This window comes from Dendrobates tinctorius, unplaced genomic scaffold, assembly GCF_039654945.1.
Source record: "Dendrobates tinctorius isolate UK_male_01 unplaced genomic scaffold, ASM3965494v1 ptg000262l, whole genome shotgun sequence".
In the NCBI taxonomy this organism is placed as follows: domain Eukaryota; kingdom Metazoa; phylum Chordata; class Amphibia; order Anura; family Dendrobatidae; genus Dendrobates; species Dendrobates tinctorius.
In genome coordinates, this window is record NW_027361929.1 from 912763 (window position 1) to 1201120 (window position 288358).

Genomic DNA, 288358 nt, shown 5'->3' on the forward strand with positions numbered 1-288358 from the left:
TTGGTTGCCATGGCGATGGTGATGTCATAATTGGTTGCCATGGCGACGGTGATGTCATAATTGGTTTCCATGGCGACAATAATGTCATAATTGGTTGCCATGGCGACGATGATGCCTTAATACGTTGACATGGCGATGATGTCATAATTGGTTGCCATGGCGACGGTGATGTCATAATTGGTTTCCATGGCAACGATGATTCCTTAATACGTTGCCATGGCGATGATGTCATAATTGGTTGCCATGGTGACGGTGATGTCATAATTGGTTGCCATGGTGACGGTGATGTCATAATTGGTTGCCATGGCGATGATGTCATAATTGGTTGCCATGGCGACGGTGATGTCATAATTGGTTGCCATGGCGACGATGATGCCTTAATACGTTGCCATGGCGATGATGTCATAATTGGTTGCCATGGCGACAATGATGCCTTAATACGTTGCCATGGCAACGGTGATGTCATAATTGGTTGCCATGGCGACGATGATGCCTTAATACGTTGCCATGGCGATGATATCATAATTGGTTGCCATGGCGACGGTGATGTCATAATTGGTTGCCATGGCGACGATGATGCCTTAATACGTTGCCATGGCGACTGTGATGTCATAATTGGTTGCCATGGCGACGGTGATGTCATAATTTGTTGCCATGGCAATGATGATGTCATAATTGGTTGCCATGGTGACGGTGATGTCATAATTGGTTGCTATGGCGACGATGATGTCATAATTGGTTGCCATGGAGACGATGATGCCTTAATACGTTGCCATGGTGACGGTGATATCATAATTGGTTGCCATGGCGACGGTGATGTCATAATTGGTTGCCATGGCGACGGTGATGCCTTGATACGTTGCCATGGCGATGGTGATGTCGTAATTGGTTGCCATGGCGACGGTGATGTCATAATTGGTTGCCATGGCGACGGTGATGTCATAATTGGTTGCCATGGCGATGATGCCTTAATACGTTGCCATGGCGACGGTGATGTCATAATTGGTTGCCATGGCGACGATGATGCCTTAATACATTGCCATGGCGATGATGTCATAATTGGTTGCCATGGTGACGGTGATGTCATAATTGGTTGCCATGGCGACGATGATGCCTTAATACGTTGCCATGGCGATGATGTCATAATTGGTTGCCATGGTGACGGTGATGTAATAATTGGTTGCCATGGCGACGTTGATGTCATAATTCTTTGCCATGGCGACAATGATGTCATGATTGGTTGCCATGGCGACGATGATGCCTTAATATGTTGCCATGGCGACGGTGATGTCATAATTTGTTGCCATGGCGATGATGATGTCATAATTGGTTGCCATGGTGACGGTGATGTCATAATTGGTTGCCATGGCGATGATGTCATAATAGGTTGCCATGGCGATGATGTCATAATAGGTTGCCATGGCGACGGTGATGTCATAATTGGTTGCCATGGCGACAGTGATGTAATAATTGGTTGCCATGGCGACGATGATGCCTTAATACGTTGCCATGGCGATGATGTCATAAATGGTTGCCATGGCGACGGTGATGTCATAATTCGTTTGCCATGGTGACGGTGATGTCATAATTGGTTGCCATGGTGACGGTGATGTCATAATTGGTTGCCATGGCGACGGTGATGTCATAATTGGTTGCCATGACGATGATGATGTCATAATTGGTTGCCATGGCGATGATGTCATAATTGGTTGCCATGGCGATTATGTCATAATTGGTTGCCATGGCGACGATGATACCTTAATATGTTGCCATGGCGATGAAGTCATAATTGGTTGCCATGGCGATGATGATGTCATAATAGGTTGCCATGGCGACGGTGAGGTCATAATTGGTTGCCATGGCGATGATGTCATAATAGGTTGCCATGGCGATGATGTCATAATAGGTTGCCATGGCGACGGTGATGTCATAATTGGTTGCCATGGCGACAGTGATGTAATAATTGGTTGCCATGGCGACGATGATGCCTTAATACGTTGCCATGGCGATGATGATGCCTTAATATGTTGCCATGGCGACGGTGATGTCATAATTGGTTGCCATGGCGACGGTGATGTCATAATTGGTTGCATTGGCGACGGTGATGTCATAATTGGTTGCCATGACGATGATGATGTCATAATTGGTTGCCATGGCGATGATGTCATAATTGGTTGCCATGGCGACGGTGATGTCATAATTGGTTGCCATGGCGACGATGATGCCTTAATACGTTGCCATGGCGATGATGTCATAATTGGTTGCCATGGCGACGGTGATGTCATAATTGGTTGCCATGGCGACGATGATGCCTTAATACGTTGCCATGGCGATGATGTCATAATTGGTTGCCATGGCGACGGTGATGTCATAATTGGTTGCCATGGCGACGATGATGCCTAAATACATTGCCATGGTGATGATGTCATAATTGGTTGCCATGGCGACGGTGATGCCATAATTGGTTGCCATGGCGACGGTGATGTCATAATTGGTTGCCATGGCGATGATGTCATAATTGGTTGCCATGGCGACGGTGATGTCATAGTTGGTTGCCATGGCGACGATGATGCCTTAATACGTTGCCATGGCGATGATGTCATAATTGGTTGCCATGGCGACGGTGATGTCATAATTGGTTGCCATGGCGATGGTGATGTCATAATTGGTTGCCATGGCGACAATGATTTCATAATTGGTTGCCATGGCGACGATGATGCCTTAATACGTTGACATGGTGATGATGTCATAATTGGTTGCCATGGCGACGGTGATGTCATAATTGGTTGCCATGGCGACGATGATGCCTTAATACGTTGCCATGGCGATGATGTCATAATTGGTTGCCATGGCGACGGTGGTGTCATAATAGGTTGCCATGGCGACGGTGATGTCATAATTGGTTGCCATGGCGACAATGATGTCATAATTGGTTGCCATGGCGACGATGATGCCTTAATACGTTGACAAGGCGATGATGTCACAATTGGTTGCCATGGCGACGATGATGCCTTAATACGTTGCCATGGCGACGGTGATATCATAATTGGTTGCCATGGCGACTGTGATGTCATAATTGGTTGCCATGGCGACAATGATGTCATAATTGGTTGCCATGGCGACGATGATGCCTTAATACGTTGACATGGCGATGATGTCATAATTGGTTGCCATGGTGACGGTGATGTCATAATTGGTTGCCATGGCGATGATGATGCCTTAATACGTTGCCATGGCGATGATGTCATAATTGGTTGCCATGGCGATGATGATGCCTTAATACGTTGCCATGGCGACGGTGATGTCATAATTTGTTGCCATGTCGATGATGATGTCATAATTGGTTGCCATGGCGACGGTGATGTCATAATTGGTTGCTATGGCGACGATGATGTCATAATTGGTTGCCATGGAGACTATGATGCCTTAATACGTTGCCATGGCGACGGTGATATCATAATTGGTTGCCATGGTGACGGTGATGTCATAATTGGTTGCCATGGCGACGATGATGTCATAATTGGTTGCCATGGCGATGGTGATGTCATAATTGGTTGCCATGGCGACGTGATGTCATAATTGGTTGCCATGGCGATGATGTCATAATTGGTTGCCATGGCGACGGTGATTTCATAATTGGTTGCCATGGCGACGATGATGCCTTAATATGTTGCCATGGCGATGATGTCATAATTGGTTGCCATGGCGACGATGATGCCTTAATACGTTGCCATGGCAACGGTGATGTCATAATTGGTTGACATGGCGACGATGATGCCTTAATACGTTGCCATGGCGATGATGTCATAATTGGTTGCCATGGCGACGGTGATGTCATAATTGGTTAACATGGCGACGGTAATGTCATAATTGGTTGACATGGCGATGATGTCATGTTTGGTTGCCATGGCGACGGTGATGTCATAATTGGTTGCCATGGCGACGATGATGCCTTAATACGTTGTCATGGCGATGATATCATAATTGGTTGCCATGGCGACAGTGATGTCATAATTGGTTGCCATGGCGACGATGATGCCTTAATACGTTGCCATGGCGATGATGTCATAATTGGTTGTCATGGCGACGGTGATGTCATAATTGGTTGCCATGGTGACGGTGATGTCATAATTGGTTGCCATGGCGATGATGTCATAATTGGTTGCCATGGCGACGGTGATGTCATAATTGGTTGCCATGGCGACGATGATGCCTTAATACGTTGCCATGGCGATGATGTCATAATTGGTTGCCATGGCGACAATGATGCCTTAATACGTTGCCATGGCAACGGTGATGTCATAATTGGTTGCCATGGCGACGATGATGCCTTAATACATTGCCATGGCGATGATGTCATAATTGGTTGCCATGGCGACGGTGATGTCATAATTTGTTGCCATGGCGACGGTGATGTCATAGTTGGTTGCTATGGCGACGATGATGTCATAATTGGTTGCCATGGAGACTATGATGCCTTAATACGTTGCCATGGCGACGGTGATATCATTGGTTGCCATGGCTACGGTGATGTCATAATTGGTTGCCATGGCGGTGATGTCATAATTGGTTGCCATGGCGACGGTGATGTCATAATTGGTTGCCATGGCGACGATGATGCCTTAATACGTTGCCATGACGATGATGTCATAATTGGTTGCCATGGCGATGGTGATGTCATAATTGGTTGCCATGGCGACGGTGATGTCATAATTGGTTTCCATGGCGACAATAATGTCATAATTGGTTGCCATGGCGACGATGATGCCTTAATACGTTGACATGGCGATGATGTCATAATTGGTTGCCATGGCGACGGTGATGTCATAATTGGTTTCCATGGCAACGATGATTCCTTAATACGTTGCATGGCGATGATGTCATAATTGGTTGCCATGGCAAAGATGATGCCTTAATACGTTGCCATGGCGACGGTGATGTCATAATTTGTTGCCATGGTGATGATGATGTCATGCCATGGCGACGGTGATGTCATAATTGGTTGCCATGGCGATGATGCCTTAATACGTTGCCATGGCGACGGTGATGTCATAATTGGTTGCCATGGCGACGATCATGCCTTAATACGTTGCCATGGCGATGATGTCATAATTGGTTGCCATGGCGACGGTGATGTCATAATTAGTTGCCATAGCGACGGTGATGTCACAATTGGTTGCCATGGCGACGATGATGCCTTAATACGTTGCCATGGCGACGGTGGTGTCATAATAGGTTGCCATGGCGACGGTGATGTCATAATTGGTTGCCATGGCGACAATGATGTCATAATTGGTTGCCATGGCGACGATGATGCCTTAATACGTTGCCATGGCGATGATGTCATAATTGGTTGCCATGGCGATGGTGATGTCATAATTGGTTGCCATGGCGACGTGATGTCATAATTGGTTGCCATGGCGATGATGTCATAATTGGTTGCCATGGCGACTGTGATTTCATAATTGGTTGCCATGGCGACGATGATGCCTTAATATGTTGCCATGGCGATGATGTCATAATTGGTTGCCATGGCGACGATGATGCCTTAATACGTTGCCATGGCAACGGTGATGTCATAATTGGTTGACATGGCGACGATGATGCCTTAATACGTTGCCATGGCGATGATGTCATAATTGGTTGCCATGGCGACGGTGATGTCATAATTGGTTAACATGGCGACGGTAATGTCATAATTGGTTGACATGGCGATGATGTCATGTTTGGTTGCCATGGCGACGGTGATGTCATAATTGGTTGCCATGGCGACGATGATGCCTTAATACGTTGTCATGGCGATGATATCATAATTGGTTGCCATGGCGACAGTGATGTCATAATTGGTTGCCATGGCGACGATGATGCCTTAATACGTTGCCATGGCAATGATGTCATAATTGGTTGCCATGGCGACGATCATGCCTTAATACGTTGCCATGGCGATGATGTCATAATTGGTTGCCATGGCGACGTGATGTCATAATTTGTTGCCATGGCGATGGTGATGTCATAATTGGTTGCCATGGCGACGATGATGCCTTAATACGTTGCCATGGCGACGGTGATGTCATAATTCATTTGCCATGGCGACGGTGATGTCATAATTGGTTGCCGTGGAGACGGTGATGTCATAATTGGTTGCCATGGCGACGGTGATGTCATAATTGGTTGCCATGACGATGATGATGTCATAATTGGTTGCCATGGCTATGATGTCATAATTGGTTGCCATGGCGATGATGTCATAATTGGTCGCCATGGCGATTATGTCATAATTGGTTGCCATGGTGATTAAGTCATAATTGGTTGCCATGGCGATGATGTCATATTAGGTTGCCATGGCGACGGTGATGTCATAATTGGTTGCCATGGCGATGATGTCATAATTGGTTGCCATGGCGACGGTGATGTCATAATTGGTTGCCATGGCGATGATGCTTAATACGTTGCCATGGCGACGGTGATGTCATAATTGGTTGCCATGGCGACGGTGATATCATAATTGGTTGCCATGGCGACGATGATGCTTTAATACGTTGCCATGGCGACGATGAAGTCATAATTGGTTGCCATGGCGACGATGATGTCATAATTGGTTGCCATGGCGACGATGATGTCATAATTGGTTGCCATGGCGACGATGATGCCTTAATACGTTGCCATGGCGATGATGTCATAATTGGTTGCCATGGCGATGATGATGTCATAATTGGTTGCCATGGCGATGATGAAGTCATAATTGGTTGCCATGGCGATGATGATGTCATAATTGGTTGCCATGGCGATGATGTCATAATTGGTTGACATGACGATGATGTCATAATTGGTTGCCATGGTGACGATGATGCCTTAACACGTTGCCATGGCGACGGTGATGTCAAAATTGGTTGCCATGGCGACGGTGATGTCATAATTGGTTGCCATGGTGACGATGATGTCTTAATACGTTGCCATGGCGACGGTGATGTCATTATTGGTTGCCATGGCGATGGTGATATCATAATTGGTTGCCATGGCAACGATGATGTCATAATTGGTTGCCATGGCGACGATGATGCCTTAATACGTTGCCATGGCGATGATGTCATAATTGGTTGCCATGGCGACGGTGATGTCATAATTGGTTGCCATGGCGACGATGATGCCTTAATACGTTGACATGGCGACGGTGATGTCATAATTGATTGCCATGGCGATGATGTCATACTTGGTTGCCATGGCGACGGTGATGTCATAATTGGTTGCAATGGCGACGATGATGTCATAATTGGTTGCCATGGCGACGGTGATGTCATAATTGGTTGCCATGGCGATGATGATGTCATAATTGGTTGCCATGGTGACGATGATGCCTTAATACGTTGCCATGGCGATGATGTCATAATTGGTTGCCATGGCGACGATCATGCCTTAATACGTTGCCATGGCGATGATGTCATAATTAGGTTGCCATGGCAACGGTGATGTCATAATTGGTTGCCATAGCGACGGTGATGTCATAATTGGTTGCCATGGCGACGATGATGCCTTAATACGTTGCCATGGCGACGGTGATATCATAATTGGTTGCCATGGCGACGGTGATGTCATAATTGGTTGCCATGGCGACGGTGATGTCATAATTGGTTGCCATGGCGACGATGATGCCTTAATACGTTGCCATGGCGATGATGTCATAATTGGTTGTCATGGCGACGGTGATGTCATAATTGGTTGCCATGGTGACGGTGATGTCATAATTGGTTGCCATGGCGATGATGTCATAATTGGTTGCCATGGCGACGGTGATGTCATAATTGGTTGCCATGGCGACGATGATGCCTTAATACGTTGCCATGGCGATGATGTCATAATTGGTTGCCATGGCGACAATTATGCCTTAATACGTTGCCATGGCAACGGTGATGTCATAATTGGTTGCCATGGCGACGATGATGCCTTAATACATTGCCATGGCGATGATGTCATAATTGGTTGCCATGGCGACGGTGATGTCATAATTGGTTGCCATGGCGACGATGATGCCTTAATACGTTGCCATGGCGACGGTGATGTCATAATTGGTTGCCATGGCGACGGTGATGTCATAATTTGTTGCCATGGCGACGGTGATGTCATAATTGGTTGCTATGGCGACGATGATGTCATAATTGGTTGCCATGGAGACTATGATGCCTTAATACGTTGCCATGGCGACGGTGATATCATTGGTTGCCATGGCTACGGTGATGTCATAATTGGTTGCCATGGCGGTGATGTCATAATTGGTTGCCATGGCGACGGTGATGTCATAATTGGTTGCCATGGCGACGATGATGCCTTAATACGTTGCCATGACGATGATGTCATAATTGGTTGCCATGGCGATGGTGATGTCATAATTGGTTGCCATGGCGACGGTGATGTCATAATTGGTTTCCATGGCGACAATAATGTCATAATTGGTTGCCATGGCGACGATGATGCCTTAATACGTTGACATGGCGATGATGTCATAATTGGTTGCCATGGCGACGGTGATGTCATAATTGGTTTCCATGGCAACGATGATTCCTTAATACGTTGCCATGGCGATGATGTCATAATTGGTTGCCATGGTGACGGTGATGTCATAATTGGTTGCCATGGTGACGGTGATGTCATAATTGGTTGCCATGGCGATGATGTCATAATTGGTTGCCATGGCGACGGTGATGTCATAATTGGTTGCCATGGCGACGATGATGCCTTAATACGTTGCCATGGCGATGATGTCATAATTGGTTGCCATGGCGACAATGATGCCTTAATACGTTGCCATGGCAACGGTGATGTCATAATTGGTTGCCATGGCGACGATGATGCCTTAATACGTTGCCATGGCGATGATATCATAATTGGTTGCCATGGCGACGGTGATGTCATAATTGGTTGCCATGGCGACGATGATGCCTTAATACGTTGCCATGGCGACTGTGATGTCATAATTGGTTGCCATGGCGACGGTGATGTCATAATTTGTTGCCATGGCAATGATGATGTCATAATTGGTTGCCATGGTGACGGTGATGTCATAATTGGTTGCTATGGCGACGATGATGTCATAATTGGTTGCCATGGAGACGATGATGCCTTAATACGTTGCCATGGTGACGGTGATATCATAATTGGTTGCCATGGCGACGGTGATGTCATAATTGGTTGCCATGGCGACGGTGATGCCTTGATACGTTGCCATGGCGATGGTGATGTCGTAATTGGTTGCCATGGCGACGGTGATGTCATAATTGGTTGCCATGGCGACGGTGATGTCATAATTGGTTGCCATGGCGATGATGCCTTAATACGTTGCCATGGCGACGGTGATGTCATAATTGGTTGCCATGGCGACGATGATGCCTTAATACATTGCCATGGCGATGATGTCATAATTGGTTGCCATGGTGACGGTGATGTCATAATTGGTTGCCATGGCGACGATGATGCCTTAATACGTTGCCATGGCGATGATGTAATAATTGGTTGCCATGGCAACGGTGATGTCATAATTGGTTGCCATGGCGACGATGATGCCTTAATACGTTGACATGGCGATGATGTCATAATTGGTTTCCATGGCGACGGTGATGTCATAATTTTTTGCCATGGCGACGGTGATGTCATAATTGGTTGCCATGGCGATGATGTCATAATTGGTTGCCATGGCGACGGTGATGTCATAATTGGTTGCCATGGCGACGATGATGCCTTAATACATTGCCATGGCGATGATGTCATAATTGGTTGCCATGGCGACGGTGATGTCATAATTGGTTGCCATGGCAATGATGTCATAATTGGTTGCCATGGCGACGGTGATGTCATAATTGGTTGCCATGGCGACGATGATGCCTTAATACGTTGCCATGGCGATGATGTCATAATTGGTTGCCATGGCGACGGTGATGTCATAATTGGTTGCCATGGCGACGGTGATGTCATAATTGGTTGCCATGGCGACAATGATTTCATAATTGGTTGCCATGGCGACGATGATGCCTTAATACGTTGACATGGCGATGATGTCATAATTGGTTGCCATGGCGACGGTGATGTCATAATTGGTTGCCATGGCGACGATGATGCCTTAATACGTTGCCATGGCGATGATGTCATAATTGGTTGCCATGGCGACGGTGATGTCATAATTGGTTGCCATGGCGACTGTGATGTCATAATTGGTTGCCATGGCGACAATGATGTCATAATTGGTTGCCATGGCGACGATGATGCCTTAATACGTTGACATGGCGATGATGTCATAATTGGTTGCCATGGTGACGGTGATGTCATAATTGGTTGCCATGGCGACGATGATGTCATAATTGGTTGCTATGGCGACGATGATGTCATAATTGGTTGCCATGGAGACTATGATGCCTTAATACGTTGCCATGGCGACGGTGATATCATTGGTTGCCATGGCTACGGTGATGTCATAATTGGTTGCCATGGCGGTGATGTCATAATTGGTTGCCATGGCGATGGTGATGTCATAATTGGTTGCCATGGCGACGATGATGCCTTAATACGTTGCCATGATGATGATGTCATAATTGGTTGCCATGGCGATGGTGATGTCATAATTGGTTGCCATGGCGACGGTGATGTCATAATTGGTTGCCATGGCGACAATAATGTCATAATTGGTTGCCATGGCGACGATGATGCCTTAATACATTGACATGGCGATGATGTCATAATTGGTTGCCATGGCGACGGTGATGTCTTAATTGGTTTCCATGGCGACGATGATGCCTTAATACGTTGCATGGCGATGATGTCATAATTGGTTGCCATGGCAAAGATGATGCCTTAATACGTTGCCATGGCGACGGTGATGTCATAATTTGTTGCCATGGTGATGATGATGTCATGCCATGGCGACGGTGATGTCATAATTGGTTGCTATGGCGACGATGATGTCATAATTGGTTGCCATGGAGACGATGATGCCTTAATACGTTGCCATGGCGATGATGTCATAAATGGTTGCCATGGCGACGGTGATGTCATAATTGGTTGCCATGGCGACGATTATGCCTTAATACGTTGCCATGGCGATGATGTCATAATTGGTTGCCATGGCGACGGTGATGTCATAATTGGTTGCCATGGCGACGGTGATGTCATAATTGGTTGCCATGGCGACAATGATGTCATAATTGGTTGCCATGGCGACGATTATGCCTTAATATGTTGCCATGGCGATGATGTCATAATTGGTTGCCATGGCGACGGTGATGTCATAATTGGTTGCCATGGTGACGGTGATGTCATAATTGGTTGCCATGGCGACAATGATGTCATAATTGGTTGCCATGGTGACGATGATGCCTTAATACGTTGCCATGGCGATGATGTCATAATTGGTTGCCATGGCGACGGTGATGTCATAATTGGTTGCCATGGCGACGATGATGCCTTAATACGTTGCCATGGCGATGATGTCATAATTGGTTGCCATGGCGACGGTGATGTCATAATTGGTTGCCATGGCGACGATGATGCCTAAATACATTGCCATGGTGATGATGTCATAATTGGTTGCCATGGCGACGGTGATGCCATAATTGGTTGCCATGGCGACGGTGATGTCATAATTGGTTGCCATGGCGATGATGTCATAATTGGTTGCCATGGCGACGGTGATGTCATAGTTGGTTGCCATGGCGACGATGATGCCTTAATACGTTGCCATGGCGATGATGTCATAATTGGTTGCCATGGCGACGGTGATGTCATAATTGGTTGCCATGGCGATGGTGATGTCATAATTGGTTGCCATGGCGACAATGATTTCATAATTGGTTGCCATGGCGACGATGATGCCTTAATACGTTGACATGGTGATGATGTCATAATTGGTTGCCATGGCGACGATGATGCCTTAATACGTTGCCATGGCGATGATGTCATAATTGGTTGCCATGGCGACGGTGGTGTCATAATAGGTTGCCATGGCGACGGTGATGTCATAATTGGTTGCCATGGCGACAATGATGTCATAATTGGTTGCCATGGCGACGATGATGCCTTAATACGTTGACAAGGCGATGATGTCATAATTGGTTGCCATGGCGACAGTGATGTCATAATTGGTTGCCATGGCGACGATGATGCCTTAATACGTTGCCATGGCGATGATGTCATAATTGGTTGCCATGGCGATGATGATGCCTTAATACGTTGCCATGGCGACGGTTATGTCATAATTTGTTGCCATGACGATGATGATGTCATAATTGGTTGCCATGGCGACGGTGATGTCATAATTGGTTGCTATGGCGACGATGATGTCATAATTGGTTGCCATGGAGACTATGATGCCTTAATACGTTGCCATGGCGACGGTGATATCATTGGTTGCCATGGCGACGGTGATGTCATAATTATTTGCCATGGCGATGATGTCATAATTGGTTGCCATGGCGATGGTGATGTCATAATTGGTTGCCATGGCGACGGTGATGTCATAATTGGTTGCCATGGCGACAATGATGTCATAATTGGTTGCCATGGCGACGATGATGCCTTAATACGTTGACATGGCGATGATGTCATAATTGGTTGCCATGGCGACGGTGATGTCATAATTGGTTTCCATGGCGACGATGATGCCTTAATACGTTGCATGGCGATGATGTCATAATTGGTTGCCATGGCAAAGATGATGCCTTAATACGTTGCCATGGCGACGGTGATGTCATAATTTGTTGCCATGGCGATGATGATGTCATAATTGGTTGCCATGGCGACGGTGATGTCATAATTGGTTGCTATGGCGACGATGATGTCATAATTGGTTGCCATGGAGATGATGATGCCTTAATACGTTGCCATGGCGATGATGTCATAAATGGTTGCCATGGCGACGGTGATGTCATAATTGGTTGCCATGGCGACGATTATGCCTTAATACGTTGCCATGGTGATGATGTCATAATTGGTTGCCATGGCGACGGTGATGTCATAATTGGTTGCCATGGCGACGGTGATGTCATAATTGGTTGCCATGGCGACAATGATGTCATAATTGGTTGCCATGGCGATGATGATGCCTTAATACGTTGCCATGGCGATGATGTCATAATTGGTTGCCATGGCGACGGTGATGTCATAATTGGTTGCCATGGCGACGGTGATGTCATAATTGGTTGCCATGACGATGATGTCATAATTTGTTGCCATGGCGACGGTGATGTCATAATTGGTTGCCATGGCGACGATGATGCCTTAATACATTGCCATGGCGATGATGTCATAATTGGTTGCCATGGTGACGGTGATGTCATAATTGGTTGCCATGGCGACGATGATGCCTTAATACGTTGCCATGGCGATGATGTCATAATTGGTTGCCATGGCGACGATCATGCCTTAATACGTTGCCATGGCGATGATGTCATAATTGGTTGCCATGGCGACGGTGATGTCATAATTAGTTGCCATAGCGACGGTGATGTCACAATTGGTTGCCATGGCGACGATGATGCCTTAATACGTTGCCATGGCAACGGTGATATCATAATTGGTTGCCATGGCGACTGTGATGTCATAATTGGTTGCCATGGCGACAATGATGTCATAATTGGTTGCCATGGCGACGATGATGCCTTAATACGTTGACATGGCGATGATGTCATAATTGGTTGCCATGGTGACGGTGATGTCATAATTGATTGCCATGGCGATGATGATGCCTTAATACGTTGCCATGGCGATGATGTCATAATTGGTTGCCATGGCGATGATGATGCCTTAATACGTTGCCATGGCGACGGTGATGTCATAATTTGTTGCCATGTCGATGATGATGTCATAATTGGTTGCCATGGCGACGGTGATGTCATAATTGGTTGCTATGGCGACGATGATGTCATAATTGGTTGCCATGGAGACTATGATGCCTTAATACGTTGCCATGGCGACGGTGATATCATAATTGGTTGCCATGGTGACGGTGATGTCATAATTGGTTGCCATGGCGACGATGATGTCATAATTGGTTGCCATGGCGATGGTGATGTCATAATTGGTTGCCATGGCGACGTGATGTCATAATTGGTTGCCATGGCGATGATGTCATAATTGGTTGCCATGGCGACGGTGATTTCATAATTGGTTGCCATGGCGACGATGATGCCTTAATATGTTGCCATGGCGATGATGTCATAATTGGTTGCCATGGCGACGATGATGCCTTAATACGTTGCCATGGCAACGGTGATGTCATAATTTGTTGACATGGCGACGATGATGCCTTAATACGTTGCCATGGCGATGATGTCATAATTGGTTGCCATGGCGACGGTGATGTCATAATTGGTTAACATGGCGACGGTAATGTCATAATTGGTTGACATGGCGATGATGTCATGTTTGGTTGCCATGGCGACGGTGATGTCATAATTGGTTGCCATGGCGACGATGATGCCTTAATACGTTGTCATGGCGATGATATCATAATTGGTTGCCATGGCGACAGTGATGTCATAATTGGTTGCCATGGCGACGATGATGCCTTAATACGTTGCCATGGCGATGATGTCATAATTGGTTGTCATGGCGACGGTGATGTCATAATTGGTTGCCATGGTGACGGTGATGTCATAATTGGTTGCCATGGCGACGATGATGCCTTAATACGTTGCCATGGCGATGATGTCATAATTGGTTGCCATGGCAACGGTGATGTCATAATTGGTTGCCATGGCGACGATGATGCCTTAATACGTTGACATGGCGATGATGTCATAATTGGTTTCCATGGCGACGGTGATGTCATAATTTTTTGCCATGGCGACGGTGATGTCATAATTGGTTGCCATGGCGATGATGTCATAATTGGTTGCCATGGCGACGGTGATGTCATAATTGGTTGCCATGGCGACGATGATGCCTTAATACATTGCCATGGCGATGATGTCATAATTGGTTGCCATGGCGACGGTGATGTCATAATTGGTTGCCATGGCAATGATGTCATAATTGGTTGCCATGGCGACGGTGATGTCATAATTGGTTGCCATGGCGACGATGATGCCTTAATACGTTGCCATGGCGATGATGTCATAATTGGTTGCCATGACGACGGTGATGTCATAATTGGTTGCCATGGCGACGGTGATGTCATAATTGGTTGCCATGGCGACAATGATTTCATAATTGGTTGCCATGGCGACGATGATGCCTTAATACGTTGACATGGCGATGATGTCATAATTGGTTGCCATGGCGACGGTGATGTCATAATTGGTTGCCATGGCGACGATGATGCCTTAATACGTTGCCATGGCGATGATGTCATAATTGGTTGCCATGGCGACGGTGATGTCATAATTGGTTGCCATGGCGACTGTGATGTCATAATTGGTTGCCATGGCGACAATGATGTCATAATTGGTTGCCATGGCGACGATGATGCCTTAATACGTTGACATGGCGATGATGTCATAATTGGTTGCCATGGTGACGGTGATGTCATAATTGGTTGCCATGGCGACGATGATGCCTTAATACGTTGCCATGGCGATGATGTCATAATTGGTTGCCATGGCGATGATGATGCCTTAATACGTTGCCATGGCGACGGTGATGTCATAATTTGTTGCCATGTCGATGATGATGTCATAATTGGTTGCCATGGCGACGGTGATGTCATAATTGGTTGCTATGGCGACGATGATGTCATAATTGGTTGCCATGGAGACTATGATGCCTTAATACGTTGCCATGGCGACGGTGATATCATTGGTTGCCATGGCTACGGTGATGTCATAATTGGTTGCCATGGCGGTGATGTCATAATTGGTTGCCATGGCGATGGTGATGTCATAATTGGTTGCCATGGCGACGATGATGCCTTAATACGTTGCCATGATGATGATGTCATAATTGGTTGCCATGGCGATGGTGATGTCATAATTGGTTGCCATGGCGACGGTGATGTCATAATTGGTTGCCATGGCGACAATAATGTCATAATTGGTTGCCATGGCGACGATGATGCCTTAATACGTTGACATGGCGATGATGTCATAATTGGTTGCCATGGCGACGGTGATGTCATAATTGGTTTCCATGGCGACGATGATGCCTTAATACGTTGCATGGCGATGATGTCATAATTGGTTGCCATGGCAAAGATGATGCCTTAATACGTTGCCATGGCGACGGTGATGTCATAATTTGTTGCCATGGTGATGATGATGTCATGCCATGGCGACGGTGATGTCATAATTGGTTGCTATGGCGACGATGATGTCATAATTGGTTGCCATGGAGACGATGATGCCTTAATACGTTGCCATGGCGATGATGTCATAAATGGTTGCCATGGCGACGGTGATGTCATAATTGGTTGCCATGGCGACGATTATGCCTTAATACGTTGCCATGGCGATGATGTCATAATTGGTTGCCATGGCGACGGTGATGTCATAATTGGTTGCCATGGCGACGGTGATGTCATAATTGGTTGCCATGGCGACAATGATGTCATAATTGGTTGCCATGGCGACGATTATGCCTTAATATGTTGCCATGGCGATGATGTCATAATTGGTTGCCATGGCGACGGTGATGTCATAATTGGTTGCCATGGTGACGGTGATGTCATAATTGGTTGCCATGGTGACGATGATGCCTTAATACGTTGCCATGGCGATGATGTCATAATTGGTTGCCATGGCGACGGTGATGTCATAATTGGTTGCCATGGCGACGATGATGCCTTAATACGTTGCCATGGCGATGATGTCATAATTGGTTGCCATGGTGACGGTGATGTAATAATTGGTTGCCATGGCGACGTTGATGTCATAATTCTTTGCCATGGCGACAATGATGTCATGATTGGTTGCCATGGCGACGATGATGCCTTAATATGTTGCCATGGCGACGGTGATGTCATAATTTGTTGCCATGGCGATGATGATGTCATAATTGGTTGCCATGGTGACGGTGATGTCATAATTGGTTGCCATGGCGATGATGTCATAATAGGTTGCCATGGCGATGATGTCATAATAGGTTGCCATGGCGACGGTGATGTCATAATTGGTTGCCATGGCGACAGTGATGTAATAATTGGTTGCCATGGCGACGATGATGCCTTAATACGTTGCCATGGCGATGATGTCATAAATGGTTGCCATGGCGACGGTGATGTCATAATTCGTTTGCCATGGTGACGGTGATGTCATAATTGGTTGCCATGGTGACGGTGATGTCATAATTGGTTGCCATGGCGACGGTGATGTCATAATTGGTTGCCATGACGATGATGATGTCATAATTGGTTGCCATGGCGATGATGTCATAATTGGTTGCCATGGCGATTATGTCATAATTGGTTGCCATGGCGACGATGATACCTTAATATGTTGCCATGGCGATGAAGTCATAATTGGTTGCCATGGCGATGATGATGTCATAATAGGTTGCCATGGCGACGGTGAGGTCATAATTGGTTGCCATGGCGATGATGTCATAATAGGTTGCCATGGCGATGATGTCATAATAGGTTGCCATGGCGACGGTGATGTCATAATTGGTTGCCATGGCGACAGTGATGTAATAATTGGTTGCCATGGCGACGATGATGCCTTAATACGTTGCCATGGCGATGATGATGCCTTAATATGTTGCCATGGCGACGGTGATGTCATAATTGGTTGCCATGGCGACGGTGATGTCATAATTGGTTGCATTGGCGACGGTGATGTCATAATTGGTTGCCATGACGATGATGATGTCATAATTGGTTGCCATGGCGATGATGTCATAATTGGTTGCCATGGCGACGGTGATGTCATAATTGGTTGCCATGGCGACGATGATGCCTTAATACGTTGCCATGGCGATGATGTCATAATTGGTTGCCATGGCGACGGTGATGTCATAATTGGTTGCCATGGCGACGATGATGCCTTAATACGTTGCCATGGCGATGATGTCATAATTGGTTGCCATGGCGACGGTGATGTCATAATTGGTTGCCATGGCGACGATGATGCCTAAATACATTGCCATGGTGATGATGTCATAATTGGTTGCCATGGCGACGGTGATGCCATAATTGGTTGCCATGGCGACGGTGATGTCATAATTGGTTGCCATGGCGATGATGTCATAATTGGTTGCCATGGCGACGGTGATGTCATAGTTGGTTGCCATGGCGACGATGATGCCTTAATACGTTGCCATGGCGATGATGTCATAATTGGTTGCCATGGCGACGGTGATGTCATAATTGGTTGCCATGGCGATGGTGATGTCATAATTGGTTGCCATGGCGACAATGATTTCATAATTGGTTGCCATGGCGACGATGATGCCTTAATACGTTGACATGGTGATGATGTCATAATTGGTTGCCATGGCGACGGTGATGTCATAATTGGTTGCCATGGCGACGATGATGCCTTAATACGTTGCCATGGCGATGATGTCATAATTGGTTGCCATGGCGACGGTGGTGTCATAATAGGTTGCCATGGCGACGGTGATGTCATAATTGGTTGCCATGGCGACAATGATGTCATAATTGGTTGCCATGGCGACGATGATGCCTTAATACGTTGACAAGGCGATGATGTCATAATTGGTTGCCATGGCGACAGTGATGTCATAATTGGTTGCCATGGCGACGATGATGCCTTAATACGTTGCCATGGCGATGATGTCATAATTGGTTGCCATGGCGATGATGATGCCTTAATACGTTGCCATGGCGACGGTTATGTCATAATTTGTTGCCATGACGATGATGATGTCATAATTGGTTGCCATGGCGACGGTGATGTCATAATTGGTTGCTATGGCGACGATGATGTCATAATTGGTTGCCATGGAGACTATGATGCCTTAATACGTTGCCATGGCGACGGTGATATCATTGGTTGCCATGGCGACGGTGATGTCATAATTATTTGCCATGGCGATGATGTCATAATTGGTTGCCATGGCGATGGTGATGTCATAATTGGTTGCCATGGCGACGGTGATGTCATAATTGGTTGCCATGGCGACAATGATGTCATAATTGGTTGCCATGGCGACGATGATGCCTTAATACGTTGACATGGCGATGATGTCATAATTGGTTGCCATGGCGACGGTGATGTCATAATTGGTTTCCATGGCGACGATGATGCCTTAATACGTTGCATGGCGATGATGTCATAATTGGTTGCCATGGCAAAGATGATGCCTTAATACGTTGCCATGGCGACGGTGATGTCATAATTTGTTGCCATGGCGATGATGATGTCATAATTGGTTGCCATGGCGACGGTGATGTCATAATTGGTTGCTATGGCGACGATGATGTCATAATTGGTTGCCATGGAGACGATGATGCCTTAATACGTTGCCATGGCGATGATGTCATAAATGGTTGCCATGGCGACGGTGATGTCATAATTGGTTGCCATGGCGACGATTATGCCTTAATACGTTGCCATGGTGATGATGTCATAATTGGTTGCCAAGGCGACGGTGATGTCATAATTGGTTGCCATGGCGACGGTGATGTCATAATTGGTTGCCATGGCGACAATGATGTCATAATTGGTTGCCATGGCGATGATGATGCCTTAATACGTTGCCATGGCGATGATGTCATAATTGGTTGCCATGGCGACGGTGATGTCATAATTGGTTGCCATGGCGACGGTGATGTCATAATTGGTTGCCATGACGATGATGTCATAATTTGTTGCCATGGCGACGGTGATGTCATAATTGGTTGCCATGGCGACGATGATGCCTTAATACATTGCCATGGCGATGATGTCATAATTGGTTGCCATGGTGACGGTGATGTCATAATTGGTTGCCATGGCGACGATGATGCCTTAATACGTTGCCATGGCGATGATGTCATAATTGGTTGCCATGGCGACGATCATGCCTTAATACGTTGCCATGGCGATGATGTCATAATTGGTTGCCATGGCGACGGTGATGTCATAATTAGTTGCCATAGCGACGGTGATGTCACAATTGGTTGCCATGGCGACGATGATGCCTTAATACGTTGCCATGGCGACGGTGATATCATAATTGGTTGCCATGGCGACTGTGATGTCATAATTGGTTGCCATGGCGACAATGATGTCATAATTGGTTGCCATGGCGACGATGATGCCTTAATACGTTGACATGGCGATGATGTCATAATTGGTTGCCATGGTGACGGTGATGTCATAATTGGTTGCCATGGCGATGATGATGCCTTAATACGTTGCCATGGCGATGATGTCATAATTGGTTGCCATGGCGATGATGATGCCTTAATACGTTGCCATGGCGACGGTGATGTCATAATTTGTTGCCATGTCGATGATGATGTCATAATTGGTTGCCATGGCGACGGTGATGTCATAATTGGTTGCTATGGCGACGATGATGTCATAATTGGTTGCCATGGAGACTATGATGCCTTAATACGTTGCCATGGCGACGGTGATATCATAATTGGTTGCCATGGTGACGGTGATGTCATAATTGGTTGCCATGGCGACGATGATGTCATAATTGGTTGCCATGGCGATGGTGATGTCATAATTGGTTGCCATGGCGACGTGATGTCATAATTGGTTGCCATGGCGATGATGTCATAATTGGTTGCCATGGCGACGGTGATTTCATAATTGGTTGCCATGGCGACGATGATGCCTTAATATGTTGCCATGGCGATGATGTCATAATTGGTTGCCATGGCGACGATGATGCCTTAATACGTTGCCATGGCAACGGTGATGTCATAATTGGTTGACATGGCGACGATGATGCCTTAATACGTTGCCATGGCGATGATGTCATAATTGGTTGCCATGGCGACGGTGATGTCATAATTGGTTAACATGGCGACGGTAATGTCATAATTGGTTGACATGGCGATGATGTCATGTTTGGTTGCCATGGCGACGGTGATGTCATAATTGGTTGCCATGGCGACGATGATGCCTTAATACGTTGTCATGGCGATGATATCATAATTGGTTGCCATGGCGACAGTGATGTCATAATTGGTTGCCATGGCGACGATGATGCCTTAATACGTTGCCATGGCGATGATGTCATAATTGGTTGTCATGGCGACGGTGATGTCATAATTGGTTGCCATGGTGACGGTGATGTCATAATTGGTTGCCATGGCGATGATGTCATAATTGGTTGCCATGGCGACGGTGATGTCATAATTGGTTGCCATGGCGACGATGATGCCTTAATACGTTGCCATGGCGATGATGTCATAATTGGTTGCCATGGCGACAATGATGCCTTAATACGTTGCCATGGCAACGGTGATGTCATAATTGGTTGCCATGGCGACGATGATGCCTTAATACATTGCCATGGCGATGATGTCATAATTGGTTGCCATGGCGACGGTGATGTCATAATTTGTTGCCATGGCGACGGTGATGTCATAATTGGTTGCTATGGCGACGATGATGTCATAATTGGTTGCCATGGAGACTATGATGCCTTAATACGTTGCCATGGCGACGGTGATATCATTGGTTGCCATGGCTACGGTGATGTCATAATTGGTTGCCATGGCGGTGATGTCATAATTGGTTGCCATGGCGACGGTGATGTCATAATTGGTTGCCATGGCGACGATGATGCCTTAATACGTTGCCATGACGATGATGTCATAATTGGTTGCCATGGCGATGGTGATGTCATAATTGGTTGCCATGGCGACGGTGATGTCATAATTGGTTTCCATGGCGACAATAATGTCATAATTGGTTGCCATGGCGACGATGATGCCTTAATACGTTGACATGGCGATGATGTCATAATTGGTTGCCATGGCGACGGTGATGTCATAATTGGTTTCCATGGCAACGATGATTCCTTAATACGTTGCATGGCGATGATGTCATAATTGGTTGCCATGGCAAAGATGATGCCTTAATACGTTGCCATGGCGACGGTGATGTCATAATTTGTTGCCATGGTGATGATGATGTCATGCCATGGCGACGGTGATGTCATAATTGGTTGCTATGGCGACGATGATGTCATAATTGGTTGCCATGGAGACGATGAAGCCTTAATACGTTGCCATGGCGATGATGTCATAAATGGTTGCCATGGCGACGGTGATGTCATAATTGGTTGCCATGGCGACGATTATGCCTTAATACGTTGCCATGGCGATGATGTCATAATTGGTTGCCATGGCGACGGTGATGTCATAATTGGTTGCCATGGCGACGGTGATGTCATAATTGGTTGCCATGGCGACGATGATGCCTTAATACGTTGCCATGGCGATGATGTCATAATTGGTTGCCATGGTGACGGTGATGTCATAATTGGTTGCCATGGTGACGGTGATGTCATAATTGGTTGCCATGGCGATGATGTCATAATTGGTTGCCATGGCGATGGTGATGTCATAATTGGTTGCCATGGCGACGATGATGCCTTAATACGTTGCCATGGCGATGATGTCATAATTGGTTGCCATGGCGACAATGATGCCTTAATACGTTGCCATGGCAACGGTGATGTCATAATTGGTTGCCATGGCGACGATGATGCCTTAATACGTTGCCATGGCGATGATATCATAATTGGTTGCCATGGCGACGGTGATGTCATAATTGGTTGCCATGGCGACGATGATGCCTTAATACGTTGCCATGGCGACTGTGATGTCATAATTGGTTGCCATGGCGACGGTGATGTCATAATTTGTTGCCATGGCAATGATGATGTCATAATTGGTTGCCATGGTGACGGTGATGTCATAATTGGTTGCCATGGCGACGGTGATGCCTTGATACGTTGCCATGGCGATGGTGATGTCGTAATTGGTTGCCATGGCGACGGTGATGTCATAATTGGTTGCCATGGTGACGGTGATGTCATAATTGGTTGCCATGGCGATGATGCCTTAATACGTTGCCATGGCGACGGTGATGTCATAATTGGTTGCCATGGCGACGATGATGCCTTAATACATTGCCATGGCGATGATGTCATAATTGGTTGCCATGGTGACGGTGATGTCATAATTGGTTGCCATGGCGACGATGATGCCTTAATACGTTGCCATGGCGATGATGTAATAATTGGTTGCCATGGCAACGGTGATGTCATAATTGGTTGCCATGGCGACGATGATGCCTTAATACGTTGACATGGCGATGATGTCATAATTGGTTTCCATGGCGACGGTGATGTCATAATTGGTTGCCATGGCGATGATGTCATAATTGGTTGCCATGGCGACGGTGATGTCATAATTGGTTGCCATGGCGACGATGATGCCTTAATACATTGCCATGGCGATGATGTCATAATTGGTTGCCATGGCGACGGTGATGTCATAATTGGTTGCCATGGCAATGATGTCATAATTGGTTGCCATGGCGACGGTGATGTCATAATTGGTTGCCATGGCGACGATGATGCCTTAATACGTTGCCATGGCGATGATGTCATAATTGGTTGCCATGGCGACGGTGATGTCATAATTGGTTGCCATGGCGACGGTGATGTCATAATTGGTTGCCATGGCGACAATGATTTCATAATTGGTTGCCATGGCGACGATGATGCCTTAATACGTTGACATGGCGATGATGTCATAATTGGTTGCCATGGCGACGGTGATGTCATAATTGGTTGCCATGGCGACGATGATGCCTTAATACGTTGCCATGGCGATGATGTCATAATTGGTTGCCATGGCGACGGTGATGTCATAATTGGTTGCCATGGCGACTGTGATGTCATAATTGGTTGCCATGGCGACAATGATGTCATAATTGGTTGCCATGGCGACGATGATGCCTTAATACGTTGACATGGCGATGATGTCATAATTGGTTGCCATGGTGACGGTGATGTCATAATTGGTTGCCATGGCGACGATCATGCCTTAATACGTTGCCATGGCGATGATGTCATAATTGGTTGCCATGGCGATGATGATGCCTTAATACGTTGCCATGGCGACGGTGATGTCATAATTTGTTGCCATGTCGATGATGATGTCATAATTGGTTGCCATGGCGACGGTGATGTCATAATTGGTTGCTATGGCGACGATGATGTCATAATTGGTTGCCATGGAGACTATGATGCCTTAATACGTTGCCATGGCGACGGTGATATCATTGGTTGCCATGGCTACGGTGATGTCATAATTGGTTGCCATGGCGGTGATGTCATAATTGGTTGCCATGGCGATGGTGATGTCATAATTGGTTGCCATGGCGACGATGATGCCTTAATACGTTGCCATGATGATGATGTCATAATTGGTTGCCATGGCGATGGTGATGTCATAATTGGTTGCCATGGCGACGGTGATGTCATAATTGGTTGCCATGGCGACAATAATGTCATAATTGGTTGCCATGGCGACGATGATGCCTTAATACGTTGACATGGCGATGATGTCATAATTGGTTGCCATGGCGACGGTGATGTCATAATTGGTTTCCATGGCGACGATGATGCCTTAATACGTTGCATGGCGATGATGTCATAATTGGTTGCCATGGCAAAGATGATGCCTTAATACGTTGCCATGGCGACGGTGATGTCATAATTTGTTGCCATGGTGATGATGATGTCATGCCATGGCGACGGTGATGTCATAATTGGTTGCTATGGCGACGATGATGTCATAATTGGTTGCCATGGAGACGATGATGCCTTAATACGTTGCCATGGCGATGATGTCATAAATGGTTGCCATGGCGACGGTGATGTCATAATTGGTTGCCATGGCGACGATTATGCCTTAATACGTTGCCATGGCGATGATGTCATAATTGGTTGCCATGGCGACGGTGATGTCATAATTGGTTGCCATGGCGACGGTGATGTCATAATTGGTTGCCATGGCGACAATGATGTCATAATTGGTTGCCATGGCGACGATTATGCCTTAATATGTTGCCATGGCGATGATGTCATAATTGGTTGCCATGGCGACGGTGATGTCATAATTGGTTGCCATGGTGACGGTGATGTCATAATTGGTTGCCATGGCGACAATGATGTCATAATTGGTTGCCATGGTGACGATGATGCCTTAATACGTTGCCATGGCAACGGTGATATCATAATTGGTTGCCATGGCGACTGTGATGTCATAATTGGTTGCCATGGCGACAATGATGTCATAATTGGTTGCCATGGCGACGATGATGCCTTAATACGTTGACATGGCGATGATGTCATAATTGGTTGCCATGGTGACGGTGATGTCATAATTGATTGCCATGGCGATGATGATGCCTTAATACGTTGCCATGGCGATGATGTCATAATTGGTTGCCATGGCGATGATGATGCCTTAATACGTTGCCATGGCGACGGTGATGTCATAATTTGTTGCCATGTCGATGATGATGTCATAATTGGTTGCCATGGCGACGGTGATGTCATAATTGGTTGCTATGGCGACGATGATGTCATAATTGGTTGCCATGGAGACTATGATGCCTTAATACGTTGCCATGGCGACGGTGATATCATAATTGGTTGCCATGGTGACGGTGATGTCATAATTGGTTGCCATGGCGACGATGATGTCATAATTGGTTGCCATGGCGATGGTGATGTCATAATTGGTTGCCATGGCGACGTGATGTCATAATTGGTTGCCATGGCGATGATGTCATAATTGGTTGCCATGGCGACGGTGATTTCATAATTGGTTGCCATGGCGACGATGATGCCTTAATATGTTGCCATGGCGATGATGTCATAATTGGTTGCCATGGCGACGATGATGCCTTAATACGTTGCCATGGCAACGGTGATGTCATAATTTGTTGACATGGCGACGATGATGCCTTAATACGTTGCCATGGCGATGATGTCATAATTGGTTGCCATGGCGACGGTGATGTCATAATTGGTTAACATGGCGACGGTAATGTCATAATTGGTTGACATGGCGATGATGTCATGTTTGGTTGCCATGGCGACGGTGATGTCATAATTGGTTGCCATGGCGACGATGATGCCTTAATACGTTGTCATGGCGATGATATCATAATTGGTTGCCATGGCGACAGTGATGTCATAATTGGTTGCCATGGCGACGATGATGCCTTAATACGTTGCCATGGCGATGATGTCATAATTGGTTGTCATGGCGACGGTGATGTCATAATTGGTTGCCATGGTGACGGTGATGTCATAATTGGTTGCCATGGCGACGATGATGCCTTAATACGTTGCCATGGCGATGATGTCATAATTGGTTGCCATGGCAACGGTGATGTCATAATTGGTTGCCATGGCGACGATGATGCCTTAATACGTTGACATGGCGATGATGTCATAATTGGTTTCCATGGCGACGGTGATGTCATAATTTTTTGCCATGGCGACGGTGATGTCATAATTGGTTGCCATGGCGATGATGTCATAATTGGTTGCCATGGCGACGGTGATGTCATAATTGGTTGCCATGGCGACGATGATGCCTTAATACATTGCCATGGCGATGATGTCATAATTGGTTGCCATGGCGACGGTGATGTCATAATTGGTTGCCATGGCAATGATGTCATAATTGGTTGCCATGGCGACGGTGATGTCATAATTGGTTGCCATGGCGACGATGATGCCTTAATACGTTGCCATGGCGATGATGTCATAATTGGTTGCCATGACGACGGTGATGTCATAATTGGTTGCCATGGCGACGGTGATGTCATAATTGGTTGCCATGGCGACAATGATTTCATAATTGGTTGCCATGGCGACGATGATGCCTTAATACGTTGACATGGCGATGATGTCATAATTGGTTGCCATGGCGACGGTGATGTCATAATTGGTTGCCATGGCGACGATGATGCCTTAATACGTTGCCATGGCGATGATGTCATAATTGGTTGCCATGGCGACGGTGATGTCATAATTGGTTGCCATGGCGACTGTGATGTCATAATTGGTTGCCATGGCGACAATGATGTCATAATTGGTTGCCATGGCGACGATGATGCCTTAATACGTTGACATGGCGATGATGTCATAATTGGTTGCCATGGTGACGGTGATGTCATAATTGGTTGCCATGGCGACGATGATGCCTTAATACGTTGCCATGGCGATGATGTCATAATTGGTTGCCATGGCGATGATGATGCCTTAATACGTTGCCATGGCGACGGTGATGTCATAATTTGTTGCCATGTCGATGATGATGTCATAATTGGTTGCCATGGCGACGGTGATGTCATAATTGGTTGCTATGGCGACGATGATGTCATAATTGGTTGCCATGGAGACTATGATGCCTTAATACGTTGCCATGGCGACGGTGATATCATTGGTTGCCATGGCTACGGTGATGTCATAATTGGTTGCCATGGCGGTGATGTCATAATTGGTTGCCATGGCGATGGTGATGTCATAATTGGTTGCCATGGCGACGATGATGCCTTAATACGTTGCCATGATGATGATGTCATAATTGGTTGCCATGGCGATGGTGATGTCATAATTGGTTGCCATGGCGACGGTGATGTCATAATTGGTTGCCATGGCGACAATAATGTCATAATTGGTTGCCATGGCGACGATGATGCCTTAATACGTTGACATGGCGATGATGTCATAATTGGTTGCCATGGCGACGGTGATGTCATAATTGGTTTCCATGGCGACGATGATGCCTTAATACGTTGCATGGCGATGATGTCATAATTGGTTGCCATGGCAAAGATGATGCCTTAATACGTTGCCATGGCGACGGTGATGTCATAATTTGTTGCCATGGTGATGATGATGTCATGCCATGGCGACGGTGATGTCATAATTGGTTGCTATGGCGACGATGATGTCATAATTGGTTGCCATGGAGACGATGATGCCTTAATACGTTGCCATGGCGATGATGTCATAAATGGTTGCCATGGCGACGGTGATGTCATAATTGGTTGCCATGGCGACGATTATGCCTTAATACGTTGCCATGGCGATGATGTCATAATTGGTTGCCATGGCGACGGTGATGTCATAATTGGTTGCCATGGCGACGGTGATGTCATAATTGGTTGCCATGGCGACAATGATGTCATAATTGGTTGCCATGGCGACGATTATGCCTTAATATGTTGCCATGGCGATGATGTCATAATTGGTTGCCATGGCGACGGTGATGTCATAATTGGTTGCCATGGTGACGGTGATGTCATAATTGGTTGCCATGGTGACGATGATGCCTTAATACGTTGCCATGGCGATGATGTCATAATTGGTTGCCATGGCGACGGTGATGTCATAATTGGTTGCCATGGCGACGATGATGCCTTAATACGTTGCCATGGCGATGATGTCATAATTGGTTGCCATGGTGACGGTGATGTAATAATTGGTTGCCATGGCGACGTTGATGTCATAATTCTTTGCCATGGCGACAATGATGTCATGATTGGTTGCCATGGCGACGATGATGCCTTAATATGTTGCCATGGCGACGGTGATGTCATAATTTGTTGCCATGGCGATGATGATGTCATAATTGGTTGCCATGGTGACGGTGATGTCATAATTGGTTGCCATGGCGATGATGTCATAATAGGTTGCCATGGCGATGATGTCATAATAGGTTGCCATGGCGACGGTGATGTCATAATTGGTTGCCATGGCGACAGTGATGTAATAATTGGTTGCCATGGCGACGATGATGCCTTAATACGTTGCCATGGCGATGATGTCATAAATGGTTGCCATGGCGACGGTGATGTCATAATTCGTTTGCCATGGTGACGGTGATGTCATAATTGGTTGCCATGGTGACGGTGATGTCATAATTGGTTGCCATGGCGACGGTGATGTCATAATTGGTTGCCATGACGATGATGATGTCATAATTGGTTGCCATGGCGATGATGTCATAATTGGTTGCCATGGCGATTATGTCATAATTGGTTGCCATGGCGACGATGATACCTTAATATGTTGCCATGGCGATGAAGTCATAATTGGTTGCCATGGCGATGATGATGTCATAATAGGTTGCCATGGCGACGGTGAGGTCATAATTGGTTGCCATGGCGATGATGTCATAATAGGTTGCCATGGCGATGATGTCATAATAGGTTGCCATGGCGACGGTGATGTCATAATTGGTTGCCATGGCGACAGTGATGTAATAATTGGTTGCCATGGCGACGATGATGCCTTAATACGTTGCCATGGCGATGATGATGCCTTAATATGTTGCCATGGCGACGGTGATGTCATAATTGGTTGCCATGGCGACGGTGATGTCATAATTGGTTGCATTGGCGACGGTGATGTCATAATTGGTTGCCATGACGATGATGATGTCATAATTGGTTGCCATGGCGATGATGTCATAATTGGTTGCCATGGCGACGGTGATGTCATAATTGGTTGCCATGGCGACGATGATGCCTTAATACGTTGCCATGGCGATGATGTCATAATTGGTTGCCATGGCGACGGTGATGTCATAATTGGTTGCCATGGCGACGATGATGCCTTAATACGTTGCCATGGCGATGATGTCATAATTGGTTGCCATGGCGACGGTGATGTCATAATTGGTTGCCATGGCGACGATGATGCCTAAATACATTGCCATGGTGATGATGTCATAATTGGTTGCCATGGCGACGGTGATGCCATAATTGGTTGCCATGGCGACGGTGATGTCATAATTGGTTGCCATGGCGATGATGTCATAATTGGTTGCCATGGCGACGGTGATGTCATAGTTGGTTGCCATGGCGACGATGATGCCTTAATACGTTGCCATGGCGATGATGTCATAATTGGTTGCCATGGCGACGGTGATGTCATAATTGGTTGCCATGGCGATGGTGATGTCATAATTGGTTGCCATGGCGACAATGATTTCATAATTGGTTGCCATGGCGACGATGATGCCTTAATACGTTGACATGGTGATGATGTCATAATTGGTTGCCATGGCGACGGTGATGTCATAATTGGTTGCCATGGCGACGATGATGCCTTAATACGTTGCCATGGCGATGATGTCATAATTGGTTGCCATGGCGACGGTGGTGTCATAATAGGTTGCCATGGCGACGGTGATGTCATAATTGGTTGCCATGGCGACAATGATGTCATAATTGGTTGCCATGGCGACGATGATGCCTTAATACGTTGACAAGGCGATGATGTCATAATTGGTTGCCATGGCGACAGTGATGTCATAATTGGTTGCCATGGCGACGATGATGCCTTAATACGTTGCCATGGCGATGATGTCATAATTGGTTGCCATGGCGATGATGATGCCTTAATACGTTGCCATGGCGACGGTTATGTCATAATTTGTTGCCATGACGATGATGATGTCATAATTGGTTGCCATGGCGACGGTGATGTCATAATTGGTTGCTATGGCGACGATGATGTCATAATTGGTTGCCATGGAGACTATGATGCCTTAATACGTTGCCATGGCGACGGTGATATCATTGGTTGCCATGGCGACGGTGATGTCATAATTATTTGCCATGGCGATGATGTCATAATTGGTTGCCATGGCGATGGTGATGTCATAATTGGTTGCCATGGCGACGGTGATGTCATAATTGGTTGCCATGGCGACAATGATGTCATAATTGGTTGCCATGGCGACGATGATGCCTTAATACGTTGACATGGCGATGATGTCATAATTGGTTGCCATGGCGACGGTGATGTCATAATTGGTTTCCATGGCGACGATGATGCCTTAATACGTTGCATGGCGATGATGTCATAATTGGTTGCCATGGCAAAGATGATGCCTTAATACGTTGCCATGGCGACGGTGATGTCATAATTTGTTGCCATGGCGATGATGATGTCATAATTGGTTGCCATGGCGACGGTGATGTCATAATTGGTTGCTATGGCGACGATGATGTCATAATTGGTTGCCATGGAGACGATGATGCCTTAATACGTTGCCATGGCGATGATGTCATAAATGGTTGCCATGGCGACGGTGATGTCATAATTGGTTGCCATGGCGACGATTATGCCTTAATACGTTGCCATGGTGATGATGTCATAATTGGTTGCCAAGGCGACGGTGATGTCATAATTGGTTGCCATGGCGACGGTGATGTCATAATTGGTTGCCATGGCGACAATGATGTCATAATTGGTTGCCATGGCGATGATGATGCCTTAATACGTTGCCATGGCGATGATGTCATAATTGGTTGCCATGGCGACGGTGATGTCATAATTGGTTGCCATGGCGACGGTGATGTCATAATTGGTTGCCATGACGATGATGTCATAATTTGTTGCCATGGCGACGGTGATGTCATAATTGGTTGCCATGGCGACGATGATGCCTTAATACATTGCCATGGCGATGATGTCATAATTGGTTGCCATGGTGACGGTGATGTCATAATTGGTTGCCATGGCGACGATGATGCCTTAATACGTTGCCATGGCGATGATGTCATAATTGGTTGCCATGGCGACGATCATGCCTTAATACGTTGCCATGGCGATGATGTCATAATTGGTTGCCATGGCGACGGTGATGTCATAATTAGTTGCCATAGCGACGGTGATGTCACAATTGGTTGCCATGGCGACGATGATGCCTTAATACGTTGCCATGGCGACGGTGATATCATAATTGGTTGCCATGGCGACTGTGATGTCATAATTGGTTGCCATGGCGACAATGATGTCATAATTGGTTGCCATGGCGACGATGATGCCTTAATACGTTGACATGGCGATGATGTCATAATTGGTTGCCATGGTGACGGTGATGTCATAATTGGTTGCCATGGCGATGATGATGCCTTAATACGTTGCCATGGCGATGATGTCATAATTGGTTGCCATGGCGATGATGATGCCTTAATACGTTGCCATGGCGACGGTGATGTCATAATTTGTTGCCATGTCGATGATGATGTCATAATTGGTTGCCATGGCGACGGTGATGTCATAATTGGTTGCTATGGCGACGATGATGTCATAATTGGTTGCCATGGAGACTATGATGCCTTAATACGTTGCCATGGCGACGGTGATATCATAATTGGTTGCCATGGTGACGGTGATGTCATAATTGGTTGCCATGGCGACGATGATGTCATAATTGGTTGCCATGGCGATGGTGATGTCATAATTGGTTGCCATGGCGACGTGATGTCATAATTGGTTGCCATGGCGATGATGTCATAATTGGTTGCCATGGCGACGGTGATTTCATAATTGGTTGCCATGGCGACGATGATGCCTTAATATGTTGCCATGGCGATGATGTCATAATTGGTTGCCATGGCGACGATGATGCCTTAATACGTTGCCATGGCAACGGTGATGTCATAATTGGTTGACATGGCGACGATGATGCCTTAATACGTTGCCATGGCGATGATGTCATAATTGGTTGCCATGGCGACGGTGATGTCATAATTGGTTAACATGGCGACGGTAATGTCATAATTGGTTGACATGGCGATGATGTCATGTTTGGTTGCCATGGCGACGGTGATGTCATAATTGGTTGCCATGGCGACGATGATGCCTTAATACGTTGTCATGGCGATGATATCATAATTGGTTGCCATGGCGACAGTGATGTCATAATTGGTTGCCATGGCGACGATGATGCCTTAATACGTTGCCATGGCGATGATGTCATAATTGGTTGTCATGGCGACGGTGATGTCATAATTGGTTGCCATGGTGACGGTGATGTCATAATTGGTTGCCATGGCGATGATGTCATAATTGGTTGCCATGGCGACGGTGATGTCATAATTGGTTGCCATGGCGACGATGATGCCTTAATACGTTGCCATGGCGATGATGTCATAATTGGTTGCCATGGCGACAATGATGCCTTAATACGTTGCCATGGCAACGGTGATGTCATAATTGGTTGCCATGGCGACGATGATGCCTTAATACATTGCCATGGCGATGATGTCATAATTGGTTGCCATGGCGACGGTGATGTCATAATTTGTTGCCATGGCGACGGTGATGTCATAATTGGTTGCTATGGCGACGATGATGTCATAATTGGTTGCCATGGAGACTATGATGCCTTAATACGTTGCCATGGCGACGGTGATATCATTGGTTGCCATGGCTACGGTGATGTCATAATTGGTTGCCATGGCGGTGATGTCATAATTGGTTGCCATGGCGACGGTGATGTCATAATTGGTTGCCATGGCGACGATGATGCCTTAATACGTTGCCATGACGATGATGTCATAATTGGTTGCCATGGCGATGGTGATGTCATAATTGGTTGCCATGGCGACGGTGATGTCATAATTGGTTTCCATGGCGACAATAATGTCATAATTGGTTGCCATGGCGACGATGATGCCTTAATACGTTGACATGGCGATGATGTCATAATTGGTTGCCATGGCGACGGTGATGTCATAATTGGTTTCCATGGCAACGATGATTCCTTAATACGTTGCATGGCGATGATGTCATAATTGGTTGCCATGGCAAAGATGATGCCTTAATACGTTGCCATGGCGACGGTGATGTCATAATTTGTTGCCATGGTGATGATGATGTCATGCCATGGCGACGGTGATGTCATAATTGGTTGCTATGGCGACGATGATGTCATAATTGGTTGCCATGGAGACGATGAAGCCTTAATACGTTGCCATGGCGATGATGTCATAAATGGTTGCCATGGCGACGGTGATGTCATAATTGGTTGCCATGGCGACGATTATGCCTTAATACGTTGCCATGGCGATGATGTCATAATTGGTTGCCATGGCGACGGTGATGTCATAATTGGTTGCCATGGCGACGGTGATGTCATAATTGGTTGCCATGGCGACGATGATGCCTTAATACGTTGCCATGGCGATGATGTCATAATTGGTTGCCATGGTGACGGTGATGTCATAATTGGTTGCCATGGTGACGGTGATGTCATAATTGGTTGCCATGGCGATGATGTCATAATTGGTTGCCATGGCGATGGTGATGTCATAATTGGTTGCCATGGCGACGATGATGCCTTAATACGTTGCCATGGCGATGATGTCATAATTGGTTGCCATGGCGACAATGATGCCTTAATACGTTGCCATGGCAACGGTGATGTCATAATTGGTTGCCATGGCGACGATGATGCCTTAATACGTTGCCATGGCGATGATATCATAATTGGTTGCCATGGCGACGGTGATGTCATAATTGGTTGCCATGGCGACGATGATGCCTTAATACGTTGCCATGGCGACTGTGATGTCATAATTGGTTGCCATGGCGACGGTGATGTCATAATTTGTTGCCATGGCAATGATGATGTCATAATTGGTTGCCATGGTGACGGTGATGTCATAATTGGTTGCCATGGCGACGGTGATGCCTTGATACGTTGCCATGGCGATGGTGATGTCGTAATTGGTTGCCATGGCGACGGTGATGTCATAATTGGTTGCCATGGTGACGGTGATGTCATAATTGGTTGCCATGGCGATGATGCCTTAATACGTTGCCATGGCGACGGTGATGTCATAATTGGTTGCCATGGCGACGATGATGCCTTAATACATTGCCATGGCGATGATGTCATAATTGGTTGCCATGGTGACGGTGATGTCATAATTGGTTGCCATGGCGACGATGATGCCTTAATACGTTGCCATGGCGATGATGTAATAATTGGTTGCCATGGCAACGGTGATGTCATAATTGGTTGCCATGGCGACGATGATGCCTTAATACGTTGACATGGCGATGATGTCATAATTGGTTTCCATGGCGACGGTGATGTCATAATTGGTTGCCATGGCGATGATGTCATAATTGGTTGCCATGGCGACGGTGATGTCATAATTGGTTGCCATGGCGACGATGATGCCTTAATACATTGCCATGGCGATGATGTCATAATTGGTTGCCATGGCGACGGTGATGTCATAATTGGTTGCCATGGCAATGATGTCATAATTGGTTGCCATGGCGACGGTGATGTCATAATTGGTTGCCATGGCGACGATGATGCCTTAATACGTTGCCATGGCGATGATGTCATAATTGGTTGCCATGGCGACGGTGATGTCATAATTGGTTGCCATGGCGACGGTGATGTCATAATTGGTTGCCATGGCGACAATGATTTCATAATTGGTTGCCATGGCGACGATGATGCCTTAATACGTTGACATGGCGATGATGTCATAATTGGTTGCCATGGCGACGGTGATGTCATAATTGGTTGCCATGGCGACGATGATGCCTTAATACGTTGCCATGGCGATGATGTCATAATTGGTTGCCATGGCGACGGTGATGTCATAATTGGTTGCCATGGCGACTGTGATGTCATAATTGGTTGCCATGGCGACAATGATGTCATAATTGGTTGCCATGGCGACGATGATGCCTTAATACGTTGACATGGCGATGATGTCATAATTGGTTGCCATGGTGACGGTGATGTCATAATTGGTTGCCATGGCGACGATCATGCCTTAATACGTTGCCATGGCGATGATGTCATAATTGGTTGCCATGGCGATGATGATGCCTTAATACGTTGCCATGGCGACGGTGATGTCATAATTTGTTGCCATGTCGATGATGATGTCATAATTGGTTGCCATGGCGACGGTGATGTCATAATTGGTTGCTATGGCGACGATGATGTCATAATTGGTTGCCATGGAGACTATGATGCCTTAATACGTTGCCATGGCGACGGTGATATCATTGGTTGCCATGGCTACGGTGATGTCATAATTGGTTGCCATGGCGGTGATGTCATAATTGGTTGCCATGGCGATGGTGATGTCATAATTGGTTGCCATGGCGACGATGATGCCTTAATACGTTGCCATGATGATGATGTCATAATTGGTTGCCATGGCGATGGTGATGTCATAATTGGTTGCCATGGCGACGGTGATGTCATAATTGGTTGCCATGGCGACAATAATGTCATAATTGGTTGCCATGGCGACGATGATGCCTTAATACGTTGACATGGCGATGATGTCATAATTGGTTGCCATGGCGACGGTGATGTCATAATTGGTTTCCATGGCGACGATGATGCCTTAATACGTTGCATGGCGATGATGTCATAATTGGTTGCCATGGCAAAGATGATGCCTTAATACGTTGCCATGGCGACGGTGATGTCATAATTTGTTGCCATGGTGATGATGATGTCATGCCATGGCGACGGTGATGTCATAATTGGTTGCTATGGCGACGATGATGTCATAATTGGTTGCCATGGAGACGATGATGCCTTAATACGTTGCCATGGCGATGATGTCATAAATGGTTGCCATGGCGACGGTGATGTCATAATTGGTTGCCATGGCGACGATTATGCCTTAATACGTTGCCATGGCGATGATGTCATAATTGGTTGCCATGGCGACGGTGATGTCATAATTGGTTGCCATGGCGACGGTGATGTCATAATTGGTTGCCATGGCGACAATGATGTCATAATTGGTTGCCATGGCGACGATTATGCCTTAATATGTTGCCATGGCGATGATGTCATAATTGGTTGCCATGGCGACGGTGATGTCATAATTGGTTGCCATGGTGACGGTGATGTCATAATTGGTTGCCATGGCGACAATGATGTCATAATTGGTTGCCATGGTGACGATGATGCCTTAATACGTTGCCATGGCGATGATGTCATAATTGGTTGCCATGGCGACGGTGATGTCATAATTGGTTGCCATGGCGACGATGATGCCTTAATACGTTGCCATGGCGATGATGTCATAATTGGTTGCCATGGCGACGGTGATGTCATAATTGGTTGCCATGGCGACGATGATGCCTAAATACATTGCCATGGTGATGATGTCATAATTGGTTGCCATGGCGACGGTGATGCCATAATTGGTTGCCATGGCGACGATGATGCCTTAATACGTTGCCATGGCGATGATGTCATAATTGGTTGCCATGGCGACGGTGGTGTCATAATAGGTTGCCATGGCGACGGTGATGTCATAATTGGTTGCCATGGCGACAATGATGTCATAATTGGTTGCCATGGCGACGATGATGCCTTAATACGTTGACAAGGCGATGATGTCATAATTGGTTGCCATGGCGACAGTGATGTCATAATTGGTTGCCATGGCGACGATGATGCCTTAATACGTTGCCATGGCGATGATGTCATAATTGGTTGCCATGGCGATGATGATGCCTTAATACGTTGCCATGGCGACGGTTATGTCATAATTTGTTGCCATGACGATGATGATGTCATAATTGGTTGCCATGGCGACGGTGATGTCATAATTGGTTGCTATGGCGACGATGATGTCATAATTGGTTGCCATGGAGACTATGATGCCTTAATACGTTGCCATGGCGACGGTGATATCATTGGTTGCCATGGCGACGGTGATGTCATAATTATTTGCCATGGCGATGATGTCATAATTGGTTGCCATGGCGATGGTGATGTCATAATTGGTTGCCATGGCGACGGTGATGTCATAATTGGTTGCCATGGCGACAATGATGTCATAATTGGTTGCCATGGCGACGATGATGCCTTAATACGTTGACATGGCGATGATGTCATAATTGGTTGCCATGGCGACGGTGATGTCATAATTGGTTTCCATGGCGACGATGATGCCTTAATACGTTGCATGGCGATGATGTCATAATTGGTTGCCATGGCAAAGATGATGCCTTAATACGTTGCCATGGCGACGGTGATGTCATAATTTGTTGCCATGGCGATGATGATGTCATAATTGGTTGCCATGGCGACGGTGATGTCATAATTGGTTGCTATGGCGACGATGATGTCATAATTGGTTGCCATGGAGACGATGATGCCTTAATACGTTGCCATGGCGATGATGTCATAAATGGTTGCCATGGCGACGGTGATGTCATAATTGGTTGCCATGGCGACGATTATGCCTTAATACGTTGCCATGGTGATGATGTCATAATTGGTTGCCAAGGCGACGGTGATGTCATAATTGGTTGCCATGGCGACGGTGATGTCATAATTGGTTGCCATGGCGACAATGATGTCATGTTTGGTTGCCATGGCGACGGTGATGTCATAATTGGTTGCCATGGCGACGATGATGCCTTAATACGTTGTCATGGCGATGATATCATAATTGGTTGCCATGGCGACAGTGATGTCATAATTGGTTGCCATGGCGACGATGATGCCTTAATACGTTGCCATGGCGATGATGTCATAATTGGTTGTCATGGCGACGGTGATGTCATAATTGGTTGCCATGGTGACGGTGATGTCATAATTGGTTGCCATGGCGATGATGTCATAATTGGTTGCCATGGCGACGGTGATGTCATAATTGGTTGCCATGGCGACGATGATGCCTTAATACGTTGCCATGGCGATGATGTCATAATTGGTTGCCATGGCGACAATGATGCCTTAATACGTTGCCATGGCAACGGTGATGTCATAATTGGTTGCCATGGCGACGATGATGCCTTAATACATTGCCATGGCGATGATGTCATAATTGGTTGCCATGGCGACGGTGATGTCATAATTTGTTGCCATGGCGACGGTGATGTCATAGTTGGTTGCTATGGCGACGATGATGTCATAATTGGTTGCCATGGAGACTATGATGCCTTAATACGTTGCCATGGCGACGGTGATATCATTGGTTGCCATGGCTACGGTGATGTCATAATTGGTTGCCATGGCGGTGATGTCATAATTGGTTGCCATGGCGACGGTGATGTCATAATTGGTTGCCATGGCGACGATGATGCCTTAATACGTTGCCATGACGATGATGTCATAATTGGTTGCCATGGCGATGGTGATGTCATAATTGGTTGCCATGGCGACGGTGATGTCATAATTGGTTTCCATGGCGACAATAATGTCATAATTGGTTGCCATGGCGACGATGATGCCTTAATACGTTGACATGGCGATGATGTCATAATTGGTTGCCATGGCGACGGTGATGTCATAATTGGTTTCCATGGCAACGATGATTCCTTAATACGTTGCATGGTGATGATGTCATAATTGGTTGCCATGGCGACGGTGATGCCATAATTGGTTGCCATGGCGACGATGATGCCTTAATACGTTGCCATGGCGATGATGTCATAATTGGTTGCCATGGCGACGGTGGTGTCATAATAGGTTGCCATGGCGACGGTGATGTCATAATTGGTTGCCATGGCGACAATGATGTCATAATTGGTTGCCATGGCGACGATGATGCCTTAATACGTTGACAAGGCGATGATGTCATAATTGGTTGCCATGGCGACAGTGATGTCATAATTGGTTGCCATGGCGACGATGATGCCTTAATACGTTGCCATGGCGATGATGTCATAATTGGTTGCCATGGCGATGATGATGCCTTAATACGTTGCCATGGCGACGGTTATGTCATAATTTGTTGCCATGACGATGATGATGTCATAATTGGTTGCCATGGCGACGGTGATGTCATAATTGGTTGCTATGGCGACGATGATGTCATAATTGGTTGCCATGGAGACTATGATGCCTTAATACGTTGCCATGGCGACGGTGATATCATTGGTTGCCATGGCGACGGTGATGTCATAATTATTTGCCATGGCGATGATGTCATAATTGGTTGCCATGGCGATGGTGATGTCATAATTGGTTGCCATGGCGACGGTGATGTCATAATTGGTTGCCATGGCGACAATGATGTCATAATTGGTTGCCATGGCGACGATGATGCCTTAATACGTTGACATGGCGATGATGTCATAATTGGTTGCCATGGCGACGGTGATGTCATAATTGGTTTCCATGGCGACGATGATGCCTTAATACGTTGCATGGCGATGATGTCATAATTGGTTGCCATGGCAAAGATGATGCCTTAATACGTTGCCATGGCGACGGTGATGTCATAATTTGTTGCCATGGCGATGATGATGTCATAATTGGTTGCCATGGCGACGGTGATGTCATAATTGGTTGCTATGGCGACGATGATGTCATAATTGGTTGCCATGGAGACGATGATGCCTTAATACGTTGCCATGGCGATGATGTCATAAATGGTTGCCATGGCGACGGTGATGTCATAATTGGTTGCCATGGCGACGATTATGCCTTAATACGTTGCCATGGTGATGATGTCATAATTGGTTGCCAAGGCGACGGTGATGTCATAATTGGTTGCCATGGCGACGGTGATGTCATAATTGGTTGCCATGGCGACAATGATGTCATGTTTGGTTGCCATGGCGACGGTGATGTCATAATTGGTTGCCATGGCGACGATGATGCCTTAATACGTTGTCATGGCGATGATATCATAATTGGTTGCCATGGCGACAGTGATGTCATAATTGGTTGCCATGGCGACGATGATGCCTTAATACGTTGCCATGGCGATGATGTCATAATTGGTTGTCATGGCGACGGTGATGTCATAATTGGTTGCCATGGTGACGGTGATGTCATAATTGGTTGCCATGGCGATGATGTCATAATTGGTTGCCATGGCGACGGTGATGTCATAATTGGTTGCCATGGCGACGATGATGCCTTAATACGTTGCCATGGCGATGATGTCATAATTGGTTGCCATGGCGACAATGATGCCTTAATACGTTGCCATGGCAACGGTGATGTCATAATTGGTTGCCATGGCGACGATGATGCCTTAATACATTGCCATGGCGATGATGTCATAATTGGTTGCCATGGCGACGGTGATGTCATAATTTGTTGCCATGGCGACGGTGATGTCATAGTTGGTTGCTATGGCGACGATGATGTCATAATTGGTTGCCATGGAGACTATGATGCCTTAATACGTTGCCATGGCGACGGTGATATCATTGGTTGCCATGGCTACGGTGATGTCATAATTGGTTGCCATGGCGGTGATGTCATAATTGGTTGCCATGGCGACGGTGATGTCATAATTGGTTGCCATGGCGACGATGATGCCTTAATACGTTGCCATGACGATGATGTCATAATTGGTTGCCATGGCGATGGTGATGTCATAATTGGTTGCCATGGCGACGGTGATGTCATAATTGGTTTCCATGGCGACAATAATGTCATAATTGGTTGCCATGGCGACGATGATGCCTTAATACGTTGACATGGCGATGATGTCATAATTGGTTGCCATGGCGACGGTGATGTCATAATTGGTTTCCATGGCAACGATGATTCCTTAATACGTTGCATGGCGATGATGTCATAATTGGTTGCCATGGCAAAGATGATGCCTTAATACGTTGCCATGGCGACGGTGATGTCATAATTTGTTGCCATGGTGATGATGATGTCATGCCATGGCGACGGTGATGTCATAATTGGTTGCCATGGCGATGATGCCTTAATACGTTGCCATGGCGACGGTGATGTCATAATTGGTTGCCATGGCGACGATCATGCCTTAATACGTTGCCATGGCGATGATGTCATAATTGGTTGCCATGGCGACGGTGATGTCATAATTAGTTGCCATAGCGACGGTGATGTCACAATTGGTTGCCATGGCGACGATGATGCCTTAATACGTTGCCATGGCGACGGTGGTGTCATAATAGGTTGCCATGGCGACGGTGATGTCATAATTGGTTGCCATGGCGACAATGATGTCATAATTGGTTGCCATGGCGACGATGATGCCTTAATACGTTGCCATGGCGATGATGTCATAATTGGTTGCCATGGCGATGGTGATGTCATAATTGGTTGCCATGGCGACGTGATGTCATAATTGGTTGCCATGGCGATGATGTCATAATTGGTTGCCATGGCGACTGTGATTTCATAATTGGTTGCCATGGCGACGATGATGCCTTAATATGTTGCCATGGCGATGATGTCATAATTGGTTGCCATGGCGACGATGATGCCTTAATACGTTGCCATGGCAACGGTGATGTCATAATTGGTTGACATGGCGACGATGATGCCTTAATACGTTGCCATGGCGATGATGTCATAATTGGTTGCCATGGCGACGGTGATGTCATAATTGGTTAACATGGCGACGGTAATGTCATAATTGGTTGACATGGCGATGATGTCATGTTTGGTTGCCATGGCGACGGTGATGTCATAATTGGTTGCCATGGCGACGATGATGCCTTAATACGTTGTCATGGCGATGATATCATAATTGGTTGCCATGGCGACAGTGATGTCATAATTGGTTGCCATGGCGACGATGATGCCTTAATACGTTGCCATGGCAATGATGTCATAATTGGTTGCCATGGCGACGATCATGCCTTAATACGTTGCCATGGCGATGATGTCATAATTGGTTGCCATGGCGACGTGATGTCATAATTTGTTGCCATGGCGATGGTGATGTCATAATTGGTTGCCATGGCGACGATGATGCCTTAATACGTTGCCATGGCGACGGTGATGTCATAATTCATTTGCCATGGCGACGGTGATGTCATAATTGGTTGCCGTGGAGACGGTGATGTCATAATTGGTTGCCATGGCGACGGTGATGTCATAATTGGTTGCCATGACGATGATGATGTCATAATTGGTTGCCATGGCTATGATGTCATAATTGGTTGCCATGGCGATGATGTCATAATTGGTCGCCATGGCGATTATGTCATAATTGGTTGCCATGGTGATTAAGTCATAATTGGTTGCCATGGCGATGATGTCATATTAGGTTGCCATGGCGACGGTGATGTCATAATTGGTTGCCATGGCGATGATGTCATAATTGGTTGCCATGGCGACGGTGATGTCATAATTGGTTGCCATGGCGATGATGCCTTAATACGTTGCCATGGCGACGGTGATGTCATAATTGGTTGCCATGGCGACGGTGATATCATAATTGGTTGCCATGGCGACGATGATGCTTTAATACGTTGCCATGGCGACGATGAAGTCATAATTGGTTGCCATGGCGACGATGATGTCATAATTGGTTGCCATGGCGACGATGATGTCATAATTGGTTGCCATGGCGACGATGATGCCTTAATACGTTGCCATGGCGATGATGTCATAATTGGTTGCCATGGCGATGATGATGTCATAATTGGTTGCCATGGCGATGATGAAGTCATAATTGGTTGCCATGGCGATGATGATGTCATAATTGGTTGCCATGGCGATGATGTCATAATTGGTTGACATGACGATGATGTCATAATTGGTTGCCATGGTGACGATGATGCCTTAACACGTTGCCATGGCGACGGTGATGTCAAAATTGGTTGCCATGGCGACGGTGATGTCATAATTGGTTGCCATGGTGACGATGATGTCTTAATACGTTGCCATGGCGACGGTGATGTCATTATTGGTTGCCATGGCGATGGTGATATCATAATTGGTTGCCATGGCAACGATGATGTCATAATTGGTTGCCATGGCGACGATGATGCCTTAATACGTTGCCATGGCGATGATGTCATAATTGGTTGCCATGGCGACGGTGATGTCATAATTGGTTGCCATGGCGACGATGATGCCTTAATACGTTGACATGGCGACGGTGATGTCATAATTGATTGCCATGGCGATGATGTCATACTTGGTTGCCATGGCGACGGTGATGTCATAATTGGTTGCAATGGCGACGATGATGTCATAATTGGTTGCCATGGCGACGGTGATGTCATAATTGGTTGCCATGGCGATGATGATGTCATAATTGGTTGCCATGGTGACGATGATGCCTTAATACGTTGCCATGGCGATGATGTCATAATTGGTTGCCATGGCGACGATCATGCCTTAATACGTTGCCATGGCGATGATGTCATAATTAGGTTGCCATGGCAACGGTGATGTCATAATTGGTTGCCATAGCGACGGTGATGTCATAATTGGTTGCCATGGCGACGATGATGCCTTAATACGTTGCCATGGCGACGGTGATATCATAATTGGTTGCCATGGCGACGGTGATGTCATAATTGGTTGCCATGGCGACGGTGATGTCATAATTGGTTGCCATGGCGACGATGATGCCTTAATACGTTGCCATGGCGATGATGTCATAATTGGTTGTCATGGCGACGGTGATGTCATAATTGGTTGCCATGGTGACGGTGATGTCATAATTGGTTGCCATGGCGATGATGTCATAATTGGTTGCCATGGCGACGGTGATGTCATAATTGGTTGCCATGGCGACGATGATGCCTTAATACGTTGCCATGGCGATGATGTCATAATTGGTTGCCATGGCGACAATTATGCCTTAATACGTTGCCATGGCAACGGTGATGTCATAATTGGTTGCCATGGCGACGATGATGCCTTAATACATTGCCATGGCGATGATGTCATAATTGGTTGCCATGGCGACGGTGATGTCATAATTGGTTGCCATGGCGACGATGATGCCTTAATACGTTGCCATGGCGACGGTGATGTCATAATTGGTTGCCATGGCGACGGTGATGTCATAATTTGTTGCCATGGCGACGGTGATGTCATAATTGGTTGCTATGGCGACGATGATGTCATAATTGGTTGCCATGGAGACTATGATGCCTTAATACGTTGCCATGGCGACGGTGATATCATTGGTTGCCATGGCTACGGTGATGTCATAATTGGTTGCCATGGCGGTGATGTCATAATTGGTTGCCATGGCGACGGTGATGTCATAATTGGTTGCCATGGCGACGATGATGCCTTAATACGTTGCCATGACGATGATGTCATAATTGGTTGCCATGGCGATGGTGATGTCATAATTGGTTGCCATGGCGACGGTGATGTCATAATTGGTTTCCATGGCGACAATAATGTCATAATTGGTTGCCATGGCGACGATGATGCCTTAATACGTTGACATGGCGATGATGTCATAATTGGTTGCCATGGCGACGGTGATGTCATAATTGGTTTCCATGGCAACGATGATTCCTTAATACGTTGCCATGGCGATGATGTCATAATTGGTTGCCATGGTGACGGTGATGTCATAATTGGTTGCCATGGTGACGGTGATGTCATAATTGGTTGCCATGGCGATGATGTCATAATTGGTTGCCATGGCGACGGTGATGTCATAATTGGTTGCCATGGCGACGATGATGCCTTAATACGTTGCCATGGCGATGATGTCATAATTGGTTGCCATGGCGACAATGATGCCTTAATACGTTGCCATGGCAACGGTGATGTCATAATTGGTTGCCATGGCGACGATGATGCCTTAATACGTTGCCATGGCGATGATATCATAATTGGTTGCCATGGCGACGGTGATGTCATAATTGGTTGCCATGGCGACGATGATGCCTTAATACGTTGCCATGGCGACTGTGATGTCATAATTGGTTGCCATGGCGACGGTGATGTCATAATTTGTTGCCATGGCAATGATGATGTCATAATTGGTTGCCATGGTGACGGTGATGTCATAATTGGTTGCTATGGCGACGATGATGTCATAATTGGTTGCCATGGAGACGATGATGCCTTAATACGTTGCCATGGTGACGGTGATATCATAATTGGTTGCCATGGCGACGGTGATGTCATAATTGGTTGCCATGGCGACGGTGATGCCTTGATACGTTGCCATGGCGATGGTGATGTCGTAATTGGTTGCCATGGCGACGGTGATGTCATAATTGGTTGCCATGGCGACGGTGATGTCATAATTGGTTGCCATGGCGATGATGCCTTAATACGTTGCCATGGCGACGGTGATGTCATAATTGGTTGCCATGGCGACGATGATGCCTTAATACATTGCCATGGCGATGATGTCATAATTGGTTGCCATGGTGACGGTGATGTCATAATTGGTTGCCATGGCGACGATGATGCCTTAATACGTTGCCATGGCGATGATGTCATAATTGGTTGCCATGGTGACGGTGATGTAATAATTGGTTGCCATGGCGACGTTGATGTCATAATTCTTTGCCATGGCGACAATGATGTCATGATTGGTTGCCATGGCGACGATGATGCCTTAATATGTTGCCATGGCGACGGTGATGTCATAATTTGTTGCCATGGCGATGATGATGTCATAATTGGTTGCCATGGTGACGGTGATGTCATAATTGGTTGCCATGGCGATGATGTCATAATAGGTTGCCATGGCGATGATGTCATAATAGGTTGCCATGGCGACGGTGATGTCATAATTGGTTGCCATGGCGACAGTGATGTAATAATTGGTTGCCATGGCGACGATGATGCCTTAATACGTTGCCATGGCGATGATGTCATAAATGGTTGCCATGGCGACGGTGATGTCATAATTCGTTTGCCATGGTGACGGTGATGTCATAATTGGTTGCCATGGTGACGGTGATGTCATAATTGGTTGCCATGGCGACGGTGATGTCATAATTGGTTGCCATGACGATGATGATGTCATAATTGGTTGCCATGGCGATGATGTCATAATTGGTTGCCATGGCGATTATGTCATAATTGGTTGCCATGGCGACGATGATACCTTAATATGTTGCCATGGCGATGAAGTCATAATTGGTTGCCATGGCGATGATGATGTCATAATAGGTTGCCATGGCGACGGTGAGGTCATAATTGGTTGCCATGGCGATGATGTCATAATAGGTTGCCATGGCGATGATGTCATAATAGGTTGCCATGGCGACGGTGATGTCATAATTGGTTGCCATGGCGACAGTGATGTAATAATTGGTTGCCATGGCGACGATGATGCCTTAATACGTTGCCATGGCGATGATGATGCCTTAATATGTTGCCATGGCGACGGTGATGTCATAATTGGTTGCCATGGCGACGGTGATGTCATAATTGGTTGCATTGGCGACGGTGATGTCATAATTGGTTGCCATGACGATGATGATGTCATAATTGGTTGCCATGGCGATGATGTCATAATTGGTTGCCATGGCGACGGTGATGTCATAATTGGTTGCCATGGCGACGATGATGCCTTAATACGTTGCCATGGCGATGATGTCATAATTGGTTGCCATGGCGACGGTGATGTCATAATTGGTTGCCATGGCGACGATGATGCCTTAATACGTTGCCATGGCGATGATGTCATAATTGGTTGCCATGGCGACGGTGATGTCATAATTGGTTGCCATGGCGACGATGATGCCTAAATACATTGCCATGGTGATGATGTCATAATTGGTTGCCATGGCGACGGTGATGCCATAATTGGTTGCCATGGCGACGGTGATGTCATAATTGGTTGCCATGGCGATGATGTCATAATTGGTTGCCATGGCGACGGTGATGTCATAGTTGGTTGCCATGGCGACGATGATGCCTTAATACGTTGCCATGGCGATGATGTCATAATTGGTTGCCATGGCGACGGTGATGTCATAATTGGTTGCCATGGCGATGGTGATGTCATAATTGGTTGCCATGGCGACAATGATTTCATAATTGGTTGCCATGGCGACGATGATGCCTTAATACGTTGACATGGTGATGATGTCATAATTGGTTGCCATGGCGACGGTGATGTCATAATTGGTTGCCATGGCGACGATGATGCCTTAATACGTTGCCATGGCGATGATGTCATAATTGGTTGCCATGGCGACGGTGGTGTCATAATAGGTTGCCATGGCGACGGTGATGTCATAATTGGTTGCCATGGCGACAATGATGTCATAATTGGTTGCCATGGCGACGATGATGCCTTAATACGTTGACAAGGCGATGATGTCACAATTGGTTGCCATGGCGACGATGATGCCTTAATACGTTGCCATGGCGACGGTGATATCATAATTGGTTGCCATGGCGACTGTGATGTCATAATTGGTTGCCATGGCGACAATGATGTCATAATTGGTTGCCATGGCGACGATGATGCCTTAATACGTTGACATGGCGATGATGTCATAATTGGTTGCCATGGTGACGGTGATGTCATAATTGGTTGCCATGGCGATGATGATGCCTTAATACGTTGCCATGGCGATGATGTCATAATTGGTTGCCATGGCGATGATGATGCCTTAATACGTTGCCATGGCGACGGTGATGTCATAATTTGTTGCCATGTCGATGATGATGTCATAATTGGTTGCCATGGCGACGGTGATGTCATAATTGGTTGCTATGGCGACGATGATGTCATAATTGGTTGCCATGGAGACTATGATGCCTTAATACGTTGCCATGGCGACGGTGATATCATAATTGGTTGCCATGGTGACGGTGATGTCATAATTGGTTGCCATGGCGACGATGATGTCATAATTGGTTGCCATGGCGATGGTGATGTCATAATTGGTTGCCATGGCGACGTGATGTCATAATTGGTTGCCATGGCGATGATGTCATAATTGGTTGCCATGGCGACGGTGATTTCATAATTGGTTGCCATGGCGACGATGATGCCTTAATATGTTGCCATGGCGATGATGTCATAATTGGTTGCCATGGCGACGATGATGCCTTAATACGTTGCCATGGCAACGGTGATGTCATAATTGGTTGACATGGCGACGATGATGCCTTAATACGTTGCCATGGCGATGATGTCATAATTGGTTGCCATGGCGACGGTGATGTCATAATTGGTTAACATGGCGACGGTAATGTCATAATTGGTTGACATGGCGATGATGTCATGTTTGGTTGCCATGGCGACGGTGATGTCATAATTGGTTGCCATGGCGACGATGATGCCTTAATACGTTGTCATGGCGATGATATCATAATTGGTTGCCATGGCGACAGTGATGTCATAATTGGTTGCCATGGCGACGATGATGCCTTAATACGTTGCCATGGCGATGATGTCATAATTGGTTGTCATGGCGACGGTGATGTCATAATTGGTTGCCATGGTGACGGTGATGTCATAATTGGTTGCCATGGCGATGATGTCATAATTGGTTGCCATGGCGACGGTGATGTCATAATTGGTTGCCATGGCGACGATGATGCCTTAATACGTTGCCATGGCGATGATGTCATAATTGGTTGCCATGGCGACAATGATGCCTTAATACGTTGCCATGGCAACGGTGATGTCATAATTGGTTGCCATGGCGACGATGATGCCTTAATACATTGCCATGGCGATGATGTCATAATTGGTTGCCATGGCGACGGTGATGTCATAATTTGTTGCCATGGCGACGGTGATGTCATAGTTGGTTGCTATGGCGACGATGATGTCATAATTGGTTGCCATGGAGACTATGATGCCTTAATACGTTGCCATGGCGACGGTGATATCATTGGTTGCCATGGCTACGGTGATGTCATAATTGGTTGCCATGGCGGTGATGTCATAATTGGTTGCCATGGCGACGGTGATGTCATAATTGGTTGCCATGGCGACGATGATGCCTTAATACGTTGCCATGACGATGATGTCATAATTGGTTGCCATGGCGATGGTGATGTCATAATTGGTTGCCATGGCGACGGTGATGTCATAATTGGTTTCCATGGCGACAATAATGTCATAATTGGTTGCCATGGCGACGATGATGCCTTAATACGTTGACATGGCGATGATGTCATAATTGGTTGCCATGGCGACGGTGATGTCATAATTGGTTTCCATGGCAACGATGATTCCTTAATACGTTGCATGGCGATGATGTCATAATTGGTTGCCATGGCAAAGATGATGCCTTAATACGTTGCCATGGCGACGGTGATGTCATAATTTGTTGCCATGGTGATGATGATGTCATGCCATGGCGACGGTGATGTCATAATTGGTTGCCATGGCGATGATGCCTTAATACGTTGCCATGGCGACGGTGATGTCATAATTGGTTGCCATGGCGACGATCATGCCTTAATACGTTGCCATGGCGATGATGTCATAATTGGTTGCCATGGCGACGGTGATGTCATAATTAGTTGCCATAGCGACGGTGATGTCACAATTGGTTGCCATGGCGACGATGATGCCTTAATACGTTGCCATGGCGACGGTGGTGTCATAATAGGTTGCCATGGCGACGGTGATGTCATAATTGGTTGCCATGGCGACAATGATGTCATAATTGGTTGCCATGGCGACGATGATGCCTTAATACGTTGCCATGGCGATGATGTCATAATTGGTTGCCATGGCGATGGTGATGTCATAATTGGTTGCCATGGCGACGTGATGTCATAATTGGTTGCCATGGCGATGATGTCATAATTGGTTGCCATGGCGACTGTGATTTCATAATTGGTTGCCATGGCGACGATGATGCCTTAATATGTTGCCATGGCGATGATGTCATAATTGGTTGCCATGGCGACGATGATGCCTTAATACGTTGCCATGGCAACGGTGATGTCATAATTGGTTGACATGGCGACGATGATGCCTTAATACGTTGCCATGGCGATGATGTCATAATTGGTTGCCATGGCGACGGTGATGTCATAATTGGTTAACATGGCGACGGTAATGTCATAATTGGTTGACATGGCGATGATGTCATGTTTGGTTGCCATGGCGACGGTGATGTCATAATTGGTTGCCATGGCGACGATGATGCCTTAATACGTTGTCATGGCGATGATATCATAATTGGTTGCCATGGCGACAGTGATGTCATAATTGGTTGCCATGGCGACGATGATGCCTTAATACGTTGCCATGGCAATGATGTCATAATTGGTTGCCATGGCGACGATCATGCCTTAATACGTTGCCATGGCGATGATGTCATAATTGGTTGCCATGGCGACGTGATGTCATAATTTGTTGCCATGGCGATGGTGATGTCATAATTGGTTGCCATGGCGACGATGATGCCTTAATACGTTGCCATGGCGACGGTGATGTCATAATTCATTTGCCATGGCGACGGTGATGTCATAATTGGTTGCCGTGGAGACGGTGATGTCATAATTGGTTGCCATGGCGACGGTGATGTCATAATTGGTTGCCATGACGATGATGATGTCATAATTGGTTGCCATGGCTATGATGTCATAATTGGTTGCCATGGCGATGATGTCATAATTGGTCGCCATGGCGATTATGTCATAATTGGTTGCCATGGTGATTAAGTCATAATTGGTTGCCATGGCGATGATGTCATATTAGGTTGCCATGGCGACGGTGATGTCATAATTGGTTGCCATGGCGATGATGTCATAATTGGTTGCCATGGCGACGGTGATGTCATAATTGGTTGCCATGGCGATGATGCCTTAATACGTTGCCATGGCGACGGTGATGTCATAATTGGTTGCCATGGCGACGGTGATATCATAATTGGTTGCCATGGCGACGATGATGCTTTAATACGTTGCCATGGCGACGATGAAGTCATAATTGGTTGCCATGGCGACGATGATGTCATAATTGGTTGCCATGGCGACGATGATGTCATAATTGGTTGCCATGGCGACGATGATGCCTTAATACGTTGCCATGGCGATGATGTCATAATTGGTTGCCATGGCGATGATGATGTCATAATTGGTTGCCATGGCGATGATGAAGTCATAATTGGTTGCCATGGCGATGATGATGTCATAATTGGTTGCCATGGCGATGATGTCATAATTGGTTGACATGACGATGATGTCATAATTGGTTGCCATGGTGACGATGATGCCTTAACACGTTGCCATGGCGACGGTGATGTCAAAATTGGTTGCCATGGCGACGGTGATGTCATAATTGGTTGCCATGGTGACGATGATGTCTTAATACGTTGCCATGGCGACGGTGATGTCATTATTGGTTGCCATGGCGATGGTGATATCATAATTGGTTGCCATGGCAACGATGATGTCATAATTGGTTGCCATGGCGACGATGATGCCTTAATACGTTGCCATGGCGATGATGTCATAATTGGTTGCCATGGCGACGGTGATGTCATAATTGGTTGCCATGGCGACGATGATGCCTTAATACGTTGACATGGCGACGGTGATGTCATAATTGATTGCCATGGCGATGATGTCATACTTGGTTGCCATGGCGACGGTGATGTCATAATTGGTTGCAATGGCGACGATGATGTCATAATTGGTTGCCATGGCGACGGTGATGTCATAATTGGTTGCCATGGCGATGATGATGTCATAATTGGTTGCCATGGTGACGATGATGCCTTAATACGTTGCCATGGCGATGATGTCATAATTGGTTGCCATGGCGACGATCATGCCTTAATACGTTGCCATGGCGATGATGTCATAATTAGGTTGCCATGGCAACGGTGATGTCATAATTGGTTGCCATAGCGACGGTGATGTCATAATTGGTTGCCATGGCGACGATGATGCCTTAATACGTTGCCATGGCGACGGTGATATCATAATTGGTTGCCATGGCGACGGTGATGTCATAATTGGTTGCCATGGCGACGGTGATGTCATAATTGGTTGCCATGGCGACGATGATGCCTTAATACGTTGCCATGGCGATGATGTCATAATTGGTTGTCATGGCGACGGTGATGTCATAATTGGTTGCCATGGTGACGGTGATGTCATAATTGGTTGCCATGGCGATGATGTCATAATTGGTTGCCATGGCGACGGTGATGTCATAATTGGTTGCCATGGCGACGATGATGCCTTAATACGTTGCCATGGCGATGATGTCATAATTGGTTGCCATGGCGACAATTATGCCTTAATACGTTGCCATGGCAACGGTGATGTCATAATTGGTTGCCATGGCGACGATGATGCCTTAATACATTGCCATGGCGATGATGTCATAATTGGTTGCCATGGCGACGGTGATGTCATAATTGGTTGCCATGGCGACGATGATGCCTTAATACGTTGCCATGGCGACGGTGATGTCATAATTGGTTGCCATGGCGACGGTGATGTCATAATTTGTTGCCATGGCGACGGTGATGTCATAATTGGTTGCTATGGCGACGATGATGTCATAATTGGTTGCCATGGAGACTATGATGCCTTAATACGTTGCCATGGCGACGGTGATATCATTGGTTGCCATGGCTACGGTGATGTCATAATTGGTTGCCATGGCGGTGATGTCATAATTGGTTGCCATGGCGACGGTGATGTCATAATTGGTTGCCATGGCGACGATGATGCCTTAATACGTTGCCATGACGATGATGTCATAATTGGTTGCCATGGCGATGGTGATGTCATAATTGGTTGCCATGGCGACGGTGATGTCATAATTGGTTTCCATGGCGACAATAATGTCATAATTGGTTGCCATGGCGACGATGATGCCTTAATACGTTGACATGGCGATGATGTCATAATTGGTTGCCATGGCGACGGTGATGTCATAATTGGTTTCCATGGCAACGATGATTCCTTAATACGTTGCCATGGCGATGATGTCATAATTGGTTGCCATGGTGACGGTGATGTCATAATTGGTTGCCATGGTGACGGTGATGTCATAATTGGTTGCCATGGCGATGATGTCATAATTGGTTGCCATGGCGACGGTGATGTCATAATTGGTTGCCATGGCGACGATGATGCCTTAATACGTTGCCATGGCGATGATGTCATAATTGGTTGCCATGGCGACAATGATGCCTTAATACGTTGCCATGGCAACGGTGATGTCATAATTGGTTGCCATGGCGACGATGATGCCTTAATACGTTGCCATGGCGATGATATCATAATTGGTTGCCATGGCGACGGTGATGTCATAATTGGTTGCCATGGCGACGATGATGCCTTAATACGTTGCCATGGCGACTGTGATGTCATAATTGGTTGCCATGGCGACGGTGATGTCATAATTTGTTGCCATGGCAATGATGATGTCATAATTGGTTGCCATGGTGACGGTGATGTCATAATTGGTTGCTATGGCGACGATGATGTCATAATTGGTTGCCATGGAGACGATGATGCCTTAATACGTTGCCATGGTGACGGTGATATCATAATTGGTTGCCATGGCGACGGTGATGTCATAATTGGTTGCCATGGCGACGGTGATGCCTTGATACGTTGCCATGGCGATGGTGATGTCGTAATTGGTTGCCATGGCGACGGTGATGTCATAATTGGTTGCCATGGCGACGGTGATGTCATAATTGGTTGCCATGGCGATGATGCCTTAATACGTTGCCATGGCGACGGTGATGTCATAATTGGTTGCCATGGCGACGATGATGCCTTAATACATTGCCATGGCGATGATGTCATAATTGGTTGCCATGGTGACGGTGATGTCATAATTGGTTGCCATGGCGACGATGATGCCTTAATACGTTGCCATGGCGATGATGTAATAATTGGTTGCCATGGCAACGGTGATGTCATAATTGGTTGCCATGGCGACGATGATGCCTTAATACGTTGACATGGCGATGATGTCATAATTGGTTTCCATGGCGACGGTGATGTCATAATTTTTTGCCATGGCGACGGTGATGTCATAATTGGTTGCCATGGCGATGATGTCATAATTGGTTGCCATGGCGACGGTGATGTCATAATTGGTTGCCATGGCGACGATGATGCCTTAATACATTGCCATGGCGATGATGTCATAATTGGTTGCCATGGCGACGGTGATGTCATAATTGGTTGCCATGGCAATGATGTCATAATTGGTTGCCATGGCGACGGTGATGTCATAATTGGTTGCCATGGCGACGATGATGCCTTAATACGTTGCCATGGCGATGATGTCATAATTGGTTGCCATGGCGACGGTGATGTCATAATTGGTTGCCATGGCGACGGTGATGTCATAATTGGTTGCCATGGCGACAATGATTTCATAATTGGTTGCCATGGCGACGATGATGCCTTAATACGTTGACATGGCGATGATGTCATAATTGGTTGCCATGGCGACGGTGATGTCATAATTGGTTGCCATGGCGACGATGATGCCTTAATACGTTGCCATGGCGATGATGTCATAATTGGTTGCCATGGCGACGGTGATGTCATAATTGGTTGCCATGGCGACTGTGATGTCATAATTGGTTGCCATGGCGACAATGATGTCATAATTGGTTGCCATGGCGACGATGATGCCTTAATACGTTGACATGGCGATGATGTCATAATTGGTTGCCATGGTGACGGTGATGTCATAATTGGTTGCCATGGCGACGATGATGTCATAATTGGTTGCTATGGCGACGATGATGTCATAATTGGTTGCCATGGAGACTATGATGCCTTAATACGTTGCCATGGCGACGGTGATATCATTGGTTGCCATGGCTACGGTGATGTCATAATTGGTTGCCATGGCGGTGATGTCATAATTGGTTGCCATGGCGATGGTGATGTCATAATTGGTTGCCATGGCGACGATGATGCCTTAATACGTTGCCATGATGATGATGTCATAATTGGTTGCCATGGCGATGGTGATGTCATAATTGGTTGCCATGGCGACGGTGATGTCATAATTGGTTGCCATGGCGACAATAATGTCATAATTGGTTGCCATGGCGACGATGATGCCTTAATACATTGACATGGCGATGATGTCATAATTGGTTGCCATGGCGACGGTGATGTCTTAATTGGTTTCCATGGCGACGATGATGCCTTAATACGTTGCATGGCGATGATGTCATAATTGGTTGCCATGGCAAAGATGATGCCTTAATACGTTGCCATGGCGACGGTGATGTCATAATTTGTTGCCATGGTGATGATGATGTCATGCCATGGCGACGGTGATGTCATAATTGGTTGCTATGGCGACGATGATGTCATAATTGGTTGCCATGGAGACGATGATGCCTTAATACGTTGCCATGGCGATGATGTCATAAATGGTTGCCATGGCGACGGTGATGTCATAATTGGTTGCCATGGCGACGATTATGCCTTAATACGTTGCCATGGCGATGATGTCATAATTGGTTGCCATGGCGACGGTGATGTCATAATTGGTTGCCATGGCGACGGTGATGTCATAATTGGTTGCCATGGCGACAATGATGTCATAATTGGTTGCCATGGCGACGATTATGCCTTAATATGTTGCCATGGCGATGATGTCATAATTGGTTGCCATGGCGACGGTGATGTCATAATTGGTTGCCATGGTGACGGTGATGTCATAATTGGTTGCCATGGCGACAATGATGTCATAATTGGTTGCCATGGTGACGATGATGCCTTAATACGTTGCCATGGCGATGATGTCATAATTGGTTGCCATGGCGACGGTGATGTCATAATTGGTTGCCATGGCGACGATGATGCCTTAATACGTTGCCATGGCGATGATGTCATAATTGGTTGCCATGGCGACGGTGATGTCATAATTGGTTGCCATGGCGACGATGATGCCTAAATACATTGCCATGGTGATGATGTCATAATTGGTTGCCATGGCGACGGTGATGCCATAATTGGTTGCCATGGCGACGGTGATGTCATAATTGGTTGCCATGGCGATGATGTCATAATTGGTTGCCATGGCGACGGTGATGTCATAGTTGGTTGCCATGGCGACGATGATGCCTTAATACGTTGCCATGGCGATGATGTCATAATTGGTTGCCATGGCGACGGTGATGTCATAATTGGTTGCCATGGCGATGGTGATGTCATAATTGGTTGCCATGGCGACAATGATTTCATAATTGGTTGCCATGGCGACGATGATGCCTTAATACGTTGACATGGTGATGATGTCATAATTGGTTGCCATGGCGACGATGATGCCTTAATACGTTGCCATGGCGATGATGTCATAATTGGTTGCCATGGCGACGGTGGTGTCATAATAGGTTGCCATGGCGACGGTGATGTCATAATTGGTTGCCATGGCGACAATGATGTCATAATTGGTTGCCATGGCGACGATGATGCCTTAATACGTTGACAAGGCGATGATGTCATAATTGGTTGCCATGGCGACAGTGATGTCATAATTGGTTGCCATGGCGACGATGATGCCTTAATACGTTGCCATGGCGATGATGTCATAATTGGTTGCCATGGCGATGATGATGCCTTAATACGTTGCCATGGCGACGGTTATGTCATAATTTGTTGCCATGACGATGATGATGTCATAATTGGTTGCCATGGCGACGGTGATGTCATAATTGGTTGCTATGGCGACGATGATGTCATAATTGGTTGCCATGGAGACTATGATGCCTTAATACGTTGCCATGGCGACGGTGATATCATTGGTTGCCATGGCGACGGTGATGTCATAATTATTTGCCATGGCGATGATGTCATAATTGGTTGCCATGGCGATGGTGATGTCATAATTGGTTGCCATGGCGACGGTGATGTCATAATTGGTTGCCATGGCGACAATGATGTCATAATTGGTTGCCATGGCGACGATGATGCCTTAATACGTTGACATGGCGATGATGTCATAATTGGTTGCCATGGCGACGGTGATGTCATAATTGGTTTCCATGGCGACGATGATGCCTTAATACGTTGCATGGCGATGATGTCATAATTGGTTGCCATGGCAAAGATGATGCCTTAATACGTTGCCATGGCGACGGTGATGTCATAATTTGTTGCCATGGCGATGATGATGTCATAATTGGTTGCCATGGCGACGGTGATGTCATAATTGGTTGCTATGGCGACGATGATGTCATAATTGGTTGCCATGGAGATGATGATGCCTTAATACGTTGCCATGGCGATGATGTCATAAATGGTTGCCATGGCGACGGTGATGTCATAATTGGTTGCCATGGCGACGATTATGCCTTAATACGTTGCCATGGTGATGATGTCATAATTGGTTGCCATGGCGACGGTGATGTCATAATTGGTTGCCATGGCGACGGTGATGTCATAATTGGTTGCCATGGCGACAATGATGTCATAATTGGTTGCCATGGCGATGATGATGCCTTAATACGTTGCCATGGCGATGATGTCATAATTGGTTGCCATGGCGACGGTGATGTCATAATTGGTTGCCATGGCGACGGTGATGTCATAATTGGTTGCCATGACGATGATGTCATAATTTGTTGCCATGGCGACGGTGATGTCATAATTGGTTGCCATGGCGACGATGATGCCTTAATACATTGCCATGGCGATGATGTCATAATTGGTTGCCATGGTGACGGTGATGTCATAATTGGTTGCCATGGCGACGATGATGCCTTAATACGTTGCCATGGCGATGATGTCATAATTGGTTGCCATGGCGACGATCATGCCTTAATACGTTGCCATGGCGATGATGTCATAATTGGTTGCCATGGCGACGGTGATGTCATAATTAGTTGCCATAGCGACGGTGATGTCACAATTGGTTGCCATGGCGACGATGATGCCTTAATACGTTGCCATGGCAACGGTGATATCATAATTGGTTGCCATGGCGACTGTGATGTCATAATTGGTTGCCATGGCGACAATGATGTCATAATTGGTTGCCATGGCGACGATGATGCCTTAATACGTTGACATGGCGATGATGTCATAATTGGTTGCCATGGTGACGGTGATGTCATAATTGATTGCCATGGCGATGATGATGCCTTAATACGTTGCCATGGCGATGATGTCATAATTGGTTGCCATGGCGATGATGATGCCTTAATACGTTGCCATGGCGACGGTGATGTCATAATTTGTTGCCATGTCGATGATGATGTCATAATTGGTTGCCATGGCGACGGTGATGTCATAATTGGTTGCTATGGCGACGATGATGTCATAATTGGTTGCCATGGAGACTATGATGCCTTAATACGTTGCCATGGCGACGGTGATATCATAATTGGTTGCCATGGTGACGGTGATGTCATAATTGGTTGCCATGGCGACGATGATGTCATAATTGGTTGCCATGGCGATGGTGATGTCATAATTGGTTGCCATGGCGACGTGATGTCATAATTGGTTGCCATGGCGATGATGTCATAATTGGTTGCCATGGCGACGGTGATTTCATAATTGGTTGCCATGGCGACGATGATGCCTTAATATGTTGCCATGGCGATGATGTCATAATTGGTTGCCATGGCGACGATGATGCCTTAATACGTTGCCATGGCAACGGTGATGTCATAATTTGTTGACATGGCGACGATGATGCCTTAATACGTTGCCATGGCGATGATGTCATAATTGGTTGCCATGGCGACGGTGATGTCATAATTGGTTAACATGGCGACGGTAATGTCATAATTGGTTGACATGGCGATGATGTCATGTTTGGTTGCCATGGCGACGGTGATGTCATAATTGGTTGCCATGGCGACGATGATGCCTTAATACGTTGTCATGGCGATGATATCATAATTGGTTGCCATGGCGACAGTGATGTCATAATTGGTTGCCATGGCGACGATGATGCCTTAATACGTTGCCATGGCGATGATGTCATAATTGGTTGTCATGGCGACGGTGATGTCATAATTGGTTGCCATGGTGACGGTGATGTCATAATTGGTTGCCATGGCGACGATGATGCCTTAATACGTTGCCATGGCGATGATGTCATAATTGGTTGCCATGGCAACGGTGATGTCATAATTGGTTGCCATGGCGACGATGATGCCTTAATACGTTGACATGGCGATGATGTCATAATTGGTTTCCATGGCGACGGTGATGTCATAATTTTTTGCCATGGCGACGGTGATGTCATAATTGGTTGCCATGGCGATGATGTCATAATTGGTTGCCATGGCGACGGTGATGTCATAATTGGTTGCCATGGCGACGATGATGCCTTAATACATTGCCATGGCGATGATGTCATAATTGGTTGCCATGGCGACGGTGATGTCATAATTGGTTGCCATGGCAATGATGTCATAATTGGTTGCCATGGCGACGGTGATGTCATAATTGGTTGCCATGGCGACGATGATGCCTTAATACGTTGCCATGGCGATGATGTCATAATTGGTTGCCATGACGACGGTGATGTCATAATTGGTTGCCATGGCGACGGTGATGTCATAATTGGTTGCCATGGCGACAATGATTTCATAATTGGTTGCCATGGCGACGATGATGCCTTAATACGTTGACATGGCGATGATGTCATAATTGGTTGCCATGGCGACGGTGATGTCATAATTGGTTGCCATGGCGACGATGATGCCTTAATACGTTGCCATGGCGATGATGTCATAATTGGTTGCCATGGCGACGGTGATGTCATAATTGGTTGCCATGGCGACTGTGATGTCATAATTGGTTGCCATGGCGACAATGATGTCATAATTGGTTGCCATGGCGACGATGATGCCTTAATACGTTGACATGGCGATGATGTCATAATTGGTTGCCATGGTGACGGTGATGTCATAATTGGTTGCCATGGCGACGATGATGCCTTAATACGTTGCCATGGCGATGATGTCATAATTGGTTGCCATGGCGATGATGATGCCTTAATACGTTGCCATGGCGACGGTGATGTCATAATTTGTTGCCATGTCGATGATGATGTCATAATTGGTTGCCATGGCGACGGTGATGTCATAATTGGTTGCTATGGCGACGATGATGTCATAATTGGTTGCCATGGAGACTATGATGCCTTAATACGTTGCCATGGCGACGGTGATATCATTGGTTGCCATGGCTACGGTGATGTCATAATTGGTTGCCATGGCGGTGATGTCATAATTGGTTGCCATGGCGATGGTGATGTCATAATTGGTTGCCATGGCGACGATGATGCCTTAATACGTTGCCATGATGATGATGTCATAATTGGTTGCCATGGCGATGGTGATGTCATAATTGGTTGCCATGGCGACGGTGATGTCATAATTGGTTGCCATGGCGACAATAATGTCATAATTGGTTGCCATGGCGACGATGATGCCTTAATACGTTGACATGGCGATGATGTCATAATTGGTTGCCATGGCGACGGTGATGTCATAATTGGTTTCCATGGCGACGATGATGCCTTAATACGTTGCATGGCGATGATGTCATAATTGGTTGCCATGGCAAAGATGATGCCTTAATACGTTGCCATGGCGACGGTGATGTCATAATTTGTTGCCATGGTGATGATGATGTCATGCCATGGCGACGGTGATGTCATAATTGGTTGCTATGGCGACGATGATGTCATAATTGGTTGCCATGGAGACGATGATGCCTTAATACGTTGCCATGGCGATGATGTCATAAATGGTTGCCATGGCGACGGTGATGTCATAATTGGTTGCCATGGCGACGATTATGCCTTAATACGTTGCCATGGCGATGATGTCATAATTGGTTGCCATGGCGACGGTGATGTCATAATTGGTTGCCATGGCGACGGTGATGTCATAATTGGTTGCCATGGCGACAATGATGTCATAATTGGTTGCCATGGCGACGATTATGCCTTAATATGTTGCCATGGCGATGATGTCATAATTGGTTGCCATGGCGACGGTGATGTCATAATTGGTTGCCATGGTGACGGTGATGTCATAATTGGTTGCCATGGTGACGATGATGCCTTAATACGTTGCCATGGCGATGATGTCATAATTGGTTGCCATGGCGACGGTGATGTCATAATTGGTTGCCATGGCGACGATGATGCCTTAATACGTTGCCATGGCGATGATGTCATAATTGGTTGCCATGGTGACGGTGATGTAATAATTGGTTGCCATGGCGACGTTGATGTCATAATTCTTTGCCATGGCGACAATGATGTCATGATTGGTTGCCATGGCGACGATGATGCCTTAATATGTTGCCATGGCGACGGTGATGTCATAATTTGTTGCCATGGCGATGATGATGTCATAATTGGTTGCCATGGTGACGGTGATGTCATAATTGGTTGCCATGGCGATGATGTCATAATAGGTTGCCATGGCGATGATGTCATAATAGGTTGCCATGGCGACGGTGATGTCATAATTGGTTGCCATGGCGACAGTGATGTAATAATTGGTTGCCATGGCGACGATGATGCCTTAATACGTTGCCATGGCGATGATGTCATAAATGGTTGCCATGGCGACGGTGATGTCATAATTCGTTTGCCATGGTGACGGTGATGTCATAATTGGTTGCCATGGTGACGGTGATGTCATAATTGGTTGCCATGGCGACGGTGATGTCATAATTGGTTGCCATGACGATGATGATGTCATAATTGGTTGCCATGGCGATGATGTCATAATTGGTTGCCATGGCGATTATGTCATAATTGGTTGCCATGGCGACGATGATACCTTAATATGTTGCCATGGCGATGAAGTCATAATTGGTTGCCATGGCGATGATGATGTCATAATAGGTTGCCATGGCGACGGTGAGGTCATAATTGGTTGCCATGGCGATGATGTCATAATAGGTTGCCATGGCGATGATGTCATAATAGGTTGCCATGGCGACGGTGATGTCATAATTGGTTGCCATGGCGACAGTGATGTAATAATTGGTTGCCATGGCGACGATGATGCCTTAATACGTTGCCATGGCGATGATGATGCCTTAATATGTTGCCATGGCGACGGTGATGTCATAATTGGTTGCCATGGCGACGGTGATGTCATAATTGGTTGCATTGGCGACGGTGATGTCATAATTGGTTGCCATGACGATGATGATGTCATAATTGGTTGCCATGGCGATGATGTCATAATTGGTTGCCATGGCGACGGTGATGTCATAATTGGTTGCCATGGCGACGATGATGCCTTAATACGTTGCCATGGCGATGATGTCATAATTGGTTGCCATGGCGACGGTGATGTCATAATTGGTTGCCATGGCGACGATGATGCCTTAATACGTTGCCATGGCGATGATGTCATAATTGGTTGCCATGGCGACGGTGATGTCATAATTGGTTGCCATGGCGACGATGATGCCTAAATACATTGCCATGGTGATGATGTCATAATTGGTTGCCATGGCGACGGTGATGCCATAATTGGTTGCCATGGCGACGGTGATGTCATAATTGGTTGCCATGGCGATGATGTCATAATTGGTTGCCATGGCGACGGTGATGTCATAGTTGGTTGCCATGGCGACGATGATGCCTTAATACGTTGCCATGGCGATGATGTCATAATTGGTTGCCATGGCGACGGTGATGTCATAATTGGTTGCCATGGCGATGGTGATGTCATAATTGGTTGCCATGGCGACAATGATTTCATAATTGGTTGCCATGGCGACGATGATGCCTTAATACGTTGACATGGTGATGATGTCATAATTGGTTGCCATGGCGACGGTGATGTCATAATTGGTTGCCATGGCGACGATGATGCCTTAATACGTTGCCATGGCGATGATGTCATAATTGGTTGCCATGGCGACGGTGGTGTCATAATAGGTTGCCATGGCGACGGTGATGTCATAATTGGTTGCCATGGCGACAATGATGTCATAATTGGTTGCCATGGCGACGATGATGCCTTAATACGTTGACAAGGCGATGATGTCATAATTGGTTGCCATGGCGACAGTGATGTCATAATTGGTTGCCATGGCGACGATGATGCCTTAATACGTTGCCATGGCGATGATGTCATAATTGGTTGCCATGGCGATGATGATGCCTTAATACGTTGCCATGGCGACGGTTATGTCATAATTTGTTGCCATGACGATGATGATGTCATAATTGGTTGCCATGGCGACGGTGATGTCATAATTGGTTGCTATGGCGACGATGATGTCATAATTGGTTGCCATGGAGACTATGATGCCTTAATACGTTGCCATGGCGACGGTGATATCATTGGTTGCCATGGCGACGGTGATGTCATAATTATTTGCCATGGCGATGATGTCATAATTGGTTGCCATGGCGATGGTGATGTCATAATTGGTTGCCATGGCGACGGTGATGTCATAATTGGTTGCCATGGCGACAATGATGTCATAATTGGTTGCCATGGCGACGATGATGCCTTAATACGTTGACATGGCGATGATGTCATAATTGGTTGCCATGGCGACGGTGATGTCATAATTGGTTTCCATGGCGACGATGATGCCTTAATACGTTGCATGGCGATGATGTCATAATTGGTTGCCATGGCAAAGATGATGCCTTAATACGTTGCCATGGCGACGGTGATGTCATAATTTGTTGCCATGGCGATGATGATGTCATAATTGGTTGCCATGGCGACGGTGATGTCATAATTGGTTGCTATGGCGACGATGATGTCATAATTGGTTGCCATGGAGACGATGATGCCTTAATACGTTGCCATGGCGATGATGTCATAAATGGTTGCCATGGCGACGGTGATGTCATAATTGGTTGCCATGGCGACGATTATGCCTTAATACGTTGCCATGGTGATGATGTCATAATTGGTTGCCAAGGCGACGGTGATGTCATAATTGGTTGCCATGGCGACGGTGATGTCATAATTGGTTGCCATGGCGACAATGATGTCATAATTGGTTGCCATGGCGATGATGATGCCTTAATACGTTGCCATGGCGATGATGTCATAATTGGTTGCCATGGCGACGGTGATGTCATAATTGGTTGCCATGGCGACGGTGATGTCATAATTGGTTGCCATGACGATGATGTCATAATTTGTTGCCATGGCGACGGTGATGTCATAATTGGTTGCCATGGCGACGATGATGCCTTAATACATTGCCATGGCGATGATGTCATAATTGGTTGCCATGGTGACGGTGATGTCATAATTGGTTGCCATGGCGACGATGATGCCTTAATACGTTGCCATGGCGATGATGTCATAATTGGTTGCCATGGCGACGATCATGCCTTAATACGTTGCCATGGCGATGATGTCATAATTGGTTGCCATGGCGACGGTGATGTCATAATTAGTTGCCATAGCGACGGTGATGTCACAATTGGTTGCCATGGCGACGATGATGCCTTAATACGTTGCCATGGCGACGGTGATATCATAATTGGTTGCCATGGCGACTGTGATGTCATAATTGGTTGCCATGGCGACAATGATGTCATAATTGGTTGCCATGGCGACGATGATGCCTTAATACGTTGACATGGCGATGATGTCATAATTGGTTGCCATGGTGACGGTGATGTCATAATTGGTTGCCATGGCGATGATGATGCCTTAATACGTTGCCATGGCGATGATGTCATAATTGGTTGCCATGGCGATGATGATGCCTTAATACGTTGCCATGGCGACGGTGATGTCATAATTTGTTGCCATGTCGATGATGATGTCATAATTGGTTGCCATGGCGACGGTGATGTCATAATTGGTTGCTATGGCGACGATGATGTCATAATTGGTTGCCATGGAGACTATGATGCCTTAATACGTTGCCATGGCGACGGTGATATCATAATTGGTTGCCATGGTGACGGTGATGTCATAATTGGTTGCCATGGCGACGATGATGTCATAATTGGTTGCCATGGCGATGGTGATGTCATAATTGGTTGCCATGGCGACGTGATGTCATAATTGGTTGCCATGGCGATGATGTCATAATTGGTTGCCATGGCGACGGTGATTTCATAATTGGTTGCCATGGCGACGATGATGCCTTAATATGTTGCCATGGCGATGATGTCATAATTGGTTGCCATGGCGACGATGATGCCTTAATACGTTGCCATGGCAACGGTGATGTCATAATTGGTTGACATGGCGACGATGATGCCTTAATACGTTGCCATGGCGATGATGTCATAATTGGTTGCCATGGCGACGGTGATGTCATAATTGGTTAACATGGCGACGGTAATGTCATAATTGGTTGACATGGCGATGATGTCATGTTTGGTTGCCATGGCGACGGTGATGTCATAATTGGTTGCCATGGCGACGATGATGCCTTAATACGTTGTCATGGCGATGATATCATAATTGGTTGCCATGGCGACAGTGATGTCATAATTGGTTGCCATGGCGACGATGATGCCTTAATACGTTGCCATGGCGATGATGTCATAATTGGTTGTCATGGCGACGGTGATGTCATAATTGGTTGCCATGGTGACGGTGATGTCATAATTGGTTGCCATGGCGATGATGTCATAATTGGTTGCCATGGCGACGGTGATGTCATAATTGGTTGCCATGGCGACGATGATGCCTTAATACGTTGCCATGGCGATGATGTCATAATTGGTTGCCATGGCGACAATGATGCCTTAATACGTTGCCATGGCAACGGTGATGTCATAATTGGTTGCCATGGCGACGATGATGCCTTAATACATTGCCATGGCGATGATGTCATAATTGGTTGCCATGGCGACGGTGATGTCATAATTTGTTGCCATGGCGACGGTGATGTCATAATTGGTTGCTATGGCGACGATGATGTCATAATTGGTTGCCATGGAGACTATGATGCCTTAATACGTTGCCATGGCGACGGTGATATCATTGGTTGCCATGGCTACGGTGATGTCATAATTGGTTGCCATGGCGGTGATGTCATAATTGGTTGCCATGGCGACGGTGATGTCATAATTGGTTGCCATGGCGACGATGATGCCTTAATACGTTGCCATGACGATGATGTCATAATTGGTTGCCATGGCGATGGTGATGTCATAATTGGTTGCCATGGCGACGGTGATGTCATAATTGGTTTCCATGGCGACAATAATGTCATAATTGGTTGCCATGGCGACGATGATGCCTTAATACGTTGACATGGCGATGATGTCATAATTGGTTGCCATGGCGACGGTGATGTCATAATTGGTTTCCATGGCAACGATGATTCCTTAATACGTTGCATGGCGATGATGTCATAATTGGTTGCCATGGCAAAGATGATGCCTTAATACGTTGCCATGGCGACGGTGATGTCATAATTTGTTGCCATGGTGATGATGATGTCATGCCATGGCGACGGTGATGTCATAATTGGTTGCTATGGCGACGATGATGTCATAATTGGTTGCCATGGAGACGATGAAGCCTTAATACGTTGCCATGGCGATGATGTCATAAATGGTTGCCATGGCGACGGTGATGTCATAATTGGTTGCCATGGCGACGATTATGCCTTAATACGTTGCCATGGCGATGATGTCATAATTGGTTGCCATGGCGACGGTGATGTCATAATTGGTTGCCATGGCGACGGTGATGTCATAATTGGTTGCCATGGCGACGATGATGCCTTAATACGTTGCCATGGCGATGATGTCATAATTGGTTGCCATGGTGACGGTGATGTCATAATTGGTTGCCATGGTGACGGTGATGTCATAATTGGTTGCCATGGCGATGATGTCATAATTGGTTGCCATGGCGATGGTGATGTCATAATTGGTTGCCATGGCGACGATGATGCCTTAATACGTTGCCATGGCGATGATGTCATAATTGGTTGCCATGGCGACAATGATGCCTTAATACGTTGCCATGGCAACGGTGATGTCATAATTGGTTGCCATGGCGACGATGATGCCTTAATACGTTGCCATGGCGATGATATCATAATTGGTTGCCATGGCGACGGTGATGTCATAATTGGTTGCCATGGCGACGATGATGCCTTAATACGTTGCCATGGCGACTGTGATGTCATAATTGGTTGCCATGGCGACGGTGATGTCATAATTTGTTGCCATGGCAATGATGATGTCATAATTGGTTGCCATGGTGACGGTGATGTCATAATTGGTTGCCATGGCGACGGTGATGCCTTGATACGTTGCCATGGCGATGGTGATGTCGTAATTGGTTGCCATGGCGACGGTGATGTCATAATTGGTTGCCATGGTGACGGTGATGTCATAATTGGTTGCCATGGCGATGATGCCTTAATACGTTGCCATGGCGACGGTGATGTCATAATTGGTTGCCATGGCGACGATGATGCCTTAATACATTGCCATGGCGATGATGTCATAATTGGTTGCCATGGTGACGGTGATGTCATAATTGGTTGCCATGGCGACGATGATGCCTTAATACGTTGCCATGGCGATGATGTAATAATTGGTTGCCATGGCAACGGTGATGTCATAATTGGTTGCCATGGCGACGATGATGCCTTAATACGTTGACATGGCGATGATGTCATAATTGGTTTCCATGGCGACGGTGATGTCATAATTGGTTGCCATGGCGATGATGTCATAATTGGTTGCCATGGCGACGGTGATGTCATAATTGGTTGCCATGGCGACGATGATGCCTTAATACATTGCCATGGCGATGATGTCATAATTGGTTGCCATGGCGACGGTGATGTCATAATTGGTTGCCATGGCAATGATGTCATAATTGGTTGCCATGGCGACGGTGATGTCATAATTGGTTGCCATGGCGACGATGATGCCTTAATACGTTGCCATGGCGATGATGTCATAATTGGTTGCCATGGCGACGGTGATGTCATAATTGGTTGCCATGGCGACGGTGATGTCATAATTGGTTGCCATGGCGACAATGATTTCATAATTGGTTGCCATGGCGACGATGATGCCTTAATACGTTGACATGGCGATGATGTCATAATTGGTTGCCATGGCGACGGTGATGTCATAATTGGTTGCCATGGCGACGATGATGCCTTAATACGTTGCCATGGCGATGATGTCATAATTGGTTGCCATGGCGACGGTGATGTCATAATTGGTTGCCATGGCGACTGTGATGTCATAATTGGTTGCCATGGCGACAATGATGTCATAATTGGTTGCCATGGCGACGATGATGCCTTAATACGTTGACATGGCGATGATGTCATAATTGGTTGCCATGGTGACGGTGATGTCATAATTGGTTGCCATGGCGACGATCATGCCTTAATACGTTGCCATGGCGATGATGTCATAATTGGTTGCCATGGCGATGATGATGCCTTAATACGTTGCCATGGCGACGGTGATGTCATAATTTGTTGCCATGTCGATGATGATGTCATAATTGGTTGCCATGGCGACGGTGATGTCATAATTGGTTGCTATGGCGACGATGATGTCATAATTGGTTGCCATGGAGACTATGATGCCTTAATACGTTGCCATGGCGACGGTGATATCATTGGTTGCCATGGCTACGGTGATGTCATAATTGGTTGCCATGGCGGTGATGTCATAATTGGTTGCCATGGCGATGGTGATGTCATAATTGGTTGCCATGGCGACGATGATGCCTTAATACGTTGCCATGATGATGATGTCATAATTGGTTGCCATGGCGATGGTGATGTCATAATTGGTTGCCATGGCGACGGTGATGTCATAATTGGTTGCCATGGCGACAATAATGTCATAATTGGTTGCCATGGCGACGATGATGCCTTAATACGTTGACATGGCGATGATGTCATAATTGGTTGCCATGGCGACGGTGATGTCATAATTGGTTTCCATGGCGACGATGATGCCTTAATACGTTGCATGGCGATGATGTCATAATTGGTTGCCATGGCAAAGATGATGCCTTAATACGTTGCCATGGCGACGGTGATGTCATAATTTGTTGCCATGGTGATGATGATGTCATGCCATGGCGACGGTGATGTCATAATTGGTTGCTATGGCGACGATGATGTCATAATTGGTTGCCATGGAGACGATGATGCCTTAATACGTTGCCATGGCGATGATGTCATAAATGGTTGCCATGGCGACGGTGATGTCATAATTGGTTGCCATGGCGACGATTATGCCTTAATACGTTGCCATGGCGATGATGTCATAATTGGTTGCCATGGCGACGGTGATGTCATAATTGGTTGCCATGGCGACGGTGATGTCATAATTGGTTGCCATGGCGACAATGATGTCATAATTGGTTGCCATGGCGACGATTATGCCTTAATATGTTGCCATGGCGATGATGTCATAATTGGTTGCCATGGCGACGGTGATGTCATAATTGGTTGCCATGGTGACGGTGATGTCATAATTGGTTGCCATGGCGACAATGATGTCATAATTGGTTGCCATGGTGACGATGATGCCTTAATACGTTGCCATGGCGATGATGTCATAATTGGTTGCCATGGCGACGGTGATGTCATAATTGGTTGCCATGGCGACGATGATGCCTTAATACGTTGCCATGGCGATGATGTCATAATTGGTTGCCATGGCGACGGTGATGTCATAATTGGTTGCCATGGCGACGATGATGCCTAAATACATTGCCATGGTGATGATGTCATAATTGGTTGCCATGGCGACGGTGATGCCATAATTGGTTGCCATGGCGACGATGATGCCTTAATACGTTGCCATGGCGATGATGTCATAATTGGTTGCCATGGCGACGGTGGTGTCATAATAGGTTGCCATGGCGACGGTGATGTCATAATTGGTTGCCATGGCGACAATGATGTCATAATTGGTTGCCATGGCGACGATGATGCCTTAATACGTTGACAAGGCGATGATGTCATAATTGGTTGCCATGGCGACAGTGATGTCATAATTGGTTGCCATGGCGACGATGATGCCTTAATACGTTGCCATGGCGATGATGTCATAATTGGTTGCCATGGCGATGATGATGCCTTAATACGTTGCCATGGCGACGGTTATGTCATAATTTGTTGCCATGACGATGATGATGTCATAATTGGTTGCCATGGCGACGGTGATGTCATAATTGGTTGCTATGGCGACGATGATGTCATAATTGGTTGCCATGGAGACTATGATGCCTTAATACGTTGCCATGGCGACGGTGATATCATTGGTTGCCATGGCGACGGTGATGTCATAATTATTTGCCATGGCGATGATGTCATAATTGGTTGCCATGGCGATGGTGATGTCATAATTGGTTGCCATGGCGACGGTGATGTCATAATTGGTTGCCATGGCGACAATGATGTCATAATTGGTTGCCATGGCGACGATGATGCCTTAATACGTTGACATGGCGATGATGTCATAATTGGTTGCCATGGCGACGGTGATGTCATAATTGGTTTCCATGGCGACGATGATGCCTTAATACGTTGCATGGCGATGATGTCATAATTGGTTGCCATGGCAAAGATGATGCCTTAATACGTTGCCATGGCGACGGTGATGTCATAATTTGTTGCCATGGCGATGATGATGTCATAATTGGTTGCCATGGCGACGGTGATGTCATAATTGGTTGCTATGGCGACGATGATGTCATAATTGGTTGCCATGGAGACGATGATGCCTTAATACGTTGCCATGGCGATGATGTCATAAATGGTTGCCATGGCGACGGTGATGTCATAATTGGTTGCCATGGCGACGATTATGCCTTAATACGTTGCCATGGTGATGATGTCATAATTGGTTGCCAAGGCGACGGTGATGTCATAATTGGTTGCCATGGCGACGGTGATGTCATAATTGGTTGCCATGGCGACAATGATGTCATAATTGGTTGCCATGGCGATGATGATGCCTTAATACGTTGCCATGGCGATGATGTCATAATTGGTTGCCATGGCGACGGTGATGTCATAATTGGTTGCCATGGCGACGGTGATGTCATAATTGGTTGCCATGACGATGATGTCATAATTTGTTGCCATGGCGACGGTGATGTCATAATTGGTTGCCATGGCGACGATGATGCCTTAATACATTGCCATGGCGATGATGTCATAATTGGTTGCCATGGTGACGGTGATGTCATAATTGGTTGCCATGGCGACGATGATGCCTTAATACGTTGCCATGGCGATGATGTCATAATTGGTTGCCATGGCGACGATCATGCCTTAATACGTTGCCATGGCGATGATGTCATAATTGGTTGCCATGGCGACGGTGATGTCATAATTAGTTGCCATAGCGACGGTGATGTCACAATTGGTTGCCATGGCGACGATGATGCCTTAATACGTTGCCATGGCGACGGTGATATCATAATTGGTTGCCATGGCGACTGTGATGTCATAATTGGTTGCCATGGCGACAATGATGTCATAATTGGTTGCCATGGCGACGATGATGCCTTAATACGTTGACATGGCGATGATGTCATAATTGGTTGCCATGGTGACGGTGATGTCATAATTGGTTGCCATGGCGATGATGATGCCTTAATACGTTGCCATGGCGATGATGTCATAATTGGTTGCCATGGCGATGATGATGCCTTAATACGTTGCCATGGCGACGGTGATGTCATAATTTGTTGCCATGTCGATGATGATGTCATAATTGGTTGCCATGGCGACGGTGATGTCATAATTGGTTGCTATGGCGACGATGATGTCATAATTGGTTGCCATGGAGACTATGATGCCTTAATACGTTGCCATGGCGACGGTGATATCATAATTGGTTGCCATGGTGACGGTGATGTCATAATTGGTTGCCATGGCGACGATGATGTCATAATTGGTTGCCATGGCGATGGTGATGTCATAATTGGTTGCCATGGCGACGTGATGTCATAATTGGTTGCCATGGCGATGATGTCATAATTGGTTGCCATGGCGACGGTGATTTCATAATTGGTTGCCATGGCGACGATGATGCCTTAATATGTTGCCATGGCGATGATGTCATAATTGGTTGCCATGGCGACGATGATGCCTTAATACGTTGCCATGGCAACGGTGATGTCATAATTGGTTGACATGGCGACGATGATGCCTTAATACGTTGCCATGGCGATGATGTCATAATTGGTTGCCATGGCGACGGTGATGTCATAATTGGTTAACATGGCGACGGTAATGTCATAATTGGTTGACATGGCGATGATGTCATGTTTGGTTGCCATGGCGACGGTGATGTCATAATTGGTTGCCATGGCGACGATGATGCCTTAATACGTTGTCATGGCGATGATATCATAATTGGTTGCCATGGCGACAGTGATGTCATAATTGGTTGCCATGGCGACGATGATGCCTTAATACGTTGCCATGGCGATGATGTCATAATTGGTTGTCATGGCGACGGTGATGTCATAATTGGTTGCCATGGTGACGGTGATGTCATAATTGGTTGCCATGGCGATGATGTCATAATTGGTTGCCATGGCGACGGTGATGTCATAATTGGTTGCCATGGCGACGATGATGCCTTAATACGTTGCCATGGCGATGATGTCATAATTGGTTGCCATGGCGACAATGATGCCTTAATACGTTGCCATGGCAACGGTGATGTCATAATTGGTTGCCATGGCGACGATGATGCCTTAATACATTGCCATGGCGATGATGTCATAATTGGTTGCCATGGCGACGGTGATGTCATAATTTGTTGCCATGGCGACGGTGATGTCATAATTGGTTGCTATGGCGACGATGATGTCATAATTGGTTGCCATGGAGACTATGATGCCTTAATACGTTGCCATGGCGACGGTGATATCATTGGTTGCCATGGCTACGGTGATGTCATAATTGGTTGCCATGGCGGTGATGTCATAATTGGTTGCCATGGCGACGGTGATGTCATAATTGGTTGCCATGGCGACGATGATGCCTTAATACGTTGCCATGACGATGATGTCATAATTGGTTGCCATGGCGATGGTGATGTCATAATTGGTTGCCATGGCGACGGTGATGTCATAATTGGTTTCCATGGCGACAATAATGTCATAATTGGTTGCCATGGCGACGATGATGCCTTAATACGTTGACATGGCGATGATGTCATAATTGGTTGCCATGGCGACGGTGATGTCATAATTGGTTTCCATGGCAACGATGATTCCTTAATACGTTGCATGGCGATGATGTCATAATTGGTTGCCATGGCAAAGATGATGCCTTAATACGTTGCCATGGCGACGGTGATGTCATAATTTGTTGCCATGGTGATGATGATGTCATGCCATGGCGACGGTGATGTCATAATTGGTTGCTATGGCGACGATGATGTCATAATTGGTTGCCATGGAGACGATGAAGCCTTAATACGTTGCCATGGCGATGATGTCATAAATGGTTGCCATGGCGACGGTGATGTCATAATTGGTTGCCATGGCGACGATTATGCCTTAATACGTTGCCATGGCGATGATGTCATAATTGGTTGCCATGGCGACGGTGATGTCATAATTGGTTGCCATGGCGACGGTGATGTCATAATTGGTTGCCATGGCGACGATGATGCCTTAATACGTTGCCATGGCGATGATGTCATAATTGGTTGCCATGGTGACGGTGATGTCATAATTGGTTGCCATGGTGACGGTGATGTCATAATTGGTTGCCATGGCGATGATGTCATAATTGGTTGCCATGGCGATGGTGATGTCATAATTGGTTGCCATGGCGACGATGATGCCTTAATACGTTGCCATGGCGATGATGTCATAATTGGTTGCCATGGCGACAATGATGCCTTAATACGTTGCCATGGCAACGGTGATGTCATAATTGGTTGCCATGGCGACGATGATGCCTTAATACGTTGCCATGGCGATGATATCATAATTGGTTGCCATGGCGACGGTGATGTCATAATTGGTTGCCATGGCGACGATGATGCCTTAATACGTTGCCATGGCGACTGTGATGTCATAATTGGTTGCCATGGCGACGGTGATGTCATAATTTGTTGCCATGGCAATGATGATGTCATAATTGGTTGCCATGGTGACGGTGATGTCATAATTGGTTGCCATGGCGACGGTGATGCCTTGATACGTTGCCATGGCGATGGTGATGTCGTAATTGGTTGCCATGGCGACGGTGATGTCATAATTGGTTGCCATGGTGACGGTGATGTCATAATTGGTTGCCATGGCGATGATGCCTTAATACGTTGCCATGGCGACGGTGATGTCATAATTGGTTGCCATGGCGACGATGATGCCTTAATACATTGCCATGGCGATGATGTCATAATTGGTTGCCATGGTGACGGTGATGTCATAATTGGTTGCCATGGCGACGATGATGCCTTAATACGTTGCCATGGCGATGATGTAATAATTGGTTGCCATGGCAACGGTGATGTCATAATTGGTTGCCATGGCGACGATGATGCCTTAATACGTTGACATGGCGATGATGTCATAATTGGTTTCCATGGCGACGGTGATGTCATAATTGGTTGCCATGGCGATGATGTCATAATTGGTTGCCATGGCGACGGTGATGTCATAATTGGTTGCCATGGCGACGATGATGCCTTAATACATTGCCATGGCGATGATGTCATAATTGGTTGCCATGGCGACGGTGATGTCATAATTGGTTGCCATGGCAATGATGTCATAATTGGTTGCCATGGCGACGGTGATGTCATAATTGGTTGCCATGGCGACGATGATGCCTTAATACGTTGCCATGGCGATGATGTCATAATTGGTTGCCATGGCGACGGTGATGTCATAATTGGTTGCCATGGCGACGGTGATGTCATAATTGGTTGCCATGGCGACAATGATTTCATAATTGGTTGCCATGGCGACGATGATGCCTTAATACGTTGACATGGCGATGATGTCATAATTGGTTGCCATGGCGACGGTGATGTCATAATTGGTTGCCATGGCGACGATGATGCCTTAATACGTTGCCATGGCGATGATGTCATAATTGGTTGCCATGGCGACGGTGATGTCATAATTGGTTGCCATGGCGACTGTGATGTCATAATTGGTTGCCATGGCGACAATGATGTCATAATTGGTTGCCATGGCGACGATGATGCCTTAATACGTTGACATGGCGATGATGTCATAATTGGTTGCCATGGTGACGGTGATGTCATAATTGGTTGCCATGGCGACGATCATGCCTTAATACGTTGCCATGGCGATGATGTCATAATTGGTTGCCATGGCGATGATGATGCCTTAATACGTTGCCATGGCGACGGTGATGTCATAATTTGTTGCCATGTCGATGATGATGTCATAATTGGTTGCCATGGCGACGGTGATGTCATAATTGGTTGCTATGGCGACGATGATGTCATAATTGGTTGCCATGGAGACTATGATGCCTTAATACGTTGCCATGGCGACGGTGATATCATTGGTTGCCATGGCTACGGTGATGTCATAATTGGTTGCCATGGCGGTGATGTCATAATTGGTTGCCATGGCGATGGTGATGTCATAATTGGTTGCCATGGCGACGATGATGCCTTAATACGTTGCCATGATGATGATGTCATAATTGGTTGCCATGGCGATGGTGATGTCATAATTGGTTGCCATGGCGACGGTGATGTCATAATTGGTTGCCATGGCGACAATAATGTCATAATTGGTTGCCATGGCGACGATGATGCCTTAATACGTTGACATGGCGATGATGTCATAATTGGTTGCCATGGCGACGGTGATGTCATAATTGGTTTCCATGGCGACGATGATGCCTTAATACGTTGCATGGCGATGATGTCATAATTGGTTGCCATGGCAAAGATGATGCCTTAATACGTTGCCATGGCGACGGTGATGTCATAATTTGTTGCCATGGTGATGATGATGTCATGCCATGGCGACGGTGATGTCATAATTGGTTGCTATGGCGACGATGATGTCATAATTGGTTGCCATGGAGACGATGATGCCTTAATACGTTGCCATGGCGATGATGTCATAAATGGTTGCCATGGCGACGGTGATGTCATAATTGGTTGCCATGGCGACGATTATGCCTTAATACGTTGCCATGGCGATGATGTCATAATTGGTTGCCATGGCGACGGTGATGTCATAATTGGTTGCCATGGCGACGGTGATGTCATAATTGGTTGCCATGGCGACAATGATGTCATAATTGGTTGCCATGGCGACGATTATGCCTTAATATGTTGCCATGGCGATGATGTCATAATTGGTTGCCATGGCGACGGTGATGTCATAATTGGTTGCCATGGTGACGGTGATGTCATAATTGGTTGCCATGGCGACAATGATGTCATAATTGGTTGCCATGGTGACGATGATGCCTTAATACGTTGCCATGGCGATGATGTCATAATTGGTTGCCATGGCGACGGTGATGTCATAATTGGTTGCCATGGCGACGATGATGCCTTAATACGTTGCCATGGCGATGATGTCATAATTGGTTGCCATGGCGACGGTGATGTCATAATTGGTTGCCATGGCGACGATGATGCCTAAATACATTGCCATGGTGATGATGTCATAATTGGTTGCCATGGCGACGGTGATGCCATAATTGGTTGCCATGGCGACGGTGATGTCATAATTGGTTGCCATGGCGATGATGTCATAATTGGTTGCCATGGCGACGGTGATGTCATAGTTGGTTGCCATGGCGACGATGATGCCTTAATACGTTGCCATGGCGATGATGTCATAATTGGTTGCCATGGCGACGGTGATGTCATAATTGGTTGCCATGGCGATGGTGATGTCATAATTGGTTGCCATGGCGACAATGATTTCATAATTGGTTGCCATGGCGACGATGATGCCTTAATACGTTGACATGGTGATGATGTCATAATTGGTTGCCATGGCGACGATGATGCCTTAATACGTTGCCATGGCGATGATGTCATAATTGGTTGCCATGGCGACGGTGGTGTCATAATAGGTTGCCATGGCGACGGTGATGTCATAATTGGTTGCCATGGCGACAATGATGTCATAATTGGTTGCCATGGCGACGATGATGCCTTAATACGTTGACAAGGCGATGATGTCATAATTGGTTGCCATGGCGACAGTGATGTCATAATTGGTTGCCATGGCGACGATGATGCCTTAATACGTTGCCATGGCGATGATGTCATAATTGGTTGCCATGGCGATGATGATGCCTTAATACGTTGCCATGGCGACGGTTATGTCATAATTTGTTGCCATGACGATGATGATGTCATAATTGGTTGCCATGGCGACGGTGATGTCATAATTGGTTGCTATGGCGACGATGATGTCATAATTGGTTGCCATGGAGACTATGATGCCTTAATACGTTGCCATGGCGACGGTGATATCATTGGTTGCCATGGCGACGGTGATGTCATAATTATTTGCCATGGCGATGATGTCATAATTGGTTGCCATGGCGATGGTGATGTCATAATTGGTTGCCATGGCGACGGTGATGTCATAATTGGTTGCCATGGCGACAATGATGTCATAATTGGTTGCCATGGCGACGATGATGCCTTAATACGTTGACATGGCGATGATGTCATAATTGGTTGCCATGGCGACGGTGATGTCATAATTGGTTTCCATGGCGACGATGATGCCTTAATACGTTGCATGGCGATGATGTCATAATTGGTTGCCATGGCAAAGATGATGCCTTAATACGTTGCCATGGCGACGGTGATGTCATAATTTGTTGCCATGGCGATGATGATGTCATAATTGGTTGCCATGGCGACGGTGATGTCATAATTGGTTGCTATGGCGACGATGATGTCATAATTGGTTGCCATGGAGATGATGATGCCTTAATACGTTGCCATGGCGATGATGTCATAAATGGTTGCCATGGCGACGGTGATGTCATAATTGGTTGCCATGGCGACGATTATGCCTTAATACGTTGCCATGGTGATGATGTCATAATTGGTTGCCATGGCGACGGTGATGTCATAATTGGTTGCCATGGCGACGGTGATGTCATAATTGGTTGCCATGGCGACAATGATGTCATAATTGGTTGCCATGGCGATGATGATGCCTTAATACGTTGCCATGGCGATGATGTCATAATTGGTTGCCATGGCGACGGTGATGTCATAATTGGTTGCCATGGCGACGGTGATGTCATAATTGGTTGCCATGACGATGATGTCATAATTTGTTGCCATGGCGACGGTGATGTCATAATTGGTTGCCATGGCGACGATGATGCCTTAATACATTGCCATGGCGATGATGTCATAATTGGTTGCCATGGTGACGGTGATGTCATAATTGGTTGCCATGGCGACGATGATGCCTTAATACGTTGCCATGGCGATGATGTCATAATTGGTTGCCATGGCGACGATCATGCCTTAATACGTTGCCATGGCGATGATGTCATAATTGGTTGCCATGGCGACGGTGATGTCATAATTAGTTGCCATAGCGACGGTGATGTCACAATTGGTTGCCATGGCGACGATGATGCCTTAATACGTTGCCATGGCAACGGTGATATCATAATTGGTTGCCATGGCGACTGTGATGTCATAATTGGTTGCCATGGCGACAATGATGTCATAATTGGTTGCCATGGCGACGATGATGCCTTAATACGTTGACATGGCGATGATGTCATAATTGGTTGCCATGGTGACGGTGATGTCATAATTGGTTGCCATGGCGATGATGATGCCTTAATACGTTGCCATGGCGATGATGTCATAATTGGTTGCCATGGTGATGATGATGCCTTAATACGTTGCCATGGCGACGGTGATGTCATAATTTGTTGCCATGTCGATGATGATGTCATAATTGGTTGCCATGGCGACGGTGATGTCATAATTGGTTGCTATGGCGACGATGATGTCATAATTGGTTGCCATGGAGACTATGATGCCTTAATACGTTGCCATGGCGACGGTGATATCATAATTGGTTGCCATGGTGACGGTGATGTCATAATTGGTTGCCATGGCGACGATGATGTCATAATTGGTTGCCATGGCGATGGTGATGTCATAATTGGTTGCCATGGCGACGTGATGTCATAATTGGTTGCCATGGCGATGATGTCATAATTGGTTGCCATGGCGACGGTGATTTCATAATTGGTTGCCATGGCGACGATGATGCCTTAATATGTTGCCATGGCGATGATGTCATAATTGGTTGCCATGGCGACGATGATGCCTTAATACGTTGCCATGGCAACGGTGATGTCATAATTGGTTGACATGGCGACGATGATGCCTTAATACGTTGCCATGGCGATGATGTCATAATTGGTTGCCATGGCGACGGTGATGTCATAATTGGTTAACATGGCGACGGTAATGTCATAATTGGTTGACATGGCGATGATGTCATGTTTGGTTGCCATGGCGACGGTGATGTCATAATTGGTTGCCATGGCGACGATGATGCCTTAATACGTTGTCATGGCGATGATATCATAATTGGTTGCCATGGCGACAGTGATGTCATAATTGGTTGCCATGGCGACGATGATGCCTTAATACGTTGCCATGGCGATGATGTCATAATTGGTTGTCATGGCGACGGTGATGTCATAATTGGTTGCCATGGTGACGGTGATGTCATAATTGGTTGCCATGGCGACGATGATGCCTTAATACGTTGCCATGGCGATGATGTCATAATTGGTTGCCATGGCAACGGTGATGTCATAATTGGTTGCCATGGCGACGATGATGCCTTAATACGTTGACATGGCGATGATGTCATAATTGGTTTCCATGGCGACGGTGATGTCATAATTTTTTGCCATGGCGACGGTGATGTCATAATTGGTTGCCATGGCGATGATGTCATAATTGGTTGCCATGGCGACGGTGATGTCATAATTGGTTGCCATGGCGACGATGATGCCTTAATACATTGCCATGGCGATGATGTCATAATTGGTTGCCATGGCGACGGTGATGTCATAATTGGTTGCCATGGCAATGATGTCATAATTGGTTGCCATGGCGACGGTGATGTCATAATTGGTTGCCATGGCGACGATGATGCCTTAATACGTTGCCATGGCGATGATGTCATAATTGGTTGCCATGGCGACGGTGATGTCATAATTGGTTGCCATGGCGACGGTGATGTCATAATTGGTTGCCATGGCGACAATGATTTCATAATTGGTTGCCATGGCGACGATGATGCCTTAATACGTTGACATGGCGATGATGTCATAATTGGTTGCCATGGCGACGGTGATGTCATAATTGGTTGCCATGGCGACGATGATGCCTTAATACGTTGCCATGGCGATGATGTCATAATTGGTTGCCATGGCGACGGTGATGTCATAATTGGTTGCCATGGCGACTGTGATGTCATAATTGGTTGCCATGGCGACAATGATGTCATAATTGGTTGCCATGGCGACGATGATGCCTTAATACGTTGACATGGCGATGATGTCATAATTGGTTGCCATGGTGACGGTGATGTCATAATTGGTTGCCATGGCGACGATGATGCCTTAATACGTTGCCATGGCGATGATGTCATAATTGGTTGCCATGGCGATGATGATGCCTTAATACGTTGCCATGGCGACGGTGATGTCATAATTTGTTGCCATGTCGATGATGATGTCATAATTGGTTGCCATGGCGACGGTGATGTCATAATTGGTTGCTATGGCGACGATGATGTCATAATTGGTTGCCATGGAGACTATGATGCCTTAATACGTTGCCATGGCGACGGTGATATCATTGGTTGCCATGGCTACGGTGATGTCATAATTGGTTGCCATGGCGGTGATGTCATAATTGGTTGCCATGGCGATGGTGATGTCATAATTGGTTGCCATGGCGACGATGATGCCTTAATACGTTGCCATGATGATGATGTCATAATTGGTTGCCATGGCGATGGTGATGTCATAATTGGTTGCCATGGCGACGGTGATGTCATAATTGGTTGCCATGGCGACAATAATGTCATAATTGGTTGCCATGGCGACGATGATGCCTTAATACGTTGACATGGCGATGATGTCATAATTGGTTGCCATGGCGACGGTGATGTCATAATTGGTTTCCATGGCGACGATGATGCCTTAATACGTTGCATGGCGATGATGTCATAATTGGTTGCCATGGCAAAGATGATGCCTTAATACGTTGCCATGGCGACGGTGATGTCATAATTTGTTGCCATGGTGATGATGATGTCATGCCATGGCGACGGTGATGTCATAATTGGTTGCTATGGCGACGATGATGTCATAATTGGTTGCCATGGAGACGATGATGCCTTAATACGTTGCCATGGCGATGATGTCATAAATGGTTGCCATGGCGACGGTGATGTCATAATTGGTTGCCATGGCGACGATTATGCCTTAATACGTTGCCATGGCGATGATGTCATAATTGGTTGCCATGGCGACGGTGATGTCATAATTGGTTGCCATGGCGACGGTGATGTCATAATTGGTTGCCATGGCGACAATGATGTCATAATTGGTTGCCATGGCGACGATTATGCCTTAATATGTTGCCATGGCGATGATGTCATAATTGGTTGCCATGGCGACGGTGATGTCATAATTGGTTGCCATGGTGACGGTGATGTCATAATTGGTTGCCATGGCGACAATGATGTCATAATTGGTTGCCATGGTGACGATGATGCCTTAATACGTTGCCATGGCGATGATGTCATAATTGGTTGCCATGGCGACGGTGATGTCATAATTGGTTGCCATGGCGACGATGATGCCTTAATACGTTGCCATGGCGATGATGTCATAATTGGTTGCCATGGCGACGGTGATGTCATAATTGGTTGCCATGGCGACGATGATGCCTAAATACATTGCCATGGTGATGATGTCATAATTGGTTGCCATGGCGACGGTGATGCCATAATTGGTTGCCATGGCGACGGTGATGTCATAATTGGTTGCCATGGCGATGATGTCATAATTGGTTGCCATGGCGACAGTGATGTCATAGTTGGTTGCCATGGCGACGATGATGCCTTAATACGTTGCCATGGCGATGATGTCATAATTGGTTGCCATGGCGACGGTGATGTCATAATTGGTTGCCATGGCGATGGTGATGTCATAATTGGTTGCCATGGCGACAATGATTTCATAATTGGTTGCCATGGCGACGATGATGCCTTAATACGTTGACATGGTGATGATGTCATAATTGGTTGCCATGGCGACGATGATGCCTTAATACGTTGCCATGGCGATGATGTCATAATTGGTTGCCATGGCGACGGTGGTGTCATAATAGGTTGCCATGGCGACGGTGATGTCATAATTGGTTGCCATGGCGACAATGATGTCATAATTGGTTGCCATGGCGACGATGATGCCTTAATACGTTGACAAGGCGATGATGTCATAATTGGTTGCCATGGCGACAGTGATGTCATAATTGGTTGCCATGGCGACGATGATGCCTTAATACGTTGCCATGGCGATGATGTCATAATTGGTTGCCATGGCGATGATGATGCCTTAATACGTTGCCATGGCGACGGTTATGTCATAATTTGTTGCCATGACGATGATGATGTCATAATTGGTTGCCATGGCGACGGTGATGTCATAATTGGTTGCTATGGCGACGATGATGTCATAATTGGTTGCCATGGAGACTATGATGCCTTAATACGTTGCCATGGCGACGGTGATATCATTGGTTGCCATGGCGACGGTGATGTCATAATTATTTGCCATGGCGATGATGTCATAATTGGTTGCCATGGCGATGGTGATGTCATAATTGGTTGCCATGGCGACGGTGATGTCATAATTGGTTGCCATGGCGACAATGATGTCATAATTGGTTGCCATGGCGACGATGATGCCTTAATACGTTGACATGGCGATGATGTCATAATTGGTTGCCATGGCGACGGTGATGTCATAATTGGTTTCCATGGCGACGATGATGCCTTAATACGTTGCATGGCGATGATGTCATAATTGGTTGCCATGGCAAAGATGATGCCTTAATACGTTGCCATGGCGACGGTGATGTCATAATTTGTTGCCATGGCGATGATGATGTCATAATTGGTTGCCATGGCGACGGTGATGTCATAATTGGTTGCTATGGCGACGATGATGTCATAATTGGTTGCCATGGCGACAATGATTTCATAATTGGTTGCCATGGCGACGATGATGCCTTAATACGTTGACATGGCGATGATGTCATAATTGGTTGCCATGGCGACGGTGATGTCATAATTGGTTGCCATGGCGACGATGATGCCTTAATACGTTGCCATGGCGATGATGTCATAATTGGTTGCCATGGCGACGGTGATGTCATAATTGGTTGCCATGGCGACTGTGATGTCATAATTGGTTGCCATGGCGACAATGATGTCATAATTGGTTGCCATGGCGACGATGATGCCTTAATACGTTGACATGGCGATGATGTCATAATTGGTTGCCATGGTGACGGTGATGTCATAATTGGTTGCCATGGCGACGATGATGCCTTAATACGTTGCCATGGCGATGATGTCATAATTGGTTGCCATGGCGATGATGATGCCTTAATACGTTGCCATGGCGACGGTGATGTCATAATTTGTTGCCATGTCGATGATGATGTCATAATTGGTTGCCATGGCGACGGTGATGTCATAATTGGTTGCTATGGCGACGATGATGTCATAATTGGTTGCCATGGAGACTATGATGCCTTAATACGTTGCCATGGCGACGGTGATATCATTGGTTGCCATGGCTACGGTGATGTCATAATTGGTTGCCATGGCGGTGATGTCATAATTGGTTGACATGGCGATGGTGATGTCATAATTGGTTGCCATGGCGACGATGATGCCTTAATACGTTGCCATGATGATGATGTCATAATTGGTTGCCATGGCGATGGTGATGTCATAATTGGTTGCCATGGCGACGGTGATGTCATAATTGGTTGCCATGGCGACAATAATGTCATAATTGGTTGCCATGGCGACGATGATGCCTTAATACGTTGACATGGCGATGATGTCATAATTGGTTGCCATGGCGACGGTGATGTCATAATTGGTTTCCATGGCGACGATGATGCCTTAATACGTTGCATGGCGATGATGTCATAATTGGTTGCCATGGCAAAGATGATGCCTTAATACGTTGCCATGGCGACGGTGATGTCATAATTTGTTGCCATGGTGATGATGATGTCATGCCATGGCGACGGTGATGTCATAATTGGTTGCTATGGCGACGATGATGTCATAATTGGTTGCCATGGAGACGATGATGCCTTAATACGTTGCCATGGCGACGGTGATATCATAATTGGTTGCCATGGTGACGGTGATGTCATAATTGGTTGCCATGGCGACGATGATGTCATAATTGGTTGCCATGGCGATGGTGATGTCATAATTGGTTGCCATGGCGACGTGATGTCATAATTGGTTGCCATGGCGATGATGTCATAATTGGTTGCCATGGCGACGGTGATTTCATAATTGGTTGCCATGGCGACGATGATGCCTTAATATGTTGCCATGGCGATGATGTCATAATTGGTTGCCATGGCGACGATGATGCCTTAATACGTTGCCATGGCAACGGTGATGTCATAATTGGTTGACATGGCGACGATGATGCCTTAATACGTTGCCATGGCGATGATGTCATAATTGGTTGCCATGGCGACGGTGATGTCATAATTTGTTGCCATGGCAATGATGATGTCATAATTGGTTGCCATGGTGACGGTGATGTCATAATTGGTTGCCATGGCGACGGTGATGCCTTGATACGTTGCCATGGCGATGGTGATGTCGTAATTGGTTGCCATGGCGACGGTGATGTCATAATTGGTTGCCATGGTGACGGTGATGTCATAATTGGTTGCCATGGCGATGATGCCTTAATACGTTGCCATGGCGACGGTGATGTCATAATTGGTTGCCATGGCGACGATGATGCCTTAATACATTGCCATGGCGATGATGTCATAATTGGTTGCCATGGTGACGGTGATGTCATAATTGGTTGCCATGGCGACGATGATGCCTTAATACGTTGCCATGGCGATGATGTAATAATTGGTTGCCATGGCAACGGTGATGTCATAATTGGTTGCCATGGCGACGATGATGCCTTAATACGTTGACATGGCGATGATGTCATAATTGGTTTCCATGGCGACGGTGATGTCATAATTGGTTGCCATGGCGATGATGTCATAATTGGTTGCCATGGCGACGGTGATGTCATAATTGGTTGCCATGGCGACGATGATGCCTTAATACATTGCCATGGCGATGATGTCATAATTGGTTGCCATGGCGACGGTGATGTCATAATTGGTTGCCATGGCAATGATGTCATAATTGGTTGCCATGGCGACGGTGATGTCATAATTGGTTGCCATGGCGACGATGATGCCTTAATACGTTGCCATGGCGATGATGTCATAATTGGTTGCCATGGCGACGGTGATGTCATAATTGGTTGCCATGGCGACGGTGATGTCATAATTGGTTGCCATGGCGACGGTGATGTCATAATTGGTTGCCATGGCGACGGTGATGTCATAATTGGTTGCCATGACGATGATGTCATAATTTGTTGCCATGGCGACGGTGATGTCATAATTGGTTGCCATGGCGACGATGATGCCTTAATACATTGCCATGGCGATGATGTCATAATTGGTTGCCATGGTGACGGTGATGTCATAATTGGTTGCCATGGCGACGATGATGCCTTAATACGTTGCCATGGCGATGATGTCATAATTGGTTGCCATGGCGACGATCATGCCTTAATACGTTGCCATGGCGATGATGTCATAATTGGTTGCCATGGCGACGGTGATGTCATAATTAGTTGCCATAGCGACGGTGATGTCACAATTGGTTGCCATGGCGACGATGATGCCTTAATACGTTGCCATGGCGACGGTGATATCATAATTGGTTGCCATGGCGACTGTGATGTCATAATTGGTTGCCATGGCGACAATGATGTCATAATTGGTTGCCATGGCGACGATGATGCCTTAATACGTTGACATGGCGATGATGTCATAATTGGTTGCCATGGTGACGGTGATGTCATAATTGGTTGCCATGGCGATGATGATGCCTTAATACGTTGCCATGGCGATGATGTCATAATTGGTTGCCATGGCGATGATGATGCCTTAATACGTTGCCATGGCGACGGTGATGTCATAATTTGTTGCCATGTCGATGATGATGTCATAATTGGTTGCCATGGCGACGGTGATGTCATAATTGGTTGCTATGGCGACGATGATGTCATAATTGGTTGCCATGGAGACTATGATGCCTTAATACGTTGCCATGGCGACGGTGATATCATAATTGGTTGCCATGGTGACGGTGATGTCATAATTGGTTGCCATGGCGACGATGATGTCATAATTGGTTGCCATGGCGATGGTGATGTCATAATTGGTTGCCATGGCGACGTGATGTCATAATTGGTTGCCATGGCGACAATGATTTCATAATTGGTTGCCATGGCGACGATGATGCCTTAATACGTTGACATGGTGATGATGTCATAATTGGTTGCCATGGCGACGATGATGCCTTAATACGTTGCCATGGCGATGATGTCATAATTGGTTGCCATGGCGACGGTGATGTCATAATTGGTTGCCATGGCGATGGTGATGTCATAATTGGTTGCCATGGCGACAATGATTTCATAATTGGTTGCCATGGCGACGATGATGCCTTAATACGTTGACATGGTGATGATGTCATAATTGGTTGCCATGGCGACGATGATGCCTTAATACGTTGCCATGGCGATGATGTCATAATTGGTTGCCATGGCGACGGTGGTGTCATAATAGGTTGCCATGGCGACGGTGATGTCATAATTGGTTGCCATGGCGACAATGATGTCATAATTGGTTGCCATGGCGACGATGATGCCTTAATACGTTGACAAGGCGATGATGTCATAATTGGTTGCCATGGCGACAGTGATGTCATAATTGGTTGCCATGGCGACGATGATGCCTTAATACGTTGCCATGGCGATGATGTCATAATTGGTTGCCATGGCGATGATGATGCCTTAATACGTTGCCATGGCGACGGTTATGTCATAATTTGTTGCCATGACGATGATGATGTCATAATTGGTTGCCATGGCGACGGTGATGTCATAATTGGTTGCTATGGCGACGATGATGTCATAATTGGTTGCCATGGAGACTATGATGCCTTAATACGTTGCCATGGCGACGGTGATATCATTGGTTGCCATGGCGACGGTGATGTCATAATTATTTGCCATGGCGATGATGTCATAATTGGTTGCCATGGCGATGGTGATGTCATAATTGGTTGCCATGGCGACGGTGATGTCATAATTGGTTGCCATGGCGACAATGATGTCATAATTGGTTGCCATGGCGACGATGATGCCTTAATACGTTGACATGGCGATGATGTCATAATTGGTTGCCATGGCGACGGTGATGTCATAATTGGTTTCCATGGCGACGATGATGCCTTAATACGTTGCATGGCGATGATGTCATAATTGGTTGCCATGGCAAAGATGATGCCTTAATACGTTGCCATGGCGACGGTGATGTCATAATTTGTTGCCATGGCGATGATGATGTCATAATTGGTTGCCATGGCGACGGTGATGTCATAATTGGTTGCTATGGCGACGATGATGTCATAATTGGTTGCCATGGAGATGATGATGCCTTAATACGTTGCCATGGCGATGATGTCATAAATGGTTGCCATGGCGACGGTGATGTCATAATTGGTTGCCATGGCGACGATTATGCCTTAATACGTTGCCATGGTGATGATGTCATAATTGGTTGCCATGGCGACGGTGATGTCATAATTGGTTGCCATGGCGACGGTGATGTCATAATTGGTTGCCATGGCGACAATGATGTCATAATTGGTTGCCATGGCGATGATGATGCCTTAATACGTTGCCATGGCGATGATGTCATAATTGGTTGCCATGGCGACGGTGATGTCATAATTGGTTGCCATGGCGACGGTGATGTCATAATTGGTTGCCATGACGATGATGTCATAATTTGTTGCCATGGCGACGGTGATGTCATAATTGGTTGCCATGGCGACGATGATGCCTTAATACATTGCCATGGCGATGATGTCATAATTGGTTGCCATGGTGACGGTGATGTCATAATTGGTTGCCATGGCGACGATGATGCCTTAATACGTTGCCATGGCGATGATGTCATAATTGGTTGCCATGGCGACGATCATGCCTTAATACGTTGCCATGGCGATGATGTCATAATTGGTTGCCATGGCGACGGTGATGTCATAATTAGTTGCCATAGCGACGGTGATGTCACAATTGGTTGCCATGGCGACGATGATGCCTTAATACGTTGCCATGGCAACGGTGATATCATAATTGGTTGCCATGGCGACTGTGATGTCATAATTGGTTGCCATGGCGACAATGATGTCATAATTGGTTGCCATGGCGACGATGATGCCTTAATACGTTGACATGGCGATGATGTCATAATTGGTTGCCATGGTGACGGTGATGTCATAATTGGTTGCCATGGCGATGATGATGCCTTAATACGTTGCCATGGCGATGATGTCATAATTGGTTGCCATGGTGATGATGATGCCTTAATACGTTGCCATGGCGACGGTGATGTCATAATTTGTTGCCATGTCGATGATGATGTCATAATTGGTTGCCATGGCGACGGTGATGTCATAATTGGTTGCTATGGCGACGATGATGTCATAATTGGTTGCCATGGAGACTATGATGCCTTAATACGTTGCCATGGCGACGGTGATATCATAATTGGTTGCCATGGTGACGGTGATGTCATAATTGGTTGCCATGGCGACGATGATGTCATAATTGGTTGCCATGGCGATGGTGATGTCATAATTGGTTGCCATGGCGACGTGATGTCATAATTGGTTGCCATGGCGATGATGTCATAATTGGTTGCCATGGCGACGGTGATTTCATAATTGGTTGCCATGGCGACGATGATGCCTTAATATGTTGCCATGGCGATGATGTCATAATTGGTTGCCATGGCGACGATGATGCCTTAATACGTTGCCATGGCAACGGTGATGTCATAATTGGTTGACATGGCGACGATGATGCCTTAATACGTTGCCATGGCGATGATGTCATAATTGGTTGCCATGGCGACGGTGATGTCATAATTGGTTAACATGGCGACGGTAATGTCATAATTGGTTGACATGGCGATGATGTCATGTTTGGTTGCCATGGCGACGGTGATGTCATAATTGGTTGCCATGGCGACGATGATGCCTTAATACGTTGTCATGGCGATGATATCATAATTGGTTGCCATGGCGACAGTGATGTCATAATTGGTTGCCATGGCGACGATGATGCCTTAATACGTTGCCATGGCGATGATGTCATAATTGGTTGTCATGGCGACGGTGATGTCATAATTGGTTGCCATGGTGACGGTGATGTCATAATTGGTTGCCATGGCGACGATGATGCCTTAATACGTTGCCATGGCGATGATGTCATAATTGGTTGCCATGGCAACGGTGATGTCATAATTGGTTGCCATGGCGACGATGATGCCTTAATACGTTGACATGGCGATGATGTCATAATTGGTTTCCATGGCGACGGTGATGTCATAATTTTTTGCCATGGCGACGGTGATGTCATAATTGGTTGCCATGGCGATGATGTCATAATTGGTTGCCATGGCGACGGTGATGTCATAATTGGTTGCCATGGCGACGATGATGCCTTAATACATTGCCATGGCGATGATGTCATAATTGGTTGCCATGGCGACGGTGATGTCATAATTGGTTGCCATGGCAATGATGTCATAATTGGTTGCCATGGCGACGGTGATGTCATAATTGGTTGCCATGGCGACGATGATGCCTTAATACGTTGCCATGGCGATGATGTCATAATTGGTTGCCATGGCGACGGTGATGTCATAATTGGTTGCCATGGCGACGGTGATGTCATAATTGGTTGCCATGGCGACAATGATTTCATAATTGGTTGCCATGGCGACGATGATGCCTTAATACGTTGACATGGCGATGATGTCATAATTGGTTGCCATGGCGACGGTGATGTCATAATTGGTTGCCATGGCGACGATGATGCCTTAATACGTTGCCATGGCGATGATGTCATAATTGGTTGCCATGGCGACGGTGATGTCATAATTGGTTGCCATGGCGACTGTGATGTCATAATTGGTTGCCATGGCGACAATGATGTCATAATTGGTTGCCATGGCGACGATGATGCCTTAATACGTTGACATGGCGATGATGTCATAATTGGTTGCCATGGTGACGGTGATGTCATAATTGGTTGCCATGGCGACGATGATGCCTTAATACGTTGCCATGGCGATGATGTCATAATTGGTTGCCATGGCGATGATGATGCCTTAATACGTTGCCATGGCGACGGTGATGTCATAATTTGTTGCCATGTCGATGATGATGTCATAATTGGTTGCCATGGCGACGGTGATGTCATAATTGGTTGCTATGGCGACGATGATGTCATAATTGGTTGCCATGGAGACTATGATGCCTTAATACGTTGCCATGGCGACGGTGATATCATTGGTTGCCATGGCTACGGTGATGTCATAATTGGTTGCCATGGCGGTGATGTCATAATTGGTTGCCATGGCGATGGTGATGTCATAATTGGTTGCCATGGCGACGATGATGCCTTAATACGTTGCCATGATGATGATGTCATAATTGGTTGCCATGGCGATGGTGATGTCATAATTGGTTGCCATGGCGACGGTGATGTCATAATTGGTTGCCATGGCGACAATAATGTCATAATTGGTTGCCATGGCGACGATGATGCCTTAATACGTTGACATGGCGATGATGTCATAATTGGTTGCCATGGCGACGGTGATGTCATAATTGGTTTCCATGGCGACGATGATGCCTTAATACGTTGCATGGCGATGATGTCATAATTGGTTGCCATGGCAAAGATGATGCCTTAATACGTTGCCATGGCGACGGTGATGTCATAATTTGTTGCCATGGTGATGATGATGTCATGCCATGGCGACGGTGATGTCATAATTGGTTGCTATGGCGACGATGATGTCATAATTGGTTGCCATGGAGACGATGATGCCTTAATACGTTGCCATGGCGATGATGTCATAAATGGTTGCCATGGCGACGGTGATGTCATAATTGGTTGCCATGGCGACGATTATGCCTTAATACGTTGCCATGGCGATGATGTCATAATTGGTTGCCATGGCGACGGTGATGTCATAATTGGTTGCCATGGCGACGGTGATGTCATAATTGGTTGCCATGGCGACAATGATGTCATAATTGGTTGCCATGGCGACGATTATGCCTTAATATGTTGCCATGGCGATGATGTCATAATTGGTTGCCATGGCGACGGTGATGTCATAATTGGTTGCCATGGTGACGGTGATGTCATAATTGGTTGCCATGGCGACAATGATGTCATAATTGGTTGCCATGGTGACGATGATGCCTTAATACGTTGCCATGGCGATGATGTCATAATTGGTTGCCATGGCGACGGTGATGTCATAATTGGTTGCCATGGCGACGATGATGCCTTAATACGTTGCCATGGCGATGATGTCATAATTGGTTGCCATGGCGACGGTGATGTCATAATTGGTTGCCATGGCGACGATGATGCCTAAATACATTGCCATGGTGATGATGTCATAATTGGTTGCCATGGCGACGGTGATGCCATAATTGGTTGCCATGGCGACGGTGATGTCATAATTGGTTGCCATGGCGATGATGTCATAATTGGTTGCCATGGCGACAGTGATGTCATAGTTGGTTGCCATGGCGACGATGATGCCTTAATACGTTGCCATGGCGATGATGTCATAATTGGTTGCCATGGCGACGGTGATGTCATAATTGGTTGCCATGGCGATGGTGATGTCATAATTGGTTGCCATGGCGACAATGATTTCATAATTGGTTGCCATGGCGACGATGATGCCTTAATACGTTGACATGGTGATGATGTCATAATTGGTTGCCATGGCGACGATGATGCCTTAATACGTTGCCATGGCGATGATGTCATAATTGGTTGCCATGGCGACGGTGGTGTCATAATAGGTTGCCATGGCGACGGTGATGTCATAATTGGTTGCCATGGCGACAATGATGTCATAATTGGTTGCCATGGCGACGATGATGCCTTAATACGTTGACAAGGCGATGATGTCATAATTGGTTGCCATGGCGACAGTGATGTCATAATTGGTTGCCATGGCGACGATGATGCCTTAATACGTTGCCATGGCGATGATGTCATAATTGGTTGCCATGGCGATGATGATGCCTTAATACGTTGCCATGGCGACGGTTATGTCATAATTTGTTGCCATGACGATGATGATGTCATAATTGGTTGCCATGGCGACGGTGATGTCATAATTGGTTGCTATGGCGACGATGATGTCATAATTGGTTGCCATGGAGACTATGATGCCTTAATACGTTGCCATGGCGACGGTGATATCATTGGTTGCCATGGCGACGGTGATGTCATAATTATTTGCCATGGCGATGATGTCATAATTGGTTGCCATGGCGATGGTGATGTCATAATTGGTTGCCATGGCGACGGTGATGTCATAATTGGTTGCCATGGCGACAATGATGTCATAATTGGTTGCCATGGCGACGATGATGCCTTAATACGTTGACATGGCGATGATGTCATAATTGGTTGCCATGGCGACGGTGATGTCATAATTGGTTTCCATGGCGACGATGATGCCTTAATACGTTGCATGGCGATGATGTCATAATTGGTTGCCATGGCAAAGATGATGCCTTAATACGTTGCCATGGCGACGGTGATGTCATAATTTGTTGCCATGGCGATGATGATGTCATAATTGGTTGCCATGGCGACGGTGATGTCATAATTGGTTGCTATGGCGACGATGATGTCATAATTGGTTGCCATGGCGACAATGATTTCATAATTGGTTGCCATGGCGACGATGATGCCTTAATACGTTGACATGGCGATGATGTCATAATTGGTTGCCATGGCGACGGTGATGTCATAATTGGTTGCCATGGCGACGATGATGCCTTAATACGTTGCCATGGCGATGATGTCATAATTGGTTGCCATGGCGACGGTGATGTCATAATTGGTTGCCATGGCGACTGTGATGTCATAATTGGTTGCCATGGCGACAATGATGTCATAATTGGTTGCCATGGCGACGATGATGCCTTAATACGTTGACATGGCGATGATGTCATAATTGGTTGCCATGGTGACGGTGATGTCATAATTGGTTGCCATGGCGACGATGATGCCTTAATACGTTGCCATGGCGATGATGTCATAATTGGTTGCCATGGCGATGATGATGCCTTAATACGTTGCCATGGCGACGGTGATGTCATAATTTGTTGCCATGTCGATGATGATGTCATAATTGGTTGCCATGGCGACGGTGATGTCATAATTGGTTGCTATGGCGACGATGATGTCATAATTGGTTGCCATGGAGACTATGATGCCTTAATACGTTGCCATGGCGACGGTGATATCATTGGTTGCCATGGCTACGGTGATGTCATAATTGGTTGCCATGGCGGTGATGTCATAATTGGTTGACATGGCGATGGTGATGTCATAATTGGTTGCCATGGCGACGATGATGCCTTAATACGTTGCCATGATGATGATGTCATAATTGGTTGCCATGGCGATGGTGATGTCATAATTGGTTGCCATGGCGACGGTGATGTCATAATTGGTTGCCATGGCGACAATAATGTCATAATTGGTTGCCATGGCGACGATGATGCCTTAATACGTTGACATGGCGATGATGTCATAATTGGTTGCCATGGCGACGGTGATGTCATAATTGGTTTCCATGGCGACGATGATGCCTTAATACGTTGCATGGCGATGATGTCATAATTGGTTGCCATGGCAAAGATGATGCCTTAATACGTTGCCATGGCGACGGTGATGTCATAATTTGTTGCCATGGTGATGATGATGTCATGCCATGGCGACGGTGATGTCATAATTGGTTGCTATGGCGACGATGATGTCATAATTGGTTGCCATGGAGACGATGATGCCTTAATACGTTGCCATGGCGACGGTGATATCATAATTGGTTGCCATGGTGACGGTGATGTCATAATTGGTTGCCATGGCGACGATGATGTCATAATTGGTTGCCATGGCGATGGTGATGTCATAATTGGTTGCCATGGCGACGTGATGTCATAATTGGTTGCCATGGCGATGATGTCATAATTGGTTGCCATGGCGACGGTGATTTCATAATTGGTTGCCATGGCGACGATGATGCCTTAATATGTTGCCATGGCGATGATGTCATAATTGGTTGCCATGGCGACGATGATGCCTTAATACGTTGCCATGGCAACGGTGATGTCATAATTGGTTGACATGGCGACGATGATGCCTTAATACGTTGCCATGGCGATGATGTCATAATTGGTTGCCATGGCGACGGTGATGTCATAATTTGTTGCCATGGCAATGATGATGTCATAATTGGTTGCCATGGTGACGGTGATGTCATAATTGGTTGCCATGGCGACGGTGATGCCTTGATACGTTGCCATGGCGATGGTGATGTCGTAATTGGTTGCCATGGCGACGGTGATGTCATAATTGGTTGCCATGGTGACGGTGATGTCATAATTGGTTGCCATGGCGATGATGCCTTAATACGTTGCCATGGCGACGGTGATGTCATAATTGGTTGCCATGGCGACGATGATGCCTTAATACATTGCCATGGCGATGATGTCATAATTGGTTGCCATGGTGACGGTGATGTCATAATTGGTTGCCATGGCGACGATGATGCCTTAATACGTTGCCATGGCGATGATGTAATAATTGGTTGCCATGGCAACGGTGATGTCATAATTGGTTGCCATGGCGACGATGATGCCTTAATACGTTGACATGGCGATGATGTCATAATTGGTTTCCATGGCGACGGTGATGTCATAATTGGTTGCCATGGCGATGATGTCATAATTGGTTGCCATGGCGACGGTGATGTCATAATTGGTTGCCATGGCGACGATGATGCCTTAATACATTGCCATGGCGATGATGTCATAATTGGTTGCCATGGCGACGGTGATGTCATAATTGGTTGCCATGGCAATGATGTCATAATTGGTTGCCATGGCGACGGTGATGTCATAATTGGTTGCCATGGCGACGATGATGCCTTAATACGTTGCCATGGCGATGATGTCATAATTGGTTGCCATGGCGACGGTGATGTCATAATTGGTTGCCATGGCGACGGTGATGTCATAATTGGTTGCCATGGCGACGGTGATGTCATAATTGGTTGCCATGGCGACGGTGATGTCATAATTGGTTGCCATGACGATGATGTCATAATTTGTTGCCATGGCGACGGTGATGTCATAATTGGTTGCCATGGCGACGATGATGCCTTAATACATTGCCATGGCGATGATGTCATAATTGGTTGCCATGGTGACGGTGATGTCATAATTGGTTGCCATGGCGACGATGATGCCTTAATACGTTGCCATGGCGATGATGTCATAATTGGTTGCCATGGCGACGATCATGCCTTAATACGTTGCCATGGCGATGATGTCATAATTGGTTGCCATGGCGACGGTGATGTCATAATTAGTTGCCATAGCGACGGTGATGTCACAATTGGTTGCCATGGCGACGATGATGCCTTAATACGTTGCCATGGCGACGGTGATATCATAATTGGTTGCCATGGCGACTGTGATGTCATAATTGGTTGCCATGGCGACAATGATGTCATAATTGGTTGCCATGGCGACGATGATGCCTTAATACGTTGACATGGCGATGATGTCATAATTGGTTGCCATGGTGACGGTGATGTCATAATTGGTTGCCATGGCGATGATGATGCCTTAATACGTTGCCATGGCGATGATGTCATAATTGGTTGCCATGGCGATGATGATGCCTTAATACGTTGCCATGGCGACGGTGATGTCATAATTTGTTGCCATGTCGATGATGATGTCATAATTGGTTGCCATGGCGACGGTGATGTCATAATTGGTTGCTATGGCGACGATGATGTCATAATTGGTTGCCATGGAGACTATGATGCCTTAATACGTTGCCATGGCGACGGTGATATCATAATTGGTTGCCATGGTGACGGTGATGTCATAATTGGTTGCCATGGCGACGATGATGTCATAATTGGTTGCCATGGCGATGGTGATGTCATAATTGGTTGCCATGGCGACGTGATGTCATAATTGGTTGCCATGGCGATGATGTCATAATTGGTTGCCATGGCGACGGTGATTTCATAATTGGTTGCCATGGCGACGATGATGCCTTAATATGTTGCCATGGCGATGATGTCATAATTGGTTGCCATGGCGACGATGATGCCTTAATACGTTGCCATGGCAACGGTGATGTCATAATTGGTTGACATGGCGACGATGATGCCTTAATACGTTGCCATGGCGATGATGTCATAATTGGTTGCCATGGCGACGGTGATGTCATAATTGGTTAACATGGCGACGGTAATGTCATAATTGGTTGACATGGCGATGATGTCATGTTTGGTTGCCATGGCGACGGTGATGTCATAATTGGTTGCCATGGCGACGATGATGCCTTAATACGTTGTCATGGCGATGATATCATAATTGGTTGCCATGGCGACAGTGATGTCATAATTGGTTGCCATGGCGACGATGATGCCTTAATACGTTGCCATGGCGATGATGTCATAATTGGTTGTCATGGCGACGGTGATGTCATAATTGGTTGCCATGGTGACGGTGATGTCATAATTGGTTGCCATGGCGATGATGTCATAATTGGTTGCCATGGCGACGGTGATGTCATAATTGGTTGCCATGGCGACGATGATGCCTTAATACGTTGCCATGGCGATGATGTCATAATTGGTTGCCATGGCGACAATGATGCCTTAATACGTTGCCATGGCAACGGTGATGTCATAATTGGTTGCCATGGCGACGATGATGCCTTAATACATTGCCATGGCGATGATGTCATAATTGGTTGCCATGGCGACGGTGATGTCATAATTTGTTGCCATGGCGACGGTGATGTCATAATTGGTTGCTATGGCGACGATGATGTCATAATTGGTTGCCATGGAGACTATGATGCCTTAATACGTTGCCATGGCGACGGTGATATCATTGGTTGCCATGGCTACGGTGATGTCATAATTGGTTGCCATGGCGGTGATGTCATAATTGGTTGCCATGGCGACGGTGATGTCATAATTGGTTGCCATGGCGACGATGATGCCTTAATACGTTGCCATGACGATGATGTCATAATTGGTTGCCATGGCGATGGTGATGTCATAATTGGTTGCCATGGCGACGGTGATGTCATAATTGGTTTCCATGGCGACAATAATGTCATAATTGGTTGCCATGGCGACGATGATGCCTTAATACGTTGACATGGCGATGATGTCATAATTGGTTGCCATGGCGACGGTGATGTCATAATTGGTTTCCATGGCAACGATGATTCCTTAATACGTTGCATGGCGATGATGTCATAATTGGTTGCCATGGCAAAGATGATGCCTTAATACGTTGCCATGGCGACGGTGATGTCATAATTTGTTGCCATGGTGATGATGATGTCATGCCATGGCGACGGTGATGTCATAATTGGTTGCTATGGCGACGATGATGTCATAATTGGTTGCCATGGAGACGATGAAGCCTTAATACGTTGCCATGGCGATGATGTCATAAATGGTTGCCATGGCGACGGTGATGTCATAATTGGTTGCCATGGCGACGATTATGCCTTAATACGTTGCCATGGCGATGATGTCATAATTGGTTGCCATGGCGACGGTGATGTCATAATTGGTTGCCATGGCGACGGTGATGTCATAATTGGTTGCCATGGCGACGATGATGCCTTAATACGTTGCCATGGCGATGATGTCATAATTGGTTGCCATGGTGACGGTGATGTCATAATTGGTTGCCATGGTGACGGTGATGTCATAATTGGTTGCCATGGCGATGATGTCATAATTGGTTGCCATGGCGATGGTGATGTCATAATTGGTTGCCATGGCGACGATGATGCCTTAATACGTTGCCATGGCGATGATGTCATAATTGGTTGCCATGGCGACAATGATGCCTTAATACGTTGCCATGGCAACGGTGATGTCATAATTGGTTGCCATGGCGACGATGATGCCTTAATACGTTGCCATGGCGATGATATCATAATTGGTTGCCATGGCGACGGTGATGTCATAATTGGTTGCCATGGCGACGATGATGCCTTAATACGTTGCCATGGCGACTGTGATGTCATAATTGGTTGCCATGGCGACGGTGATGTCATAATTTGTTGCCATGGCAATGATGATGTCATAATTGGTTGCCATGGTGACGGTGATGTCATAATTGGTTGCCATGGCGACGGTGATGCCTTGATACGTTGCCATGGCGATGGTGATGTCGTAATTGGTTGCCATGGCGACGGTGATGTCATAATTGGTTGCCATGGTGACGGTGATGTCATAATTGGTTGCCATGGCGATGATGCCTTAATACGTTGCCATGGCGACGGTGATGTCATAATTGGTTGCCATGGCGACGATGATGCCTTAATACATTGCCATGGCGATGATGTCATAATTGGTTGCCATGGTGACGGTGATGTCATAATTGGTTGCCATGGCGACGATGATGCCTTAATACGTTGCCATGGCGATGATGTAATAATTGGTTGCCATGGCAACGGTGATGTCATAATTGGTTGCCATGGCGACGATGATGCCTTAATACGTTGACATGGCGATGATGTCATAATTGGTTTCCATGGCGACGGTGATGTCATAATTGGTTGCCATGGCGATGATGTCATAATTGGTTGCCATGGCGACGGTGATGTCATAATTGGTTGCCATGGCGACGATGATGCCTTAATACATTGCCATGGCGATGATGTCATAATTGGTTGCCATGGCGACGGTGATGTCATAATTGGTTGCCATGGCAATGATGTCATAATTGGTTGCCATGGCGACGGTGATGTCATAATTGGTTGCCATGGCGACGATGATGCCTTAATACGTTGCCATGGCGATGATGTCATAATTGGTTGCCATGGCGACGGTGATGTCATAATTGGTTGCCATGGCGACGGTGATGTCATAATTGGTTGCCATGGCGACAATGATTTCATAATTGGTTGCCATGGCGACGATGATGCCTTAATACGTTGACATGGCGATGATGTCATAATTGGTTGCCATGGCGACGGTGATGTCATAATTGGTTGCCATGGCGACGATGATGCCTTAATACGTTGCCATGGCGATGATGTCATAATTGGTTGCCATGGCGACGGTGATGTCATAATTGGTTGCCATGGCGACTGTGATGTCATAATTGGTTGCCATGGCGACAATGATGTCATAATTGGTTGCCATGGCGACGATGATGCCTTAATACGTTGACATGGCGATGATGTCATAATTGGTTGCCATGGTGACGGTGATGTCATAATTGGTTGCCATGGCGACGATCATGCCTTAATACGTTGCCATGGCGATGATGTCATAATTGGTTGCCATGGCGATGATGATGCCTTAATACGTTGCCATGGCGACGGTGATGTCATAATTTGTTGCCATGTCGATGATGATGTCATAATTGGTTGCCATGGCGACGGTGATGTCATAATTGGTTGCTATGGCGACGATGATGTCATAATTGGTTGCCATGGAGACTATGATGCCTTAATACATTGCCATGGCGACGGTGATATCATTGGTTGCCATGGCTACGGTGATGTCATAATTGGTTGCCATGGCGGTGATGTCATAATTGGTTGCCATGGCGATGGTGATGTCATAATTGGTTGCCATGGCGACGATGATGCCTTAATACGTTGCCATGATGATGATGTCATAATTGGTTGCCATGGCGATGGTGATGTCATAATTGGTTGCCATGGCGACGGTGATGTCATAATTGGTTGCCATGGCGACAATAATGTCATAATTGGTTGCCATGGCGACGATGATGCCTTAATACGTTGACATGGCGATGATGTCATAATTGGTTGCCATGGCGACGGTGATGTCATAATTGGTTTCCATGGCGACGATGATGCCTTAATACGTTGCATGGCGATGATGTCATAATTGGTTGCCATGGCAAAGATGATGCCTTAATACGTTGCCATGGCGACGGTGATGTCATAATTTGTTGCCATGGTGATGATGATGTCATGCCATGGCGACGGTGATGTCATAATTGGTTGCTATGGCGACGATGATGTCATAATTGGTTGCCATGGAGACGATGATGCCTTAATACGTTGCCATGGCGATGATGTCATAAATGGTTGCCATGGCGACGGTGATGTCATAATTGGTTGCCATGGCGACGATTATGCCTTAATACGTTGCCATGGCGATGATGTCATAATTGGTTGCCATGGCGACGGTGATGTCATAATTGGTTGCCATGGCGACGGTGATGTCATAATTGGTTGCCATGGCGACAATGATGTCATAATTGGTTGCCATGGCGACGATTATGCCTTAATATGTTGCCATGGCGATGATGTCATAATTGGTTGCCATGGCGACGGTGATGTCATAATTGGTTGCCATGGTGACGGTGATGTCATAATTGGTTGCCATGGCGACAATGATGTCATAATTGGTTGCCATGGTGACGATGATGCCTTAATACGTTGCCATGGCGATGATGTCATAATTGGTTGCCATGGCGACGGTGATGTCATAATTGGTTGCCATGGCGACGATGATGCCTTAATACGTTGCCATGGCGATGATGTCATAATTGGTTGCCATGGCGACGGTGATGTCATAATTGGTTGCCATGGCGACGATGATGCCTAAATACATTGCCATGGTGATGATGTCATAATTGGTTGCCATGGCGACGGTGATGCCATAATTGGTTGCCATGGCGACGGTGATGTCATAATTGGTTGCCATGGCGATGATGTCATAATTGGTTGCCATGGCGACGGTGATGTCATAATTGGTTGCCATGGCGATGGTGATGTCATAATTGGTTGCCATGGCGACAATGATTTCATAATTGGTTGCCATGGCGACGATGATGCCTTAATACGTTGACATGGTGATGATGTCATAATTGGTTGCCATGGCGACGATGATGCCTTAATACGTTGCCATGGCGATGATGTCATAATTGGTTGCCATGGCGACGGTGGTGTCATAATAGGTTGCCATGGCGACGGTGATGTCATAATTGGTTGCCATGGCGACAATGATGTCATAATTGGTTGCCATGGCGACGATGATGCCTTAATACGTTGACAAGGCGATGATGTCATAATTGGTTGCCATGGCGACAGTGATGTCATAATTGGTTGCCATGGCGACGATGATGCCTTAATACGTTGCCATGGCGATGATGTCATAATTGGTTGCCATGGCGATGATGATGCCTTAATACGTTGCCATGGCGACGGTTATGTCATAATTTGTTGCCATGACGATGATGATGTCATAATTGGTTGCCATGGCGACGGTGATGTCATAATTGGTTGCTATGGCGACGATGATGTCATAATTGGTTGCCATGGAGACTATGATGCCTTAATACGTTGCCATGGCGACGGTGATATCATTGGTTGCCATGGCGACGGTGATGTCATAATTATTTGCCATGGCGATGATGTCATAATTGGTTGCCATGGCGATGGTGATGTCATAATTGGTTGCCATGGCGACGGTGATGTCATAATTGGTTGCCATGGCGACAATGATGTCATAATTGGTTGCCATGGCGACGATGATGCCTTAATACGTTGACATGGCGATGATGTCATAATTGGTTGCCATGGCGACGGTGATGTCATAATTGGTTTCCATGGCGACGATGATGCCTTAATACGTTGCATGGCGATGATGTCATAATTGGTTGCCATGGCAAAGATGATGCCTTAATACGTTGCCATGGCGACGGTGATGTCATAATTTGTTGCCATGGCGATGATGATGTCATAATTGGTTGCCATGGCGACGGTGATGTCATAATTGGTTGCTATGGCGACGATGATGTCATAATTGGTTGCCATGGAGATGATGATGCCTTAATACGTTGCCATGGCGATGATGTCATAAATGGTTGCCATGGCGACGGTGATGTCATAATTGGTTGCCATGGCGACGATTATGCCTTAATACGTTGCCATGGTGATGATGTCATAATTGGTTGCCATGGCGACGGTGATGTCATAATTGGTTGCCATGGCGACGGTGATGTCATAATTGGTTGCCATGGCGACAATGATGTCATAATTGGTTGCCATGGCGATGATGATGCCTTAATACGTTGCCATGGCGATGATGTCATAATTGGTTGCCATGGCGACGGTGATGTCATAATTGGTTGCCATGGCGACGGTGATGTCATAATTGGTTGCCATGACGATGATGTCATAATTTGTTGCCATGGCGACGGTGATGTCATAATTGGTTGCCATGGCGACGATGATGCCTTAATACATTGCCATGGCGATGATGTCATAATTGGTTGCCATGGTGACGGTGATGTCATAATTGGTTGCCATGGCGACGATGATGCCTTAATACGTTGCCATGGCGATGATGTCATAATTGGTTGCCATGGCGACGATCATGCCTTAATACGTTGCCATGGCGATGATGTCATAATTGGTTGCCATGGCGACGGTGATGTCATAATTAGTTGCCATAGCGACGGTGATGTCACAATTGGTTGCCATGGCGACGATGATGCCTTAATACGTTGCCATGGCAACGGTGATATCATAATTGGTTGCCATGGCGACTGTGATGTCATAATTGGTTGCCATGGCGACAATGATGTCATAATTGGTTGCCATGGCGACGATGATGCCTTAATACGTTGACATGGCGATGATGTCATAATTGGTTGCCATGGTGACGGTGATGTCATAATTGGTTGCCATGGCGATGATGATGCCTTAATACGTTGCCATGGCGATGATGTCATAATTGGTTGCCATGGTGATGATGATGCCTTAATACGTTGCCATGGCGACGGTGATGTCATAATTTGTTGCCATGTCGATGATGATGTCATAATTGGTTGCCATGGCGACGGTGATGTCATAATTGGTTGCTATGGCGACGATGATGTCATAATTGGTTGCCATGGAGACTATGATGCCTTAATACGTTGCCATGGCGACGGTGATATCATAATTGGTTGCCATGGTGACGGTGATGTCATAATTGGTTGCCATGGCGACGATGATGTCATAATTGGTTGCCATGGCGATGGTGATGTCATAATTGGTTGCCATGGCGACGTGATGTCATAATTGGTTGCCATGGCGATGATGTCATAATTGGTTGCCATGGCGACGGTGATTTCATAATTGGTTGCCATGGCGACGATGATGCCTTAATATGTTGCCATGGCGATGATGTCATAATTGGTTGCCATGGCGACGATGATGCCTTAATACGTTGCCATGGCAACGGTGATGTCATAATTGGTTGACATGGCGACGATGATGCCTTAATACGTTGCCATGGCGATGATGTCATAATTGGTTGCCATGGCGACGGTGATGTCATAATTGGTTAACATGGCGACGGTAATGTCATAATTGGTTGACATGGCGATGATGTCATGTTTGGTTGCCATGGCGACGGTGATGTCATAATTGGTTGCCATGGCGACGATGATGCCTTAATACGTTGTCATGGCGATGATATCATAATTGGTTGCCATGGCGACAGTGATGTCATAATTGGTTGCCATGGCGACGATGATGCCTTAATACGTTGCCATGGCGATGATGTCATAATTGGTTGTCATGGCGACGGTGATGTCATAATTGGTTGCCATGGTGACGGTGATGTCATAATTGGTTGCCATGGCGACGATGATGCCTTAATACGTTGCCATGGCGATGATGTCATAATTGGTTGCCATGGCAACGGTGATGTCATAATTGGTTGCCATGGCGACGATGATGCCTTAATACGTTGACATGGCGATGATGTCATAATTGGTTTCCATGGCGACGGTGATGTCATAATTTTTTGCCATGGCGACGGTGATGTCATAATTGGTTGCCATGGCGATGATGTCATAATTGGTTGCCATGGCGACGGTGATGTCATAATTGGTTGCCATGGCGACGATGATGCCTTAATACATTGCCATGGCGATGATGTCATAATTGGTTGCCATGGCGACGGTGATGTCATAATTGGTTGCCATGGCAATGATGTCATAATTGGTTGCCATGGCGACGGTGATGTCATAATTGGTTGCCATGGCGACGATGATGCCTTAATACGTTGCCATGGCGATGATGTCATAATTGGTTGCCATGGCGACGGTGATGTCATAATTGGTTGCCATGGCGACGGTGATGTCATAATTGGTTGCCATGGCGACAATGATTTCATAATTGGTTGCCATGGCGACGATGATGCCTTAATACGTTGACATGGCGATGATGTCATAATTGGTTGCCATGGCGACGGTGATGTCATAATTGGTTGCCATGGCGACGATGATGCCTTAATACGTTGCCATGGCGATGATGTCATAATTGGTTGCCATGGCGACGGTGATGTCATAATTGGTTGCCATGGCGACTGTGATGTCATAATTGGTTGCCATGGCGACAATGATGTCATAATTGGTTGCCATGGCGACGATGATGCCTTAATACGTTGACATGGCGATGATGTCATAATTGGTTGCCATGGTGACGGTGATGTCATAATTGGTTGCCATGGCGACGATGATGCCTTAATACGTTGCCATGGCGATGATGTCATAATTGGTTGCCATGGCGATGATGATGCCTTAATACGTTGCCATGGCGACGGTGATGTCATAATTTGTTGCCATGTCGATGATGATGTCATAATTGGTTGCCATGGCGACGGTGATGTCATAATTGGTTGCTATGGCGACGATGATGTCATAATTGGTTGCCATGGAGACTATGATGCCTTAATACGTTGCCATGGCGACGGTGATATCATTGGTTGCCATGGCTACGGTGATGTCATAATTGGTTGCCATGGCGGTGATGTCATAATTGGTTGCCATGGTGATGGTGATGTCATAATTGGTTGCCATGGCGACGATGATGCCTTAATACGTTGCCATGATGATGATGTCATAATTGGTTGCCATGGCGATGGTGATGTCATAATTGGTTGCCATGGCGACGGTGATGTCATAATTGGTTGCCATGGCGACAATAATGTCATAATTGGTTGCCATGGCGACGATGATGCCTTAATACGTTGACATGGCGATGATGTCATAATTGGTTGCCATGGCGACGGTGATGTCATAATTGGTTTCCATGGCGACGATGATGCCTTAATACGTTGCATGGCGATGATGTCATAATTGGTTGCCATGGCAAAGATGATGCCTTAATACGTTGCCATGGCGACGGTGATGTCATAATTTGTTGCCATGGTGATGATGATGTCATGCCATGGCGACGGTGATGTCATAATTGGTTGCTATGGCGACGATGATGTCATAATTGGTTGCCATGGAGACGATGATGCCTTAATACGTTGCCATGGCGATGATGTCATAAATGGTTGCCATGGCGACGGTGATGTCATAATTGGTTGCCATGGCGACGATTATGCCTTAATACGTTGCCATGGCGATGATGTCATAATTGGTTGCCATGGCGACGGTGATGTCATAATTGGTTGCCATGGCGACGGTGATGTCATAATTGGTTGCCATGGCGACAATGATGTCATAATTGGTTGCCATGGCGACGATTATGCCTTAATATGTTGCCATGGCGATGATGTCATAATTGGTTGCCATGGCGACGGTGATGTCATAATTGGTTGCCATGGTGACGGTGATGTCATAATTGGTTGCCATGGCGACAATGATGTCATAATTGGTTGCCATGGTGACGATGATGCCTTAATACGTTGCCATGGCGATGATGTCATAATTGGTTGCCATGGCGACGGTGATGTCATAATTGGTTGCCATGGCGACGATGATGCCTTAATACGTTGCCATGGCGATGATGTCATAATTGGTTGCCATGGCGACGGTGATGTCATAATTGGTTGCCATGGCGACGATGATGCCTAAATACATTGCCATGGTGATGATGTCATAATTGGTTGCCATGGCGACGGTGATGCCATAATTGGTTGCCATGGCGACGGTGATGTCATAATTGGTTGCCATGGCGATGATGTCATAATTGGTTGCCATGGCGACAGTGATGTCATAGTTGGTTGCCATGGCGACAATGATGCCTTAATACGTTGCCATGGCGATGATGTCATAATTGGTTGCCATGGCGACGGTGATGTCATAATTGGTTGCCATGGCGATGGTGATGTCATAATTGGTTGCCATGGCGACAATGATTTCATAATTGGTTGCCATGGCGACGATGATGCCTTAATACGTTGACATGGTGATGATGTCATAATTGGTTGCCATGGCGACGATGATGCCTTAATACGTTGCCATGGCGATGATGTCATAATTGGTTGCCATGGCGACGGTGGTGTCATAATAGGTTGCCATGGCGACGGTGATGTCATAATTGGTTGCCATGGCGACAATGATGTCATAATTGGTTGCCATGGCGACGATGATGCCTTAATACGTTGACAAGGCGATGATGTCATAATTGGTTGCCATGGCGACAGTGATGTCATAATTGGTTGCCATGGCGACGATGATGCCTTAATACGTTGCCATGGCGATGATGTCATAATTGGTTGCCATGGCGATGATGATGCCTTAATACGTTGCCATGGCGACGGTTATGTCATAATTTGTTGCCATGACGATGATGATGTCATAATTGGTTGCCATGGCGACGGTGATGTCATAATTGGTTGCTATGGCGACGATGATGTCATAATTGGTTGCCATGGAGACTATGATGCCTTAATACGTTGCCATGGCGACGGTGATATCATTGGTTGCCATGGCGACGGTGATGTCATAATTATTTGCCATGGCGATGATGTCATAATTGGTTGCCATGGCGATGGTGATGTCATAATTGGTTGCCATGGCGACGGTGATGTCATAATTGGTTGCCATGGCGACAATGATGTCATAATTGGTTGCCATGGCGACGATGATGCCTTAATACGTTGACATGGCGATGATGTCATAATTGGTTGCCATGGCGACGGTGATGTCATAATTGGTTTCCATGGCGACGATGATGCCTTAATACGTTGCATGGCGATGATGTCATAATTGGTTGCCATGGCAAAGATGATGCCTTAATACGTTGCCATGGCGACGGTGATGTCATAATTTGTTGCCATGGCGATGATGATGTCATAATTGGTTGCCATGGCGACGGTGATGTCATAATTGGTTGCTATGGCGACGATGATGTCATAATTGGTTGCCATGGCGACAATGATTTCATAATTGGTTGCCATGGCGACGATGATGCCTTAATACGTTGACATGGCGATGATGTCATAATTGGTTGCCATGGCGACGGTGATGTCATAATTGGTTGCCATGGCGACGATGATGCCTTAATACGTTGCCATGGCGATGATGTCATAATTGGTTGCCATGGCGACGGTGATGTCATAATTGGTTGCCATGGCGACTGTGATGTCATAATTGGTTGCCATGGCGACAATGATGTCATAATTGGTTGCCATGGCGACGATGATGCCTTAATACGTTGACATGGCGATGATGTCATAATTGGTTGCCATGGTGACGGTGATGTCATAATTGGTTGCCATGGCGACGATGATGCCTTAATACGTTGCCATGGCGATGATGTCATAATTGGTTGCCATGGCGATGATGATGCCTTAATACGTTGCCATGGCGACGGTGATGTCATAATTTGTTGCCATGTCGATGATGATGTCATAATTGGTTGCCATGGCGACGGTGATGTCATAATTGGTTGCTATGGCGACGATGATGTCATAATTGGTTGCCATGGAGACTATGATGCCTTAATACGTTGCCATGGCGACGGTGATATCATTGGTTGCCATGGCTACGGTGATGTCATAATTGGTTGCCATGGCGGTGATGTCATAATTGGTTGACATGGCGATGGTGATGTCATAATTGGTTGCCATGGCGACGATGATGCCTTAATACGTTGCCATGATGATGATGTCATAATTGGTTGCCATGGCGATGGTGATGTCATAATTGGTTGCCATGGCGACGGTGATGTCATAATTGGTTGCCATGGCGACAATAATGTCATAATTGGTTGCCATGGCGACGATGATGCCTTAATACGTTGACATGGCGATGATGTCATAATTGGTTGCCATGGCGACGGTGATGTCATAATTGGTTTCCATGGCGACGATGATGCCTTAATACGTTGCATGGCGATGATGTCATAATTGGTTGCCATGGCAAAGATGATGCCTTAATACGTTGCCATGGCGACGGTGATGTCATAATTTGTTGCCATGGTGATGATGATGTCATGCCATGGCGACGGTGATGTCATAATTGGTTGCTATGGCGACGATGATGTCATAATTGGTTGCCATGGAGACGATGATGCCTTAATACGTTGCCATGGCGATGATGTCATAAATGGTTGCCATGGCGACGGTGATGTCATAATTGGTTGCCATGGCGACGATTATGCCTTAATACGTTGCCATGGCGATGATGTCATAATTGGTTGCCATGGCGACGGTGATGTCATAATTGGTTGCCATGGCGACGGTGATGTCATAATTGGTTGCCATGGCGACAATGATGTCATAATTGGTTGCCATGGCGACGATTATGCCTTAATATGTTGCCATGGCGATGATGTCATAATTGGTTGCCATGGCGACGGTGATGTCATAATTGGTTGCCATGGTGACGGTGATGTCATAATTGGTTGCCATGGCGACAATGATGTCATAATTGGTTGCCATGGTGACGATGATGCCTTAATACGTTGCCATGGCGATGATGTCATAATTGGTTGCCATGGCGACGGTGATGTCATAATTGGTTGCCATGGCGACGATGATGCCTAAATACATTGCCATGGTGATGATGTCATAATTGGTTGCCATGGCGACGGTGATGCCATAATTGGTTGCCATGGCGACGGTGATGTCATAATTGGTTGCCATGGCGATGATGTCATAATTGGTTGCCATGGCGACGGTGATGTCATAGTTGGTTGCCATGGCGACGATGATGCCTTAATACGTTGCCATGGCGATGATGTCATAATTGGTTGCCATGGCGACGGTGATGTCATAATTGGTTGCCATGGCGATGGTGATGTCATAATTGGTTGCCATGGCGACAATGATTTCATAATTGGTTGCCATGGCGACGATGATGCCTTAATACGTTGACATGGTGATGATGTCATAATTGGTTGCCATGGCGACGATGATGCCTTAATACGTTGCCATGGCGATGATGTCATAATTGGTTGCCATGGCGACGGTGGTGTCATAATAGGTTGCCATGGCGACGGTGATGTCATAATTGGTTGCCATGGCGACAATGATGTCATAATTGGTTGCCATGGCGACGATGATGCCTTAATACGTTGACAAGGCGATGATGTCATAATTGGTTGCCATGGCGACAGTGATGTCATAATTGGTTGCCATGGCGACGATGATGCCTTAATACGTTGCCATGGCGATGATGTCATAATTGGTTGCCATGGCGATGATGATGCCTTAATACGTTGCCATGGCGACGGTTATGTCATAATTTGTTGCCATGACGATGATGATGTCATAATTGGTTGCCATGGCGACGGTGATGTCATAATTGGTTGCTATGGCGACGATGATGTCATAATTGGTTGCCATGGAGACTATGATGCCTTAATACGTTGCCATGGCGACGGTGTTATCATTGGTTGCCATGGCGACGGTGATGTCATAATTATTTGCCATGGCGATGATGTCATAATTGGTTGCCATGGCGATGGTGATGTCATAATTGGTTGCCATGGCGACGGTGATGTCATAATTGGTTGCCATGGCGACAATGATGTCATAATTGGTTGCCATGGCGACGATGATGCCTTAATACGTTGACATGGCGATGATGTCATAATTGGTTGCCATGGCGACGGTGATGTCATAATTGGTTTCCATGGCGACGATGATGCCTTAATACGTTGCATGGCGATGATGTCATAATTGGTTGCCATGGCAAAGATGATGCCTTAATACGTTGCCATGGCGACGGTGATGTCATAATTTGTTGCCATGGCGATGATGATGTCATAATTGGTTGCCATGGCGACGGTGATGTCATAATTGGTTGCTATGGCGACGATGATGTCATAATTGGTTGCCATGGAGATGATGATGCCTTAATACGTTGCCATGGCGATGATGTCATAAATGGTTGCCATGGCGACGGTGATGTCATAATTGGTTGCCATGGCGACGATTATGCCTTAATACGTTGCCATGGTGATGATGTCATAATTGGTTGCCATGGCGACGGTGATGTCATAATTGGTTGCCATGGCGACGGTGATGTCATAATTGGTTGCCATGGCGACAATGATGTCATAATTGGTTGCCATGGCGATGATGATGCCTTAATACGTTGCCATGGCGATGATGTCATAATTGGTTGCCATGGCGACGGTGATGTCATAATTGGTTGCCATGGCGACGGTGATGTCATAATTGGTTGCCATGACGATGATGTCATAATTTGTTGCCATGGCGACGGTGATGTCATAATTGGTTGCCATGGCGACGATGATGCCTTAATACATTGCCATGGCGATGATGTCATAATTGGTTGCCATGGTGACGGTGATGTCATAATTGGTTGCCATGGCGACGATGATGCCTTAATACGTTGCCATGGCGATGATGTCATAATTGGTTGCCATGGCGACGATCATGCCTTAATACGTTGCCATGGCGATGATGTCATAATTGGTTGCCATGGCGACGGTGATGTCATAATTAGTTGCCATAGCGACGGTGATGTCACAATTGGTTGCCATGGCGACGATGATGCCTTAATACGTTGCCATGGCGACGGTGATATCATAATTGGTTGCCATGGCGACTGTGATGTCATAATTGGTTGCCATGGCGACAATGATGTCATAATTGGTTGCCATGGCGACGATGATGCCTTAATACGTTGACATGGCGATGATGTCATAATTGGTTGCCATGGTGACGGTGATGTCATAATTGGTTGCCATGGCGATGATGATGCCTTAATACGTTGCCATGGCGATGATGTCATAATTGGTTGCCATGGCGATGATGATGCCTTAATACGTTGCCATGGCGACGGTGATGTCATAATTTGTTGCCATGTCGATGATGATGTCATAATTGGTTGCCATGGCGACGGTGATGTCATAATTGGTTGCTATGGCGACGATGATGTCATAATTGGTTGCCATGGAGACTATGATGCCTTAATACGTTGCCATGGCGACGGTGATATCATAATTGGTTGCCATGGTGACGGTGATGTCATAATTGGTTGCCATGGCGACGATGATGTCATAATTGGTTGCCATGGCGATGGTGATGTCATAATTGGTTGCCATGGCGACGTGATGTCATAATTGGTTGCCATGGCGATGATGTCATAATTGGTTGCCATGGCGACGGTGATTTCATAATTGGTTGCCATGGCGACGATGATGCCTTAATATGTTGCCATGGCGATGATGTCATAATTGGTTGCCATGGCGACGATGATGCCTTAATACGTTGCCATGGCAACGGTGATGTCATAATTGGTTGACATGGCGACGATGATGCCTTAATACGTTGCCATGGCGATGATGTCATAATTGGTTGCCATGGCGACGGTGATGTCATAATTGGTTAACATGGCGACGGTAATGTCATAATTGGTTGACATGGCGATGATGTCATGTTTGGTTGCCATGGCGACGGTGATGTCATAATTGGTTGCCATGGCGACGATGATGCCTTAATACGTTGTCATGGCGATGATATCATAATTGGTTGCCATGGCGACAGTGATGTCATAATTGGTTGCCATGGCGACGATGATGCCTTAATACGTTGCCATGGCGATGATGTCATAATTGGTTATCATGGCGACGGTGATGTCATAATTGGTTGCCATGGTGACGGTGATGTCATAATTGGTTGCCATGGCGATGATGTCATAATTGGTTGCCATGGCGACGGTGATGTCATAATTGGTTGCCATGGCGACGATGATGCCTTAATACGTTGCCATGGCGATGATGTCATAATTGGTTGCCATGGCGACAATGATGCCTTAATACGTTGCCATGGCAACGGTGATGTCATAATTGGTTGCCATGGCGACGATGATGCCTTAATACATTGCCATGGCGATGATGTCATAATTGGTTGCCATGGCGACGGTGATGTCATAATTGGTTGCCATGGCGACGATGATGCCTTAATACGTTGCCATGGCGACGGTGATGTCATAATTGGTTGCCATGGCGACGGTGATGTCATAATTTGTTGCCATGGCGACGGTGATGTCATAATTGGTTGCTATGGCGACGATGATGTCATAATTGGTTGCCATGGAGACTATGATGCCTTAATACGTTGCCATGGCGACGGTGATATCATTGGTTGCCATGGCTACGGTGATGTCATAATTGGTTGCCATGGCGGTGATGTCATAATTGGTTGCCATGGCGACGGTGATGTCATAATTGGTTGCCATGGCGACGATGATGCCTTAATACGTTGACATGGCGATGATGTCATAATTGGTTGCCATGGCGACGGTGATGTCATAATTGGTTTCCATGGCGACGATGATGCCTTAATACGTTGCATGGCGATGATGTCATAATTGGTTGCCATGGCAAAGATGATGCCTTAATACGTTGCCATGGCGACGGTGATGTCATAATTTGTTGCCATGGTGATGATGATGTCATGCCATGGCGACGGTGATGTCATAATTGGTTGCTATGGCGACGATGATGTCATAATTGGTTGCCATGGAGACGATGATGCCTTAATACGTTGCCATGGCGATGATGTCATAAATGGTTGCCATGGCGACGGTGATGTCATAATTGGTTGCCATGGCGACGATTATGCCTTAATACGTTGCCATGGCGATGATGTCATAATTGGTTGCCATGGCGACGGTGATGTCATAATTGGTTGCCATGGCGACGGTGATGTCATAATTGGTTGCCATGGCGACAATGATGTCATAATTGGTTGCCATGGCGACGATTATGCCTTAATATGTTGCCATGGCGATGATGTCATAATTGGTTGCCATGGCGACGGTGATGTCATAATTGGTTGCCATGGTGACGGTGATGTCATAATTGGTTGCCATGGCGACAATGATGTCATAATTGGTTGCCATGGTGACGATGATGCCTTAATACGTTGCCATGGCGATGATGCCTTAATACGTTGCCATGGCGATGATGTCATAATTGGTTGCCATGGCGACGGTGATGTCATAATTGGTTGCCATGGCGACGATGATGCCTTAATACGTTGCCATGGCGATGATGTCATAATTGGTTGCCATGGCGACGGTGATGTCATAATTGGTTGCCATGGCGACGGTGATGTCATAGTTGGTTGCCATGGCGACAATGATTTCATAATTGGTTGCCATGGCGACGATGATGCCTTAATACGTTGACATGGCGATGATGTCATAATTGGTTGCCATGGCGACGGTGATGTCATAATTGGTTGCCATGGCGACGATGATGCCTTAATACGTTGCCATGGCGATGATGTCATAATTGGTTGCCATGGCGACGGTGATGTCATAATTGGTTGCCATGGCGACTGTGATGTCATAATTGGTTGCCATGGCGACAGTGATGTCATAATTGGTTGCCATGGCGACGATGATGCCTTAATACGTTGACATGGCGATGATGTCATAATTGGTTGCCATGGTGACGGTGATGTCATAATTGGTTGCCATGGCGACGATGATGCCTTAATACGTTGCCATGGCGATGATGTCATAATTGGTTGCCATGGCGATGATGATGCCTTAATACGTTGCCATGGCGACGGTGATGTCATAATTTGTTGCCATGTCGATGATGATGTCATAATTGGTTGCCATGGCGACGGTGATGTCATAATTGGTTGCTATGGCGACGATGATGTCATAATTGGTTGCCATGGAGACTATGATGCCTTAATACGTTGCCATGGCGACGGTGATATCATTGGTTGCCATGGCTACGGTGATGTCATAATTGGTTGCCATGGCGGTGATGTCATAATTGGTTGCCATGGCGATGGTGATGTCATAATTGGTTGCCATGGCGACGATGATGCCTTAATACGTTGCCTAGATGATGATGTCATAATTGGTTGCCATGGCGATGGTGATGTCATAATTGGTTGCCATGGCGACGGTGATGTCATAATTGGTTGCCATGGCGACAATAATGTCATAATTGGTTGCCATGGCGACGATGATGCCTTAATACGTTGACATGGCGATGATGTCATAATTGGTTGCCATGGCGACGGTGATGTCATAATTGGTTTCCATGGCGACGATGATGCCTTAATACGTTGCATGGCGATGATGTCATAATTGGTTGCCATGGCAAAGATGATGCCTTAATACGTTGCCATGGCGACGGTGATGTCATAATTTGTTGCCATGGTGATGATGATGTCATGCCATGGCGACGGTGATGTCATAATTGGTTGCTATGGCGACGATGATGTCATAATTGGTTGCCATGGAGACGATGATGCCTTAATACGTTGCCATGGCGATGATGTCATAAATGGTTGCCATGGCGACGGTGATGTCATAATTGGTTGCCATGGCGACGATTATGCCTTAATACGTTGCCATGGCGATGATGTCATAATTGGTTGCCATGGCGACGGTGATGTCATAATTGGTTGCCATGGCGACGGTGATGTCATAATTGGTTGCCATGGCGACAATGATGTCATAATTGGTTGCCATGGCGACGATTATGCCTTAATATGTTGCCATGGCGATGATGTCATAATTGGTTGCCATGGCGACGGTGATGTCATAATTGGTTGCCATGGTGACGGTGATGTCATAATTGGTTGCCATGGTGACGATGATGCCTTAATACGTTGCCATGGCGATGATGTCATAATTGGTTGCCATGGCGACGGTGATGTCATAATTGGTTGCCATGGCGACGATGATGCCTTAATACGTTGCCATGGCGATGATGTCATAATTGGTTGCCATGGTGACGGTGATGTAATAATTGGTTGCCATGGCGACGTTGATGTCATAATTCTTTGCCATGGCGACAATGATGTCATGATTGGTTGCCATGGCGATGATGATGCCTTAATACGTTGCCATGGCGACGGTGATGTCATAATTTGTTGCCATGTCGATGATGATGTCATAATTGGTTGCCATGGCGACGGTGATGTCATAATTGGTTGCTATGGCGACGATGATGTCATAATTGGTTGCCATGGAGACTATGATGCCTTAATACGTTGCCATGGCGACGGTGATATCATTGGTTGCCATGGCTACGGTGATGTCATAATTGGTTGCCATGGCGGTGATGTCATAATTGGTTGACATGGCGATGGTGATGTCATAATTGGTTGCCATGGCGACGATGATGCCTTAATACGTTGCCATGATGATGATGTCATAATTGGTTGCCATGGCGATGGTGATGTCATAATTGGTTGCCATGGCGACGGTGATGTCATAATTGGTTGCCATGGCGACAATAATGTCATAATTGGTTGCCATGGCGACGATGATGCCTTAATACGTTGACATGGCGATGATGTCATAATTGGTTGCCATGGCGACGGTGATGTCATAATTGGTTTCCATGGCGACGATGATGCCTTAATACGTTGCATGGCGATGATGTCATAATTGGTTGCCATGGCAAAGATGATGCCTTAATACGTTGCCATGGCGACGGTGATGTCATAATTTGTTGCCATGGTGATGATGATGTCATGCCATGGCGACGGTGATGTCATAATTGGTTGCTATGGCGACGATGATGTCATAATTGGTTGCCATGGAGACGATGATGCCTTAATACGTTGCCATGGCGACGGTGATATCATAATTGGTTGCCATGGTGACGGTGATGTCATAATTGGTTGCCATGGCGACGATGATGTCATAATTGGTTGCCATGGCGATGGTGATGTCATAATTGGTTGCCATGGCGACGTGATGTCATAATTGGTTGCCATGGCGATGATGTCATAATTGGTTGCCATGGCGACGGTGATTTCATAATTGGTTGCCATGGCGACGATGATGCCTTAATATGTTGCCATGGCGATGATGTCATAATTGGTTGCCATGGCGACGATGATGCCTTAATACGTTGCCATGGCAACGGTGATGTCATAATTGGTTGACATGGCGACGATGATGCCTTAATACGTTGCCATGGCGATGATGTCATAATTGGTTGCCATGGCGACGGTGATGTCATAATTTGTTGCCATGGCAATGATGATGTCATAATTGGTTGCCATGGTGACGGTGATGTCATAATTGGTTGCCATGGCGACGGTGATGCCTTGATACGTTGCCATGGCGATGGTGATGTCGTAATTGGTTGCCATGGCGACGGTGATGTCATAATTGGTTGCCATGGTGACGGTGATGTCATAATTGGTTGCCATGGCGATGATGCCTTAATACGTTGCCATGGCGACGGTGATGTCATAATTGGTTGCCATGGCGACGATGATGCCTTAATACATTGCCATGGCGATGATGTCATAATTGGTTGCCATGGTGACGGTGATGTCATAATTGGTTGCCATGGCGACGATGATGCCTTAATACGTTGCCATGGCGATGATGTAATAATTGGTTGCCATGGCAACGGTGATGTCATAATTGGTTGCCATGGCGACGATGATGCCTTAATACGTTGACATGGCGATGATGTCATAATTGGTTTCCATGGCGACGGTGATGTCATAATTGGTTGCCATGGCGATGATGTCATAATTGGTTGCCATGGCGACGGTGATGTCATAATTGGTTGCCATGGCGACGATGATGCCTTAATACATTGCCATGGCGATGATGTCATAATTGGTTGCCATGGCGACGGTGATGTCATAATTGGTTGCCATGGCAATGATGTCATAATTGGTTGCCATGGCGACGGTGATGTCATAATTGGTTGCCATGGCGACGATGATGCCTTAATACGTTGCCATGGCGATGATGTCATAATTGGTTGCCATGGCGACGGTGATGTCATAATTGGTTGCCATGGCGACGGTGATGTCATAATTGGTTGCCATGGCGACGGTGATGTCATAATTGGTTGCCATGGCGACGGTGATGTCATAATTGGTTGCCATGACGATGATGTCATAATTTGTTGCCATGGCGACGGTGATGTCATAATTGGTTGCCATGGCGACGATGATGCCTTAATACATTGCCATGGCGATGATGTCATAATTGGTTGCCATGGTGACGGTGATGTCATAATTGGTTGCCATGGCGACGATGATGCCTTAATACGTTGCCATGGCGATGATGTCATAATTGGTTGCCATGGCGACGATCATGCCTTAATACGTTGCCATGGCGATGATGTCATAATTGGTTGCCATGGCGACGGTGATGTCATAATTAGTTGCCATAGCGACGGTGATGTCACAATTGGTTGCCATGGCGACGATGATGCCTTAATACGTTGCCATGGCGACGGTGATATCATAATTGGTTGCCATGGCGACTGTGATGTCATAATTGGTTGCCATGGCGACAATGATGTCATAATTGGTTGCCATGGCGACGATGATGCCTTAATACGTTGACATGGCGATGATGTCATAATTGGTTGCCATGGTGACGGTGATGTCATAATTGGTTGCCATGGCGATGATGATGCCTTAATACGTTGCCATGGCGATGATGTCATAATTGGTTGCCATGGCGATGATGATGCCTTAATACGTTGCCATGGCGACGGTGATGTCATAATTTGTTGCCATGTCGATGATGATGTCATAATTGGTTGCCATGGCGACGGTGATGTCATAATTGGTTGCTATGGCGACGATGATGTCATAATTGGTTGCCATGGAGACTATGATGCCTTAATACGTTGCCATGGCGACGGTGATATCATAATTGGTTGCCATGGTGACGGTGATGTCATAATTGGTTGCCATGGCGACGATGATGTCATAATTGGTTGCCATGGCGATGGTGATGTCATAATTGGTTGCCATGGCGACGTGATGTCATAATTGGTTGCCATGGCGACAATGATTTCATAATTGGTTGCCATGGCGACGATGATGCCTTAATACGTTGACATGGTGATGATGTCATAATTGGTTGCCATGGCGACGATGATGCCTTAATACGTTGCCATGGCGATGATGTCATAATTGGTTGCCATGGCGACGGTGATGTCATAATTGGTTGCCATGGCGATGGTGATGTCATAATTGGTTGCCATGGCGACAATGATTTCATAATTGGTTGCCATGGCGACGATGATGCCTTAATACGTTGACATGGTGATGATGTCATAATTGGTTGCCATGGCGACGATGATGCCTTAATACGTTGCCATGGCGATGATGTCATAATTGGTTGCCATGGCGACGGTGGTGTCATAATAGGTTGCCATGGCGACGGTGATGTCATAATTGGTTGCCATGGCGACAATGATGTCATAATTGGTTGCCATGGCGACGATGATGCCTTAATACGTTGACAAGGCGATGATGTCATAATTGGTTGCCATGGCGACAGTGATGTCATAATTGGTTGCCATGGCGACGATGATGCCTTAATACGTTGCCATGGCGATGATGTCATAATTGGTTGCCATGGCGATGATGATGCCTTAATACGTTGCCATGGCGACGGTTATGTCATAATTTGTTGCCATGACGATGATGATGTCATAATTGGTTGCCATGGCGACGGTGATGTCATAATTGGTTGCTATGGCGACGATGATGTCATAATTGGTTGCCATGGAGACTATGATGCCTTAATACGTTGCCATGGCGACGGTGATATCATTGGTTGCCATGGCGACGGTGATGTCATAATTATTTGCCATGGCGATGATGTCATAATTGGTTGCCATGGCGATGGTGATGTCATAATTGGTTGCCATGGCGACGGTGATGTCATAATTGGTTGCCATGGCGACAATGATGTCATAATTGGTTGCCATGGCGACGATGATGCCTTAATACGTTGACATGGCGATGATGTCATAATTGGTTGCCATGGCGACGGTGATGTCATAATTGGTTTCCATGGCGACGATGATGCCTTAATACGTTGCATGGCGATGATGTCATAATTGGTTGCCATGGCAAAGATGATGCCTTAATACGTTGCCATGGCGACGGTGATGTCATAATTTGTTGCCATGGCGATGATGATGTCATAATTGGTTGCCATGGCGACGGTGATGTCATAATTGGTTGCTATGGCGACGATGATGTCATAATTGGTTGCCATGGAGATGATGATGCCTTAATACGTTGCCATGGCGATGATGTCATAAATGGTTGCCATGGCGACGGTGATGTCATAATTGGTTGCCATGGCGACGATTATGCCTTAATACGTTGCCATGGTGATGATGTCATAATTGGTTGCCATGGCGACGGTGATGTCATAATTGGTTGCCATGGCGACGGTGATGTCATAATTGGTTGCCATGGCGACAATGATGTCATAATTGGTTGCCATGGCGATGATGATGCCTTAATACGTTGCCATGGCGATGATGTCATAATTGGTTGCCATGGCGACGGTGATGTCATAATTGGTTGCCATGGCGACGGTGATGTCATAATTGGTTGCCATGACGATGATGTCATAATTTGTTGCCATGGCGACGGTGATGTCATAATTGGTTGCCATGGCGACGATGATGCCTTAATACATTGCCATGGCGATGATGTCATAATTGGTTGCCATGGTGACGGTGATGTCATAATTGGTTGCCATGGCGACGATGATGCCTTAATACGTTGCCATGGCGATGATGTCATAATTGGTTGCCATGGCGACGATCATGCCTTAATACGTTGCCATGGCGATGATGTCATAATTGGTTGCCATGGCGACGGTGATGTCATAATTAGTTGCCATAGCGACGGTGATGTCACAATTGGTTGCCATGGCGACGATGATGCCTTAATACGTTGCCATGGCAACGGTGATATCATAATTGGTTGCCATGGCGACTGTGATGTCATAATTGGTTGCCATGGCGACAATGATGTCATAATTGGTTGCCATGGCGACGATGATGCCTTAATACGTTGACATGGCGATGATGTCATAATTGGTTGCCATGGTGACGGTGATGTCATAATTGGTTGCCATGGCGATGATGATGCCTTAATACGTTGCCATGGCGATGATGTCATAATTGGTTGCCATGGTGATGATGATGCCTTAATACGTTGCCATGGCGACGGTGATGTCATAATTTGTTGCCATGTCGATGATGATGTCATAATTGGTTGCCATGGCGACGGTGATGTCATAATTGGTTGCTATGGCGACGATGATGTCATAATTGGTTGCCATGGAGACTATGATGCCTTAATACGTTGCCATGGCGACGGTGATATCATAATTGGTTGCCATGGTGACGGTGATGTCATAATTGGTTGCCATGGCGACGATGATGTCATAATTGGTTGCCATGGCGATGGTGATGTCATAATTGGTTGCCATGGCGACGTGATGTCATAATTGGTTGCCATGGCGATGATGTCATAATTGGTTGCCATGGCGACGGTGATTTCATAATTGGTTGCCATGGCGACGATGATGCCTTAATATGTTGCCATGGCGATGATGTCATAATTGGTTGCCATGGCGACGATGATGCCTTAATACGTTGCCATGGCAACGGTGATGTCATAATTGGTTGACATGGCGACGATGATGCCTTAATACGTTGCCATGGCGATGATGTCATAATTGGTTGCCATGGCGACGGTGATGTCATAATTGGTTAACATGGCGACGGTAATGTCATAATTGGTTGACATGGCGATGATGTCATGTTTGGTTGCCATGGCGACGGTGATGTCATAATTGGTTGCCATGGCGACGATGATGCCTTAATACGTTGTCATGGCGATGATATCATAATTGGTTGCCATGGCGACAGTGATGTCATAATTGGTTGCCATGGCGACGATGATGCCTTAATACGTTGCCATGGCGATGATGTCATAATTGGTTGTCATGGCGACGGTGATGTCATAATTGGTTGCCATGGTGACGGTGATGTCATAATTGGTTGCCATGGCGACGATGATGCCTTAATACGTTGCCATGGCGATGATGTCATAATTGGTTGCCATGGCAACGGTGATGTCATAATTGGTTGCCATGGCGACGATGATGCCTTAATACGTTGACATGGCGATGATGTCATAATTGGTTTCCATGGCGACGGTGATGTCATAATTTTTTGCCATGGCGACGGTGATGTCATAATTGGTTGCCATGGCGATGATGTCATAATTGGTTGCCATGGCGACGGTGATGTCATAATTGGTTGCCATGGCGACGATGATGCCTTAATACATTGCCATGGCGATGATGTCATAATTGGTTGCCATGGCGACGGTGATGTCATAATTGGTTGCCATGGCAATGATGTCATAATTGGTTGCCATGGCGACGGTGATGTCATAATTGGTTGCCATGGCGACGATGATGCCTTAATACGTTGCCATGGCGATGATGTCATAATTGGTTGCCATGGCGACGGTGATGTCATAATTGGTTGCCATGGCGACGGTGATGTCATAATTGGTTGCCATGGCGACAATGATTTCATAATTGGTTGCCATGGCGACGATGATGCCTTAATACGTTGACATGGCGATGATGTCATAATTGGTTGCCATGGCGACGGTGATGTCATAATTGGTTGCCATGGCGACGATGATGCCTTAATACGTTGCCATGGCGATGATGTCATAATTGGTTGCCATGGCGACGGTGATGTCATAATTGGTTGCCATGGCGACTGTGATGTCATAATTGGTTGCCATGGCGACAATGATGTCATAATTGGTTGCCATGGCGACGATGATGCCTTAATACGTTGACATGGCGATGATGTCATAATTGGTTGCCATGGTGACGGTGATGTCATAATTGGTTGCCATGGCGACGATGATGCCTTAATACGTTGCCATGGCGATGATGTCATAATTGGTTGCCATGGCGATGATGATGCCTTAATACGTTGCCATGGCGACGGTGATGTCATAATTTGTTGCCATGTCGATGATGATGTCATAATTGGTTGCCATGGCGACGGTGATGTCATAATTGGTTGCTATGGCGACGATGATGTCATAATTGGTTGCCATGGAGACTATGATGCCTTAATACGTTGCCATGGCGACGGTGATATCATTGGTTGCCATGGCTACGGTGATGTCATAATTGGTTGCCATGGCGGTGATGTCATAATTGGTTGCCATGGCGATGGTGATGTCATAATTGGTTGCCATGGCGACGATGATGCCTTAATACGTTGCCATGATGATGATGTCATAATTGGTTGCCATGGCGATGGTGATGTCATAATTGGTTGCCATGGCGACGGTGATGTCATAATTGGTTGCCATGGCGACAATAATGTCATAATTGGTTGCCATGGCGACGATGATGCCTTAATACGTTGACATGGCGATGATGTCATAATTGGTTGCCATGGCGACGGTGATGTCATAATTGGTTTCCATGGCGACGATGATGCCTTAATACGTTGCATGGCGATGATGTCATAATTGGTTGCCATGGCAAAGATGATGCCTTAATACGTTGCCATGGCGACGGTGATGTCATAATTTGTTGCCATGGTGATGATGATGTCATGCCATGGCGACGGTGATGTCATAATTGGTTGCTATGGCGACGATGATGTCATAATTGGTTGCCATGGAGACGATGATGCCTTAATACGTTGCCATGGCGATGATGTCATAAATGGTTGCCATGGCGACGGTGATGTCATAATTGGTTGCCATGGCGACGATTATGCCTTAATACGTTGCCATGGCGATGATGTCATAATTGGTTGCCATGGCGACGGTGATGTCATAATTGGTTGCCATGGCGACGGTGATGTCATAATTGGTTGCCATGGCGACAATGATGTCATAATTGGTTGCCATGGCGACGATTATGCCTTAATATGTTGCCATGGCGATGATGTCATAATTGGTTGCCATGGCGACGGTGATGTCATAATTGGTTGCCATGGTGACGGTGATGTCATAATTGGTTGCCATGGCGACAATGATGTCATAATTGGTTGCCATGGTGACGATGATGCCTTAATACGTTGCCATGGCGATGATGTCATAATTGGTTGCCATGGCGACGGTGATGTCATAATTGGTTGCCATGGCGACGATGATGCCTTAATACGTTGCCATGGCGATGATGTCATAATTGGTTGCCATGGCGACGGTGATGTCATAATTGGTTGCCATGGCGACGATGATGCCTAAATACATTGCCATGGTGATGATGTCATAATTGGTTGCCATGGCGACGGTGATGCCATAATTGGTTGCCATGGCGACGGTGATGTCATAATTGGTTGCCATGGCGATGATGTCATAATTGGTTGCCATGGCGACAGTGATGTCATAGTTGGTTGCCATGGCGACGATGATGCCTTAATACGTTGCCATGGCGATGATGTCATAATTGGTTGCCATGGCGACGGTGATGTCATAATTGGTTGCCATGGCGATGGTGATGTCATAATTGGTTGCCATGGCGACAATGATTTCATAATTGGTTGCCATGGCGACGATGATGCCTTAATACGTTGACATGGTGATGATGTCATAATTGGTTGCCATGGCGACGATGATGCCTTAATACGTTGCCATGGCGATGATGTCATAATTGGTTGCCATGGCGACGGTGGTGTCATAATAGGTTGCCATGGCGACGGTGATGTCATAATTGGTTGCCATGGCGACAATGATGTCATAATTGGTTGCCATGGCGACGATGATGCCTTAATACGTTGACAAGGCGATGATGTCATAATTGGTTGCCATGGCGACAGTGATGTCATAATTGGTTGCCATGGCGACGATGATGCCTTAATACGTTGCCATGGCGATGATGTCATAATTGGTTGCCATGGCGATGATGATGCCTTAATACGTTGCCATGGCGACGGTTATGTCATAATTTGTTGCCATGACGATGATGATGTCATAATTGGTTGCCATGGCGACGGTGATGTCATAATTGGTTGCTATGGCGACGATGATGTCATAATTGGTTGCCATGGAGACTATGATGCCTTAATACGTTGCCATGGCGACGGTGATATCATTGGTTGCCATGGCGACGGTGATGTCATAATTATTTGCCATGGCGATGATGTCATAATTGGTTGCCATGGCGATGGTGATGTCATAATTGGTTGCCATGGCGACGGTGATGTCATAATTGGTTGCCATGGCGACAATGATGTCATAATTGGTTGCCATGGCGACGATGATGCCTTAATACGTTGACATGGCGATGATGTCATAATTGGTTGCCATGGCGACGGTGATGTCATAATTGGTTTCCATGGCGACGATGATGCCTTAATACGTTGCATGGCGATGATGTCATAATTGGTTGCCATGGCAAAGATGATGCCTTAATACGTTGCCATGGCGACGGTGATGTCATAATTTGTTGCCATGGCGATGATGATGTCATAATTGGTTGCCATGGCGACGGTGATGTCATAATTGGTTGCTATGGCGACGATGATGTCATAATTGGTTGCCATGGCGACAATGATTTCATAATTGGTTGCCATGGCGACGATGATGCCTTAATACGTTGACATGGCGATGATGTCATAATTGGTTGCCATGGCGACGGTGATGTCATAATTGGTTGCCATGGCGACGATGATGCCTTAATACGTTGCCATGGCGATGATGTCATAATTGGTTGCCATGGCGACGGTGATGTCATAATTGGTTGCCATGGCGACTGTGATGTCATAATTGGTTGCCATGGCGACAATGATGTCATAATTGGTTGCCATGGCGACGATGATGCCTTAATACGTTGACATGGCGATGATGTCATAATTGGTTGCCATGGTGACGGTGATGTCATAATTGGTTGCCATGGCGACGATGATGCCTTAATACGTTGCCATGGCGATGATGTCATAATTGGTTGCCATGGCGATGATGATGCCTTAATACGTTGCCATGGCGACGGTGATGTCATAATTTGTTGCCATGTCGATGATGATGTCATAATTGGTTGCCATGGCGACGGTGATGTCATAATTGGTTGCTATGGCGACGATGATGTCATAATTGGTTGCCATGGAGACTATGATGCCTTAATACGTTGCCATGGCGACGGTGATATCATTGGTTGCCATGGCTACGGTGATGTCATAATTGGTTGCCATGGCGGTGATGTCATAATTGGTTGACATGGCGATGGTGATGTCATAATTGGTTGCCATGGCGACGATGATGCCTTAATACGTTGCCATGATGATGATGTCATAATTGGTTGCCATGGCGATGGTGATGTCATAATTGGTTGCCATGGCGACGGTGATGTCATAATTGGTTGCCATGGCGACAATAATGTCATAATTGGTTGCCATGGCGACGATGATGCCTTAATACGTTGACATGGCGATGATGTCATAATTGGTTGCCATGGCGACGGTGATGTCATAATTGGTTTCCATGGCGACGATGATGCCTTAATACGTTGCATGGCGATGATGTCATAATTGGTTGCCATGGCAAAGATGATGCCTTAATACGTTGCCATGGCGACGGTGATGTCATAATTTGTTGCCATGGTGATGATGATGTCATGCCATGGCGACGGTGATGTCATAATTGGTTGCTATGGCGACGATGATGTCATAATTGGTTGCCATGGAGACGATGATGCCTTAATACGTTGCCATGGCGACGGTGATATCATAATTGGTTGCCATGGTGACGGTGATGTCATAATTGGTTGCCATGGCGACGATGATGTCATAATTGGTTGCCATGGCGATGGTGATGTCATAATTGGTTGCCATGGCGACGTGATGTCATAATTGGTTGCCATGGCGATGATGTCATAATTGGTTGCCATGGCGACGGTGATTTCATAATTGGTTGCCATGGCGACGATGATGCCTTAATATGTTGCCATGGCGATGATGTCATAATTGGTTGCCATGGCGACGATGATGCCTTAATACGTTGCCATGGCAACGGTGATGTCATAATTGGTTGACATGGCGACGATGATGCCTTAATACGTTGCCATGGCGATGATGTCATAATTGGTTGCCATGGCGACGGTGATGTCATAATTTGTTGCCATGGCAATGATGATGTCATAATTGGTTGCCATGGTGACGGTGATGTCATAATTGGTTGCCATGGCGACGGTGATGCCTTGATACGTTGCCATGGCGATGGTGATGTCGTAATTGGTTGCCATGGCGACGGTGATGTCATAATTGGTTGCCATGGTGACGGTGATGTCATAATTGGTTGCCATGGCGATGATGCCTTAATACGTTGCCATGGCGACGGTGATGTTATAATTGGTTGCCATGGCGACGATGATGCCTTAATACATTGCCATGGCGATGATGTCATAATTGGTTGCCATGGTGACGGTGATGTCATAATTGGTTGCCATGGCGACGATGATGCCTTAATACGTTGCCATGGCGATGATGTAATAATTGGTTGCCATGGCAACGGTGATGTCATAATTGGTTGCCATGGCGACGATGATGCCTTAATACGTTGACATGGCGATGATGTCATAATTGGTTTCCATGGCGACGGTGATGTCATAATTGGTTGCCATGGCGATGATGTCATAATTGGTTGCCATGGCGACGGTGATGTCATAATTGGTTGCCATGGCGACGATGATGCCTTAATACATTGCCATGGCGATGATGTCATAATTGGTTGCCATGGCGACGGTGATGTCATAATTGGTTGCCATGGCAATGATGTCATAATTGGTTGCCATGGCGACGGTGATGTCATAATTGGTTGCCATGGCGACGATGATGCCTTAATACGTTGCCATGGCGATGATGTCATAATTGGTTGCCATGGCGACGGTGATGTCATAATTGGTTGCCATGGCGACGGTGATGTCATAATTGGTTGCCATGGCGACGGTGATGTCATAATTGGTTGCCATGGCGACGGTGATGTCATAATTGGTTGCCATGACGATGATGTCATAATTTGTTGCCATGGCGACGGTGATGTCATAATTGGTTGCCATGGCGACGATGATGCCTTAATACATTGCCATGGCGATGATGTCATAATTGGTTGCCATGGTGACGGTGATGTCATAATTGGTTGCCATGGCGACGATGATGCCTTAATACGTTGCCATGGCGATGATGTCATAATTGGTTGCCATGGCGACGATCATGCCTTAATACGTTGCCATGGCGATGATGTCATAATTGGTTGCCATGGCGACGGTGATGTCATAATTAGTTGCCATAGCGACGGTGATGTCACAATTGGTTGCCATGGCGACGATGATGCCTTAATACGTTGCCATGGCGACGGTGATATCATAATTGGTTGCCATGGCGACTGTGATGTCATAATTGGTTGCCATGGCGACAATGATGTCATAATTGGTTGCCATGGCGACGATGATGCCTTAATACGTTGACATGGCGATGATGTCATAATTGGTTGCCATGGTGACGGTGATGTCATAATTGGTTGCCATGGCGATGATGATGCCTTAATACGTTGCCATGGCGATGATGTCATAATTGGTTGCCATGGCGATGATGATGCCTTAATACGTTGCCATGGCGACGGTGATGTCATAATTTGTTGCCATGTCGATGATGATGTCATAATTGGTTGCCATGGCGACGGTGATGTCATAATTGGTTGCTATGGCGACGATGATGTCATAATTGGTTGCCATGGAGACTATGATGCCTTAATACGTTGCCATGGCGACGGTGATATCATAATTGGTTGCCATGGTGACGGTGATGTCATAATTGGTTGCCATGGCGACGATGATGTCATAATTGGTTGCCATGGCGATGGTGATGTCATAATTGGTTGCCATGGCGACGTGATGTCATAATTGGTTGCCATGGCGATGATGTCATAATTGGTTGCCATGGCGACGGTGATTTCATAATTGGTTGCCATGGCGACGATGATGCCTTAATATGTTGCCATGGCGATGATGTCATAATTGGTTGCCATGGCGACGATGATGCCTTAATACGTTGCCATGGCAACGGTGATGTCATAATTGGTTGACATGGCGACGATGATGCCTTAATACGTTGCCATGGCGATGATGTCATAATTGGTTGCCATGGCGACGGTGATGTCATAATTGGTTAACATGGCGACGGTAATGTCATAATTGGTTGACATGGCGATGATGTCATGTTTGGTTGCCATGGCGACGGTGATGTCATAATTGGTTGCCATGGCGACGATGATGCCTTAATACGTTGTCATGGCGATGATATCATAATTGGTTGCCATGGCGACAGTGATGTCATAATTGGTTGCCATGGCGACGATGATGCCTTAATACGTTGCCATGGCGATGATGTCATAATTGGTTGTCATGGCGACGGTGATGTCATAATTGGTTGCCATGGTGACGGTGATGTCATAATTGGTTGCCATGGCGATGATGTCATAATTGGTTGCCATGGCGACGGTGATGTCATAATTGGTTGCCATGGCGACGATGATGCCTTAATACGTTGCCATGGCGATGATGTCATAATTGGTTGCCATGGCGACAATGATGCCTTAATACGTTGCCATGGCAACGGTGATGTCATAATTGGTTGCCATGGCGACGATGATGCCTTAATACATTGCCATGGCGATGATGTCATAATTGGTTGCCATGGCGACGGTGATGTCATAATTTGTTGCCATGGCGACGGTGATGTCATAATTGGTTGCTATGGCGACGATGATGTCATAATTGGTTGCCATGGAGACTATGATGCCTTAATACGTTGCCATGGCGACGGTGATATCATTGGTTGCCATGGCTACGGTGATGTCATAATTGGTTGCCATGGCGGTGATGTCATAATTGGTTGCCATGGCGACGGTGATGTCATAATTGGTTGCCATGGCGACGATGATGCCTTAATACGTTGCCATGACGATGATGTCATAATTGGTTGCCATGGCGATGGTGATGTCATAATTGGTTGCCATGGCGACGGTGATGTCATAATTGGTTTCCATGGCGACAATAATGTCATAATTGGTTGCCATGGCGACGATGATGCCTTAATACGTTGACATGGCGATGATGTCATAATTGGTTGCCATGGCGACGGTGATGTCATAATTGGTTTCCATGGCAACGATGATTCCTTAATACGTTGCATGGCGATGATGTCATAATTGGTTGCCATGGCAAAGATGATGCCTTAATACGTTGCCATGGCGACGGTGATGTCATAATTTGTTGCCATGGTGATGATGATGTCATGCCATGGCGACGGTGATGTCATAATTGGTTGCTATGGCGACGATGATGTCATAATTGGTTGCCATGGAGACGATGAAGCCTTAATACGTTGCCATGGCGATGATGTCATAAATGGTTGCCATGGCGACGGTGATGTCATAATTGGTTGCCATGGCGACGATTATGCCTTAATACGTTGCCATGGCGATGATGTCATAATTGGTTGCCATGGCGACGGTGATGTCATAATTGGTTGCCATGGCGACGGTGATGTCATAATTGGTTGCCATGGCGACGATGATGCCTTAATACGTTGCCATGGCGATGATGTCATAATTGGTTGCCATGGTGACGGTGATGTCATAATTGGTTGCCATGGTGACGGTGATGTCATAATTGGTTGCCATGGCGATGATGTCATAATTGGTTGCCATGGCGATGGTGATGTCATAATTGGTTGCCATGGCGACGATGATGCCTTAATACGTTGCCATGGCGATGATGTCATAATTGGTTGCCATGGCGACAATGATGCCTTAATACGTTGCCATGGCAACGGTGATGTCATAATTGGTTGCCATGGCGACGATGATGCCTTAATACGTTGCCATGGCGATGATATCATAATTGGTTGCCATGGCGACGGTGATGTCATAATTGGTTGCCATGGCGACGATGATGCCTTAATACGTTGCCATGGCGACTGTGATGTCATAATTGGTTGCCATGGCGACGGTGATGTCATAATTTGTTGCCATGGCAATGATGATGTCATAATTGGTTGCCATGGTGACGGTGATGTCATAATTGGTTGCCATGGCGACGGTGATGCCTTGATACGTTGCCATGGCGATGGTGATGTCGTAATTGGTTGCCATGGCGACGGTGATGTCATAATTGGTTGCCATGGTGACGGTGATGTCATAATTGGTTGCCATGGCGATGATGCCTTAATACGTTGCCATGGCGACGGTGATGTCATAATTGGTTGCCATGGCGACGATGATGCCTTAATACATTGCCATGGCGATGATGTCATAATTGGTTGCCATGGTGACGGTGATGTCATAATTGGTTGCCATGGCGACGATGATGCCTTAATACGTTGCCATGGCGATGATGTAATAATTGGTTGCCATGGCAACGGTGATGTCATAATTGGTTGCCATGGCGACGATGATGCCTTAATACGTTGACATGGCGATGATGTCATAATTGGTTTCCATGGCGACGGTGATGTCATAATTGGTTGCCATGGCGATGATGTCATAATTGGTTGCCATGGCGACGGTGATGTCATAATTGGTTGCCATGGCGACGATGATGCCTTAATACATTGCCATGGCGATGATGTCATAATTGGTTGCCATGGCGACGGTGATGTCATAATTGGTTGCCATGGCAATGATGTCATAATTGGTTGCCATGGCGACGGTGATGTCATAATTGGTTGCCATGGCGACGATGATGCCTTAATACGTTGCCATGGCGATGATGTCATAATTGGTTGCCATGGCGACGGTGATGTCATAATTGGTTGCCATGGCGACGGTGATGTCATAATTGGTTGCCATGGCGACAATGATTTCATAATTGGTTGCCATGGCGACGATGATGCCTTAATACGTTGACATGGCGATGATGTCATAATTGGTTGCCATGGCGACGGTGATGTCATAATTGGTTGCCATGGCGACGATGATGCCTTAATACGTTGCCATGGCGATGATGTCATAATTGGTTGCCATGGCGACGGTGATGTCATAATTGGTTGCCATGGCGACTGTGATGTCATAATTGGTTGCCATGGCGACAATGATGTCATAATTGGTTGCCATGGCGACGATGATGCCTTAATACGTTGACATGGCGATGATGTCATAATTGGTTGCCATGGTGACGGTGATGTCATAATTGGTTGCCATGGCGACGATCATGCCTTAATACGTTGCCATGGCGATGATGTCATAATTGGTTGCCATGGCGATGATGATGCCTTAATACGTTGCCATGGCGACGGTGATGTCATAATTTGTTGCCATGTCGATGATGATGTCATAATTGGTTGCCATGGCGACGGTGATGTCATAATTGGTTGCTATGGCGACGATGATGTCATAATTGGTTGCCATGGAGACTATGATGCCTTAATACGTTGCCATGGCGACGGTGATATCATTGGTTGCCATGGCTACGGTGATGTCATAATTGGTTGCCATGGCGGTGATGTCATAATTGGTTGCCATGGCGATGGTGATGTCATAATTGGTTGCCATGGCGACGATGATGCCTTAATACGTTGCCATGATGATGATGTCATAATTGGTTGCCATGGCGATGGTGATGTCATAATTGGTTGCCATGGCGACGGTGATGTCATAATTGGTTGCCATGGCGACAATAATGTCATAATTGGTTGCCATGGCGACGATGATGCCTTAATACGTTGACATGGCGATGATGTCATAATTGGTTGCCATGGCGACGGTGATGTCATAATTGGTTTCCATGGCGACGATGATGCCTTAATACGTTGCATGGCGATGATGTCATAATTGGTTGCCATGGCAAAGATGATGCCTTAATACGTTGCCATGGCGACGGTGATGTCATAATTTGTTGCCATGGTGATGATGATGTCATGCCATGGCGACGGTGATGTCATAATTGGTTGCTATGGCGACGATGATGTCATAATTGGTTGCCATGGAGACGATGATGCCTTAATACGTTGCCATGGCGATGATGTCATAAATGGTTGCCATGGCGACGGTGATGTCATAATTGGTTGCCATGGCGACGATTATGCCTTAATACGTTGCCATGGCGATGATGTCATAATTGGTTGCCATGGCGACGGTGATGTCATAATTGGTTGCCATGGCGACGGTGATGTCATAATTGGTTGCCATGGCGACAATGATGTCATAATTGGTTGCCATGGCGACGATTATGCCTTAATATGTTGCCATGGCGATGATGTCATAATTGGTTGCCATGGCGACGGTGATGTCATAATTGGTTGCCATGGTGACGGTGATGTCATAATTGGTTGCCATGGCGACAATGATGTCATAATTGGTTGCCATGGTGACGATGATGCCTTAATACGTTGCCATGGCGATGATGTCATAATTGGTTGCCATGGCGACGGTGATGTCATAATTGGTTGCCATGGCGACGATGATGCCTTAATACGTTGCCATGGCGATGATGTCATAATTGGTTGCCATGGCGACGGTGATGTCATAATTGGTTGCCATGGCGACGATGATGCCTAAATACATTGCCATGGTGATGATGTCATAATTGGTTGCCATGGCGACGGTGATGCCATAATTGGTTGCCATGGCGACGGTGATGTCATAATTGGTTGCCATGGCGATGATGTCATAATTGGTTGCCATGGCGACGGTGATGTCATAATTGGTTGCCATGGCGATGGTGATGTCATAATTGGTTGCCATGGCGACAATGATTTCATAATTGGTTGCCATGGCGACGATGATGCCTTAATACGTTGACATGGTGATGATGTCATAATTGGTTGCCATGGCGACGATGATGCCTTAATACGTTGCCATGGCGATGATGTCATAATTGGTTGCCATGGCGACGGTGGTGTCATAATAGGTTGCCATGGCGACGGTGATGTCATAATTGGTTGCCATGGCGACAATGATGTCATAATTGGTTGCCATGGCGACGATGATGCCTTAATACGTTGACAAGGCGATGATGTCATAATTGGTTGCCATGGCGACAGTGATGTCATAATTGGTTGCCATGGCGACGATGATGCCTTAATACGTTGCCATGGCGATGATGTCATAATTGGTTGCCATGGCGATGATGATGCCTTAATACGTTGCCATGGCGACGGTTATGTCATAATTTGTTGCCATGACGATGATGATGTCATAATTGGTTGCCATGGCGACGGTGATGTCATAATTGGTTGCTATGGCGACGATGATGTCATAATTGGTTGCCATGGAGACTATGATGCCTTAATACGTTGCCATGGCGACGGTGATATCATTGGTTGCCATGGCGACGGTGATGTCATAATTATTTGCCATGGCGATGATGTCATAATTGGTTGCCATGGCGATGGTGATGTCATAATTGGTTGCCATGGCGACGGTGATGTCATAATTGGTTGCCATGGCGACAATGATGTCATAATTGGTTGCCATGGCGACGATGATGCCTTAATACGTTGACATGGCGATGATGTCATAATTGGTTGCCATGGCGACGGTGATGTCATAATTGGTTTCCATGGCGACGATGATGCCTTAATACGTTGCATGGCGATGATGTCATAATTGGTTGCCATGGCAAAGATGATGCCTTAATACGTTGCCATGGCGACGGTGATGTCATAATTTGTTGCCATGGCGATGATGATGTCATAATTGGTTGCCATGGCGACGGTGATGTCATAATTGGTTGCTATGGCGACGATGATGTCATAATTGGTTGCCATGGAGATGATGATGCCTTAATACGTTGCCATGGCGATGATGTCATAAATGGTTGCCATGGCGACGGTGATGTCATAATTGGTTGCCATGGCGACGATTATGCCTTAATACGTTGCCATGGTGATGATGTCATAATTGGTTGCCATGGCGACGGTGATGTCATAATTGGTTGCCATGGCGACGGTGATGTCATAATTGGTTGCCATGGCGACAATGATGTCATAATTGGTTGCCATGGCGATGATGATGCCTTAATACGTTGCCATGGCGATGATGTCATAATTGGTTGCCATGGCGACGGTGATGTCATAATTGGTTGCCATGGCGACGGTGATGTCATAATTGGTTGCCATGACGATGATGTCATAATTTGTTGCCATGGCGACGGTGATGTCATAATTGGTTGCCATGGCGACGATGATGCCTTAATACATTGCCATGGCGATGATGTCATAATTGGTTGCCATGGTGACGGTGATGTCATAATTGGTTGCCATGGCGACGATGATGCCTTAATACGTTGCCATGGCGATGATGTCATAATTGGTTGCCATGGCGACGATCATGCCTTAATACGTTGCCATGGCGATGATGTCATAATTGGTTGCCATGGCGACGGTGATGTCATAATTAGTTGCCATAGCGACGGTGATGTCACAATTGGTTGCCATGGCGACGATGATGCCTTAATACGTTGCCATGGCAACGGTGATATCATAATTGGTTGCCATGGCGACTGTGATGTCATAATTGGTTGCCATGGCGACAATGATGTCATAATTGGTTGCCATGGCGACGATGATGCCTTAATACGTTGACATGGCGATGATGTCATAATTGGTTGCCATGGTGACGGTGATGTCATAATTGGTTGCCATGGCGATGATGATGCCTTAATACGTTGCCATGGCGATGATGTCATAATTGGTTGCCATGGTGATGATGATGCCTTAATACGTTGCCATGGCGACGGTGATGTCATAATTTGTTGCCATGTCGATGATGATGTCATAATTGGTTGCCATGGCGACGGTGATGTCATAATTGGTTGCTATGGCGACGATGATGTCATAATTGGTTGCCATGGAGACTATGATGCCTTAATACGTTGCCATGGCGACGGTGATATCATAATTGGTTGCCATGGTGACGGTGATGTCATAATTGGTTGCCATGGCGACGATGATGTCATAATTGGTTGCCATGGCGATGGTGATGTCATAATTGGTTGCCATGGCGACGTGATGTCATAATTGGTTGCCATGGCGATGATGTCATAATTGGTTGCCATGGCGACGGTGATTTCATAATTGGTTGCCATGGCGACGATGATGCCTTAATATGTTGCCATGGCGATGATGTCATAATTGGTTGCCATGGCGACGATGATGCCTTAATACGTTGCCATGGCAACGGTGATGTCATAATTGGTTGACATGGCGACGATGATGCCTTAATACGTTGCCATGGCGATGATGTCATAATTGGTTGCCATGGCGACGGTGATGTCATAATTGGTTAACATGGCGACGGTAATGTCATAATTGGTTGACATGGCGATGATGTCATGTTTGGTTGCCATGGCGACGGTGATGTCATAATTGGTTGCCATGGCGACGATGATGCCTTAATACGTTGTCATGGCGATGATATCATAATTGGTTGCCATGGCGACAGTGATGTCATAATTGGTTGCCATGGCGACGATGATGCCTTAATACGTTGCCATGGCGATGATGTCATAATTGGTTGTCATGGCGACGGTGATGTCATAATTGGTTGCCATGGTGACGGTGATGTCATAATTGGTTGCCATGGCGACGATGATGCCTTAATACGTTGCCATGGCGATGATGTCATAATTGGTTGCCATGGCAACGGTGATGTCATAATTGGTTGCCATGGCGACGATGATGCCTTAATACGTTGACATGGCGATGATGTCATAATTGGTTTCCATGGCGACGGTGATGTCATAATTTTTTGCCATGGCGACGGTGATGTCATAATTGGTTGCCATGGCGATGATGTCATAATTGGTTGCCATGGCGACGGTGATGTCATAATTGGTTGCCATGGCGACGATGATGCCTTAATACATTGCCATGGCGATGATGTCATAATTGGTTGCCATGGCGACGGTGATGTCATAATTGGTTGCCATGGCAATGATGTCATAATTGGTTGCCATGGCGACGGTGATGTCATAATTGGTTGCCATGGCGACGATGATGCCTTAATACGTTGCCATGGCGATGATGTCATAATTGGTTGCCATGGCGACGGTGATGTCATAATTGGTTGCCATGGCGACGGTGATGTCATAATTGGTTGCCATGGCGACAATGATTTCATAATTGGTTGCCATGGCGACGATGATGCCTTAATACGTTGACATGGCGATGATGTCATAATTGGTTGCCATGGCGACGGTGATGTCATAATTGGTTGCCATGGCGACGATGATGCCTTAATACGTTGCCATGGCGATGATGTCATAATTGGTTGCCATGGCGACGGTGATGTCATAATTGGTTGCCATGGCGACTGTGATGTCATAATTGGTTGCCATGGCGACAATGATGTCATAATTGGTTGCCATGGCGACGATGATGCCTTAATACGTTGACATGGCGATGATGTCATAATTGGTTGCCATGGTGACGGTGATGTCATAATTGGTTGCCATGGCGACGATGATGCCTTAATACGTTGCCATGGCGATGATGTCATAATTGGTTGCCATGGCGATGATGATGCCTTAATACGTTGCCATGGCGACGGTGATGTCATAATTTGTTGCCATGTCGATGATGATGTCATAATTGGTTGCCATGGCGACGGTGATGTCATAATTGGTTGCTATGGCGACGATGATGTCATAATTGGTTGCCATGGAGACTATGATGCCTTAATACGTTGCCATGGCGACGGTGATATCATTGGTTGCCATGGCTACGGTGATGTCATAATTGGTTGCCATGGCGGTGATGTCATAATTGGTTGCCATGGTGATGGTGATGTCATAATTGGTTGCCATGGCGACGATGATGCCTTAATACGTTGCCATGATGATGATGTCATAATTGGTTGCCATGGCGATGGTGATGTCATAATTGGTTGCCATGGCGACGGTGATGTCATAATTGGTTGCCATGGCGACAATAATGTCATAATTGGTTGCCATGGCGACGATGATGCCTTAATACGTTGACATGGCGATGATGTCATAATTGGTTGCCATGGCGACGGTGATGTCATAATTGGTTTCCATGGCGACGATGATGCCTTAATACGTTGCATGGCGATGATGTCATAATTGGTTGCCATGGCAAAGATGATGCCTTAATACGTTGCCATGGCGACGGTGATGTCATAATTTGTTGCCATGGTGATGATGATGTCATGCCATGGCGACGGTGATGTCATAATTGGTTGCTATGGCGACGATGATGTCATAATTGGTTGCCATGGAGACGATGATGCCTTAATACGTTGCCATGGCGATGATGTCATAAATGGTTGCCATGGCGACGGTGATGTCATAATTGGTTGCCATGGCGACGATTATGCCTTAATACGTTGCCATGGCGATGATGTCATAATTGGTTGCCATGGCGACGGTGATGTCATAATTGGTTGCCATGGCGACGGTGATGTCATAATTGGTTGCCATGGCGACAATGATGTCATAATTGGTTGCCATGGCGACGATTATGCCTTAATATGTTGCCATGGCGATGATGTCATAATTGGTTGCCATGGCGACGGTGATGTCATAATTGGTTGCCATGGTGACGGTGATGTCATAATTGGTTGCCATGGCGACAATGATGTCATAATTGGTTGCCATGGTGACGATGATGCCTTAATACGTTGCCATGGCGATGATGTCATAATTGGTTGCCATGGCGACGGTGATGTCATAATTGGTTGCCATGGCGACGATGATGCCTTAATACGTTGCCATGGCGATGATGTCATAATTGGTTGCCATGGCGACGGTGATGTCATAATTGGTTGCCATGGCGACGATGATGCCTAAATACATTGCCATGGTGATGATGTCATAATTGGTTGCCATGGCGACGGTGATGCCATAATTGGTTGCCATGGCGACGGTGATGTCATAATTGGTTGCCATGGCGATGATGTCATAATTGGTTGCCATGGCGACAGTGATGTCATAGTTGGTTGCCATGGCGACAATGATGCCTTAATACGTTGCCATGGCGATGATGTCATAATTGGTTGCCATGGCGACGGTGATGTCATAATTGGTTGCCATGGCGATGGTGATGTCATAATTGGTTGCCATGGCGACAATGATTTCATAATTGGTTGCCATGGCGACGATGATGCCTTAATACGTTGACATGGTGATGATGTCATAATTGGTTGCCATGGCGACGATGATGCCTTAATACGTTGCCATGGCGATGATGTCATAATTGGTTGCCATGGCGACGGTGGTGTCATAATAGGTTGCCATGGCGACGGTGATGTCATAATTGGTTGCCATGGCGACAATGATGTCATAATTGGTTGCCATGGCGACGATGATGCCTTAATACGTTGACAAGGCGATGATGTCATAATTGGTTGCCATGGCGACAGTGATGTCATAATTGGTTGCCATGGCGACGATGATGCCTTAATACGTTGCCATGGCGATGATGTCATAATTGGTTGCCATGGCGATGATGATGCCTTAATACGTTGCCATGGCGACGGTTATGTCATAATTTGTTGCCATGACGATGATGATGTCATAATTGGTTGCCATGGCGACGGTGATGTCATAATTGGTTGCTATGGCGACGATGATGTCATAATTGGTTGCCATGGAGACTATGATGCCTTAATACGTTGCCATGGCGACGGTGATATCATTGGTTGCCATGGCGACGGTGATGTCATAATTATTTGCCATGGCGATGATGTCATAATTGGTTGCCATGGCGATGGTGATGTCATAATTGGTTGCCATGGCGACGGTGATGTCATAATTGGTTGCCATGGCGACAATGATGTCATAATTGGTTGCCATGGCGACGATGATGCCTTAATACGTTGACATGGCGATGATGTCATAATTGGTTGCCATGGCGACGGTGATGTCATAATTGGTTTCCATGGCGACGATGATGCCTTAATACGTTGCATGGCGATGATGTCATAATTGGTTGCCATGGCAAAGATGATGCCTTAATACGTTGCCATGGCGACGGTGATGTCATAATTTGTTGCCATGGCGATGATGATGTCATAATTGGTTGCCATGGCGACGGTGATGTCATAATTGGTTGCTATGGCGACGATGATGTCATAATTGGTTGCCATGGCGACAATGATTTCATAATTGGTTGCCATGGCGACGATGATGCCTTAATACGTTGACATGGCGATGATGTCATAATTGGTTGCCATGGCGACGGTGATGTCATAATTGGTTGCCATGGCGACGATGATGCCTTAATACGTTGCCATGGCGATGATGTCATAATTGGTTGCCATGGCGACGGTGATGTCATAATTGGTTGCCATGGCGACTGTGATGTCATAATTGGTTGCCATGGCGACAATGATGTCATAATTGGTTGCCATGGCGACGATGATGCCTTAATACGTTGACATGGCGATGATGTCATAATTGGTTGCCATGGTGACGGTGATGTCATAATTGGTTGCCATGGCGACGATGATGCCTTAATACGTTGCCATGGCGATGATGTCATAATTGGTTGCCATGGCGATGATGATGCCTTAATACGTTGCCATGGCGACGGTGATGTCATAATTTGTTGCCATGTCGATGATGATGTCATAATTGGTTGCCATGGCGACGGTGATGTCATAATTGGTTGCTATGGCGACGATGATGTCATAATTGGTTGCCATGGAGACTATGATGCCTTAATACGTTGCCATGGCGACGGTGATATCATTGGTTGCCATGGCTACGGTGATGTCATAATTGGTTGCCATGGCGGTGATGTCATAATTGGTTGACATGGCGATGGTGATGTCATAATTGGTTGCCATGGCGACGATGATGCCTTAATACGTTGCCATGATGATGATGTCATAATTGGTTGCCATGGCGATGGTGATGTCATAATTGGTTGCCATGGCGACGGTGATGTCATAATTGGTTGCCATGGCGACAATAATGTCATAATTGGTTGCCATGGCGACGATGATGCCTTAATACGTTGACATGGCGATGATGTCATAATTGGTTGCCATGGCGACGGTGATGTCATAATTGGTTTCCATGGCGACGATGATGCCTTAATACGTTGCATGGCGATGATGTCATAATTGGTTGCCATGGCAAAGATGATGCCTTAATACGTTGCCATGGCGACGGTGATGTCATAATTTGTTGCCATGGTGATGATGATGTCATGCCATGGCGACGGTGATGTCATAATTGGTTGCTATGGCGACGATGATGTCATAATTGGTTGCCATGGAGACGATGATGCCTTAATACGTTGCCATGGCGATGATGTCATAAATGGTTGCCATGGCGACGGTGATGTCATAATTGGTTGCCATGGCGACGATTATGCCTTAATACGTTGCCATGGCGATGATGTCATAATTGGTTGCCATGGCGACGGTGATGTCATAATTGGTTGCCATGGCGACGGTGATGTCATAATTGGTTGCCATGGCGACAATGATGTCATAATTGGTTGCCATGGCGACGATTATGCCTTAATATGTTGCCATGGCGATGATGTCATAATTGGTTGCCATGGCGACGGTGATGTCATAATTGGTTGCCATGGTGACGGTGATGTCATAATTGGTTGCCATGGCGACAATGATGTCATAATTGGTTGCCATGGTGACGATGATGCCTTAATACGTTGCCATGGCGATGATGTCATAATTGGTTGCCATGGCGACGGTGATGTCATAATTGGTTGCCATGGCGACGATGATGCCTAAATACATTGCCATGGTGATGATGTCATAATTGGTTGCCATGGCGACGGTGATGCCATAATTGGTTGCCATGGCGACGGTGATGTCATAATTGGTTGCCATGGCGATGATGTCATAATTGGTTGCCATGGCGACGGTGATGTCATAGTTGGTTGCCATGGCGACGATGATGCCTTAATACGTTGCCATGGCGATGATGTCATAATTGGTTGCCATGGCGACGGTGATGTCATAATTGGTTGCCATGGCGATGGTGATGTCATAATTGGTTGCCATGGCGACAATGATTTCATAATTGGTTGCCATGGCGACGATGATGCCTTAATACGTTGACATGGTGATGATGTCATAATTGGTTGCCATGGCGACGATGATGCCTTAATACGTTGCCATGGCGATGATGTCATAATTGGTTGCCATGGCGACGGTGGTGTCATAATAGGTTGCCATGGCGACGGTGATGTCATAATTGGTTGCCATGGCGACAATGATGTCATAATTGGTTGCCATGGCGACGATGATGCCTTAATACGTTGACAAGGCGATGATGTCATAATTGGTTGCCATGGCGACAGTGATGTCATAATTGGTTGCCATGGCGACGATGATGCCTTAATACGTTGCCATGGCGATGATGTCATAATTGGTTGCCATGGCGATGATGATGCCTTAATACGTTGCCATGGCGACGGTTATGTCATAATTTGTTGCCATGACGATGATGATGTCATAATTGGTTGCCATGGCGACGGTGATGTCATAATTGGTTGCTATGGCGACGATGATGTCATAATTGGTTGCCATGGAGACTATGATGCCTTAATACGTTGCCATGGCGACGGTGTTATCATTGGTTGCCATGGCGACGGTGATGTCATAATTATTTGCCATGGCGATGATGTCATAATTGGTTGCCATGGCGATGGTGATGTCATAATTGGTTGCCATGGCGACGGTGATGTCATAATTGGTTGCCATGGCGACAATGATGTCATAATTGGTTGCCATGGCGACGATGATGCCTTAATACGTTGACATGGCGATGATGTCATAATTGGTTGCCATGGCGACGGTGATGTCATAATTGGTTTCCATGGCGACGATGATGCCTTAATACGTTGCATGGCGATGATGTCATAATTGGTTGCCATGGCAAAGATGATGCCTTAATACGTTGCCATGGCGACGGTGATGTCATAATTTGTTGCCATGGCGATGATGATGTCATAATTGGTTGCCATGGCGACGGTGATGTCATAATTGGTTGCTATGGCGACGATGATGTCATAATTGGTTGCCATGGAGATGATGATGCCTTAATACGTTGCCATGGCGATGATGTCATAAATGGTTGCCATGGCGACGGTGATGTCATAATTGGTTGCCATGGCGACGATTATGCCTTAATACGTTGCCATGGTGATGATGTCATAATTGGTTGCCATGGCGACGGTGATGTCATAATTGGTTGCCATGGCGACGGTGATGTCATAATTGGTTGCCATGGCGACAATGATGTCATAATTGGTTGCCATGGCGATGATGATGCCTTAATACGTTGCCATGGCGATGATGTCATAATTGGTTGCCATGGCGACGGTGATGTCATAATTGGTTGCCATGGCGACGGTGATGTCATAATTGGTTGCCATGACGATGATGTCATAATTTGTTGCCATGGCGACGGTGATGTCATAATTGGTTGCCATGGCGACGATGATGCCTTAATACATTGCCATGGCGATGATGTCATAATTGGTTGCCATGGTGACGGTGATGTCATAATTGGTTGCCATGGCGACGATGATGCCTTAATACGTTGCCATGGCGATGATGTCATAATTGGTTGCCATGGCGACGATCATGCCTTAATACGTTGCCATGGCGATGATGTCATAATTGGTTGCCATGGCGACGGTGATGTCATAATTAGTTGCCATAGCGACGGTGATGTCACAATTGGTTGCCATGGCGACGATGATGCCTTAATACGTTGCCATGGCGACGGTGATATCATAATTGGTTGCCATGGCGACTGTGATGTCATAATTGGTTGCCATGGCGACAATGATGTCATAATTGGTTGCCATGGCGACGATGATGCCTTAATACGTTGACATGGCGATGATGTCATAATTGGTTGCCATGGTGACGGTGATGTCATAATTGGTTGCCATGGCGATGATGATGCCTTAATACGTTGCCATGGCGATGATGTCATAATTGGTTGCCATGGCGATGATGATGCCTTAATACGTTGCCATGGCGACGGTGATGTCATAATTTGTTGCCATGTCGATGATGATGTCATAATTGGTTGCCATGGCGACGGTGATGTCATAATTGGTTGCTATGGCGACGATGATGTCATAATTGGTTGCCATGGAGACTATGATGCCTTAATACGTTGCCATGGCGACGGTGATATCATAATTGGTTGCCATGGTGACGGTGATGTCATAATTGGTTGCCATGGCGACGATGATGTCATAATTGGTTGCCATGGCGATGGTGATGTCATAATTGGTTGCCATGGCGACGTGATGTCATAATTGGTTGCCATGGCGATGATGTCATAATTGGTTGCCATGGCGACGGTGATTTCATAATTGGTTGCCATGGCGACGATGATGCCTTAATATGTTGCCATGGCGATGATGTCATAATTGGTTGCCATGGCGACGATGATGCCTTAATACGTTGCCATGGCAACGGTGATGTCATAATTGGTTGACATGGCGACGATGATGCCTTAATACGTTGCCATGGCGATGATGTCATAATTGGTTGCCATGGCGACGGTGATGTCATAATTGGTTAACATGGCGACGGTAATGTCATAATTGGTTGACATGGCGATGATGTCATGTTTGGTTGCCATGGCGACGGTGATGTCATAATTGGTTGCCATGGCGACGATGATGCCTTAATACGTTGTCATGGCGATGATATCATAATTGGTTGCCATGGCGACAGTGATGTCATAATTGGTTGCCATGGCGACGATGATGCCTTAATACGTTGCCATGGCGATGATGTCATAATTGGTTATCATGGCGACGGTGATGTCATAATTGGTTGCCATGGTGACGGTGATGTCATAATTGGTTGCCATGGCGATGATGTCATAATTGGTTGCCATGGCGACGGTGATGTCATAATTGGTTGCCATGGCGACGATGATGCCTTAATACGTTGCCATGGCGATGATGTCATAATTGGTTGCCATGGCGACAATGATGCCTTAATACGTTGCCATGGCAACGGTGATGTCATAATTGGTTGCCATGGCGACGATGATGCCTTAATACATTGCCATGGCGATGATGTCATAATTGGTTGCCATGGCGACGGTGATGTCATAATTGGTTGCCATGGCGACGATGATGCCTTAATACGTTGCCATGGCGACGGTGATGTCATAATTGGTTGCCATGGCGACGGTGATGTCATAATTTGTTGCCATGGCGACGGTGATGTCATAATTGGTTGCTATGGCGACGATGATGTCATAATTGGTTGCCATGGAGACTATGATGCCTTAATACGTTGCCATGGCGACGGTGATATCATTGGTTGCCATGGCTACGGTGATGTCATAATTGGTTGCCATGGCGGTGATGTCATAATTGGTTGCCATGGCGACGGTGATGTCATAATTGGTTGCCATGGCGACGATGATGCCTTAATACGTTGACATGGCGATGATGTCATAATTGGTTGCCATGGCGACGGTGATGTCATAATTGGTTTCCATGGCGACGATGATGCCTTAATACGTTGCATGGCGATGATGTCATAATTGGTTGCCATGGCAAAGATGATGCCTTAATACGTTGCCATGGCGACGGTGATGTCATAATTTGTTGCCATGGTGATGATGATGTCATGCCATGGCGACGGTGATGTCATAATTGGTTGCTATGGCGACGATGATGTCATAATTGGTTGCCATGGAGACGATGATGCCTTAATACGTTGCCATGGCGATGATGTCATAAATGGTTGCCATGGCGACGGTGATGTCATAATTGGTTGCCATGGCGACGATTATGCCTTAATACGTTGCCATGGCGATGATGTCATAATTGGTTGCCATGGCGACGGTGATGTCATAATTGGTTGCCATGGCGACGGTGATGTCATAATTGGTTGCCATGGCGACAATGATGTCATAATTGGTTGCCATGGCGACGATTATGCCTTAATATGTTGCCATGGCGATGATGTCATAATTGGTTGCCATGGCGACGGTGATGTCATAATTGGTTGCCATGGTGACGGTGATGTCATAATTGGTTGCCATGGCGACAATGATGTCATAATTGGTTGCCATGGTGACGATGATGCCTTAATACGTTGCCATGGCGATGATGTCATAATTGGTTGCCATGGCGACGGTGATGTCATAATTGGTTGCCATGGCGACGGTGATGTCATAATTGGTTGCCATGGCGACGATGATGCCTTAATACGTTGCCATGGCGATGATGTCATAATTGGTTGCCATGGCGACGGTGATGTCATAATTGGTTGCCATGGCGACGGTGATGTCATAGTTGGTTGCCATGGCGACAATGATTTCATAATTGGTTGCCATGGCGACGATGATGCCTTAATACGTTGACATGGCGATGATGTCATAATTGGTTGCCATGGCGACGGTGATGTCATAATTGGTTGCCATGGCGACGATGATGCCTTAATACGTTGCCATGGCGATGATGTCATAATTGGTTGCCATGGCGACGGTGATGTCATAATTGGTTGCCATGGCGACTGTGATGTCATAATTGGTTGCCATGGCGACAGTGATGTCATAATTGGTTGCCATGGCGACGATGATGCCTTAATACGTTGACATGGCGATGATGTCATAATTGGTTGCCATGGTGACGGTGATGTCATAATTGGTTGCCATGGCGACGATGATGCCTTAATACGTTGCCATGGCGATGATGTCATAATTGGTTGCCATGGCGATGATGATGCCTTAATACGTTGCCATGGCGACGGTGATGTCATAATTTGTTGCCATGTCGATGATGATGTCATAATTGGTTGCCATGGCGACGGTGATGTCATAATTGGTTGCTATGGCGACGATGATGTCATAATTGGTTGCCATGGAGACTATGATGCCTTAATACGTTGCCATGGCGACGGTGATATCATTGGTTGCCATGGCTACGGTGATGTCATAATTGGTTGCCATGGCGGTGATGTCATAATTGGTTGCCATGGCGATGGTGATGTCATAATTGGTTGCCATGGCGACGATGATGCCTTAATACGTTGCCTAGATGATGATGTCATAATTGGTTGCCATGGCGATGGTGATGTCATAATTGGTTGCCATGGCGACGGTGATGTCATAATTGGTTGCCATGGCGACAATAATGTCATAATTGGTTGCCATGGCGACGATGATGCCTTAATACGTTGACATGGCGATGATGTCATAATTGGTTGCCATGGCGACGGTGATGTCATAATTGGTTTCCATGGCGACGATGATGCCTTAATACGTTGCATGGCGATGATGTCATAATTGGTTGCCATGGCAAAGATGATGCCTTAATACGTTGCCATGGCGACGGTGATGTCATAATTTGTTGCCATGGTGATGATGATGTCATGCCATGGCGACGGTGATGTCATAATTGGTTGCTATGGCGACGATGATGTCATAATTGGTTGCCATGGAGACGATGATGCCTTAATACGTTGCCATGGCGATGATGTCATAAATGGTTGCCATGGCGACGGTGATGTCATAATTGGTTGCCATGGCGACGATTATGCCTTAATACGTTGCCATGGCGATGATGTCATAATTGGTTGCCATGGCGACGGTGATGTCATAATTGGTTGCCATGGCGACGGTGATGTCATAATTGGTTGCCATGGCGACAATGATGTCATAATTGGTTGCCATGGCGACGATTATGCCTTAATATGTTGCCATGGCGATGATGTCATAATTGGTTGCCATGGCGACGGTGATGTCATAATTGGTTGCCATGGTGACGGTGATGTCATAATTGGTTGCCATGGTGACGATGATGCCTTAATACGTTGCCATGGCGATGATGTCATAATTGGTTGCCATGGCGACGGTGATGTCATAATTGGTTGCCATGGCGACGATGATGCCTTAATACGTTGCCATGGCGATGATGTCATAATTGGTTGCCATGGTGACGGTGATGTAATAATTGGTTGCCATGGCGACGTTGATGTCATAATTCTTTGCCATGGCGACAATGATGTCATGATTGGTTGCCATGGCGACGATGATGCCTTAATATGTTGCCATGGCGACGGTGATGTCATAATTTGTTGCCATGGCGATGATGATGTCATAATTGGTTGCCATGGCGACGGTGATGTCATAATTGGTTGCCATGGCGACGATGATGCCTTAATACGTTGCCATGGCGATGATGTCATAAATGGTTGCCATGGCGACGGTGATGTCATAATTTGTTTGCCATGGTGACGGTGATGTCATAATTGGTTGCCATGGTGACGGTGATGTCATAATTGGTTGCCATGGCGACGGTGATGTCATAATTGGTTGCCATGACGATGATGATGTCATAATTGGTTGCCATGGCGATGATGTCATAATTGGTTGCCATGGCGATTATGTCATAATTGGTTGCCATGGCGACGATGATACCTTAATATGTTGCCATGGCGATGAAGTCATAATTGGTTGCCATGGCGATGATGATGTCATAATAGGTTGCCATGGCGACGGTGAGGTCATAATTGGTTGCCATGGCGATGATGTCATAATAGGTTGCCATGGCGATGATGTCATAATAGGTTGCCATGGCGACGGTGATGTCATAATTGGTTGCCATGGCGACAGTGATGTAATAATTGGTTGCCATGGCGACGATGATGCCTTAATACGTTGCCATGGCGATGATGATGCCTTAATATGTTGCCATGGCGACGGTGATGTCATAATTGGTTGCCATGGCGACGGTGATGTCATAATTGGTTGCATTGGCGACGGTGATGTCATAATTGGTTGCCATGACGATGATGATGTCATAATTGGTTGCCATGGCGATGATGTCATAATTGGTTGCCATGGCGACGGTGATGTCATAATTGGTTGCCATGGCGACGATGATGCCTTAATACGTTGCCATGGCGACGGTGATGTCATAATTGGTTGCCATGGCGACGATGATGCCTTAATACGTTGCCATGGCGATGATGTCATAATTGGTTGCCATGGCGACGGTGATGTCATAATTGGTTGCCATGGCGACGATGATGCCTTAATACGTTGCCATGGCGATGATGTCATAATTGGTTGCCATGGCGACGGTGATGTCATAATTGGTTGCCATGGCGACGATGATGCCTAAATACATTGCCATGGTGATGATGTCATAATTGGTTGCCATGGCGACGGTGATGCCATAATTGGTTGCCATGGCGACGGTGATGTCATAATTGGTTGCCATGGCGATGATGTCATAATTGGTTGCCATGGCGACGGTGATGTCATAGTTGGTTGCCATGGCAACGATGATGCCTTAATACGTTGCCATGGCGATGATGTCATAATTGGTTGCCATGGCGACGGTGATGTCATAATTGGTTGCCATGGCGATGGTGATGTCATAATTGGTTGCCATGGCGACAATGATTTCATAATTGGTTGCCATGGCGACGATGATGCCTTAATACGTTGACATGGTGATGATGTCATAATTGGTTGCCATGGCGACGGTGATGTCATAATTGGTTGCCATGGCGACGATGATGCCTTAATACGTTGCCATGGCGATGATGTCATAATTGGTTGCCATGGCGACGGTGGTGTCATAATAGGTTGCCATGGCGACGGTGATGTCATAATTGGTTGCCATGGCGACAATGATGTCATAATTGGTTGCCATGGCGACGATGATGCCTTAATACGTTGACAAGGTGATGATGTCATAATTGGTTGCCATGGCGACAGTGATGTCATAATTGGTTGCCATGGCGACGATGATGCCTTAATACGTTGCCATGGCGATGATGTCATAATTGGTTGCCATGGCGATGATGATGCCTTAATACGTTGCCATGGCGACGGTGATGTCATAATTTGTTGCCATGTCGATGATGATGTCATAATTGGTTGCCATGGCGACGGTGATGTCATAATTGGTTGCTATGGCGACGATGATGTCATAATTGGTTGCCATGGAGACTATGATGCCTTAATACGTTGCCATGGCGACGGTGATATCATAATTGGTTGCCATGGTGACGGTGATGTCATAATTGGTTGCCATGGCGACGATGATGTCATAATTGGTTGCCATGGCGACGTGATGTCATAATTGGTTGCCATGGCGATGATGTCATAATTGGTTGCCATGGCGACGGTGATTTCATAATTGGTTGCCATGGCGACGATGATGCCTTAATATGTTGCCATGGCGATGATGTCATAATTGGTTGCCATGGCGACGATGATGCCTTAATACGTTGCCATGGCAACGGTGATGTCATAATTGGTTGACATGGCGACGATGATGCCTTAATACGTTGCCATGGCGATGATGTCATAATTGGTTGCCATGGCGACGGTGATGTCATAATTGGTTAACATGGCGACGGTAATGTCATAATTGGTTGACATGGCGATGATGTCATGTTTGGTTGCCATGGCGACGGTGATGTCATAATTGGTTGCCATGGCGACGATGATGCCTTAATACGTTGTCATGGCGATGATATCATAATTGGTTGCCATGGCGACAGTGATGTCATAATTGGTTGCCATGGCGACGATGATGCCTTAATACGTTGCCATGGCGATGATGTCATAATTGGTTGTCATGGCGACGGTGATGTCATAATTGGTTGCCATGGTGACGGTGATGTCATAATTGGTTGCCATGGCGATGATGTCATAATTGGTTGCCATGGCGACGGTGATGTCATAATTGGTTGCCATGGCGACGATGATGCCTTAATACGTTGCCATGGCGATGATGTCATAATTGGTTGCCATGGCGACAATGATGCCTTAATACGTTGCCATGGCAACGGTGATGTCATAATTGGTTGCCATGGCGACGATGATGCCTTAATACATTGCCATGGCGATGATGTCATAATTGGTTGCCATGGCGACGGTGATGTCATAATTGGTTGCCATGGCGACGGTGATGTCATAATTGGTTGCCATGACGATGATGTCATAATTTGTTGCCATGGCGACGGTGATGTCATAATTGGTTGCCATGGCGACGATGATGCCTTAATACATTGCCATGGCGATGATGTCATAATTGGTTGCCATGGTGACGGTATTGTCATAATTGGTTGCCATGGCGACGATGATGCCTTAATACGTTGCCATGGCGATGATGTCATAACTGGTTGCCATGGCGACGATCATGCCTTAATACGTTGCCATGGCGATGATGTCATAATTGGTTGCCATGGCGACGGTGATGTCATAATTAGTTGCCATAGCGACGGTGATGTCACAATTGGTTGCCATGGCGACGATGATGCCTTAATACGTTGCCATGGCGACGGTGATATCATAATTGGTTGCCATGGCGACTGTGATGTCATAATTGGTTGCCATGGCGACAATGATGTCATAATTGGTTGCCATGGCGACGATGATGCCTTAATACGTTGACATGGCGATGATGTCATAATTGGTTGCCATGGTGACGGTGATGTCATAATTGGTTGCCATGGCGATGATGATGCCTTAATACGTTGCCATGGCGATGATGTCATAATTGGTTGCCATGGCGATGATGATGCCTTAATACGTTGCCATGGCGACGGTGATGTCATAATTTGTTGCCATGTCGATGATGATGTCATAATTGGTTGCCATGGCGACGGTGATGTCATAATTGGTTGCTATGGCGACGATGATGTCATAATTGGTTGCCATGGAGACTATGATGCCTTAATACGTTGCCATGGCGACGGTGATATCATAATTGGTTGCCATGGTGACGGTGATGTCATAATTGGTTTCCATGGCGACGATGATGTCATAATTGGTTGCCATGGCGATGGTGATGTCATAATTGGTTGCCATGGCGACGTGATGTCATAATTGGTTGCCATGGCGATGATGTCATAATTGGTTGCCATGGCGACGGTGATTTCATAATTGGTTGCCATGGCGACGATGATGCCTTAATATGTTGCCATGGCGATGATGTCATAATTGGTTGCCATGGCGACGATGATGCCTTAATACGTTGCCATGGCAACGGTGATGTCATAATTGGTTGACATGGCGACGATGATGCCTTAATACGTTGCCATGGCGATGATGTCATAATTGGTTGCCATGGCGACGGTGATGTCATAATTGGTTAACATGGCGACGGTAATGTCATAATTGGTTGACATGGCGATGATGTCATGTTTGGTTGCCATGGCGACGGTGATGTCATAATTGGTTGCCATGGCGACGATGATGCCTTAATACGTTGTCATGGCGATGATATCATAATTGGTTGCCATGGCGACAGTGATGTCATAATTGGTTGCCATGGCGACGATGATGCCTTAATACGTTGCCATGGCGATGATGTCATAATTGGTTATCATGGCGACGGTGATGTCATAATTGGTTGCCATGGTGACGGTGATGTCATAATTGGTTGCCATGGCGATGATGTCATAATTGGTTGCCATGGCGACGGTGATGTCATAATTGGTTGCCATGGCGACGATGATGCCTTAATACGTTGCCATGGCGATGATGTCATAATTGGTTGCCATGGCGACAATGATGCCTTAATACGTTGCCATGGCAACGGTGATGTCATAATTGGTTGCCATGGCGACGATGATGCCTTAATACATTGCCATGGCGATGATGTCATAATTGGTTGCCATGGCGACGGTGATGTCATAATTGGTTGCCATGGCGACGATGATGCCTTAATACGTTGCCATGGCGACGGTGATGTCATAATTGGTTGCCATGGCGACGGTGATGTCATAATTTGTTGCCATGGCGACGGTGATGTCATAATTGGTTGCTATGGCGACGATGATGTCATAATTGGTTGCCATGGAGACTATGATGCCTTAATACGTTGCCATGGCGACGGTGATATCATTGGTTGCCATGGCTACGGTGATGTCATAATTGGTTGCCATGGCGGTGATGTCATAATTGGTTGCCATGGCGACGGTGATGTCATAATTGGTTGCCATGGCGACGATGATGCCTTAATACGTTGACATGGCGATGATGTCATAATTGGTTGCCATGGCGACGGTGATGTCATAATTGGTTTCCATGGCGACGATGATGCCTTAATACGTTGCATGGCGATGATGTCATAATTGGTTGCCATGGCAAAGATGATGCCTTAATACGTTGCCATGGCGACGGTGATGTCATAATTTGTTGCCATGGTGATGATGATGTCATGCCATGGCGACGGTGATGTCATAATTGGTTGCTATGGCGACGATGATGTCATAATTGGTTGCCATGGAGACGATGATGCCTTAATACGTTGCCATGGCGATGATGTCATAAATGGTTGCCATGGCGACGGTGATGTCATAATTGGTTGCCATGGCGACGATTATGCCTTAATACGTTGCCATGGCGATGATGTCATAATTGGTTGCCATGGCGACGGTGATGTCATAATTGGTTGCCATGGCGACGGTGATGTCATAATTGGTTGCCATGGCGACAATGATGTCATAATTGGTTGCCATGGCGACGATTATGCCTTAATATGTTGCCATGGCGATGATGTCATAATTGGTTGCCATGGCGACGGTGATGTCATAATTGGTTGCCATGGTGACGGTGATGTCATAATTGGTTGCCATGGCGACAATGATGTCATAATTGGTTGCCATGGTGACGATGATGCCTTAATACGTTGCCATGGCGATGATGTCATAATTGGTTGCCATGGCGACGGTGATGTCATAATTGGTTGCCATGGCGACGGTGATGTCATAATTGGTTGCCATGGCGACGATGATGCCTTAATACGTTGCCATGGCGATGATGTCATAATTGGTTGCCATGGCGACGGTGATGTCATAATTGGTTGCCATGGCGACGGTGATGTCATAATTGGTTGCCATGGCGACAATGATTTCATAATTGGTTGCCATGGCGACGATGATGCCTTAATACGTTGACATGGCGATGATGTCATAATTGGTTGCCATGGCGACGGTGATGTCATAATTGGTTGCCATGGCGACGATGATGCCTTAATACGTTGCCATGGCGATGATGTCATAATTGGTTGCCATGGCGACGGTGATGTCATAATTGGTTGCCATGGCGACTGTGATGTCATAATTGGTTGCCATGGCGACAGTGATGTCATAATTGGTTGCCATGGCGACGATGATGCCTTAATACGTTGACATGGCGATGATGTCATAATTGGTTGCCATGGTGACGGTGATGTCATAATTGGTTGCCATGGCGACGATGATGCCTTAATACGTTGCCATGGCGATGATGTCATAATTGGTTGCCATGGCGATGATGATGCCTTAATACGTTGCCATGGCGACGGTGATGTCATAATTTGTTGCCATGTCGATGATGATGTCATAATTGGTTGCCATGGCGACGGTGATGTCATAATTGGTTGCTATGGCGACGATGATGTCATAATTGGTTGCCATGGAGACTATGATGCCTTAATACGTTGCCATGGCGACGGTGATATCATTGGTTGCCATGGCTACGGTGATGTCATAATTGGTTGCCATGGCGGTGATGTCATAATTGGTTGCCATGGCGATGGTGATGTCATAATTGGTTGCCATGGCGACGATGATGCCTTAATACGTTGCCTAGATGATGATGTCATAATTGGTTGCCATGGCGATGGTGATGTCATAATTGGTTGCCATGGCGACGGTGATGTCATAATTGGTTGCCATGGCGACAATAATGTCATAATTGGTTGCCATGGCGACGATGATGCCTTAATACGTTGACATGGCGATGATGTCATAATTGGTTGCCATGGCGACGGTGATGTCATAATTGGTTTCCATGGCGACGATGATGCCTTAATACGTTGCATGGCGATGATGTCATAATTGGTTGCCATGGCAAAGATGATGCCTTAATACGTTGCCATGGCGACGGTGATGTCATAATTTGTTGCCATGGTGATGATGATGTCATGCCATGGCGACGGTGATGTCATAATTGGTTGCTATGGCGACGATGATGTCATAATTGGTTGCCATGGAGACGATGATGCCTTAATACGTTGCCATGGCGATGATGTCATAAATGGTTGCCATGGCGACGGTGATGTCATAATTGGTTGCCATGGCGACGATTATGCCTTAATACGTTGCCATGGCGATGATGTCATAATTGGTTGCCATGGCGACGGTGATGTCATAATTGGTTGCCATGGCGACGGTGATGTCATAATTGGTTGCCATGGCGACAATGATGTCATAATTGGTTGCCATGGCGACGATTATGCCTTAATATGTTGCCATGGCGATGATGTCATAATTGGTTGCCATGGCGACGGTGATGTCATAATTGGTTGCCATGGTGACGGTGATGTCATAATTGGTTGCCATGGTGACGATGATGCCTTAATACGTTGCCATGGCGATGATGTCATAATTGGTTGCCATGGCGACGGTGATGTCATAATTGGTTGCCATGGCGACGATGATGCCTTAATACGTTGCCATGGCGATGATGTCATAATTGGTTGCCATGGTGACGGTGATGTAATAATTGGTTGCCATGGCGACGTTGATGTCATAATTCTTTGCCATGGCGACAATGATGTCATGATTGGTTGCCATGGCGACGATGATGCCTTAATATGTTGCCATGGCGACGGTGATGTCATAATTTGTTGCCATGGCGATGATGATGTCATAATTGGTTGCCATGGCGACGGTGATGTCATAATTGGTTGCCATGGCGACGATGATGCCTTAATACGTTGCCATGGCGATGATGTCATAAATGGTTGCCATGGCGACGGTGATGTCATAATTTGTTTGCCATGGTGACGGTGATGTCATAATTGGTTGCCATGGTGACGGTGATGTCATAATTGGTTGCCATGGCGACGGTGATGTCATAATTGGTTGCCATGACGATGATGATGTCATAATTGGTTGCCATGGCGATGATGTCATAATTGGTTGCCATGGCGATTATGTCATAATTGGTTGCCATGGCGACGATGATACCTTAATATGTTGCCATGGCGATGAAGTCATAATTGGTTGCCATGGCGATGATGATGTCATAATAGGTTGCCATGGCGACGGTGAGGTCATAATTGGTTGCCATGGCGATGATGTCATAATAGGTTGCCATGGCGATGATGTCATAATAGGTTGCCATGGCGACGGTGATGTCATAATTGGTTGCCATGGCGACAGTGATGTAATAATTGGTTGCCATGGCGACGATGATGCCTTAATACGTTGCCATGGCGATGATGATGCCTTAATATGTTGCCATGGCGACGGTGATGTCATAATTGGTTGCCATGGCGACGGTGATGTCATAATTGGTTGCATTGGCGACGGTGATGTCATAATTGGTTGCCATGACGATGATGATGTCATAATTGGTTGCCATGGCGATGATGTCATAATTGGTTGCCATGGCGACGGTGATGTCATAATTGGTTGCCATGGCGACGATGATGCCTTAATACGTTGCCATGGCGACGGTGATGTCATAATTGGTTGCCATGGCGACGATGATGCCTTAATACGTTGCCATGGCGATGATGTCATAATTGGTTGCCATGGCGACGGTGATGTCATAATTGGTTGCCATGGCGACGATGATGCCTTAATACGTTGCCATGGCGATGATGTCATAATTGGTTGCCATGGCGACGGTGATGTCATAATTGGTTGCCATGGCGACGATGATGCCTAAATACATTGCCATGGTGATGATGTCATAATTGGTTGCCATGGCGACGGTGATGCCATAATTGGTTGCCATGGCGACGGTGATGTCATAATTGGTTGCCATGGCGATGATGTCATAATTGGTTGCCATGGCGACGGTGATGTCATAGTTGGTTGCCATGGCGACGATGATGCCTTAATACGTTGCCATGGCGATGATGTCATAATTGGTTGCCATGGCAACGGTGATGTCATAATTGGTTGCCATGGCGATGGTGATGTCATAATTGGTTGCCATGGCGACAATGATTTCATAATTGGTTGCCATGGCGACGATGATGCCTTAATACGTTGACATGGTGATGATGTCATAATTGGTTGCCATGGCGACGGTGATGTCATAATTGGTTGCCATGGCGACGATGATGCCTTAATACGTTGCCATGGCGATGATGTCATAATTGGTTGCCATGGCGACGGTGGTGTCATAATAGGTTGCCATGGCGACGGTGATGTCATAATTGGTTGCCATGGCGACAATGATGTCATAATTGGTTGCCATGGCGACGATGATGCCTTAATACGTTGACAAGGTGATGATGTCATAATTGGTTGCCATGGCGACAGTGATGTCATAATTGGTTGCCATGGCGACGATGATGCCTTAATACGTTGCCATGGCGATGATGTCATAATTGGTTGCCATGGCGATGATGATGCCTTAATACGTTGCCATGGCGACGGTGATGTCATAATTTGTTGCCATGTCGATGATGATGTCATAATTGGTTGCCATGGCGACGGTGATGTCATAATTGGTTGCCATGGCGACGATGATGCCTTAATACGTTGCCATGGCGATGATGTCATAATTGGTTGCCATGGCGACGGTGATGTCATAATTGGTTGCCATGGCGACGATGATGCCTAAATACATTGCCATGGTGATGATGTCATAATTGGTTGCCATGGCGACGGTGATGCCATAATTGGTTGCCATGGCGACGGTGATGTCATAATTGGTTGCCATGGCGATGATGTCATAATTGGTTGCCATGGCGACGGTGATGTCATAGTTGGTTGCCATGGCAACGATGATGCCTTAATACGTTGCCATGGCGATGATGTCATAATTGGTTGCCATGGCGACGGTGATGTCATAATTGGTTGCCATGGCGATGGTGATGTCATAATTGGTTGCCATGGCGACAATGATTTCATAATTGGTTGCCATGGCGACGATGATGCCTTAATACGTTGACATGGTGATGATGTCATAATTGGTTGCCATGGCGACGGTGATGTCATAATTGGTTGCCATGGCGACGATGATGCCTTAATACGTTGCCATGGCGATGATGTCATAATTGGTTGCCATGGCGACGGTGGTGTCATAATAGGTTGCCATGGCGACGGTGATGTCATAATTGGTTGCCATGGCGACAATGATGTCATAATTGGTTGCCATGGCGACGATGATGCCTTAATACGTTGACAAGGTGATGATGTCATAATTGGTTGCCATGGCGACAGTGATGTCATAATTGGTTGCCATGGCGACGATGATGCCTTAATACGTTGCCATGGCGATGATGTCATAATTGGTTGCCATGGCGATGATGATGCCTTAATACGTTGCCATGGCGACGGTGATGTCATAATTTGTTGCCATGTCGATGATGATGTCATAATTGGTTGCCATGGCGACGGTGATGTCATAATTGGTTGCTATGGCGACGATGATGTCATAATTGGTTGCCATGGAGACTATGATGCCTTAATACGTTGCCATGGCGACGGTGATATCATAATTGGTTGCCATGGTGACGGTGATGTCATAATTGGTTGCCATGGCGACGATGATGTCATAATTGGTTGCCATGGCGACGTGATGTCATAATTGGTTGCCATGGCGATGATGTCATAATTGGTTGCCATGGCGACGGTGATTTCATAATTGGTTGCCATGGCGACGATGATGCCTTAATATGTTGCCATGGCGATGATGTCATAATTGGTTGCCATGGCGACGATGATGCCTTAATACGTTGCCATGGCAACGGTGATGTCATAATTGGTTGACATGGCGACGATGATGCCTTAATACGTTGCCATGGCGATGATGTCATAATTGGTTGCCATGGCGACGGTGATGTCATAATTGGTTAACATGGCGACGGTAATGTCATAATTGGTTGACATGGCGATGATGTCATGTTTGGTTGCCATGGCGACGGTGATGTCATAATTGGTTGCCATGGCGACGATGATGCCTTAATACGTTGTCATGGCGATGATATCATAATTGGTTGCCATGGCGACAGTGATGTCATAATTGGTTGCCATGGCGACGATGATGCCTTAATACGTTGCCATGGCGATGATGTCATAATTGGTTGTCATGGCGACGGTGATGTCATAATTGGTTGCCATGGTGACGGTGATGTCATAATTGGTTGCCATGGCGATGATGTCATAATTGGTTGCCATGGCGACGGTGATGTCATAATTGGTTGCCATGGCGACGATGATGCCTTAATACGTTGCCATGGCGATGATGTCATAATTGGTTGCCATGGCGACAATGATGCCTTAATACGTTGCCATGGCAACGGTGATGTCATAATTGGTTGCCATGGCGACGATGATGCCTTAATACATTGCCATGGCGATGATGTCATAATTGGTTGCCATGGCGACGGTGATGTCATAATTGGTTGCCATGGCGACGGTGATGTCATAATTGGTTGCCATGACGATGATGTCATAATTTGTTGCCATGGCGACGGTGATGTCATAATTGGTTGCCATGGCGACGATGATGCCTTAATACATTGCCATGGCGATGATGTCATAATTGGTTGCCATGGTGACGGTGATGTCATAATTGGTTGCCATGGCGACGATGATGCCTTAATACGTTGCCATGGCGATGATGTCATAATTGGTTGCCATGGCGACGATCATGCCTTAATACGTTGCCATGGCGATGATGTCATAATTGGTTGCCATGGCGACGGTGATGTCATAATTAGTTGCCATAGCGACGGTGATGTCACAATTGGTTGCCATGGCGACGATGATGCCTTAATACGTTGCCATGGCGACGGTGATATCATAATTGGTTGCCATGGCGACTGTGATGTCATAATTGGTTGCCATGGCGACAATGATGTCATAATTGGTTGCCATGGCGACGATGATGCCTTAATACGTTGACATGGCGATGATGTCATAATTGGTTGCCATGGTGACGGTGATGTCATAATTGGTTGCCATGGCGATGATGATGCCTTAATACGTTGCCATGGCGATGATGTCATAATTGGTTGCCATGGCGATGATGATGCCTTAATACGTTGCCATGGCGACGGTGATGTCATAATTTGTTGCCATGTCGATGATGATGTCATAATTGGTTGCCATGGCGACGGTGATGTCATAATTGGTTGCTATGGCGACGATGATGTCATAATTGGTTGCCATGGAGACTATGATGCCTTAATACGTTGCCATGGCGACGGTGATATCATAATTGGTTGCCATGGTGACGGTGATGTCATAATTGGTTGCCATGGCGACGATGATGTCATAATTGGTTGCCATGGCGATGGTGATGTCATAATTGGTTGCCATGGCGACGTGATGTCATAATTGGTTGCCATGGCGATGATGTCATAATTGGTTGCCATGGCGACGGTGATTTCATAATTGGTTGCCATGGCGACGATGATGCCTTAATATGTTGCCATGGCGATGATGTCATAATTGGTTGCCATGGCGACGATGATGCCTTAATACGTTGCCATGGCAACGGTGATGTCATAATTGGTTGACATGGCGACGATGATGCCTTAATACGTTGCCATGGCGATGATGTCATAATTGGTTGCCATGGCGACGGTGATGTCATAATTGGTTAACATGGCGACGGTAATGTCATAATTGGTTGACATGGCGATGATGTCATGTTTGGTTGCCATGGCGACGGTGATGTCATAATTGGTTGCCATGGCGACGATGATGCCTTAATACGTTGTCATGGCGATGATATCATAATTGGTTGCCATGGCGACAGTGATGTCATAATTGGTTGCCATGGCGACGATGATGCCTTAATACGTTGCCATGGCGATGATGTCATAATTGGTTATCATGGCGACGGTGATGTCATAATTGGTTGCCATGGTGACGGTGATGTCATAATTGGTTGCCATGGCGATGATGTCATAATTGGTTGCCATGGCGACGGTGATGTCATAATTGGTTGCCATGGCGACGATGATGCCTTAATACGTTGCCATGGCGATGATGTCATAATTGGTTGCCATGGCGACAATGATGCCTTAATACGTTGCCATGGCAACGGTGATGTCATAATTGGTTGCCATGGCGACGATGATGCCTTAATACATTGCCATGGCGATGATGTCATAATTGGTTGCCATGGCGACGGTGATGTCATAATTGGTTGCCATGGCGACGATGATGCCTTAATACGTTGCCATGGCGACGGTGATGTCATAATTGGTTGCCATGGCGACGGTGATGTCATAATTTGTTGCCATGGCGACGGTGATGTCATAATTGGTTGCTATGGCGACGATGATGTCATAATTGGTTGCCATGGAGACTATGATGCCTTAATACGTTGCCATGGCGACGGTGATATCATTGGTTGCCATGGCTACGGTGATGTCATAATTGGTTGCCATGGCGGTGATGTCATAATTGGTTGCCATGGCGACGGTGATGTCATAATTGGTTGCCATGGCGACGATGATGCCTTAATACGTTGACATGGCGATGATGTCATAATTGGTTGCCATGGCGACGGTGATGTCATAATTGGTTTCCATGGCGACGATGATGCCTTAATACGTTGCATGGCGATGATGTCATAATTGGTTGCCATGGCAAAGATGATGCCTTAATACGTTGCCATGGCGACGGTGATGTCATAATTTGTTGCCATGGTGATGATGATGTCATGCCATGGCGACGGTGATGTCATAATTGGTTGCTATGGCGACGATGATGTCATAATTGGTTGCCATGGAGACGATGATGCCTTAATACGTTGCCATGGCGATGATGTCATAAATGGTTGCCATGGCGACGGTGATGTCATAATTGGTTGCCATGGCGACGATTATGCCTTAATACGTTGCCATGGCGATGATGTCATAATTGGTTGCCATGGCGACGGTGATGTCATAATTGGTTGCCATGGCGACGGTGATGTCATAATTGGTTGCCATGGCGACAATGATGTCATAATTGGTTGCCATGGCGACGATTATGCCTTAATATGTTGCCATGGCGATGATGTCATAATTGGTTGCCATGGCGACGGTGATGTCATAATTGGTTGCCATGGTGACGGTGATGTCATAATTGGTTGCCATGGCGACAATGATGTCATAATTGGTTGCCATGGTGACGATGATGCCTTAATACGTTGCCATGGCGATGATGTCATAATTGGTTGCCATGGCGACGGTGATGTCATAATTGGTTGCCATGGCGACGGTGATGTCATAATTGGTTGCCATGGCGACGATGATGCCTTAATACGTTGCCATGGCGATGATGTCATAATTGGTTGCCATGGCGACGGTGATGTCATAATTGGTTGCCATGGCGACGGTGATGTCATAATTGGTTGCCATGGCGACAATGATTTCATAATTGGTTGCCATGGCGACGATGATGCCTTAATACGTTGACATGGCGATGATGTCATAATTGGTTGCCATGGCGACGGTGATGTCATAATTGGTTGCCATGGCGACGATGATGCCTTAATACGTTGCCATGGCGATGATGTCATAATTGGTTGCCATGGCGACGGTGATGTCATAATTGGTTGCCATGGCGACTGTGATGTCATAATTGGTTGCCATGGCGACAGTGATGTCATAATTGGTTGCCATGGCGACGATGATGCCTTAATACGTTGACATGGCGATGATGTCATAATTGGTTGCCATGGTGACGGTGATGTCATAATTGGTTGCCATGGCGACGATGATGCCTTAATACGTTGCCATGGCGATGATGTCATAATTGGTTGCCATGGCGATGATGATGCCTTAATACGTTGCCATGGCGACGGTGATGTCATAATTTGTTGCCATGTCGATGATGATGTCATAATTGGTTGCCATGGCGACGGTGATGTCATAATTGGTTGCTATGGCGACGATGATGTCATAATTGGTTGCCATGGAGACTATGATGCCTTAATACGTTGCCATGGCGACGGTGATATCATTGGTTGCCATGGCTACGGTGATGTCATAATTGGTTGCCATGGCGGTGATGTCATAATTGGTTGCCATGGCGATGGTGATGTCATAATTGGTTGCCATGGCGACGATGATGCCTTAATACGTTGCCTAGATGATGATGTCATAATTGGTTGCCATGGCGATGGTGATGTCATAATTGGTTGCCATGGCGACGGTGATGTCATAATTGGTTGCCATGGCGACAATAATGTCATAATTGGTTGCCATGGCGACGATGATGCCTTAATACGTTGACATGGCGATGATGTCATAATTGGTTGCCATGGCGACGGTGATGTCATAATTGGTTTCCATGGCGACGATGATGCCTTAATACGTTGCATGGCGATGATGTCATAATTGGTTGCCATGGCAAAGATGATGCCTTAATACGTTGCCATGGCGACGGTGATGTCATAATTTGTTGCCATGGTGATGATGATGTCATGCCATGGCGACGGTGATGTCATAATTGGTTGCTATGGCGACGATGATGTCATAATTGGTTGCCATGGAGACGATGATGCCTTAATACGTTGCCATGGCGATGATGTCATAAATGGTTGCCATGGCGACGGTGATGTCATAATTGGTTGCCATGGCGACGATTATGCCTTAATACGTTGCCATGGCGATGATGTCATAATTGGTTGCCATGGCGACGGTGATGTCATAATTGGTTGCCATGGCGACGGTGATGTCATAATTGGTTGCCATGGCGACAATGATGTCATAATTGGTTGCCATGGCGACGATTATGCCTTAATATGTTGCCATGGCGATGATGTCATAATTGGTTGCCATGGCGACGGTGATGTCATAATTGGTTGCCATGGTGACGGTGATGTCATAATTGGTTGCCATGGTGACGATGATGCCTTAATACGTTGCCATGGCGATGATGTCATAATTGGTTGCCATGGCGACGGTGATGTCATAATTGGTTGCCATGGCGACGATGATGCCTTAATACGTTGCCATGGCGATGATGTCATAATTGGTTGCCATGGTGACGGTGATGTAATAATTGGTTGCCATGGCGACGTTGATGTCATAATTCTTTGCCATGGCGACAATGATGTCATGATTGGTTGCCATGGCGACGATGATGCCTTAATATGTTGCCATGGCGACGGTGATGTCATAATTTGTTGCCATGGCGATGATGATGTCATAATTGGTTGCCATGGCGACGGTGATGTCATAATTGGTTGCCATGGCGACGATGATGCCTTAATACGTTGCCATGGCGATGATGTCATAAATGGTTGCCATGGCGACGGTGATGTCATAATTTGTTTGCCATGGTGACGGTGATGTCATAATTGGTTGCCATGGTGACGGTGATGTCATAATTGGTTGCCATGGCGACGGTGATGTCATAATTGGTTGCCATGACGATGATGATGTCATAATTGGTTGCCATGGCGATGATGTCATAATTGGTTGCCATGGCGATTATGTCATAATTGGTTGCCATGGCGACGATGATACCTTAATATGTTGCCATGGCGATGAAGTCATAATTGGTTGCCATGGCGATGATGATGTCATAATAGGTTGCCATGGCGACGGTGAGGTCATAATTGGTTGCCATGGCGATGATGTCATAATAGGTTGCCATGGCGATGATGTCATAATAGGTTGCCATGGCGACGGTGATGTCATAATTGGTTGCCATGGCGACAGTGATGTAATAATTGGTTGCCATGGCGACGATGATGCCTTAATACGTTGCCATGGCGATGATGATGCCTTAATATGTTGCCATGGCGACGGTGATGTCATAATTGGTTGCCATGGCGACGGTGATGTCATAATTGGTTGCATTGGCGACGGTGATGTCATAATTGGTTGCCATGACGATGATGATGTCATAATTGGTTGCCATGGCGATGATGTCATAATTGGTTGCCATGGCGACGGTGATGTCATAATTGGTTGCCATGGCGACGATGATGCCTTAATACGTTGCCATGGCGACGGTGATGTCATAATTGGTTGCCATGGCGACGATGATGCCTTAATACGTTGCCATGGCGATGATGTCATAATTGGTTGCCATGGCGACGGTGATGTCATAATTGGTTGCCATGGCGACGATGATGCCTTAATACGTTGCCATGGCGATGATGTCATAATTGGTTGCCATGGCGACGGTGATGTCATAATTGGTTGCCATGGCGACGATGATGCCTAAATACATTGCCATGGTGATGATGTCATAATTGGTTGCCATGGCGACGGTGATGCCATAATTGGTTGCCATGGCGACGGTGATGTCATAATTGGTTGCCATGGCGATGATGTCATAATTGGTTGCCATGGCGACGGTGATGTCATAGTTGGTTGCCATGGCGACGATGATGCCTTAATACGTTGCCATGGCGATGATGTCATAATTGGTTGCCATGGCGACGGTGATGTCATAATTGGTTGCCATGGCGATGGTGATGTCATAATTGGTTGCCATGGCGACAATGATTTCATAATTGGTTGCCATGGCGACGATGATGCCTTAATACGTTGACATGGTGATGATGTCATAATTGGTTGCCATGGCGACGGTGATGTCATAATTGGTTGCCATGGCGACGATGATGCCTTAATACGTTGCCATGGCGATGATGTCATAATTGGTTGCCATGGCGACGGTGGTGTCATAATAGGTTGCCATGGCGACGGTGATGTCATAATTGGTTGCCATGGCGACAATGATGTCATAATTGGTTGCCATGGCGACGATGATGCCTTAATACGTTGACAAGGTGATGATGTCATAATTGGTTGCCATGGCGACAGTGATGTCATAATTGGTTGCCATGGCGACGATGATGCCTTAATACGTTGCCATGGCGATGATGTCATAATTGGTTGCCATGGCGATGATGATGCCTTAATACGTTGCCATGGCGACGGTGATGTCATAATTTGTTGCCATGTCGATGATGATGTCATAATTGGTTGCCATGGCGACGGTGATGTCATAATTGGTTGCTATGGCGACGATGATGTCATAATTGGTTGCCATGGAGACTATGATGCCTTAATACGTTGCCATGGCGACGGTGATATCATTGGTTGCCATGGCTACGGTGATGTCATAATTGGTTGCCATGGCGGTGATGTCATAATTGGTTGCCATGGCGATGGTGATGTCATAATTGGTTGCCATGGCGACGATGATGCCTTAATACGTTGCCTAGATGATGATGTCATAATTGGTTGCCATGGCGATGGTGATGTCATAATTGGTTGCCATGGCGACGGTGATGTCATAATTGGTTGCCATGGCGACAATAATGTCATAATTGGTTGCCATGGCGACGATGATGCCTTAATACGTTGACATGGCGATGATGTCATAATTGGTTGCCATGGCGACGGTGATGTCATAATTGGTTTCCATGGCGACGATGATGCCTTAATACGTTGCATGGCGATGATGTCATAATTGGTTGCCATGGCAAAGATGATGCCTTAATACGTTGCCATGGCGACGGTGATGTCATAATTTGTTGCCATGGTGATGATGATGTCATGCCATGGCGACGGTGATGTCATAATTGGTTGCTATGGCGACGATGATGTCATAATTGGTTGCCATGGAGACGATGATGCCTTAATACGTTGCCATGGCGATGATGTCATAAATGGTTGCCATGGCGACGGTGATGTCATAATTGGTTGCCATGGCGACGATTATGCCTTAATACGTTGCCATGGCGATGATGTCATAATTGGTTGCCATGGCGACGGTGATGTCATAATTGGTTGCCATGGCGACGGTGATGTCATAATTGGTTGCCATGGCGACAATGATGTCATAATTGGTTGCCATGGCGACGATTATGCCTTAATATGTTGCCATGGCGATGATGTCATAATTGGTTGCCATGGCGACGGTGATGTCATAATTGGTTGCCATGGTGACGGTGATGTCATAATTGGTTGCCATGGTGACGATGATGCCTTAATACGTTGCCATGGCGATGATGTCATAATTGGTTGCCATGGCGACGGTGATGTCATAATTGGTTGCCATGGCGACGATGATGCCTTAATACGTTGCCATGGCGATGATGTCATAATTGGTTGCCATGGTGACGGTGATGTAATAATTGGTTGCCATGGCGACGTTGATGTCATAATTCTTTGCCATGGCGACAATGATGTCATGATTGGTTGCCATGGCGACGATGATGCCTTAATATGTTGCCATGGCGACGGTGATGTCATAATTTGTTGCCATGGCGATGATGATGTCATAATTGGTTGCCATGGCGACGGTGATGTCATAATTGGTTGCCATGGCGACGATGATGCCTTAATACGTTGCCATGGCGATGATGTCATAAATGGTTGCCATGGCGACGGTGATGTCATAATTTGTTTGCCATGGTGACGGTGATGTCATAATTGGTTGCCATGGTGACGGTGATGTCATAATTGGTTGCCATGGCGACGGTGATGTCATAATTGGTTGCCATGACGATGATGATGTCATAATTGGTTGCCATGGCGATGATGTCATAATTGGTTGCCATGGCGATTATGTCATAATTGGTTGCCATGGCGACGATGATACCTTAATATGTTGCCATGGCGATGAAGTCATAATTGGTTGCCATGGCGATGATGATGTCATAATAGGTTGCCATGGCGACGGTGAGGTCATAATTGGTTGCCATGGCGATGATGTCATAATAGGTTGCCATGGCGATGATGTCATAATAGGTTGCCATGGCGACGGTGATGTCATAATTGGTTGCCATGGCGACAGTGATGTAATAATTGGTTGCCATGGCGACGATGATGCCTTAATACGTTGCCATGGCGATGATGATGCCTTAATATGTTGCCATGGCGACGGTGATGTCATAATTGGTTGCCATGGCGACGGTGATGTCATAATTGGTTGCATTGGCGACGGTGATGTCATAATTGGTTGCCATGACGATGATGATGTCATAATTGGTTGCCATGGCGATGATGTCATAATTGGTTGCCATGGCGACGGTGATGTCATAATTGGTTGCCATGGCGACGATGATGCCTTAATACGTTGCCATGGCGACGGTGATGTCATAATTGGTTGCCATGGCGACGATGATGCCTTAATACGTTGCCATGGCGATGATGTCATAATTGGTTGCCATGGCGACGGTGATGTCATAATTGGTTGCCATGGCGACGATGATGCCTTAATACGTTGCCATGGCGATGATGTCATAATTGGTTGCCATGGCGACGGTGATGTCATAATTGGTTGCCATGGCGACGATGATGCCTAAATACATTGCCATGGTGATGATGTCATAATTGGTTGCCATGGCGACGGTGATGCCATAATTGGTTGCCATGGCGACGGTGATGTCATAATTGGTTGCCATGGCGATGATGTCATAATTGGTTGCCATGGCGACGGTGATGTCATAGTTGGTTGCCATGGCAACGATGATGCCTTAATACGTTGCCATGGCGATGATGTCATAATTGGTTGCCATGGCGACGGTGATGTCATAATTGGTTGCCATGGCGATGGTGATGTCATAATTGGTTGCCATGGCGACAATGATTTCATAATTGGTTGCCATGGCGACGATGATGCCTTAATACGTTGACATGGTGATGATGTCATAATTGGTTGCCATGGCGACGGTGATGTCATAATTGGTTGCCATGGCGACGATGATGCCTTAATACGTTGCCATGGCGATGATGTCATAATTGGTTGCCATGGCGACGGTGGTGTCATAATAGGTTGCCATGGCGACGGTGATGTCATAATTGGTTGCCATGGCGACAATGATGTCATAATTGGTTGCCATGGCGACGATGATGCCTTAATACGTTGACAAGGTGATGATGTCATAATTGGTTGCCATGGCGACAGTGATGTCATAATTGGTTGCCATGGCGACGATGATGCCTTAATACGTTGCCATGGCGATGATGTCATAATTGGTTGCCATGGCGATGATGATGCCTTAATACGTTGCCATGGCGACGGTGATGTCATAATTTGTTGCCATGTCGATGATGATGTCATAATTGGTTGCCATGGCGACGGTGATGTCATAATTGGTTGCTATGGCGACGATGATGTCATAATTGGTTGCCATGGAGACTATGATGCCTTAATACGTTGCCATGGCGACGGTGATATCATAATTGGTTGCCATGGTGACGGTGATGTCATAATTGGTTGCCATGGCGACGATGATGTCATAATTGGTTGCCATGGCGACGTGATGTCATAATTGGTTGCCATGGCGATGATGTCATAATTGGTTGCCATGGCGACGGTGATTTCATAATTGGTTGCCATGGCGACGATGATGCCTTAATATGTTGCCATGGCGATGATGTCATAATTGGTTGCCATGGCGACGATGATGCCTTAATACGTTGCCATGGCAACGGTGATGTCATAATTGGTTGACATGGCGACGATGATGCCTTAATACGTTGCCATGGCGATGATGTCATAATTGGTTGCCATGGCGACGGTGATGTCATAATTGGTTAACATGGCGACGGTAATGTCATAATTGGTTGACATGGCGATGATGTCATGTTTGGTTGCCATGGCGACGGTGATGTCATAATTGGTTGCCATGGCGACGATGATGCCTTAATACGTTGTCATGGCGATGATATCATAATTGGTTGCCATGGCGACAGTGATGTCATAATTGGTTGCCATGGCGACGATGATGCCTTAATACGTTGCCATGGCGATGATGTCATAATTGGTTGTCATGGCGACGGTGATGTCATAATTGGTTGCCATGGTGACGGTGATGTCATAATTGGTTGCCATGGCGATGATGTCATAATTGGTTGCCATGGCGACGGTGATGTCATAATTGGTTGCCATGGCGACGATGATGCCTTAATACGTTGCCATGGCGATGATGTCATAATTGGTTGCCATGGCGACAATGATGCCTTAATACGTTGCCATGGCAACGGTGATGTCATAATTGGTTGCCATGGCGACGATGATGCCTTAATACATTGCCATGGCGATGATGTCATAATTGGTTGCCATGGCGACGGTGATGTCATAATTGGTTGCCATGGCGACGGTGATGTCATAATTGGTTGCCATGACGATGATGTCATAATTTGTTGCCATGGCGACGGTGATGTCATAATTGGTTGCCATGGCGACGATGATGCCTTAATACATTGCCATGGCGATGATGTCATAATTGGTTGCCATGGTGACGGTGATGTCATAATTGGTTGCCATGGCGACGATGATGCCTTAATACGTTGCCATGGCGATGATGTCATAATTGGTTGCCATGGCGACGATCATGCCTTAATACGTTGCCATGGCGATGATGTCATAATTGGTTGCCATGGCGACGGTGATGTCATAATTAGTTGCCATAGCGACGGTGATGTCACAATTGGTTGCCATGGCGACGATGATGCCTTAATACGTTGCCATGGCGACGGTGATATCATAATTGGTTGCCATGGCGACTGTGATGTCATAATTGGTTGCCATGGCGACAATGATGTCATAATTGGTTGCCATGGCGACGATGATGCCTTAATACGTTGACATGGCGATGATGTCATAATTGGTTGCCATGGTGACGGTGATGTCATAATTGGTTGCCATGGCGATGATGATGCCTTAATACGTTGCCATGGCGATGATGTCATAATTGGTTGCCATGGCGATGATGATGCCTTAATACGTTGCCATGGCGACGGTGATGTCATAATTTGTTGCCATGTCGATGATGATGTCATAATTGGTTGCCATGGCGACGGTGATGTCATAATTGGTTGCTATGGCGACGATGATGTCATAATTGGTTGCCATGGAGACTATGATGCCTTAATACGTTGCCATGGCGACGGTGATATCATAATTGGTTGCCATGGTGACGGTGATGTCATAATTGGTTGCCATGGCGACGATGATGTCATAATTGGTTGCCATGGCGATGGTGATGTCATAATTGGTTGCCATGGCGACGTGATGTCATAATTGGTTGCCATGGCGATGATGTCATAATTGGTTGCCATGGCGACGGTGATTTCATAATTGGTTGCCATGGCGACGATGATGCCTTAATATGTTGCCATGGCGATGATGTCATAATTGGTTGCCATGGCGACGATGATGCCTTAATACGTTGCCATGGCAACGGTGATGTCATAATTGGTTGACATGGCGACGATGATGCCTTAATACGTTGCCATGGCGATGATGTCATAATTGGTTGCCATGGCGACGGTGATGTCATAATTGGTTAACATGGCGACGGTAATGTCATAATTGGTTGACATGGCGATGATGTCATGTTTGGTTGCCATGGCGACGGTGATGTCATAATTGGTTGCCATGGCGACGATGATGCCTTAATACGTTGTCATGGCGATGATATCATAATTGGTTGCCATGGCGACAGTGATGTCATAATTGGTTGCCATGGCGACGATGATGCCTTAATACGTTGCCATGGCGATGATGTCATAATTGGTTATCATGGCGACGGTGATGTCATAATTGGTTGCCATGGTGACGGTGATGTCATAATTGGTTGCCATGGCGATGATGTCATAATTGGTTGCCATGGCGACGGTGATGTCATAATTGGTTGCCATGGCGACGATGATGCCTTAATACGTTGCCATGGCGATGATGTCATAATTGGTTGCCATGGCGACAATGATGCCTTAATACGTTGCCATGGCAACGGTGATGTCATAATTGGTTGCCATGGCGACGATGATGCCTTAATACATTGCCATGGCGATGATGTCATAATTGGTTGCCATGGCGACGGTGATGTCATAATTGGTTGCCATGGCGACGATGATGCCTTAATACGTTGCCATGGCGACGGTGATGTCATAATTGGTTGCCATGGCGACGGTGATGTCATAATTTGTTGCCATGGCGACGGTGATGTCATAATTGGTTGCTATGGCGACGATGATGTCATAATTGGTTGCCATGGAGACTATGATGCCTTAATACGTTGCCATGGCGACGGTGATATCATTGGTTGCCATGGCTACGGTGATGTCATAATTGGTTGCCATGGCGGTGATGTCATAATTGGTTGCCATGGCGACGGTGATGTCATAATTGGTTGCCATGGCGACGATGATGCCTTAATACGTTGACATGGCGATGATGTCATAATTGGTTGCCATGGCGACGGTGATGTCATAATTGGTTTCCATGGCGACGATGATGCCTTAATACGTTGCATGGCGATGATGTCATAATTGGTTGCCATGGCAAAGATGATGCCTTAATACGTTGCCATGGCGACGGTGATGTCATAATTTGTTGCCATGGTGATGATGATGTCATGCCATGGCGACGGTGATGTCATAATTGGTTGCTATGGCGACGATGATGTCATAATTGGTTGCCATGGAGACGATGATGCCTTAATACGTTGCCATGGCGATGATGTCATAAATGGTTGCCATGGCGACGGTGATGTCATAATTGGTTGCCATGGCGACGATTATGCCTTAATACGTTGCCATGGCGATGATGTCATAATTGGTTGCCATGGCGACGGTGATGTCATAATTGGTTGCCATGGCGACGGTGATGTCATAATTGGTTGCCATGGCGACAATGATGTCATAATTGGTTGCCATGGCGACGATTATGCCTTAATATGTTGCCATGGCGATGATGTCATAATTGGTTGCCATGGCGACGGTGATGTCATAATTGGTTGCCATGGTGACGGTGATGTCATAATTGGTTGCCATGGCGACAATGATGTCATAATTGGTTGCCATGGTGACGATGATGCCTTAATACGTTGCCATGGCGATGATGTCATAATTGGTTGCCATGGCGACGGTGATGTCATAATTGGTTGCCATGGCGACGGTGATGTCATAATTGGTTGCCATGGCGACGATGATGCCTTAATACGTTGCCATGGCGATGATGTCATAATTGGTTGCCATGGCGACGGTGATGTCATAATTGGTTGCCATGGCGACGGTGATGTCATAATTGGTTGCCATGGCGACAATGATTTCATAATTGGTTGCCATGGCGACGATGATGCCTTAATACGTTGACATGGCGATGATGTCATAATTGGTTGCCATGGCGACGGTGATGTCATAATTGGTTGCCATGGCGACGATGATGCCTTAATACGTTGCCATGGCGATGATGTCATAATTGGTTGCCATGGCGACGGTGATGTCATAATTGGTTGCCATGGCGACTGTGATGTCATAATTGGTTGCCATGGCGACAGTGATGTCATAATTGGTTGCCATGGCGACGATGATGCCTTAATACGTTGACATGGCGATGATGTCATAATTGGTTGCCATGGTGACGGTGATGTCATAATTGGTTGCCATGGCGACGATGATGCCTTAATACGTTGCCATGGCGATGATGTCATAATTGGTTGCCATGGCGATGATGATGCCTTAATACGTTGCCATGGCGACGGTGATGTCATAATTTGTTGCCATGTCGATGATGATGTCATAATTGGTTGCCATGGCGACGGTGATGTCATAATTGGTTGCTATGGCGACGATGATGTCATAATTGGTTGCCATGGAGACTATGATGCCTTAATACGTTGCCATGGCGACGGTGATATCATTGGTTGCCATGGCTACGGTGATGTCATAATTGGTTGCCATGGCGGTGATGTCATAATTGGTTGCCATGGCGATGGTGATGTCATAATTGGTTGCCATGGCGACGATGATGCCTTAATACGTTGCCTAGATGATGATGTCATAATTGGTTGCCATGGCGATGGTGATGTCATAATTGGTTGCCATGGCGACGGTGATGTCATAATTGGTTGCCATGGCGACAATAATGTCATAATTGGTTGCCATGGCGACGATGATGCCTTAATACGTTGACATGGCGATGATGTCATAATTGGTTGCCATGGCGACGGTGATGTCATAATTGGTTTCCATGGCGACGATGATGCCTTAATACGTTGCATGGCGATGATGTCATAATTGGTTGCCATGGCAAAGATGATGCCTTAATACGTTGCCATGGCGACGGTGATGTCATAATTTGTTGCCATGGTGATGATGATGTCATGCCATGGCGACGGTGATGTCATAATTGGTTGCTATGGCGACGATGATGTCATAATTGGTTGCCATGGAGACGATGATGCCTTAATACGTTGCCATGGCGATGATGTCATAAATGGTTGCCATGGCGACGGTGATGTCATAATTGGTTGCCATGGCGACGATTATGCCTTAATACGTTGCCATGGCGATGATGTCATAATTGGTTGCCATGGCGACGGTGATGTCATAATTGGTTGCCATGGCGACGGTGATGTCATAATTGGTTGCCATGGCGACAATGATGTCATAATTGGTTGCCATGGCGACGATTATGCCTTAATATGTTGCCATGGCGATGATGTCATAATTGGTTGCCATGGCGACGGTGATGTCATAATTGGTTGCCATGGTGACGGTGATGTCATAATTGGTTGCCATGGTGACGATGATGCCTTAATACGTTGCCATGGCGATGATGTCATAATTGGTTGCCATGGCGACGGTGATGTCATAATTGGTTGCCATGGCGACGATGATGCCTTAATACGTTGCCATGGCGATGATGTCATAATTGGTTGCCATGGTGACGGTGATGTAATAATTGGTTGCCATGGCGACGTTGATGTCATAATTCTTTGCCATGGCGACAATGATGTCATGATTGGTTGCCATGGCGACGATGATGCCTTAATATGTTGCCATGGCGACGGTGATGTCATAATTTGTTGCCATGGCGATGATGATGTCATAATTGGTTGCCATGGCGACGGTGATGTCATAATTGGTTGCCATGGCGACGATGATGCCTTAATACGTTGCCATGGCGATGATGTCATAAATGGTTGCCATGGCGACGGTGATGTCATAATTTGTTTGCCATGGTGACGGTGATGTCATAATTGGTTGCCATGGTGACGGTGATGTCATAATTGGTTGCCATGGCGACGGTGATGTCATAATTGGTTGCCATGACGATGATGATGTCATAATTGGTTGCCATGGCGATGATGTCATAATTGGTTGCCATGGCGATTATGTCATAATTGGTTGCCATGGCGACGATGATACCTTAATATGTTGCCATGGCGATGAAGTCATAATTGGTTGCCATGGCGATGATGATGTCATAATAGGTTGCCATGGCGACGGTGAGGTCATAATTGGTTGCCATGGCGATGATGTCATAATAGGTTGCCATGGCGATGATGTCATAATAGGTTGCCATGGCGACGGTGATGTCATAATTGGTTGCCATGGCGACAGTGATGTAATAATTGGTTGCCATGGCGACGATGATGCCTTAATACGTTGCCATGGCGATGATGATGCCTTAATATGTTGCCATGGCGACGGTGATGTCATAATTGGTTGCCATGGCGACGGTGATGTCATAATTGGTTGCATTGGCGACGGTGATGTCATAATTGGTTGCCATGACGATGATGATGTCATAATTGGTTGCCATGGCGATGATGTCATAATTGGTTGCCATGGCGACGGTGATGTCATAATTGGTTGCCATGGCGACGATGATGCCTTAATACGTTGCCATGGCGACGGTGATGTCATAATTGGTTGCCATGGCGACGATGATGCCTTAATACGTTGCCATGGCGATGATGTCATAATTGGTTGCCATGGCGACGGTGATGTCATAATTGGTTGCCATGGCGACGATGATGCCTTAATACGTTGCCATGGCGATGATGTCATAATTGGTTGCCATGGCGACGGTGATGTCATAGTTGGTTGCCATGGCGACGATGATGCCTTAATACGTTGCCATGGCGATGATGTCATAATTGGTTGCCATGGCGACGGTGATGTCATAATTGGTTGCCATGGCGATGGTGATGTCATAATTGGTTGCCATGGCGACAATGATTTCATAATTGGTTGCCATGGCGACGATGATGCCTTAATACGTTGACATGGTGATGATGTCATAATTGGTTGCCATGGCGACGGTGATGTCATAATTGGTTGCCATGGCGACGATGATGCCTTAATACGTTGCCATGGCGATGATGTCATAATTGGTTGCCATGGCGACGGTGGTGTCATAATAGGTTGCCATGGCGACGGTGATGTCATAATTGGTTGCCATGGCGACAATGATGTCATAATTGGTTGCCATGGCGACGATGATGCCTTAATACGTTGACAAGGTGATGATGTCATAATTGGTTGCCATGGCGACAGTGATGTCATAATTGGTTGCCATGGCGACGATGATGCCTTAATACGTTGCCATGGCGATGATGTCATAATTGGTTGCCATGGCGATGATGATGCCTTAATACGTTGCCATGGCGACGGTGATGTCATAATTTGTTGCCATGTCGATGATGATGTCATAATTGGTTGCCATGGCGACGGTGATGTCATAATTGGTTGCTATGGCGACGATGATGTCATAATTGGTTGCCATGGAGACTATGATGCCTTAATACGTTGCCATGGCGACGGTGATATCATAATTGGTTGCCATGGTGACGGTGATGTCATAATTGGTTGCCATGGCGACGATGATGTCATAATTGGTTGCCATGGCGACGTGATGTCATAATTGGTTGCCATGGCGATGATGTCATAATTGGTTGCCATGGCGACGGTGATTTCATAATTGGTTGCCATGGCGACGATGATGCCTTAATATGTTGCCATGGCGATGATGTCATAATTGGTTGCCATGGCGACGATGATGCCTTAATACGTTGCCATGGCAACGGTGATGTCATAATTGGTTGACATGGCGACGATGATGCCTTAATACGTTGCCATGGCGATGATGTCATAATTGGTTGCCATGGCGACGGTGATGTCATAATTGGTTAACATGGCGACGGTAATGTCATAATTGGTTGACATGGCGATGATGTCATGTTTGGTTGCCATGGTGACGGTGATGTCATAATTGGTTGCCATGGCGACGATGATGCCTTAATACGTTGTCATGGCGATGATATCATAATTGGTTGCCATGGCGACAGTGATGTCATAATTGGTTGCCATGGCGACGATGATGCCTTAATACGTTGCCATGGCGATGATGTCATAATTGGTTGTCATGGCGACGGTGATGTCATAATTGGTTGCCATGGTGACGGTGATGTCATAATTGGTTGCCATGGCGATGATGTCATAATTGGTTGCCATGGCGACGGTGATGTCATAATTGGTTGCCATGGCGACGATGATGCCTTAATACGTTGCCATGGCGATGATGTCATAATTGGTTGCCATGGCGACAATGATGCCTTAATACGTTGCCATGGCAACGGTGATGTCATAATTGGTTGCCATGGCGACGATGATGCCTTAATACATTGCCATGGCGATGATGTCATAATTGGTTGCCATGGCGACGGTGATGTCATAATTTGTTGCCATGGCGACGGTGATGTCATAATTGGTTGCTATGGCGACGATGATGTCATAATTGGTTGCCATGGAGACTATGATGCCTTAATACGTTGCCATGGCGACGGTGATATCATTGGTTGCCATGGCTACGGTGATGTCATAATTGGTTGCCATGGCGGTGATGTCATAATTGGTTGCCATGGCGACGGTGATGTCATAATTGGTTGCCATGGCGACGATGATGCCTTAATACGTTGCCATGACGATGATGTCATAATTGGTTGCCATGGCGATGGTGATGTCATAATTGGTTGCCATGGCGACGGTGATGTCATAATTGGTTTCCATGGCGACAATAATGTCATAATTGGTTGCCATGGCGACGATGATGCCTTAATACGTTGACATGGCGATGATGTCATAATTGGTTGCCATGGCGACGGTGATGTCATAATTGGTTTCCATGGCAACGATGATTCCTTAATACGTTGCATGGCGATGATGTCATAATTGGTTGCCATGGCAAAGATGATGCCTTAATACGTTGCCATGGCGACGGTGATGTCATAATTTGTTGCCATGGTGATGATGATGTCATGCCATGGCGACGGTGATGTCATAATTGGTTGCTATGGCGACGATGATGTCATAATTGGTTGCCATGGAGACGATGAAGCCTTAATACGTTGCCATGGCGATGATGTCATAAATGGTTGCCATGGCGACGGTGATGTCATAATTGGTTGCCATGGCGACGATTATGCCTTAATACGTTGCCATGGCGATGATGTCATAATTGGTTGCCATGGTGACGGTGATGTCATAATTGGTTGCCATGGCGACGGTGATGTCATAATTGGTTGCCATGGCGACGATGATGCCTTAATACGTTGCCATGGCGATGATGTCATAATTGGTTGCCATGGTGACGGTGATGTCATAATTGGTTGCCATGGTGACGGTGATGTCATAATTGGTTGCCATGGCGATGATGTCATAATTGGTTGCCATGGCGACGGTGATGTCATAATTGGTTGCCATGGCGACGATGATGCCTTAATACGTTGCCATGGCGATGATGTCATAATTGGTTGCCATGGCGACAATGATGCCTTAATACGTTGCCATGGCAACGGTGATGTCATAATTGGTTGCCATGGCGACGATGATGCCTTAATACGTTGCCATGGCGATGATATCATAATTGGTTGCCATGGCGACGGTGATGTCATAATTGGTTGCCATGGCGACGATGATGCCTTAATACGTTGCCATGGCGACTGTGATGTCATAATTGGTTGCCATGGCGACGGTGATGTCATAATTTGTTGCCATGGCAATGATGATGTCATAATTGGTTGCCATGGTGACGGTGATGTCATAATTGGTTGCCATGGCGACGGTGATGCCTTGATACGTTGCCATGGCGATGGTGATGTCGTAATTGGTTGCCATGGCGACGGTGATGTCATAATTGGTTGCCATGGTGACGGTGATGTCATAATTGGTTGCCATGGCGATGATGCCTTAATACGTTGCCATGGCGACGGTGATGTCATAATTGGTTGCCATGGCGACGATGATGCCTTAATACATTGCCATGGCGATGATGTCATAATTGGTTGCCATGGTGACGGTGATGTCATAATTGGTTGCCATGGCGACGATGATGCCTTAATACGTTGCCATGGCGATGATGTAATAATTGGTTGCCATGGCAACGGTGATGTCATAATTGGTTGCCATGGCGACGATGATGCCTTAATACGTTGACATGGCGATGATGTCATAATTGGTTTCCATGGCGACGGTGATGTCATAATTGGTTGCCATGGCGATGATGTCATAATTGGTTGCCATGGCGACGGTGATGTCATAATTGGTTGCCATGGCGACGATGATGCCTTAATACATTGCCATGGCGATGATGTCATAATTGGTTGCCATGGCGACGGTGATGTCATAATTGGTTGCCATGGCAATGATGTCATAATTGGTTGCCATGGCGACGGTGATGTCATAATTGGTTGCCATGGCGACGATGATGCCTTAATACGTTGCCATGGCGATGATGTCATAATTGGTTGCCATGGCGACGGTGATGTCATAATTGGTTGCCATGGCGACGGTGATGTCATAATTGGTTGCCATGGCGACAATGATTTCATAATTGGTTGCCATGGCGACGATGATGCCTTAATACGTTGACATGGCGATGATGTCATAATTGGTTGCCATGGCGACGGTGATGTCATAATTGGTTGCCATGGCGACGATGATGCCTTAATACGTTGCCATGGCGATGATGTCATAATTGGTTGCCATGGCGACGGTGATGTCATAATTGGTTGCCATGGCGACTGTGATGTCATAATTGGTTGCCATGGCGACAATGATGTCATAATTGGTTGCCATGGCGACGATGATGCCTTAATACGTTGACATGGCGATGATGTCATAATTGGTTGCCATGGTGACGGTGATGTCATAATTGGTTGCCATGGCGACGATGATGCCTTAATACGTTGCCATGGCGATGATGTCATAATTGGTTGCCATGGCGATGATGATGCCTTAATACGTTGCCATGGCGACGGTGATGTCATAATTTGTTGCCATGTCGATGATGATGTCATAATTGGTTGCCATGGCGACGGTGATGTCATAATTGGTTGCTATGGCGACGATGATGTCATAATTGGTTGCCATGGAGACTATGATGCCTTAATACGTTGCCATGGCGACGGTGATATCATTGGTTGCCATGGCTACGGTGATGTCATAATTGGTTGCCATGGCGGTGATGTCATAATTGGTTGCCATGGCGATGGTGATGTCATAATTGGTTGCCATGGCGACGATGATGCCTTAATACGTTGCCATGATGATGATGTCATAATTGGTTGCCATGGCGATGGTGATGTCATAATTGGTTGCCATGGCGACGGTGATGTCATAATTGGTTGCCATGGCGACAATAATGTCATAATTGGTTGCCATGGCGACGATGATGCCTTAATACGTTGACATGGCGATGATGTCATAATTGGTTGCCATGGCGACGGTGATGTCATAATTGGTTTCCATGGCGACGATGATGCCTTAATACGTTGCATGGCGATGATGTCATAATTGGTTGCCATGGCAAAGATGATGCCTTAATACGTTGCCATGGCGACGGTGATGTCATAATTTGTTGCCATGGTGATGATGATGTCATGCCATGGCGACGGTGATGTCATAATTGGTTGCTATGGCGACGATGATGTCATAATTGGTTGCCATGGAGACGATGATGCCTTAATACGTTGCCATGGCGATGATGTCATAAATGGTTGCCATGGCGACGGTGATGTCATAATTGGTTGCCATGGCGACGATTATGCCTTAATACGTTGCCATGGCGATGATGTCATAATTGGTTGCCATGGCGACGGTGATGTCATAATTGGTTGCCATGGCGACGGTGATGTCATAATTGGTTGCCATGGCGACAATGATGTCATAATTGGTTGCCATGGCGACGATTATGCCTTAATATGTTGCCATGGCGATGATGTCATAATTGGTTGCCATGGCGACGGTGATGTCATAATTGGTTGCCATGGTGACGGTGATGTCATAATTGGTTGCCATGGTGACGATGATGCCTTAATACGTTGCCATGGCGATGATGTCATAATTGGTTGCCATGGCGACGGTGATGTCATAATTGGTTGCCATGGCGACGATGATGCCTTAATACGTTGCCATGGCGATGATGTCATAATTGGTTGCCATGGTGACGGTGATGTAATAATTGGTTGCCATGGCGACGTTGATGTCATAATTCTTTGCCATGGCGACAATGATGTCATGATTGGTTGCCATGGCGACGATGATGCCTTAATATGTTGCCATGGCGACGGTGATGTCATAATTTGTTGCCATGGCGATGATGATGTCATAATTGGTTGCCATGGCGACGGTGATGTCATAATTGGTTGCCATGGCGACGATGATGCCTTAATACGTTGCCATGGCGATGATGTCATAAATGGTTGCCATGGCGACGGTGATGTCATAATTTGTTTGCCATGGTGACGGTGATGTCATAATTGGTTGCCATGGTGACGGTGATGTCATAATTGGTTGCCATGGCGACGGTGATGTCATAATTGGTTGCCATGACGATGATGATGTCATAATTGGTTGCCATGGCGATGATGTCATAATTGGTTGCCATGGCGATTATGTCATAATTGGTTGCCATGGCGACGATGATACCTTAATATGTTGCCATGGCGATGAAGTCATAATTGGTTGCCATGGCGATGATGATGTCATAATAGGTTGCCATGGCGACGGTGAGGTCATAATTGGTTGCCATGGCGATGATGTCATAATAGGTTGCCATGGCGATGATGTCATAATAGGTTGCCATGGCGACGGTGATGTCATAATTGGTTGCCATGGCGACAGTGATGTAATAATTGGTTGCCATGGCGACGATGATGCCTTAATACGTTGCCATGGCGATGATGATGCCTTAATATGTTGCCATGGCGACGGTGATGTCATAATTGGTTGCCATGGCGACGGTGATGTCATAATTGGTTGCATTGGCGACGGTGATGTCATAATTGGTTGCCATGACGATGATGATGTCATAATTGGTTGCCATGGCGATGATGTCATAATTGGTTGCCATGGCGACGGTGATGTCATAATTGGTTGCCATGGCGACGATGATGCCTTAATACGTTGCCATGGCGACGGTGATGTCATAATTGGTTGCCATGGCGACGATGATGCCTTAATACGTTGCCATGGCGATGATGTCATAATTGGTTGCCATGGCGACGGTGATGTCATAATTGGTTGCCATGGCGACGATGATGCCTTAATACGTTGCCATGGCGATGATGTCATAATTGGTTGCCATGGCGACGGTGATGTCATAGTTGGTTGCCATGGCGACGATGATGCCTTAATACGTTGCCATGGCGATGATGTCATAATTGGTTGCCATGGCGACGGTGATGTCATAATTGGTTGCCATGGCGATGGTGATGTCATAATTGGTTGCCATGGCGACAATGATTTCATAATTGGTTGCCATGGCGACGATGATGCCTTAATACGTTGACATGGTGATGATGTCATAATTGGTTGCCATGGCGACGGTGATGTCATAATTGGTTGCCATGGCGACGATGATGCCTTAATACGTTGCCATGGCGATGATGTCATAATTGGTTGCCATGGCGACGGTGGTGTCATAATAGGTTGCCATGGCGACGGTGATGTCATAATTGGTTGCCATGGCGACAATGATGTCATAATTGGTTGCCATGGCGACGATGATGCCTTAATACGTTGACAAGGTGATGATGTCATAATTGGTTGCCATGGCGACAGTGATGTCATAATTGGTTGCCATGGCGACGATGATGCCTTAATACGTTGCCATGGCGATGATGTCATAATTGGTTGCCATGGCGATGATGATGCCTTAATACGTTGCCATGGCGACGGTGATGTCATAATTTGTTGCCATGTCGATGATGATGTCATAATTGGTTGCCATGGCGACGGTGATGTCATAATTGGTTGCTATGGCGACGATGATGTCATAATTGGTTGCCATGGAGACTATGATGCCTTAATACGTTGCCATGGCGACGGTGATATCATAATTGGTTGCCATGGTGACGGTGATGTCATAATTGGTTGCCATGGCGACGATGATGTCATAATTGGTTGCCATGGCGACGTGATGTCATAATTGGTTGCCATGGCGATGATGTCATAATTGGTTGCCATGGCGACGGTGATTTCATAATTGGTTGCCATGGCGACGATGATGCCTTAATATGTTGCCATGGCGATGATGTCATAATTGGTTGCCATGGCGACGATGATGCCTTAATACGTTGCCATGGCAACGGTGATGTCATAATTGGTTGACATGGCGACGATGATGCCTTAATACGTTGCCATGGCGATGATGTCATAATTGGTTGCCATGGCGACGGTGATGTCATAATTGGTTAACATGGCGACGGTAATGTCATAATTGGTTGACATGGCGATGATGTCATGTTTGGTTGCCATGGTGACGGTGATGTCATAATTGGTTGCCATGGCGACGATGATGCCTTAATACGTTGTCATGGCGATGATATCATAATTGGTTGCCATGGCGACAGTGATGTCATAATTGGTTGCCATGGCGACGATGATGCCTTAATACGTTGCCATGGCGATGATGTCATAATTGGTTGTCATGGCGACGGTGATGTCATAATTGGTTGCCATGGTGACGGTGATGTCATAATTGGTTGCCATGGCGATGATGTCATAATTGGTTGCCATGGCGACGGTGATGTCATAATTGGTTGCCATGGCGACGATGATGCCTTAATACGTTGCCATGGCGATGATGTCATAATTGGTTGCCATGGCGACAATGATGCCTTAATACGTTGCCATGGCAACGGTGATGTCATAATTGGTTGCCATGGCGACGATGATGCCTTAATACATTGCCATGGCGATGATGTCATAATTGGTTGCCATGGCGACGGTGATGTCATAATTTGTTGCCATGGCGACGGTGATGTCATAATTGGTTGCTATGGCGACGATGATGTCATAATTGGTTGCCATGGAGACTATGATGCCTTAATACGTTGCCATGGCGACGGTGATATCATTGGTTGCCATGGCTACGGTGATGTCATAATTGGTTGCCATGGCGGTGATGTCATAATTGGTTGCCATGGCGACGGTGATGTCATAATTGGTTGCCATGGCGACGATGATGCCTTAATACGTTGCCATGACGATGATGTCATAATTGGTTGCCATGGCGATGGTGATGTCATAATTGGTTGCCATGGCGACGGTGATGTCATAATTGGTTTCCATGGCGACAATAATGTCATAATTGGTTGCCATGGCGACGATGATGCCTTAATACGTTGACATGGCGATGATGTCATAATTGGTTGCCATGGCGACGGTGATGTCATAATTGGTTTCCATGGCAACGATGATTCCTTAATACGTTGCATGGCGATGATGTCATAATTGGTTGCCATGGCAAAGATGATGCCTTAATACGTTGCCATGGCGACGGTGATGTCATAATTTGTTGCCATGGTGATGATGATGTCATGCCATGGCGACGGTGATGTCATAATTGGTTGCTATGGCGACGATGATGTCATAATTGGTTGCCATGGAGACGATGAAGCCTTAATACGTTGCCATGGCGATGATGTCATAAATGGTTGCCATGGCGACGGTGATGTCATAATTGGTTGCCATGGCGACGATTATGCCTTAATACGTTGCCATGGCGATGATGTCATAATTGGTTGCCATGGTGACGGTGATGTCATAATTGGTTGCCATGGCGACGGTGATGTCATAATTGGTTGCCATGGCGACGATGATGCCTTAATACGTTGCCATGGCGATGATGTCATAATTGGTTGCCATGGTGACGGTGATGTCATAATTGGTTGCCATGGTGACGGTGATGTCATAATTGGTTGCCATGGCGATGATGTCATAATTGGTTGCCATGGCGACGGTGATGTCATAATTGGTTGCCATGGCGACGATGATGCCTTAATACGTTGCCATGGCGATGATGTCATAATTGGTTGCCATGGCGACAATGATGCCTTAATACGTTGCCATGGCAACGGTGATGTCATAATTGGTTGCCATGGCGACGATGATGCCTTAATACGTTGCCATGGCGATGATATCATAATTGGTTGCCATGGCGACGGTGATGTCATAATTGGTTGCCATGGCGACGATGATGCCTTAATACGTTGCCATGGCGACTGTGATGTCATAATTGGTTGCCATGGCGACGGTGATGTCATAATTTGTTGCCATGGCAATGATGATGTCATAATTGGTTGCCATGGTGACGGTGATGTCATAATTGGTTGCCATGGCGACGGTGATGCCTTGATACGTTGCCATGGCGATGGTGATGTCGTAATTGGTTGCCATGGCGACGGTGATGTCATAATTGGTTGCCATGGTGACGGTGATGTCATAATTGGTTGCCATGGCGATGATGCCTTAATACGTTGCCATGGCGACGGTGATGTCATAATTGGTTGCCATGGCGACGATGATGCCTTAATACATTGCCATGGCGATGATGTCATAATTGGTTGCCATGGTGACGGTGATGTCATAATTGGTTGCCATGGCGACGATGATGCCTTAATACGTTGCCATGGCGATGATGTAATAATTGGTTGCCATGGCAACGGTGATGTCATAATTGGTTGCCATGGCGACGATGATGCCTTAATACGTTGACATGGCGATGATGTCATAATTGGTTTCCATGGCGACGGTGATGTCATAATTGGTTGCCATGGCGATGATGTCATAATTGGTTGCCATGGCGACGGTGATGTCATAATTGGTTGCCATGGCGACGATGATGCCTTAATACATTGCCATGGCGATGATGTCATAATTGGTTGCCATGGCGACGGTGATGTCATAATTGGTTGCCATGGCAATGATGTCATAATTGGTTGCCATGGCGACGGTGATGTCATAATTGGTTGCCATGGCGACGATGATGCCTTAATACGTTGCCATGGCGATGATGTCATAATTGGTTGCCATGGCGACGGTGATGTCATAATTGGTTGCCATGGCGACGGTGATGTCATAATTGGTTGCCATGGCGACAATGATTTCATAATTGGTTGCCATGGCGACGATGATGCCTTAATACGTTGACATGGCGATGATGTCATAATTGGTTGCCATGGCGACGGTGATGTCATAATTGGTTGCCATGGCGACGATGATGCCTTAATACGTTGCCATGGCGATGATGTCATAATTGGTTGCCATGGCGACGGTGATGTCATAATTGGTTGCCATGGCGACTGTGATGTCATAATTGGTTGCCATGGCGACAATGATGTCATAATTGGTTGCCATGGCGACGATGATGCCTTAATACGTTGACATGGCGATGATGTCATAATTGGTTGCCATGGTGACGGTGATGTCATAATTGGTTGCCATGGCGACGATGATGCCTTAATACGTTGCCATGGCGATGATGTCATAATTGGTTGCCATGGCGATGATGATGCCTTAATACGTTGCCATGGCGACGGTGATGTCATAATTTGTTGCCATGTCGATGATGATGTCATAATTGGTTGCCATGGCGACGGTGATGTCATAATTGGTTGCTATGGCGACGATGATGTCATAATTGGTTGCCATGGAGACTATGATGCCTTAATACGTTGCCATGGCGACGGTGATATCATTGGTTGCCATGGCTACGGTGATGTCATAATTGGTTGCCATGGCGGTGATGTCATAATTGGTTGCCATGGCGATGGTGATGTCATAATTGGTTGCCATGGCGACGATGATGCCTTAATACGTTGCCATGATGATGATGTCATAATTGGTTGCCATGGCGATGGTGATGTCATAATTGGTTGCCATGGCGACGGTGATGTCATAATTGGTTGCCATGGCGACAATAATGTCATAATTGGTTGCCATGGCGACGATGATGCCTTAATACGTTGACATGGCGATGATGTCATAATTGGTTGCCATGGCGACGGTGATGTCATAATTGGTTTCCATGGCGACGATGATGCCTTAATACGTTGCATGGCGATGATGTCATAATTGGTTGCCATGGCAAAGATGATGCCTTAATACGTTGCCATGGCGACGGTGATGTCATAATTTGTTGCCATGGTGATGATGATGTCATGCCATGGCGACGGTGATGTCATAATTGGTTGCTATGGCGACGATGATGTCATAATTGGTTGCCATGGAGACGATGATGCCTTAATACGTTGCCATGGCGATGATGTCATAAATGGTTGCCATGGCGACGGTGATGTCATAATTGGTTGCCATGGCGACGATTATGCCTTAATACGTTGCCATGGCGATGATGTCATAATTGGTTGCCATGGCGACGGTGATGTCATAATTGGTTGCCATGGCGACGGTGATGTCATAATTGGTTGCCATGGCGACAATGATGTCATAATTGGTTGCCATGGCGACGATTATGCCTTAATATGTTGCCATGGCGATGATGTCATAATTGGTTGCCATGGCGACGGTGATGTCATAATTGGTTGCCATGGTGACGGTGATGTCATAATTGGTTGCCATGGCGACAATGATGTCATAATTGGTTGCCATGGTGACGATGATGCCTTAATACGTTGCCATGGCGATGATGTCATAATTGGTTGCCATGGCGACGGTGATGTCATAATTGGTTGCCATGGCGACGATGATGCCTTAATACGTTGCCATGGCGATGATGTCATAATTGGTTGCCATGGCGACGGTGATGTCATAATTGGTTGCCATGGCGACGATGATGCCTAAATACATTGCCATGGTGATGATGTCATAATTGGTTGCCATGGCGACGGTGATGCCATAATTGGTTGCCATGGCGACGGTGATGTCATAATTGGTTGCCATGGCGATGATGTCATAATTGGTTGCCATGGCGACGGTGATGTCATAGTTGGTTGCCATGGCGACGATGATGCCTTAATACGTTGCCATGGCGATGATGTCATAATTGGTTGCCATGGCGACGGTGATGTCATAATTGGTTGCCATGGCGATGGTGATGTCATAATTGGTTGCCATGGCGACAATGATTTCATAATTGGTTGCCATGGCGACGATGATGCCTTAATACGTTGACATGGTGATGATGTCATAATTGGTTGCCATGGCGACGATGATGCCTTAATACGTTGCCATGGCGATGATGTCATAATTGGTTGCCATGGCGACGGTGGTGTCATAATAGGTTGCCATGGCGACGGTGATGTCATAATTGGTTGCCATGGCGACAATGATGTCATAATTGGTTGCCATGGCGACGATGATGCCTTAATACGTTGACAAGGCGATGATGTCATAATTGGTTGCCATGGCGACAGTGATGTCATAATTGGTTGCCATGGCGACGATGATGCCTTAATACGTTGCCATGGCGATGATGTCATAATTGGTTGCCATGGCGATGATGATGCCTTAATACGTTGCCATGGCGACGGTTATGTCATAATTTGTTGCCATGACGATGATGATGTCATAATTGGTTGCCATGGCGACGGTGATGTCATAATTGGTTGCTATGGCGACGATGATGTCATAATTGGTTGCCATGGAGACTATGATGCCTTAATACGTTGCCATGGCGACGGTGATATCATTGGTTGCCATGGCGACGGTGATGTCATAATTATTTGCCATGGCGATGATGTCATAATTGGTTGCCATGGCGATGGTGATGTCATAATTGGTTGCCATGGCGACGGTGATGTCATAATTGGTTGCCATGGCGACAATGATGTCATAATTGGTTGCCATGGCGACGATGATGCCTTAATACGTTGACATGGCGATGATGTCATAATTGGTTGCCATGGCGACGGTGATGTCATAATTGGTTTCCATGGCGACGATGATGCCTTAATACGTTGCATGGCGATGATGTCATAATTGGTTGCCATGGCAAAGATGATGCCTTAATACGTTGCCATGGCGACGGTGATGTCATAATTTGTTGCCATGGCGATGATGATGTCATAATTGGTTGCCATGGCGACGGTGATGTCATAATTGGTTGCTATGGCGACGATGATGTCATAATTGGTTGCCATGGAGATGATGATGCCTTAATACGTTGCCATGGCGATGATGTCATAAATGGTTGCCATGGCGACGGTGATGTCATAATTGGTTGCCATGGCGACGATTATGCCTTAATACGTTGCCATGGTGATGATGTCATAATTGGTTGCCATGGCGACGGTGATGTCATAATTGGTTGCCATGGCGACGGTGATGTCATAATTGGTTGCCATGGCGACAATGATGTCATAATTGGTTGCCATGGCGATGATGATGCCTTAATACGTTGCCATGGCGATGATGTCATAATTGGTTGCCATGGCGACGGTGATGTCATAATTGGTTGCCATGGCGACGGTGATGTCATAATTGGTTGCCATGACGATGATGTCATAATTTGTTGCCATGGCGACGGTGATGTCATAATTGGTTGCCATGGCGACGATGATGCCTTAATACATTGCCATGGCGATGATGTCATAATTGGTTGCCATGGTGACGGTGATGTCATAATTGGTTGCCATGGCGACGATGATGCCTTAATACGTTGCCATGGCGATGATGTCATAATTGGTTGCCATGGCGACGATCATGCCTTAATACGTTGCCATGGCGATGATGTCATAATTGGTTGCCATGGCGACGGTGATGTCATAATTAGTTGCCATAGCGACGGTGATGTCACAATTGGTTGCCATGGCGACGATGATGCCTTAATACGTTGCCATGGCAACGGTGATATCATAATTGGTTGCCATGGCGACTGTGATGTCATAATTGGTTGCCATGGCGACAATGATGTCATAATTGGTTGCCATGGCGACGATGATGCCTTAATACGTTGACATGGCGATGATGTCATAATTGGTTGCCATGGTGACGGTGATGTCATAATTGGTTGCCATGGCGATGATGATGCCTTAATACGTTGCCATGGCGATGATGTCATAATTGGTTGCCATGGTGATGATGATGCCTTAATACGTTGCCATGGCGACGGTGATGTCATAATTTGTTGCCATGTCGATGATGATGTCATAATTGGTTGCCATGGCGACGGTGATGTCATAATTGGTTGCTATGGCGACGATGATGTCATAATTGGTTGCCATGGAGACTATGATGCCTTAATACGTTGCCATGGCGACGGTGATATCATAATTGGTTGCCATGGTGACGGTGATGTCATAATTGGTTGCCATGGCGACGATGATGTCATAATTGGTTGCCATGGCGATGGTGATGTCATAATTGGTTGCCATGGCGACGTGATGTCATAATTGGTTGCCATGGCGATGATGTCATAATTGGTTGCCATGGCGACGGTGATTTCATAATTGGTTGCCATGGCGACGATGATGCCTTAATATGTTGCCATGGCGATGATGTCATAATTGGTTGCCATGGCGACGATGATGCCTTAATACGTTGCCATGGCAACGGTGATGTCATAATTGGTTGACATGGCGACGATGATGCCTTAATACGTTGCCATGGCGATGATGTCATAATTGGTTGCCATGGCGACGGTGATGTCATAATTGGTTAACATGGCGACGGTAATGTCATAATTGGTTGACATGGCGATGATGTCATGTTTGGTTGCCATGGCGACGGTGATGTCATAATTGGTTGCCATGGCGACGATGATGCCTTAATACGTTGTCATGGCGATGATATCATAATTGGTTGCCATGGCGACAGTGATGTCATAATTGGTTGCCATGGCGACGATGATGCCTTAATACGTTGCCATGGCGATGATGTCATAATTGGTTGTCATGGCGACGGTGATGTCATAATTGGTTGCCATGGTGACGGTGATGTCATAATTGGTTGCCATGGCGACGATGATGCCTTAATACGTTGCCATGGCGATGATGTCATAATTGGTTGCCATGGCAACGGTGATGTCATAATTGGTTGCCATGGCGACGATGATGCCTTAATACGTTGACATGGCGATGATGTCATAATTGGTTTCCATGGCGACGGTGATGTCATAATTTTTTGCCATGGCGACGGTGATGTCATAATTGGTTGCCATGGCGATGATGTCATAATTGGTTGCCATGGCGACGGTGATGTCATAATTGGTTGCCATGGCGACGATGATGCCTTAATACATTGCCATGGCGATGATGTCATAATTGGTTGCCATGGCGACGGTGATGTCATAATTGGTTGCCATGGCAATGATGTCATAATTGGTTGCCATGGCGACGGTGATGTCATAATTGGTTGCCATGGCGACGATGATGCCTTAATACGTTGCCATGGCGATGATGTCATAATTGGTTGCCATGGCGACGGTGATGTCATAATTGGTTGCCATGGCGACGGTGATGTCATAATTGGTTGCCATGGCGACAATGATTTCATAATTGGTTGCCATGGCGACGATGATGCCTTAATACGTTGACATGGCGATGATGTCATAATTGGTTGCCATGGCGACGGTGATGTCATAATTGGTTGCCATGGCGACGATGATGCCTTAATACGTTGCCATGGCGATGATGTCATAATTGGTTGCCATGGCGACGGTGATGTCATAATTGGTTGCCATGGCGACTGTGATGTCATAATTGGTTGCCATGGCGACAATGATGTCATAATTGGTTGCCATGGCGACGATGATGCCTTAATACGTTGACATGGCGATGATGTCATAATTGGTTGCCATGGTGACGGTGATGTCATAATTGGTTGCCATGGCGACGATGATGCCTTAATACGTTGCCATGGCGATGATGTCATAATTGGTTGCCATGGCGATGATGATGCCTTAATACGTTGCCATGGCGACGGTGATGTCATAATTTGTTGCCATGTCGATGATGATGTCATAATTGGTTGCCATGGCGACGGTGATGTCATAATTGGTTGCTATGGCGACGATGATGTCATAATTGGTTGCCATGGAGACTATGATGCCTTAATACGTTGCCATGGCGACGGTGATATCATTGGTTGCCATGGCTACGGTGATGTCATAATTGGTTGCCATGGCGGTGATGTCATAATTGGTTGCCATGGCGATGGTGATGTCATAATTGGTTGCCATGGCGACGATGATGCCTTAATACGTTGCCATGATGATGATGTCATAATTGGTTGCCATGGCGATGGTGATGTCATAATTGGTTGCCATGGCGACGGTGATGTCATAATTGGTTGCCATGGCGACAATAATGTCATAATTGGTTGCCATGGCGACGATGATGCCTTAATACGTTGACATGGCGATGATGTCATAATTGGTTGCCATGGCGACGGTGATGTCATAATTGGTTTCCATGGCGACGATGATGCCTTAATACGTTGCATGGCGATGATGTCATAATTGGTTGCCATGGCAAAGATGATGCCTTAATACGTTGCCATGGCGACGGTGATGTCATAATTTGTTGCCATGGTGATGATGATGTCATGCCATGGCGACGGTGATGTCATAATTGGTTGCTATGGCGACGATGATGTCATAATTGGTTGCCATGGAGACGATGATGCCTTAATACGTTGCCATGGCGATGATGTCATAAATGGTTGCCATGGCGACGGTGATGTCATAATTGGTTGCCATGGCGACGATTATGCCTTAATACGTTGCCATGGCGATGATGTCATAATTGGTTGCCATGGCGACGGTGATGTCATAATTGGTTGCCATGGCGACGGTGATGTCATAATTGGTTGCCATGGCGACAATGATGTCATAATTGGTTGCCATGGCGACGATTATGCCTTAATATGTTGCCATGGCGATGATGTCATAATTGGTTGCCATGGCGACGGTGATGTCATAATTGGTTGCCATGGTGACGGTGATGTCATAATTGGTTGCCATGGCGACAATGATGTCATAATTGGTTGCCATGGTGACGATGATGCCTTAATACGTTGCCATGGCGATGATGTCATAATTGGTTGCCATGGCGATGGTGATGTCATAATTGGTTGCCATGGCGACGATGATGCCTTAATACGTTGCCATGGCGATGATGTCATAATTGGTTGCCATGGCGACGGTGATGTCATAATTGGTTGCCATGGCGACGATGATGCCTAAATACATTGCCATGGTGATGATGTCATAATTGGTTGCCATGGCGACGGTGATGCCATAATTGGTTGCCATGGCGACGGTGATGTCATAATTGGTTGCCATGGCGATGATGTCATAATTGGTTGCCATGGCGACAGTGATGTCATAGTTGGTTGCCATGGCGACGATGATGCCTTAATACGTTGCCATGGCGATGATGTCATAATTGGTTGCCATGGCGACGGTGATGTCATAATTGGTTGCCATGGCGATGGTGATGTCATAATTGGTTGCCATGGCGACAATGATTTCATAATTGGTTGCCATGGCGACGATGATGCCTTAATACGTTGACATGGTGATGATGTCATAATTGGTTGCCATGGCGACGATGATGCCTTAATACGTTGCCATGGCGATGATGTCATAATTGGTTGCCATGGCGACGGTGGTGTCATAATAGGTTGCCATGGCGACGGTGATGTCATAATTGGTTGCCATGGCGACAATGATGTCATAATTGGTTGCCATGGCGACGATGATGCCTTAATACGTTGACAAGGCGATGATGTCATAATTGGTTGCCATGGCGACAGTGATGTCATAATTGGTTGCCATGGCGACGATGATGCCTTAATACGTTGCCATGGCGATGATGTCATAATTGGTTGCCATGGCGATGATGATGCCTTAATACGTTGCCATGGCGACGGTTATGTCATAATTTGTTGCCATGACGATGATGATGTCATAATTGGTTGCCATGGCGACGGTGATGTCATAATTGGTTGCTATGGCGACGATGATGTCATAATTGGTTGCCATGGAGACTATGATGCCTTAATACGTTGCCATGGCGACGGTGATATCATTGGTTGCCATGGCGACGGTGATGTCATAATTATTTGCCATGGCGATGATGTCATAATTGGTTGCCATGGCGATGGTGATGTCATAATTGGTTGCCATGGCGACGGTGATGTCATAATTGGTTGCCATGGCGACAATGATGTCATAATTGGTTGCCATGGCGACGATGATGCCTTAATACGTTGACATGGCGATGATGTCATAATTGGTTGCCATGGCGACGGTGATGTCATAATTGGTTTCCATGGCGACGATGATGCCTTAATACGTTGCATGGCGATGATGTCATAATTGGTTGCCATGGCAAAGATGATGCCTTAATACGTTGCCATGGCGACGGTGATGTCATAATTTGTTGCCATGGCGATGATGATGTCATAATTGGTTGCCATGGCGACGGTGATGTCATAATTGGTTGCTATGGCGACGATGATGTCATAATTGGTTGCCATGGCGACAATGATTTCATAATTGGTTGCCATGGCGACGATGATGCCTTAATACGTTGACATGGCGATGATGTCATAATTGGTTGCCATGGCGACGGTGATGTCATAATTGGTTGCCATGGCGACGATGATGCCTTAATACGTTGCCATGGCGATGATGTCATAATTGGTTGCCATGGCGACTGTGATGTCATAATTGGTTGCCATGGCGACAATGATGTCATAATTGGTTGCCATGGCGACGATGATGCCTTAATACGTTGACATGGCGATGATGTCATAATTGGTTGCCATGGTGACGGTGATGTCATAATTGGTTGCCATGGCGACGATGATGCCTTAATACGTTGCCATGGCGATGATGTCATAATTGGTTGCCATGGCGATGATGATGCCTTAATACGTTGCCATGGCGACGGTGATGTCATAATTTGTTGCCATGTCGATGATGATGTCATAATTGGTTGCCATGGCGACGGTGATGTCATAATTGGTTGCTATGGCGACGATGATGTCATAATTGGTTGCCATGGAGACTATGATGCCTTAATACGTTGCCATGGCGACGGTGATATCATTGGTTGCCATGGCTACGGTGATGTCATAATTGGTTGCCATGGCGGTGATGTCATAATTGGTTGACATGGCGATGGTGATGTCATAATTGGTTGCCATGGCGACGATGATGCCTTAATACGTTGCCATGATGATGATGTCATAATTGGTTGCCATGGCGATGGTGATGTCATAATTGGTTGCCATGGCGACGGTGATGTCATAATTGGTTGCCATGGCGACAATAATGTCATAATTGGTTGCCATGGCGACGATGATGCCTTAATACGTTGACATGGCGATGATGTCATAATTGGTTGCCATGGCGACGGTGATGTCATAATTGGTTTCCATGGCGACGATGATGCCTTAATACGTTGCATGGCGATGATGTCATAATTGGTTGCCATGGCAAAGATGATGCCTTAATACGTTGCCATGGCGACGGTGATGTCATAATTTGTTGCCATGGTGATGATGATGTCATGCCATGGCGACGGTGATGTCATAATTGGTTGCTATGGCGACGATGATGTCATAATTGGTTGCCATGGAGACGATGATGCCTTAATACGTTGCCATGGCGATGATGTCATAAATGGTTGCCATGGCGACGGTGATGTCATAATTGGTTGCCATGGCGACGATTATGCCTTAATACGTTGCCATGGCGATGATGTCATAATTGGTTGCCATGGCGACGGTGATGTCATAATTGGTTGCCATGGCGACGGTGATGTCATAATTGGTTGCCATGGCGACAATGATGTCATAATTGGTTGCCATGGCGACGATTATGCCTTAATATGTTGCCATGGCGATGATGTCATAATTGGTTGCCATGGCGACGGTGATGTCATAATTGGTTGCCATGGTGACGGTGATGTCATAATTGGTTGCCATGGCGACAATGATGTCATAATTGGTTGCCATGGTGACGATGATGCCTTAATACGTTGCCATGGCGATGATGTCATAATTGGTTGCCATGGCGACGGTGATGTCATAATTGGTTGCCATGGTGACGATGATGCCTAAATACATTGCCATGGTGATGATGTCATAATTGGTTGCCATGGCGACGGTGATGCCATAATTGGTTGCCATGGCGACGGTGATGTCATAATTGGTTGCCATGGCGATGATGTCATAATTGGTTGCCATGGCGACGGTGATGTCATAGTTGGTTGCCATGGCGACGATGATGCCTTAATACGTTGCCATGGCGATGATGTCATAATTGGTTGCCATGGCGACGGTGATGTCATAATTGGTTGCCATGGCGATGGTGATGTCATAATTGGTTGCCATGGCGACAATGATTTCATAATTGGTTGCCATGGCGACGATGATGCCTTAATACGTTGACATGGTGATGATGTCATAATTGGTTGCCATGGCGACGATGATGCCTTAATACGTTGCCATGGCGATGATGTCATAATTGGTTGCCATGGCGACGGTGGTGTCATAATAGGTTGCCATGGCGACGGTGATGTCATAATTGGTTGCCATGGCGACAATGATGTCATAATTGGTTGCCATGGCGACGATGATGCCTTAATACGTTGACAAGGCGATGATGTCATAATTGGTTGCCATGGCGACAGTGATGTCATAATTGGTTGCCATGGCGACGATGATGCCTTAATACGTTGCCATGGCGATGATGTCATAATTGGTTGCCATGGCGATGATGATGCCTTAATACGTTGCCATGGCGACGGTTATGTCATAATTTGTTGCCATGACGATGATGATGTCATAATTGGTTGCCATGGCGACGGTGATGTCATAATTGGTTGCTATGGCGACGATGATGTCATAATTGGTTGCCATGGAGACTATGATGCCTTAATACGTTGCCATGGCGACGGTGATATCATTGGTTGCCATGGCGACGGTGATGTCATAATTATTTGCCATGGCGATGATGTCATAATTGGTTGCCATGGCGATGGTGATGTCATAATTGGTTGCCATGGCGACGGTGATGTCATAATTGGTTGCCATGGCGACAATGATGTCATAATTGGTTGCCATGGCGACGATGATGCCTTAATACGTTGCCATGGCGATGATGTCATAATTGGTTGCCATGGCGACGGTGATGTCATAATTGGTTGCCATGGCGACGGTGATGTCATAATTGGTTGCCATGGCGACAATGATGTCATAATTGGTTGCCATGGCGACGATTATGCCTTAATATGTTGCCATGGCGATGATGTCATAATTGGTTGCCATGGCGACGGTGATGTCATAATTGGTTGCCATGGTGACGGTGATGTCATAATTGGTTGCCATGGCGACAATGATGTCATAATTGGTTGCCATGGTGACGATGATGCCTTAATACGTTGCCATGGCGATGATGTCATAATTGGTTGCCATGGCGACGGTGATGTCATAATTGGTTGCCATGGCGACGATGATGCCTAAATACATTGCCATGGTGATGATGTCATAATTGGTTGCCATGGCGACGGTGATGCCATAATTGGTTGCCATGGCGACGGTGATGTCATAATTGGTTGCCATGGCGATGATGTCATAATTGGTTGCCATGGCGACGGTGATGTCATAGTTGGTTGCCATGGCGACGATGATGCCTTAATACGTTGCCATGGCGATGATGTCATAATTGGTTGCCATGGCGACGGTGATGTCATAATTGGTTGCCATGGCGATGGTGATGTCATAATTGGTTGCCATGGCGACGGTGATGTCATAATTGGTTTCCATGGCGACGATGATGCCTTAATACGTTGCATGGCGATGATGTCATAATTGGTTGCCATGGCAAAGATGATGCCTTAATACGTTGCCATGGCGACGGTGATGTCATAATTTGTTGCCATGGCGATGATGATGTCATAATTGGTTGCCATGGCGACGGTGATGTCATAATTGGTTGCTATGGCGACGATGATGTCATAATTGGTTGCCATGGAGATGATGATGCCTTAATACGTTGCCATGGCGATGATGTCATAAATGGTTGCCATGGCGACGGTGATGTCATAATTGGTTGCCATGGCGACGATTATGCCTTAATACGTTGCCATGGTGATGATGTCATAATTGGTTGCCATGGCGACGGTGATGTCATAATTGGTTGCCATGGCGACGGTGATGTCATAATTGGTTGCCATGGCGACAATGATGTCATAATTGGTTGCCATGGCGATGATGATGCCTTAATACGTTGCCATGGCGATGATGTCATAATTGGTTGCCATGGCGACGGTGATGTCATAATTGGTTGCCATGGCGACGGTGATGTCATAATTGGTTGCCATGACGATGATGTCATAATTTGTTGCCATGGCGACGGTGATGTCATAATTGGTTGCCATGGCGACGATGATGCCTTAATACATTGCCATGGCGATGATGTCATAATTGGTTGCCATGGTGACGGTGATGTCATAATTGGTTGCCATGGCGACGATGATGCCTTAATACGTTGCCATGGCGATGATGTCATAATTGGTTGCCATGGCGACGATCATGCCTTAATACGTTGCCATGGCGATGATGTCATAATTGGTTGCCATGGCGACGGTGATGTCATAATTAGTTGCCATAGCGACGGTGATGTCACAATTGGTTGCCATGGCGACGATGATGCCTTAATACGTTGCCATGGCGACGGTGATATCATAATTGGTTGCCATGGCGACTGTGATGTCATAATTGGTTGCCATGGCGACAATGATGTCATAATTGGTTGCCATGGCGACGATGATGCCTTAATACGTTGACATGGCGATGATGTCATAATTGGTTGCCATGGTGACGGTGATGTCATAATTGGTTGCCATGGCGATGATGATGCCTTAATACGTTGCCATGGCGATGATGTCATAATTGGTTGCCATGGCGATGATGATGCCTTAATACGTTGCCATGGCGACGGTGATGTCATAATTTGTTGCCATGTCGATGATGATGTCATAATTGGTTGCCATGGCGACGGTGATGTCATAATTGGTTGCTATGGCGACGATGATGTCATAATTGGTTGCCATGGAGACTATGATGCCTTAATACGTTGCCATGGCGACGGTGATATCATAATTGGTTGCCATGGTGACGGTGATGTCATAATTGGTTGCCATGGCGACGATGATGTCATAATTGGTTGCCATGGCGATGGTGATGTCATAATTGGTTGCCATGGCGACGTGATGTCATAATTGGTTGCCATGGCGATGATGTCATAATTGGTTGCCATGGCGACGGTGATTTCATAATTGGTTGCCATGGCGACGATGATGCCTTAATATGTTGCCATGGCGATGATGTCATAATTGGTTGCCATGGCGACGATGATGCCTTAATACGTTGCCATGGCAACGGTGATGTCATAATTGGTTGACATGGCGACGATGATGCCTTAATACGTTGCCATGGCGATGATGTCATAATTGGTTGCCATGGCGACGGTGATGTCATAATTGGTTAACATGGCGACGGTAATGTCATAATTGGTTGACATGGCGATGATGTCATGTTTGGTTGCCATGGCGACGGTGATGTCATAATTGGTTGCCATGGCGACGATGATGCCTTAATACGTTGTCATGGCGATGATATCATAATTGGTTGCCATGGCGACAGTGATGTCATAATTGGTTGCCATGGCGACGATGATGCCTTAATACGTTGCCATGGCGATGATGTCATAATTGGTTATCATGGCGACGGTGATGTCATAATTGGTTGCCATGGTGACGGTGATGTCATAATTGGTTGCCATGGCGATGATGTCATAATTGGTTGCCATGGCGACGGTGATGTCATAATTGGTTGCCATGGCGACGATGATGCCTTAATACGTTGCCATGGCGATGATGTCATAATTGGTTGCCATGGCGACAATGATGCCTTAATACGTTGCCATGGCAACGGTGATGTCATAATTGGTTGCCATGGCGACGATGATGCCTTAATACATTGCCATGGCGATGATGTCATAATTGGTTGGCATGGCGACGGTGATGTCATAATTGGTTGCCATGGCGACGATGATGCCTTAATACGTTGCCATGGCGACGGTGATGTCATAATTGGTTGCCATGGCGACGGTGATGTCATAATTTGTTGCCATGGCGACGGTGATGTCATAATTGGTTGCTATGGCGACGATGATGTCATAATTGGTTGCCATGGAGACTATGATGCCTTAATACGTTGCCATGGCGACGGTGATATCATTGGTTGCCATGGCTACGGTGATGTCATAATTGGTTGCCATGGCGGTGATGTCATAATTGGTTGCCATGGCGACGGTGATGTCATAATTGGTTGCCATGGCGACGATGATGCCTTAATACGTTGACATGGCGATGATGTCATAATTGGTTGCCATGGCGACGGTGATGTCATAATTGGTTTCCATGGCGACGATGATGCCTTAATACGTTGCATGGCGATGATGTCATAATTGGTTGCCATGGCAAAGATGATGCCTTAATACGTTGCCATGGCGACGGTGATGTCATAATTTGTTGCCATGGTGATGATGATGTCATGCCATGGCGACGGTGATGTCATAATTGGTTGCTATGGCGACGATGATGTCATAATTGGTTGCCATGGAGACGATGATGCCTTAATACGTTGCCATGGCGATGATGTCATAAATGGTTGCCATGGCGACGGTGATGTCATAATTGGTTGCCATGGCGACGATTATGCCTTAATACGTTGCCATGGCGATGATGTCATAATTGGTTGCCATGGTGACGGTGATGTCATAATTGGTTGCCATGGCGACGGTGATGTCATAATTGGTTGCCATGGCGACAATGATGTCATAATTGGTTGCCATGGCGACGATTATGCCTTAATATGTTGCCATGGCGATGATGTCATAATTGGTTGCCATGGCGACGGTGATGTCATAATTGGTTGCCATGGTGACGGTGATGTCATAATTGGTTGCCATGGCGACAATGATGTCATAATTGGTTGCCATGGTGACGATGATGCCTTAATACGTTGCCATGGCGATGATGTCATAATTGGTTGCCATGGCGACGGTGATGTCATAATTGGTTGCCATGGCGACGGTGATGTCATAATTGGTTGCCATGGCGACGATGATGCCTTAATACGTTGCCATGGCGATGATGTCATAATTGGTTGCCATGGCGACGGTGATGTCATAATTGGTTGCCATGGCGACGGTGATGTCATAATTGGTTGCCATGGCGACAATGATTTCATAATTGGTTGCCATGGCGACGATGATGCCTTAATACGTTGACATGGCGATGATGTCATAATTGGTTGCCATGGCGACGGTGATGTCATAATTGGTTGCCATGGCGACGATGATGCCTTAATACGTTGCCATGGCGATGATGTCATAATTGGTTGCCATGGCGACGGTGATGTCATAATTGGTTGCCATGGCGACTGTGATGTCATAATTGGTTGCCATGGCGACAGTGATGTCATAATTGGTTGCCATGGCGACGATGATGCCTTAATACGTTGACATGGCGATGATGTCATAATTGGTTGCCATGGTGACGGTGATGTCATAATTGGTTGCCATGGCGACGATGATGCCTTAATACGTTGCCATGGCGATGATGTCATAATTGGTTGCCATGGCGATGATGATGCCTTAATACGTTGCCATGGCGACGGTGATGTCATAATTTGTTGCCATGTCGATGATGATGTCATAATTGGTTGCCATGGCGACGGTGATGTCATAATTGGTTGCTATGGCGACGATGATGTCATAATTGGTTGCCATGGAGACTATGATGCCTTAATACGTTGCCATGGCGACGGTGATATCATTGGTTGCCATGGCTACGGTGATGTCATAATTGGTTGCCATGGCGGTGATGTCATAATTGGTTGCCATGGCGATGGTGATGTCATAATTGGTTGCCATGGCGACGATGATGCCTTAATACGTTGCCTAGATGATGATGTCATAATTGGTTGCCATGGCGATGGTGATGTCATAATTGGTTGCCATGGCGACGGTGATGTCATAATTGGTTGCCATGGCGACAATAATGTCATAATTGGTTGCCATGGCGACGATGATGCCTTAATACGTTGACATGGCGATGATGTCATAATTGGTTGCCATGGCGACGGTGATGTCATAATTGGTTTCCATGGCGACGATGATGCCTTAATACGTTGCATGGCGATGATGTCATAATTGGTTGCCATGGCAAAGATGATGCCTTAATACGTTGCCATGGCGACGGTGATGTCATAATTTGTTGCCATGGTGATGATGATGTCATGCCATGGCGACGGTGATGTCATAATTGGTTGCTATGGCGACGATGATGTCATAATTGGTTGCCATGGAGACGATGATGCCTTAATACGTTGCCATGGCGATGATGTCATAAATGGTTGCCATGGCGACGGTGATGTCATAATTGGTTGCCATGGCGACGATTATGCCTTAATACGTTGCCATGGCGATGATGTCATAATTGGTTGCCATGGCGACGGTGATGTCATAATTGGTTGCCATGGCGACGGTGATGTCATAATTGGTTGCCATGGCGACAATGATGTCATAATTGGTTGCCATGGCGACGATTATGCCTTAATATGTTGCCATGGCGATGATGTCATAATTGGTTGCCATGGCGACGGTGATGTCATAATTGGTTGCCATGGTGACGGTGATGTCATAATTGGTTGCCATGGTGACGATGATGCCTTAATACGTTGCCATGGCGATGATGTCATAATTGGTTGCCATGGCGACGGTGATGTCATAATTGGTTGCCATGGCGACGATGATGCCTTAATACGTTGCCATGGCGATGATGTCATAATTGGTTGCCATGGCGATGATGATGCCTTAATACGTTGCCATGGCGACGGTGATGTCATAATTTGTTGCCATGTCGATGATGATGTCATAATTGGTTGCCATGGCGACGGTGATGTCATAATTGGTTGCTATGGCGACGATGATGTCATAATTGGTTGCCATGGAGACTATGATGCCTTAATACGTTGCCATGGCGACGGTGATATCATAATTGGTTGCCATGGTGACGGTGATGTCATAATTGGTTGCCATGGCGACGATGATGTCATAATTGGTTGCCATGGCGATGGTGATGTCATAATTGGTTGCCATGGCGACGTGATGTCATAATTGGTTGCCATGGCGATGATGTCATAATTGGTTGCCATGGCGACGGTGATTTCATAATTGGTTGCCATGGCGACGATGATGCCTTAATATGTTGCCATGGCGATGATGTCATAATTGGTTGCCATGGCGACGATGATGCCTTAATACGTTGCCATGGCAACGGTGATGTCATAATTGGTTGACATGGCGACGATGATGCCTTAATACGTTGCCATGGCGATGATGTCATAATTGGTTGCCATGGCGACGGTGATGTCATAATTGGTTAACATGGCGACGGTAATGTCATAATTGGTTGACATGGCGATGATGTCATGTTTGGTTGCCATGGCGACGGTGATGTCATAATTGGTTGCCATGGCGACGATGATGCCTTAATACGTTGTCATGGCGATGATATCATAATTGGTTGCCATGGCGACAGTGATGTCATAATTGGTTGCCATGGCGACGATGATGCCTTAATACGTTGCCATGGCGATGATGTCATAATTGGTTATCATGGCGACGGTGATGTCATAATTGGTTGCCATGGTGACGGTGATGTCATAATTGGTTGCCATGGCGATGATGTCATAATTGGTTGCCATGGCGACGGTGATGTCATAATTGGTTGCCATGGCGACGATGATGCCTTAATACGTTGCCATGGCGATGATGTCATAATTGGTTGCCATGGCGACAATGATGCCTTAATACGTTGCCATGGCAACGGTGATGTCATAATTGGTTGCCATGGCGACGATGATGCCTTAATACATTGCCATGGCGATGATGTCATAATTGGTTGCCATGGCGACGGTGATGTCATAATTGGTTGCCATGGCGACGATGATGCCTTAATACGTTGCCATGGCGACGGTGATGTCATAATTGGTTGCCATGGCGACGGTGATGTCATAATTTGTTGCCATGGCGACGGTGATGTCATAATTGGTTGCTATGGCGACGATGATGTCATAATTGGTTGCCATGGAGACTATGATGCCTTAATACGTTGCCATGGCGACGGTGATATCATTGGTTGCCATGGCTACGGTGATGTCATAATTGGTTGCCATGGCGGTGATGTCATAATTGGTTGCCATGGCGACGGTGATGTCATAATTGGTTGCCATGGCGACGATGATGCCTTAATACGTTGACATGGCGATGATGTCATAATTGGTTGCCATGGCGACGGTGATGTCATAATTGGTTTCCATGGCGACGATGATGCCTTAATACGTTGCATGGCGATGATGTCATAATTGGTTGCCATGGCAAAGATGATGCCTTAATACGTTGCCATGGCGACGGTGATGTCATAATTTGTTGCCATGGTGATGATGATGTCATGCCATGGCGACGGTGATGTCATAATTGGTTGCTATGGCGACGATGATGTCATAATTGGTTGCCATGGAGACGATGATGCCTTAATACGTTGCCATGGCGATGATGTCATAAATGGTTGCCATGGCGACGGTGATGTCATAATTGGTTGCCATGGCGACGATTATGCCTTAATACGTTGCCATGGCGATGATGTCATAATTGGTTGCCATGGTGACGGTGATGTCATAATTGGTTGCCATGGCGACGGTGATGTCATAATTGGTTGCCATGGCGACAATGATGTCATAATTGGTTGCCATGGCGACGATTATGCCTTAATATGTTGCCATGGCGATGATGTCATAATTGGTTGCCATGGCGACGGTGATGTCATAATTGGTTGCCATGGTGACGGTGATGTCATAATTGGTTGCCATGGCGACAATGATGTCATAATTGGTTGCCATGGTGACGATGATGCCTTAATACGTTGCCATGGCGATGATGTCATAATTGGTTGCCATGGCGACGGTGATGTCATAATTGGTTGCCATGGCGACGGTGATGTCATAATTGGTTGCCATGGCGACGATGATGCCTTAATACGTTGCCATGGCGATGATGTCATAATTGGTTGCCATGGCGACGGTGATGTCATAATTGGTTGCCATGGCGACGGTGATGTCATAATTGGTTGCCATGGCGACAATGATTTCATAATTGGTTGCCATGGCGACGATGATGCCTTAATACGTTGACATGGCGATGATGTCATAATTGGTTGCCATGGCGACGGTGATGTCATAATTGGTTGCCATGGCGACGATGATGCCTTAATACGTTGCCATGGCGATGATGTCATAATTGGTTGCCATGGCGACGGTGATGTCATAATTGGTTGCCATGGCGACTGTGATGTCATAATTGGTTGCCATGGCGACAGTGATGTCATAATTGGTTGCCATGGCGACGATGATGCCTTAATACGTTGACATGGCGATGATGTCATAATTGGTTGCCATGGTGACGGTGATGTCATAATTGGTTGCCATGGCGACGATGATGCCTTAATACGTTGCCATGGCGATGATGTCATAATTGGTTGCCATGGCGATGATGATGCCTTAATACGTTGCCATGGCGACGGTGATGTCATAATTTGTTGCCATGTCGATGATGATGTCATAATTGGTTGCCATGGCGACGGTGATGTCATAATTGGTTGCTATGGCGACGATGATGTCATAATTGGTTGCCATGGAGACTATGATGCCTTAATACGTTGCCATGGCGACGGTGATATCATTGGTTGCCATGGCTACGGTGATGTCATAATTGGTTGCCATGGCGGTGATGTCATAATTGGTTGCCATGGCGATGGTGATGTCATAATTGGTTGCCATGGCGACGATGATGCCTTAATACGTTGCCATGATGATGATGTCATAATTGGTTGCCATGGCGATGGTGATGTCATAATTGGTTGCCATGGCGACGGTGATGTCATAATTGGTTGCCATGGCGACAATAATGTCATAATTGGTTGCCATGGCGACGATGATGCCTTAATACGTTGACATGGCGATGATGTCATAATTGGTTGCCATGGCGACGGTGATGTCATAATTGGTTTCCATGGCGACGATGATGCCTTAATACGTTGCATGGCGATGATGTCATAATTGGTTGCCATGGCAAAGATGATGCCTTAATACGTTGCCATGGCGACGGTGATGTCATAATTTGTTGCCATGGTGATGATGATGTCATGCCATGGCGACGGTGATGTCATAATTGGTTGCTATGGCGACGATGATGTCATAATTGGTTGCCATGGAGACGATGATGCCTTAATACGTTGCCATGGCGATGATGTCATAAATGGTTGCCATGGCGACGGTGATGTCATAATTGGTTGCCATGGCGACGATTATGCCTTAATACGTTGCCATGGCGATGATGTCATAATTGGTTGCCATGGCGACGGTGATGTCATAATTGGTTGCCATGGCGACGGTGATGTCATAATTGGTTGCCATGGCGACAATGATGTCATAATTGGTTGCCATGGCGACGATTATGCCTTAATATGTTGCCATGGCGATGATGTCATAATTGGTTGCCATGGCGACGGTGATGTCATAATTGGTTGCCATGGTGACGGTGATGTCATAATTGGTTGCCATGGCGACAATGATGTCATAATTGGTTGCCATGGTGACGATGATGCCTTAATACGTTGCCATGGCGATGATGTCATAATTGGTTGCCATGGCGATGGTGATGTCATAATTGGTTGCCATGGCGACGATGATGCCTTAATACGTTGCCATGGCGATGATGTCATAATTGGTTGCCATGGCGACGGTGATGTCATAATTGGTTGCCATGGCGACGATGATGCCTAAATACATTGCCATGGTGATGATGTCATAATTGGTTGCCATGGCGACGGTGATGCCATAATTGGTTGCCATGGCGACGGTGATGTCATAATTGGTTGCCATGGCGATGATGTCATAATTGGTTGCCATGGCGACAGTGATGTCATAGTTGGTTGCCATGGCGACGATGATGCCTTAATACGTTGCCATGGCGATGATGTCATAATTGGTTGCCATGGCGACGGTGATGTCATAATTGGTTGCCATGGCGATGGTGATGTCATAATTGGTTGCCATGGCGACAATGATTTCATAATTGGTTGCCATGGCGACGATGATGCCTTAATACGTTGACATGGTGATGATGTCATAATTGGTTGCCATGGCGACGATGATGCCTTAATACGTTGCCATGGCGATGATGTCATAATTGGTTGCCATGGCGACGGTGGTGTCATAATAGGTTGCCATGGCGACGGTGATGTCATAATTGGTTGCCATGGCGACAATGATGTCATAATTGGTTGCCATGGCGACGATGATGCCTTAATACGTTGACAAGGCGATGATGTCATAATTGGTTGCCATGGCGACAGTGATGTCATAATTGGTTGCCATGGCGACGATGATGCCTTAATACGTTGCCATGGCGATGATGTCATAATTGGTTGCCATGGCGATGATGATGCCTTAATACGTTGCCATGGCGACGGTTATGTCATAATTTGTTGCCATGACGATGATGATGTCATAATTGGTTGCCATGGCGACGGTGATGTCATAATTGGTTGCTATGGCGACGATGATGTCATAATTGGTTGCCATGGAGACTATGATGCCTTAATACGTTGCCATGGCGACGGTGATATCATTGGTTGCCATGGCGACGGTGATGTCATAATTATTTGCCATGGCGATGATGTCATAATTGGTTGCCATGGCGATGGTGATGTCATAATTGGTTGCCATGGCGACGGTGATGTCATAATTGGTTGCCATGGCGACAATGATGTCATAATTGGTTGCCATGGCGACGATGATGCCTTAATACGTTGACATGGCGATGATGTCATAATTGGTTGCCATGGCGACGGTGATGTCATAATTGGTTTCCATGGCGACGATGATGCCTTAATACGTTGCATGGCGATGATGTCATAATTGGTTGCCATGGCAAAGATGATGCCTTAATACGTTGCCATGGCGACGGTGATGTCATAATTTGTTGCCATGGCGATGATGATGTCATAATTGGTTGCCATGGCGACGGTGATGTCATAATTGGTTGCTATGGCGACGATGATGTCATAATTGGTTGCCATGGCGACAATGATTTCATAATTGGTTGCCATGGCGACGATGATGCCTTAATACGTTGACATGGCGATGATGTCATAATTGGTTGCCATGGCGACGGTGATGTCATAATTGGTTGCCATGGCGACGATGATGCCTTAATACGTTGCCATGGCGATGATGTCATAATTGGTTGCCATGGCGACTGTGATGTCATAATTGGTTGCCATGGCGACAATGATGTCATAATTGGTTGCCATGGCGACGATGATGCCTTAATACGTTGACATGGCGATGATGTCATAATTGGTTGCCATGGTGACGGTGATGTCATAATTGGTTGCCATGGCGACGATGATGCCTTAATACGTTGCCATGGCGATGATGTCATAATTGGTTGCCATGGCGATGATGATGCCTTAATACGTTGCCATGGCGACGGTGATGTCATAATTTGTTGCCATGTCGATGATGATGTCATAATTGGTTGCCATGGCGACGGTGATGTCATAATTGGTTGCTATGGCGACGATGATGTCATAATTGGTTGCCATGGAGACTATGATGCCTTAATACGTTGCCATGGCGACGGTGATATCATTGGTTGCCATGGCTACGGTGATGTCATAATTGGTTGCCATGGCGGTGATGTCATAATTGGTTGACATGGCGATGGTGATGTCATAATTGGTTGCCATGGCGACGATGATGCCTTAATACGTTGCCATGATGATGATGTCATAATTGGTTGCCATGGCGATGGTGATGTCATAATTGGTTGCCATGGCGACGGTGATGTCATAATTGGTTGCCATGGCGACAATAATGTCATAATTGGTTGCCATGGCGACGATGATGCCTTAATACGTTGACATGGCGATGATGTCATAATTGGTTGCCATGGCGACGGTGATGTCATAATTGGTTTCCATGGCGACGATGATGCCTTAATACGTTGCATGGCGATGATGTCATAATTGGTTGCCATGGCAAAGATGATGCCTTAATACGTTGCCATGGCGACGGTGATGTCATAATTTGTTGCCATGGTGATGATGATGTCATGCCATGGCGACGGTGATGTCATAATTGGTTGCTATGGCGACGATGATGTCATAATTGGTTGCCATGGAGACGATGATGCCTTAATACGTTGCCATGGCGATGATGTCATAAATGGTTGCCATGGCGACGGTGATGTCATAATTGGTTGCCATGGCGACGATTATGCCTTAATACGTTGCCATGGCGATGATGTCATAATTGGTTGCCATGGCGACGGTGATGTCATAATTGGTTGCCATGGCGACGGTGATGTCATAATTGGTTGCCATGGCGACAATGATGTCATAATTGGTTGCCATGGCGACGATTATGCCTTAATATGTTGCCATGGCGATGATGTCATAATTGGTTGCCATGGCGACGGTGATGTCATAATTGGTTGCCATGGTGACGGTGATGTCATAATTGGTTGCCATGGCGACAATGATGTCATAATTGGTTGCCATGGTGACGATGATGCCTTAATACGTTGCCATGGCGATGATGTCATAATTGGTTGCCATGGCGACGGTGATGTCATAATTGGTTGCCATGGTGACGATGATGCCTAAATACATTGCCATGGTGATGATGTCATAATTGGTTGCCATGGCGACGGTGATGCCATAATTGGTTGCCATGGCGACGGTGATGTCATAATTGGTTGCCATGGCGATGATGTCATAATTGGTTGCCATGGCGACGGTGATGTCATAGTTGGTTGCCATGGCGACGATGATGCCTTAATACGTTGCCATGGCGATGATGTCATAATTGGTTGCCATGGCGACGGTGATGTCATAATTGGTTGCCATGGCGATGGTGATGTCATAATTGGTTGCCATGGCGACAATGATTTCATAATTGGTTGCCATGGCGACGATGATGCCTTAATACGTTGACATGGTGATGATGTCATAATTGGTTGCCATGGCGACGATGATGCCTTAATACGTTGCCATGGCGATGATGTCATAATTGGTTGCCATGGCGACGGTGGTGTCATAATAGGTTGCCATGGCGACGGTGATGTCATAATTGGTTGCCATGGCGACAATGATGTCATAATTGGTTGCCATGGCGACGATGATGCCTTAATACGTTGACAAGGCGATGATGTCATAATTGGTTGCCATGGCGACAGTGATGTCATAATTGGTTGCCATGGCGACGATGATGCCTTAATACGTTGCCATGGCGATGATGTCATAATTGGTTGCCATGGCGATGATGATGCCTTAATACGTTGCCATGGCGACGGTTATGTCATAATTTGTTGCCATGACGATGATGATGTCATAATTGGTTGCCATGGCGACGGTGATGTCATAATTGGTTGCTATGGCGACGATGATGTCATAATTGGTTGCCATGGAGACTATGATGCCTTAATACGTTGCCATGGCGACGGTGATATCATTGGTTGCCATGGCGACGGTGATGTCATAATTATTTGCCATGGCGATGATGTCATAATTGGTTGCCATGGCGATGGTGATGTCATAATTGGTTGCCATGGCGACGGTGATGTCATAATTGGTTGCCATGGCGACAATGATGTCATAATTGGTTGCCATGGCGACGATGATGCCTTAATACGTTGCCATGGCGATGATGTCATAATTGGTTGCCATGGCGACGGTGATGTCATAATTGGTTGCCATGGCGACGGTGATGTCATAATTGGTTGCCATGGCGACAATGATGTCATAATTGGTTGCCATGGCGACGATTATGCCTTAATATGTTGCCATGGCGATGATGTCATAATTGGTTGCCATGGCGACGGTGATGTCATAATTGGTTGCCATGGTGACGGTGATGTCATAATTGGTTGCCATGGCGACAATGATGTCATAATTGGTTGCCATGGTGACGATGATGCCTTAATACGTTGCCATGGCGATGATGTCATAATTGGTTGCCATGGCGACGGTGATGTCATAATTGGTTGCCATGGCGACGATGATGCCTAAATACATTGCCATGGTGATGATGTCATAATTGGTTGCCATGGCGACGGTGATGCCATAATTGGTTGCCATGGCGACGGTGATGTCATAATTGGTTGCCATGGCGATGATGTCATAATTGGTTGCCATGGCGACGGTGATGTCATAGTTGGTTGCCATGGCGACGATGATGACTTAATACGTTGCCATGGCGATGATGTCATAATTGGTTGCCATGGCGACGGTGATGTCATAATTGGTTGCCATGGCGATGGTGATGTCATAATTGGTTGCCATGGCGACGGTGATGTCATAATTGGTTTCCATGGCGACGATGATGCCTTAATACGTTGCATGGCGATGATGTCATAATTGGTTGCCATGGCAAAGATGATGCCTTAATACGTTGCCATGGCGACGGTGATGTCATAATTTGTTGCCATGGCGATGATGATGTCATAATTGGTTGCCATGGCGACGGTGATGTCATAATTGGTTGCTATGGCGACGATGATGTCATAATTGGTTGCCATGGAGATGATGATGCCTTAATACGTTGCCATGGCGATGATGTCATAAATGGTTGCCATGGCGACGGTGATGTCATAATTGGTTGCCATGGCGACGATTATGCCTTAATACGTTGCCATGGTGATGATGTCATAATTGGTTGCCATGGCGACGGTGATGTCATAATTGGTTGCCATGGCGACGGTGATGTCATAATTGGTTGCCATGGCGACAATGATGTCATAATTGGTTGCCATGGCGATGATGATGCCTTAATACGTTGCCATGGCGATGATGTCATAATTGGTTGCCATGGCGACGGTGATGTCATAATTGGTTGCCATGGCGACGGTGATGTCATAATTGGTTGCCATGACGATGATGTCATAATTTGTTGCCATGGCGACGGTGATGTCATAATTGGTTGCCATGGCGACGATGATGCCTTAATACATTGCCATGGCGATGATGTCATAATTGGTTGCCATGGTGACGGTGATGTCATAATTGGTTGCCATGGCGACGATGATGCCTTAATACGTTGCCATGGCGATGATGTCATAATTGGTTGCCATGGCGACGATCATGCCTTAATACGTTGCCATGGCGATGATGTCATAATTGGTTGCCATGGCGACGGTGATGTCATAATTAGTTGCCATAGCGACGGTGATGTCACAATTGGTTGCCATGGCGACGATGATGCCTTAATACGTTGCCATGGCGACGGTGATATCATAATTGGTTGCCATGGCGACTGTGATGTCATAATTGGTTGCCATGGCGACAATGATGTCATAATTGGTTGCCATGGCGACGATGATGCCTTAATACGTTGACATGGCGATGATGTCATAATTGGTTGCCATGGTGACGGTGATGTCATAATTGGTTGCCATGGCGATGATGATGCCTTAATACGTTGCCATGGCGATGATGTCATAATTGGTTGCCATGGCGATGATGATGCCTTAATACGTTGCCATGGCGACGGTGATGTCATAATTTGTTGCCATGTCGATGATGATGTCATAATTGGTTGCCATGGCGACGGTGATGTCATAATTGGTTGCTATGGCGACGATGATGTCATAATTGGTTGCCATGGAGACTATGATGCCTTAATACGTTGCCATGGCGACGGTGATATCATAATTGGTTGCCATGGTGACGGTGATGTCATAATTGGTTGCCATGGCGACGATGATGTCATAATTGGTTGCCATGGCGATGGTGATGTCATAATTGGTTGCCATGGCGACGTGATGTCATAATTGGTTGCCATGGCGATGATGTCATAATTGGTTGCCATGGCGACGGTGATTTCATAATTGGTTGCCATGGCGACGATGATGCCTTAATATGTTGCCATGGCGATGATGTCATAATTGGTTGCCATGGCGACGATGATGCCTTAATACGTTGCCATGGCAACGGTGATGTCATAATTGGTTGACATGGCGACGATGATGCCTTAATACGTTGCCATGGCGATGATGTCATAATTGGTTGCCATGGCGACGGTGATGTCATAATTGGTTAACATGGCGACGGTAATGTCATAATTGGTTGACATGGCGATGATGTCATGTTTGGTTGCCATGGCGACGGTGATGTCATAATTGGTTGCCATGGCGACGATGATGCCTTAATACGTTGTCATGGCGATGATATCATAATTGGTTGCCATGGCGACAGTGATGTCATAATTGGTTGCCATGGCGACGATGATGCCTTAATACGTTGCCATGGCGATGATGTCATAATTGGTTATCATGGCGACGGTGATGTCATAATTGGTTGCCATGGTGACGGTGATGTCATAATTGGTTGCCATGGCGATGATGTCATAATTGGTTGCCATGGCGACGGTGATGTCATAATTGGTTGCCATGGCGACGATGATGCCTTAATACGTTGCCATGGCGATGATGTCATAATTGGTTGCCATGGCGACAATGATGCCTTAATACGTTGCCATGGCAACGGTGATGTCATAATTGGTTGCCATGGCGACGATGATGCCTTAATACATTGCCATGGCGATGATGTCATAATTGGTTGGCATGGCGACGGTGATGTCATAATTGGTTGCCATGGCGACGATGATGCCTTAATACGTTGCCATGGCGACGGTGATGTCATAATTGGTTGCCATGGCGACGGTGATGTCATAATTTGTTGCCATGGCGACGGTGATGTCATAATTGGTTGCTATGGCGACGATGATGTCATAATTGGTTGCCATGGAGACTATGATGCCTTAATACGTTGCCATGGCGACGGTGATATCATTGGTTGCCATGGCTACGGTGATGTCATAATTGGTTGCCATGGCGGTGATGTCATAATTGGTTGCCATGGCGACGGTGATGTCATAATTGGTTGCCATGGCGACGATGATGCCTTAATACGTTGACATGGCGATGATGTCATAATTGGTTGCCATGGCGACGGTGATGTCATAATTGGTTTCCATGGCGACGATGATGCCTTAATACGTTGCATGGCGATGATGTCATAATTGGTTGCCATGGCAAAGATGATGCCTTAATACGTTGCCATGGCGACGGTGATGTCATAATTTGTTGCCATGGTGATGATGATGTCATGCCATGGCGACGGTGATGTCATAATTGGTTGCTATGGCGACGATGATGTCATAATTGGTTGCCATGGAGACGATGATGCCTTAATACGTTGCCATGGCGATGATGTCATAAATGGTTGCCATGGCGACGGTGATGTCATAATTGGTTGCCATGGCGACGATTATGCCTTAATACGTTGCCATGGCGATGATGTCATAATTGGTTGCCATGGTGACGGTGATGTCATAATTGGTTGCCATGGCGACGGTGATGTCATAATTGGTTGCCATGGCGACAATGATGTCATAATTGGTTGCCATGGCGACGATTATGCCTTAATATGTTGCCATGGCGATGATGTCATAATTGGTTGCCATGGCGACGGTGATGTCATAATTGGTTGCCATGGTGACGGTGATGTCATAATTGGTTGCCATGGCGACAATGATGTCATAATTGGTTGCCATGGTGACGATGATGCCTTAATACGTTGCCATGGCGATGATGTCATAATTGGTTGCCATGGCGACGGTGATGTCATAATTGGTTGCCATGGCGACGGTGATGTCATAATTGGTTGCCATGGCGACGATGATGCCTTAATACGTTGCCATGGCGATGATGTCATAATTGGTTGCCATGGCGACGGTGATGTCATAATTGGTTGCCATGGCGACGGTGATGTCATAATTGGTTGCCATGGCGACAATGATTTCATAATTGGTTGCCATGGCGACGATGATGCCTTAATACGTTGACATGGCGATGATGTCATAATTGGTTGCCATGGCGACGGTGATGTCATAATTGGTTGCCATGGCGACGATGATGCCTTAATACGTTGCCATGGCGATGATGTCATAATTGGTTGCCATGGCGACGGTGATGTCATAATTGGTTGCCATGGCGACTGTGATGTCATAATTGGTTGCCATGGCGACAGTGATGTCATAATTGGTTGCCATGGCGACGATGATGCCTTAATACGTTGACATGGCGATGATGTCATAATTGGTTGCCATGGTGACGGTGATGTCATAATTGGTTGCCATGGCGACGATGATGCCTTAATACGTTGCCATGGCGATGATGTCATAATTGGTTGCCATGGCGATGATGATGCCTTAATACGTTGCCATGGCGACGGTGATGTCATAATTTGTTGCCATGTCGATGATGATGTCATAATTGGTTGCCATGGCGACGGTGATGTCATAATTGGTTGCTATGGCGACGATGATGTCATAATTGGTTGCCATGGAGACTATGATGCCTTAATACGTTGCCATGGCGACGGTGATATCATTGGTTGCCATGGCTACGGTGATGTCATAATTGGTTGCCATGGCGGTGATGTCATAATTGGTTGCCATGGCGATGGTGATGTCATAATTGGTTGCCATGGCGACGATGATGCCTTAATACGTTGCCTAGATGATGATGTCATAATTGGTTGCCATGGCGATGGTGATGTCATAATTGGTTGCCATGGCGACGGTGATGTCATAATTGGTTGCCATGGCGACAATAATGTCATAATTGGTTGCCATGGCGACGATGATGCCTTAATACGTTGACATGGCGATGATGTCATAATTGGTTGCCATGGCGACGGTGATGTCATAATTGGTTTCCATGGCGACGATGATGCCTTAATACGTTGCATGGCGATGATGTCATAATTGGTTGCCATGGCAAAGATGATGCCTTAATACGTTGCCATGGCGACGGTGATGTCATAATTTGTTGCCATGGTGATGATGATGTCATGCCATGGCGACGGTGATGTCATAATTGGTTGCTATGGCGACGATGATGTCATAATTGGTTGCCATGGAGACGATGATGCCTTAATACGTTGCCATGGCGATGATGTCATAAATGGTTGCCATGGCGACGGTGATGTCATAATTGGTTGCCATGGCGACGATTATGCCTTAATACGTTGCCATGGCGATGATGTCATAATTGGTTGCCATGGCGACGGTGATGTCATAATTGGTTGCCATGGCGACGGTGATGTCATAATTGGTTGCCATGGCGACAATGATGTCATAATTGGTTGCCATGGCGACGATTATGCCTTAATATGTTGCCATGGCGATGATGTCATAATTGGTTGCCATGGCGACGGTGATGTCATAATTGGTTGCCATGGTGACGGTGATGTCATAATTGGTTGCCATGGTGACGATGATGCCTTAATACGTTGCCATGGCGATGATGTCATAATTGGTTGCCATGGCGACGGTGATGTCATAATTGGTTGCCATGGCGACGATGATGCCTTAATACGTTGCCATGGCGATGATGTCATAATTGGTTGCCATGGCGATGATGATGCCTTAATACGTTGCCATGGCGACGGTGATGTCATAATTTGTTGCCATGTCGATGATGATGTCATAATTGGTTGCCATGGCGACGGTGATGTCATAATTGGTTGCTATGGCGACGATGATGTCATAATTGGTTGCCATGGAGACTATGATGCCTTAATACGTTGCCATGGCGACGGTGATATCATAATTGGTTGCCATGGTGACGGTGATGTCATAATTGGTTGCCATGGCGACGATGATGTCATAATTGGTTGCCATGGCGATGGTGATGTCATAATTGGTTGCCATGGCGACGTGATGTCATAATTGGTTGCCATGGCGATGATGTCATAATTGGTTGCCATGGCGACGGTGATTTCATAATTGGTTGCCATGGCGACGATGATGCCTTAATATGTTGCCATGGCGATGATGTCATAATTGGTTGCCATGGCGACGATGATGCCTTAATACGTTGCCATGGCAACGGTGATGTCATAATTGGTTGACATGGCGACGATGATGCCTTAATACGTTGCCATGGCGATGATGTCATAATTGGTTGCCATGGCGACGGTGATGTCATAATTGGTTAACATGGCGACGGTAATGTCATAATTGGTTGACATGGCGATGATGTCATGTTTGGTTGCCATGGCGACGGTGATGTCATAATTGGTTGCCATGGCGACGATGATGCCTTAATACGTTGTCATGGCGATGATATCATAATTGGTTGCCATGGCGACAGTGATGTCATAATTGGTTGCCATGGCGACGATGATGCCTTAATACGTTGCCATGGCGATGATGTCATAATTGGTTATCATGGCGACGGTGATGTCATAATTGGTTGCCATGGTGACGGTGATGTCATAATTGGTTGCCATGGCGATGATGTCATAATTGGTTGCCATGGCGACGGTGATGTCATAATTGGTTGCCATGGCGACGATGATGCCTTAATACGTTGCCATGGCGATGATGTCATAATTGGTTGCCATGGCGACAATGATGCCTTAATACGTTGCCATGGCAACGGTGATGTCATAATTGGTTGCCATGGCGACGATGATGCCTTAATACATTGCCATGGCGATGATGTCATAATTGGTTGCCATGGCGACGGTGATGTCATAATTGGTTGCCATGGCGACGATGATGCCTTAATACGTTGCCATGGCGACGGTGATGTCATAATTGGTTGCCATGGCGACGGTGATGTCATAATTTGTTGCCATGGCGACGGTGATGTCATAATTGGTTGCTATGGCGACGATGATGTCATAATTGGTTGCCATGGAGACTATGATGCCTTAATACGTTGCCATGGCGACGGTGATATCATTGGTTGCCATGGCTACGGTGATGTCATAATTGGTTGCCATGGCGGTGATGTCATAATTGGTTGCCATGGCGACGGTGATGTCATAATTGGTTGCCATGGCGACGATGATGCCTTAATACGTTGACATGGCGATGATGTCATAATTGGTTGCCATGGCGACGGTGATGTCATAATTGGTTTCCATGGCGACGATGATGCCTTAATACGTTGCATGGCGATGATGTCATAATTGGTTGCCATGGCAAAGATGATGCCTTAATACGTTGCCATGGCGACGGTGATGTCATAATTTGTTGCCATGGTGATGATGATGTCATGCCATGGCGACGGTGATGTCATAATTGGTTGCTATGGCGACGATGATGTCATAATTGGTTGCCATGGAGACGATGATGCCTTAATACGTTGCCATGGCGATGATGTCATAAATGGTTGCCATGGCGACGGTGATGTCATAATTGGTTGCCATGGCGACGATTATGCCTTAATACGTTGCCATGGCGATGATGTCATAATTGGTTGCCATGGTGACGGTGATGTCATAATTGGTTGCCATGGCGACGGTGATGTCATAATTGGTTGCCATGGCGACAATGATGTCATAATTGGTTGCCATGGCGACGATTATGCCTTAATATGTTGCCATGGCGATGATGTCATAATTGGTTGCCATGGCGACGGTGATGTCATAATTGGTTGCCATGGTGACGGTGATGTCATAATTGGTTGCCATGGCGACAATGATGTCATAATTGGTTGCCATGGTGACGATGATGCCTTAATACGTTGCCATGGCGATGATGTCATAATTGGTTGCCATGGCGACGGTGATGTCATAATTGGTTGCCATGGCGACGGTGATGTCATAATTGGTTGCCATGGCGACGATGATGCCTTAATACGTTGCCATGGCGATGATGTCATAATTGGTTGCCATGGCGACGGTGATGTCATAATTGGTTGCCATGGCGACGGTGATGTCATAATTGGTTGCCATGGCGACAATGATTTCATAATTGGTTGCCATGGCGACGATGATGCCTTAATACGTTGACATGGCGATGATGTCATAATTGGTTGCCATGGCGACGGTGATGTCATAATTGGTTGCCATGGCGACGATGATGCCTTAATACGTTGCCATGGCGATGATGTCATAATTGGTTGCCATGGCGACGGTGATGTCATAATTGGTTGCCATGGCGACTGTGATGTCATAATTGGTTGCCATGGCGACAGTGATGTCATAATTGGTTGCCATGGCGACGATGATGCCTTAATACGTTGACATGGCGATGATGTCATAATTGGTTGCCATGGTGACGGTGATGTCATAATTGGTTGCCATGGCGACGATGATGCCTTAATACGTTGCCATGGCGATGATGTCATAATTGGTTGCCATGGCGATGATGATGCCTTAATACGTTGCCATGGCGACGGTGATGTCATAATTTGTTGCCATGTCGATGATGATGTCATAATTGGTTGCCATGGCGACGGTGATGTCATAATTGGTTGCTATGGCGACGATGATGTCATAATTGGTTGCCATGGAGACTATGATGCCTTAATACGTTGCCATGGCGACGGTGATATCATTGGTTGCCATGGCTACGGTGATGTCATAATTGGTTGCCATGGCGGTGATGTCATAATTGGTTGCCATGGCGATGGTGATGTCATAATTGGTTGCCATGGCGACGATGATGCCTTAATACGTTGCCTAGATGATGATGTCATAATTGGTTGCCATGGCGATGGTGATGTCATAATTGGTTGCCATGGCGACGGTGATGTCATAATTGGTTGCCATGGCGACAATAATGTCATAATTGGTTGCCATGGCGACGATGATGCCTTAATACGTTGACATGGCGATGATGTCATAATTGGTTGCCATGGCGACGGTGATGTCATAATTGGTTTCCATGGCGACGATGATGCCTTAATACGTTGCATGGCGATGATGTCATAATTGGTTGCCATGGCAAAGATGATGCCTTAATACGTTGCCATGGCGACGGTGATGTCATAATTTGTTGCCATGGTGATGATGATGTCATGCCATGGCGACGGTGATGTCATAATTGGTTGCTATGGCGACGATGATGTCATAATTGGTTGCCATGGAGACGATGATGCCTTAATACGTTGCCATGGCGATTATGTCATAAATGGTTGCCATGGCGACGGTGATGTCATAATTGGTTGCCATGGCGACGATTATGCCTTAATACGTTGCCATGGCGATGATGTCATAATTGGTTGCCATGGCGACGGTGATGTCATAATTGGTTGCCATGGCGACGGTGATGTCATAATTGGTTGCCATGGCGACAATGATGTCATAATTGGTTGCCATGGCGACGATTATGCCTTAATATGTTGCCATGGCGATGATGTCATAATTGGTTGCCATGGCGACGGTGATGTCATAATTGGTTGCCATGGTGACGGTGATGTCATAATTGGTTGCCATGGTGACGATGATGCCTTAATACGTTGCCATGGCGATGATGTCATAATTGGTTGCCATGGCGACGGTGATGTCATAATTGGTTGCCATGGCGACGATGATGCCTTAATACGTTGCCATGGCGATGATGTCATAATTGGTTGCCATGGCGATGATGATGCCTTAATACGTTGCCATGGCGACGGTGATGTCATAATTTGTTGCCATGTCGATGATGATGTCATAATTGGTTGCCATGGCGACGGTGATGTCATAATTGGTTGCTATGGCGACGATGATGTCATAATTGGTTGCCATGGAGACTATGATGCCTTAATACGTTGCCATGGCGACGGTGATATCATAATTGGTTGCCATGGTGACGGTGATGTCATAATTGGTTGCCATGGCGACGATGATGTCATAATTGGTTGCCATGGCGATGGTGATGTCATAATTGGTTGCCATGGCGACGTGATGTCATAATTGGTTGCCATGGCGATGATGTCATAATTGGTTGCCATGGCGACGGTGATTTCATAATTGGTTGCCATGGCGACGATGATGCCTTAATATGTTGCCATGGCGATGATGTCATAATTGGTTGCCATGGCGACGATGATGCCTTAATACGTTGCCATGGCAACGGTGATGTCATAATTGGTTGACATGGCGACGATGATGCCTTAATACGTTGCCATGGCGATGATGTCATAATTGGTTGCCATGGCGACGGTGATGTCATAATTGGTTAACATGGCGACGGTAATGTCATAATTGGTTGACATGGCGATGATGTCATGTTTGGTTGCCATGGCGACGGTGATGTCATAATTGGTTGCCATGGCGACGATGATGCCTTAATACGTTGTCATGGCGATGATATCATAATTGGTTGCCATGGCGACAGTGATGTCATAATTGGTTGCCATGGCGACGATGATGCCTTAATACGTTGCCATGGCGATGATGTCATAATTGGTTATCATGGCGACGGTGATGTCATAATTGGTTGCCATGGTGACGGTGATGTCATAATTGGTTGCCATGGCGATGATGTCATAATTGGTTGCCATGGCGACGGTGATGTCATAATTGGTTGCCATGGCGACGATGATGCCTTAATACGTTGCCATGGCGATGATGTCATAATTGGTTGCCATGGCGACAATGATGCCTTAATACGTTGCCATGGCAACGGTGATGTCATAATTGGTTGCCATGGCGACGATGATGCCTTAATACATTGCCATGGCGATGATGTCATAATTGGTTGCCATGGCGACGGTGATGTCATAATTGGTTGCCATGGCGACGATGATGCCTTAATACGTTGCCATGGCGACGGTGATGTCATAATTGGTTGCCATGGCGACGGTGATGTCATAATTTGTTGCCATGGCGACGGTGATGTCATAATTGGTTGCTATGGCGACGATGATGTCATAATTGGTTGCCATGGAGACTATGATGCCTTAATACGTTGCCATGGCGACGGTGATATCATTGGTTGCCATGGCTACGGTGATGTCATAATTGGTTGCCATGGCGGTGATGTCATAATTGGTTGCCATGGCGACGGTGATGTCATAATTGGTTGCCATGGCGACGATGATGCCTTAATACGTTGACATGGCGATGATGTCATAATTGGTTGCCATGGCGACGGTGATGTCATAATTGGTTTCCATGGCGACGATGATGCCTTAATACGTTGCATGGCGATGATGTCATAATTGGTTGCCATGGCAAAGATGATGCCTTAATACGTTGCCATGGCGACGGTGATGTCATAATTTGTTGCCATGGTGATGATGATGTCATGCCATGGCGACGGTGATGTCATAATTGGTTGCTATGGCGACGATGATGTCATAATTGGTTGCCATGGAGACGATGATGCCTTAATACGTTGCCATGGCGATGATGTCATAAATGGTTGCCATGGCGACGGTGATGTCATAATTGGTTGCCATGGCGACGATTATGCCTTAATACGTTGCCATGGCGATGATGTCATAATTGGTTGCCATGGTGACGGTGATGTCATAATTGGTTGCCATGGCGACGGTGATGTCATAATTGGTTGCCATGGCGACAATGATGTCATAATTGGTTGCCATGGCGACGATTATGCCTTAATATGTTGCCATGGCGATGATGTCATAATTGGTTGCCATGGCGACGGTGATGTCATAATTGGTTGCCATGGTGACGGTGATGTCATAATTGGTTGCCATGGCGACAATGATGTCATAATTGGTTGCCATGGTGACGATGATGCCTTAATACGTTGCCATGGCGATGATGTCATAATTGGTTGCCATGGCGACGGTGATGTCATAATTGGTTGCCATGGCGACGGTGATGTCATAATTGGTTGCCATGGCGACGATGATGCCTTAATACGTTGCCATGGCGATGATGTCATAATTGGTTGCCATGGCGACGGTGATGTCATAATTGGTTGCCATGGCGACGGTGATGTCATAATTGGTTGCCATGGCGACAATGATTTCATAATTGGTTGCCATGGCGACGATGATGCCTTAATACGTTGACATGGCGATGATGTCATAATTGGTTGCCATGGCGACGGTGATGTCATAATTGGTTGCCATGGCGACGATGATGCCTTAATACGTTGCCATGGCGATGATGTCATAATTGGTTGCCATGGCGACGGTGATGTCATAATTGGTTGCCATGGCGACTGTGATGTCATAATTGGTTGCCATGGCGACAGTGATGTCATAATTGGTTGCCATGGCGACGATGATGCCTTAATACGTTGACATGGCGATGATGTCATAATTGGTTGCCATGGTGACGGTGATGTCATAATTGGTTGCCATGGCGACGATGATGCCTTAATACGTTGCCATGGCGATGATGTCATAATTGGTTGCCATGGCGATGATGATGCCTTAATACGTTGCCATGGCGACGGTGATGTCATAATTTGTTGCCATGTCGATGATGATGTCATAATTGGTTGCCATGGCGACGGTGATGTCATAATTGGTTGCTATGGCGACGATGATGTCATAATTGGTTGCCATGGAGACTATGATGCCTTAATACGTTGCCATGGCGACGGTGATATCATTGGTTGCCATGGCTACGGTGATGTCATAATTGGTTGCCATGGCGGTGATGTCATAATTGGTTGCCATGGCGATGGTGATGTCATAATTGGTTGCCATGGCGACGATGATGCCTTAATACGTTGCCTAGATGATGATGTCATAATTGGTTGCCATGGCGATGGTGATGTCATAATTGGTTGCCATGGCGACGGTGATGTCATAATTGGTTGCCATGGCGACAATAATGTCATAATTGGTTGCCATGGCGACGATGATGCCTTAATACGTTGACATGGCGATGATGTCATAATTGGTTGCCATGGCGACGGTGATGTCATAATTGGTTTCCATGGCGACGATGATGCCTTAATACGTTGCATGGCGATGATGTCATAATTGGTTGCCATGGCAAAGATGATGCCTTAATACGTTGCCATGGCGACGGTGATGTCATAATTTGTTGCCATGGTGATGATGATGTCATGCCATGGCGACGGTGATGTCATAATTGGTTGCTATGGCGACGATGATGTCATAATTGGTTGCCATGGAGACGATGATGCCTTAATACGTTGCCATGGCGATTATGTCATAAATGGTTGCCATGGCGACGGTGATGTCATAATTGGTTGCCATGGCGACGATTATGCCTTAATACGTTGCCATGGCGATGATGTCATAATTGGTTGCCATGGCGACGGTGATGTCATAATTGGTTGCCATGGCGACGGTGATGTCATAATTGGTTGCCATGGCGACAATGATGTCATAATTGGTTGCCATGGCGACGATTATGCCTTAATATGTTGCCATGGCGATGATGTCATAATTGGTTGCCATGGCGACGGTGATGTCATAATTGGTTGCCATGGTGACGGTGATGTCATAATTGGTTGCCATGGTGACGATGATGCCTTAATACGTTGCCATGGCGATGATGTCATAATTGGTTGCCATGGCGACGGTGATGTCATAATTGGTTGCCATGGCGACGATGATGCCTTAATACGTTGCCATGGCGATGATGTCATAATTGGTTGCCATGGTGACGGTGATGTAATAATTGGTTGCCATGGCGACGTTGATGTCATAATTCTTTGCCATGGCGACAATGATGTCATGATTGGTTGCCATGGCGACGATGATGCCTTAATATGTTGCCATGGCGACGGTGATGTCATAATTTGTTGCCATGGCGATGATGATGTCATAATTGGTTGCCATGGCGACGGTGATGTCATAATTGGTTGCCATGGCGACGATGATGCCTTAATACGTTGCCATGGCGATGATGTCATAAATGGTTGCCATGGCGACGGTGATGTCATAATTCGTTTGCCATGGTGACGGTGATGTCATAATTGGTTGCCATGGTGACGGTGATGTCATAATTGGTTGCCATGGCGACGGTGATGTCATAATTGGTTGCCATGACGATGATGATGTCATAATTGGTTGCCATGGCGATGATGTCATAATTGGTTGCCATGGCGATTATGTCATAATTGGTTGCCATGGCGACGATGATACCTTAATATGTTGCCATGGCGATGAAGTCATAATTGGTTGCCATGGCGATGATGATGTCATAATAGGTTGCCATGGCGACGGTGAGGTCATAATTGGTTGCCATGGCGATGATGTCATAATAGGTTGCCATGGCGATGATGTCATAATAGGTTGCCATGGCGACGGTGATGTCATAATTGGTTGCCATGGCGACAGTGATGTAATAATTGGTTGCCATGGCGACGATGATGCCTTAATACGTTGCCATGGCGATGATGATGCCTTAATATGTTGCCATGGCGACGGTGATGTCATAATTGGTTGCCATGGCGACGGTGATGTCATAATTGGTTGCATTGGCGACGGTGATGTCATAATTGGTTGCCATGACGATGATGATGTCATAATTGGTTGCCATGGCGATGATGTCATAATTGGTTGCCATGGCGACGGTGATGTCATAATTGGTTGCCATGGCGACGATGATGCCTTAATACGTTGCCATGGCGACGGTGATGTCATAATTGGTTGCCATGGCGACGATGATGCCTTAATACGTTGCCATGGCGATGATGTCATAATTGGTTGCCATGGCGACGGTGATGTCATAATTGGTTGCCATGGCGACGATGATGCCTTAATACGTTGCCATGGCGATGATGTCATAATTGGTTGCCATGGCGACGGTGATGTCATAATTGGTTGCCATGGCGACGATGATGCCTAAATACATTGCCATGGTGATGATGTCATAATTGGTTGCCATGGCGACGGTGATGCCATAATTGGTTGCCATGGCGACGGTGATGTCATAATTGGTTGCCATGGCGATGATGTCATAATTGGTTGCCATGGCGACGGTGATGTCATAGTTGGTTGCCATGGCGACGATGATGCCTTAATACGTTGCCATGGCGATGATGTCATAATTGGTTGCCATGGCGACGGTGATGTCATAATTGGTTGCCATGGCGATGGTGATGTCATAATTGGTTGCCATGGCGACAATGATTTCATAATTGGTTGCCATGGCGACGATGATGCCTTAATACGTTGACATGGTGATGATGTCATAATTGGTTGCCATGGCGACGGTGATGTCATAATTGGTTGCCATGGCGACGATGATGCCTTAATACGTTGCCATGGCGATGATGTCATAATTGGTTGCCATGGCGACGGTGGTGTCATAATAGGTTGCCATGGCGACGGTGATGTCATAATTGGTTGCCATGGCGACAATGATGTCATAATTGGTTGCCATGGCGACGATGATGCCTTAATACGTTGACAAGGTGATGATGTCATAATTGGTTGCCATGGCGACAGTGATGTCATAATTGGTTGCCATGGCGACGATGATGCCTTAATACGTTGCCATGGCGATGATGTCATAATTGGTTGCCATGGCGATGATGATGCCTTAATACGTTGCCATGGCGACGGTTATGTCATAATTTGTTGCCATGACGATGATGATGTCATAATTGGTTGCCATGGCGACGGTGATGTCATAATTGGTTGCTATGGCGACGATGATGTCATAATTGGTTGCCATGGAGACTATGATGCCTTAATACGTTGCCATGGCGACGGTGATATCATTGGTTGCCATGGCGACGGTGATGTCATAATTATTTGCCATGGCGATGATGTCATAATTGGTTGCCATGGCGATGGTGATGTCATAATTGGTTGCCATGGCGACGGTGATGTCATAATTGGTTGCCATGGCGACAATGATGTCATAATTGGTTGCCATGGCGACGATGATGCCTTAATACGTTGACATGGCGATGATGTCATAATTGGTTGCCATGGCGACGGTGATGTCATAATTGGTTTCCATGGCGACGATGATGCCTTAATACGTTGCATGGCGATGATGTCATAATTGGTTGCCATGGCAAAGATGATGCCTTAATACGTTGCCATGGCGACGGTGATGTCATAATTTGTTGCCATGGCGATGATGATGTCATAATTGGTTGCCATGGCGACGGTGATGTCATAATTGGTTGCTATGGCGACGATGATGTCATAATTGGTTGCCATGGAGACGATGATGCCTTAATACGTTGCCATGGCGATGATGTCATAAATGGTTGCCATGGCGACGGTGATGTCATAATTGGTTGCCATGGCGACGATTATGCCTTAATACGTTGCCATGGTGATGATGTCATAATTGGTTGCCATGGCGACGGTGATGTCATAATTGGTTGCCATGGCGACGGTGATGTCATAATTGGTTGCCATGGCGACAATGATGTCATAATTGGTTGCCATGGCGATGATGATGCCTTAATACGTTGCCATGGCGATGATGACATAATTGGTTGCCATGGCGACGGTGATGTCATAATTGGTTGCCATGGCGACGGTGATGTCATAATTGGTTGCCATGACGATGATGTCATAATTTGTTGCCATGGCGACGGTGATGTCATAATTGGTTGCCATGGCGACGATGATGCCTTAATACATTGCCATGGCGATGATGTCATAATTGGTTGCCATGGTGACGGTGATGTCATAATTGGTTGCCATGGCGACGATGATGCCTTAATACGTTGCCATGGCGATGATGTCATAATTGGTTGCCATGGCGACGATCATGCCTTAATACGTTGCCATGGCGATGATGTCATAATTGGTTGCCATGGCGACGGTGATGTCATAATTAGTTGCCATAGCGACGGTGATGTCACAATTGGTTGCCATGGCGACGATGATGCCTTAATACGTTGCCATGGCGACGGTGATATCATAATTGGTTGCCATGGCGACTGTGATGTCATAATTGGTTGCCATGGCGACAATGATGTCATAATTGGTTGCCATGGCGACGATGATGCCTTAATACGTTGACATGGCGATGATGTCATAATTGGTTGCCATGGTGACGGTGATGTCATAATTGGTTGCCATGGCGATGATGATGCCTTAATACGTTGCCATGGCGATGATGTCATAATTGGTTGCCATGGCGATGATGATGCCTTAATACGTTGCCATGGCGACGGTGATGTCATAATTTGTTGCCATGTCGATGATGATGTCATAATTGGTTGCCATGGCGACGGTGATGTCATAATTGGTTGCTATGGCGACGATGATGTCATAATTGGTTGCCATGGAGACTATGATGCCTTAATACGTTGCCATGGCGACGGTGATATCATAATTGGTTGCCATGGTGACGGTGATGTCATAATTGGTTGCCATGGCGACGATGATGTCATAATTGGTTGCCATGGCGATGGTGATGTCATAATTGGTTGCCATGGCGACGTGATGTCATAATTGGTTGCCATGGCGATGATGTCATAATTGGTTGCCATGGCGACGGTGATTTCATAATTGGTTGCCATGGCGACGATGATGCCTTAATATGTTGCCATGGCGATGATGTCATAATTGGTTGCCATGGCGACGATGATGCCTTAATACGTTGCCATGGCAACGGTGATGTCATAATTGGTTGACATGGCGACGATGATGCCTTAATACGTTGCCATGGCGATGATGTCATAATTGGTTGCCATGGCGACGGTGATGTCATAATTGGTTAACATGGCGACGGTAATGTCATAATTGGTTGACATGGCGATGATGTCATGTTTGGTTGCCATGGCGACGGTGATGTCATAATTGGTTGCCATGGCGACGATGATGCCTTAATACGTTGTCATGGCGATGATATCATAATTGGTTGCCATGGCGACAGTGATGTCATAATTGGTTGCCATGGCGACGATGATGCCTTAATACGTTGCCATGGCGATGATGTCATAATTGGTTATCATGGCGACGGTGATGTCATAATTGGTTGCCATGGTGACGGTGATGTCATAATTGGTTGCCATGGCGATGATGTCATAATTGGTTGCCATGGCGACGGTGATGTCATAATTGGTTGCCATGGCGACGATGATGCCTTAATACGTTGCCATGGCGATGATGTCATAATTGGTTGCCATGGCGACAATGATGCCTTAATACGTTGCCATGGCAACGGTGATGTCATAATTGGTTGCCATGGCGACGATGATGCCTTAATACATTGCCATGGCGATGATGTCATAATTGGTTGCCATGGCGACGGTGATGTCATAATTGGTTGCCATGGCGACGATGATGCCTTAATACGTTGCCATGGCGACGGTGATGTCATAATTGGTTGCCATGGCGACGGTGATGTCATAATTTGTTGCCATGGCGACGGTGATGTCATAATTGGTTGCTATGGCGACGATGATGTCATAATTGGTTGCCATGGAGACTATGATGCCTTAATACGTTGCCATGGCGACGGTGATATCATTGGTTGCCATGGCTACGGTGATGTCATAATTGGTTGCCATGGCGGTGATGTCATAATTGGTTGCCATGGCGACGGTGATGTCATAATTGGTTGCCATGGCGACGATGATGCCTTAATACGTTGACATGGCGATGATGTCATAATTGGTTGCCATGGCGACGGTGATGTCATAATTGGTTTCCATGGCGACGATGATGCCTTAATACGTTGCATGGCGATGATGTCATAATTGGTTGCCATGGCAAAGATGATGCCTTAATACGTTGCCATGGCGACGGTGATGTCATAATTTGTTGCCATGGTGATGATGATGTCATGCCATGGCGACGGTGATGTCATAATTGGTTGCTATGGCGACGATGATGTCATAATTGGTTGCCATGGAGACGATGATGCCTTAATACGTTGCCATGGCGATGATGTCATAAATGGTTGCCATGGCGACGGTGATGTCATAATTGGTTGCCATGGCGACGATTATGCCTTAATACGTTGCCATGGCGATGATGTCATAATTGGTTGCCATGGCGACGGTGATGTCATAATTGGTTGCCATGGCGACGGTGATGTCATAATTGGTTGCCATGACGACAATGATGTCATAATTGGTTGCCATGGCGACGATTATGCCTTAATATGTTGCCATGGCGATGATGTCATAATTGGTTGCCATGGCGACGGTGATGTCATAATTGGTTGCCATGGTGACGGTGATGTCATAATTGGTTGCCATGGCGACAATGATGTCATAATTGGTTGCCATGGTGACGATGATGCCTTAATACGTTGCCATGGCGATGATGTCATAATTGGTTGCCATGGCGACGGTGATGTCATAATTGGTTGCCATGGCGACGGTGATGTCATAATTGGTTGCCATGGCGACGATGATGCCTTAATACGTTGCCATGGCGATGATGTCATAATTGGTTGCCATGGCGACGGTGATGTCATAATTGGTTGCCATGGCGACGGTGATGTCATAATTGGTTGCCATGGCGACAATGATTTCATAATTGGTTGCCATGGCGACGATGATGCCTTAATACGTTGACATGGCGATGATGTCATAATTGGTTGCCATGGCGACGGTGATGTCATAATTGGTTGCCATGGCGACGATGATGCCTTAATACGTTGCCATGGCGATGATGTCATAATTGGTTGCCATGGCGACGGTGATGTCATAATTGGTTGCCATGGCGACTGTGATGTCATAATTGGTTGCCATGGCGACAGTGATGTCATAATTGGTTGCCATGGCGACGATGATGCCTTAATACGTTGACATGGCGATGATGTCATAATTGGTTGCCATGGTGACGGTGATGTCATAATTGGTTGCCATGGCGACGATGATGCCTTAATACGTTGCCATGGCGATGATGTCATAATTGGTTGCCATGGCGATGATGATGCCTTAATACGTTGCCATGGCGACGGTGATGTCATAATTTGTTGCCATGTCGATGATGATGTCATAATTGGTTGCCATGGCGACGGTGATGTCATAATTGGTTGCTATGGCGACGATGATGTCATAATTGGTTGCCATGGAGACTATGATGCCTTAATACGTTGCCATGGCGACGGTGATATCATTGGTTGCCATGGCTACGGTGATGTCATAATTGGTTGCCATGGCGGTGATGTCATAATTGGTTGCCATGGCGATGGTGATGTCATAATTGGTTGCCATGGCGACGATGATGCCTTAATACGTTGCCTAGATGATGATGTCATAATTGGTTGCCATGGCGATGGTGATGTCATAATTGGTTGCCATGGCGACGGTGATGTCATAATTGGTTGCCATGGCGACAATAATGTCATAATTGGTTGCCATGGCGACGATGATGCCTTAATACGTTGACATGGCGATGATGTCATAATTGGTTGCCATGGCGACGGTGATGTCATAATTGGTTTCCATGGCGACGATGATGCCTTAATACGTTGCATGGCGATGATGTCATAATTGGTTGCCATGGCAAAGATGATGCCTTAATACGTTGCCATGGCGACGGTGATGTCATAATTTGTTGCCATGGTGATGATGATGTCATGCCATGGCGACGGTGATGTCATAATTGGTTGCTATGGCGACGATGATGTCATAATTGGTTGCCATGGAGACGATGATGCCTTAATACGTTGCCATGGCGATGATGTCATAAATGGTTGCCATGGCGACGGTGATGTCATAATTGGTTGCCATGGCGACGATTATGCCTTAATACGTTGCCATGGCGATGATGTCATAATTGGTTGCCATGGCGACGGTGATGTCATAATTGGTTGCCATGGCGACGGTGATGTCATAATTGGTTGCCATGGCGACAATGATGTCATAATTGGTTGCCATGGCGACGATTATGCCTTAATATGTTGCCATGGCGATGATGTCATAATTGGTTGCCATGGCGACGGTGATGTCATAATTGGTTGCCATGGTGACGGTGATGTCATAATTGGTTGCCATGGTGACGATGATGCCTTAATACGTTGCCATGGCGATGATGTCATAATTGGTTGCCATGGCGACGGTGATGTCATAATTGGTTGCCATGGCGACGATGATGCCTTAATACGTTGCCATGGCGATGATGTCATAATTGGTTGCCATGGTGACGGTGATGTAATAATTGGTTGCCATGGCGACGTTGATGTCATAATTCTTTGCCATGGCGACAATGATGTCATGATTGGTTGCCATGGCGACGATGATGCCTTAATATGTTGCCATGGCGACGGTGATGTCATAATTTGTTGCCATGGCGATGATGATGTCATAATTGGTTGCCATGGCGACGGTGATGTCATAATTGGTTGCCATGGCGACGATGATGCCTTAATACGTTGCCATGGCGATGATGTCATAAATGGTTGCCATGGCGACGGTGATGTCATAATTCGTTTGCCATGGTGACGGTGATGTCATAATTGGTTGCCATGGTGACGGTGATGTCATAATTGGTTGCCATGGCGACGGTGATGTCATAATTGGTTGCCATGACGATGATGATGTCATAATTGGTTGCCATGGCGATGATGTCATAATTGGTTGCCATGGCGATTATGTCATAATTGGTTGCCATGGCGACGATGATACCTTAATATGTTGCCATGGCGATGAAGTCATAATTGGTTGCCATGGCGATGATGATGTCATAATAGGTTGCCATGGCGACGGTGAGGTCATAATTGGTTGCCATGGCGATGATGTCATAATAGGTTGCCATGGCGATGATGTCATAATAGGTTGCCATGGCGACGGTGATGTCATAATTGGTTGCCATGGCGACAGTGATGTAATAATTGGTTGCCATGGCGACGATGATGCCTTAATACGTTGCCATGGCGATGATGATGCCTTAATATGTTGCCATGGCGACGGTGATGTCATAATTGGTTGCCATGGCGACGGTGATGTCATAATTGGTTGCATTGGCGACGGTGATGTCATAATTGGTTGCCATGACGATGATGATGTCATAATTGGTTGCCATGGCGATGATGTCATAATTGGTTGCCATGGCGACGGTGATGTCATAATTGGTTGCCATGGCGACGATGATGCCTTAATACGTTGCCATGGCGACGGTGATGTCATAATTGGTTGCCATGGCGACGATGATGCCTTAATACGTTGCCATGGCGATGATGTCATAATTGGTTGCCATGGCGACGGTGATGTCATAATTGGTTGCCATGGCGACGATGATGCCTTAATACGTTGCCATGGCGATGATGTCATAATTGGTTGCCATGGCGACGGTGATGTCATAATTGGTTGCCATGGCGACGATGATGCCTAAATACATTGCCATGGTGATGATGTCATAATTGGTTGCCATGGCGACGGTGATGCCATAATTGGTTGCCATGGCGACGGTGATGTCATAATTGGTTGCCATGGCGATGATGTCATAATTGGTTGCCATGGCGACGGTGATGTCATAGTTGGTTGCCATGGCGACGATGATGCCTTAATACGTTGCCATGGCGATGATGTCATAATTGGTTGCCATGGCGACGGTGATGTCATAATTGGTTGCCATGGCGATGGTGATGTCATAATTGGTTGCCATGGCGACAATGATTTCATAATTGGTTGCCATGGCGACGATGATGCCTTAATACGTTGACATGGTGATGATGTCATAATTGGTTGCCATGGCGACGGTGATGTCATAATTGGTTGCCATGGCGACGATGATGCCTTAATACGTTGCCATGGCGACGGTGATGTCATAATTGGTTGCCATGGCGACGGTGATGTCATAATTTGTTGCCATGGCGACGGTGATGTCATAATTGGTTGCTATGGCGACGATGATGTCATAATTGGTTGCCATGGAGACTATGATGCCTTAATACGTTGCCATGGCGACGGTGATATCATTGGTTGCCATGGCTACGGTGATGTCATAATTGGTTGCCATGGCGGTGATGTCATAATTGGTTGCCATGGCGACGGTGATGTCATAATTGGTTGCCATGGCGACGATGATGCCTTAATACGTTGACATGGCGATGATGTCATAATTGGTTGCCATGGCGACGGTGATGTCATAATTGGTTTCCATGGCGACGATGATGCCTTAATACGTTGCATGGCGATGATGTCATAATTGGTTGCCATGGCAAAGATGATGCCTTAATACGTTGCCATGGCGACGGTGATGTCATAATTTGTTGCCATGGTGATGATGATGTCATGCCATGGCGACGGTGATGTCATAATTGGTTGCTATGGCGACGATGATGTCATAATTGGTTGCCATGGAGACGATGATGCCTTAATACGTTGCCATGGCGATGATGTCATAAATGGTTGCCATGGCGACGGTGATGTCATAATTGGTTGCCATGGCGACGATTATGCCTTAATACGTTGCCATGGCGATGATGTCATAATTGGTTGCCATGGTGACGGTGATGTCATAATTGGTTGCCATGGCGACGGTGATGTCATAATTGGTTGCCATGGCGACAATGATGTCATAATTGGTTGCCATGGCGACGATTATGCCTTAATATGTTGCCATGGCGATGATGTCATAATTGGTTGCCATGGCGACGGTGATGTCATAATTGGTTGCCATGGTGACGGTGATGTCATAATTGGTTGCCATGGCGACAATGATGTCATAATTGGTTGCCATGGTGACGATGATGCCTTAATACGTTGCCATGGCGATGATGTCATAATTGGTTGCCATGGCGACGGTGATGTCATAATTGGTTGCCATGGCGACGGTGATGTCATAATTGGTTGCCATGGCGACGATGATGCCTTAATACGTTGCCATGGCGATGATGTCATAATTGGTTGCCATGGCGACGGTGATGTCATAATTGGTTGCCATGGCGACGGTGATGTCATAATTGGTTGCCATGGCGACAATGATTTCATAATTGGTTGCCATGGCGACGATGATGCCTTAATACGTTGACATGGCGATGATGTCATAATTGGTTGCCATGGCGACGGTGATGTCATAATTGGTTGCCATGGCGACGATGATGCCTTAATACGTTGCCATGGCGATGATGTCATAATTGGTTGCCATGGCGACGGTGATGTCATAATTGGTTGCCATGGCGACTGTGATGTCATAATTGGTTGCCATGGCGACAGTGATGTCATAATTGGTTGCCATGGCGACGATGATGCCTTAATACGTTGACATGGCGATGATGTCATAATTGGTTGCCATGGTGACGGTGATGTCATAATTGGTTGCCATGGCGACGATGATGCCTTAATACGTTGCCATGGCGATGATGTCATAATTGGTTGCCATGGCGATGATGATGCCTTAATACGTTGCCATGGCGACGGTGATGTCATAATTTGTTGCCATGTCGATGATGATGTCATAATTGGTTGCCATGGCGACGGTGATGTCATAATTGGTTGCTATGGCGACGATGATGTCATAATTGGTTGCCATGGAGACTATGATGCCTTAATACGTTGCCATGGCGACGGTGATATCATTGGTTGCCATGGCTACGGTGATGTCATAATTGGTTGCCATGGCGGTGATGTCATAATTGGTTGCCATGGCGATGGTGATGTCATAATTGGTTGCCATGGCGACGATGATGCCTTAATACGTTGCCTAGATGATGATGTCATAATTGGTTGCCATGGCGATGGTGATGTCATAATTGGTTGCCATGGCGACGGTGATGTCATAATTGGTTGCCATGGCGACAATAATGTCATAATTGGTTGCCATGGCGACGATGATGCCTTAATACGTTGACATGGCGATGATGTCATAATTGGTTGCCATGGCGACGGTGATGTCATAATTGGTTTCCATGGCGACGATGATGCCTTAATACGTTGCATGGCGATGATGTCATAATTGGTTGCCATGGCAAAGATGATGCCTTAATACGTTGCCATGGCGACGGTGATGTCATAATTTGTTGCCATGGTGATGATGATGTCATGCCATGGCGACGGTGATGTCATAATTGGTTGCTATGGCGACGATGATGTCATAATTGGTTGCCATGGAGACGATGATGCCTTAATACGTTGCCATGGCGATTATGTCATAAATGGTTGCCATGGCGACGGTGATGTCATAATTGGTTGCCATGGCGACGATTATGCCTTAATACGTTGCCATGGCGATGATGTCATAATTGGTTGCCATGGCGACGGTGATGTCATAATTGGTTGCCATGGCGACGGTGATGTCATAATTGGTTGCCATGGCGACAATGATGTCATAATTGGTTGCCATGGCGACGATTATGCCTTAATATGTTGCCATGGCGATGATGTCATAATTGGTTGCCATGGCGACGGTGATGTCATAATTGGTTGCCATGGTGACGGTGATGTCATAATTGGTTGCCATGGTGACGATGATGCCTTAATACGTTGCCATGGCGATGATGTCATAATTGGTTGCCATGGCGACGGTGATGTCATAATTGGTTGCCATGGCGACGATGATGCCTTAATACGTTGCCATGGCGATGATGTCATAATTGGTTGCCATGGTGACGGTGATGTAATAATTGGTTGCCATGGCGACGTTGATGTCATAATTCTTTGCCATGGCGACAATGATGTCATGATTGGTTGCCATGGCGACGATGATGCCTTAATATGTTGCCATGGCGACGGTGATGTCATAATTTGTTGCCATGGCGATGATGATGTCATAATTGGTTGCCATGGCGACGGTGATGTCATAATTGGTTGCCATGGCGACGATGATGCCTTAATACGTTGCCATGGCGATGATGTCATAAATGGTTGCCATGGCGACGGTGATGTCATAATTCGTTTGCCATGGTGACGGTGATGTCATAATTGGTTGCCATGGTGACGGTGATGTCATAATTGGTTGCCATGGCGACGGTGATGTCATAATTGGTTGCCATGACGATGATGATGTCATAATTGGTTGCCATGGCGATGATGTCATAATTGGTTGCCATGGCGATTATGTCATAATTGGTTGCCATGGCGACGATGATACCTTAATATGTTGCCATGGCGATGAAGTCATAATTGGTTGCCATGGCGATGATGATGTCATAATAGGTTGCCATGGCGACGGTGAGGTCATAATTGGTTGCCATGGCGATGATGTCATAATAGGTTGCCATGGCGATGATGTCATAATAGGTTGCCATGGCGACGGTGATGTCATAATTGGTTGCCATGGCGACAGTGATGTAATAATTGGTTGCCATGGCGACGATGATGCCTTAATACGTTGCCATGGCGATGATGATGCCTTAATATGTTGCCATGGCGACGGTGATGTCATAATTGGTTGCCATGGCGACGGTGATGTCATAATTGGTTGCATTGGCGACGGTGATGTCATAATTGGTTGCCATGACGATGATGATGTCATAATTGGTTGCCATGGCGATGATGTCATAATTGGTTGCCATGGCGACGGTGATGTCATAATTGGTTGCCATGGCGACGATGATGCCTTAATACGTTGCCATGGCGACGGTGATGTCATAATTGGTTGCCATGGCGACGATGATGCCTTAATACGTTGCCATGGCGATGATGTCATAATTGGTTGCCATGGCGACGGTGATGTCATAATTGGTTGCCATGGCGACGATGATGCCTTAATACGTTGCCATGGCGATGATGTCATAATTGGTTGCCATGGCGACGGTGATGTCATAATTGGTTGCCATGGCGACGATGATGCCTAAATACATTGCCATGGTGATGATGTCATAATTGGTTGCCATGGCGACGGTGATGCCATAATTGGTTGCCATGGCGACGGTGATGTCATAATTGGTTGCCATGGCGATGATGTCATAATTGGTTGCCATGGCGACGGTGATGTCATAGTTGGTTGCCATGGCGACGATGATGCCTTAATACGTTGCCATGGCGATGATGTCATAATTGGTTGCCATGGCGACGGTGATGTCATAATTGGTTGCCATGGCGATGGTGATGTCATAATTGGTTGCCATGGCGACAATGATTTCATAATTGGTTGCCATGGCGACGATGATGCCTTAATACGTTGACATGGTGATGATGTCATAATTGGTTGCCATGGCGACGGTGATGTCATAATTGGTTGCCATGGCGACGATGATGCCTTAATACGTTGCCATGGCGATGATGTCATAATTGGTTGCCATGGCGACGGTGGTGTCATAATAGGTTGCCATGGCGACGGTGATGTCATAATTGGTTGCCATGGCGACAATGATGTCATAATTGGTTGCCATGGCGACGATGATGCCTTAATACGTTGACAAGGTGATGATGTCATAATTGGTTGCCATGGCGACAGTGATGTCATAATTGGTTGCCATGGCGACGATGATGCCTTAATACGTTGCCATGGCGATGATGTCATAATTGGTTGCCATGGCGATGATGATGCCTTAATACGTTGCCATGGCGACGGTTATGTCATAATTTGTTGCCATGACGATGATGATGTCATAATTGGTTGCCATGGCGACGGTGATGTCATAATTGGTTGCTATGGCGACGATGATGTCATAATTGGTTGCCATGGAGACTATGATGCCTTAATACGTTGCCATGGCGACGGTGATATCATTGGTTGCCATGGCGACGGTGATGTCATAATTATTTGCCATGGCGATGATGTCATAATTGGTTGCCATGGCGATGGTGATGTCATAATTGGTTGCCATGGCGACGGTGATGTCATAATTGGTTGCCATGGCGACAATGATGTCATAATTGGTTGCCATGGCGACGATGATGCCTTAATACGTTGACATGGCGATGATGTCATAATTGGTTGCCATGGCGACGGTGATGTCATAATTGGTTTCCATGGCGACGATGATGCCTTAATACGTTGCATGGCGATGATGTCATAATTGGTTGCCATGGCAAAGATGATGCCTTAATACGTTGCCATGGCGACGGTGATGTCATAATTTGTTGCCATGGCGATGATGATGTCATAATTGGTTGCCATGGCGACGGTGATGTCATAATTGGTTGCTATGGCGACGATGATGTCATAATTGGTTGCCATGGAGACGATGATGCCTTAATACGTTGCCATGGCGATGATGTCATAAATGGTTGCCATGGCGACGGTGATGTCATAATTGGTTGCCATGGCGACGATTATGCCTTAATACGTTGCCATGGTGATGATGTCATAATTGGTTGCCATGGCGACGGTGATGTCATAATTGGTTGCCATGGCGACGGTGATGTCATAATTGGTTGCCATGGCGACAATGATGTCATAATTGGTTGCCATGGCGATGATGATGCCTTAATACGTTGCCATGGCGATGATGACATAATTGGTTGCCATGGCGACGGTGATGTCATAATTGGTTGCCATGGCGACGGTGATGTCATAATTGGTTGCCATGACGATGATGTCATAATTTGTTGCCATGGCGACGGTGATGTCATAATTGGTTGCCATGGCGACGATGATGCCTTAATACATTGCCATGGCGATGATGTCATAATTGGTTGCCATGGTGACGGTGATGTCATAATTGGTTGCCATGGCGACGATGATGCCTTAATACGTTGCCATGGCGATGATGTCATAATTGGTTGCCATGGCGACGATCATGCCTTAATACGTTGCCATGGCGATGATGTCATAATTGGTTGCCATGGCGACGGTGATGTCATAATTAGTTGCCATAGCGACGGTGATGTCACAATTGGTTGCCATGGCGACGATGATGCCTTAATACGTTGCCATGGCGACGGTGATATCATAATTGGTTGCCATGGCGACTGTGATGTCATAATTGGTTGCCATGGCGACAATGATGTCATAATTGGTTGCCATGGCGACGATGATGCCTTAATACGTTGACATGGCGATGATGTCATAATTGGTTGCCATGGTGACGGTGATGTCATAATTGGTTGCCATGGCGATGATGATGCCTTAATACGTTGCCATGGCGATGATGTCATAATTGGTTGCCATGGCGATGATGATGCCTTAATACGTTGCCATGGCGACGGTGATGTCATAATTTGTTGCCATGTCGATGATGATGTCATAATTGGTTGCCATGGCGACGGTGATGTCATAATTGGTTGCTATGGCGACGATGATGTCATAATTGGTTGCCATGGAGACTATGATGCCTTAATACGTTGCCATGGCGACGGTGATATCATAATTGGTTGCCATGGTGACGGTGATGTCATAATTGGTTGCCATGGCGACGATGATGTCATAATTGGTTGCCATGGCGATGGTGATGTCATAATTGGTTGCCATGGCGACGTGATGTCATAATTGGTTGCCATGGCGATGATGTCATAATTGGTTGCCATGGCGACGGTGATTTCATAATTGGTTGCCATGGCGACGATGATGCCTTAATATGTTGCCATGGCGATGATGTCATAATTGGTTGCCATGGCGACGATGATGCCTTAATACGTTGCCATGGCAACGGTGATGTCATAATTGGTTGACATGGCGACGATGATGCCTTAATACGTTGCCATGGCGATGATGTCATAATTGGTTGCCATGGCGACGGTGATGTCATAATTGGTTAACATGGCGACGGTAATGTCATAATTGGTTGACATGGCGATGATGTCATGTTTGGTTGCCATGGCGACGGTGATGTCATAATTGGTTGCCATGGCGACGATGATGCCTTAATACGTTGTCATGGCGATGATATCATAATTGGTTGCCATGGCGACAGTGATGTCATAATTGGTTGCCATGGCGACGATGATGCCTTAATACGTTGCCATGGCGATGATGTCATAATTGGTTATCATGGCGACGGTGATGTCATAATTGGTTGCCATGGTGACGGTGATGTCATAATTGGTTGCCATGGCGATGATGTCATAATTGGTTGCCATGGCGACGGTGATGTCATAATTGGTTGCCATGGCGACGATGATGCCTTAATACGTTGCCATGGCGATGATGTCATAATTGGTTGCCATGGCGACAATGATGCCTTAATACGTTGCCATGGCAACGGTGATGTCATAATTGGTTGCCATGGCGACGATGATGCCTTAATACATTGCCATGGCGATGATGTCATAATTGGTTGCCATGGCGACGGTGATGTCATAATTGGTTGCCATGGCGACGATGATGCCTTAATACGTTGCCATGGCGACGGTGATGTCATAATTGGTTGCCATGGCGACGGTGATGTCATAATTTGTTGCCATGGCGACGGTGATGTCATAATTGGTTGCTATGGCGACGATGATGTCATAATTGGTTGCCATGGAGACTATGATGCCTTAATACGTTGCCATGGCGACGGTGATATCATTGGTTGCCATGGCTACGGTGATGTCATAATTGGTTGCCATGGCGGTGATGTCATAATTGGTTGCCATGGCGACGGTGATGTCATAATTGGTTGCCATGGCGACGATGATGCCTTAATACGTTGACATGGCGATGATGTCATAATTGGTTGCCATGGCGACGGTGATGTCATAATTGGTTTCCATGGCGACGATGATGCCTTAATACGTTGCATGGCGATGATGTCATAATTGGTTGCCATGGCAAAGATGATGCCTTAATACGTTGCCATGGCGACGGTGATGTCATAATTTGTTGCCATGGTGATGATGATGTCATGCCATGGCGACGGTGATGTCATAATTGGTTGCTATGGCGACGATGATGTCATAATTGGTTGCCATGGAGACGATGATGCCTTAATACGTTGCCATGGCGATGATGTCATAAATGGTTGCCATGGCGACGGTGATGTCATAATTGGTTGCCATGGCGACGATTATGCCTTAATACGTTGCCATGGCGATGATGTCATAATTGGTTGCCATGGCGACGGTGATGTCATAATTGGTTGCCATGGCGACGGTGATGTCATAATTGGTTGCCATGACGACAATGATGTCATAATTGGTTGCCATGGCGACGATTATGCCTTAATATGTTGCCATGGCGATGATGTCATAATTGGTTGCCATGGCGACGGTGATGTCATAATTGGTTGCCATGGTGACGGTGATGTCATAATTGGTTGCCATGGCGACAATGATGTCATAATTGGTTGCCATGGTGACGATGATGCCTTAATACGTTGCCATGGCGATGATGTCATAATTGGTTGCCATGGCGACGGTGATGTCATAATTGGTTGCCATGGCGACGGTGATGTCATAATTGGTTGCCATGGCGACGATGATGCCTTAATACGTTGCCATGGCGATGATGTCATAATTGGTTGCCATGGCGACGGTGATGTCATAATTGGTTGCCATGGCGACGGTGATGTCATAATTGGTTGCCATGGCGACAATGATTTCATAATTGGTTGCCATGGCGACGATGATGCCTTAATACGTTGACATGGCGATGATGTCATAATTGGTTGCCATGGCGACGGTGATGTCATAATTGGTTGCCATGGCGACGATGATGCCTTAATACGTTGCCATGGCGATGATGTCATAATTGGTTGCCATGGCGACGGTGATGTCATAATTGGTTGCCATGGCGACTGTGATGTCATAATTGGTTGCCATGGCGACAGTGATGTCATAATTGGTTGCCATGGCGACGATGATGCCTTAATACGTTGACATGGCGATGATGTCATAATTGGTTGCCATGGTGACGGTGATGTCATAATTGGTTGCCATGGCGACGATGATGCCTTAATACGTTGCCATGGCGATGATGTCATAATTGGTTGCCATGGCGATGATGATGCCTTAATACGTTGCCATGGCGACGGTGATGTCATAATTTGTTGCCATGTCGATGATGATGTCATAATTGGTTGCCATGGCGACGGTGATGTCATAATTGGTTGCTATGGCGACGATGATGTCATAATTGGTTGCCATGGAGACTATGATGCCTTAATACGTTGCCATGGCGACGGTGATATCATTGGTTGCCATGGCTACGGTGATGTCATAATTGGTTGCCATGGCGGTGATGTCATAATTGGTTGCCATGGCGATGGTGATGTCATAATTGGTTGCCATGGCGACGATGATGCCTTAATACGTTGCCTAGATGATGATGTCATAATTGGTTGCCATGGCGATGGTGATGTCATAATTGGTTGCCATGGCGACGGTGATGTCATAATTGGTTGCCATGGCGACAATAATGTCATAATTGGTTGCCATGGCGACGATGATGCCTTAATACGTTGACATGGCGATGATGTCATAATTGGTTGCCATGGCGACGGTGATGTCATAATTGGTTTCCATGGCGACGATGATGCCTTAATACGTTGCATGGCGATGATGTCATAATTGGTTGCCATGGCAAAGATGATGCCTTAATACGTTGCCATGGCGACGGTGATGTCATAATTTGTTGCCATGGTGATGATGATGTCATGCCATGGCGACGGTGATGTCATAATTGGTTGCTATGGCGACGATGATGTCATAATTGGTTGCCATGGAGACGATGATGCCTTAATACGTTGCCATGGCGATGATGTCATAAATGGTTGCCATGGCGACGGTGATGTCATAATTGGTTGCCATGGCGACGATTATGCCTTAATACGTTGCCATGGCGATGATGTCATAATTGGTTGCCATGGCGACGGTGATGTCATAATTGGTTGCCATGGCGACGGTGATGTCATAATTGGTTGCCATGGCGACAATGATGTCATAATTGGTTGCCATGGCGACGATTATGCCTTAATATGTTGCCATGGCGATGATGTCATAATTGGTTGCCATGGCGACGGTGATGTCATAATTGGTTGCCATGGTGACGGTGATGTCATAATTGGTTGCCATGGTGACGATGATGCCTTAATACGTTGCCATGGCGATGATGTCATAATTGGTTGCCATGGCGACGGTGATGTCATAATTGGTTGCCATGGCGACGATGATGCCTTAATACGTTGCCATGGCGATGATGTCATAATTGGTTGCCATGGTGACGGTGATGTAATAATTGGTTGCCATGGCGACGTTGATGTCATAATTCTTTGCCATGGCGACAATGATGTCATGATTGGTTGCCATGGCGACGATGATGCCTTAATATGTTGCCATGGCGACGGTGATGTCATAATTTGTTGCCATGGCGATGATGATGTCATAATTGGTTGCCATGGCGACGGTGATGTCATAATTGGTTGCCATGGCGACGATGATGCCTTAATACGTTGCCATGGCGATGATGTCATAAATGGTTGCCATGGCGACGGTGATGTCATAATTCGTTTGCCATGGTGACGGTGATGTCATAATTGGTTGCCATGGTGACGGTGATGTCATAATTGGTTGCCATGGCGACAGTGATGTCATAATTGGTTGCCATGACGATGATGATGTCATAATTGGTTGCCATGGCGATGATGTCATAATTGGTTGCCATGGCGATTATGTCATAATTGGTTGCCATGGCGACGATGATACCTTAATATGTTGCCATGGCGATGAAGTCATAATTGGTTGCCATGGCGATGATGATGTCATAATAGGTTGCCATGGCGACGGTGAGGTCATAATTGGTTGCCATGGCGATGATGTCATAATAGGTTGCCATGGCGATGATGTCATAATAGGTTGCCATGGCGACGGTGATGTCATAATTGGTTGCCATGGCGACAGTGATGTAATAATTGGTTGCCATGGCGACGATGATGCCTTAATACGTTGCCATGGCGATGATGATGCCTTAATATGTTGCCATGGCGACGGTGATGTCATAATTGGTTGCCATGGCGACGGTGATGTCATAATTGGTTGCATTGGCGACGGTGATGTCATAATTGGTTGCCATGACGATGATGATGTCATAATTGGTTGCCATGGCGATGATGTCATAATTGGTTGCCATGGCGACGGTGATGTCATAATTGGTTGCCATGGCGACGATGATGCCTTAATACGTTGCCATGGCGACGGTGATGTCATAATTGGTTGCCATGGCGACGATGATGCCTTAATACGTTGCCATGGCGATGATGTCATAATTGGTTGCCATGGCGACGGTGATGTCATAATTGGTTGCCATGGCGACGATGATGCCTTAATACGTTGCCATGGCGATGATGTCATAATTGGTTGCCATGGCGACGGTGATGTCATAATTGGTTGCCATGGCGACGATGATGCCTAAATACATTGCCATGGTGATGATGTCATAATTGGTTGCCATGGCGACGGTGATGCCATAATTGGTTGCCATGGCGACGGTGATGTCATAATTGGTTGCCATGGCGATGATGTCATAATTGGTTGCCATGGCGACGGTGATGTCATAGTTGGTTGCCATGGCGACGATGATGCCTTAATACGTTGCCATGGCGATGATGTCATAATTGGTTGCCATGGCGACGGTGATGTCATAATTGGTTGCCATGGCGATGGTGATGTCATAATTGGTTGCCATGGCGACAATGATTTCATAATTGGTTGCCATGGCGACGATGATGCCTTAATACGTTGACATGGTGATGATGTCATAATTGGTTGCCATGGCGACGGTGATGTCATAATTGGTTGCCATGGCGACGATGATGCCTTAATACGTTGCCATGGCGATGATGTCATAATTGGTTGCCATGGCGATGGTGGTGTCATAATAGGTTGCCATGGCGACGGTGATGTCATAATTGGTTGCCATGGCGACAATGATGTCATAATTGGTTGCCATGGCGACGATGATGCCTTAATACGTTGACAAGGTGATGATGTCATAATTGGTTGCCATGGCGACAGTGATGTCATAATTGGTTGCCATGGCGACGATGATGCCTTAATACGTTGCCATGGCGATGATGTCATAATTGGTTGCCATGGCGATGATGATGCCTTAATACGTTGCCATGGCGACGGTTATGTCATAATTTGTTGCCATGACGATGATGATGTCATAATTATTTGCCATGGCGACGGTGATGTCATAATTGGTTGCTATGGCGACGATGATGTCATAATTGGTTGCCATGGAGACTATGATGCCTTAATACGTTGCCATGGCGACGGTGATATCATTGGTTGCCATGGCGACGGTGATGTCATAATTATTTGCCATGGCGATGATGTCATAATTGGTTGCCATGGCGATGGTGATGTCATAATTGGTTGCCATGGCGACGGTGATGTCATAATTGGTTGCCATGGCGACAATGATGTCATAATTGGTTGCCATGGCGACGATGATGCCTTAATACGTTGACATGGCGATGATGTCATAATTGGTTGCCATGGCGACGGTGATGTCATAATTGGTTTCCATGGCGACGATGATGCCTTAATACGTTGCATGGCGATGATGTCATAATTGGTTGCCATGGCAAAGATGATGCCTTAATACGTTGCCATGGCGACGGTGATGTCATAATTTGTTGCCATGGCGATGATGATGTCATAATTGGTTGCCATGGCGACGGTGATGTCATAATTGGTTGCTATGGCGACGATGATGTCATAATTGGTTGCCATGGAGACGATGATGCCTTAATACGTTGCCATGGCGATGATGTCATAAATGGTTGCCATGGCGACGGTGATGTCATAATTGGTTGCCATGGCGACGATTATGCCTTAATACGTTGCCATGGTGATGATGTCATAATTGGTTGCCATGGCGACGGTGATGTCATAATTGGTTGCCATGGCGACGGTGATGTCATAATTGGTTGCCATGGCGACAATGATGTCATAATTGGTTGCCATGGCGATGATGATGCCTTAATACGTTGCCATGGCGATGATGACATAATTGGTTGCCATGGCGACGGTGATGTCATAATTGGTTGCCATGGCGACGGTGATGTCATAATTGGTTGCCATGACGATGATGTCATAATTTGTTGCCATGGCGACGGTGATGTCATAATTGGTTGCCATGGCGACGATGATGCCTTAATACATTGCCATGGCGATGATGTCATAATTGGTTGCCATGGTGACGGTGATGTCATAATTGGTTGCCATGGCGACGATGATGCCTTAATACGTTGCCATGGCGATGATGTCATAATTGGTTGCCATGGCGACGATCATGCCTTAATACGTTGCCATGGCGATGATGTCATAATTGGTTGCCATGGCGACGGTGATGTCATAATTAGTTGCCATAGCGACGGTGATGTCACAATTGGTTGCCATGGCGACGATGATGCCTTAATACGTTGCCATGGCGATGATGTCATAATTGGTTGCCATGGCGACAATGATGTCATAATTGGTTGCCATGGCGACGATGATGCCTTAATACGTTGACATGGCGATGATGTCATAATTGGTTGCCATGGCGACGGTGATGTCATAATTGGTTTCCATGGCGACGATGATGCCTTAATACGTTGCATGGCGATGATGTCATAATTGGTTGCCATGGCAAAGATGATGCCTTAATACGTTGCCATGGCGACGGTGATGTCATAATTTGTTGCCATGGCGATGATGATGTCATAATTGGTTGCCATGGCGACGGTGATGTCATAATTGGTTGCTATGGCGACGATGATGTCATAATTGGTTGCCATGGAGATGATGATGCCTTAATACGTTGCCATGGCGATGATGTCATAAATGGTTGCCATGGCGACGGTGATGTCATAATTGGTTGCCATGGCGACGATTATGCCTTAATACGTTGCCATGGTGATGATGTCATAATTGGTTGCCATGGCGACGGTGATGTCATAATTGGTTGCCATGGCGACGGTGATGTCATAATTGGTTGCCATGGCGACAATGATGTCATAATTGGTTGCCATGGCGATGATGATGCCTTAATACGTTGCCATGGCGATGATGTCATAATTGGTTGCCATGGCGACGGTGATGTCATAATTGGTTGCCATGGCGACGGTGATGTCATAATTGGTTGCCATGACGATGATGTCATAATTTGTTGCCATGGCGACGGTGATGTCATAATTGGTTGCCATGGCGACGATGATGCCTTAATACATTGCCATGGCGATGATGTCATAATTGGTTGCCATGGTGACGGTGATGTCATAATTGGTTGCCATGGCGACGATGATGCCTTAATACGTTGCCATGGCGATGATGTCATAATTGGTTGCCATGGCGACGATCATGCCTTAATACGTTGCCATGGCGATGATGTCATAATTGGTTGCCATGGCGACGGTGATGTCATAATTAGTTGCCATAGCGACGGTGATGTCACAATTGGTTGCCATGGCGACGATGATGCCTTAATACGTTGCCATGGCGACGGTGATATCATAATTGGTTGCCATGGCGACTGTGATGTCATAATTGGTTGCCATGGCGACAATGATGTCATAATTGGTTGCCATGGCGACGATGATGCCTTAATACGTTGACATGGCGATGATGTCATAATTGGTTGCCATGGTGACGGTGATGTCATAATTGGTTGCCATGGCGATGATGATGCCTTAATACGTTGCCATGGCGATGATGTCATAATTGGTTGCCATGGCGATGATGATGCCTTAATACGTTGCCATGGCGACGGTGATGTCATAATTTGTTGCCATGTCGATGATGATGTCATAATTGGTTGCCATGGCGACGGTGATGTCATAATTGGTTGCTATGGCGACGATGATGTCATAATTGGTTGCCATGGAGACTATGATGCCTTAATACGTTGCCATGGCGACGGTGATATCATAATTGGTTGCCATGGTGACGGTGATGTCATAATTGGTTGCCATGGCGACGATGATGTCATAATTGGTTGCCATGGCGATGGTGATGTCATAATTGGTTGCCATGGCGACGTGATGTCATAATTGGTTGCCATGGCGATGATGTCATAATTGGTTGCCATGGCGACGGTGATTTCATAATTGGTTGCCATGGCGACGATGATGCCTTAATATGTTGCCATGGCGATGATGTCATAATTGGTTGCCATGGCGACGATGATGCCTTAATACGTTGCCATGGCAACGGTGATGTCATAATTGGTTGACATGGCGACGATGATGCCTTAATACGTTGCCATGGCGATGATGTCATAATTGGTTGCCATGGCGACGGTGATGTCATAATTGGTTAACATGGCGACGGTAATGTCATAATTGGTTGACATGGCGATGATGTCATGTTTGGTTGCCATGGCGACGGTGATGTCATAATTGGTTGCCATGGCGACGATGATGCCTTAATACGTTGTCATGGCGATGATATCATAATTGGTTGCCATGGCGACAGTGATGTCATAATTGGTTGCCATGGCGACGATGATGCCTTAATACGTTGCCATGGCGATGATGTCATAATTGGTTATCATGGCGACGGTGATGTCATAATTGGTTGCCATGGTGACGGTGATGTCATAATTGGTTGCCATGGCGATGATGTCATAATTGGTTGCCATGGCGACGGTGATGTCATAATTGGTTGCCATGGCGACGATGATGCCTTAATACGTTGCCATGGCGATGATGTCATAATTGGTTGCCATGGCGACAATGATGCCTTAATACGTTGCCATGGCAACGGTGATGTCATAATTGGTTGCCATGGCGACGATGATGCCTTAATACATTGCCATGGCGATGATGTCATAATTGGTTGCCATGGCGACGGTGATGTCATAATTGGTTGCCATGGCGACGATGATGCCTTAATACGTTGCCATGGCGACGGTGATGTCATAATTGGTTGCCATGGCGACGGTGATGTCATAATTTGTTGCCATGGCGACGGTGATGTCATAATTGGTTGCTATGGCGACGATGATGTCATAATTGGTTGCCATGGAGACTATGATGCCTTAATACGTTGCCATGGCGACGGTGATATCATTGGTTGCCATGGCTACGGTGATGTCATAATTGGTTGCCATGGCGGTGATGTCATAATTGGTTGCCATGGCGACGGTGATGTCATAATTGGTTGCCATGGCGACGATGATGCCTTAATACGTTGACATGGCGATGATGTCATAATTGGTTGCCATGGCGACGGTGATGTCATAATTGGTTTCCATGGCGACGATGATGCCTTAATACGTTGCATGGCGATGATGTCATAATTGGTTGCCATGGCAAAGATGATGCCTTAATACGTTGCCATGGCGACGGTGATGTCATAATTTGTTGCCATGGTGATGATGATGTCATGCCATGGCGACGGTGATGTCATAATTGGTTGCTATGGCGACGATGATGTCATAATTGGTTGCCATGGAGACGATGATGCCTTAATACGTTGCCATGGCGATGATGTCATAAATGGTTGCCATGGCGACGGTGATGTCATAATTGGTTGCCATGGCGACGATTATGCCTTAATACGTTGCCATGGCGATGATGTCATAATTGGTTGCCATGGCGACGGTGATGTCATAATTGGTTGCCATGGCGACGGTGATGTCATAATTGGTTGCCATGGCGACGGTGATGTCATAATTGGTTGCCATGGCGACAATGATTTCATAATTGGTTGCCATGGCGACGATGATGCCTTAATACGTTGACATGGCGATGATGTCATAATTGGTTGCCATGGCGACGGTGATGTCATAATTGGTTGCCATGGCGACGATGATGCCTTAATACGTTGCCATGGCGATGATGTCATAATTGGTTGCCATGGCGACGGTGATGTCATAATTGGTTGCCATGGCGACTGTGATGTCATAATTGGTTGCCATGGCGACAGTGATGTCATAATTGGTTGCCATGGCGACGATGATGCCTTAATACGTTGACATGGCGATGATGTCATAATTGGTTGCCATGGTGACGGTGATGTCATAATTGGTTGCCATGGCGACGATGATGCCTTAATACGTTGCCATGGCGATGATGTCATAATTGGTTGCCATGGCGATGATGATGCCTTAATACGTTGCCATGGCGACGGTGATGTCATAATTTGTTGCCATGTCGATGATGATGTCATAATTGGTTGCCATGGCGACGGTGATGTCATAATTGGTTGCTATGGCGACGATGATGTCATAATTGGTTGCCATGGAGACTATGATGCCTTAATACGTTGCCATGGCGACGGTGATATCATTGGTTGCCATGGCTACGGTGATGTCATAATTGGTTGCCATGGCGGTGATGTCATAATTGGTTGCCATGGCGATGGTGATGTCATAATTGGTTGCCATGGCGACGATGATGCCTTAATACGTTGCCTAGATGATGATGTCATAATTGGTTGCCATGGCGATGGTGATGTCATAATTGGTTGCCATGGCGACGGTGATGTCATAATTGGTTGCCATGGCGACAATAATGTCATAATTGGTTGCCATGGCGACGATGATGCCTTAATACGTTGACATGGCGATGATGTCATAATTGGTTGCCATGGCGACGGTGATGTCATAATTGGTTTCCATGGCGACGATGATGCCTTAATACGTTGCATGGCGATGATGTCATAATTGGTTGCCATGGCAAAGATGATGCCTTAATACGTTGCCATGGCGACGGTGATGTCATAATTTGTTGCCATGGTGATGATGATGTCATGCCATGGCGACGGTGATGTCATAATTGGTTGCTATGGCGACGATGATGTCATAATTGGTTGCCATGGAGACGATGATGCCTTAATACGTTGCCATGGCGATGATGTCATAAATGGTTGCCATGGCGACGGTGATGTCATAATTGGTTGCCATGGCGACGATTATGCCTTAATACGTTGCCATGGCGATGATGTCATAATTGGTTGCCATGGCGACGGTGATGTCATAATTGGTTGCCATGGCGACGGTGATGTCATAATTGGTTGCCATGGCGACAATGATGTCATAATTGGTTGCCATGGCGACGATTATGCCTTAATATGTTGCCATGGCGATGATGTCATAATTGGTTGCCATGGCGACGGTGATGTCATAATTGGTTGCCATGGTGACGGTGATGTCATAATTGGTTGCCATGGTGACGATGATGCCTTAATACGTTGCCATGGCGATGATGTCATAATTGGTTGCCATGGCGACGGTGATGTCATAATTGGTTGCCATGGCGACGATGATGCCTTAATACGTTGCCATGGCGATGATGTCATAATTGGTTGCCATGGTGACGGTGATGTAATAATTGGTTGCCATGGCGACGTTGATGTCATAATTCTTTGCCATGGCGACAATGATGTCATGATTGGTTGCCATGGCGACGATGATGCCTTAATATGTTGCCATGGCGACGGTGATGTCATAATTTGTTGCCATGGCGATGATGATGTCATAATTGGTTGCCATGGCGACGGTGATGTCATAATTGGTTGCCATGGCGACGATGATGCCTTAATACGTTGCCATGGCGATGATGTCATAAATGGTTGCCATGGCGACGGTGATGTCATAATTTGTTTGCCATGGTGACGGTGATGTCATAATTGGTTGCCATGGTGACGGTGATGTCATAATTGGTTGCCATGGCGACGGTGATGTCATAATTGGTTGCCATGACGATGATGATGTCATAATTGGTTGCCATGGCGATGATGTCATAATTGGTTGCCATGGCGATTATGTCATAATTGGTTGCCATGGCGACGATGATACCTTAATATGTTGCCATGGCGATGAAGTCATAATTGGTTGCCATGGCGATGATGATGTCATAATAGGTTGCCATGGCGACGGTGAGGTCATAATTGGTTGCCATGGCGATGATGTCATAATAGGTTGCCATGGCGATGATGTCATAATAGGTTGCCATGGCGACGGTGATGTCATAATTGGTTGCCATGGCGACAGTGATGTAATAATTGGTTGCCATGGCGACGATGATGCCTTAATACGTTGCCATGGCGATGATGATGCCTTAATATGTTGCCATGGCGACGGTGATGTCATAATTGGTTGCCATGGCGACGGTGATGTCATAATTGGTTGCATTGGCGACGGTGATGTCATAATTGGTTGCCATGACGATGATGATGTCATAATTGGTTGCCATGGCGATGATGTCATAATTGGTTGCCATGGCGACGGTGATGTCATAATTGGTTGCCATGGCGACGATGATGCCTTAATACGTTGCCATGGCGACGGTGATGTCATAATTGGTTGCCATGGCGACGATGATGCCTTAATACGTTGCCATGGCGATGATGTCATAATTGGTTGCCATGGCGACGGTGATGTCATAATTGGTTGCCATGGCGACGATGATGCCTTAATACGTTGCCATGGCGATGATGTCATAATTGGTTGCCATGGCGACGGTGATGTCATAATTGGTTGCCATGGCGACGATGATGCCTAAATACATTGCCATGGTGATGATGTCATAATTGGTTGCCATGGCGACGGTGATGCCATAATTGGTTGCCATGGCGACGGTGATGTCATAATTGGTTGCCATGGCGATGATGTCATAATTGGTTGCCATGGCGACGGTGATGTCATAGTTGGTTGCCATGGCGACGATGATGCCTTAATACGTTGCCATGGCGATGATGTCATAATTGGTTGCCATGGCGACGGTGATGTCATAATTGGTTGCCATGGCGATGGTGATGTCATAATTGGTTGCCATGGCGACAATGATTTCATAATTGGTTGCCATGGCGACGATGATGCCTTAATACGTTGACATGGTGATGATGTCATAATTGGTTGCCATGGCGACGGTGATGTCATAATTGGTTGCCATGGCGACGATGATGCCTTAATACGTTGCCATGGCGATGATGTCATAATTGGTTGCCATGGCGACGGTGGTGTCATAATAGGTTGCCATGGCGACGGTGATGTCATAATTGGTTGCCATGGCGACAATGATGTCATAATTGGTTGCCATGGCGACGATGATGCCTTAATACGTTGACAAGGTGATGATGTCATAATTGGTTGCCATGGCGACAGTGATGTCATAATTGGTTGCCATGGCGACGATGATGCCTTAATACGTTGCCATGGCGATGATGTCATAATTGGTTGCCATGGCGATGATGATGCCTTAATACGTTGCCATGGCGACGGTGATGTCATAATTTGTTGCCATGTCGATGATGATGTCATAATTGGTTGCCATGGCGACGGTGATGTCATAATTGGTTGCTATGGCGACGATGATGTCATAATTGGTTGCCATGGAGACTATGATGCCTTAATACGTTGCCATGGCGACGGTGATATCATAATTGGTTGCCATGGTGACGGTGATGTCATAATTGGTTGCCATGGCGACGATGATGTCATAATTGGTTGCCATGGCGACGTGATGTCATAATTGGTTGCCATGGCGATGATGTCATAATTGGTTGCCATGGCGACGGTGATTTCATAATTGGTTGCCATGGCGACGATGATGCCTTAATATGTTGCCATGGCGATGATGTCATAATTGGTTGCCATGGCGACGATGATGCCTTAATACGTTGCCATGGCAACGGTGATGTCATAATTGGTTGACATGGCGACGATGATGCCTTAATACGTTGCCATGGCGATGATGTCATAATTGGTTGCCATGGCGACGGTGATGTCATAATTGGTTAACATGGCGACGGTAATGTCATAATTGGTTGACATGGCGATGATGTCATGTTTGGTTGCCATGGCGACGGTGATGTCATAATTGGTTGCCATGGCGACGATGATGCCTTAATACGTTGTCATGGCGATGATATCATAATTGGTTGCCATGGCGACAGTGATGTCATAATTGGTTGCCATGGCGACGATGATGCCTTAATACGTTGCCATGGCGATGATGTCATAATTGGTTGTCATGGCGACGGTGATGTCATAATTGGTTGCCATGGTGACGGTGATGTCATAATTGGTTGCCATGGCGATGATGTCATAATTGGTTGCCATGGCGACGGTGATGTCATAATTGGTTGCCATGGCGACGATGATGCCTTAATACGTTGCCATGGCGATGATGTCATAATTGGTTGCCATGGCGACAATGATGCCTTAATACGTTGCCATGGCAACGGTGATGTCATAATTGGTTGCCATGGCGACGATGATGCCTTAATACATTGCCATGGCGATGATGTCATAATTGGTTGCCATGGCGACGGTGATGTCATAATTTGTTGCCATGGCGACGGTGATGTCATAATTGGTTGCTATGGCGACGATGATGTCATAATTGGTTGCCATGGAGACTATGATGCCTTAATACGTTGCCATGGCGACGGTGATATCATTGGTTGCCATGGCTACGGTGATGTCATAATTGGTTGCCATGGCGGTGATGTCATAATTGGTTGCCATGGCGACGGTGATGTCATAATTGGTTGCCATGGCGACGATGATGCCTTAATACGTTGCCATGACGATGATGTCATAATTGGTTGCCATGGCGATGGTGATGTCATAATTGGTTGCCATGGCGACGGTGATGTCATAATTGGTTTCCATGGCGACAATAATGTCATAATTGGTTGCCATGGCGACGATGATGCCTTAATACGTTGACATGGCGATGATGTCATAATTGGTTGCCATGGCGACGGTGATGTCATAATTGGTTTCCATGGCAACGATGATTCCTTAATACGTTGCATGGCGATGATGTCATAATTGGTTGCCATGGCAAAGATGATGCCTTAATACGTTGCCATGGCGACGGTGATGTCATAATTTGTTGCCATGGTGATGATGATGTCATGCCATGGCGACGGTGATGTCATAATTGGTTGCTATGGCGACGATGATGTCATAATTGGTTGCCATGGAGACGATGAAGCCTTAATACGTTGCCATGGCGATGATGTCATAAATGGTTGCCATGGCGACGGTGATGTCATAATTGGTTGCCATGGCGACGATTATGCCTTAATACGTTGCCATGGCGATGATGTCATAATTGGTTGCCATGGCGACGGTGATGTCATAATTGGTTGCCATGGCGACGGTGATGTCATAATTGGTTGCCATGGCGACGATGATGCCTTAATACGTTGCCATGGCGATGATGTCATAATTGGTTGCCATGGTGACGGTGATGTCATAATTGGTTGCCATGGTGACGGTGATGTCATAATTGGTTGCCATGGCGATGATGTCATAATTGGTTGCCATGGCGACGGTGATGTCATAATTGGTTGCCATGGCGACGATGATGCCTTAATACGTTGCCATGGCGATGATGTCATAATTGGTTGCCATGGCGACAATGATGCCTTAATACGTTGCCATGGCAACGGTGATGTCATAATTGGTTGCCATGGCGACGATGATGCCTTAATACGTTGCCATGGCGATGATATCATAATTGGTTGCCATGGCGACGGTGATGTCATAATTGGTTGCCATGGCGACGATGATGCCTTAATACGTTGCCATGGCGACTGTGATGTCATAATTGGTTGCCATGGCGACGGTGATGTCATAATTTGTTGCCATGGCAATGATGATGTCATAATTGGTTGCCATGGTGACGGTGATGTCATAATTGGTTGCCATGGCGACGGTGATGCCTTGATACGTTGCCATGGCGATGGTGATGTCGTAATTGGTTGCCATGGCGACGGTGATGTCATAATTGGTTGCCATGGTGACGGTGATGTCATAATTGGTTGCCATGGCGATGATGCCTTAATACGTTGCCATGGCGACGGTGATGTCATAATTGGTTGCCATGGCGACGATGATGCCTTAAAACATTGCCATGGCGATGATGTCATAATTGGTTGCCATGGTGACGGTGATGTCATAATTGGTTGCCATGGCGACGATGATGCCTTAATACGTTGCCATGGCGATGATGTAATAATTGGTTGCCATGGCAACGGTGATGTCATAATTGGTTGCCATGGCGACGATGATGCCTTAATACGTTGACATGGCGATGATGTCATAATTGGTTTCCATGGCGACGGTGATGTCATAATTGGTTGCCATGGCGATGATGTCATAATTGGTTGCCATGGCGACGGTGATGTCATAATTGGTTGCCATGGCGACGATGATGCCTTAATACATTGCCATGGCGATGATGTCATAATTGGTTGCCATGGCGACGGTGATGTCATAATTGGTTGCCATGGCAATGATGTCATAATTGGTTGCCATGGCGACGGTGATGTCATAATTGGTTGCCATGGCGACGATGATGCCTTAATACGTTGCCATGGCGATGATGTCATAATTGGTTGCCATGGCGACGGTGATGTCATAATTGGTTGCCATGGCGACGGTGATGTCATAATTGGTTGCCATGGCGACAATGATTTCATAATTGGTTGCCATGGCGACGATGATGCCTTAATACGTTGACATGGCGATGATGTCATAATTGGTTGCCATGGCGACGGTGATGTCATAATTGGTTGCCATGGCGACGATGATGCCTTAATACGTTGCCATGGCGATGATGTCATAATTGGTTGCCATGGCGACGGTGATGTCATAATTGGTTGCCATGGCGACTGTGATGTCATAATTGGTTGCCATGGCGACAATGATGTCATAATTGGTTGCCATGGCGACGATGATGCCTTAATACGTTGACATGGCGATGATGTCATAATTGGTTGCCATGGTGACGGTGATGTCATAATTGGTTGCCATGGCGACGATGATGCCTTAATACGTTGCCATGGCGATGATGTCATAATTGGTTGCCATGGCGATGATGATGCCTTAATACGTTGCCATGGCGACGGTGATGTCATAATTTGTTGCCATGTCGATGATGATGTCATAATTGGTTGCCATGGCGACGGTGATGTCATAATTGGTTGCTATGGCGACGATGATGTCATAATTGGTTGCCATGGAGACTATGATGCCTTAATACGTTGCCATGGCGACGGTGATATCATTGGTTGCCATGGCTACGGTGATGTCATAATTGGTTGCCATGGCGGTGATGTCATAATTGGTTGCCATGGCGATGGTGATGTCATAATTGGTTGCCATGGCGACGATGATGCCTTAATACGTTGCCATGATGATGATGTCATAATTGGTTGCCATGGCGATGGTGATGTCATAATTGGTTGCCATGGCGACGGTGATGTCATAATTGGTTGCCATGGCGACAATAATGTCATAATTGGTTGCCATGGCGACGATGATGCCTTAATACGTTGACATGGCGATGATGTCATAATTGGTTGCCATGGCGACGGTGATGTCATAATTGGTTTCCATGGCGACGATGATGCCTTAATACGTTGCATGGCGATGATGTCATAATTGGTTGCCATGGCAAAGATGATGCCTTAATACGTTGCCATGGCGACGGTGATGTCATAATTTGTTGCCATGGTGATGATGATGTCATGCCATGGCGACGGTGATGTCATAATTGGTTGCTATGGCGACGATGATGTCATAATTGGTTGCCATGGAGACGATGATGCCTTAATACGTTGCCATGGCGATGATGTCATAAATGGTTGCCATGGCGACGGTGATGTCATAATTGGTTGCCATGGCGACGATTATGCCTTAATACGTTGCCATGGCGATGATGTCATAATTGGTTGCCATGGCGACGGTGATGTCATAATTGGTTGCCATGGCGACGGTGATGTCATAATTGGTTGCCATGGCGACAATGATGTCATAATTGGTTGCCATGGCGATGATGATGCCTTAATACGTTGCCATGGCGATGATGACATAATTGGTTGCCATGGCGACGGTGATGTCATAATTGGTTGCCATGGCGACGGTGATGTCATAATTGGTTGCCATGACGATGATGTCATAATTTGTTGCCATGGCGACGGTGATGTCATAATTGGTTGCCATGGCGACGATGATGCCTTAATACATTGCCATGGCGATGATGTCATAATTGGTTGCCATGGTGACGGTGATGTCATAATTGGTTGCCATGGCGACGATGATGCCTTAATACGTTGCCATGGCGATGATGTCATAATTGGTTGCCATGGCGACGATCATGCCTTAATACGTTGCCATGGCGATGATGTCATAATTGGTTGCCATGGCGACGGTGATGTCATAATTAGTTGCCATAGCGACGGTGATGTCACAATTGGTTGCCATGGCGACGATGATGCCTTAATACGTTGCCATGGCGATGATGTCATAATTGGTTGCCATGGCGACAATGATGTCATAATTGGTTGCCATGGCGACGATGATGCCTTAATACGTTGACATGGCGATGATGTCATAATTGGTTGCCATGGCGACGGTGATGTCATAATTGGTTTCCATGGCGACGATGATGCCTTAATACGTTGCATGGCGATGATGTCATAATTGGTTGCCATGGCAAAGATGATGCCTTAATACGTTGCCATGGCGACGGTGATGTCATAATTTGTTGCCATGGCGATGATGATGTCATAATTGGTTGCCATGGCGACGGTGATGTCATAATTGGTTGCTATGGCGACGATGATGTCATAATTGGTTGCCATGGAGATGATGATGCCTTAATACGTTGCCATGGCGATGATGTCATAAATGGTTGCCATGGCGACGGTGATGTCATAATTGGTTGCCATGGCGACGATTATGCCTTAATACGTTGCCATGGTGATGATGTCATAATTGGTTGCCATGGCGACGGTGATGTCATAATTGGTTGCCATGGCGACGGTGATGTCATAATTGGTTGCCATGGCGACAATGATGTCATAATTGGTTGCCATGGCGATGATGATGCCTTAATACGTTGCCATGGCGATGATGTCATAATTGGTTGCCATGGCGACGGTGATGTCATAATTGGTTGCCATGGCGACGGTGATGTCATAATTGGTTGCCATGACGATGATGTCATAATTTGTTGCCATGGCGACGGTGATGTCATAATTGGTTGCCATGGCGACGATGATGCCTTAATACATTGCCATGGCGATGATGTCATAATTGGTTGCCATGGTGACGGTGATGTCATAATTGGTTGCCATGGCGACGATGATGCCTTAATACGTTGCCATGGCGATGATGTCATAATTGGTTGCCATGGCGACGATCATGCCTTAATACGTTGCCATGGCGATGATGTCATAATTGGTTGCCATGGCGACGGTGATGTCATAATTAGTTGCCATAGCGACGGTGATGTCACAATTGGTTGCCATGGCGACGATGATGCCTTAATACGTTGCCATGGCGACGGTGATATCATAATTGGTTGCCATGGCGACTGTGATGTCATAATTGGTTGCCATGGCGACAATGATGTCATAATTGGTTGCCATGGCGACGATGATGCCTTAATACGTTGACATGGCGATGATGTCATAATTGGTTGCCATGGTGACGGTGATGTCATAATTGGTTGCCATGGCGATGATGATGCCTTAATACGTTGCCATGGCGATGATGTCATAATTGGTTGCCATGGCGATGATGATGCCTTAATACGTTGCCATGGCGACGGTGATGTCATAATTTGTTGCCATGTCGATGATGATGTCATAATTGGTTGCCATGGCGACGGTGATGTCATAATTGGTTGCTATGGCGACGATGATGTCATAATTGGTTGCCATGGAGACTATGATGCCTTAATACGTTGCCATGGCGACGGTGATATCATAATTGGTTGCCATGGTGACGGTGATGTCATAATTGGTTGCCATGGCGACGATGATGTCATAATTGGTTGCCATGGCGATGGTGATGTCATAATTGGTTGCCATGGCGACGTGATGTCATAATTGGTTGCCATGGCGATGATGTCATAATTGGTTGCCATGGCGACGGTGATTTCATAATTGGTTGCCATGGCGACGATGATGCCTTAATATGTTGCCATGGCGATGATGTCATAATTGGTTGCCATGGCGACGATGATGCCTTAATACGTTGCCATGGCAACGGTGATGTCATAATTGGTTGACATGGCGACGATGATGCCTTAATACGTTGCCATGGCGATGATGTCATAATTGGTTGCCATGGCGACGGTGATGTCATAATTGGTTAACATGGCGACGGTAATGTCATAATTGGTTGACATGGCGATGATGTCATGTTTGGTTGCCATGGCGACGGTGATGTCATAATTGGTTGCCATGGCGACGATGATGCCTTAATACGTTGTCATGGCGATGATATCATAATTGGTTGCCATGGCGACAGTGATGTCATAATTGGTTGCCATGGCGACGATGATGCCTTAATACGTTGCCATGGCGATGATGTCATAATTGGTTATCATGGCGACGGTGATGTCATAATTGGTTGCCATGGTGACGGTGATGTCATAATTGGTTGCCATGGCGATGATGTCATAATTGGTTGCCATGGCGACGGTGATGTCATAATTGGTTGCCATGGCGACGATGATGCCTTAATACGTTGCCATGGCGATGATGTCATAATTGGTTGCCATGGCGACAATGATGCCTTAATACGTTGCCATGGCAACGGTGATGTCATAATTGGTTGCCATGGCGACGATGATGCCTTAATACATTGCCATGGCGATGATGTCATAATTGGTTGCCATGGCGACGGTGATGTCATAATTGGTTGCCATGGCGACGATGATGCCTTAATACGTTGCCATGGCGACGGTGATGTCATAATTGGTTGCCATGGCGACGGTGATGTCATAATTTGTTGCCATGGCGACGGTGATGTCATAATTGGTTGCTATGGCGACGATGATGTCATAATTGGTTGCCATGGAGACTATGATGCCTTAATACGTTGCCATGGCGACGGTGATATCATTGGTTGCCATGGCTACGGTGATGTCATAATTGGTTGCCATGGCGGTGATGTCATAATTGGTTGCCATGGCGACGGTGATGTCATAATTGGTTGCCATGGCGACGATGATGCCTTAATACGTTGACATGGCGATGATGTCATAATTGGTTGCCATGGCGACGGTGATGTCATAATTGGTTTCCATGGCGACGATGATGCCTTAATACGTTGCATGGCGATGATGTCATAATTGGTTGCCATGGCAAAGATGATGCCTTAATACGTTGCCATGGCGACGGTGATGTCATAATTTGTTGCCATGGTGATGATGATGTCATGCCATGGCGACGGTGATGTCATAATTGGTTGCTATGGCGACGATGATGTCATAATTGGTTGCCATGGAGACGATGATGCCTTAATACGTTGCCATGGCGATGATGTCATAAATGGTTGCCATGGCGACGGTGATGTCATAATTGGTTGCCATGGCGACGATTATGCCTTAATACGTTGCCATGGCGATGATGTCATAATTGGTTGCCATGGCGACGGTGATGTCATAATTGGTTGCCATGGCGACGGTGATGTCATAATTGGTTGCCATGGCGACGGTGATGTCATAATTGGTTGCCATGGCGACAATGATTTCATAATTGGTTGCCATGGCGACGATGATGCCTTAATACGTTGACATGGCGATGATGTCATAATTGGTTGCCATGGCGACGGTGATGTCATAATTGGTTGCCATGGCGACGATGATGCCTTAATACGTTGCCATGGCGATGATGTCATAATTGGTTGCCATGGCGACGGTGATGTCATAATTGGTTGCCATGGCGACTGTGATGTCATAATTGGTTGCCATGGCGACAGTGATGTCATAATTGGTTGCCATGGCGACGATGATGCCTTAATACGTTGACATGGCGATGATGTCATAATTGGTTGCCATGGTGACGGTGATGTCATAATTGGTTGCCATGGCGACGATGATGCCTTAATACGTTGCCATGGCGATGATGTCATAATTGGTTGCCATGGCGATGATGATGCCTTAATACGTTGCCATGGCGACGGTGATGTCATAATTTGTTGCCATGTCGATGATGATGTCATAATTGGTTGCCATGGCGACGGTGATGTCATAATTGGTTGCTATGGCGACGATGATGTCATAATTGGTTGCCATGGAGACTATGATGCCTTAATACGTTGCCATGGCGACGGTGATATCATTGGTTGCCATGGCTACGGTGATGTCATAATTGGTTGCCATGGCGGTGATGTCATAATTGGTTGCCATGGCGATGGTGATGTCATAATTGGTTGCCATGGCGACGATGATGCCTTAATACGTTGCCTAGATGATGATGTCATAATTGGTTGCCATGGCGATGGTGATGTCATAATTGGTTGCCATGGCGACGGTGATGTCATAATTGGTTGCCATGGCGACAATAATGTCATAATTGGTTGCCATGGCGACGATGATGCCTTAATACGTTGACATGGCGATGATGTCATAATTGGTTGCCATGGCGACGGTGATGTCATAATTGGTTTCCATGGCGACGATGATGCCTTAATACGTTGCATGGCGATGATGTCATAATTGGTTGCCATGGCAAAGATGATGCCTTAATACGTTGCCATGGCGACGGTGATGTCATAATTTGTTGCCATGGTGATGATGATGTCATGCCATGGCGACGGTGATGTCATAATTGGTTGCTATGGCGACGATGATGTCATAATTGGTTGCCATGGAGACGATGATGCCTTAATACGTTGCCATGGCGATGATGTCATAAATGGTTGCCATGGCGACGGTGATGTCATAATTGGTTGCCATGGCGACGATTATGCCTTAATACGTTGCCATGGCGATGATGTCATAATTGGTTGCCATGGCGACGGTGATGTCATAATTGGTTGCCATGGCGACGGTGATGTCATAATTGGTTGCCATGGCGACAATGATGTCATAATTGGTTGCCATGGCGACGATTATGCCTTAATATGTTGCCATGGCGATGATGTCATAATTGGTTGCCATGGCGACGGTGATGTCATAATTGGTTGCCATGGTGACGGTGATGTCATAATTGGTTGCCATGGTGACGATGATGCCTTAATACGTTGCCATGGCGATGATGTCATAATTGGTTGCCATGGCGACGGTGATGTCATAATTGGTTGCCATGGCGACGATGATGCCTTAATACGTTGCCATGGCGATGATGTCATAATTGGTTGCCATGGTGACGGTGATGTAATAATTGGTTGCCATGGCGACGTTGATGTCATAATTCTTTGCCATGGCGACAATGATGTCATGATTGGTTGCCATGGCGACGATGATGCCTTAATATGTTGCCATGGCGACGGTGATGTCATAATTTGTTGCCATGGCGATGATGATGTCATAATTGGTTGCCATGGCGACGGTGATGTCATAATTGGTTGCCATGGCGACGATGATGCCTTAATACGTTGCCATGGCGATGATGTCATAAATGGTTGCCATGGCGACGGTGATGTCATAATTTGTTTGCCATGGTGACGGTGATGTCATAATTGGTTGCCATGGTGACGGTGATGTCATAATTGGTTGCCATGGCGACGGTGATGTCATAATTGGTTGCCATGACGATGATGATGTCATAATTGGTTGCCATGGCGATGATGTCATAATTGGTTGCCATGGCGATTATGTCATAATTGGTTGCCATGGCGACGATGATACCTTAATATGTTGCCATGGCGATGAAGTCATAATTGGTTGCCATGGCGATGATGATGTCATAATAGGTTGCCATGGCGACGGTGAGGTCATAATTGGTTGCCATGGCGATGATGTCATAATAGGTTGCCATGGCGATGATGTCATAATAGGTTGCCATGGCGACGGTGATGTCATAATTGGTTGCCATGGCGACAGTGATGTAATAATTGGTTGCCATGGCGACGATGATGCCTTAATACGTTGCCATGGCGATGATGATGCCTTAATATGTTGCCATGGCGACGGTGATGTCATAATTGGTTGCCATGGCGACGGTGATGTCATAATTGGTTGCATTGGCGACGGTGATGTCATAATTGGTTGCCATGACGATGATGATGTCATAATTGGTTGCCATGGCGATGATGTCATAATTGGTTGCCATGGCGACGGTGATGTCATAATTGGTTGCCATGGCGACGATGATGCCTTAATACGTTGCCATGGCGACGGTGATGTCATAATTGGTTGCCATGGCGACGATGATGCCTTAATACGTTGCCATGGCGATGATGTCATAATTGGTTGCCATGGCGACGGTGATGTCATAATTGGTTGCCATGGCGACGATGATGCCTTAATACGTTGCCATGGCGATGATGTCATAATTGGTTGCCATGGCGACGGTGATGTCATAATTGGTTGCCATGGCGACGATGATGCCTAAATACATTGCCATGGTGATGATGTCATAATTGGTTGCCATGGCGACGGTGATGCCATAATTGGTTGCCATGGCGACGGTGATGTCATAATTGGTTGCCATGGCGATGATGTCATAATTGGTTGCCATGGCGACGGTGATGTCATAGTTGGTTGCCATGGCGACGATGATGCCTTAATACGTTGCCATGGCGATGATGTCATAATTGGTTGCCATGGCGACGGTGATGTCATAATTGGTTGCCATGGCGATGGTGATGTCATAATTGGTTGCCATGGCGACAATGATTTCATAATTGGTTGCCATGGCGACGATGATGCCTTAATACGTTGACATGGTGATGATGTCATAATTGGTTGCCATGGCGACGGTGATGTCATAATTGGTTGCCATGGCGACGATGATGCCTTAATACGTTGCCATGGCGATGATGTCATAATTGGTTGCCATGGCGACGGTGGTGTCATAATAGGTTGCCATGGCGACGGTGATGTCATAATTGGTTGCCATGGCGACAATGATGTCATAATTGGTTGCCATGGCGACGATGATGCCTTAATACGTTGACAAGGTGATGATGTCATAATTGGTTGCCATGGCGACAGTGATGTCATAATTGGTTGCCATGGCGACGATGATGCCTTAATACGTTGCCATGGCGATGATGTCATAATTGGTTGCCATGGCGATGATGATGCCTTAATACGTTGCCATGGCGACGGTGATGTCATAATTTGTTGCCATGTCGATGATGATGTCATAATTGGTTGCCATGGCGACGGTGATGTCATAATTGGTTGCTATGGCGACGATGATGTCATAATTGGTTGCCATGGAGACTATGATGCCTTAATACGTTGCCATGGCGACGGTGATATCATAATTGGTTGCCATGGTGACGGTGATGTCATAATTGGTTGCCATGGCGACGATGATGTCATAATTGGTTGCCATGGCGACGTGATGTCATAATTGGTTGCCATGGCGATGATGTCATAATTGGTTGCCATGGCGACGGTGATTTCATAATTGGTTGCCATGGCGACGATGATGCCTTAATATGTTGCCATGGCGATGATGTCATAATTGGTTGCCATGGCGACGATGATGCCTTAATACGTTGCCATGGCAACGGTGATGTCATAATTGGTTGACATGGCGACGATGATGCCTTAATACGTTGCCATGGCGATGATGTCATAATTGGTTGCCATGGCGACGGTGATGTCATAATTGGTTAACATGGCGACGGTAATGTCATAATTGGTTGACATGGCGATGATGTCATGTTTGGTTGCCATGGCGACGGTGATGTCATAATTGGTTGCCATGGCGACGATGATGCCTTAATACGTTGTCATGGCGATGATATCATAATTGGTTGCCATGGCGACAGTGATGTCATAATTGGTTGCCATGGCGACGATGATGCCTTAATACGTTGCCATGGCGATGATGTCATAATTGGTTGTCATGGCGACGGTGATGTCATAATTGGTTGCCATGGTGACGGTGATGTCATAATTGGTTGCCATGGCGATGATGTCATAATTGGTTGCCATGGCGACGGTGATGTCATAATTGGTTGCCATGGCGACGATGATGCCTTAATACGTTGCCATGGCGATGATGTCATAATTGGTTGCCATGGCGACAATGATGCCTTAATACGTTGCCATGGCAACGGTGATGTCATAATTGGTTGCCATGGCGACGATGATGCCTTAATACATTGCCATGGCGATGATGTCATAATTGGTTGCCATGGCGACGGTGATGTCATAATTTGTTGCCATGGCGACGGTGATGTCATAATTGGTTGCTATGGCGACGATGATGTCATAATTGGTTGCCATGGAGACTATGATGCCTTAATACGTTGCCATGGCGACGGTGATATCATTGGTTGCCATGGCTACGGTGATGTCATAATTGGTTGCCATGGCGGTGATGTCATAATTGGTTGCCATGGCGACGGTGATGTCATAATTGGTTGCCATGGCGACGATGATGCCTTAATACGTTGCCATGACGATGATGTCATAATTGGTTGCCATGGCGATGGTGATGTCATAATTGGTTGCCATGGCGACGGTGATGTCATAATTGGTTTCCATGGCGACAATAATGTCATAATTGGTTGCCATGGCGACGATGATGCCTTAATACGTTGACATGGCGATGATGTCATAATTGGTTGCCATGGCGACGGTGATGTCATAATTGGTTTCCATGGCAACGATGATTCCTTAATACGTTGCATGGCGATGATGTCATAATTGGTTGCCATGGCAAAGATGATGCCTTAATACGTTGCCATGGCGACGGTGATGTCATAATTTGTTGCCATGGTGATGATGATGTCATGCCATGGCGACGGTGATGTCATAATTGGTTGCTATGGCGACGATGATGTCATAATTGGTTGCCATGGAGACGATGAAGCCTTAATACGTTGCCATGGCGATGATGTCATAAATGGTTGCCATGGCGACGGTGATGTCATAATTGGTTGCCATGGCGACGATTATGCCTTAATACGTTGCCATGGCGATGATGTCATAATTGGTTGCCATGGCGACGGTGATGTCATAATTGGTTGCCATGGCGACGGTGATGTCATAATTGGTTGCCATGGCGACGATGATGCCTTAATACGTTGCCATGGCGATGATGTCATAATTGGTTGCCATGGTGACGGTGATGTCATAATTGGTTGCCATGGTGACGGTGATGTCATAATTGGTTGCCATGGCGATGATGTCATAATTGGTTGCCATGGCGACGGTGATGTCATAATTGGTTGCCATGGCGACGATGATGCCTTAATACGTTGCCATGGCGATGATGTCATAATTGGTTGCCATGGCGACAATGATGCCTTAATACGTTGCCATGGCAACGGTGATGTCATAATTGGTTGCCATGGCGACGATGATGCCTTAATACGTTGCCATGGCGATGATATCATAATTGGTTGCCATGGCGACGGTGATGTCATAATTGGTTGCCATGGCGACGATGATGCCTTAATACGTTGCCATGGCGACTGTGATGTCATAATTGGTTGCCATGGCGACGGTGATGTCATAATTTGTTGCCATGGCAATGATGATGTCATAATTGGTTGCCATGGTGACGGTGATGTCATAATTGGTTGCCATGGCGACGGTGATGCCTTGATACGTTGCCATGGCGATGGTGATGTCGTAATTGGTTGCCATGGCGACGGTGATGTCATAATTGGTTGCCATGGTGACGGTGATGTCATAATTGGTTGCCATGGCGATGATGCCTTAATACGTTGCCATGGCGACGGTGATGTCATAATTGGTTGCCATGGCGACGATGATGCCTTAAAACATTGCCATGGCGATGATGTCATAATTGGTTGCCATGGTGACGGTGATGTCATAATTGGTTGCCATGGCGACGATGATGCCTTAATACGTTGCCATGGCGATGATGTAATAATTGGTTGCCATGGCAACGGTGATGTCATAATTGGTTGCCATGGCGACGATGATGCCTTAATACGTTGACATGGCGATGATGTCATAATTGGTTTCCATGGCGACGGTGATGTCATAATTGGTTGCCATGGCGATGATGTCATAATTGGTTGCCATGGCGACGGTGATGTCATAATTGGTTGCCATGGCGACGATGATGCCTTAATACATTGCCATGGCGATGATGTCATAATTGGTTGCCATGGCGACGGTGATGTCATAATTGGTTGCCATGGCAATGATGTCATAATTGGTTGCCATGGCGACGGTGATGTCATAATTGGTTGCCATGGCGACGATGATGCCTTAATACGTTGCCATGGCGATGATGTCATAATTGGTTGCCATGGCGACGGTGATGTCATAATTGGTTGCCATGGCGACGGTGATGTCATAATTGGTTGCCATGGCGACAATGATTTCATAATTGGTTGCCATGGCGACGATGATGCCTTAATACGTTGACATGGCGATGATGTCATAATTGGTTGCCATGGCGACGGTGATGTCATAATTGGTTGCCATGGCGACGATGATGCCTTAATACGTTGCCATGGCGATGATGTCATAATTGGTTGCCATGGCGACGGTGATGTCATAATTGGTTGCCATGGCGACTGTGATGTCATAATTGGTTGCCATGGCGACAATGATGTCATAATTGGTTGCCATGGCGACGATGATGCCTTAATACGTTGACATGGCGATGATGTCATAATTGGTTGCCATGGTGACGGTGATGTCATAATTGGTTGCCATGGCGACGATGATGCCTTAATACGTTGCCATGGCGATGATGTCATAATTGGTTGCCATGGCGATGATGATGCCTTAATACGTTGCCATGGCGACGGTGATGTCATAATTTGTTGCCATGTCGATGATGATGTCATAATTGGTTGCCATGGCGACGGTGATGTCATAATTGGTTGCTATGGCGACGATGATGTCATAATTGGTTGCCATGGAGACTATGATGCCTTAATACGTTGCCATGGCGACGGTGATATCATTGGTTGCCATGGCTACGGTGATGTCATAATTGGTTGCCATGGCGGTGATGTCATAATTGGTTGCCATGGCGATGGTGATGTCATAATTGGTTGCCATGGCGACGATGATGCCTTAATACGTTGCCATGATGATGATGTCATAATTGGTTGCCATGGCGATGGTGATGTCATAATTGGTTGCCATGGCGACGGTGATGTCATAATTGGTTGCCATGGCGACAATAATGTCATAATTGGTTGCCATGGCGACGATGATGCCTTAATACGTTGACATGGCGATGATGTCATAATTGGTTGCCATGGCGACGGTGATGTCATAATTGGTTTCCATGGCGACGATGATGCCTTAATACGTTGCATGGCGATGATGTCATAATTGGTTGCCATGGCAAAGATGATGCCTTAATACGTTGCCATGGCGACGGTGATGTCATAATTTGTTGCCATGGTGATGATGATGTCATGCCATGGCGACGGTGATGTCATAATTGGTTGCTATGGCGACGATGATGTCATAATTGGTTGCCATGGAGACGATGATGCCTTAATACGTTGCCATGGCGATGATGTCATAAATGGTTGCCATGGCGACGGTGATGTCATAATTGGTTGCCATGGCGACGATTATGCCTTAATACGTTGCCATGGCGATGATGTCATAATTGGTTGCCATGGCGACGGTGATGTCATAATTGGTTGCCATGGCGACGGTGATGTCATAATTGGTTGCCATGGCGACAATGATGTCATAATTGGTTGCCATGGCGACGATTATGCCTTAATATGTTGCCATGGCGATGATGTCATAATTGGTTGCCATGGCGACGGTGATGTCATAATTGGTTGCCATGGTGACGGTGATGTCATAATTGGTTGCCATGGCGACAATGATGTCATAATTGGTTGCCATGGTGACGATGATGCCTTAATACGTTGCCATGGCGATGATGTCATAATTGGTTGCCATGGCGACGGTGATGTCATAATTGGTTGCCATGGCGACGATGATGCCTTAATACGTTGCCATGGCGATGATGTCATAATTGGTTGCCATGGCGACGGTGATGTCATAATTGGTTGCCATGGCGACGATGATGCCTAAATACATTGCCATGGTGATGATGTCATAATTGGTTGCCATGGCGACGGTGATGCCATAATTGGTTGCCATGGCGACGGTGATGTCATAATTGGTTGCCATGGCGATGATGTCATAATTGGTTGCCATGGCGACGGTGATGTCATAGTTGGTTGCCATGGCGACGATGATGCCTTAATACGTTGCCATGGCGATGATGTCATAATTGGTTGCCATGGCGACGGTGATGTCATAATTGGTTGCCATGGCGATGGTGATGTCATAATTGGTTGCCATGGCGACAATGATTTCATAATTGGTTGCCATGGCGACGATGATGCCTTAATACGTTGACATGGTGATGATGTCATAATTGGTTGCCATGGCGACGATGATGCCTTAATACGTTGCCATGGCGATGATGTCATAATTGGTTGCCATGGCGACGGTGGTGTCATAATAGGTTGCCATGGCGACGGTGATGTCATAATTGGTTGCCATGGCGACAATGATGTCATAATTGGTTGCCATGGCGACGATGATGCCTTAATACGTTGACAAGGCGATGATGTCATAATTGGTTGCCATGGCGACAGTGATGTCATAATTGGTTGCCATGGCGACGATGATGCCTTAATACGTTGCCATGGCGATGATGTCATAATTGGTTGCCATGGCGATGATGATGCCTTAATACGTTGCCATGGCGACGGTTATGTCATAATTTGTTGCCATGACGATGATGATGTCATAATTGGTTGCCATGGCGACGGTGATGTCATAATTGGTTGCTATGGCGACGATGATGTCATAATTGGTTGCCATGGAGACTATGATGCCTTAATACGTTGCCATGGCGACGGTGATATCATTGGTTGCCATGGCGACGGTGATGTCATAATTATTTGCCATGGCGATGATGTCATAATTGGTTGCCATGGCGATGGTGATGTCATAATTGGTTGCCATGGCGACGGTGATGTCATAATTGGTTGCCATGGCGACAATGATGTCATAATTGGTTGCCATGGCGACGATGATGCCTTAATACGTTGACATGGCGATGATGTCATAATTGGTTGCCATGGCGACGGTGATGTCATAATTGGTTTCCATGGCGACGATGATGCCTTAATACGTTGCATGGCGATGATGTCATAATTGGTTGCCATGGCAAAGATGATGCCTTAATACGTTGCCATGGCGACGGTGATGTCATAATTTGTTGCCATGGCGATGATGATGTCATAATTGGTTGCCATGGCGACGGTGATGTCATAATTGGTTGCTATGGCGACGATGATGTCATAATTGGTTGCCATGGAGATGATGATGCCTTAATACGTTGCCATGGCGATGATGTCATAAATGGTTGCCATGGCGACGGTGATGTCATAATTGGTTGCCATGGCGACGATTATGCCTTAATACGTTGCCATGGTGATGATGTCATAATTGGTTGCCATGGCGACGGTGATGTCATAATTGGTTGCCATGGCGACGGTGATGTCATAATTGGTTGCCATGGCGACAATGATGTCATAATTGGTTGCCATGGCGATGATGATGCCTTAATACGTTGCCATGGCGATGATGTCATAATTGGTTGCCATGGCGACGGTGATGTCATAATTGGTTGCCATGGCGACGGTGATGTCATAATTGGTTGCCATGACGATGATGTCATAATTTGTTGCCATGGCGACGGTGATGTCATAATTGGTTGCCATGGCGACGATGATGCCTTAATACATTGCCATGGCGATGATGTCATAATTGGTTGCCATGGTGACGGTGATGTCATAATTGGTTGCCATGGCGACGATGATGCCTTAATACGTTGCCATGGCGATGATGTCATAATTGGTTGCCATGGCGACGATCATGCCTTAATACGTTGCCATGGCGATGATGTCATAATTGGTTGCCATGGCGACGGTGATGTCATAATTAGTTGCCATAGCGACGGTGATGTCACAATTGGTTGCCATGGCGACGATGATGCCTTAATACGTTGCCATGGCAACGGTGATATCATAATTGGTTGCCATGGCGACTGTGATGTCATAATTGGTTGCCATGGCGACAATGATGTCATAATTGGTTGCCATGGCGACGATGATGCCTTAATACGTTGACATGGCGATGATGTCATAATTGGTTGCCATGGTGACGGTGATGTCATAATTGGTTGCCATGGCGATGATGATGCCTTAATACGTTGCCATGGCGATGATGTCATAATTGGTTGCCATGGTGATGATGATGCCTTAATACGTTGCCATGGCGACGGTGATGTCATAATTTGTTGCCATGTCGATGATGATGTCATAATTGGTTGCCATGGCGACGGTGATGTCATAATTGGTTGCTATGGCGACGATGATGTCATAATTGGTTGCCATGGAGACTATGATGCCTTAATACGTTGCCATGGCGACGGTGATATCATAATTGGTTGCCATGGTGACGGTGATGTCATAATTGGTTGCCATGGCGACGATGATGTCATAATTGGTTGCCATGGCGATGGTGATGTCATAATTGGTTGCCATGGCGACGTGATGTCATAATTGGTTGCCATGGCGATGATGTCATAATTGGTTGCCATGGCGACGGTGATTTCATAATTGGTTGCCATGGCGACGATGATGCCTTAATATGTTGCCATGGCGATGATGTCATAATTGGTTGCCATGGCGACGATGATGCCTTAATACGTTGCCATGGCAACGGTGATGTCATAATTGGTTGACATGGCGACGATGATGCCTTAATACGTTGCCATGGCGATGATGTCATAATTGGTTGCCATGGCGACGGTGATGTCATAATTGGTTAACATGGCGACGGTAATGTCATAATTGGTTGACATGGCGATGATGTCATGTTTGGTTGCCATGGCGACGGTGATGTCATAATTGGTTGCCATGGCGACGATGATGCCTTAATACGTTGTCATGGCGATGATATCATAATTGGTTGCCATGGCGACAGTGATGTCATAATTGGTTGCCATGGCGACGATGATGCCTTAATACGTTGCCATGGCGATGATGTCATAATTGGTTGTCATGGCGACGGTGATGTCATAATTGGTTGCCATGGTGACGGTGATGTCATAATTGGTTGCCATGGCGACGATGATGCCTTAATACGTTGCCATGGCGATGATGTCATAATTGGTTGCCATGGCAACGGTGATGTCATAATTGGTTGCCATGGCGACGATGATGCCTTAATACGTTGACATGGCGATGATGTCATAATTGGTTTCCATGGCGACGGTGATGTCATAATTTTTTGCCATGGCGACGGTGATGTCATAATTGGTTGCCATGGCGATGATGTCATAATTGGTTGCCATGGCGACGGTGATGTCATAATTGGTTGCCATGGCGACGATGATGCCTTAATACATTGCCATGGCGATGATGTCATAATTGGTTGCCATGGCGACGGTGATGTCATAATTGGTTGCCATGGCAATGATGTCATAATTGGTTGCCATGGCGACGGTGATGTCATAATTGGTTGCCATGGCGACGATGATGCCTTAATACGTTGCCATGGCGATGATGTCATAATTGGTTGCCATGGCGACGGTGATGTCATAATTGGTTGCCATGGCGACGGTGATGTCATAATTGGTTGCCATGGCGACAATGATTTCATAATTGGTTGCCATGGCGACGATGATGCCTTAATACGTTGACATGGCGATGATGTCATAATTGGTTGCCATGGCGACGGTGATGTCATAATTGGTTGCCATGGCGACGATGATGCCTTAATACGTTGCCATGGCGATGATGTCATAATTGGTTGCCATGGCGACGGTGATGTCATAATTGGTTGCCATGGCGACTGTGATGTCATAATTGGTTGCCATGGCGACAATGATGTCATAATTGGTTGCCATGGCGACGATGATGCCTTAATACGTTGACATGGCGATGATGTCATAATTGGTTGCCATGGTGACGGTGATGTCATAATTGGTTGCCATGGCGACGATGATGCCTTAATACGTTGCCATGGCGATGATGTCATAATTGGTTGCCATGGCGATGATGATGCCTTAATACGTTGCCATGGCGACGGTGATGTCATAATTTGTTGCCATGTCGATGATGATGTCATAATTGGTTGCCATGGCGACGGTGATGTCATAATTGGTTGCTATGGCGACGATGATGTCATAATTGGTTGCCATGGAGACTATGATGCCTTAATACGTTGCCATGGCGACGGTGATATCATTGGTTGCCATGGCTACGGTGATGTCATAATTGGTTGCCATGGCGGTGATGTCATAATTGGTTGCCATGGCGATGGTGATGTCATAATTGGTTGCCATGGCGACGATGATGCCTTAATACGTTGCCATGATGATGATGTCATAATTGGTTGCCATGGCGATGGTGATGTCATAATTGGTTGCCATGGCGACGGTGATGTCATAATTGGTTGCCATGGCGACAATAATGTCATAATTGGTTGCCATGGCGACGATGATGCCTTAATACGTTGACATGGCGATGATGTCATAATTGGTTGCCATGGCGACGGTGATGTCATAATTGGTTTCCATGGCGACGATGATGCCTTAATACGTTGCATGGCGATGATGTCATAATTGGTTGCCATGGCAAAGATGATGCCTTAATACGTTGCCATGGCGACGGTGATGTCATAATTTGTTGCCATGGTGATGATGATGTCATGCCATGGCGACGGTGATGTCATAATTGGTTGCTATGGCGACGATGATGTCATAATTGGTTGCCATGGAGACGATGATGCCTTAATACGTTGCCATGGCGATGATGTCATAAATGGTTGCCATGGCGACGGTGATGTCATAATTGGTTGCCATGGCGACGATTATGCCTTAATACGTTGCCATGGCGATGATGTCATAATTGGTTGCCATGGCGACGGTGATGTCATAATTGGTTGCCATGGCGACGGTGATGTCATAATTGGTTGCCATGGCGACAATGATGTCATAATTGGTTGCCATGGCGACGATTATGCCTTAATATGTTGCCATGGCGATGATGTCATAATTGGTTGCCATGGCGACGGTGATGTCATAATTGGTTGCCATGGTGACGGTGATGTCATAATTGGTTGCCATGGCGACAATGATGTCATAATTGGTTGCCATGGTGACGATGATGCCTTAATACGTTGCCATGGCGATGATGTCATAATTGGTTGCCATGGCGACGGTGATGTCATAATTGGTTGCCATGGCGACGATGATGCCTTAATACGTTGCCATGGCGATGATGTCATAATTGGTTGCCATGGCGACGGTGATGTCATAATTGGTTGCCATGGCGACGATGATGCCTAAATACATTGCCATGGTGATGATGTCATAATTGGTTGCCATGGCGACGGTGATGCCATAATTGGTTGCCATGGCGACGGTGATGTCATAATTGGTTGCCATGGCGATGATGTCATAATTGGTTGCCATGGCGACAGTGATGTCATAGTTGGTTGCCATGGCGACGATGATGCCTTAATACGTTGCCATGGCGATGATGTCATAATTGGTTGCCATGGCGACGGTGATGTCATAATTGGTTGCCATGGCGATGGTGATGTCATAATTGGTTGCCATGGCGACAATGATTTCATAATTGGTTGCCATGGCGACGATGATGCCTTAATACGTTGACATGGTGATGATGTCATAATTGGTTGCCATGGCGACGATGATGCCTTAATACGTTGCCATGGCGATGATGTCATAATTGGTTGCCATGGCGACGGTGGTGTCATAATAGGTTGCCATGGCGACGGTGATGTCATAATTGGTTGCCATGGCGACAATGATGTCATAATTGGTTGCCATGGCGACGATGATGCCTTAATACGTTGACAAGGCGATGATGTCATAATTGGTTGCCATGGCGACAGTGATGTCATAATTGGTTGCCATGGCGACGATGATGCCTTAATACGTTGCCATGGCGATGATGTCATAATTGGTTGCCATGGCGATGATGATGCCTTAATACGTTGCCATGGCGACGGTTATGTCATAATTTGTTGCCATGACGATGATGATGTCATAATTGGTTGCCATGGCGACGGTGATGTCATAATTGGTTGCTATGGCGACGATGATGTCATAATTGGTTGCCATGGAGACTATGATGCCTTAATACGTTGCCATGGCGACGGTGATATCATTGGTTGCCATGGCGACGGTGATGTCATAATTATTTGCCATGGCGATGATGTCATAATTGGTTGCCATGGCGATGGTGATGTCATAATTGGTTGCCATGGCGACGGTGATGTCATAATTGGTTGCCATGGCGACAATGATGTCATAATTGGTTGCCATGGCGACGATGATGCCTTAATACGTTGACATGGCGATGATGTCATAATTGGTTGCCATGGCGACGGTGATGTCATAATTGGTTTCCATGGCGACGATGATGCCTTAATACGTTGCATGGCGATGATGTCATAATTGGTTGCCATGGCAAAGATGATGCCTTAATACGTTGCCATGGCGACGGTGATGTCATAATTTGTTGCCATGGCGATGATGATGTCATAATTGGTTGCCATGGCGACGGTGATGTCATAATTGGTTGCTATGGCGACGATGATGTCATAATTGGTTGCCATGGCGACAATGATTTCATAATTGGTTGCCATGGCGACGATGATGCCTTAATACGTTGACATGGCGATGATGTCATAATTGGTTGCCATGGCGACGGTGATGTCATAATTGGTTGCCATGGCGACGATGATGCCTTAATACGTTGCCATGGCGATGATGTCATAATTGGTTGCCATGGCGACGGTGATGTCATAATTGGTTGCCATGGCGACTGTGATGTCATAATTGGTTGCCATGGTGACAATGATGTCATAATTGGTTGCCATGGCGACGATGATGCCTTAATACGTTGACATGGCGATGATGTCATAATTGGTTGCCATGGTGACGGTGATGTCATAATTGGTTGCCATGGCGACGATGATGCCTTAATACGTTGCCATGGCGATGATGTCATAATTGGTTGCCATGGCGATGATGATGCCTTAATACGTTGCCATGGCGACGGTGATGTCATAATTTGTTGCCATGTCGATGATGATGTCATAATTGGTTGCCATGGCGACGGTGATGTCATAATTGGTTGCTATGGCGACGATGATGTCATAATTGGTTGCCATGGAGACTATGATGCCTTAATACGTTGCCATGGCGACGGTGATATCATTGGTTGCCATGGCTACGGTGATGTCATAATTGGTTGCCATGGCGGTGATGTCATAATTGGTTGACATGGCGATGGTGATGTCATAATTGGTTGCCATGGCGACGATGATGCCTTAATACGTTGCCATGATGATGATGTCATAATTGGTTGCCATGGCGATGGTGATGTCATAATTGGTTGCCATGGCGACGGTGATGTCATAATTGGTTGCCATGGCGACAATAATGTCATAATTGGTTGCCATGGCGACGATGATGCCTTAATACGTTGACATGGCGATGATGTCATAATTGGTTGCCATGGCGACGGTGATGTCATAATTGGTTTCCATGGCGACGATGATGCCTTAATACGTTGCATGGCGATGATGTCATAATTGGTTGCCATGGCAAAGATGATGCCTTAATACGTTGCCATGGCGACGGTGATGTCATAATTTGTTGCCATGGTGATGATGATGTCATGCCATGGCGACGGTGATGTCATAATTGGTTGCTATGGCGACGATGATGTCATAATTGGTTGCCATGGAGACGATGATGCCTTAATACGTTGCCATGGCGATGATGTCATAAATGGTTGCCATGGCGACGGTGATGTCATAATTGGTTGCCATGGCGACGATTATGCCTTAATACGTTGCCATGGCGATGATGTCATAATTGGTTGCCATGGCGACGGTGATGTCATAATTGGTTGCCATGGCGACGGTGATGTCATAATTGGTTGCCATGGCGACAATGATGTCATAATTGGTTGCCATGGCGACGATTATGCCTTAATATGTTGCCATGGCGATGATGTCATAATTGGTTGCCATGGCGACGGTGATGTCATAATTGGTTGCCATGGTGACGGTGATGTCATAATTGGTTGCCATGGCGACAATGATGTCATAATTGGTTGCCATGGTGACGATGATGCCTTAATACGTTGCCATGGCGATGATGTCATAATTGGTTGCCATGGCGACGGTGATGTCATAATTGGTTGCCATGGCGACGATGATGCCTAAATACATTGCCATGGTGATGATGTCATAATTGGTTGCCATGGCGACGGTGATGCCATAATTGGTTGCCATGGCGACGGTGATGTCATAATTGGTTGCCATGGCGATGATGTCATAATTGGTTGCCATGGCGACGGTGATGTCATAGTTGGTTGCCATGGCGACGATGATGCCTTAATACGTTGCCATGGCGATGATGTCATAATTGGTTGCCATGGCGACGGTGATGTCATAATTGGTTGCCATGGCGATGGTGATGTCATAATTGGTTGCCATGGCGACAATGATTTCATAATTGGTTGCCATGGCGACGATGATGCCTTAATACGTTGACATGGTGATGATGTCATAATTGGTTGCCATGGCGACGATGATGCCTTAATACGTTGCCATGGCGATGATGTCATAATTGGTTGCCATGGCGACGGTGGTGTCATAATAGGTTGCCATGGCGACGGTGATGTCATAATTGGTTGCCATGGCGACAATGATGTCATAATTGGTTGCCATGGCGACGATGATGCCTTAATACGTTGACAAGGCGATGATGTCATAATTGGTTGCCATGGCGACAGTGATGTCATAATTGGTTGCCATGGCGACGATGATGCCTTAATACGTTGCCATGGCGATGATGTCATAATTGGTTGCCATGGCGATGATGATGCCTTAATACGTTGCCATGGCGACGGTTATGTCATAATTTGTTGCCATGACGATGATGATGTCATAATTGGTTGCCATGGCGACGGTGATGTCATAATTGGTTGCTATGGCGACGATGATGTCATAATTGGTTGCCATGGAGACTATGATGCCTTAATACGTTGCCATGGCGACGGTGATATCATTGGTTGCCATGGCGACGGTGATGTCATAATTATTTGCCATGGCGATGATGTCATAATTGGTTGCCATGGCGATGGTGATGTCATAATTGGTTGCCATGGCGACGGTGATGTCATAATTGGTTGCCATGGCGACAATGATGTCATAATTGGTTGCCATGGCGACGATGATGCCTTAATACGTTGCCATGGCGATGATGTCATAATTGGTTGCCATGGCGACGGTGATGTCATAATTGGTTGCCATGGCGACGGTGATGTCATAATTGGTTGCCATGGCGACAATGATGTCATAATTGGTTGCCATGGCGACGATTATGCCTTAATATGTTGCCATGGCGATGATGTCATAATTGGTTGCCATGGCGACGGTGATGTCATAATTGGTTGCCATGGTGACGGTGATGTCATAATTGGTTGCCATGGCGACAATGATGTCATAATTGGTTGCCATGGTGACGATGATGCCTTAATACGTTGCCATGGCGATGATGTCATAATTGGTTGCCATGGCGACGGTGATGTCATAATTGGTTGCCATGGCGACGATGATGCCTAAATACATTGCCATGGTGATGATGTCATAATTGGTTGCCATGGCGACGGTGATGCCATAATTGGTTGCCATGGCGACGGTGATGTCATAATTGGTTGCCATGGCGATGATGTCATAATTGGTTGCCATGGCGACGGTGATGTCATAGTTGGTTGCCATGGCGACGATGATGCCTTAATACGTTGCCATGGCGATGATGTCATAATTGGTTGCCATGGCGACGGTGATGTCATAATTGGTTGCCATGGCGATGGTGATGTCATAATTGGTTGCCATGGCGACGGTGATGTCATAATTGGTTTCCATGGCGACGATGATGCCTTAATACGTTGCATGGCGATGATGTCATAATTGGTTGCCATGGCAAAGATGATGCCTTAATACGTTGCCATGGCGACGGTGATGTCATAATTTGTTGCCATGGCGATGATGATGTCATAATTGGTTGCCATGGCGACGGTGATGTCATAATTGGTTGCTATGGCGACGATGATGTCATAATTGGTTGCCATGGAGATGATGATGCCTTAATACGTTGCCATGGCGATGATGTCATAAATGGTTGCCATGGCGACGGTGATGTCATAATTGGTTGCCATGGCGACGATTATGCCTTAATACGTTGCCATGGTGATGATGTCATAATTGGTTGCCATGGCGACGGTGATGTCATAATTGGTTGCCATGGCGACGGTGATGTCATAATTGGTTGCCATGGCGACAATGATGTCATAATTGGTTGCCATGGCGATGATGATGCCTTAATACGTTGCCATGGCGATGATGTCATAATTGGTTGCCATGGCGACGGTGATGTCATAATTGGTTGCCATGGCGACGGTGATGTCATAATTGGTTGCCATGACGATGATGTCATAATTTGTTGCCATGGCGACGGTGATGTCATAATTGGTTGCCATGGCGACGATGATGCCTTAATACATTGCCATGGCGATGATGTCATAATTGGTTGCCATGGTGACGGTGATGTCATAATTGGTTGCCATGGCGACGATGATGCCTTAATACGTTGCCATGGCGATGATGTCATAATTGGTTGCCATGGCGACGATCATGCCTTAATACGTTGCCATGGCGATGATGTCATAATTGGTTGCCATGGCGACGGTGATGTCATAATTAGTTGCCATAGCGACGGTGATGTCACAATTGGTTGCCATGGCGACGATGATGCCTTAATACGTTGCCATGGCGACGGTGATATCATAATTGGTTGCCATGGCGACTGTGATGTCATAATTGGTTGCCATGGCGACAATGATGTCATAATTGGTTGCCATGGCGACGATGATGCCTTAATACGTTGACATGGCGATGATGTCATAATTGGTTGCCATGGTGACGGTGATGTCATAATTGGTTGCCATGGCGATGATGATGCCTTAATACGTTGCCATGGCGATGATGTCATAATTGGTTGCCATGGCGATGATGATGCCTTAATACGTTGCCATGGCGACGGTGATGTCATAATTTGTTGCCATGTCGATGATGATGTCATAATTGGTTGCCATGGCGACGGTGATGTCATAATTGGTTGCTATGGCGACGATGATGTCATAATTGGTTGCCATGGAGACTATGATGCCTTAATACGTTGCCATGGCGACGGTGATATCATAATTGGTTGCCATGGTGACGGTGATGTCATAATTGGTTGCCATGGCGACGATGATGTCATAATTGGTTGCCATGGCGATGGTGATGTCATAATTGGTTGCCATGGCGACGTGATGTCATAATTGGTTGCCATGGCGATGATGTCATAATTGGTTGCCATGGCGACGGTGATTTCATAATTGGTTGCCATGGCGACGATGATGCCTTAATATGTTGCCATGGCGATGATGTCATAATTGGTTGCCATGGCGACGATGATGCCTTAATACGTTGCCATGGCAACGGTGATGTCATAATTGGTTGACATGGCGACGATGATGCCTTAATACGTTGCCATGGCGATGATGTCATAATTGGTTGCCATGGCGACGGTGATGTCATAATTGGTTAACATGGCGACGGTAATGTCATAATTGGTTGACATGGCGATGATGTCATGTTTGGTTGCCATGGCGACGGTGATGTCATAATTGGTTGCCATGGCGACGATGATGCCTTAATACGTTGTCATGGCGATGATATCATAATTGGTTGCCATGGCGACAGTGATGTCATAATTGGTTGCCATGGCGACGATGATGCCTTAATACGTTGCCATGGCGATGATGTCATAATTGGTTATCATGGCGACGGTGATGTCATAATTGGTTGCCATGGTGACGGTGATGTCATAATTGGTTGCCATGGCGATGATGTCATAATTGGTTGCCATGGCGACGGTGATGTCATAATTGGTTGCCATGGCGACGATGATGCCTTAATACGTTGCCATGGCGATGATGTCATAATTGGTTGCCATGGCGACAATGATGCCTTAATACGTTGCCATGGCAACGGTGATGTCATAATTGGTTGCCATGGCGACGATGATGCCTTAATACATTGCCATGGCGATGATGTCATAATTGGTTGCCATGGCGACGGTGATGTCATAATTGGTTGCCATGGCGACGATGATGCCTTAATACGTTGCCATGGCGACGGTGATGTCATAATTGGTTGCCATGGCGACGGTGATGTCATAATTTGTTGCCATGGCGACGGTGATGTCATAATTGGTTGCTATGGCGACGATGATGTCATAATTGGTTGCCATGGAGACTATGATGCCTTAATACGTTGCCATGGCGACGGTGATATCATTGGTTGCCATGGCTACGGTGATGTCATAATTGGTTGCCATGGCGGTGATGTCATAATTGGTTGCCATGGCGACGGTGATGTCATAATTGGTTGCCATGGCGACGATGATGCCTTAATACGTTGACATGGCGATGATGTCATAATTGGTTGCCATGGCGACGGTGATGTCATAATTGGTTTCCATGGCGACGATGATGCCTTAATACGTTGCATGGCGATGATGTCATAATTGGTTGCCATGGCAAAGATGATGCCTTAATACGTTGCCATGGCGACGGTGATGTCATAATTTGTTGCCATGGTGATGATGATGTCATGCCATGGCGACGGTGATGTCATAATTGGTTGCTATGGCGACGATGATGTCATAATTGGTTGCCATGGAGACGATGATGCCTTAATACGTTGCCATGGCGATGATGTCATAAATGGTTGCCATGGCGACGGTGATGTCATAATTGGTTGCCATGGCGACGATTATGCCTTAATACGTTGCCATGGCGATGATGTCATAATTGGTTGCCATGGTGACGGTGATGTCATAATTGGTTGCCATGGCGACGGTGATGTCATAATTGGTTGCCATGGCGACAATGATGTCATAATTGGTTGCCATGGCGACGATTATGCCTTAATATGTTGCCATGGCGATGATGTCATAATTGGTTGCCATGGCGACGGTGATGTCATAATTGGTTGCCATGGTGACGGTGATGTCATAATTGGTTGCCATGGCGACAATGATGTCATAATTGGTTGCCATGGTGACGATGATGCCTTAATACGTTGCCATGGCGATGATGTCATAATTGGTTGCCATGGCGACGGTGATGTCATAATTGGTTGCCATGGCGACGGTGATGTCATAATTGGTTGCCATGGCGACGATGATGCCTTAATACGTTGCCATGGCGATGATGTCATAATTGGTTGCCATGGCGACGGTGATGTCATAATTGGTTGCCATGGCGACGGTGATGTCATAATTGGTTGCCATGGCGACAATGATTTCATAATTGGTTGCCATGGCGACGATGATGCCTTAATACGTTGACATGGCGATGATGTCATAATTGGTTGCCATGGCGACGGTGATGTCATAATTGGTTGCCATGGCGACGATGATGCCTTAATACGTTGCCATGGCGATGATGTCATAATTGGTTGCCATGGCGACGGTGATGTCATAATTGGTTGCCATGGCGACTGTGATGTCATAATTGGTTGCCATGGCGACAGTGATGTCATAATTGGTTGCCATGGCGACGATGATGCCTTAATACGTTGACATGGCGATGATGTCATAATTGGTTGCCATGGTGACGGTGATGTCATAATTGGTTGCCATGGCGACGATGATGCCTTAATACGTTGCCATGGCGATGATGTCATAATTGGTTGCCATGGCGATGATGATGCCTTAATACGTTGCCATGGCGACGGTGATGTCATAATTTGTTGCCATGTCGATGATGATGTCATAATTGGTTGCCATGGCGACGGTGATGTCATAATTGGTTGCTATGGCGACGATGATGTCATAATTGGTTGCCATGGAGACTATGATGCCTTAATACGTTGCCATGGCGACGGTGATATCATTGGTTGCCATGGCTACGGTGATGTCATAATTGGTTGCCATGGCGGTGATGTCATAATTGGTTGCCATGGCGATGGTGATGTCATAATTGGTTGCCATGGCGACGATGATGCCTTAATACGTTGCCTAGATGATGATGTCATAATTGGTTGCCATGGCGATGGTGATGTCATAATTGGTTGCCATGGCGACGGTGATGTCATAATTGGTTGCCATGGCGACAATAATGTCATAATTGGTTGCCATGGCGACGATGATGCCTTAATACGTTGACATGGCGATGATGTCATAATTGGTTGCCATGGCGACGGTGATGTCATAATTGGTTTCCATGGCGACGATGATGCCTTAATACGTTGCATGGCGATGATGTCATAATTGGTTGCCATGGCAAAGATGATGCCTTAATACGTTGCCATGGCGACGGTGATGTCATAATTTGTTGCCATGGTGATGATGATGTCATGCCATGGCGACGGTGATGTCATAATTGGTTGCTATGGCGACGATGATGTCATAATTGGTTGCCATGGAGACGATGATGCCTTAATACGTTGCCATGGCGATGATGTCATAAATGGTTGCCATGGCGACGGTGATGTCATAATTGGTTGCCATGGAGACTATGATGCCTTAATACGTTGCCATGGCGACGGTGATATCATAATTGGTTGCCATGGTGACGGTGATGTCATAATTGGTTGCCATGGCGACGATGATGTCATAATTGGTTGCCATGGCGATGGTGATGTCATAATTGGTTGCCATGGCGACGTGATGTCATAATTGGTTGCCATGGCGATGATGTCATAATTGGTTGCCATGGCGACGGTGATTTCATAATTGGTTGCCATGGCGACGATGATGCCTTAATATGTTGCCATGGCGATGATGTCATAATTGGTTGCCATGGCGACGATGATGCCTTAATACGTTGCCATGGCAACGGTGATGTCATAATTGGTTGACATGGCGACGATGATGCCTTAATACGTTGCCATGGCGATGATGTCATAATTGGTTGCCATGGCGACGGTGATGTCATAATTGGTTAACATGGCGACGGTAATGTCATAATTGGTTGACATGGCGATGATGTCATGTTTGGTTGCCATGGCGACGGTGATGTCATAATTGGTTGCCATGGCGACGATGATGCCTTAATACGTTGTCATGGCGATGATATCATAATTGGTTGCCATGGCGACAGTGATGTCATAATTGGTTGCCATGGCGACGATGATGCCTTAATACGTTGCCATGGCGATGATGTCATAATTGGTTATCATGGCGACGGTGATGTCATAATTGGTTGCCATGGTGACGGTGATGTCATAATTGGTTGCCATGGCGATGATGTCATAATTGGTTGCCATGGCGACGGTGATGTCATAATTGGTTGCCATGGCGACGATGATGCCTTAATACGTTGCCATGGCGATGATGTCATAATTGGTTGCCATGGCGACAATGATGCCTTAATACGTTGCCATGGCAACGGTGATGTCATAATTGGTTGCCATGGCGACGATGATGCCTTAATACATTGCCATGGCGATGATGTCATAATTGGTTGCCATGGCGACGGTGATGTCATAATTGGTTGCCATGGCGACGATGATGCCTTAATACGTTGCCATGGCGACGGTGATGTCATAATTGGTTGCCATGGCGACGGTGATGTCATAATTTGTTGCCATGGCGACGGTGATGTCATAATTGGTTGCTATGGCGACGATGATGTCATAATTGGTTGCCATGGAGACTATGATGCCTTAATACGTTGCCATGGCGACGGTGATATCATTGGTTGCCATGGCTACGGTGATGTCATAATTGGTTGCCATGGCGGTGATGTCATAATTGGTTGCCATGGCGACGGTGATGTCATAATTGGTTGCCATGGCGACGATGATGCCTTAATACGTTGACATGGCGATGATGTCATAATTGGTTGCCATGGCGACGGTGATGTCATAATTGGTTTCCATGGCGACGATGATGCCTTAATACGTTGCATGGCGATGATGTCATAATTGGTTGCCATGGCAAAGATGATGCCTTAATACGTTGCCATGGCGACGGTGATGTCATAATTTGTTGCCATGGTGATGATGATGTCATGCCATGGCGACGGTGATGTCATAATTGGTTGCTATGGCGACGATGATGTCATAATTGGTTGCCATGGAGACGATGATGCCTTAATACGTTGCCATGGCGATGATGTCATAAATGGTTGCCATGGCGACGGTGATGTCATAATTGGTTGCCATGGCGACGATTATGCCTTAATACGTTGCCATGGCGATGATGTCATAATTGGTTGCCATGGTGACGGTGATGTCATAATTGGTTGCCATGGCGACGGTGATGTCATAATTGGTTGCCATGGCGACAATGATGTCATAATTGGTTGCCATGGCGACGATTATGCCTTAATATGTTGCCATGGCGATGATGTCATAATTGGTTGCCATGGCGACGGTGATGTCATAATTGGTTGCCATGGTGACGGTGATGTCATAATTGGTTGCCATGGCGACAATGATGTCATAATTGGTTGCCATGGTGACGATGATGCCTTAATACGTTGCCATGGCGATGATGTCATAATTGGTTGCCATGGCGACGGTGATGTCATAATTGGTTGCCATGGCGACGGTGATGTCATAATTGGTTGCCATGGCGACGATGATGCCTTAATACGTTGCCATGGCGATGATGTCATAATTGGTTGCCATGGCGACGGTGATGTCATAATTGGTTGCCATGGCGACGGTGATGTCATAATTGGTTGCCATGGCGACAATGATTTCATAATTGGTTGCCATGGCGACGATGATGCCTTAATACGTTGACATGGCGATGATGTCATAATTGGTTGCCATGGCGACGGTGATGTCATAATTGGTTGCCATGGCGACGATGATGCCTTAATACGTTGCCATGGCGATGATGTCATAATTGGTTGCCATGGCGACGGTGATGTCATAATTGGTTGCCATGGCGACTGTGATGTCATAATTGGTTGCCATGGCGACAGTGATGTCATAATTGGTTGCCATGGCGACGATGATGCCTTAATACGTTGACATGGCGATGATGTCATAATTGGTTGCCATGGTGACGGTGATGTCATAATTGGTTGCCATGGCGACGATGATGCCTTAATACGTTGCCATGGCGATGATGTCATAATTGGTTGCCATGGCGATGATGATGCCTTAATACGTTGCCATGGCGACGGTGATGTCATAATTTGTTGCCATGTCGATGATGATGTCATAATTGGTTGCCATGGCGACGGTGATGTCATAATTGGTTGCTATGGCGACGATGATGTCATAATTGGTTGCCATGGAGACTATGATGCCTTAATACGTTGCCATGGCGACGGTGATATCATTGGTTGCCATGGCTACGGTGATGTCATAATTGGTTGCCATGGCGGTGATGTCATAATTGGTTGCCATGGCGATGGTGATGTCATAATTGGTTGCCATGGCGACGATGATGCCTTAATACGTTGCCTAGATGATGATGTCATAATTGGTTGCCATGGCGATGGTGATGTCATAATTGGTTGCCATGGCGACGGTGATGTCATAATTGGTTGCCATGGCGACAATAATGTCATAATTGGTTGCCATGGCGACGATGATGCCTTAATACGTTGACATGGCGATGATGTCATAATTGGTTGCCATGGCGACGGTGATGTCATAATTGGTTTCCATGGCGACGATGATGCCTTAATACGTTGCATGGCGATGATGTCATAATTGGTTGCCATGGCAAAGATGATGCCTTAATACGTTGCCATGGCGACGGTGATGTCATAATTTGTTGCCATGGTGATGATGATGTCATGCCATGGCGACGGTGATGTCATAA